Source organism: Corvus moneduloides, chromosome 2, assembly GCF_009650955.1.
Source record: "Corvus moneduloides isolate bCorMon1 chromosome 2, bCorMon1.pri, whole genome shotgun sequence".
Lineage (NCBI taxonomy): Eukaryota > Metazoa > Chordata > Aves > Passeriformes > Corvidae > Corvus > Corvus moneduloides.
The window spans coordinates 28,592,587-28,868,712 of NC_045477.1; the positions used below are offsets into that span (position 1 = coordinate 28,592,587).

The 276,126-nt window shown below is 49.5% G+C and overlaps 15 protein-coding genes, 2 long non-coding RNA genes and 2 other non-coding genes across 80 annotated transcripts; 6 read left to right on the plus strand and 13 right to left on the minus strand.

Moving 5' to 3' along the window:
• The first annotated feature begins 9,305 nt into the window (after positions 1-9,305).
• Positions 9,306-16,903, plus strand: SCNN1A (sodium channel epithelial 1 subunit alpha). Of its 2 annotated transcripts, none has more exons than XM_032098704.1 (13): positions 9,306-9,411; positions 10,007-10,380; positions 10,778-11,033; positions 11,900-12,084; positions 12,873-12,973; positions 13,660-13,823; positions 14,139-14,237; positions 14,408-14,525; positions 14,766-14,844; positions 15,161-15,218; positions 15,346-15,401; positions 15,927-16,002; positions 16,219-16,903. In XM_032098704.1, exons 2-13 carry the CDS (start codon positions 10,031-10,033, stop codon positions 16,543-16,545), a joined length of 1,869 nt encoding a protein of 622 aa, XP_031954595.1. In that variant the 5' UTR covers positions 9,306-9,411; positions 10,007-10,030; the 3' UTR covers positions 16,546-16,903. The 2 variants fall into 2 exon arrangements, with proteins under 2 accessions (XP_031954595.1, XP_031954594.1); XM_032098703.1 differs by lacking the exon at positions 9,306-9,411 and adding an exon at positions 9,710-9,781.
• Positions 16,792-27,379, minus strand: VAMP1 (vesicle associated membrane protein 1). Of its 4 annotated transcripts, XM_032098706.1 has the most exons (6): positions 27,239-27,342; positions 26,408-26,567; positions 25,420-25,578; positions 25,120-25,171; positions 22,282-22,372; positions 16,792-16,916 (listed from the first exon to the last, which is right to left on the minus strand). In XM_032098706.1, coding segments are annotated over exons 1-5 (459 nt in total). In that variant the 5' UTR covers positions 27,241-27,342; the 3' UTR covers positions 16,792-16,916; positions 22,282-22,286. The 4 variants fall into 4 exon arrangements, with proteins under 4 accessions (XP_031954597.1, XP_031954596.1, XP_031954599.1 ...); XM_032098705.1 differs by lacking the exon at positions 16,792-16,916 and having other exon boundaries at positions 21,761-22,372; XM_032098708.1 differs by lacking the exons at positions 16,792-16,916; positions 22,282-22,372 and adding an exon at positions 22,461-23,491 and having other exon boundaries at positions 27,239-27,379.
• A 156-nt stretch (positions 27,380-27,535) lies between these two features.
• Positions 27,536-54,392, plus strand: NCAPD2 (non-SMC condensin I complex subunit D2). Of its 4 annotated transcripts, none has more exons than XM_032098713.1 (31): positions 27,536-28,116; positions 30,801-30,876; positions 30,974-31,032; positions 31,490-31,671; positions 32,213-32,352; positions 32,673-32,800; positions 32,882-33,005; positions 33,087-33,234; positions 34,111-34,308; positions 34,821-34,955; positions 35,518-35,602; positions 36,232-36,409; positions 36,615-36,736; positions 37,677-37,883; positions 39,852-40,026; positions 40,708-40,792; positions 40,922-41,055; positions 42,043-42,175; positions 43,707-43,791; positions 43,896-44,057; positions 44,298-44,512; positions 46,196-46,307; positions 46,619-46,742; positions 46,947-47,102; positions 47,328-47,505; positions 48,498-48,592; positions 51,092-51,172; positions 53,236-53,422; positions 53,662-53,788; positions 53,924-54,082; positions 54,255-54,392. In XM_032098713.1, the coding sequence occupies exons 3-31, from the start codon at positions 31,023-31,025 to the stop codon at positions 54,335-54,337; spliced, it is 3,948 nt and encodes a 1,315-aa protein (XP_031954604.1). In that variant the 5' UTR covers positions 27,536-28,116; positions 30,801-30,876; positions 30,974-31,022; the 3' UTR covers positions 54,338-54,392. The 4 variants fall into 4 exon arrangements, with proteins under 4 accessions (XP_031954604.1, XP_031954603.1, XP_031954602.1 ...); XM_032098712.1 differs by lacking the exon at positions 27,536-28,116 and adding an exon at positions 29,855-29,970; XM_032098711.1 differs by lacking the exon at positions 27,536-28,116 and adding an exon at positions 30,544-30,709 and having other exon boundaries at positions 36,235-36,409.
• Positions 29,580-30,402, minus strand: MRPL51 (mitochondrial ribosomal protein L51). Its single transcript, XM_032098726.1, has 2 exons — positions 30,045-30,402; positions 29,580-29,855 (listed from the first exon to the last, which is right to left on the minus strand). Exons 1-2 carry the CDS (start codon positions 30,316-30,318, stop codon positions 29,659-29,661), a joined length of 471 nt encoding a protein of 156 aa, XP_031954617.1. The 5' UTR covers positions 30,319-30,402; the 3' UTR covers positions 29,580-29,658.
• Positions 31,093-31,415, plus strand: LOC116440499. The gene has a single exon (XR_004238652.1). It is a non-coding gene; the product is annotated as a small nucleolar RNA U85 (small nucleolar RNA).
• A 460-nt stretch (positions 54,393-54,852) lies between the features above and the next one.
• LOC116439337 lies at positions 54,853-60,933 on the minus strand. The gene is made up of 5 exons (XR_004238130.1): positions 60,787-60,933; positions 57,383-57,553; positions 55,999-56,163; positions 55,164-55,377; positions 54,853-55,051 (listed from the first exon to the last, which is right to left on the minus strand). It is a non-coding gene; the product is annotated as an uncharacterized LOC116439337 (long non-coding RNA).
• A 2,089-nt stretch (positions 60,934-63,022) lies between these two features.
• GAPDH (glyceraldehyde-3-phosphate dehydrogenase) lies at positions 63,023-67,413 on the plus strand. The gene is made up of 12 exons (XM_032098714.1): positions 63,023-63,631; positions 64,151-64,194; positions 64,776-64,875; positions 65,011-65,117; positions 65,204-65,294; positions 65,460-65,575; positions 65,692-65,773; positions 65,920-66,071; positions 66,173-66,251; positions 66,481-66,564; positions 66,717-66,814; positions 67,111-67,413. The coding sequence occupies exons 1-12, from the start codon at positions 63,038-63,040 to the stop codon at positions 67,178-67,180; spliced, it is 1,617 nt and encodes a 538-aa protein (XP_031954605.1). The 5' UTR covers positions 63,023-63,037; the 3' UTR covers positions 67,181-67,413.
• A 2,825-nt stretch (positions 67,414-70,238) lies between these two features.
• On the minus strand, positions 70,239-90,184 carry IFFO1 (intermediate filament family orphan 1). 14 transcript variants are annotated; one of them, XR_004238129.1, is made up of 12 exons: positions 89,462-90,184; positions 84,455-84,515; positions 84,275-84,370; positions 83,897-84,037; positions 83,380-83,442; positions 82,792-82,976; positions 82,194-82,314; positions 81,399-81,494; positions 81,078-81,208; positions 79,043-80,465; positions 70,638-70,689; positions 70,239-70,550 (listed from the first exon to the last, which is right to left on the minus strand). XR_004238129.1 is itself a non-coding variant. In XM_032098723.1 (10 exons), the coding sequence occupies exons 1-10, from the start codon at positions 90,148-90,150 to the stop codon at positions 80,363-80,365; spliced, it is 1,605 nt and encodes a 534-aa protein (XP_031954614.1). In that variant the 5' UTR covers positions 90,151-90,184; the 3' UTR covers positions 70,403-80,362. The 14 variants fall into 14 exon arrangements, 10 of the variants coding, with proteins under 10 accessions (XP_031954614.1, XP_031954613.1, XP_031954611.1 ...); XR_004238128.1 differs by having other exon boundaries at positions 70,239-70,689; XR_004238127.1 differs by having other exon boundaries at positions 70,239-70,762.
• Positions 90,185-96,880: 6,696 nt separating this feature from the next.
• NOP2 (NOP2 nucleolar protein) lies at positions 96,881-102,926 on the minus strand. Its single transcript, XM_032098739.1, is given in 17 exon segments — positions 96,881-97,340; positions 97,448-97,578; positions 97,676-97,773; positions 97,860-97,982; positions 98,250-98,339; positions 98,604-98,743; positions 98,910-99,050; positions 99,146-99,233; positions 99,313-99,402; positions 99,505-99,704; positions 100,478-100,600; positions 100,603-100,649; positions 100,771-100,814; positions 101,104-101,369; positions 102,463-102,557; positions 102,633-102,678; positions 102,755-102,926. Coding segments are annotated over 17 exon segments (2,085 nt in total). The 5' UTR covers positions 102,861-102,926; the 3' UTR covers positions 96,881-97,083.
• Positions 102,927-103,448: 522 nt separating this feature from the next.
• Positions 103,449-124,345, minus strand: CHD4 (chromodomain helicase DNA binding protein 4). 10 transcript variants are annotated; one of them, XM_032098735.1, is made up of 40 exons: positions 124,243-124,345; positions 123,233-123,394; positions 121,113-121,240; positions 120,742-120,933; positions 120,265-120,383; positions 119,603-119,844; positions 119,391-119,518; positions 119,126-119,261; positions 118,523-118,704; positions 118,160-118,399; positions 117,208-117,411; positions 116,920-117,125; positions 116,552-116,683; positions 116,148-116,244; positions 115,578-115,769; positions 115,290-115,490; positions 114,203-114,340; positions 112,145-112,266; positions 111,861-112,034; positions 111,420-111,561; positions 110,816-110,947; positions 110,586-110,703; positions 110,250-110,374; positions 109,721-109,958; positions 109,378-109,550; positions 109,041-109,221; positions 108,854-108,940; positions 108,600-108,685; positions 108,381-108,514; positions 107,764-107,908; positions 107,411-107,576; positions 106,950-107,059; positions 106,610-106,745; positions 106,385-106,462; positions 106,132-106,269; positions 105,929-106,037; positions 105,475-105,607; positions 104,409-104,604; positions 104,132-104,307; positions 103,449-104,039 (listed from the first exon to the last, which is right to left on the minus strand). In XM_032098735.1, exons 2-40 carry the CDS (start codon positions 123,327-123,329, stop codon positions 103,956-103,958), a joined length of 5,817 nt encoding a protein of 1,938 aa, XP_031954626.1. In that variant the 5' UTR covers positions 123,330-123,394; positions 124,243-124,345; the 3' UTR covers positions 103,449-103,955. The 10 variants fall into 10 exon arrangements, with proteins under 10 accessions (XP_031954626.1, XP_031954628.1, XP_031954625.1 ...); XM_032098737.1 differs by having other exon boundaries at positions 103,449-104,017; positions 106,610-106,742; positions 108,600-108,688; XM_032098734.1 differs by having other exon boundaries at positions 106,610-106,742; positions 108,600-108,688.
• On the minus strand, positions 107,245-107,383 carry LOC116440496. The gene has a single exon (XR_004238649.1).
• A 21,001-nt stretch (positions 124,346-145,346) lies between the features above and the next one.
• LPAR5 (lysophosphatidic acid receptor 5) lies at positions 145,347-154,560 on the minus strand. Of its 11 annotated transcripts, XM_032098745.1 has the most exons (5): positions 154,430-154,560; positions 153,743-153,810; positions 152,950-153,184; positions 149,998-150,076; positions 145,355-146,970 (listed from the first exon to the last, which is right to left on the minus strand). In XM_032098745.1, exon 5 carries the CDS (start codon positions 146,669-146,671, stop codon positions 145,523-145,525), a length of 1,149 nt encoding a protein of 382 aa, XP_031954636.1. In that variant the 5' UTR covers positions 146,672-146,970; positions 149,998-150,076; positions 152,950-153,184; positions 153,743-153,810; positions 154,430-154,560; the 3' UTR covers positions 145,355-145,522. The 11 variants fall into 11 exon arrangements, with proteins under 11 accessions (XP_031954635.1, XP_031954636.1, XP_031954637.1 ...); XM_032098746.1 differs by lacking the exon at positions 149,998-150,076 and having other exon boundaries at positions 152,950-153,037; XM_032098741.1 differs by lacking the exon at positions 149,998-150,076 and having other exon boundaries at positions 152,950-153,180.
• A 256-nt stretch (positions 154,561-154,816) lies between these two features.
• LOC116439341 lies at positions 154,817-159,636 on the plus strand. Its single transcript, XM_032098752.1, has 2 exons — positions 154,817-157,494; positions 158,165-159,636. Exon 2 carries the CDS (start codon positions 158,202-158,204, stop codon positions 159,282-159,284), a length of 1,083 nt encoding a protein of 360 aa, XP_031954643.1. The 5' UTR covers positions 154,817-157,494; positions 158,165-158,201; the 3' UTR covers positions 159,285-159,636.
• A 591-nt stretch (positions 159,637-160,227) lies between these two features.
• Positions 160,228-171,484, minus strand: ACRBP (acrosin binding protein). 2 transcript variants are annotated; one of them, XM_032098754.1, is made up of 10 exons: positions 171,366-171,484; positions 170,395-170,607; positions 167,741-167,835; positions 167,523-167,625; positions 167,025-167,304; positions 161,722-161,854; positions 161,362-161,541; positions 161,088-161,255; positions 160,926-161,012; positions 160,228-160,430 (listed from the first exon to the last, which is right to left on the minus strand). In XM_032098754.1, exons 1-10 carry the CDS (start codon positions 171,412-171,414, stop codon positions 160,302-160,304), a joined length of 1,437 nt encoding a protein of 478 aa, XP_031954645.1. In that variant the 5' UTR covers positions 171,415-171,484; the 3' UTR covers positions 160,228-160,301. The 2 variants fall into 2 exon arrangements, with proteins under 2 accessions (XP_031954645.1, XP_031954644.1); XM_032098753.1 differs by lacking the exon at positions 171,366-171,484 and having other exon boundaries at positions 170,395-170,788.
• Positions 171,485-179,437: 7,953 nt separating this feature from the next.
• Positions 179,438-194,322, minus strand: ING4 (inhibitor of growth family member 4). Its single transcript, XM_032098771.1, is given in 9 exon segments — positions 179,438-180,355; positions 180,573-180,634; positions 181,036-181,154; positions 181,157-181,182; positions 181,503-181,611; positions 181,933-182,047; positions 182,258-182,424; positions 182,621-182,692; positions 194,073-194,322. Coding segments are annotated over 9 exon segments (945 nt in total). The 5' UTR covers positions 194,308-194,322; the 3' UTR covers positions 179,438-180,315.
• On the minus strand, positions 187,479-194,011 carry LOC116439348. The gene is made up of 2 exons (XR_004238132.1): positions 191,507-194,011; positions 187,479-190,683 (listed from the first exon to the last, which is right to left on the minus strand). It is a non-coding gene; the product is annotated as an uncharacterized LOC116439348 (long non-coding RNA).
• Positions 194,323-197,225: 2,903 nt separating the features above from the next.
• Positions 197,226-224,343, minus strand: ZNF384 (zinc finger protein 384). Of its 16 annotated transcripts, none has more exons than XM_032098759.1 (11): positions 224,325-224,343; positions 223,665-223,713; positions 222,554-222,743; positions 219,867-219,933; positions 219,477-219,717; positions 218,809-219,139; positions 206,603-206,827; positions 205,784-205,966; positions 204,928-205,006; positions 203,931-204,089; positions 197,226-203,767 (listed from the first exon to the last, which is right to left on the minus strand). In XM_032098759.1, the coding sequence occupies exons 3-11, from the start codon at positions 222,604-222,606 to the stop codon at positions 203,492-203,494; spliced, it is 1,614 nt and encodes a 537-aa protein (XP_031954650.1). In that variant the 5' UTR covers positions 222,607-222,743; positions 223,665-223,713; positions 224,325-224,343; the 3' UTR covers positions 197,226-203,491. The 16 variants fall into 16 exon arrangements, with proteins under 16 accessions (XP_031954650.1, XP_031954648.1, XP_031954653.1 ...); XM_032098757.1 differs by lacking the exon at positions 224,325-224,343 and adding an exon at positions 224,108-224,278; XM_032098762.1 differs by lacking the exon at positions 224,325-224,343 and adding an exon at positions 224,108-224,278 and having other exon boundaries at positions 219,867-219,937.
• Positions 224,344-242,859: 18,516 nt separating this feature from the next.
• On the minus strand, positions 242,860-256,223 carry PIANP (PILR alpha associated neural protein). Of its 6 annotated transcripts, none has more exons than XM_032098775.1 (7): positions 256,139-256,223; positions 255,081-255,248; positions 248,706-248,774; positions 247,975-248,564; positions 247,747-247,828; positions 247,284-247,511; positions 242,860-247,133 (listed from the first exon to the last, which is right to left on the minus strand). In XM_032098775.1, the coding sequence occupies exons 3-7, from the start codon at positions 248,720-248,722 to the stop codon at positions 247,112-247,114; spliced, it is 939 nt and encodes a 312-aa protein (XP_031954666.1). In that variant the 5' UTR covers positions 248,723-248,774; positions 255,081-255,248; positions 256,139-256,223; the 3' UTR covers positions 242,860-247,111. The 6 variants fall into 6 exon arrangements, with proteins under 6 accessions (XP_031954666.1, XP_031954665.1, XP_031954667.1 ...); XM_032098774.1 differs by lacking the exon at positions 256,139-256,223 and adding an exon at positions 255,576-255,791; XM_032098776.1 differs by lacking the exon at positions 256,139-256,223 and having other exon boundaries at positions 247,975-248,561; positions 255,081-255,419.
• Positions 256,224-263,510: 7,287 nt separating this feature from the next.
• COPS7A (COP9 signalosome subunit 7A) lies at positions 263,511-266,852 on the plus strand. Of its 2 annotated transcripts, none has more exons than XM_032098779.1 (8): positions 263,511-263,753; positions 263,833-263,908; positions 264,433-264,521; positions 264,596-264,798; positions 265,281-265,386; positions 265,741-265,892; positions 266,033-266,098; positions 266,240-266,852. In XM_032098779.1, the coding sequence occupies exons 1-7, from the start codon at positions 263,592-263,594 to the stop codon at positions 266,070-266,072; spliced, it is 828 nt and encodes a 275-aa protein (XP_031954670.1). In that variant the 5' UTR covers positions 263,511-263,591; the 3' UTR covers positions 266,073-266,098; positions 266,240-266,852. The 2 variants fall into 2 exon arrangements, with proteins under 2 accessions (XP_031954670.1, XP_031954671.1); XM_032098780.1 differs by having other exon boundaries at positions 266,378-266,852.
• The last annotated feature ends 9,274 nt before the right edge of the window (positions 266,853-276,126 follow it).

The following is a 276,126-nucleotide window of genomic DNA, read 5'->3' on the forward strand; positions in this document are numbered from 1 at the left end:
GACTAGAGGTAAAGCATTTAAACAAACTGTGTTTACCTCAACCTCACATTATATCACAATCACACATTCTGCAGTGCCTCCAAAGCAACTGTGGGCATTGTTTCTCCAGCACAGGTACAGCAGCACAGGCACCGTGTTCAGCCAAAACCCTTTTGTGGAGCATGGCAGACACAGAGCAGGAGAGGCCACTCCCGACCCTCCAGCTCAGTGTGCCGGCCGTCACCAGCGGAATTCAGTGTAAGTGCATCACAGGAAATACTTACCAAGGATTGCTTTTTAAGCCATAGAGATGTCACTCTAGAGGTGTGTGAGAACACTGGATGGAGCTCTGAGCAACCTGGTCTAGTGAAAGGTGTCCCTGCCCAATGGCTTGGAACTAGACGATCTTTAACGTCTCTGGCAGCCCAAACCATTCTCTGATTCTTTGACATCTCTGAAAATGTCAGAAGGCCTGAGAACTGTGCTCACCCCACATGTAATTCATCACAGATCAGACTGCAAAGAGCCCTTTATTGGGTCTGAAGGGTTACAAGGATACAGGTTCCTGAAGGGTTACAAGGATACAGGTCCCTGAAGAGTACAAAATGCTGACCAAAGACACGTCGTCACTAGTGCTGCATGTTTGATTCTCCTAGTGACACCAACCTTCTGCACCGAACACTTTCTCCTACGTGTCCTTCACCTGCACTTCAGTAACATGAGCAATGATAAAGTACAATGGAGACAGCAAAGTGCCTGTAACATTCCACATTCTCCACCTCTCAAAAAACCCACAAACAAACAAAAACCACACACACAAAAAAAAAAGAACAAAAAGAGAAGGAAGAAAAGAGAAAAGGATTGGTCTTTTCTTTTCTCAAGGCCTCCAGCTCTATTATAACCACCCCTAAACTGTGTCCCAGACAAAACCATGGGACTCATGCTTCCCTGTGATGTTTCACACTAGGTCTGTCCAGCTCCTATCCACTGCAAAAACATGTTCCTCCTCCCAGGTCAGTTGAAAATTCCGCTTCTCCCAGCACACCAGGTGGGTTTCCATGCACCTCCTTCAATGAGTGATGAGCTGATGCTGAAAAATGACAGATACTCCCCCAGATGAAAAATTAACTGAGAAGCTCAAAAAGCCCATCTGGAGTGGACAGGGTTGATTTCAGGCTCCAGGACCAGCAGCAGTTGGCAGCAACCCCTGGTGAAGAGAGACAGCAGAGGAACAAGGAGCATCCCCACTCATGTCCTCAGGAAGTTGCAGCATTGGGAGTTCCTTTTCATGAATCAGGAGAGGAGGAAGGAGAGGGTCAGCACCAGCAGCTTCACTTCTGGTGCTGACACGAACACACCCCTCTGTCACTGCTGCTGTCACCTTCACCAGGAGCTGGGTCAAAGCACCTGGACCACCACATCCCTCATGTCCTGCAGCAAGAGCCAACCACTCCACAAGTCCTGGCTGGCTCCAGTACCACCAGGTAGCATTCAACCAAGCACACATCCAAACCTTCAGGAGGTGGACCAGAGAGCACATACTGTCAGGTTGGCAGAGGACAGTATGGATTTCACAGCCTGCTGGGGATGTAAGCACCATGGAGTGGTGTGACAGGCTGCTCCAGACCCTCTTAGTCTCTAGCTGTACTAATCTCACATCTTTTTATTCATGTTATCTTCATCTGAAGCCCAAACAAGTCCCAGAAACTCTTCCACCATCTGCCCCTGGCCAAATTGGGGCATCACATTCAGCCCTTTCCCCTCCTGAAGTACTGCGCTGGGGTAGACGTGGGGTCACGCACTGCTCGGAGCAGTTTCAGCTACTTCATCCCGGAGATCCTTTAAGACTCTTGGACAAATGCCATTGCTCCCAGCAAGTTGTTACTGTTTGCTTTGTCAGTGTGTTGAACAGCCTATTCCGCAGCCGCTTCAGTTTCAGACATGTTGGCTGGCAAACCCCACCCTGCTGAAGAATGGGTTCTGCCACCCTGATCTCATCACTCAACGCTTCACACACGCTGCAGAGGTGTCTGTCATGGCCTTATCTCTGCTGTGCGCTCCCTGCACAGCTTGATCACTGTTTTGCCCTTCAGAACATCTGGCAGGTGCCTGATGCATTTCAAGAGAGCTATGTTCGTTTTGATTCCTTTTGCTAGCTGTTCCTTGTTTGACCTGACTTGCTGCCTTTCTATATGCAACCTTACAAAGTTTCTCTAATTTTCCAGCTGTAGACAACTCCAGATGATTTTTGTAACTTCCCTTACCCCACTGAACAATTGTTTCTGTATCCCACAAGAAAGGTGTTCACCCCATTTTTCAGCCCATGAGCATGCCCAGTTAGTAAGGATGGCAAAGCGTGACAGGAGTGAATTCAGGGGATGAAAATGTGAAAGGGGTGACACTTTTCCACACACAGAAGAGAACAGTTGTAGCAGGTGCTGTTATGGGCCATCAGTACTGGGCATTGGAATGTCAGAGAGAGAGTGAGAGAGAATTAAGAGGGAGCAGCAACACTGCCCCAGCAGGTACAGTGATGTGGTGACATGGTGTTACAACCTGAGGAGGCAAAAGTGGTTAGGGAAAAAAGAAGGGCAGTGGCAGAGGGTTGTATGGGGTGACAACACTGACTTCCCACCATATCCAGGTGCAGCTCGCAGAGAAGGAGGGCAAGTTTTCTTCTCCTTTTGAGTTCATTCACTACTGTTCTTTCCATTCAGCTCCCTCTCCTTCCCTTGTTTTCAACTGTACTTTTATTGTTTCCTTTTTCCCCTTTTTGAAACACTTCTGAAATCCTGTGATTAGTTAGTATTGGTTTCTTTACAAATTGCTGGTTTTCCTTTCTTATGTGTTTCTGTATGTACCTAAATCATCCTCACAGACCTGTCCTCCCATGAAATACCACCACCATCTTATTAAGTCCTTAGCAGGAAAGATCAATTGCCTCAGCTGATAAATATCCACATTCTCATACCAGGAGCAAATACTTTGAGATTCTTTACTGGCAGGGGATATGAAAGACAAAAAGCCCTAGACCCCTTGAAGCAGACCATTTTTCAAGATACAGGGGAAGATTCTTTCTCTAAAAAAGCAACCTGTGTGTCTTACTTGATGAAAATGCCCTCCCAACCCCAAAATTTACCCAGGAGTATAAACTTGTTGGTACGTGAGATGTATCTGAAGCAACTGAAATCTTGATAGAGAGTTAAGAAATGACAGAATGGGACAGTGACTATAATGAAGAAATCTCACTCTTCTCAGTATCACTAGAAGTGGTCACATGGCTTGACTAAGATTCATGTTTTGTTGGCCAGCCTTTTCTGCTTAAAAGAAAGGATGAAACAAAAAAAAAAAAAAAAAAAAAAGAAAAATAATTAAGATATGAATCCAGATATTCCAAGTCCTACAGAAGACAAACCTCAGATTACTTCATTATAAAAACCAAGACAACACCAAAGGGTATCTTGTTACCTAATGCTTCACTTGAATTTATCAAGCTACACCTTGAACAAAATTTAGGTTCTTTGCCTCCTGGACCATTCCAGAGCTTTCAGACCATTTCCAGACCACTGCGTCACTGCTAGCCTGAGATCTTGTGAGGGAAGACATAAAACCTCTCAAGCAGAAGAATGAATTGAATGCATTGGAACAAATAAAAGGGAGACTAGAAAGTGGGGGTGATGCCTTCTGCTCCTCCTTTTGAGAACGGTGTGGTGGGAGGTGTTCCCTTGGGCCATTTGGCTATGAAATCTGGCCTTGCCCATAAAATAATTGGGATTTATAGATTAACTTTTCTTCTTAAGGGCCTAATTCCATTTGGATTCCCTTTCCAAGGGTATAAGTTTTGGCTTGTATTCCAGAGGAGAAGAGATCACCATCAGCAGAGCAGAGCCAAGAAGCAGAAGCAACATGAAACCACTGGGGTGGGAGTGCCTGGAGGGGCATTTGGAGAACTACATGAGGCAGTGTCAAAAATCAAGCTGAACATAAGCAAGGTTGTCCTATCACCAGCTCTCGCACAGCTGCAGGCAGGCAGCAGGGAGCACCTGTGTCCACCGAGCTGTGCCGAGGGGGGTGCTGCCTTGGGCTCACAGGGGACCAGCTCCAACCCTGGCATCTCTGTTGGCTGGGGAGCAGCAGCTGCCGGATAAAAAACTGGTCTGAGGTGGCTGCTTCTGCCTCCGATTTCCAGGAACAGGCAGGAGAGATCAAGAAAGGGGTGGGGACAGAGAGCCGGGGAGTCAGGTGGCTGTGATAATGGTTATATTGTTAGGGCTGGAATGAGGAAATCGAAGATTTCACCTGGGGAGAGCAGGGAAGGGTGGGGGGGACATCAAAGAGACTCCATCTTGATTGCCCACTTATTAATTGCCCCTCAGGACAAAGCAGATGGAGAAATCAGTTCTATAGCTTTGCTGCTGTTCCAGCCTGGACTGTTCACCCAGCTTCCAGATGTGTGTTAGCTTCGCTGTGCCAGTGGGTGGGAATTTTCATCTGGCCATTTCCACACTCGGTCCCATTGCAGCAGGACTGGACAGAGAGCAGTGTCTGTTGAGCTGTGGATCTGGCTGAGTGATCCTCCATGAGGGAACGTGCAGCAGAGGTAGAGCTTGGTGACTCTGATTCTCTCGTGCAGGACAACGGGTCACGAGTAGTGAAGATGGCAGCTGGCTCAGACACAAAGTAGTGTGGCTAAAGGGTCTGGGTCACTGGGCTTCTTCAACACCCTGTCTGATACACCATTTCCAGGAAGCAATATCCCTTACCCTGAAATATGGACAACAGATGGGAGTCAGCCACACTTTTCAGAAGCTAATTCAGGTTTGCCAGCTGAGTCTTCTGGGGTCCACTCATCTTGGCTTCATTCCCCTAGGAAGAGAGACTGCATTCCCTCTGTGCAGTCTTCAGCAGGACTTTCTCAGTCCTACAATATTTTATTTTCACGATTCTAGCCAGATTCTTTCATGCTGAAAGGTAAGGGTAACACATGCAGCTCCAGTTTTCCCCCAGGGCTCCCTTTTGCTTCACCAGAATGGCTCTCTGCAGCCACTCTGCTCCTACAAGGTACAAATGAAGGCATGCATTGAAAATCAGCCTCCTGGGGACACAAAGGAGTAGAAGCATGTACATGGACATGCTCTTACTGCTGGGCTATCACTGGGTATTTGGAACAGACACCACTGCGGCCTTGGCAAGTTACATCAGTAGCAAAGGAGAAGGCATTCAACAGCCCAGTAGATTAGTTTGCAAATCCCTGCTGGCGTTTTGATAATGACCCTCTTTGGAGATCACCACCTCTGCCTCAAGGAAGTCCCTGCACCCTGGGGAAACACCTCCCTGCTGAAGACAGCAGCCATTCAATGTGTAGCCTCGCATCCACCCATCTTTGCCACCTACTGCGCTGGGGCTTCTTTGGCCAAACAAACTTCCAGCAACATCTGTGATGATATTCCTTGACTTCTTGGGTCACTAGTTTTAATGGAGAAAAATATAAGCAGCTGTAGGTAATCCAGACATAATCCCAAAATAATCACTGCTTTCTGCCTTGCAGCAGAAGGAAAGTACAATTTCATTTACAGATATAAGAAAGAATTAAACTCATCGAAAGTCTTACAACTAGTTCAAAAACATGTATAATTTGTTACACTTGGAATCCATACCAGACAGGGAGAGATTTTTCTTTTTTCCCACCACAGTAGCAGTGTGTAGAAAAGAAATTTGTTTTATTTTAAAATGTTGTGTGTACTACAGATCATTATCAAATGCCTACCTGGGCAGATAATCGACATGGCTGGTAAGGAAACATTTCAAATTTGGTGCCATAAAGAGTGATTCATGTTTACTCAAAGGTTGTTCAGTAGCAATAAAGAGCAATCATGCATTCAGAGCTTGTGAAGATGTAATACACAGAAGCACTGCCCAGAACAACAGGGCGCTTCCCATTTCACAAGAGAAGGAAGTAGTGACAAGGATCTTCTCAGCATAAAGCTCCTTGGATGTAAAATGTTGTTAGAGGTGGAGTAAATATGATGAACCAAAACTTCCAAAGAGGATTTGTAGTGCTTGATGGAAGATCTTTCATTCTATTGCAAGACTTGGGATCTCAGAAGACAAATTATCCCGTAATTGCTGAGCCTGAATGGCAGTGAGGGAAATAACCATCAGTGTCAAAACCAGTTCCATCAGGTGTGACTCACCTTGATAGGTCAATGCCTCAGTACAATGGAAATATCCAGAAAGTTGTGGATGGGCAAAATGCTCAGAAGACTCTTGTGAGAGGAAAGCTTGAGACAGAATTGAACCTAATCACCTAAATTATCAACAGGAGCTGCTTTTGCAAACTGTACTAATTAGAACTCCTTACCACTGTCTTCTGTTACAGTGCAGTGTGCCTGAGGAGAATGGTACCATCTGTGACTGACAATCTGGGTGAGAAAATGGTCACTTCAGTGATCTACTTCATGTACACACTAGGAAAAAAAAGCAGCACCAAAACTGGGAAGATATAAGTAGTAATTTAAAAAGCCCAACCCTGAAGTGTTAGCAAGTTCTGACTCCTTCTGATGGAGATTGAGACTGGCAGTTGAGCTGGCAACAGGAGACTTGTTTGCACTGTTTCTAAAGTATTTGGGGAATCAAGTGGTAATTGTAGCAATGTTAAAAATAAATTTTTGTTCCTTTGTGCATTGGCAGCTGATCTGCAGCACACCTGTGTGACCATGGGGACGCTGGGACTTTTACAGAGCCACGGCCAAAGTGTGATATTCGCATGACTGAAGCAACTGGGAGTCACCTCAGGGCTGATGCGTGCTCCGAGGTGTGCCACAGCAGCAGATAACGCACGGCAGCCCGAGCAGCACACCGCGGGGAGAAAGAGGGAAAGGGGAATTGCTCAGAGCACAGCTGTCACGCCCACTGAAAATGGTCAAAGGGCTAGTAAATGGCTTTTTCATTCTTATAAAACCCCCAAACAACACATGAATGGATAAAGTCTCCTGCAAAATAAGTTTAGATGTGTGTGTGTATACAGAGATAGACAGATACATACATATTATAATTATCTGCTGTCCTTGTCCAAGCTTTGTCAAAGGCCGAAAGTTCTCCCAAACAACGTGGTGATGGAAATTGTTGGCCATGACAAAATGCTAAGAAAATTGCTTTAGAATGTCATTTGGATACAGCAAATCAGTCCAGATATTTGAGGTTTTAATTATTCCTCAAGCCAAAAGAAACCAAAAAATGTAAGTTACCTTTGTCTCACACCAAGATCAATTGAAGACAATTTAAAATCCTTTCACATACTGTGGAAATCAGAGAATGCCTATGGGTTACCAAATTTGGCTCTAGCTGCTTAGTGGGTGCTGTTAACTTAAATGAGTATAAAAGGGGAATTTCCAGGGGCAAAATAGTTTTTGTTACTCCAGTAAGATAGAGTCACAATTCCAGTAAGAAAAAGGTGGTACTGGAGGATTAGTCCATTAGTGTAACAGTAATTCCAGGAAATTATAATAATGTAAGTCAAACAAGTTGCTCTCTGTGAAGCGACTGGACTAGAGCTCCATTGGCTCCACTGGTAATTGCAAGCACCAATGCTGCATAATTGCTGGTCTCCAGGTCTATCTGAGTGCATGAAACTTGCAAGTGGTACGAGTCAGGAGAGCTCACATTCCTCCACTAAATGACATTTCCTACTGGCACTGCCCAAGATGGGATACGGAGCTGCACGGACTGTCGGTCCAGTCCAGGATACTTCTGATCATAGAATGGCTTGGGTTTGAAGGGGCCTTAAAGGTCATCTCATTCCAACCCCCGCTGGGACACCTTCCACTAGATCAGGCTGCTCAAAGCCCCGTCCAACCTGGCCTTGAACACTTCCAGGGATGTGGCACCTACAGTTTCTCTGGGAAACCTGTTGCAGTGCCCCACCAACGTCACAGTGAAAAATTTCTCCCTAATATCTAATCTAAACCTGCCCTCTTTAAGTTTGAAGCCATTCCCCTTTGTCCTGTCACTACATGCCGTGATAAATAGTCCCTTCCCAGGTCTCTTGTAGCCCTGTTAGATATTGGAAGACAAGAAGGTTTCCCTGCAGGCCTCTTTTCTCCAAGCTGAACAACCCCAACTCTCTCCTCGCAGCCTGCCTTCACAGGACAGGTGCTCCAGCCCTCTGATCATCTTCATGGCATCCTCTGGACTCTATCCAATAGGACCTTATCCTTCCTGAGTTGGGGGCCCCAGAAGTGGAAGCAGTAATGCTCTGAGGAAGCTGCTTTGTAGTAAGCATTTGATACAGTATTAGTCCATTCACCTCATCCCACCCACTTTTTGCAGCTTTCATCTTTGATGAAAGTTCAAAAATAATCTACTGGAGATATAATTAAGTTTAGAACTGCAGGAGAAATGATGCTCTTGCTTTGCATTGCTTTTTGTCAGAGGACGGAGCTAGCGGGACGCTCTAAGTTGTGGCTGTAGGTTTGCAACAAGCACCTGTCACAAGGCTGTTCCTGGCACACTGACACTTAACTGCTGGCCTCAAAAGTGTGCTGCTTGCCGTTTTCAAGCATGGGATTTTGCAATATGAAGAGGTGAAAGTGGCTGAGTATTTTGAGTCACTAACCAAACCACAGCTAACTCTCATAAGGATCAAAATTCAGTGACCAAAGACTCTGAACAAGGACTTACCTGAAGGAGGTAAGCAGAAAGGAAAGAAATAAGTGAACACTTCAGAGAGAGCTAGTTTGAAAGAAAATCATTGGGAGAAAAGATTGGTAAAGAAGTTTCACGGTTATAATGATGGGGGGCGGATGTTTGGGACTTTTGGTCACATTTTGCTAAGAGGGTTCATTTCCGTGGTCCAAGGAAACACTGGAAGGTTTTGGGTAATGCCGGGAGGCCTTGATTTCCCAGGCACAGATCAGCGAAACAAGTTCCCACTCATGGTTGGGCCAGGCAGTTATGGACCCAAAAGATTTCTTCAGCCAAGGCACCAGCAAAGGCGGTGCGGTAACTGAGGTGTATCCCTGACTCGCCCCCAGCCTTCTCTGTCCCAGCTCCATCCCCCTCGCAGATATCACCCGAAACTCGCCGCTTTTCCCTTGGAAAGCACAATTTGGCGATGAAAGCCAGGCAGGAGCCCTCACCGCCGGTCGGTGACAGGGCACGGTCCCAGGGAGGACAAACCGGGGGGTGTTCCCGGCCGGCGAGCGCTGCCTCGGGGACCAGCGCTGCCAACTTTCTTTCTGCATCGCCTGGGCTCGCTGGGACGCCGCGTCCCCGCCGGAGGGGGTGGGAGGAGGAGGTTCAGGCTGTTGGGCGGCCGTCCCTGGCCGGGGCCGGGCTCTCTCGGGGGACCGGGGGGGCCCCGCTGTCCCCGGGAGCGCCCCGCTGTCCCCGGGAGCGCGGCGGCCGCGCCTTGACCCCGTCGGCACCGCCAAGGTCACCGCCCCGACGGGTCCCCGGTCCCCCGGCCGCTGCTGTCCCGCCGCCGACACTTGAGAGTTTAAAGAGGCTTTTCTTCCCCGGGAGCGGCGCCCGGGGGAAGGGGAAGGGGCAGGAGGGGGCAGGCAGGAGGGACAAGCGGGAGGGGCGGGGAGAGGCTGGCAGGGCAGGAGCCGGGCGGGGTGCTGGCTCCAACTGGAAAGGAACCGGTCCCAGCCCAGCCGGGGAGGCTGCGGGAGAGCCGGCAGCGCTGGGCATAGCACACCGGCCCCGGCCCCGGCCCCGGCCCCGGCCCCGGCCCCGGCCCCGGCCCCGGCCCCGGCCCCGGCCCGAGCAGCCGCCGCTCGCCATGGGCACCGCGCCCCGCGTTAGTGCCGCGGCCCCCGCGGGGCGGGCGGGAGGATCTACCCGTGTCACATGTGGGACGGGAGGCTCGGAGGGGGACCTGCAGCCTGGGCGGGGGTCGGGGGGGAGCGGGAGAAAGCAGCGGGGCTTGGGGGAGATGGATGCAGAGCCAGTTGGTGAAGCGGGCATGGCTTCCCGGAGCTACAGTCTTGCTGGGCAACCCACTAATTCTGAGTTTGTACTGTAGGCTGGGTCTGTGAAGGCAGGGAAGATGCCAGAAGGGGAGAAAATGAGACAATGTAAGCAAGAAGAGGAGCAGCAGCAGAAAGAAGAGGAGCGGGAGGGTCTCATCGAATTCTACAGTTCCTACCAGGAGCTATTCCAGTTCTTCTGCAGCAACACAACCATCCACGGGGCTATCCGCCTGGTGTGCTCCAAAAAGAATAAGATGAAGACAGCCTTCTGGTCTGTTCTCTTCTTTCTCACCTTCGGCTTAATGTACTGGCAGTTTGGGATCCTCTACAGGGAGTACTTCAGCTACCCTGTCAACCTCAACCTCAACCTTAACTCGGACAGGCTGACTTTCCCGGCCGTGACGCTGTGCACCCTCAATCCGTACAGGTAAGAAACAGGCTGCAGAGATGTTGACTGCTGTGACTTTGATGGGTGTAGGAACACGGCACAAACTCACTGTGGTTCTCCTCATGATCCTCGACTGCCCACTGTTGTAGCGGTGCCGGTGGAAAGGACGCTTTTCAGAGGGAGGCCTTTGCTGCTGCAGGGCACTCACAGTGAGGCATGTGGGTTTAGGCAGCGCTGCTTGGTGGTGTATGTTAGCAGGCTGCAGTGTAAAGTGCCACAGGGCTAGAGCAGATTTACTTCTCTCCTGCAAGATAGCCTCCAGCAAGGGGTTAGATTTACAACTCGTGGCAGGAATGCCCGGAATCACCCCAGCAAACTTTGCTGCCTGTCTTATTCAGAGCTGTTTGTGTGCTGGTTTTCTCTCCCCCCTCTATAGATACAGTGCCATCCGAAAGCAGCTGGATCAGCTGGACCAAATCACCCACCAGACACTGCTGGACCTCTATGACTACAACATGTCTCTGCCACAAAGCGACTGGTCCACAGTGTCCACACAAAGGCGTAGCTCAAGGAGCCTGCTCCATCATGTCCAGCGCCATCCTTTGCGGAGGCAGAAGCGGGATAACTTAGTCAACTTGCCAGAGAACAGTCCTTCAGTGGACAAGAATGACTGGAAAATTGGCTTTGTTCTGGTGAGATCCCTAGATACCCTGCGCCCTACCCACTCCAGTCTCTGCCTGGCTACTTTTGTCTTGTTAGACCCTTGGCCATGCCTCTCCTTACGTAGAAGTCTGATTAATCTCCACTGGCTATTGCTAATGACAGATAAAGGTAGAGCTGAATCCTTTGCTCCATACAGTCCCGCTCCCCAGATTCTGCCCCTGTCCATGTCCCAGGCCCCAGGGGACATGTCCGTGTCAGTGTACATCTCTTCCTAAGAGCAGCGAAACCTTGTCCTTCCTGAGGGTACATCAGCCTTGCAGTTGCCTTTGAGAGCTGTTTATCAGCATCAGCTGCCGCATTGCCCAATAATAGCAAAGGAGAAAGTATTTGATGGTCCTGGGCCACCTGAAATGTGATCATGGTCGCAACTGCTCTTAGGTAGCAGCTTCCTCGCCCTAGGGTATCCGTGTTTGCATTTAAAAAGGCACTGAAGGACTGAGGCTAATCACTCTGCAGTTAACTGGAGTTCCCACAGGATCACAAACGTTTTTCTGGACACACCCTGAAGGAAGGGCTCCCCACGCAAGAATTTAAAGCTCCTGGTTTTATACCAGGTAGAATTTATGTGCAGATTGCCCTGCACACCTTGCTGCCTCCTGGGTTTTACTCAGCCTCGCTTATTCACCTGGCGTTTCCCTTCCACCGAGGAGCTGCCCTGTGTTTTCCCCATACCCTGCTGATCACCTGTTGGTCACACACAGGAGTTCTGTGTAACTCTTCACTGCCTCGGTCATCTCCTGCCTGTGCTGAGGGAGCACAGCTTATCCACAGGCAGAGCCTTGTCTCCTGGACAACAAGACTTCTCTGACATGGCTGCTTTTCTCCTTCTTAACAGTGCAATGAAAACAACGACTGTTTCCATCAGGCGTACTCCTCGGGAGTGGATGCCGTGCGGGAATGGTACAGCTTTCACTATATCAATATCCTGGCGCAGGTGCCTGATGCAAAAGCCCTGGATGAGTCTGACTTTGAGAATTTTATCTATGCTTGCCGCTTCAATGAGGCAACGTGTGACAAGGCGTAAGTAGGAAACATCCCTGCAAACACTTGTTTTGTGCCTGGGTTCGAGGGGAATCGAGGAACCCACATTAGAGAACCTCTTTTCTGAGGTGGGGTCGTTCCTTGTTCAGCTCCCATTGTGTCAAATGATCTTCCTTGAGTCTTTTCTGTGGGTTGTGCTTATCAGGGTCACAGGTTCTATGACCTGGAACTATGAACCTCAGAGGATGATTTCTCCTTTTTCTGGGTTCCACACAAATGAAATAATTATACTGGTACAAACGCCAGAGCGGGCACAGATGTACAGCGTAGAAGTATTTTTATTCTACTCTCCACAGTGGTAAAGTGGTACATATCAGCCCACATACAGGAAGAAGAGAAGAGAGAGTTGATACAAAATGAAAGTAAAAAAAAATCCCACTTTTCTCCTGCCATTATTGGTCAAAAATCCCCAAGGAGGTAGTGGAACGAAACCCATCTGCAAGGGAGGAAAAGGGGTAGGAAAAGCTAAGAGTTTCATCAGTATTAGGAAGATAATACAGTAATTGCTAGCACTGCTAAAACCCATTTGGGCTCTGAAAAGCAGTATGAAAAACCTCGTGGAAAAACCTGTCCAGCTCCGGGACATTTTTTACAGCACATTTTAATTGCTTTTCTGTGTTTGGGCGAGTTTACATAACAAATACTGCCCATCTGCTGTAAGCCCCTCTCCCTGCTGATGGAAAACAGAGTTGTTCCTTTTAGAAATCCCTTCCCCTTGGTTTCACAGCCCTTCTCATTCTGTGTTAATGTTTATCTTCCCCTCTCAGGAATTATACCCACTTCCACCATCCCTTGTATGGGAACTGCTATACCTTTAATGACAACAGCAGCAGCCTGTGGACATCCTCGCTGCCTGGGATCAATAATGGTGGGTGAGAGGCACCCCTTGGTGAGTAAGGAGAACAGCTTAGCTCTGTTTTCCCTAGGAGTTATGGGCATCCTGCTGTGCTTAGTACTGGTGGTGGCAGATTGCAGCCCTGCTCTGTCTCGCCCAAGCTGTTTTCACCCATGTGGAGACAGCTGTCTCATGGACATGGCTGTCCCTCACTGCTGCCCACTGAACTCTCTCTCCCTCAGCAGTGCCTGATCCTTATGCTCTTTGCTTCCTCTGGTCTTGTGCTGGCCCTTCCTGAAGTCGGCTGCTGAGCCACAGTGCTGTGTTCCTGGTCTTCACCTTCTCCTTCTCCATTTTCCTCTTTCAAGAAACTGACCTATTTGTGTTCCTAAACTCCCTGAAACCTTTCTAGGCCAAATCTTCAGGCTTTTCTTCCATCTGGCTCCAAGTCTCTCCATGAAATCTCTCTCAATTCCCAGTTGTGTTTTTTCTCAGCCACAGTGATGAAATCCAGTTTTCTCTGGCCTCTTCTGGAGCCTCCAGCTTTGTCGCTGGCCTCCCTCCAGCCACTCTCTATTGCTGCCAAGCTTTGGTGCAGCCCTGGTTGATGTCTGTCTTTTCCTTTATCTCTTTCAGACTCCCTTTTTACCACCCTGCTCTCCCTCCTCTGCTGCACCACAGCTGGCCATGACCTCCCTCGCTCTCTGATATTCCCTCAGGTCTCTCTCTGGTGGTGCGCACCGAACAGAATGATTTCATCCCTCTGCTGTCCACGGTGACAGGAGCCAGGGTCATGGTCCATGACCAGAATGAGCCAGCCTTCATGGATGATGGGGGTTTCAACGTTCGTCCTGGCATCGAGACCTCCATCAGCATGAGAAAGGTGAGGAAACAGAAGGGGTGAGAGCTGTGGATGGGAGGTTATGGGGAGGTTCAACCTCTGGACCTAGTGTGTGTTTAAGGGAGGGGATTAATCACATGGAGTGAAGGGAGAGGAAGAACAGCTTGCTGGACTAGACGAGAAGCATTTGGCTGCAGTTTATCAGTGAACAATGAAATGGGGGCAAGCAGGGGGAGCTGGCAGCCCGAGGAAAGCATAAAGAGCAGATACTGATGGATGAGCAGTGCAAGGCATGGGAGAGTGGGAAAAGCACAGCAAAGTGGCAGTGTTCTGTGCAGTGAGAGTTTGCTGTTGCAGGAGATGACCGTGCGCCTCGGGGGCAGTTACAGTGATTGCACAGAGGATGGCAGTGACGTGCCAGTGCAAAATCTGTACTCATCCCGCTACACCGAACAGGTAACTCGCCATCACCCCTCCTGGGCCACCTTGTTTCCCTACTTTCCTGAAATGCTTCAGCCCCCTAACGGCCATTCCTTTCCTTGGGCTGTGTTACTAGTATGATGTGATACAGGCAGCAGTGGGTTTGGTTCCCTTGATCAGCCTTTTCCACCTTATGTGCCTCCCAGGTCTGCATTCGCTCCTGCTTTCAGCTCAACATGGTAGAACGCTGTGGCTGTGCATATTACTTCTATCCCTTGCCCAGTGGAGCAGAGTACTGTGACTACAGAAAGCACACGGCCTGGGGTAAGTGGACAGCAGGGACAGCAGAGCTCATGCACCATCTCAACCTGTTTGGTCCAGCCCATGTCCCAGCACACCTCATTGTCTTCAATGAGCTTCCTGGTGTGGGACATCCAAAAGACAGTCTTGTCTTGGATGATTAGCCCCTTGTGGAAGGAAACCTCTTCTGGGTTCCCTTCGCAGTCACACATCACCTTTTGTGACACTGTGAGCTTACCTGGATTTACTTCCTTTGCTGTTCAGGCTACTGTTACTACAAACTGCTGGCTGAGTTCAAAGCTGATGTGCTGGGCTGTTTCCACAAGTGTCGGAAACCTTGCAAGTAAGTTATCATCAGTCAGGCAGGAAGATTGGAAACTATTCCTAGAAATGTTGGAAAGCATTCACTGACCAGGCAAAAGCTTGAGTCAATAGCTGAGCTCCAGCCTGAAATGGTATTTCTCCCATCAGGAAGCCAGAAGGGCTGAGGAGCATCAGGGCTGGCTTAGGGGTGAGCTCCCAAGGACTGTGCATTCCACATGGTGGGAAGTGGGTGGAACTTCAGCATGGGAGGGAATCTCCATGTGTGCCTGGGGATGGCGAGACCTGGCCCTGTGGCTCCCATAGCTTCAGAGCTAACACAGCCTCTGGTCTCGCAGGATGACAGAATACCAGCTGTCAGCTGGATACTCCCGCTGGCCTTCTGCTGTCTCAGAGGTAAGCAGAGGGTGTCCTGGCGCCTCAGCACTGCTCCCACCTCCCATTTAGTCCTTCCTCAGCTGGTACTAAACCTGCAGGAGGTGACTGTGATCATGTAACACAGTTTATTGCACTTTCATTTCAGGACTGGGTTTTCTACATGCTTTCACAACAGAACAAGTACAACATCACATCCAAGAGGTGAGAGCCCCTCAACAGAGACTGTGTGCAAATGAGAAACCATCCCAGTGCAGTGTGTGTATTGGAAATGTCAGAGTCACTGATGGGAAGAGATCAGGCATGGGACCTGTGGACAAGGCCAGTGGATTTGAGTCAGAATAGATATATACTGAGACTTCAGCAAGAACTGGGGACTCAATGAAAAATTTTGAAAGGGTTCAGATGCTGATATGATAATAGTAAGCCCCAGGCACTTGCTGTGTGTTCTGGAGTCACAGGAAGTGCTTGTGGAAGAGTGGGAAGGAGAGCTGTGCAGGAGCTTTTGCCACAAACATTGGGTTTTCCAGTGCCGTGTCAGAAGTGCACTGTAAGTACCAAAGGTTGTATTTAGTGCAGAATGAGGGAGCTGCAGAGATGGGAGAAAGCCTCTGGGTGGTATGTGTGGGAGAAGGATGGGATGCAGAAGAGGACAGAGATAATTTGGTGTGGTGAAGAAATGCAGGGATTGTGGAGTTGGGGTTACTGAGCATCATCTTTCATTCACAGGAATGGAGTTGCCAAAGTTAATATCTTTTTTGAGGAGTGGAACTACAAGACCAATGGGGAGTCTCCAGCCTTCACGGTACACGCTTTACTACCACATCTTCTCTGGCCACCCATTCCCCCACGATGTCTCCACTGTGACAAGCTTTTGTTCCAGCACCATTGCTGGATATTGAGTCTCTTCCTGGGGCAGGGTGAGGGGAAGGCCCCAGTAACAGAGGGAAGAGGGAACAGGCAGGGAGGCAAAAGTCCCAGACAAGGGCTGTCCTCACTGTTCTTTCTCCATCTCCTGCAGGTAGTGACTCTGCTGTCCCAGCTTGGGAACCAGTGGAGCCTCTGGTTTGGATCCTCTGTCCTGTCTGTGATGGAGCTTGCAGAACTGGTTCTGGATTTCATCGCCATCACCTTTATCCTGGCCTTCCGCTGGTTCCGCTCTCGGCAGAAGCTCTCCCCGCCGGGACCCGCTCCGAACAGCCAGGATAACACTGCTTTCCAAGACGAGGCACCAGCTCTCAGTGCTCCACATCGCTTCACTGTTGAGGCTGTAGTGACCACGCTGCCATCCTACAACAGCCTGGAACCATGTGGGCCAAGCAGGGACGGTGAGGTGGGACACGAGTGAGGCAGCTGTTCAGATGGGTGGCAATTGGAGCAAAGGCTGCACACTTTGTCTGTGGGGCCTGCGCTTCCTTCTTTCTGGGGTGCTGCACATGGACCATAGCAAAAGACTGCTCCATGGCTGGCCTGGGCTCATTGCTTTCACTTCTGTAGGCAAATTCTTCAGTCTCGTAAAATGCTATTGCTCGGGAGATCACCAGGCTTGAGAGTTGATCAAGTGTATGTACAGGGGAGATGTCCTCTTGATTTCCTTACCCTCTGTGCATGTGCACACCTTCATGTGCATGCATGCTTTCTTTCCCCTCCAACAAGGATGCTGCCACAGTTCTGGTCTGTCATTCATTAAAGAGGTTTGGCAGGTGTGACTGGCCTCCTCTGTGGTATGACAAGGAACAGGAATGGAGTCTCAGCTGGGCTACAGATCTCTCAACAGGCTGAGCTTTGTTAAGCTTTCACTAAACTGGTTGCTCTTTCCTCATTCTTCATGTCCAGCTCTGATCCCAAGACTGTGTCACCTACCCTCTCCTCCCCCAAGGAGAGGCTACTTGAGACAAGAGCCACTGGCACGATCTCAATCTGTGTTACACACAGTGCTCTGGAGAGGTGCTCAATGCTTGCTGCCAGTCCCAGGCCTGGGACAGAACACTCCTGGCAAAGTAAAGGCTCCCTTTTCAAGCTGCCTTTGTGGCATTGGTAGATCTTGGGTGTCCCCCCCTTCCTTGGGATACACCATACATGTGTACATCCAGCTGTTTGATTGTTTGCCAACAACTCCGGGACAAATTGATCTCTACATTTGCTTGGCCCTCCCTGCTTTCTTCCGGAGGGAAACAAAGAGAGCTTGGCAGGATTATGGACACCCCCCAAAAATCCCAAACACTACCTCTGCTGCCACAGGGTCCTGCAAGAGAGGATCGGAGCAGCGCAGGTCATGCAGTGCCTGCTCTGCTCCACTCAGCCCTTGTCTGCTCCACCCACAGAGACTCTGCTTCTTCCTGAGGGAAGCACAGGAAAGTACTGCAGGCTTTAATCAAAAGTCCTTCCAAGGAAAGCCTTAGCCTATTTAATTGGACCACATAGGCAAAAATGGTCCTCTTCTCAGGAACTAACTTGGGAATCTTTGCACAAGAGAACACGTTTCTTGCAGTGAGCTTGCCATACTCTTTTCTTACAAATACTCAGACTTCTGCTGCAATGGTGTTTGCACTGCACTTTATGGGGCATCAAGAGAGCAAGGGTGATGTCCTTAACAAACAGGATTATCCACTTCACAGGACAAACACAGATACCAGAATTTAAGCAGTTTAGGCAAAGACCTGTGGTACCCTGTACCAAATCACATTGTGAACACCCACTATTTGTTAATCATAACAAAAGAAAAACTTAAAGTTATTTTAAAAATTAAGGTAGATACACTGCCCTTGGGAAGTTGGAAGGGTTTACTGCAGTATCTAAATGTTTGCCTAATTTTTCCCTTTGAGATGCTAAACACGTGCTGCTTGTACTGCTCTTGCCTTGATTACCTAAATGCACTTTTCAATTCCCAGCAGAGAGTGATTTTATTCTTCTTCACATACACAAATGCTATGTTCTTTATTGCACAAATAGACATGGTTTTTCAAATTTTATCCCAGTGCTCACCTGATGACTCTTGTTTGAAAGTGAAGATAATGTCTCTCTGCTGGGAATAGAAGCAAGTAATTCAGGGGGTGTCCTTCAGCAAGGGTGGCAGCCCAGCAGGAGGGAGAGTCCTGCAACAAGCACTTAGAGGTGTGGGAACATGTATTCCTCCTTGGGGGCCCCCACTTGAAAAAATATCAGAATTTCTGCAAACATGAAAAAATCCATTTTCTGTGTCTGATTTTAAATGGAATAAAAAAGAGTAATGAATGAAATCTCAAAGTTGCCTCAGTGAAGGGACTTTCATGTTCTGTAAAAACACTGCCCAAGAGGCAGAGCTAAAAGCTAGGTTTAGTTGCTGAAAGTAACTTTGGCCACAATTAAAACACAAAAGGCAGACAGATAGAGGAGCTAGGATGCTGCACCCAGTTCTTGGTCACCAATTCAAAACTGCAGACTGATGCCTTGGGTATTTTCTAGCACATGAATGAGCAAAAACCTGACACTGGACACAAAGCTGTTTGCTTCACAAAGCCACCTTCCAATCAAGAAAGGAGAAAGAGCAGGTGCAACACCTAAAACAGTCTTTGTATACCATAAACATACGATGACTCATATGGTAAGCATGATCTTTCCTGAGTATCCAAAGAGCGAGACACGATTCTTCACATCACAGAACTATAAATAACCCTGTAATAACTATAAAATTGATGAGACCTGCTGCATCATGCATAGTTAAGTGGGTGATTAAAGCAAGATTAATCAGAGGCATAACTACTTGAAACACTAAGTTCTCTTCATCATAAAGAAATACAGCTGCAGAAGGTGGTCATGTATTTCCTGGGGGAAGCTTGAACCGTATTCTATCTCTTCTGTAAGAGCATTAAAATGCAAAAAAAAAAAAAAATGAGCTTTGACTGATGAACTCAAAGTAATGGCACCATTCAGGATAGCTGTAAATCCAGAGTTAAAAGCCTGTACAAACGTGAAGAAGCAGTTATACAAGTTGGTAAATAGATTAGCCCTCCCTGTCCTGTGAATCAGTGCAAAAATTGCCATCTTGGGAGAAATCAGGTGATTGTTCCAGAAATAATCCCTATATTTCTTGTAGGCTGACAAGTCCACAAATGAGCTCAGCAGATGTATAGTGAGCTTGGTCTGGCTGAGAACAAGAGGCAAGGCCAGCAGTGCTGGAGTAAGAGCCCCAAAAATGGGAGTGTTTCACTGAGAATGTGAAAAAACCTGGAGAAAAGGGAAGAAAGCATGCATGCATGGAGATCTGCAGGTCAGCAAAAGGCAAATTAAAGGTCTGAGCTGGAGTGAATTTGTACAAGAGGAGAAAGTTGAGGGGATGTGAACGCTCAGTAGTCACGTGTGTTAGAGGCATAGCACAGTTATTTTGAGGACATGGAAAACATGCAGGGAACAGCTGAAGGTTGTGTCTTTTTGGACTGAGAACAGATACCAAAACTATTGTTTTTCCATAAGAATTAAGGTAATAGAGGAAATGCAGGGAAGTACAACATAAGTGTCTAGGGAAGCTAGAAAAAAAATGAGAAAGCCATCACTTGGGAGAATAAACAATATATTTAGAAGAACTAAACCCTGCTTACTGGAAGGCTTAGAGAAGCTGGACAGATAGGTCAAGGTTTGTCTGCACAGACTGAGGTCAAACCGAGAAGGAATTTGAGCAAAGGGTTACCAGGCTCTTGGGAGAGGTTCAATAAAATCTAAGGGGTTACAGGCTACATCAAGAAATGAAAAGGGCAGCAGTGCTGTGGGTGAAAGGACACAGGAACCACAGAGATCAGGAACATACCACAGGCACAGCCACATTCGGTCACAGTTCTTTGTATTTAACAATATGCAATATTTAAAGGGGGCTTGTAAGCACAAGAGGGCAAAGTGCCTTCAGCTTCCAAGTGCATGCAATGAACTAAAAAAAGCTTATGATCTTTATTAATCTTTTAATAAATTTATGGCAAATTTATTTTTTAAAAAAAATAGTACAAAGGCTTTTGGAAAAGAAGCCTGGGAAGAAAGAACATAAAAAGAAAGTGTCATTTTGTCCTCTGCAGAAATCATTTAATGGGTCTGTGCACTAAAGGAAAGGACATTATGGGGCTGTTCATATTTGAAACCTGGGGAGCAAGTAAGGGTGTTCTGAACAGGTGTTGCACTCTATCTCAAGCAAAAAATAGGTCAAAGATTATCAGGAGTATGGAGGCTCAGGTATCCAACAGACATGGCTGAGTTGCCTGTTTGTAAAACCTGTATCTTTATCTGTTACATCTCTCAGAAGAATTATTTGCTTAGAGGTCAGAACAAAGATAAAACCTCCCCATTATTACCTCCCTTCACCAAGTTAAGGCTTCCAACCCCAGTGGATACATCAGAGCAGGGACCTCTGTCACTTCCCAAGGAAGCTAGGTTCATTTAAAAAGTGTTGATGCTGCATTCCGGCTCTGAAGAAAAATCTGTCTTCCCAGCCATCATTTGGTTACTCTCCAGCTGAGACAACAAACCCCACCACTGATGAGAGCCTGCAGCCTGCTTTGATCAGCACAGAGACACCTCAGGAGAGGCCAGAGCAATGCCTCAGGCATCTAGAAATATGAAGGTTTAAGATATATCCATTTAGGAGCAGTATAGTTGAGGCTTTTCTTCCACCACATCTGAAGACATCAGGATGAAGCAGCTGCTATGGGAGCTGCACATTGCACAGAATGGTTTGGTTTGGAAGGGACCTTAAATATCATCTTAGTTCCAACTCCCTGCCATGGACAGGGACACCTTTCACTAGACAAGGCTGCTCAAAGCCCAATCCAACCCAGCCTGGAACACCTCCAGAGATGGGGCATTCATGGCTTCTCTGGGCAACCTGTTCCCATTCAAAGGCATGTTAAGCATGTTCCATGTTTAAAGGCAGAGCTTGAGTTTTTAATTAGACATATGAAGAACTATTCTCTCAAAGCCTTGGCCTTGCTTTTGGAGCACATTTTGAACCCTGTTTTGTCTAGGATAACAAAGTGCAGGAGCAGCAGAAAGGCTGATGCAGTAAAGGATGGCACCTCAGAAGAGCTTCCGGTAGAACATGGTATTTCAATGCCTTCCAGAGGATTTATGGTTAGGCATGCAAGTCTTTGCAGACATCCACAACATGACTCATGAACTGGGCTCAACCCTGGGACAACCTTCAGCAGTATGTTCAGTCCCAGCTCTGTGCTCCAGAGCAGCTGCCAGCTTTGGAAAATGACCATTCAACACCCAGCCTTGGCTAGGGACTTGGACACTGCATCATCAACAGTCTAAAAATGCATCTGTCCTAAGAAAACATCTTCCCCATCCCCCTACATGAATGAGGCTGAGAACTAACAGGAAGGCAACACACAACACTTGGCAGGAATTGTAGCACAACTAGTTTGTTTGGGTTGTGCAGGCTTGAACTGTGTGGAATTTTAGACTGTACATGCTGCTTTACTCCACCAGCCAGTCCAGACACCTTCCTTTCCCAGGAAGGCTTCCATCTTTGAAGAATTACTCTAGCTGCCTTGCTCCACATTCACCATTGTGAGTTGTTCTGGTGAGTTCGTTGTTCTGGTGTGATTTTGGTGATGTTTAAGACTGGATAATGATTGATCATAAGGGAACCAGAAGCCACAGGGAAGACTGTTTTACAAGCCAGCTTTCATAGCAGTAGGGGCAGATAAGGGCACAAGTACCTAAATTTAAAAGAAGTCTGCACTGGACAAAGCTCTGTCATTTCCTTTTAATTAGTTTCAAGGGTACAGTGAAGCTGAACAAAGGGGCACTTACCTTTATTCCAGCCATGCTCCAAGATACACTGTGAACAGCATCCTGCTCTTGGAGGTCTTCATTTGGGTCCTGAACTTATATTCCAACACCAATGGAGAATTGTTTCTGGGTTTAAGGATCGGAGGTTATTGAAATCTAAAGGCAGCACAGCCTGAGAGCCAGAGCTGCCACTAACACACTGATGCACAGGAAGGTAGTCCCCTGACCAGGACAGTGGCTGGACATTTGGTGGCTAAAAGTAGACTTGGCTTGGGCAGCCTCTTCCCCCAGAGCTGCTGGTTCACACATCTTGTTACAGACTTACCAGAGTCAGTCCAGCACAACTGGAACTACCATCACTTTGCAATGGGAAACCAGACACTGCTTTGAGGGACAGAACTTCAGGTACGTGTATGCTATGGAAGCGACAAAAGAAAAAAAAAAGCCAAAACCAGTTTGGCATCCCAACCCCCTCCCACTCACTGACAGACCAGACAGACTCAGTAAGGTGGTAAATTGTGTTTCTTAGAGACCATTAAAAGTACAGGAGCTGATTTCTAGAACATGCCAGAGGAGATTACAGTTGTGATTGTAGAGGAGGTAAATAAACTGCACGTGCATGAGTGGCTGCGATGCCGTAGGCAGCAGAGCCCCTTGCTTTTACTAAGAGGGCCTTGGTGATTTGTTTTGCCCATGCACAGAGAGACAAAGGAGAGGAAAGGGAGCAGACACACAACATCTAAGGGAAGGAAATGAAAGAGACAGCCTAGGGGGACCTCAGCTCCCAGAGAGACAGGAGGAATGGGGCACCAAAGGCTTGTTTAGAAGAGTTCGAGAGAATTGCTGGTCTGGGGGCCTCAAGCTTGTAAGCCTACCCCCTAAAATGAGAGCAGGAAGTAGCACAAGCAGGCCCTGGCTCCTCTTCAGTAGATGCACTTCTGACCATCCATCACATCTCAGTTCCACAGGGCATTAGGGAAGTGCTCAGGGGACGAGGGCTGCTTCACTCCAGATCTTCATCTCTGCCCTCCCCCGAGGTGAAGAGGAATGGAATTGCAGGGAGATGAACTCAAATGAAATGCCGGGACATGGAAGTGAGCATGCAAAACTTAGCCCCTTTCCAGGTGCCCTGGGAGGTGGAAAGGGGCTTCCCCAGCACACCCAATGAAACAAAAAGCATCTGCTCCTCCCATCTTTTGTACTTTGCTCTTATCTGGGAACTCCACTGATGTCCTCCCTGCCTCCTCTTAAGCCTAAACAGATCCCAGTGTATTCTAGAACAGAGGCAGAGCTTTCTAAATTAAAGGAGTACCCTCTTTCCAGTCTAGATTACAGGCTACAGCTCAGCTTGTTAAAAAAAGTTAAAAGACAAGATACACATACCTCAGAAGACTCTACAGAAACAGGGCAGCTCATTTAACCCATGTCTGACAACACATTCAAACAACTCACAGCTCTTGTTACTTTTGATGGAGAAGAACAAGGGAATTGCTCACAAAGCCACAAGTTTACTCCCATCAGAGACCACCCTGGACCTAAATTCAAGAGAACCCATAGCAATTAGGAGGATTCCGTTCGATAGGCAAGACCTCTAGAGACCTAAGTTGCCAAACTGGGACATCTGATGTCACTTTGCAAGATCCATGCCCAGAGCACCATCTCCCTTTGAATCCCCAGCTAACCATTTCAAGGTTTTCTAACTCCTGCTGAAAGTTAGGGCTTTGTGGCAGCAGAAACAGAGCAGATATTCTTAATCAGAAAGCTGTGCAGCTCATTCAGTCTCATCTGGAATACCTCCAGTCCCCTTCACCTCTATCTGCTATGGCAGTGAGCTTCCTTGATGTTCAACCTAGGCACATAAAAGTAAAACACCAATTCCCATTTTTCCACTACTCCAAAGTCTTCCTTCTGGAGAGCTACAAGATAGTAGGAAGCTACAGGGTCCTGGCTTGTGTGTGCATAGATGAAAGGCATATTTGGCACTCCCCACCAGACTAATTGCTGTTCTTTTGTTCCTTGTGGAGGGAGACTTTACTCCCACACACGCCTTTTAGATAGTGGCAATGCTCCTTTCATTGAACTGTATTTAGTCTTTTGCACTTGACTGAGGTAATCATGTAGGCCCTCCTTTATAAAAACTGAAATGGCCATGTTCAGGCAGCAAGTCATCTGGAAATGAGGACAGGCAGAATAAATCATTTCTTCAAGTGCTCACCTCTCCATGGCTAGAGAAATCTACATCACTACGTGTAGCTTAGATGGCTCACAGCCACTGGCCAACACAAACTAGCTTTTATTTCAGAAGCTCAATGAAAAGCTCAAGTCATGCTGCCACTCTTTTTAGGCAGAACACTAAAGACTCTCACATGCTGAAGTCCTTCATCCCAAAAGGCACTGTGTTAAGGCATTCTTATTTTGCTAGAGTTCACACAGGCACTATTTGACAAGCTTACACCCAAAAATAAACACAAAAAGTTCCCTGTAGAAGAGCAGGAGCAAATAACTACCCACTCCTCCTCAACTTCCCTTTCCTCTAAACTTAGAGGATGCTCCCTAAAGCTGCAGCAGCTATTGAAAAATCTATCTATGTTTAGTAAGCAGCTCAGAGTCCTATACACAAGATAAAACCAATAAAGAAATCAATGAAGAAGCTAGGTGAAAGGGAAGGAAAGGGAAGGAAAGGAAAAATTCAGAGGCAAGAAGAGACAGGCAAGGTAATAGGGGACAGTACGTTGCAGACTGAAGACCTTTTTTAAGTAAAAAAGTAGACTGGAGACAAAGCAACACAAAAAAGAAAAAAGAACAAAAGGGCAAGTTACACCAAAGGTCCCTCAGAGAGCTCCAAACCACCCACCAGGGCAGGAATTTGCCAACCCACCCACGCCAGGGTAAGTGCCCCTCATACTTACAGGTTTACCTGACCTGGCAGGCAGAATTCCCCATTTCTACAATGATGGCATCCCCCATTCCTCATATGCTAGGTAAAGCATACCATTTCCACACTAAGTGAGGGAGTTCCAGCACTTCCACCTCCCTTCCCCAAAGACTGGAGATAACACTTACGCAACTAAAACCCTCGAGATCCCAAACCAAAAAGGAAAAGTTTAAAGTACTCTAGAGCTGGTGTTTCCTCACCTTTGAGCCTGAGGTTTTTGGTACTTACTTGCAATCACCACCACCACAATGGCACCAATCACTCCCATCATGATCATCATCTGGAGAAAAAGATTGTCCAAGAGCTACACTCAGAACAGACTGACAAATTCACGTCCTTCCTGACAGCCAGGGAATGTAAGCCAGGCCCTGAAGGTGTGACAGCTGAGGCCTCAAAGCCTTCCCACAGTGAAAGAATCTTAAGCATTTGAAATTGTTACTAAGCCCCAGCTACGCTTGCAAAGCCCTGCAGGAGAGGGGTAGCCCAGTTCCCTCCTGACGAAGGAGATGATGGTACTAGGAAACTCACCTTGCAGTTCTTCCACCAGTACTTCCTTTTCAGTTTTGCTGCACTACTTTCAAATATTGAGGCACCAGCCTGAAGTGCATCTGCCCGGTTATCCAGCTCTGACAGCATCTCATCTCGTTCCAGCACCTTGTCTACATTTACACACATTATATCAACCACCTGCAGGAGGGAGAACGGTGGGAGCAGTTACAGGGGTAAAGACAGTTGAAAAAGAGGAGTAACTTAGCCAATAACTGATGTTGTGATACTAACAAACAAAAAACATAAACACGGGGGGGGGGAGGATCAGGGTAAGAAAGAAGTTGTTTCAAGTCACTGCCTATTTTGAAATGAAAAAAAACCCGAGACTCACTGTTAAAATATCAGTTCAATACACTCCAGCCAGGTCCTCAGCCTCACATTCTCATCTGCTTTTAAGAGCTCTCCATTCCAGCAGCACGCCAAAGCCACCCTCCTCATGAGAGGAGTCATATGCTCACTTCCCGAGAGCTGCAAAATTAACTTATGAGCTTCACGTTGCTGCCCCGGTGAGGCACAAAGGCGCTATTGCGCGTCAGCAGCCAAGCCTCTGACGTTGATCCCGGGAAGCCAGGCAAGGATTCCCCCACATCACCGCACACACTGTTCCCTTGAAGCAGCCCGCAGGGATTAAGAGCTGTCCTGGATGCTGTACAGCTTTATTTCCATAAGAGATGCACGATTACGAGGTAACCAAAAAAAAAAAAAAAATCTAACAAGCCTGGTCCGTGGAAGTCGTATCTGGAATTAAGCGGCTTTTAAACATAAAGCAATTTCTCCTCCAGCCTCTTTAATAGGTTTGCCGCCCTATTTTTGAGTATCGAGTATTAATTAATTTCTGGCATTGGCATAACAAAAGGAGCCACCCCTCCGCCACAGACACTGGTCAAGAACATCGCTGCTGCAGAGCAGTGGGAGAAGGGTCCAGGCATCCCTCAGGGAAGCCAGCCGGGCTGGCAGAGCTACTGACCTCCTGCACCTGGGCCTGCGTCTGCTGCAGGCGGCGACTGCTGCTCAGATTGGTGGGAGCCCCGGGGGGACCCCCACCGGGGGCTGCCCCTTCGGGAGCTCCTCCTTCGGGAGCCCCTCCTTCGGGAGCCCCGGGAGCAGGCTGCTGAGCTGGGTCAGACCTAAGGAAACACACACATGAGCGAAGACAAAACTCAGCCGCTCAAGAGAGAGCCTCCCCAAATCCATGCGAACCCGTGTCCCCAGGCTGGAGCAGTGCTGGCAGCAGCCTCGGGAGCCCGCAGCCTCCCTGGATGCCCCCGGACCGGGAGCAGCCGGGCTCGTGGGAGAGCCCGAAGCAGAGGCAAGCCCAGGGGTCAGCGGGAATGGAACCAGCCCCTTGTCGAAGGAGCTTGCGGGTGCGCCCGCGCCAAGCACTGCGGCCTCCCGGGGGGAACAGCGACCTGGCCGCAGGGAGGTGACCAGGAGACAGGAAAGGAAGATGGGGAAAGAAGGACAGGGAGGCAGCGCGGGGGCACTCCGGGAGGGGCACGGCAGCCACCGGGCCGGGCACGGCGGTGGCCGCCAGACAGGCTAGCTCCAGCTGGGGCCCCGCACATCACCGGCGGGGCACGGCCCGCACACCCACGCACCCACGCAATCGGTGGGGAAGCAGGACCGCCCGGGGGCGGTGTGGGCAACCCTGCCTGCGGCTGCTGCAATGCGCCACCCGACCCCACAGCCGCCGGCCAGGACACGAGCTCTGCATTGACCCCGCTCCCGCACGGTCCAGCCACCACCCCCACGCCGCGCCCCCCGCAGCTCGCCCACGGCCGGTCGGGCGGACACTCACATGGCCTGGCCGGGCCAGACAGAACGACGGCACACCCAACACCGAACTTCACACCCACAGCCCCGCGACCCCCACTTATAACCGATGGGGCCCCGCCCACAGAGCCAGCAGCCAATCAAAAGTTGTTTCTCGGGAGCGGCAGCTCGGCACCGCCCCTGGGCTCCTCCTCAGCCAATCAGCGCTGCGCGCCCTGCGGAAACGGCCACACTATTGGCCCCGCCCCAAGGCCGCCGGGGACAAGCCCCGCCCCGCCCCGGGCTGCCCAATGGCAGCAGCGCCCTGCGCCCCGCCCTGGCCCCGCCCCCTGCGGGGGTCCCGGGGTGCGCGGGCCGGGGCTGCCCGGTGCTCCCCCCGCCCCACCGGGCCGCGGGCTCGCAGGGCCCCGGTCCCGATCCACGGCTCTGCCGCTGGACCCTCCGCCCCCGACAGCCCTGAGCGGGTCCGCCGCGCTCCGTGTAGGTCACGCAGGGCCTGATCGTGGTTACCTGCCCCGTTCAGCTTTCGTCTTGGAGCCGAGCCCGGCTGGCGCCGTTGTGGTGGGGGCTGCGGAGCGCTCCCGAAATCCCACCTCCGCAGTGTGTCTGTTGGCTCTGGTTAATCCGCTGTCCTTGCAATTAAGAGATGGTGTTGCTGGCCCACTTCCATCGTACAGCACGGCACGAAAGCGAACCTGAACAAGTACCAATCGAGCTTCTGCAGCCTGCTGGGAGAAATGAGGCTCCCACAGCAGCCCCAAGAACAGCAATGTGTTTGGGGTTTTCCCATCTAAAGATCTGAGGAAGCCAGCTGGATCAGAAGGGGAGATTCTCCAATTCATGACAAAAAAGGGGGCAGGAGTGTACTAGAGCAAGAAGACTCTTCATACAGAATTTTGCATGGTGAGTAGAGTGACAAGCATGGGCTCACACTTACATTACCTTTTCCTTCCATAAGGACATTCATGTAAGTTTTTAGTGTCAGATCCCATAGATTATTAGGTGCACAAGACAGATACGGTACAGATTACAGCACAGTAACTAGAAGATCGTGGTTACAAGATGAAGATGTAATGCAGCGTTGTGACTAGAGACAGGTGATTTGCAGATGGGAGCAGACTGGCACTGACCTCAGCACTCAAGATTTTTAAACTCTGCGTTCAGACAGAAAGGACGAGTTGAGGAAGAAGTTTCTGTAGCCTGGCAGCCTTTCTACTGCAGTCTAAGGACCATTCCAATAACCATTGCAAATAAGTGAAGTTTGAGCTTATGGAATTAGTGGCCACAGAGCCCTAGCCAGGCTAGTGCTTAGGGATTAAGAGATGACAAAGGGTACGAGATACTTTCTCTGATACTCTCCCAGTTTCTGACATGTTTTCAGTCAAGGATTTGCTATACCTGCTCAGTCTCCACTTGGATCTGTGCATGCTTCCTGAATCCACAACATCTTTTGACAAAGTCCCACAGGTCTGCCACCCTGCTCCTGAGAATGTGGACTTCAGCTGTTTAAACAGAGAGTTTGCCTTCACTTTCCTCAGGCTTAGATCTAAAGACAGTTCTTTCCATTCATTCCTTGCCACTTCCAACCAAATACTTTTGGAGACAGAGCAGCCTTGCTCTGTAGCACGATACAGTCAGCAGATAACTCCCCAGTTGCTTAGCAGCTAAATTAATGACTAAGGCACATTTGGCACGCAAATGCCTGCTCATCGTATGGATTTTTCCCAAGTGTACAGTGGTTTGACGTTGCACTGGAGGGATGCCAGCTGTGACTTAGTCTCCTCTAAAGGAATTGGCAACACTTACGGAAACAACTAGAAACAAGAGTTTTCAAAAACATTTAAATACCTGAGTTACATTTGCAAATTCTGCCTAATTATAAACAAAAGGCCATTTGGTCATTAAGTGTCACTAGTAGGGGATCAAGTCACCATGAGTGTGGAATGAGCCAAATCTCATTCTTAAGACTAGTTTTGATGCATTTCAACTAACATTTGAATCATTCACACTTAATCACAGACAAGTGGAGGGCAAGGGGGAAAGCAGTTAGCAGGAAGACATATTGGCAGGACCTCGTGGCACTAACTTGAAAAATTCGGCTATGAGGAAAAACCTAAGCTGGAGAGTACTAGAATTGTCATGTTAGATGTGAGAACCTGTGGCTCAGAGACTGAAAGGATGCTAGAAGCCTGGCCAAAAAACCAGAGGACCAGAGGGTCAAGTTCAGGGATTCAGGTTTGAACAGATGGCTGCAAGAAGTATGTCAGAAATGACTGAGGGGGCACAGAAATGACTGCTGGAGCAGCAGCAGGACCTTGAGACCAGGGTAGAAATACACAGCAAAGATTGTAGAAAGTACTGGGAACTCAGATGTGTGAGAGCTGGCTTTATTCTGACTGCAATGCCACAAAACTACACTCCACATGCTGAAGCCACTGCTGTTCCCTAGCGGTGCTTTCCGGTGCGATTGAAGCGCCTGTACAAGTACCGGATCCTCTTGTTCAGTTTGTGATAGTCCTCTGCAAACATCCGATCGCCCACCATCTGCTTCTTGCGGAGGCACCTCTGCAGCTCGTTCCCCCGCCAGCCTCGCAGCCAAGTGGGTCCCATGATGAGATTCTTCGGGTGGATCTGGAAGCCGCCTGAGAATAGGGGAGCAGAGACAGATGAAGCCAGCCACTGGAGAAGGCTGTTCCCAGGGCGGCCGGCCCAGATGCTCCCCGCCCTGTCACTGCTGGCAGAGGCACCAGCCCTCAGGTGGGTCCAGCCTCGCTCCCCTCCCGCCCCAGGGCCACAGCGCTGGGGAGATGCGGGCGGGGTATGTGTCTTACCGAGGATCCCCACGTTATCATACACCCCGAATAAGGCCCGCTTCTTCGTCCACCGATCCACCGGCTTGCGCTTGGGCGGTTCCTTGATGCGGATGGGCCGGGTGAGCCCTGCCAAGGGCGAGGAGAGCGGCACGGGGAGGCCGGGCCGCACAGGCGCCCAGCGCGCCCCGCCGCAGTCGCTAATGCCCCGCTCGGCGCGGGGCAGGGGAGCGGCACGGCCCAGCAAGGCTCGGCCCGCCGCCCGCAGCAGCAGCGTTGCCGCTGCCGCCGCCATGGGGATGACCCCCGGTGCCCCGGGGAAGGGCCGAGCCGGGACGGGAAGAGCGGCGCTGCCGCCGGGCCGCCCCTTCCGCCGGGGAGCGCAGGGGCGCGCGGGTGACGTCGCGCCAACGGTCGGGAGGGCAGAGGAGCCGGCGATTGGGCGAGGGGCCGGCGCGCGGCGCAGCCGCCGGGCGCTGATAGGCCCGTGGCGGGAAGGGGCGGGGCGAGCGCGGCCCGCGCGCGCTGTTTTGAGCGCCCGGGGCCGTGCGGGGTGGTGGCCATGGCGGCGGTCCCGGATTTCCATCTGCCCCTCGCCCCCGCCGATCTGCTGCGGGATGGCGGCCCCGGGCGCTACATGGTGCAGGAAGTGCTGTCCACCGGCGAGCTGCCGCCTGCACTCGCAGGTAGGGTATCCGCACGCCCTCCTCCCGGTCGGGCCCGGTCCTGCCGCCGGCTCACGGCCATCCCCTCGTCTCTCTCCGTGTTTTCCCGCAGCTTTCCGGGCCGCCTTCCGTGCGCGGGGCGCGCTGGCCGTGCTGCAGCACTTCGACTGCGTGTACAGCGTGCTGCAGTGAGTACCGGGCAGGGAGGGGGCGGCGGGGCGGGCGCTTGCCCCTCTGCTAGGCGCTCTGTGCTCGCCGCCCTTACGCCCTGTGTTTGCCCCGCAGCCACTTCCGAACCGTGGGCACGGCTGTCAAGGAGGACACCCTGGAGCTGATGATGCACGGTGGGTACCCGCTGTTTCCGGCCGCCGCGGCACTAACGGAGAGGTTGTTTTCCCTTGGCAGCTCAATGATGATATAAAGGCTAATGTGACTCGGCCAGCTGGGCTGCACCCTCAGCCCATTCCTGTCATACGGGTCTGTAATCTTGGTGGACGATGCTGAGTTGTGCATGTTCGCTGTAAGGGCAGACCGACAGAAAATCCTCTAGCCCATGTCCCTGGAAAATACATCTGTGGGATGTATCAGCTCAGAGCGAGTGTTTCTCTGAGCTGACAAAGGGCCGTGGGGATAGGACAAGACAGCACGCCCCAGGTTTGCGTTGCAGGGGGCAGCCTGTGTTACAGCTGGTGAGATGTGAGCACACATCTTTGGTAATCTGATGACTGCTCTAAGCCTTCAAAAGAGAGCATGTCTGAGGGACCTGGCAAGGAGTGCTCATGACTTTCTGCTTCTCCTCAGTGGTTTCCCACCATTCCAATGAACTTCCTGCTATCTTGAGCGACTCTGGGCTGAGCCATGCAGACCGTGCTGCTCATCTCAATGCTCTTAAGATGAACTGCTATTTGCTGACTGGTCTGATGAATGCCTTTGAAATGGAAACCTGCAAGAACAGTTGTTTGGAGGCAGATCCTGGTAGGAAGGTAGGTGAGGGGGCTGGGAGAAAGATGATAAAAGTCAGAATAAAATTTTAAGCTTGCTGAACTCTGTGGCATCTGTCAGATGTTATAGCTGGGTTTATATAAACATAATGCCAGCAAGAGCAGTGCATAATGTGGAGCGCTGGTGCTCCTGTGAAACTGTGCATGGAAAACAGCCAAAGGGACAATCGTGTGTCTAAACATCAGCAGAGACTTGGATGCCTAGGCCTTTCTATTTCACTCTTCAGTTTCTGGCTGGAACTTAGTGTGCCAGTATTTTCTGAAGATTTCCTGTCTGTGGGCAGAGATGATGGCAGTGGATGCAGGTAGAATCCTTAAACCACACAAGGCACCGGTGCTGGCCTGAGCTGAGAGGAAAGAACTGGGGAAAAAAAGCCCACTGTGATCTCACACATCTCACTGTGTGTCTCTTAATGCTGTAGAATTTAGCGGACTTTTTATATTTTGAAGGAAGCAGGGTAGTAATGGGTTTTTGTGTGTTGTGAAGCTGCTGATGTATCTCACTGTGTAATCTTCTTTCTAGAACAGGAAGAACCTTGCCAAGACTTCTGGATCCTTGTGGGAAGAGGAGAGGGAGCCGCTCTTACGGCTCCTTACACAGCTGCTGCAGCTGGATCTCCGTCAGCTTTGGGGTCGTTTAGCCATGGAAGAAGAGTTTGTCAGGTATGGGTTGAAGCAGATGTATATGTGGAATGAGTGACTGCTTCTGAGGGATAAAAGGTTAAATTATAAATCTACCAGTGAGGTGGTATTACAGCCCTCTCTGGGGTGCAGATCATTGGGAAACTGAGGAAACAGCTGGAGGCAAAAGCAGTGTATATAGGAACCGCTTCCTTTCCTCATGTAGGCCTTAAAAATTCAGATGTTTGCTAATTTTTAGGGGATACTGGAGAATCTCTCAAACAGAAATGTGTGGTGTGCTAGAATGATGTTTGTTCAAGTTGTGATAGTGAGGTTTGCTGTCTGTCTTTTATTGGTTTTAGTTTAATGACAGGAAACTGCTACCGTATCCTGGAGAATCCAAGTATCGGCCTTCAGAGGTACCGGGTCACGCGGGAGGCTGTGACACATCTGCTTGCTGCAGCTCTGGTTCACTGTGACCACATGTTCAGTGAGTTCCTGCTCTTCTGCCTTCTTCCTGAAGCCATTCCCAGTTACTTTCCCTGACTTTCTTCCTTGTCACGTGTGAAAGGTGCCACTCTGAAGATCACACAGATGTTACAGCACTTCGAGCATGTAGCCCCAGTGTTTGCACAGGCTGTGAGCCTCTGGGCTAAAGAGTATGGTCTGAAAAGTATGGTGGGTGAATTGCTAAGGTGAGAGAAATACCTCAAGGCTTGTCCTTCTATCTCAAGCAACTTGAGGCACCCCATTCCTTGTTTCATCTTTCTGTGCAGGGAAATTGGACAGAAATGTCCTCAGGATTTGGCTCGTGAGGCTTCTGGAGTCAAGGGTTATGCTACCTTTATAAGTGAACTGGCTGAACAGATTCCAGCTCTGGTGCTCTCCAACATGAGTGTTCTCCTGCCTCACCTGGATGGGGAGGTACGTTTCTGCCAAGTCACCTGTCCAGAAAAGTCAAATGGTAGAGATGCTGCTATCCAGTTTTTCTGTCTGAAAACAGAACCTCTTTCACAGAGCTCAAGTAACCAAAACCTGCTCTGTGGAATAGGTTCTGCCCTTACCTAAAAGATGCAAAGGGAACAGAAACCATGACATCTCCTGTCTGGTTGTCACTATCAGATGTCAGAGAACAGGAGACTGCCACTTGTCTGAGGTCCCAGCTGTTGTCCCTTGTTCTTCAGTACTTAATGAGTTTGTCATTGTCTTACCTTTTCTTTACCTGCTGTAAGTGTTTCTCATGTCAGTTCTTGGCTTCTATGAACCTACCTGGATAGCAGGGTTTGAGTTGGAAGGGACCTTAACACCTCTGCCATGGGCAGGGACACCTTCCACTAGACCAGGTTGCTCAAAGCCCCATCCAACCTGGCCTTGAACAGTTCCAGGGATGGGGCATCCACAGCTTCTCTGGGCAACCTGTTCAAGTGTCTCACCACACTCTTAGTAAAAAATTTCTTCCTAATATCTAATCTAGACCTACCTTCACTTTGAAGCCATTCTCTCTTGTCCTATCACTGCATGCCCTGGTAAAAAGTTCCTCTCCAGCTCTCTCATAGCCCCCTTTAGGTGCCTCCCCAGAGCCTTCTCTTCTGCAGGCTGAACAAGACCAACTCTCTCTGTCTTCATAGCAGAGGTTACTCTGTCTTGCAGGCACAGCTATGTTCACCCAAGTTTAGTACAACATCCATACTGCAAACAATCACTTAAAACTGGAGCCTGGGCCTTGGAAGGCCCAAACTCTGGGCATATCAAGTCATGTCTTTTTGTCTGCTCCTAGTTCAGTAAGTCCTGTCTTGGCAGAGTTACACGATGCGAAATGCTATTCTGACAGCTATGGCAGAAGTGCTGGTGCAGGTGCTGGAAGGTGATCAGCTGGAGGAAGCTGCCCGTGCTACTCGGGACAAGTTCCTGGATATGCTGCAGGCCCACGTGTGTGACATCCATAGCTTTGTGCGCAGCCGTGTGCTGCAGCTCTTCACTCGAATCGTTCAGCACAAGGCAAGTCTGTGCTGGGGAAATGGTGTTGCCTCAGTCATCCCTTCCCCTCTTGTGTGTTCTAAGGGAATTTCTGCCACCCTGCTTTTTGTTTGAAGGGATTGAAGTTTTAACAGAGAAAGGTATTGTCCCTGTGTATTGTAGTGTCTGCAGTTTCTTCCAAGAGACCAAAGATCCCAGGGGTGGGGGAACGAGGGGGTGGAAATTAAAAGCTGCTCTTTGTTACTGGGACAAACTAGAAGAAAGAGCACAGCATACAGCCTCTTTTCACACACTGGGAAAACATCACAATTACTAGATATTCTAAGACTCGACTCAACAGGATCCTGGATAGCCTAAATCCTTGCTTTCAATGGAGGCTGGACCAGAATATATCCAGAGGTCTTTTGAGCCCTAGACTTTTCTGTAAATCTACAATCTGTGCCGTTTAGTACATGAATATATCTGCAGTAAACTTTTCCCAAGTGTCTCTGAGCCTCCTTGATAACTTTATCTGTGCTCTTGTTGTGTGCCAGGCCCTGCCTTTGACTCAGTTTCAGTCTGTGGTGTCGCTGGCTGTTGGGCGGCTCAAAGACAAATCTGTCATAGTGGTTAAAAATGCGATCCAGCTCCTGGCTGCGTTTTTGTCCAACAACCCCTTCTCCAGCAAGGTAATTCCAGCTAATATGGTGGATGGATTAGATGTCTGTTTGCAGGCTGAATATCTGCAGTCTGCTATAGCCAGGGCAGTAGCATTTCTGTGTCTTGTGGGAGGAACAAGGTAGCCTTTGACTCTGCAGGTGGGAGCTTTCTGGTTTTCCCAGGTTCAGATCTTGCTTTCTTGGGCTCATCCCTCTCTTGGTGTAATTCACAGCTATGCAGAAGACCAGGAGGGATGTAATTGGTTGAGGTAAAAACCTGCAGCAGTTTTATTGGAATCCACTGTGGGGTTTCTCTCCTTAGGATCAGAATTAGTTTTTTAGAATATTCTTCATGAATCTGCAGCTCTTTGTGTTTAGCTGCACCTTCTCCTGAGTTTCTGAGCCTTAGACTGGCAACTTAAAGCAGTTCTCATTCTAAGATCAGGGCCAGAGTCTATTATTCCAGTTTCCCAAAACAGGGTTATCTATGGGGATTGAAAACTAAAGCAGGGAGTGGAAGAGAGAGAATTCTGGCATTTCAGGAAAAGGAGAATAACTGACGTATTTCTTCTTCTCTTGCTGGCATCTTCAGCTAAACTGGACTGACTTGGATGAGCCACTGAAGAAAGAAGTGCAGAAACTGCAAGAAATGAAGGATCGTAGGAGGCCCACAGCAGGTAATTTCCTTTCTTCCTCTTTCCACTTTCTAGGACAGTCCAGAATTTACTTTTCTTCATATTAAGTTTGCTCCCAGGTTGTGACAGCTTTTGTCTCAGATCTTACCTGTGTGAGATGGTGAGACCAGATAACTGGGATTAAACTCACAACAGTTTTCCTTATGGTGGTGTTATAAAAGGATCATATGAATGTCCATGCCTGAATCAACAGTCCTTATAGCTATATATCCTATTTTCAGGGTAAGAACTGAAAACATCTATGAATACCCTCCCAGGTTTCTCTTTTCTACCACTCAAGAACTGCTAGAGTCATGATTTTGGTCAGATATTATTTAAACTTGATTTGTAGGCAGCACCAAGTCCAAGGCTAATGATGGTTGCCTTACCCATCTTTTTTTTTTTCCTACCTTCAGTGGTTTCTTTTTCTTTTCTTTTATTTCTTTTTTTTTTTTTTTTAATGTCAGAATTCTTGTCTTATTCTTATGGCAGTCTGGGTGAGATCAGCAATGGGAGCAGTGCCTGCCTGGGGAGGGGGTAGGGGAAGTAGAACTCCTGAGTTCCAGATGAGATTTCCTTCCCATTAAAGGTGTCACCTGAGTCTGTGTTCTTCATTCCGTCTGATTTTTAAGTAGCTCCAGTGACTGCCCCAGAGGAAGAGTGGGAAGCAATGCTGCCAGAAGTTAGGGCTGCCACACAGCAGCTCTTTCAAGCACTGCAGGAAGGGGAAGAAGAGGAGCTGGAAGTTGAAGAAACAGTGGAGGGTACAGTGGAGCAAATCACTGGGCTGTTGAAGAAGCTGAATTACAAGTAAGAAGTCAAGCAGTTTGACAGTGTTTATCCCAAGGGGTGATTTCCAGTAACATTACTCTGTGGAAAGAGATTGACGTGGGCACCCAGCACAAGATGCTGGTAGGAGCTGCTTTCCCAGGTGTTCAGGGCAAAGTTGGATGCTTTCCCTTATGTTCTGCTCTGACGTGTTGCTGATACTGTCTTGGGCAATGTCATTGTCCAGGAGCGCGGCCCGCCTTACGCAGAAGGCCCTGTGTCGCTTCCAGGGGAAGGAACCTTTCAATGGCCCTGGGGAGGAGAACGAAGAGGCAACAATCCTGGGTGTTCTGAAGAGACTTTACACAGGTAACTGTATCACTCTGTTCCCTAAGTCCAGGATAATGCCAGAGCCAGACTAAAACCGTCTGTAATACTCTGTCTCTCCTTCTGACCTGTGGGGCTCAGTCTGTGTGTACTTGGCGGCTCATAGAGCTGCAGCATCCCTGGATTGTTTGTTCATCTAGTACCTTGGCATTTTAGCTGGATCATATTGATCTTAATTTCTGGTTGGAACAGTTCCATGGTCCCAGTAGAAGTGGATTTCTGGTGCTTTAACTCACGTAATGTCTGAGAGGAGTGAAGCCAGTGTTGCCACTCACACCCTTCTGCCATGTCTGAATTTGTCAGGAGTTCTGCTTCCTGAACAGGTGGTGGCACATAATGCTTACCCTTAGCAGCCTTGACCAAGTATCTGGTTCAAGCAAAGTCTTGGTTATCTGAGGCCTGAGCCTCTGGGTGTATTTTCAAGACTTTGCATACTTTGTTTGGTGTTTGTTTCAGCATAAGGTTGCTTAGCCAATTGCCTTGAGTGTATTTCTGTTGGAAGTCTATTGTCTAAAAATCTTCTTAACTTTGTCAACTCTCCATACTTGCACAAACTTTGTTGAGGAGTAGTAGTGTTTGCCTTCTCCCTGGTTCCCTTTTAGGGCCCTCATCTATCTTTGGGGAATTATCAAGTTCAGATTAACCCCATCAGCATTTTAATGGAGTTTACCCCAACTGGACCATGCCTTTCTATACCATTATACTAAGCTGGCATGTCTCTGGAGCATCACACTGTAGCACTGGAACTTTTTCCACAGCCTGCTGAGATTTTGTAGCTAGGTCTGATGGCAGAATTTGGATTTTTGTATCCTGGCTCTCGGGAGGTGTCACTGTGACATGGGGGAGAGGAGGGTTAAAATGCCCTGAACCACCTGTTTCTCTTGTATCTTGAGTACTGCTCACAAACAAATGTGCTGTATAGGTTCATGCCCAGGTGAGAACAATGAGGATCCTCCACATGACAACAGTAGTGATAAGATTGAAGAAGTACAGGAAGAGGAGCCTCCAGCAGAGCTGGTCAAACAGGAGATGTTGGTGCAATACCTGCAGGATGCTTACAACTTCTCAGTGAAAATCACAGAAGCTCTGAACCTGATCAGCAAGATGATGTACGAAAACTCTGTCTCAGGTATGTGAAATAACCATGGAGCCCTTTTATCCCCATTCATCATTTCTAGATCTTTCCCCTTGCTTGAGAGAAGATGTTGGAGTGGTGGAGCTACAGGGGAAGGAGAAAAGATTGAAGGGGCTGCTCTTCATTGAGTAGATGTCATAGATACTTCCAGGATATTGGAAAAGCAAGCATCATCTAAATGGGTGTCACGAAGGGGTTGAACAGGGCATGAACAGACTTTTTAGGAGTTCATTTTTTTAAAATATCAAGGTTGAAAAATGTATTTCTAAATGTTTAAAAGTTGTTTTTAAAGACATTTGAAATAAAATGTTTTTGAACTTTCTGAAATGAAAAAAACAGCCAGGGGACCAAAGTGAGTTCACTTGTGGAAGCTGCCCTGCCTCCTGTGGGGAGGGATGTATGTTCATCATCTCAGCTGAGGTTCTCCCAAAGTAAGCCTGGCCAGTGAAGCTGGGTTTGGTTACGTGCTCAGTGTGCTGACACAGCTTCAGGTGTTATGCTGACCTCAAGAGGGGAACTAAGCAGCTGGTCTCATCCACCTCACCTTTCCTCAAACTTTATTCTATGGTTAAACATGAGCCTGATCAACAGGTTCTGTGGCCTGGTCCTCTTCAGTGCTGTAGAGAAAGGTGGTGATGAGAAGGCCTTTGAGTTAATTCAGCTGTTCATATTTAGTATTAGAACTACTGTAATCACTTAGACTTTTTTGCAGTGTTTATCAGAAATTGGCATTTCCAAGGGATGAGGGGCACAACTCCCTCTCCCTTCCTCTCCAGCACATCCACTTGCACAGATCTGGGGTGTGGGTGTGGGCATTGCAGTGCCCTGGGCTTCATGCAAACACTTCTGAGGCTTCATCTCTGTTGAGGGCTCACGTTACTTGTGATCAGCATGTGGGCTTCCCCAGCAAGGTTTGGTGTCATTAGCTATTTGCACACACAGAAATGAACTCCTGGGTTCAGTGCCTTTACAGGTCCTTTGAAGTTCAAGGCCAAGAAAGTGCCCTACCTGATACTTAAACACCTGGGGTTTGATTGTGGGAGTGTTTTTTTATGGATGCATGAATTTTAATAACTTTTCATCTCCCTGTTGTCCTGTGCTGTAGTGTAAGGAAGGCAAATTCAGTGTCTGAACAGCAGAGCTCTTTTGAGATACTGTCTCCAAATGGAGACAGTATGCTGCTGGGTGAGGGACTGGTGCTAGGGGGATGTGTGTGCTCAGATTTAGCCTTTTTAAATTAAAGATTTAATAGTTGAAGATATATATTTTTTTTTTCTGTTGCATATTTATGTATTCTCATGTGACTGGGGACAGGGAAAGCATACCAGCTTGCCTGATAGATGTTCTTAACTCTGATTTTAAGTTGGGGCTTATACTGGTAAAAGCTCTTACTTAACCAGAGGTCAGACTCTGTGAGCTGTTTCTTGTACAACTCCTCAATCACTGCTGTGGATGCCTTGTGATGCTGTCTATCTTAATGGTTTTTTCTTGTCTTGTGAGCAGAAAACTGGGCAGTGTATTTCAGGAGTAGTCAAGCTGGAACCAAACACAGTATTCCTTACCCCATTTGTACATCAAATAGCTTAGTTCCTCTGGTTATAGCATTGCACTGGGGCTTATATTCAGCTGTCTGCTGTGACTATGAGATCTTTTTTCCCAAAGCTACTGTTTCTCAGAAGAGAATTTTGTTCTTTATCAAAGATAAGTCTCTCTGCTCTTTCCCTAACTGTATCACATTGGATTTAGCTACAATACTGTTAACTTGTTAATTCTTTTTTCTGGGACATCTACATCTTTGTACTAGTGATCCCATTCTGACTCAAGCCCTCTGCTGACAGTAGCAGTGATTTCTAGATGCTTGCAGAGCTTGCTGTGAGACCAGTACTCCTATGAATTTATTTTAATGGCCTCTCTAATGGGAAGTGGGGAAGAACTGCACTAACACAATTGTTCTCTCTGCAGTGGTGCAGGAGGCCATTGAGTTCTTCGTGACGGTCTCGCAGTTTGGTGTGCCCCAGGCACTGCTTGGAGTCCGCAGGATGCTGCCCCTCATATGGTCAAAGGAGCCTGGAATTAAGGAGGCTGTGCTGAATGCCTACAGACAGCTCTATCTGAACCCCACTGAGGATTCAGAGAGGTATGGATCTTCCTAATCAGATGGTTGGGTTTTTTTTCTCCTTTCCCACCCACATCCCCTTTCTGCTGTTGGGAATGGGGTATGGACAGGAAGAGAACTAAAAGTTGCCATACTCCATGCTGAACTGAAAGGTAAGGTTATTATCTGAATATCCCGGTCTTCCTGCAGGACCTACTGCTGAGCTTGGTTCTTGGTTTCTCATCCCTGGGGAGATGCATCATAACTCACCCTCATTTGTACCATCAGGGCAATAAAGGGCACCTGCTGCTTCTTATTTCTCCCCGATAATATTACCTGGAGACAGCACTTCTACAGTTTGTGCTCCGTCCTCACTTGTTCATAGAGAGATTTGCAGTTTCTTATGTTCTGGGGAATTGTACTTTGACTTGTGGTTGTAAATAAACTGGGAAGTGGCTGCTTAGTGCTTCTGATTGGATCTTTGAGCACCAGAAGGAGCACCAGTGCACAAGGCAATGGACTTTTAAGCCCACATCATGGTCATTGGCAATTGAGTTGGGTGACTTCGAGAACTCAAGCTTGTGGTGGGAGAAGTTTTCCTGATCCTAGGGATCAACTCTGTTATCCAATAGATGTTTTCAGCTCTCCCAATAGGGCACTAATTTTGACAGTTGCTTTTTCTTTACATTTTAATTTTTTATTGTTATTTTTCCCCTTTCAAAGGGCCAAGGCACAGAGCCTGGTGCATTCTCTCTCTCTCATCATGGTGGATGCGTCACTGGGAACGATACAGTGCTTAGAGGAAATAGTGAGTATTTGCCTTGAGTTTGGATTGTGTCTGTTTTATTAAAGTGGTAGTCATTGCAGTTTATGTCTTTACTTTGAGGTTCATTCTCCTTTGCCTCTGTCTAATTTTTTAACTGCATTGCTTTTGCAGATCTCAGAGTTTGTGCAGAAAGATGAAATAAGGCCTGCTGTGACCCAGCTGCTTTGGGAGCGATTCACGGAAAAATCTCCATGCTCGGCGCTCGAACGCCGCGCTGCTGTGGTGCTGCTGGGGATGATGGCACGGTGAGCCTGGGGCCAGGTCAAAGCCTGTGAGTGGAAGGATGTACAGGGAGTCGATTTTTATTGAAGAACTGTGGGTGCTGCATCAGCTGACTCTTGGCTCTAGCTTCAAAAATAGTAACCTTCTCATGGGGTAATGAAGCTTGGAACTAAACATAGTTGTTGCTGGGTCCCACCAGCACGGCCTCTGAATGATTATGATGAGATTATTTTCCCTGTGTTCTGAATGTCCATCCCTTCTCAGAGTTTACAGTGTCACAGCTCTGCAGCTTTGTCTGTGTTTGGATAAGAACAGTGAGAAGCTGCTGAGTAGAGATGTCTGGAGCCTTTAGCATGAAGAAAAATGAATGTTTCACTTTCAGAGGGCAAAAAAGAATGTATCTGCACTAAAAGGTTTTCCCTTCCTCAGTTTCCCAGCCCAGTAACCCTTTGGCATTCAACTTACCTGCTCTTCTTGCTGTTCTTACTTCAGTCCTTCACGAGTCAGAAACAGGCCTGCATAGTGATGATCCTAAAGTTCTTTCACAGGCAGAAAGGGGAACGGGTGGGTGTGGATTTGGGATTGGCTTCTTTTGGACGATGTTGGTTTGGTTTGGTTCCCGCAGCAGGGGAAGAAATGGCATATGTCACAAGTCCTGAGCTCCTGGACTCTTTTCTACTTTCCAACATTTCTGTTTTTCTTATCCTTCTAAGTTTTGGTCCTTTCTGATCAAAAAGAAGAGTCAAGAATCTTCTTTCTTTACAAAGAAGTGTTGATCACTTTGGAGAAACTTGTCTCCTAGTGGAAAGTGGATTATACTGGCTTCTGCGGAATATTATTTGCTGCTCCACTAGCTGTATCTTGAGTCGTTGGATGGGTTTTATTTTTTTCTCCTCTTACTCAAACCACTCCCTTCCACAAGGTACAAGGAGTATTTCTCTTGGTTATCCATACTTCTGTAAACTTTCAGCAGCACCTCATGTGATACCCCCATCCCTTCCATTCCACAGAGGGAAGCCAGAGATCGTAGGTAGCAACCTGGACATCTTGGTGACAGTGGGGCTGTCTGAGAAGGCATGTGAAGACTACAGGCTGCCTCAAGAAGTATGCAATGTTATTTCCAAGCTTGCCAGTAACCCTAAGGTAAGGCTCTGGGTTTGTTCTTGAGGTCACCCAGAAACAAAGAAAGGGGGAAAATGGTTTGTATGGAAGAAGAGAGAGAGGTAATTAAATTTTTACAGATTTTGAAATTAAGTAGGTTGAGACCATTCAGCAGCACTGTCTGGAAAGCTTAGCACACATCAGTGAACATGTAATAAAAGAATTTTCATTAGGCAACAGGCTGAGTTCAATTAGTAAAGAGTTCAGTGCACAAGAAAATATGTTTTCCTTTCAATTCTCTTCTTCAGACTCCCAATTTGAAACTGATTTGTGTTTTCTCAACCATGAAGCCCTTTCCTCTACTGATGTTCTGGTGGTGTGATTCTTTTGCCCTCCCTATTAATTGATATTCAGGAGTTGTCAGCTGTACAGCAGAATATAAAACATGAAAGGTTTTCAAACCTGTCCGTGTTACTTAGAACAACACGATGGTTGATGGCTTCTTTCCCTGGGAAACAATTTATACTTTTTTTTTTTAGTGCACTTGGAAAAAAGTCTCTGTTTTTTTTGACTCAATTATTTGGGGCATTTTGGTTCAGGAGTTCTACCACAAAAGCAACCCTCCTTCACAGAGCAGCATCATTCTGTGACAGCCTGTCCCACTTGGGTTGTTGCTGCACAAACTTCATGAGTTAACACAATTCAGAATATTCTTAAATGTTCTAAAGATGGCTGTAATTCAATTTGTGGTTGACTTAAGTCTGCAGTTAAGCTTGTATGTGAAAAGGGACTGAACCAAAAATATTTGACTGACTGACTGGAAGTAGCTCTTCTTCTTCCCCCACCCATCCTCCCAACCAGAAATTCAGTACAGAGGACAGGATTGTGGTGAATCAGGAATTTTTGTTTCAAGCTACTGAAAGCTGGTAAATCCTCAAGTAAATTCTATTTTGTTCAAGTATATATTCATCAGGCAGACACAGGTGTGCTGGGACACCTCAGATATTGTCATACTTGGTGTAGTAGCCCTCTAGGTTATCTTATTCCCAGCTAAAATGTGGTGTGACTGATACAGAATATATGCAACAACCTAAGTGTGAGGTGGTCTTGGACCCAGACCTATCCTCTGTTATTTCCACTGGTGGTATTTTGTTTTTAAACAAACCCTTATGGTTCTGGAGTACCCCAAGGCAAGTTGACTTATTGTTGACTAAAGGTTTCCCTCTTCATTCATTCTGGAGAAGGAGTAAATAATATCAGATTTTAAATTAATCCTTTTGAAATTTCAAAAGAGTTATTTTGATTTAAGGTGAGATAGTGGAACTGTCTGGGTTGGCCTGGGATCATCATTTGGCCAAGCTTCAAATCCACCCAGTGTTGTCACCATGCCATCACAAGTGACAGTAATGTCCCTGCTGCATGTTTAGCTGCAGAGCAGTACTGGATATCCCTGCTATGGGCCCGGCATGGGCTTGATTAACACTGTGCACACAGCAAGGTTAAGTACTGGGAAGGGCATGGGGGGATCTCACGTGCTGCTCTCATAGGAGTAACTTGCCTGTTGTCTCTGCAGCCAGCACTGGAGAAGGACAGTGCCCCTTTTCGACTGCCACAGAACCACATGCTCTTTGGTTGCCTGAGTGAGACTGTGAGTAAAGGTGAGCTCAGGTCAGCAGGAGGTTTGGAGGAGATGGGGTTGGGCTGCAAGACCGCCTGTGTTGTCACTGGTATGTGTGGGTACATTGCTCCCTCTTCTCATCAGGCTTTGCCCAGCCAAGCAGTCACTGGATCCCCTTCATGGAGGCAGCAGTAATGCTCATCTACCAGCTGGCAGAAGGGGCAGAGGAGATCTGTGCTGACATCCTGCATGTGTGCAGTCAGCAAGCTCTGGAGAAGCTGCAGGAGGCTGATGAGCAGAAAGCTGGTGAGGAAAAAAGTTGATGAAGGAAATCTGTACCTGTGGTTTCCAGTGCTGCTTCAGGTGGCCTAGAGTAACTGCAGGAGAACAGAGCTGAGGGGCTGCTGGTGGTGTTGGCATGGGAGGGTGCGAGTGCTGTGAAGGAGTCTGTGGAGTGTGGAGATGGGTTATACAGTGAGGCTTGGCACTAACTGATGGAGAAGAGGTCTAGATTAACACTGAACTGTGGTAATTTTTCTCCTTTAGATGCAGGGGACTCTCCAAGCAGAGTCTCTGATGGTGCTGGCAGTCTGCCCACATTCCTGTTGCTACACCTGGTGTCCCTTGTGGGACAGGTGGCACTGCAGCAGGTAGCATATTTGGAAGTGTCAGTGAGTGCAGAGCTACGCAGACGCCGCATGCTCAAAGAGGAGAAGACCAAGAAACAATCTGACACCAGCACAAAGAAGCAGAGACCCCAGGTGAGAACCAAGGGGGTTTTTTTTCTATGGGCAGCTCTTGTAATGTCCCAGCTACAGCAAACATCTGGAGAATGCAATCCTGAGGTTGCATGAGGTCCAGAGCAATGTGTGCTTCAGGAATAGAAACAGACACATATTGGTTAGGATTGACAGGGAGAGTTGAGGTCCTTGAATGACCCTATTCACTAAAACTCCCACACTGGTCTTGAGTTTTGAAGAGGCAGAGGGGAGGGAGTGAAAGATTATGGCCTGACCATGGTTATCTTCCTGCTTCAGGCAAACATTTCCTTTGTATTCATCACCTCCTTTCTTACCAGAGCAATCTTTTGCAACTGATGCAGTAGTGGTGAAGAACATCCATTTGTACCCTGAGTTCTGGAAAAAAGCTTCCTAGAACCCTGGTCCAGAAGATTTGAGAGTCCTATCCTCTGTTAGGTAGAAATGATGAAGGTTTAAGAGTAGACTTTCTAATGTGATTTGGATGCTACAAATGCCCTGTTTGGTTAGGTCTACCTTGGGATGTTTTCTAGACTGTAATGTGGCTGACTTTCCTGGGTAAGTACAGGGAAAAATGTGTCCCCCTAGGTATCCAGTTGGTAAGTTGCTATTAGATGCTTACCCTGCTGAGTCCACAGAGAAATTTGTAGTTCATTTCCTCATCCACCTGCTTATCAGTGTCACTACCACTTTCCACACAGGAGGAGGTTATGATGAGATTTTCAAAAAGGTAGCAGTTGGATACAGATTTGGTCCCCATTGCAATGCCCATGTCTCTTCTTCCCTTGTGTTGCTTTTTCCTTGCTATAAGGTTTCCCATAATCTTGCTCACAAAACCAGCAATTCAAAGGCTGCTCTGAACTTCTTGCTTTTGGGATTTGAATGTTCCTTAAGTTATGCAGGACTCACACACTGATGCTGGATGTCTCTTAGGTCTGTCTTACCTTAGTAGTGTCAGTAGTTCAGGCTTTCTTTACATTCTGGGCTCCTTAGTACGAGAGACATGGAACTCCTGGAGCAGGTCCAGTGGAGGGCAATAAAGATGATTAAGGGACTGGAGTATCTCTCTTAGAAGGAAAGGCTGAGGGAGCTGGGCCTCTTAGGCCTCAAGACTGAGAGCGGGACCTCACCAATGTCTGTAAATATTTGAGGAGGGGGTGCCAAGAGGATGGAGCCAGGCTGTTCTTGGTGGTGCCAAGCACTAGGACATGAGGCAATGGGCAGAAACTGATGCACAGGAAGTTCCACCTGAGTATTAGGATGAACTTCTTTACTGTGGGGATGACCAAGCACTGGAACAGGTTGCTCAGAGAGGTTGTGGAGTCTCCCTCACTTGAGATGCTCAAGAACCATCTAGACACAATCCTGTGCAATGTGCTCTAGGAAGACCCTGCTGGAGCAGGAAGGCTGGACCTGATGACCCACTGTGGTCCCTTCCAACCTTACTATGTGATCCTGTGACCAGTGTTCTGTGGCATGTGGACTGGCAAATCCTGGACTACCCTTCACAGCTTCATTCAGTTCTTGGGGGAAAGTGGGTTATTAAACTCTGTCAGTCTGTTCCCCGCTCTAGTTGTGCAGCTGGTAACGTGCATATACCTCACACCTGAGAGAAGAGAAGAGAACCCTTAGAAGGAAGAGGTTATTGTTGCCTGACAGCTTTCTTACAGTCTCCTCTCTGCACAGAGCACAGGGAATGAGACCATTATGGAGGAGGAGCTGGGCCTTGTGGGAGCCACGGCTGATGACACTGAGGCCGAGCTCATCCGCAGTATTTGTGAGACAGAACTCCTAGATGGTAAGTGTGGCTGCCACCAAGGAATACTGGCTCTGCCTGCCTGTGTGAAAGAGCAGGTACAGTGGGTAACAGATCCTGAAGGAGGAAGGCTGTTTCCTTTGGAAGGAAGCACTGTCATTTTCCATGGTGTCCGTTTCCATATGGGCTGTCTGTTTCTTGGCTCTGCCTTTCTGGAGGTGGTTGTTCAGTGGTGAAAGTGAGTCAACCAGTAACTGTAGCTTGCAGCAGCTCTGGGATAAATGGAGTCATTGTTCTTAAAGTGGGATGCACAAACAGTGCTCTCATGCTCACTGTCTTTATCCCCACTCTAGGGAAGCACCTGTTCTCTGCCTTTGTTCCACTGGTGCTGAAGATCTGCAACAGCCCTGGACTCTACAGTGACTCGGCGCTGTCAGCTGCTGCAGCCCTCGCTCTTGGCAAATTCTGCATGATCAGGTACTGCTGAGCCATGCCAGAGTTCTTTTCCCAGCCTTCCTAGCACTAAAGCACAAGCAAATGTTGCAATTCCTTTTCCAAGGAAAGAACAAACACAGAAGAGTGTTCATAGATCACTGTTTTTTAAGCTGGTTTTTTTCCTCTGCTCTCTGAGAGATGGAATTTTGCTATCTGTCCCTTCTTTCCTGTACCCTGTCTTGTTAGCTCTGAGTTCTGTGACTCACACTTGCGTCTGCTGTTCACGATGATGGAGAAGTCCGCTCTGCCTGGTGTGAGATCCAACCTCATTATTGCAGCAGGAGATCTGGCCATCCGCTTCCCCAACCTGGTGGAGCCTTGGACATCTCATCTCTATGCCAGGTAATGCTACACTCATTGTTGGAAGAGGACATGTGATGAAAACCCTGTGGAAGAGTGACACCGGGCCCCCAGAAGGTGAGAATGACCCAAGGAAGCAAATTGAAGATGTTGGTGCAGGGAGACCAGAGCTGTGGTTCTCTGGGCTGTGGAATAGGCTGTCATGAGTACCAGTAACTCAGAGGCACTCCCTCGCTGCGTGCTGCAGTAACTGTTTGCTCCTGTCAGGTTGCGGGACCCCTGTCCCAGCGTGAGGCAGACGGCTGGGCTGGTGATGACTCACCTCATCCTCAAAGACATGGTAAAGGTGAAGGGCCAAGTGAGCGAAATGGCAGCTCTGCTCATAGACCCAGAGGAGGCAATCGTCGGAGTGGCTCAGAACTTCTTCGGTGAACTCGCCAACAAGGCAAGTGGTTGCTCTGGGACCTTATTTCACAAGAGCAGGGAAGGGCTGTTGGAGGCTGCATCAATTACATGGGTTCTGGAGAAGGTGTGTTAATAGTGTAGAGCCATTGGTGTGTCTTTCTGTGGACTAAATAAGGGGAGTTGAAAGAAATACAAGCTTTGCTTCATCCCTGCCTGATGTTGCTGAATTTGACCTGATCCATTGACATTGGAAGGCAGGCTCCAAACCACTGCCTTTTTCCTTTGCTTGTGTTTGCCCAGCACAGGGTTGGGAACAGCTTTCTGTAGCTCACCTTTAGGCCTTACAGCAGAGTTCCCTGACCTTATGGCTCAGGCAATGCACCTTCTCTGAAATCTTTCTGGGTAGTTCTTGGCTGTGGGACACTGAGATACTTAAATTGCAGCAGTTTCTGCCCAAGCAGGTAAGAACAGGAGCAGTGTTACCCTCTGTACACTGTTCATTCCATGTGCAGCCTCACATGGGCCCTTCAGAGTTTGAGATGTACTGCCTGAGAGGCTGCAGTGACACTGGGGCTTTTCTGTCTCAGTCTGCTTTGTTGAAGCAGAGCTGGCCACCTGACTGCACTGACTCGCTATCTCTGCAGTGTGTATGACAAATCTATAAGCAGTGGGAAAGAGAATATGGACTGGACCTTTTGAGGCAAGATGCAAAGCAGTTCCATGAACTGAAAGGCTGTTTCCTTTATCAGGAAGCCTTTTTTGTTGGGTTGTGATAAGGTTGGAAAGCAAAGAAACTGCATCCAAGTCTGCCAAAGAGCAGAGCTGAGGTGCAGTATTTAGCTTGTTGGTTAGCTGGGATTTTTCCCCCCAGCCAAATACTCCTGGGTAGGCATGGCTGGCTATGTACAGCTCATTTCAAAAAACTGGTGCTTTCAGTCAGTAGATTTGGGATCAAGTGGGCAGCTTATTTGGCTTGACTCAAATTATCCTTTATAGTGCTGTATCTCATGTAGAAACTTGTGTTCTGCACAGGGTAATGCTGTCTATAACCTGCTTCCAGACATCATCAGTCATCTCTCAGATCCTAACAGCGGCATAGAGGAGGAATCCTTCCACACTATTATGAGGTATTCTGAGGTTACATAAATCTCTTATTGCCAGGACTATGTTTATGCAAAGGGGGTGCCATACCAAGGGAAGAAAAACTACGCTGACATGTAGAAAATGCTTTTTCAGTTGGTCTCTTTGATCTGACTTTTTCAGTCTGTACTGGAAATGGAGTCATGCTGAGGGGAATTGATTTTAAAGCCACACAGCTGGGAGTGAGGAGAGACTCTACAAAGAGTTACCACTAACTCAAAATTACTTTCCCTCTAGAAAAGGAAAATAGTTGGTTTTACACATGGGAACATGGATACACAACACTAGGAAAACACAACAGGTTTTTAAGACTCTGCTGCCTTTGTCATTTTGGTGGCTACTGAAGTTTTGTAAGCAGTTTTAGTAAAGCAGTAGTTATAGTAACAGGTTTGGGTCTGGGGTGCCTTTCTGGTGGTTTGTTTTATGAGGGTTTTTTTTTGGTTTGGTGTTTTGGTTTTTTTCAAGAAAGCCTTAGTCTGGACTATAGAGATGTTGGAATATTTCAATCTGAGGTTATTGGTTGCTCATAGACAGCACTAATAATGTCTTTATTGGTAAAGCACAGAAATTTTCCTCTCATTTCTGGAACTTAACCACATGAGGGTTTTTCTGAGTCATTTGAATCCCTATGGATTATAGAGGGGAGTGTTAGACAAAAGTATTGCTGTTGCTGAAGAGAGGAACAATAAAATCTCCCATGATTTTTCAACTAGCCTTTCCACCTATGAGAATCCAGTGCATTTAGGAAGAGGGATGGGATTTAGGATAGGTAGGAATTGCAAGACACAGAAAAAGTCTATTAGGGAGGGTGTAACTGAGACTGAAATTAATTTATGGTGGCAAAAGTAGATGGATATTTTGCTTCGGTTTTAATTAAGGAGGGTAATGTGCAATACTGGGAAATACAGCTTGTGGTTCCTGACAGCACACATAGAAGTGGAAGTTAATGTCTGAAGTGAAGCAAACCATCACAGGGAGACAAGAGGCAGCATGTAGAAAAATTCCAAATAATTTTGGAATTTTCAGTACTGTTTTTAATTAATGTAATTTAATTAATGAATTACCACAGACATAGAGCATAATAAGTGTAATAATTTCATTAAAGTGTGATCGGTGGGGTTAAGGAAGGTGTAAGATGGACTTTTGACTTCCAGCAACATACACAGAGAGAACTGGAGGTGTCTGGCAAATAAGAGAAGAGGCAGTATTGATTTAACAAAATAGACAGGTATCAAATTAGTATAAGGATAATTAATTGTAAAGACCTGATCATCAGTTAACACACCACATATTGTTTAAATAGGAAAAGAAGAGAATTAGTAGTTGAAACTGAACTATTTCCCCATGCAGCATTATATGAAATGCTTACATTGTGGAGAGGATCAGGTCTAACTTGGAAACCATGGTGGACAAAAGCACAGGCTAGGTATGAAGCAGTGCCTTATGCTCCAGGGATACTTGCCAACTGGAGAACAGAGAGGTTTAAAAAAGATGGGGATAGTGGTGGGACCATCACTGTTAAAGGACTAACTGGAGAGTGCAAGAGTTAGTGATTAAAAACTGAGATGGAAACTAGCAGAACTGAGTATAAGGCTGAATGTTTAGAAGTTGTTTAACCTCTTCTGTAAAGGTATGGCTAAAGTTAGAGATGCATTCTACTTCCTGCTTTAGCAGCCCAGTTTCTTCTGGTGTAGAGAAGCACTGGCAGTGCTGGTGAGACCTTGCCTGGAGTACTGCCATAGTTCTGGTCATTGAAGTTAAAGATGAATTGATGCTGGAACAAATGCAAAGGGAGGACTCTTGAGAATGCTGTCTCTGTTATGTATCTTAGAAAAGCAGCTTGGTGTGGTGGTAGTAGACATAACAAAGACTGAACAAGGAAGTGCTTTAGAACAATTATATCAAGGCCAGTGGCAACCTGACTGAACTAAAGTTAACAGAAATGTTGGTACAAGAAAAAGGGAGGGCAGCAGGACCTTCTTAATAAATAGAAGTTATTCAGTAATTTCTAAGAGAACATAGTGCAAAATGCACAAGTACTTAACTGGGCTAAAGTCTAGGTATCTCTATTCCTCAAGAAGCTAAGAAAAAAATGAGATTAGATTAGTATTTAAATTCTGTGTTAGGCTTTGTTCCCATTTTAGGGCAAAGTAATGCTCACTTTTGCATTGATCCAAAATGCAACAACACACTTCCAGCAAATTAGTAATGAAAAAGTCACAAGCATGGTTTTGAGGGGGGAAAAACATACTGCATGCCACAGTGCTCCCCTCAAGGTCTGCTTGTCAGACAAACCAGTCTGTCAGTGCAACTTGTGAAGGGAGGAAATTGTCTGGACGTGCTGCACGCTCTTAAAACTGGATGGAAGGAGCAGATTAGAAGTCAGCACTGCTGCCTTTTCAATACCCCTCCCACCTGAAATGGGGATTCCTCTATGGGCTCTGAACTTTTGCTTTTTTTTTTTTTTTTTTTTTTTCCTCTTGCAGACATCTGTTCTCATATATTACAAAAGAAAAACAAACAGAGAGCTTGGTGGAGAAACTTTGTCAGAGATTCCGGACTGCCAGGTGGGTTGTAATCTTCATTTTCCTGCCAAGTGCTTCTGCTTCTCAGGAATTTTTAGAAGAAATGAGCTTGTATGTGGTGGTTCTAACAGGTTCCCATTATATTCTTCACGTGGCAAAGTGACAAATGCTGACTTAACTTGGATTAAGTTCCTTTTTTTTTTTTTTTTTTTTTTTTTAAGTACCTTCTCCTAAAAATACATGAATACTTATAAATTAAGGTTTCTGGTTTTATTATGCAGTGATTTATCTCCTCTTCCTTCCTTTTTTAAGGAAAAAGTTTTGTGACAGTCTAGATCTGCATTACAGCTGAGCAAGGAGACATCCTGCACGTGGATTTTACATACCTTTGTGATTCTTCTCTACAGGCTATTGTAACTCAGCTATGAAATGAGTGTGTTCAGCTGAGAAGCTGGGATCTCTCCAGCCATCCTGCCTGGAGTGATCTCAACTATCAAGCTGATATAGGCCTGTCCTTGTTCTGCATGCATGGGCTGCTCAGTCTATGCCTGGGATTCTGTTTTGGTTTTTTATTATTATTATTATTTTATTCAAGGGCTTGTGCCACCATACACTTTGGCTTTTGCTTTGCTCTGTCTCCAAGATGTGCACGCCTTGCTCGTTGTGCTGATTACAGAGTGCAGGATGCACACTGTGAATCTGGGATATCATTTCTCTTTCTGGGTTTTGGGGTTTTTTTGCTGCTTTTTCCCCGCTCCCCAAGCTATAATTTCATTCACCCAGGTGTACACTTTTTGTTTCCTTCCAAGAAGAAGAATAATAGAAATTTATCTTCTTCCCTGTCATGTACTTCCAGTTAGATATCTTCATTTTAACTTCCACTGGCTTTGGTGTACCCTGCTTTCCCCCATTCCTGTGGTTTTCCTTCTCCATTGTTGTGGCTTTGCCCTTGAGATTTAAGCTGTGTCTGCTTATCTTGGCCATTTGTACACAGTGCCTGGGCATGTGATCTGCTCAGCTGCCTCAGGGAGTTGCATATTTCCCAAAATATTTGGATTTTGTTTCCTGAGCAAGAGTGGAGAGTGGTCCCTCTCTCCCAAGTTGCCTCCCAGGAGCACTAGTGAGCTCTTCACACCACATTTGTAAATAACCATCTGTATGTAAGTTGTGTCCAGCCTTTAGGAGAATGTCCTGATATTTCTGTACCTCAAAGATGATCAGCTTGATGCACACTAGTAGTACTGCTAGAGCAAGACTGTTGCTCCAGGCTAAAACAGGGGCGTATCAGAAAAGATTTTGTAGCCACCATCACCCTCCTCAGCATTTCTGGAGTTCTAAACATAGCAACTTGCCAGGTGTCATTCAGGTTTTAAAGGTGGAAACACCTGGATGCTGCACCTTTGTTCTCCACCTGTCTGGGTTTGAGCAGAACATCCTGAGACAGCATGTGCAGGACAGACTTTGGGCCCTCGCTTTGTGTATATTAAAAATAGGGGCTTTGGCCTCACTTTTTTGCCTCCCATTCCATCACAGTGATCTACATTAGGGATGTTAGTATGTGCTTTTGTTTTTCTTTCCCTTTGGTTTTATTCCAGTGATTTTTTTCTGGAATTTGAATGTAATCCTTCTCTGATACAGCATTTTTTATTTGTTGTCTTTATAACTTAATGACTGTGACCTTCTTTATGTAACTAGCCAGGAAAGAAAGAGAGAACATCAAATGCAGCTTCTGCTTGAGATCATCTCAAACATGCAAAAATTAACAGTCAAGGGGGGGTTTGTTATGTGGTTAAAATAAGGCCCTTCAAGAGGAATCCTGACCTGAGTCTTCTCCTCCTGGTCAGCAATAACTTCTGACACTTTTCAAACAAATGACTGTGTTCTTTAGCAGTGGAGCCTTCCTGTTTTTCCAACAGGCACTAAGTCAGTGTCCTGGAATACAGTGGTGGTTGTGTATGGTATGGCACAGCACCCTGTCACTGACTTGTAACAGAACAACCTGAATCTCATGTTCTGCAGGGCAGAAGCACCTGCAGGAAATGTTATTAGCTCATCTTCATACACCCCTTTTTGAAAGAACTAATGGTGATCTTTGTCTTTCCCAGGACTGAGCGTCAGTATCGGGATCTGTCCCACTGCCTTACTCTGCTTCCAGTCTCAGAGCGGGGCCTTCACAAGCTGCAGGACAACTATGACTGCTTTGCAGACAAGCTCCAAGATCCAACTGTCTACACTTGTTTCCAAACTGTGCTGGCTCGATTCCGCAGAGCAGGCATCAAACCTGAGACTAAAGTAAGGATGTGGGACAAGAGTCCAGGCCAGAAAAACAATTGCTTTTTACATACAGTGACTGGAAAGCCCTGCAGTATTCCATTTTAGGCAGACTATTCCTCATCCCAAACAATTTATCAATTCATTTATTTAACTTGATGGCAGTTCTGCTATGGATGTCATACTTCTCTCCCCTCACCTTCTCTTTTTTTTTTTTTTTTTTTTTTTTTCTTTCCACCACTCTTTTACATCTCCCTCAGGCTCTAGCTGAAGAGCTGGAGCAGAAGCTCTCTGCCTCCCATAACCAAGGACTGGATTCAACAGAGACATGCCAGGATGGTAGTCAAACTCCAATGCCAGTGCCAGCCAAGCGGAAACCAATAGGAAGTATGTTCCTTTTTGTGAGACTGCAGCCTTCCCCTGATCCTGTAGTCCAGCAGAGACACCTAGGGACTTTTCCTCACTCTTACAGACAGAAAGCTGCTACCTTTCTCTATTTTTTTTTCCCCTATTTCTTGACAGGTTCACGCCGCCAGCCCCTGGGCCCAGTCAACACAGATGACGATTTTGTCACACCCCCGTCTCGCACCCTCCGAAATCGTAAGCGTGCCCAAAAGCGCCCTCCACGCAAAAAAGCCATCGTTACCTTCTCCAGCGACGAGGAGAACAGCTCTGAGGATGGTAAGGCACTGCACATGTGTGCTCTGAGGGTGAAAGGGGAGAAGGACTACACATTTGGCCCAACAGCGATGTCCCTTTGGTCATGGGCTTCAGAGCACTGTGGAGGCTGCCTGTAGCTTTCTCTGCTCAGAGCAGTGGAGTGATCACTACTGACACATTTTACTCTCTTTAGAGCTATCGGCAGAATTAAGAGAGGAAGAAAACCCCACCAAAACAACTCCCATCACCAGATCTTCAGGCCGACGGCTGCGCTGAAAGAACCATCTGCCACTGTCTTTTACTAAAAATAAAACTCCCTTTATGCAACAGTCTCCTTCTCTTGTCTGAACTACCCCATAATATGACAGTGCTTTAAATGAGGACAAAATGGAAGTTAACACCAGGCTGAAGCAATTCCAAGCCTGTCTTTTGATATCTCCACAAAGAAAGGCAGTGATGATGAACATAGCTGCCACTTGGCCTGATTTTGCCCTGGCTTTGCAGATGAGAATAAGCTGCTCTTATTAAAATAAAAATAAAATCTTCGGAAGAAAGTCTTTCTAAGAAGAGCCAAACTACCCATGGAGTACAAAATGCTCATTCCTTTCTCATTTTGTATGTGCTTATACTACACTATTCAGCTTTTAACACAGGACCAATCTGCTTGTGCTGGGTTTAGGCCCTTTTATATTTCATCCTTTTTGAAGCTCTTGTCCTGTAAAGCCAAGCAGGGTTTTGAGGGGAAGGTACCTGCATCTTTTTCTTGTACAAAAAACAAAGATACCCAGCACTAAAACTTTAGAATTAACTTTTAATAATGCTAATTTGATAACTTACTAAGTATCCTGATACCCTTGATTGTCTCATTGCTTTCTGGAAGGTTGTTGCTGCAAATCCAATTATGTTTCAAGTAAAACTGGCACTAATGTTCTTTCCTTTCAGGAATGCCACATCAGTTTTCAAGTCAGTCCTGGCACTCCTTGAACGGCCCTGTGAACATGAAGTGCCCTAAATTAGATTTTGTGTTAATCACATAAATAACCTTTAACCTTCTGTCTAGAGGCAAGTTGGCATTTGTCCCAGAGCTCTTATTTCCTCTTACCTTGTCAGCTGTCTAGAAAGCAGACTAGTCACCAGCTGGGCAGGAATGGGAAGGGTCCTCCTCCTTTCTGCTGCAGAGCTGCAGTCTCTGTCTCTGAGGATCTACCACCTTCCTGCAGTTGTGATCACCCTGGGTTCACCCAGCAACTCGAGCATGCTGCTCTGTTCCCTTCTGGCCTGGCTGCAGAAGCAGCTGCTGTAGCTTATTTTGATCCCTATTTTAAAAAGCAATCATTAGGATGTGCATAGTTTTGCACTGACCTGAGCATATGTTTTTTCATGCTGATACCTGAATGGACATAATCATGTTAAATGCTTACAGAAGTAAATAGAGGGGGGAATGATGGGGTGACAGGTGTATTTACAAACAGCACACTTGAGTCCCATGACTCAGTGAAAACACCTGCCCACTTGCCACCAGCCTAATAGCCAAATACCAATACACATAGGTTCCAACTCCAGAACACACCAGTAGCAACAGGACAATCACATGAAATACAAAGATCAGAAAGCTACAGCACTATTGTCCCTCTCCCCTCCTCCCTGATATAATATTCAGTGAAGGCTCCAGGAGGCAGAGCAGCTACAGCATTGACAGTAAATACAGTCATGCACACCATACGTGATTCCTCCACCACCCACACGGTATGACACTCACATATGGGAATAAAAAAAGAACAGGACAGCAGATATGGATGTCTGCCCAGGCTCAAGGCTTTACAAGCAATAAATCTTGCGTAGATGTGAGATAATATGGTGACAATGAGGTAGTAGGGAGATATGCATGGGTAGATAGAGGAAGTGAGGTGGCCCTAAAACTCTAAGTATTGGCTCACCTTTGGGCCATACTTCTCCACTGCAAGTGTTGAACTTTTTCCTTCAGGAGATCCACACAGTCACCTTTCTGGAAGGAGGGTTTGGCAATCAGTGACTGGACTGACATGCTGGCTCCTTCACTGCTGTGCAGTGTATCCTTTGCTCAGTCCCAGACACCGCTCTGCCTGGGCAAGCAAGTGAAAAGTCAGTGAGTGAGAGCTCTGATTGGTCCCTTTCTGCAGGCTGTTCAGGTCCTCTCCTCACTGTCCTCTTCTGACATGGGAAGAATTAGCAGTCCTGTGTCATTGACAAAGGAAATCCTGAAGAAAGATGAGGCAAAACCCAAGAGAGGTTTGGGCAGTTACACAGTGGCTACAGCCTTAAGTAGATATTTGCTGCCCTTCTGTTCCTCACAAATATATATTTTGGTGGCTACCACAATGACCAGAACTCACTGCTGAAGGAGTAATCCCACTCCCTTGCTCCTGAGGCAGTGGGATTACTCAGTGCTAAGATCAATGGTGTTTCCATTCTGTAGGGACTCCTGACCATGGTTGCTCTGAACTCCTACAAATGGTACCAGTGAATGTGAATATTGTATGCTTCTAGAGCCTGCAGCAATCATCGTCCCTTTCTATCACCTTGGGCCAAGGAGTGTTCCTTCAGGGTACTTCACTCAGCTCTCAGATCTTCCAGTCTCCAGTTCCCCTGCTCCTTCCCTATATAAGCAACTGTTTGTAGAAGGCTGATTGTGATTCAGCAGGAGACCACTTTTCTGGTCTTGCAAGCTCTAGAGTCAGTGCCCCAGCATCCAAGGGGGAAGGGTTTTTATAAAGGAAACTTGTTAGCATCAGAGAGGAAAGAAGGACAATAACCTATTTGAGTCTGAGAAAACTGGGGCAATTGGGGACTCGTCTGCCAAAGCCTTTTTCACTTCACAGTCATTGCCAGGACATGTCAGAGTAACTATTCAGTTTGACTGCAGTCCCAGCAAGGATCTGGGATGCAGAGCAGCTGCAGTGTCACGGCACCTGTGTCACTGAGCACCTGCATTTTATCCAGGCTTTGCTGGATTTGGAAGAACGTACAAAGAATCTGCAAGAAAATTTGCAAATTTTCTGGAGTCTCTAAAGTTTCTTGCTTGATATGGGAGAGTGATGGCTCTTTCCCTCTTGCCAGCCCCAGCTCTTGCTGAACCCAAGGAGGGCACTTGTCATTTGAGTTCTCGGAGCCTGTCCACCTGCAGGGTTCAGTTTTTGTGCAAGTGGACTGGAATTTTGGAGCAGATGCAAACACATTTCTGGCATTCCTCTTGCAGTACGGGGGCCACCCCATTCAAGGGATGACAGATCAAACTTGCTACATTTTGTATCAAAACCAAAGCGTTGTTGCTTTTGCACTTACCTTTCACTCAGGAAAGGACTGACTCTGACTCATGCAACCGGGGCGTTCCAGCAGAGCTGCGCCTGCCTGCGGCCGTCCTGCGGCAGCAGGAGTCCTCGAGCACACTGACTCAGCTGTTTCTGGATGGCCACATGCGACTGGGAAGTACAGAACAGCATCCTCTGGGACACCCTGCATGCAGCATGAACATGTACTCATTTCCCGTCCTTCCTTTCTTTTCCATCCCTCTGAAACTTTCACACCACACAGCTCCATACCCTACTGCATCCAGCACAAGGAGGGGCTGGCTGTGTGCACACATCCCGTACTCCACTTGTGCCCAGGCACCCCATCCGAACGCCCACATGGGGAGTGCGTCCCGCGACTCTCCAGCAGTGCCCTGTGCTTTGTAGATTAAATGGTTGGTATGAAAGTAATTCTGTTTCCCACAAATGTCTCAGTGGGGCCTCGGGAGCCCCCTCCATGTGCTGGCCCAGGTAAGAGGGTGACAGGATCACCAGAGCATCACATTGCTCTGGAAACAGCACCAGCCGTGGGTCGCAGCCATCGGGTGGAGCTAACAAAATTGGATGTCCCCACCTGTGCAAAGCACTGCTTCCAGCATCAGTGCTCCAGACTGAAGCCCCCTACTCACTTTCCATGGACTGGATGCAAAATGGTTCATAAAACTTTGTCTCCTTGGGCAGAGAAGAAATGGACCCAAAAATCTGCATCTGCAAGTGCAAAATGCTTGGAAGGAAGAAAGGGAGGGAAGGAGGGAAAGACAGATATATCTGAACTGTGACTTTTGTTATCTCCGCAGAAGACTTTTTTCCAATTTTCTTCTTTCCTTGAAAAAAATACACAAAAGCAGGCAGCAGAACACCTCCTGTCAAGTTCTGATCTGACTGTTTTGTGCAACAGTACTGAACAAAGGGAAGTTTGGGGTGTTGCTAAACTCTCCCAGCACATCCATTGCTAATCCTGGGGTCCCCCCATTCCTCTCCCCTGTCAAACTTTGCTGATTACTTTCTGTCTTCACACCCAGGCTGACTTGTGCACCCTGATCTCCAAACAGTGACCTCATTGCCTTGTTCAGCTGGTGAGAAACTACAGTAAAATGGAAGATGTAAACAAAGTGGGGGGAACTAATGGCCAGAAGATTTAGGAGGTAGGAATCTGCTCCTTGCTGTCCTGCTCCCATTGTGTGCCTGAGCTTGACAAAGTGCAAGCTGAGTCTCGACAAGATCTTTTCTGTGACGGTTCCTCTGGAAACTCAGCCCAGTCCTCCAGATGGTGACTTGGGACAAACAGCCTGCAAATTATATGCCAAATAGTATTAGACCCATGCTCCAGTCACTGCTATGAATTCTGTATAGTACTGGAACTCACCCATCTTCTGCAGCAGAAGCTCTTCATTCCCAGCCCGTCTCACCAAGATATAAATATTAAAAACAAAAGCCTGTGTTGTCACAGAGCTGAATTTGTGTCCCCTCTGTGCAGCCAGCAGTGTGCCTAGCTCTAGCTGAGCTGCAGTTCATGCTTACACTGATTAGAGAAACAGCATTAACAGCACTCTGCCTGTGAGGACTATGTTTAATACTCTGACACAATGCAGCCTTCAATATTCTCTTTTCGAGACGTGTTTCAAAGTGTCACCTCGTCCCTGACCCTGACAGACACCTCCAGGTCCTGGCCAGCAGCAGCTCAACTCACATTTGTCTTTCCAGACACTCAGTAAACACCTTTGTGTCCTTTTTCTTTAGAGGAAGGGGTCTTGCTGAGCTCACCCTGAAATACATCACCCTGGACAAAAGGGCTGAAAGGTTAAGGAGCTCCAGGGGGTGGTTCAGCAGGGAGCTGGGGCCAGTCGTCTGCCAGAACGAAAGCTATAAAGGCAGAGAGGGGCAAGGGACCACATCCGACACGGATGCTGCGAGTCCTGCCTTGCTTCCCGCCAGCCCTGGGCTAAGAAGAAGATGCTGGGGCTTCAGTCGTGGCCTTGCTCATTTTTCCTCTTCTTGGTTCTGCTCTCTGCCAGTGTTCAGACTGTGTCCTTACCAGGACAGAGGCTACAGGTAGGAGGGACTGGGAGAGAGCTGAGGTTGATTTCAGGAGGGGAGGAGGAGGGGAGGTTGTGTTTGAACCTCGAATGAGAGGTGGTCGCAAATTCCAGCTACAAAGAGGCTGCTGTCTATTCTTGTTGGACTCTCCCCTTCAGCAGACTCAGCTCTAGGCTGACTTTACAACCCAGCCCCTAAGGAGCACCAGCATTTCCAGACAGGAAACAGACAAAAGCTTTTTAGCGCTCTGCAAAAGCTTTTAACAGGGCAGAGCCTAGTCCTCTCTAAGCCCACTCTGTGTCAGCAGCCACCAGATATTACAGTCATGTCTTTCATCATGTTCAGTGCCTGGTTCTGATGTTTCAGAGAGAAGATGCATTCTGTTAGCCCAGGAGTTTTGCTCCTAAGCTCAGTACTATCCCCCTTAAAGACCCTCCTTAAGGCCAAGAGCCCTGTCAGGATGCTAGCTAAGGGCTTCTTTACTTGAGTAAATCTTTTATCCTCAGCAATTACAGCAATAATATTTTTGGCTTTCAAATCTAGCCAGCTCCCTTTACCCAAACCCTAACCTGAGCCCCAGCACCTTGCCTTTACATCACCCTGGGAAAGCCACAGGGAAATAGTCAGGACGTGAACTAAAATCACAAGACTGATCCTGCTATGACTCACCACTTTCACTCCTTGCTGATGCCCGTGCCCGCTTCACTTAACTTGCTACCACTAAGAGCTGCACAAAGGCATCTTCAGCCTTAGCTCAGCATCCATGTGAGAGACAGATGTGGAACGGCACCCGCAGGCTGCTTCTCTGGGCAGCCATGCCATGCCTCCACTGTATCCAACACACCCCCCAACCCTTGTCTCCCAGCAGTGCTGGGGGTTTACAGTCAGCACAGCTAACCTAGAGGATTTCCAGCAGATGCGGAGTCCCCCTTCCTCACACCTGCTCTGCTCCTGCCTCTCCCTCATCTTTTATCAGCAGGTATTTGAGGCAGGCCCATCCTTCCCAGCAGCCGTCTGGAAAAAATGAAATGCTGCACAGCAGCCTGAGCACACAGAGGTGCTCAGCAGCCACAAAAGGAGCAAGGACTGAAGACAGTTACCTTCTAAATCCAGGGCAGGGTGGGATGTGTGTGCAGTTTCACAAGAGCAGGGCAATCTGCTCAGAGGCAGAGCTCATAGCAGCTGTCTGCCTGCTGTTTCGGACAGCAAAGTCATTTCAGACAGTGGGAGCTGCTGGTCAAGCCCTTCCCTGTGTCTGGGTGCAATGTCATAGGCACAGTGCTGTGGGCAGGCATCACTTCATGTCCTGCCTGAGCCCTAAGGAGGATGTGGGCAGTGGGGTACCAGGGGTACAAGGCTTACCACCAGAAGCACAGGCATCATCCTGCTCTCCTCTGTTTATCCCAGATGCTCCTTTCACGATTGCTGCCCCTGGAGCCCGAGTCCACGCTGACCGAAGAGGACACAAAGGAGGGCTCCAGCTTTGGTCCTCAGCTGCTCTCCTCCACTCTCCCCTTCCTCCCATCTGGGGCTAGAGCTGCCCGTCCATCCCTCTGGCGCAAAAACCTTGCCAGTCGCAAGTGGGCACTGCCTGGAGATTGGGCCTGGAAGGCCATGCCCAGGGGTTGCTTTGGGCTGAAACTGGACCGAATCGGGACCTTCAGTGGTTTGGGGTGTTAGCTTTGGAGGGTCCCGAGGTGAAAGGGCCAACAGTGCGGGCTCGAGCAAGCTGGCAAGGAAGTTCAGGGCAGACTTGAGCACACAGACAGCGAGGGGATGGGGGCAGCGGGGCAGGCTGTGGGGCCAGTCGCCGGGACAAGGGCCGGGACCAGGGCCGCCCCGGGCTGCCGGCGCTGTGCTGGGGCTCGGCCGGGGCTAGAGCAGGCGGGCGGGACGCCGCTGGGCGGCTCACGGGGCCCGCTTCCCCGCAGCCGGAGTGCACCCAGCCTCGGGAACCTGCACGGCTCGGGAACCAGCCCGGCGCGGCGCTGCGCGAAGCCCTGAAGCTCCCGCCCCGAAGAAGGGAGGCAGCGGCAGCGAGGAAGCGGCACGGCGGTACGAGAAAGAGCTGTCCGGCTCCGCAGCTGCCCCCCGCGGCCGCTGAACCCCCGTTCCGCCGGCAGCCCCCTCCCTGCCCCCCGTGCCTGAGGACTCGCTCATTAAACAAGCTGTACTGATTTGCCGCGTCCTCGCTCGGCGGTGGCTGCCCCCGGCCGGGGGGCGGGCGGGAGGCGGCGGCAGAGCCCGCCCGGCGCCCCCGGCCCCACGCGCGAGGCCGTGCCGGGTCCTGCCGCCGCCATTCCGCGTGGGGCGTGCGGCACGCGCGGCTGCGGCGCGGTGCGGCCGGGGGGGCGGACACGGGTGAGGTATCGACCGGGCACGGGGCACACGGGCCGCGTTGGCTCACCCCGGCCGCACTCTGCCCCCGCCAGAGCAAACACTGGGGCCTCCTGTTTGCGCTGAAGCTTTCCCCGAGAGCCTCCCTCGGTGGGCTGCGGCTGGGGCACCACGGACCCCGGCACGAGTTGGTAGCTCTGCTGCTGTGCCCCGCGAGCCATCACCATGTCCTGGCCTTTAAGAAAAGGTTGTAACCTCAGCTGGGTCTAAACTTAGCCACCAGCCCCTCAGCAGCACCGGGAATAGCAGTGGTATAAGAAGAGTAGGGTTACGTTTGAGGTGCATGACCCCTCTCTGTCCCCCACCCCACTACCTGCGTGGTTCCCCCAGCCTGTCCCCGCTTTATCCTCAAAGCCCTGCTCAGCCGAGCAGCCTGAGGGACATTCCAGCCCCCACCACCCCCGCCGGCTCCGTCAGTTCAGATTTGCATCCCCACTGTTCCCACACCTTCCTCCAGGACGGGAGCTTTGGGGTTTGTGCGTGCTCTGGGCGTTGTACCTAACACGGGTTTGTTCCGCCGCACCTGCCCCACGGGGAGCCGCGGGATGCAGACAGCAGGGCTCGGGGAGGGAGCCCAGCATGGGGGCGGGGAGCCGGGCAGCGGCCATGCCAGGAGCGCTTCCTCCTCGCAGGCAGCCGGGGAAGGCGGGCCAAGGCGGCAGACGAGCAGGATTTCCGCCGTCACGTCCCGCGGGCAGCGGCAGCAGTGCCGCAGTGCCTCATTAAGATGGTGCTCACGCTGCAGTCCGTGGCCTGCCGGGGCAGCGCCCGGCCAGGTACCCCGTCCAGAGCACCCCTGGATAAACCACCCAGACGGGCGTCCCAGGCTGGGGGCAGGAGAACTCCCAGCTAACACCTCCCGTGCCGGGGGGAATGGGGGACGCCTAGAGACACGCTGCTCCCTCGCGGTGACCACAGCATCCCTGCAGTCCCTTTGCCCTTGCAGCCATAGAATCATGGAATGTTAAGGGGTTGGAGTGGACCTTAAAGATTATCCAGTTCCAATCCCCGTGCCACGTGCACGGACGCCTCCTACTAGAGCAGGTCGCTCAAGGCCTTATCCAGCCTGGTTTGGAACACTGCCATGGTTGGGGCATCCACAACCTCCCTGGGCAACGTGTTAACAGTGCCTCACCACCCTCACAGTAAAGAATTTCTTCCTAATAGCCATCCTAAATTTCCCCCCTTTCAATTTGTACCCATTACTCCTCGTCCTATGACTACAGCTCCTGACAACGAGTCCCTCTCCGGCTTCCCTGTAGGTCCCTTCGGATACTGGACACTACTCCATCCAAGGGGGCACAGGCTGCAGCCGGGGCGGGCGGCTGCCTGCCCTTTGTTACCAGGTGAAAGCAGCGCATACCATCCTCCGGAGCGGCAGCGAGCCCCGCGGGAGCAGCCCCTGACCGGCCATCACCCGGGGGTCCCTCCCCGCCCCCTCGGGCAGGGGCGCAGACACCCATCCCCGCCCTGGGGGCACCTCCCCGCAAGGACCGGTGCATCTTTCACCACCGCCATCACCACCACCAACTCCCTTCGGGTGGCTCGACAGGAGGGTGATCTCTGCGGACCCCCCGTTCCCGGCGCGGGGCCTTTGTTACCGGGGGGCGGCGGGGCGGGGGAAGCAGGGGGGGTCTTCGGCGGCCGCGCCCGCAACACGGGCGCACGTAGCCCGACTCGGCCCCCGCGCTGCCATTCGACGGCGTCGCGGCGGGGCGGGCCCCAGCCCTACCCTCACGCGGCTATAAAGGGCGGTGGAGCGGCGCTGCGCCACCTTCTCACTGCGCGCCAGGCGTTTCGGAGGCAGCAGGTACCGGGCGGGGGAGATGCGCGGGGGGAGGGAGAGCGAGGCGGCGGGGGATGGGCGTGTGAGAAACCCTCTCCCCACACAAGCTCACCGCCCACTGGCGGGGGCGGCGGCAGCCCCCGGGCGGAGCGGGGCCGCGTGGCGGCGGGGCCCACGGGCACAAAGGCGGCGCGGCGCAAAATGGCGGGGGCGGCGTGAGGGGGGCGGTGAGGCGAGGAGGGATAGGGGTGGGGGGGGGTGGTCGCCTAAGGAGAAGGAGGCGGATGGTTGTCGCGGGCGGGGGAGGCGGGTTGATCGCCCGGGGCGGGGGAGTGATCGCCCGGGGGGGGGGGGGGGGGGGGGGCGAGCTCGGAGCGCGGCCCCCCCCCCCAACCCCCCCCCCTCCCCGCGCGCTCTCCGCGCCCCCCCGCCGTGCCCCCCCCTCGCTCGCCCCTCGGCGCGGGTGGGACGGTAACGGCGCGGCTGCCGGGGGCGGTTATTGCCGGTTCCCCTCATGCCCCCACCGGTGGTTTTTGCCCGCAGGAACATCCCGAACAGGCAAAGATGGTGAAAGTCGGAGTCAATGGGTGAGTGCCGGGGCCGGCGGTGCCAGCAGGGATTTAGGGGGGGCCGATGGGGGAGGGGGGGCAAGGTCGCCTCAAGGGCGAGGGGAAAGATTTGAGGAGAGGGAGAGGTTGAATCCCGGCGGTCCCGCTCCGCCGGCGCCCCCCGGGCAGAGCGGTGCTGCTGACTCATTTCCCTTCGGATTCGGGGTGACTCACCCCGGAAGGGGCTGCCGTTGCTCGGCTGCCCCAATTTCCCCTTCCCCCCAGTTCTCAGGGATCCCTGCAGCCCCCCACCAGAAGGTCTCCCGGTGGATCGTGTGTCGATGGCGGCCCCGGGGATGTGACCTTCTCGTGCCGGGCCGAGGAGTAACCGGATCCCCGGGGCTCTCAGTAAATTTAGCGATTGACCTTTCCGGGGCGGGGGTCGCTCTTAATCTTTAACCGGGGCGCCTTGGCCTTTGGACGAGCTGCAGGGCTTCCTCCCACCCTGCCGGGCAGGGAGCAGCGGATGATCCCGAGGGAAGGCTGCCAAGAACTGCCTCCCATTCCCAGCTGGGCAGGTTCCCTGTTGTGCCTCCTCACCCTTGTCTTTCTCTCTCCAGATTTGGCCGCATTGGCCGCCTGGTCACCCGGGCTGCCGTCCTCTCTGGCAAAGTCCAAGTGGTGGCCATCAACGATCCCTTCATTGATCTGAACTACATGGTGAGTTGCCTTGCAGTGCCCCCTCTGGGCCTTTCCGAGTAGGGCTCCTCTGGATCTGTTCTAGTAGCTTCCCAGGGTGTTAGAGGATGATGGCAGCCTGAATGCCTGACCTTTCACTCCCCCTCCCTTTATTAGGTTTACATGTTCAAATATGACTCTACTCACGGCCACTTCCGGGGCACTGTCAAGGCTGAGAATGGGAAGCTTGTGATTAATGGGAATGCTATCACCATCTTCCAGGAGTAAGTATTTTTTTTCCCTATTGCACCTCTGGAGATTGAAAGCAGGTGTGTCATGGAGCAGCTCTTAAAATTTTGTTCCTCCTTAGGCGTGACCCCAGCAACATCAAGTGGGCAGATGCTGGTGCTGAATATGTTGTGGAGTCCACTGGTGTCTTCACCACCATGGAGAAGGCCGGGGTGAGTATGTCACATAGGCACAGGAGAGAACGGGATAGTGCTGCTTCTGCCTGTGGGGCATATCACCATGTACAGAGCTGCTCAAAATGGAGCTGTGAAGAAGAGATCTGAAGAAGCAAGCTTGGAAGGATCCTGAGTTATGTAATCTCTTATCTCTCTTTTCAGGCTCACCTGAAGGGTGGTGCCAAGCGTGTGATCATCTCTGCCCCCTCTGCTGATGCTCCCATGTTCGTGATGGGTGTCAACCACGAGAAGTATGACAAGTCTCTGAAAATTGTCAGGTAAGGAGAGAGGAACATGCTTTCTGGCCTGCAGCTCTTACCAGCTGCCAGGAGTCTCACTTCACCTCAGTGGACGTGTTGCCTCTGGCTGATGAGCCTTTATCTCTCTACCCCAGCAATGCTTCCTGCACTACTAACTGCCTGGCGCCCTTGGCCAAGGTCATCCATGACAACTTTGGCATCGTGGAGGGTCTTATGGTAGGTCTGCAGCTTGGTGCTGAGGAGGGTGACCTATCCACAGATTCCCTCGCGTGAGAGGGAAGGCATCTGTTCTCCCGGTGTCACCTGGGATGCTCTTTCTGGAGAGTATTGGCTGTGTTCTTAGTCCTGTGCTCTTTCTTCAGACCACTGTCCATGCCATCACAGCCACACAGAAGACAGTGGATGGGCCCTCTGGGAAGCTCTGGAGGGATGGTAGAGGTGCTGCTCAGAACATTATCCCAGCATCTACTGGAGCTGCTAAGGCTGTGGGAAAAGTCATTCCTGAGCTCAATGGGTGAGTGTTGTCCCTTCTCGGGTGTCAGGAGGAGGCAGAACATTCCTAGGCTGATGGAGAAGTGCCAGATGCCGTTCCTTGCTGACTCGTGTCTCTCACAGGAAACTTACTGGAATGGCTTTCCGTGTGCCAACCCCTAATGTCTCTGTTGTGGACCTGACCTGCCGTCTGGAAAAACCAGTAAGTGTTGTGGATGAGGTCCTAACAACTTCCAGATTTGCCTCTCCTTCCTCTAAGCTCTGTCTTGCACCTGGAATTACCCTCTCTGCATCCATCTTGTCCTGAAGATGTGATCTTTGTGAAAAGAGCACGTGCTGGGGTGTGCCCATGTGTGTCTCCTCCCTCCCCTGTCCCCTTGGACATTTTGTGTGAGTTGGGATCTGAGCACCGTGCATCTGTCTATTCTCAGGCCAAGTATGATGATATCAAGAGGGTAGTGAAGGCTGCTGCTGATGGGCCCCTGAAGGGCATCCTGGCATACACAGAGGACCAGGTAAGGAACGCCTGCTCTCTTGGCCTGTGGTTATTGGCACTTGCCTCATTTTTCTAAAAGACTCTTGGCAGCAGCATTGCCAGGATCCTGGTTTGGGCACTTGGGATTCAGGCTGTGGGCAACCATATGCGTTACAATTTCTTCTGTTTCAGGTGGTCTCCTGTGACTTCAATGGTGACAGCCATTCCTCCACCTTTGATGCGGGTGCTGGCATTGCACTGAACGACCATTTTGTCAAGCTGGTTTCCTGGTAGGTGCAGCCCTGGGGGATGGGGGGGCTGGCACAGACAGGTTACAGATTTGGGTCCTGTTGGTTACTGCTGGTGATCCAGGTGGATGCACAGACCCCTGTGGTGTAGAGTGGCTCCAGTCCCACTGTGGAGTGAGATTGTTTCTTACCTGAAGTTACTGTAGCTGCCTCCTTCCTGCCCCCAGAGGGTGGATGGGAGTTCAGTTGTTTTGGGCATGGGGCAGAGGAGCAGGAAGAATGGAAGAACGGGTGCAAGAAATGGGTCAGCCCTGACAGCACTTGTTTTCTGTCCCCAGGTATGATAATGAATATGGATACAGCAACCGTGTTGTGGACTTGATGGTCCACATGGCATCCAAGGAGTAAGCCGAGCACACAGCCCCCCTGCTGCCTAGGGAAGCAGGACTCTCCTTTGTTGGAGCCCCTGCCCTTGTTCACCACCGCTTAGCTCTGCATCCTGCAGTGAGAGGCCAGTTCTGTTCCCTTGTCTCCCCCACTCCTCCAACTTCTCCCCGAACCTGGGGGAGGTGGAGAGGCTGATAGAAACTGATCTGTTTGTGTACCACCTTACATCAATAAAAGTGATCACCATCTGAAAAGCCTTGTCTGTCTGTCAGGGGGAGATGGGAGAAGAGGGCATGTATGTAACGAGCAGCTGCAGGTGCCTGCATGGCACAGTCACCACCAGCTGCCTGCTGAGCTGCTTGTTCCACATGGGAGAGCCCAGACTCCAGCCCGTGAGCCAAAACAAGGTGTGGTGCCGGGCTGTGCTCTACAGCAGGACTGTGTGGCAGGATGGGAAGCAGCTCTGTGGCTCCATCCACCTTTTACCTCTGCATTCGCTTGTCTGACAGGCATATGCAGAATAAAAGTGCTGAGCAGATGACTCTCACATTTGGTTTGGTAAAGGGGTGCAAGAAACAATTCTTTTCCTGCCTCTCCCTCAGTGAGGGACAAGGAAGATACTTCCTGGTGTTACAAGGAGAGTGTTTCAGTTGCTTTTACCTTTTAAAATGAATTGGTTTTGCCCAAGAGGAAATGGCTGCCTAGGGACGTGTGGGAGGCCGGTGTTGGCATGGTGGTGGCCAGTCTTAATTCTGGCTTAATTCTCTGCGTAAGGAAGGGCAGCTGCAGTTAAGCTGCTGAGCAGCAAATCTCTGCAAGGTGAGTGTCAGCCCTCTGCCTGCATTAGTTCTGGAAGCATGAATGCTGCTGGGCAGGGACGGGAGCCTTCCATGACCTGTGAGCAGTAGGACAGATAAGCGATACACTGCACAAAATCACATGGCCCTCTGTTTTCAGCAGCTTAATTTAGCATCTCAGGGCTGATGTGTTCTCTCCCTGGCAGGCATGGCTGGAGCTGTTGTCCAGACCCCAGCTGCTTTAGACTCTGATCTGGATGCAGCAAGGATGTAAGCCAGAGGAGTTAAACTCTCAGGATCAAGGTATGCTGGACATGGTTTCCTGGAGCCCCTTATCTCCAGCAGTTGGGCTGGGTAAGAATTAAAAGTTTGCTTGGCTAGAGGGCAATGACTCAAAGTTGTATTGCTAAGAGAAGAAGGTTGAATAACCAGCCTCTGGATAGGAACTGGGACTCTGAGCAGCTTGTTAGCCCTGGGACAGCAGAAATACTTGGATTACACCACAAATGGCCCCGTGGGAGCTTTAGGTAACTCTGGTGTTAAGTGGGAAGTGCCTGGTGCTGGAGCTCAGTGGAGGCAGCCCTCCTGTGGAGCTGGGTTTCTGCCGGGATGCTGTGTAGCTTGGAGACCTCTCAGGCTTACAAATGAGTCTCGGGTTGGTCCCATCCTGTTCTTGATTGCTGTGCTTGGATGCTTTGAATGGCTGTGCTGTGTGCTGCTGCCTGCACATTTGTGTGCGTGCCAGTCATCATCTCACTTGATAATCTGGAAGTGCAGAGAGGCTACTAAAGCATCTCATGGGGGAAAAGGATGGATGTCCCGTTTTCCCATGTAAAACATATTTTGAACTGGGTTAAAAGCTGGAAAGTTTCTATGAGTCAACTTTTTCCCTTAAAAAGCCTTATGTTTCCTAATTGAGATAAAGCTACCTGAAAATTGGTAGAGCAAAGAATTCCTGTTATTTAACAAGTCTGAGCCTTATCCAACCTGAGCTCGAATTGCTCTGGGAATGAGCAAAGTCATTCAGCCTGGGGCTGGAGGAAGAGGATGTGCTCTCAGACCAGCTGGTGCTGGGAGCATTTGAATAAAGGTTCACTCTGTTTTAAAATACTCTGTTTAAAATAGTTTCAACTGGTTTACAGTCTTGCTTGAAATTCCTAGAAAAATTGTATGGTACTGAGGTGAGGAAAGCCAGGAATCACAGCGTTGAAAACATGGTTGGTCCTGTATGGAAACAGGGAGAGTGAGTGTGGCAAACTAGTCATGCAGCTTTTGGACTGCCTGGAGGGCTTGGTTTCCTCTCTCTAATATGCACAGCTCTTCCACCTCCTCATTTTGCATCCAGACACTATGCCTGCAGATGGCACCACAGCAAGGCCCCCTCTGGACAGATGGAAAAACTAGCTCAGTGGCCAGCCTGTCTGAGAACTGCAACCCTGACCTAAAAAGCCCCATTTAATTCTTTTTTTTCCAATCAGTTTGGAAAATTGACATATATGACTGTGGATGATATTGGGATAAAGACGGGAGATCTGCTGTGGCAGCTGCTTCTGTCTCTGGAGAAGAGTTTTCCCCCAAGGAGAGGGGAGCTCTACGTTTGTTCTGATGGTGTTTCTGAGGAAAGCAGATAGAAATGCTTGGTCAGGCAAGGCAGGTGCTCAGGCAGACGTAAAGAGGCTCTGTTCAGCAAATGAGTGAAAAGCAATTGTGCCACTTTTCTGGGACAAACCAACTCCAAGAGCAGCTGCCACAAGCCAGAATCCATCCTGGTTTGTGAACACCTTGCCAGGGGAAGATACAGAAAGACACTGATCCTAGCTGAAGGGTTGACTCTGCATTCCTTGGCTGGCCAGGTACCAGGGCTCACTGTGCAGAGCCGTTGTAGGAGAGGGATGCACCTAGGAAAGTTCTCTGGCTGACCCAAGGGACAGCTTCTCTGATGGCAGCCAACCATTTCTAGGGGTGGTAAGCTCTACCTTTTATTCTCCTTTTTTTAAGACATCTAAGGGTAATTAGCAGTGGTGTTACAGGAAAATTTAGTTTTATGGTAATTTTGAACATTTAGAGAAATTATTTTATACTTCCTTGGCATTTCCACAGAGTTCTACACATGCACTGCCTTCCTCAAGAAAGGTCCTCAGACCACCTTCATGTTGAGATGTCAGCATGAAACTTCAGCATTAAGGAAGATGCCATGTAGTGAAAATCAGCTTGAGCAGATGTGGAAAATAATTAAGTTCACTTGGAAAATCACTCCAAAACATAACAAAATGGTGACTGTGTAAGCACAGTGAAAAAACGTCTTGGACATTTAAAACATCCTGTGTCCACTTCTGAGGTAAATCAGTCTTTGAGCAAAGCAATTGACAAGACCAGGGCAAGGAAGAGGAGATACAGGTCTCTGAAAGACTATGGCACAGTTAAAAAAGACAAACATCTTAAAGAGTAATGTTTCAACCTCCTTCATAACAGATGCCATTCACAAAATGCAGGTTCGTGAATTAGGGTAAGCAAACACCCCTGCAGGCTCCAGCAGTACTCACATTTCATCAAAACCAAGGTGCCTCCATTTGGGCAATCACCCTGGGTACATGCTGCAAAAACAAGTTATTTGTTACTTACTCTGCTGAGCCAAATGTAATCTCTTACTCTAGGACAGCTGACTTACCTCCATGTATTACCTTACTACAGAAGTATCATCTTCTTGAGGGAGTTATTCTCAATTAAGTGTTCCTAGAAGGAACAGTAGTGCTGGGTTATACTTTACAGCATAAGATTTGAAAAGGCAGCTGTCAAAAAGCAGAAGCTGTAGTCAAATGAAAATAAAAGAAAAACTCATAAATAGTAGTAAATGAAACTTAATAACCCCCCCAAAAAAAGGAGATTCTGTGATAAATAGAAAAGGAAGAATGAAAACCTCTTTCAAATGCATCTTGGAGATAAGAAACTTGCCAAAGAGCCGTAAGATGCTGTGGGAAGCTTAAGGCCATGAATGAAGAGTAAAGTTGATGTTTTGCAGTCAGAGGAGCTTTGGGGTGTTGCCAGACAGGAGATTTTTCATTGGCAGCAATGAGATGAAGTCACTACTGAAAACTGAAGCATCAGGACTTGAGAACGTGTCTGTGGCATGAAGGGCAGCAAACCAGAGTCAGGTGGTCTTCAGCATGAAATGGAGGAACAGGTAACTGTGCTGCAAGTAATTCACCACTCACCTCAACCCCCTCCCATGATGAAAAGCAATGGGATTTAGGAAAAAAACGGCCTGGCAAAACCTTTCAAAGAACTGTCCTAGGACAGGGAAGACCTGTCCAGGTTGAAAACTAGTGGCAAGGCTGGTGGCAACTGAGAGAAAGTGTCAGTGGCCAGCATCTGAGGCCCTCTGTCCCACCAATCAACACCTTCAGAATAATTTGGAGCATGGGGTGCCAAGGTTTGATGATTATACAAAATGACCCAAAACGCTCAGCCCTGAATCAGCCTGTGGAAAGGTGCAGAAGGATCTTGTGACCGAGTGACTGGGTTATTAAAATGCTGGGTGAAATTCAAGGTTGCTAAGTGAGAAATACTACGTGTAGTGGGGGACACAGCTCTGACATTGGAGGTCTCAAAGCCCTCCTCTGACATTGCCCAAACCTGCAACAAACAAGTGAGCAACTTTTGTTTATCTTGCTCTGAGTCCCAGGCCAGAAGGGGAAAAAAAAAGATGGTTTGTAATCTCTGTAATCTCCAGGTTTTTAGTTGCCAAGTTGGATACTGGTTTAGGTGCTGGACATCAAGCACCAAATCTTACCTGGCCTCCAGCTTCCCCACCTCCTCAGAAGCCTTGTATGCCTTTATCAGCCTGACAAACTGCCATCTAGACCAACATCATGAAGTGACTTTAGGTACTGCGCAAAACCATTTGTCTTTCTTTTAAGGAGCAAAGTAACTAAACTTTTCATTCTCAAAACATTTTTTTCCAGCCTGGAATCATGGTTAGAAGTCTTTGGTCCATCTATTCCAATTTCTAATGCAAAGCAGGACAAAGGACACCAACATCCCGTGCGGATAAAAGATGTTTAAAGACGTCTTCAGTGTCTGGCTGAGAACTTGCACAAGGTTGCATGTGAGTCCTGCTCTCTAGGTCTTTCCAACCCTTCTGTTGTCCCAGGGAAGGTCAGTCACTATTTCTTGCTCTTGGATATATCTATGCATGGCTATATATGTATGGCAACAGAACTCCTCTTTTGACCCCATTCAGAAATATCCTGTAATGCCTCTTGGCACTTTTGACCAACATATTTACTCCTTTTGAGAGTCTGTATCATTTCTACATATCAAAAATGGTATCAGTTTTGTCTGTCAATTCCTTGTCCTTCTATAAATGTGACTTAAATTGCAGATTTTTTCCATTCCTTCATGATTTCTCCCCTCCTCCCCCCTCCATTGGTTTCTCATTGGCTTTTGTCCATGCCCTGTCAGACTAAGCACTGACGTCATTTGCTTGCCCATCCACACAGGCTTTTCTTTAAATGTCTTCCCTGATGCTTTTAAAACTGACCTCACAAACCACGGATTTCAGCAGCCAGTGCTTTTTTGTCAGTGTGGAGGTTACTGTGCTTTGCAGAACACCGTTTGCAGGAGCACAGCGACAGTGCCGTGTTTTATTTTCAGCATTGCTCACTCCAACTCCCCAGGCAGCCTCAGGCTTTGTGTGGGGGCTTGTTCATCCCTACTGCACCCCGTGCACCCCACACATTAGTGTGCTCCAGGTCATCTGTGCCTGGAATTGTTACAGTGCTCATCTGGAGATCCTGTCAAGGATCCTCCTTATTGCTAACTACCTGGAAAGTGCTTCATCATTCCCTTCTGACCACATTCTGTATTTTCCATATACAGAACAGACTTATCTGGTGAGTACTTCTCTTTTTTTTGCCTTCTTTTGATTTTTTTTCCCCAATTTCAGCCAGTAAAAAAAAACAATATTACTGTTAGGATTGATTTTTCTTTAAATATAACTAGAACAGCATGTTAGTTCCTTAGACATTCAGGTATTGTTTTTTTCTTCTGAGGTATATGAGCAGCTGAAGACCTTTTTCATACAGCTGCATTATTCTGTTGTCCCTCTATTCCTTTTCTCCTAACCACAGTTGCTGTAGTTGTTACAAGGTTTATTTTTGTTAATGTAGGTCAAGCTTTATTATTGTTTCTATTAGTTACTCTTATTTCTAAGTACTTCTGTCACATAGCCACTTACTCAAGGAAGTTTACTCACTGAAAGCTATCTTATGTTTCTAAATCACAGCTTTTTGAAAAAACTGGAAAAATCCTGCTCTTTCCATGATCTGCCTCTTATTTCACTCTAAGAAAAAGCTACATAACACCACACAGTTCTCAGCTGTGACATTTTGTCCTGGCTGATGTCTCAGTTTGTTTCTCGGTTGATCCCATCAGTCTTAACCCAATATTCATCTGTCATAAGGACATCTAAAATCCTTGCCTTACTTGGGCATGCCATCATTTGTAAATTGATGAGAAATTCCCCCTGGCATAGCATATTCTTCGGTATCCCAAGCTGAAGTCTCCCACTGACAACACAATTTTCTTTGTCAAGCAAAGCAGGGAGGTACTTACAAATTAAATCAACATGTTTGGGGGGGAGGGGGGGTGGGATTCAGGAGTATATAAAAGACCCTTCAATGCTTTGATGAAATTGTGTGTCAGAGCATGTTTGGCTCTCAGCTCTAGAGTGAATATGACTTTTATCACAGCTTGTAAACCAAATTTACAATGGCTCTTGCCTATTCCTTTATTCAACAGGTTAGACTGATCTAGCATTTCTACCATGTGGCTGTGACCCTTAAAAATATCAATTAACTACATTTCTACCTACTCTGGTGATTTCTCTTTCCTCTTGCACTTTGCCCAGATGCAGTCTGCTCTCAAAGCCGAAAATGCTGCCTCTTCTCATCTGTTGTGACATTTGTCCAGCTTGATCATGATGGCTTTTGGTAGCCACTTGAGCTCCCTTTCCATAGTGTTATCTCAACACCCAGCTCTTACAGCTGCTCTCTAAGCTATGACATCTATACACCACCCACCCGAGGACCTACAGCATCACCTCCTTGCTCTGTCCCAGGGGAAGTGTCCCAAGCATTTAGAAAATTCACATCTAAAACGCTCCTCAGAGTTTCATACATCCAGTGGAAGATTAAGCAATGACTGGGCTTCCCTAAAGCTGACTGTAGCCCTTCCATTCTCCGTGCTGCCTTACCATCACTCCTAGCATTAAATCACCATGTGCAGGGGCCTGCCAGATGTCTTCAGGAGCCTGTCCATGCATCATCCAGGTGCATTCCCAATGAGACAGCACTCCACTGTGTTCTGCGTTAATTCTGACCTCTCCTCTTGAAAGGAGGTTTCTTACCTGTAGCCAGAGTACTTGACCTACTTGATCATCACGTGCAAGTTCTGGCATACCCTGTGCCACAGGTACCTGAGACACAACAACCATAAATGTATAAAGAATATGGCCAAAGGTATAAGGCTTAGGAAAGTCAAGCTCCCAGCTCAAACCTAGAAACAAAAACAAGTCAGACTCTTCCAGTGATATGATCTAAAAGAGATGGGATCCAGGAATGAAATGAAGAGAGGGTGCAGGTTCACTTAACACAAGGAAGAAGATGTGGGCTACTTAGTGGTTAGGTTTCCTCAACCCTCTAAAGCAAGTAAGCACCATCCCACACTTATGCAGTCAGGAGCAAGGAAAGTCATGCTCCCCACCCTCTCTGTGGGAACATCTGCTAGTATTCACCAAGCAATTCAGTGGGCCTGGTCAGAATCCCAGAATGGGTAAGGTTGGAAGGGACTACCAGTGGAGTAATCTGGTCCAGCCTCTCTCCTCAAGCAGGGTCATCCCAGAGCACATGACACAGGATTGCCTCCAGATGGTTCTGGAGTATCTCCAGTGAGGAAGACTCCACAACTTCTCTGGGCAAGTTGTTCCAGTAAAGAAGTGTTCACTGTGTGTCACCCACACACTAAAGAAGTTCTTCCTTTGTTCAGTTTCTGCCCATTGCCTCTTGCCCTAGTGCTTGGCACCACCAAGAAGAGGAGCCTGGCTCCTTCCTCTGACACCCAGCCCACAGATACTTATAGACATTGATGAGGTCCCCTCTCAGACATCTCCTCTCAAGGCTGAACAGGCCCAAATCCCTCAGCCTTTCCTCATGAGGTGCTTCCTCACCTAATGACTTTCATTTCCCTCTGGTGGACCTGCTCCAGGAGCTCCATGTCTCTCTGGAACTGAGGAGCCCAGAACTGGACACAGTACCCCAGATTCACCTCACCAGGGCTGACTGCAGGGGCAGGATCACCTCCTTCAACCTGCTGGCAATGTTCTTCCTAATGCACCCAGGATGCCATTGGTCTTTTTGGCCACCAGAACCACCATGTCCTTCTCTGCAGAGCTGCTTTCCAGCAGGTCAGCCCCAGCCTGTGCAGGTACATGGGGCTATTCCTCCCCAGGTGCAGAACCCCTGCATTTACCTCTGCTGAATTTCAGAAGGTTCCTCTCTCCCCATCTCTCCAAGCTGTTGTCCTTCTGAAAGGCAGCACAGCCCTATGGGGTATCAGCCACTCCTCCCAGCTTTGTGTCAGCAGTGAACTTGATGAGGAGGCATCTCCCCTTCATCCAAGTCATTGATGAATAAGTTAAACAATGATGGGCCTGGTACTGAACCTTGGGGGACATCACTAGTGACAGGCCTTCAGCTAGACCCTGTGCCACTGACTATGACCCTCTGGGATCTGCTGTTCAGCCAGTTCTCAATCCACCTTACTGTCTACTCATCCAATCCACACTTCCTAAGTTTGTCCATGAGGATCTTCTGAGAGAGTGTCAAAACCCTTGCTGAGGTCGAGGTAGACAATACCCACTGCTTGGCCCTCATCCATCCTGGTAGTTTTCTCCTGGTAGAAGGCAATCATGTTGGTCAAGCATAATTTGCCTTTAGTGAATTCAAGCTGACTCTCCTGCTCACCTTCTTGTATTCCACATGCTTAGAGATAACCTCCAGAATGAGGTGCTCCATCACCTAGTTGGGATTGAGGTGAGGCTGACTGCCTGGTAGTTTCCTGGGTCCTCCTTCTTGCCCTCTTTGAAGACTGGGATGACATTTGCTTTCTTCCAGGTCTCAGGCACCTCTCCTGATCTCCAGACCTTTCAAAGATGATCGCTGTGGTGTCCACCAGCTCCTTAGCACTTGTGGATGCATCCCAACAGGGCCCACGGATTTGTGGATATCACATTTCCCTAGGTGATCTCTAACCCAATCCTCCCTGCCCAAGGGAGAATCTTCCTGCCAACATTCATTTTCCCTGGTCTCCGGGGTCAGAGATTCCTGAGGGCTGGTCTTGTAAGTGAAGACTGATACAAAGAAAGCATTCAGTACATTTGCCTTTTCTGTGTCCTCTGTCACCAGGGTCCCCGCTCCATTTAGTAGTAGGCCCCACATTCCCTTTAGTTTTCCTTTTGTTTTTACACATTTGAAAAAGCCCTTCTTGCTGTCCTTGGTATCTCCTTGGCCTGATTTAATTCCAGATGGGCCTTACTCTGACAAAATCCCTGTATTTTTTTCAAGTAGCCTGTTCCTGATTCTACATCCTGTGTATCTCCTGCTTGTGCTTGACAGTTCCTTTTGATCCACAGAGTTCTCTTGCCCCCTTTGCTTGATTTCTTGCTCATGGGGATGTACCATTCTTGAGCCTGGAGGAAGTGGTGCTTGAATACTGACCAGCTCTCTTAGAATCCTCTTGCTTGCAAGGCCTGTTGCCACAGGATTCTTTCAAGCAGGTCCCTGAAGAGGCTGAAGTTAGCTCAAAGCCATGTTGAAGACAGGGTCTCCGAGGATGAGAGCTCACCTTTCAGATGAGTCCTAGGGAACACCACCAGGGAAGGGGTAGGGGAGGTGACTGCATGCCATAGGATGAGAAATGCATTCAGTGGGGAGCCAGGACTCACTTCTGGAGCATGGCTGGCACTGCCTGCTGAAGTCCTTTGCCAAGAGGCTGATCTCAGCACAGGGAGCACGGAGTGCAGCAGCCATGGCGGAGACCTGTGTGTCTCACCCCAGCTCAAAGGCTGATCGTGTCCCTCAGTGTCTCATGGAGGCAGGATGCTCACAAGTGGGTCTCTCCCAACCCCAAGAGGGACAGCTCTTGCCTCAAGGGAGGGGTTTTGTGCCACTCCTGTGGCTGAGAGTGAAAGTTGTGCCTGTCCTCATCTGGACACAAAAACCCAAATGCTGGGGGGGAAGAAGGCAGAGCAATCACCAGCACCATTCCAGACTGTCCAAGTAAGTCTCTGCCAACATGGACTTCTGAGGGGTAAGAAGCTGATGAACCAGTCTGCCTAAATATTCAATGGGAAGACCTTATTGCCAATCCAGAGATATGATCCTCAAAGGATAATGCTGGACAAATGTTCAAGAGGTCAGCACTCAGCAACCACAGTCCTGAGTTGAATGCTGACAGAGGGACTGCCCAGATGCATCCTGCCATGGAACCCCATTCAGTCCGTGCTTGGACTGTTCTTGGACATTAAACACTCACATTAATGCACGGACACTGAGCTAGACAGGTCTTGTTATTGCTTCCTGAGTGGGCACTGCCGAGAGGTGTCCTGGAAGGGGTGACATTAGGGACTCAAGAAGCAATACGGCACTGAGTAGTTCCTAGACATCACAGTTCCCAGCAGGGCTCATGGTGGAGAAAAGTAGACTAAATATTCCCCAAAGAATGAACAGGAGTCCACAAAGAAGAATTCAATAGATGGAGGGACCACATCTCCTCATTCCAGCATCAAAGATGTGGGGTCACCACTGCTGGACAGGTAGGTGGTCCAGCTAACACCAGAGGCCTTGGGCTGTGCTTCCCACACTGAGAAATTCCTGAGGCAAAGGACCCATGTCGCATATCCTGCCAGAGAGATCTTGGAGGCTGTCAAACTGGTGGGGGAACAGAGCCTCTTACTGGTGATACCATTCACCAGGGAACAGCATCTTGCACGTGTGGGTGGTGGAGATTTCGGTTTCACTGCAAATGGAGTCCTGGCAGGCAGAGTGGGACCAGGCTCCCCACGTGTCCTGGGACACGGGTGTCTAGCAGCACCTACTGTTCCTCTGGGCAACAACTGCTTGAGGCAGAGATGTCAGTCCTTCTGTGCTTCACACCTCAAATCTCTCAGGGTATGTACTCTGCAGCCTTGTGGGTTCCTTAAGCAGGACCAAGGCAAAGGTATGCACATCCTGGATTGTGCACGGGGGAAGCCAGAAGTTGTTGGCCACTCTCAGAACTCTCCACAAGCCAGAAAGAGCAGAAAACACTGCAAAGACACCTCCAGGAAAGGGGATTTGCATGAAACAGAAGAGCCTCCAGGCAGCATAGGAAGTGACCCCTGATCTACTGTGTGTGAGGCATCATCACTTGAAAGTAGAAGACTGAAATACTAAAATACTTCCTCTGACTTTAGCTCTTTTAGGTAGAAAAATAAAGAGGGAAGAGGGAAAGGAAATGCAAACAGTTGAGCAAGGTGCCATGGAGGTGAGGGCCATGGCAGGCACTGAGGCATGCACCTCCCATCCACCTGCACACCCATAGGCAGCCAGGGCTTCTGCTACTTCCCAGCACCCTGCTGCTCCTGTGAAACACCTTCCCAACCTCCTGCAAGAAGCGAAGCCGGCAGTCAGGAGTCGGAGCCCAGCCACAGCAGACCCCAGGCTGAGGAATTGCCATTCCCCAGCAGCAGCAGTGCTCCACCTGCGCCCTGATTTCCTGTTTCCTGCTCAATTCTCCTGCCATTTGCAGGGACTCACCTCCCTGCCAGCTCTAACCAGCCAGCTCAGCCCCTGCTGAAATGCCAACACATGCCCTAACACATCTTGCAGGCACGGGCAGAGCACCTCACCCTGCCCAAACACGGACACTGTGTGCTGGGGTGCATGGATGCTACAGCGCTCCCAGCTCAAGCACCCGGCAGCATCAGCCACCCAGGCCACACATACAGAGGAACTCTTGTATCCCTCAGCCCCCATTTTATCTTCCATACCTAGTCTTAGAGATGATCCAAAAACTCTGCTGCCATGTACATTCTCTTCAGTACCTTTAGTGAGGAGCACATTTTTCTCTGGAGCTTCATCTGCCTTGGCTATGCAGCCTGTGTCCATTTTTCAGTGATCCCACTGCCTTTCTGGATCACACTGCTCGCTCCCTCCTGACACCCTGCTAGACCCCAGCCTCCTGCACCATCACCGGAGGAGCAGGAGCTGCAGCCAGCCAGGAAAATGCTACAAGAGATGGTGGGACAGGGGATCCCCCACTGCAAGGTGGGATATGGGACTGAGGGCGGGCAGGAAGGTGCTCTGGGATGCCCTGGTGTGGCAGAGGAGACCAGGCAACAGGAAGAGAGGAAGGTTCACAAGTCACAAGCCAGGATCAGCTTCATTTCCAATCCCTCAGCCTCTGCATCGATGATGCTCCAGGTCAAAAACAAGGCAGCCCATGCAGCAGCAGTGCCTGTCGAGGGCCAGTGGCTCTCACAACAGGGATCTCACCACTGTCCCATCTGCCAGTCCCACCTGGCATGCCCAAGGGATGGGACTGTCCCATGGGGGGACCCACTGACGTGGGCTTGGTGTCTGATGGAGGACAGCCCCACCTCAAGCCACATGTCGCACAGGGAGAGCCCACACCCAGTGCAGCTGTAGAAAAGGAAATTGTCCCATTTAATGACCTCGCCCCCGTAACACAGACGTGAGCGCATCGCCGACGGGCGGCAAAGCAAAGTGCACAGTGAGCAGGACTCAGCCCCCGCCCTGGAGAAGGCGTGGCAGGGCTCGGGATGCCCGGCACAGCGTGGGGACCAGCCAGGTGCCCGGCCAGCAGCAAGGACAGGGAGAGCCCTGGGCTCGGTCCAGTTGGCACCAGTGTCAGGTCCAGTTTGCAAGGAGGTACGGCTCTCGTTCGGCTCCAGGTAGCGCAGGGAGGGCAGGGGCAGGTCAAGTGTACCAGGATGGAGGCCAGAGGAGGTGGGTCTGGGGGCGCCTGGGAGCAGGTCCTGCAGAACGCCACCATGGCAGGTTTGGAGCCTCCCTGCCCGAACCATGGTTTAACCAAAGCAGGGAAAGGGAATAGAGAAGGGGCTGAAGGCAAAGCAGCCCGGGCGAGGGCCCTCAGGTCTATCTAGCTATTCCCATTTGCAAGGTATCCGGTGAGGGGGTGTGTGGGATCTGCCAAGCACCCCAAAACGGGAGTGAGCCTGGGCGACAGACGTTTACCAGCGGTTCCACGTCCCTGACAGTCTCTCCCAGGTGTGACTCAGGCACCCCCATGCCAGGAAGGGGGTCCGAGAGAGCAGGGCCTCCCCTCATTATCTGATGGAAGCATCGCTGGGGGGATCACGGTCAGATTCCTCGCTCTCCTCATTCGGGGCTGACTCGCTGTTGGAGGTCGGGGTGAAGGCAGGGGACTTTCTGCAGAGAAGAGTAAAGGGCAGTAGTCAGAGCATTGCCCAGGGGGAGGGAAAGGACCCAGTTTGGTGTGGGCAGGGGTCACCAGAGCAAGGAAGAGAGAAGCTGAAGTGCCGTTGTGCTCCTTGGGGCATGTGTGGGTCTGCAGGAATCCCGGGGTGCTGGGAGGGTGCTCCAGAGGACACTGAGCAAGAGCACGAAGCACAGCTAGAGGAGATGCTGGAGGGGCGGGCCCACAGCAGGACCCTGGCAAGGCATGTAAGGCTAGGGGTCTGTGAAAGTCCACCACAGGGGTCCCCAGCCTGGAGCCACCCTGGCTCCACAGGCTTTTGGGGACTTACACGGTGTCCCTGCACAATGGCAGCTCCTCTCTCCATGGGGGTGTCTGGCTTCACCTGTCAAAGTTGACTCCCGTGTGTTGCCTACCTTCTGCAGAGGTGGCACCGTGACCTGTGTGAAGGCCAGCCAGGAGTCCAACAGCCTCTGGGAACTGCCCTCTCTCTGTGCCACATGAGGGCAGGGCAGGAGCACTACCCAGCCCTTCAGCTCCCTCTCACCACCACCCTGGCTTCAGACCCAGAGCACAAGTATCCCGGCTCTCCTGCTGAAGCTCACCTGTCCCCAGACTGGGTGATGAGCCGCCGGCAGGTCTCCATCTGCACATCCAAGCCTCGCTTCATGCTGCACATCTCCATGTACTCGTGGAGGTGCCGGTTCATGTCATTCTTGGCTGTGGCCAGTTCCAGCTGGGCAAGGGAAAAGGTGCAGAGATGACCCCAGGGCATGTGGTGCAGGGCAGTGGGCATGGCCAGACCCAGGGCTGTCGCCCACATTACCAGTGACCTGCTCCAGCATTGTGTCTCCCTCCCCCAGGGACCCACTCCCCCATTTCACACCCTTCTGTGCCATGTCCTCCCTATCTCCTCCTTCTCCCACCTCTATTTGGTCGATGGTTTCCTGGTACTCCTTCTCACGGCTCTTGAACAGCGACTCCGTGTCCTTGATCACCTTCTCCAGGCTGTCGTCCTGCTGCTGAGGAGAGCAGACAGCAGGTTTAGAGGCGGGGAAGCGTCCAACATGAGAAACCAAAGGCAAGAGAGAGACAAATCAGAGAAAGAACTGGCAGCACTGGGAAAAGAGGAAGAAACATATACAGTGTAGTACAAATAAGACATGAGTCAGTCCTTACAACATGGACTCGAGAGACTCAGGACTCGCCACACTGGGCAGTGACCACATCAACCCGAACAAGCCCAGCATTGCACTGAAGATTTGGAGAACACAGACCATTCCCGAGCATGACACATCCCCAGGGGACTGCCAAGGGCCAGAGATTTGGGATGACAAGGGCTTTGGCCAGACACTGAGGCCTCTGTTGGGGCAGTTTTGCTGCACAGTGGGTAGGTGGGCTGGAGAACATGAACAAGGATCACCAGAGACCAGTCCAGCCAGAGGAATTCTTCTCTTCTGGATGGGCTGTGGCTCCCCCAACGTGTGTGCACCCTTCCCTCAGCACACCCCTCAGGCTACAGGTCCCTGGCCTGTCTCTAACAGGAGAGCTCGACAGGGATGCTGTAATGTATTCATGCAGAAAAAGGTAGGAAAGCATCTGTACAGGCCTGCAAAGGGAAAGGGGCTGAAATCTGGTCTTTGAGAGAGCATCTCCCCAGGCTCAGGCAGGACCGAGTGTCCCAACCCAATGTGACCTCAGGGCCCTGACACCACTGTTACCTCCCCCTGCACCTCTGCCGCTGCAATGGCGTATCCGGAGAAGTCCTCCCAGAGGAGCAGTGTTTCTTCCGTCTCCTCCCACGTGAGGCTGTCACAGTCATCCTCGAAGTCATATTCTCTCCTGGGCACAAGGGAACAGCACATCAGCACCCAGCAGGAGAGCCATGGCAGGCAGGGGGCTGTGTCAGTGCCAAAGCCTTGCTCCCGCTCACGGGCAAGGCTGCAGCTCTTGGAGGTCAGGGTGAGCTCTGGTGTGCCCAAACCCAACAGCTGACAGGGAAGGGGCTGGCTTTATGGTCAGGAGCCCCCAGCAAATTTGGGCACGGACTCCCAAAAGGTGGGATGGGGGGCAAGAGGAGGGGAGTTGGACCAGCTCCCACTCTCAGCAGGAGTGGGCTCAGGTCTCCCAGGGGGTCAGTCCCACTGCGCCACAGAGCACAGGGTGAACATACTCCACAGCAGCATCTCCCATCTTGCCCTCACCTGGGAAGGGAAGCCACAGACCACCCTTGCCCTCCCCATCCCGGGACCAGCAGGGAGCCCGGTCCTGGAGCCTGGCTCAACACCGTGGGCAGAGGTGCACGGCAGCCGCACTCACAGCTGGTTCAGCATCCTTTGCATTTCCTCATTGATACTCATGGCCGTGGTCTCGTCCTCCTCCTCCTCGTCAGGCTTCCGGGAGGCATCGCTCTCTGACAGCGAGGTGTCCTCGTCGCTGACCTGCTTGCGCTCCCGCTTCCGCCCCACCGAGGCTGGGACCTTAACGGGAGACAAGTGCAGAGACTACAGAAACGAAGCCGGGTCCGAGGTCAGGAGCAGGGAGTTGGGAGGAGATGGAGGGGAAAGGAATGGTGGAGGGACAGAAAGGCAGGGAAAGAGAGAAAGACAGAAATAAAGGAAGGAAGAAAAGAGAGAGAGAGAGAGAGAGAGAGAGAGAGATGGGCTCATTATGATCAGGTTAAAGATGGGTGCAATGGATAAAACATGGTTTTAGCATTTTCTAAAATTAAAACTAAGCAACTAAAGATGGAATCTGTGAATCTGATGAGAAAAAACAATGGGTTTTACTGCAGAAAAACTCAAATCACCCACCACCCCAGTCCAGAGACAGGGAAACACAGTGACAGAAACAGGAAAAAAGAGACAGTCTGAAAAAGGTGAAATATGTCAATATTTATAGTCCAACCTTTTTTATAGAAAGTTTAAAATTTGTAAAATTTCTCAACTGAATGGAACTAACCAGTTGCTTCTGTAGGGACAAAGAGCGAGACAGAAAGGCAGCAACATCCAGAAAGAGAAAAGAGACAGAGACAGAGAAGAGAGACAGAGAGAAGATGACGGAGAGGGGAAGGGGAGGAGAGAGATGGAGTTAGAGACAGACGCTCAAGCAACTTGTCTCCCTCCTGCAGCTGTTCCCCTACCACTGTGGGGTCCCCAGGGCCCAACACAAACAGGTCAGCAAGAGGTTGAGGGGACTCTAGATGTCCAAAAGCAACATCTGGAGCTTTCCACCTCCTCTCTGTGCCTTTTGCCTGGTCCTCCCAGAGAGAGACAGAAAGCAAGGGACCGCAAGGAAACAAGGGCGAGGGTGACCAAGTGTCTCCCCTAGCAGGGGGCTGGTGTCGTCCTCTTCTACCGTCCTTTGGGAACTCTCCTCCCCAGAGCTGGTGGCTGAGTCTGGAGCAGCAGCGGGCGCTTCTCACCTGAAACATCTTGATCATGTCCTCGCAGTTCCGCTGCTGTGCCACATCACACAGCTTGGCAGTGATGTCGATGCGACGGCAGATGTCCATGTCCACCTTCATGGCCTTCTCCTGGATCTTGGTGTCCAGCTCCGTGATGTTCTGAACCCACAGCACCACAGAAAGGGCACAAAGGAGGAATATTAGGAAAACAAATGGCAATCAGTGCCCCCACTTTCCCCCTCGTGCAGGACTGCTCCCACATCCCTACTTTGCTCACTGCACCCCGGACCAACCCTGCCAGTGCTGGATGGGCCCCACCAAGGAACTGCTTTTCTACATAGCCAGACCACTTGGATAGGACACTGCTGTGGGGTCAGAGAGGGATTAGGGACTCACATTGCTCATCAGTCCCTTGAAGACAACAAGCTCTGCCTTGAGCTGCTCCACCTTCATGGCCAGCTCCTCCTGGCAAGCTTCAGCCTCCTGGGCTTCCTGCACCGGGGAGAGGGAGATGTGCAAATCAGCACCAGTGTGGGGCAGATGGGGTGCAGGGGAAGGGGGGACAGCGATGCTCACCTCCTGCAGCTCAGTCACCCTGTCCTGAAGCTGGACACGCACCGTGTACTCCTCTTCCCATCTAGGGAGACAAACGCCGGTCAGATCCCATCGGCCTTGCCTCGCTGGCTGCCAAAGGGAGAGGACAGAGGCAGCAGCTGCTCACCCCAAAGCTATCCGAGAGCGGGGCACGACAGCACCGGGGTGGGAAGGAGAACGTGCCCAGGAATGCATAGCCTCTTGTTTTCAGGCCATGGCAGCTGCCAAGCCCATTGGCCCCCCCGGCCACGAGCCCTGCCCCAGCACGGCCGCCCGCCCTGCGATGGGGGGAGCTGGGGACACCGACCGCAGGCTCTGCACAGCAGCTGCGCTGCAGGCCCTGCCACACTGGGGCTGGCCCATGGCCCGTCACAGCCCACTGGCCTCTCCATCTGCCCCCAAGCCCCACGGCCCTGGGTGACATTAAGTTCAGCTCCAACACTCAACAACCGGTTTGCAGATATAATCCAGAGTTGCCTCCATCTACATCATTTTTGTGACCACATTTGTGTGCCTGCAGTGTTGCAGTTCAGGCAATCCAGAAGCACAAACCTGACCTTGACACCAAACCACCTCACAGCATGAGTGACCACCATGTGCATGAAGGGCTGCTCTTCTGCCTGTCCCAACGAAGAGGGCTGCCCTGTGCCAGGCCACGCTGCCCGGGCAGGGGCACAAGACTCCTTGGCTCTACTGCCGCATAACAGGTTGGATTAAAGAACACTGTTTTATCCCACAAGGAAGCAGAATGGATTGTGCCACTTTATGCCAGGCTGTCCAGTGGGTATTAGGCTCTGCAGCTTTGCAAAAAGTGGAGCTGCAAGGCTCCTGGCCTTGCTGTGCAAAGACACATCCCCATGCAATTATTATATTATATTTCACTGCATGAGATCAACATCTTGGGTCACGCTGCAGTGTTGGCCCAGCCCATGGTCTGCTGGGAGGCCATCAAGCCATACTGCTCTTGGCTAAATGATGATCCCATGGAGCACGGGGGTTGGCATGCGCTGCGGTGCGGCATGGGGCAGGGCTGCTGCATTCTTACCCAGCTCCTGGCTCTTCTGGGAGAGCCAGATTTTTCTGAGAAAGCGAGATCACTCTGGGAAAGCAACCAGAGCTGGGCCCTTCCTGGGGCTGTGAGCTCTGGTTTCTATTTAATGCCTGCAAGCACCAACACAGACACTACGACTCTGCACAAGGATGTGAAAAATCTCTCACTTACTGACACCAAGTTTGAACAATAAATCCTAAGGCCTAGGAGGCCAGAAAGTGTATGAAAAGCCCTCACATTTGTTATCTCGGGGTATCTGGACAATGTGACAACATGGGAGAGCCCTGGCTTGTGAATTTCTAAGCTCTTAAAGCTAGCAACGCTGCTCCTTACTCTAACAAGGACAAAAGTGTGCACTCCTCGTGTTGGTGTTGGATCCATACCACAGCTTCAGAAGGGGAATCAAAGAGTGTTCCCATCCCTTTGGGGAAAGAGAGATGAAGCAAAAAGGAAGGAGAAACTTAAAAGGTAGAATTGCCCTTATATGGGAACTGCTCAAACAAAGCCTCCCTCCCCAGGGACAAAAACGCCTTCCACCACAAGAAAAAAATTTCAGCATCTTTCTCGGTCTGGCACTGCCTCTTTTTTGGTCCCCGCCTCCCTGTGGGTCTCTATATAGCCCAGACTCACTGGGGATGTAAAGCATAGCTGCAAATCCTGGTAAGAGTTCATTGCACACCAGTGCTACAGAAGACGAGTGCAGGTCACATAAACACCGACTTAAAAGGCAGGAGAAAACAGCCATTCACCCCACAAGGGACAAACCCGTGCACCCATCCATTGCAAACCTCTCCCCTGCTCATCTCCTGCCTGGCTCCTTCTCCCCTGCTCCCTCCTGCAATGCACCACTCCTAATAATAACCTGCCTGCAGCGCTGCGCCCGCAGCCCCGCACGGCCGCCAGCCGCCGCCAGGTCGCTGCCAGCTGGAAGCGAGGCTGCCCCACACAACCCCACGGCCACCGGTGCCCACCAAGAGGAGATGGGGGCCCTTCCTGCACTGCTGCAAAGCAACAACCTCCCCAAAGGCAGACAGCGAGGGCAGGAGGGTCCCAGCTGCAGGCTGACCTGACCATCTCCTTGCCAGCTATGGGACAGCCCTCCCAAAGGCAGGGACGTGAAAAGATGCAGTGCTGTCCCTGCCAGGTGTGTCCCTTCAACAAGTTCACTTAGCAAAAGAAACAATTCCCCCATCTTTAAAAATCCTGCTCACTGCAGCAGGCACTGGGGTGTTTTACCCCATCCTGCAGGGTCAGGGCACACCGGGGCTTTGGGCTGCTCTGGGCCTGAAGCTCCACTTATCCCCCTCTTGCCACATCTGAACTATGTTTGAGCTTACCTTAATGGGGAAGGCCCTGCAGCCTGGCACAGCTCCTTGGAGGGCAATCACAACAACAAAAGACCTTCTTGAAGCATTTTAATAAACAAGGGGGCTTTTAAGAATGATGGAGAGACTTTTTACCAGACCTTTTGCCTGCAGTGACAGGAGGCGAAAGTTTTAAACTGAAAGAAGGTAGGTTTAGATTGGACATGAGGGAGAAATTTTTATGATGGTGGTGAGACACTTGGAGCAGGTTGCCCGGAGAAGATGTGGATGGCCCATCACTGGAAATGTTCAAGGTCAGCGCTTTGAGCAACCTGATCTAGTGAAACCCCACAGCAGGGGGATTGGACTAGATAATCCCCAGAGGTCATTTCCAACCCAAACCGCTCTGTGACTCTAACACACTGTGTCATAGCACTACTCATTCCATACCTCCAGCGTGTCCTTGCAACATCCAACATAAGAACTACTTGTGAACACAAGCAGTAGATGTAGCAGACAGCACAAACGTGATGAGACTCCCAGATCCCCAGCACTTAGCAGGTCTGTATAATACAGGCACCCTTTGCCCCTATCCAGGCCACCTAATTTCAGTCTGCTCCTCTCAAGTGCCGCTCCTATGAGCCTCTCTCCTGCTGCTGCAACTATTCTCATCTCTCCCTACGGCCCCCACACCCCTCCTGGATCCCTGACTTGAATTTCAGGCCCTGCATATCCAGAGGGAAGCTCCTGCTGCACTGCTCCAAGTGCTGTGGGATGCATGGTGGCAACACTGTCCTGAAAAAAACACAAGCTCCAGCACCCAAGCCATGGGTCAGAGAACTGGGAAGTCCTGTGTTAATATGGGCTCTTCCATCTGTCTCCAGGCAGGTGGCAAAGGCATGACACCAGCTGCACTGTTCCCATGGCAGATCACAGCCCACCATGGCAGGGAACTCTCAGCTCCCAAGGGATGTTGGTGTCAGCCCCCAGCATGAAGAAGGGTGTGGAAACGGGATCCTCCTGTCCCATTCCCCTGTTTGGGACCTGGCTGTACCCGTCAGAAAGTTCCCAGTGCTGGATAGGGTCTGGGGGTGGGGTCTGCTTTCCCCCAGCTCTTGGTAACACACTCCAAAAATAGATCCCACCAATAACATTGGTTCATGGCAGCTTGTGGTGCCCCCCCTGCTCACCCTCAGCGGTCCCTCTGTCACCCCCTCTGCAACCTTCCCTGAAGCTCACTTGCCAGAGAGGGACAACGTGGAAAAGCTCTCCATTCTCCCAAAGTTTCAGCAGCACCAACAAACCCAGCTTGATCCTCTCTGGCTGACTCACTTTGAGGCTTAAGCTTTCCTGGCTAAAAAATTGGCTCTAGCTTCCCACTGCCCGATCTGAAAATGCAAGGCAAGGAGTGCTGCTCCCCTCTGGAGAAGGAGCCTGCCCACTGGCTTAAAAAAAAAGGCCTTAGGTACATGCAGCAGTTGGCGGGAAAGAAGAGATGCCAACTCTTCCTTTCCATGTGCCGTGCTCAGTGCCCTCACAGCATCTGACAGGCCAGTTTGCTCAGCCTAAGCCTTATAAAGCCAAAAGCATAAGGTGTCATCTTGGACCCCAGCCTTGACCTTGGCACCAGAGCCCGTGGCTGTGCAGAACCGGTCAGTGGCACAGGTCCTGCGGGGAGTTGGGTGTGGAATCAGAAACTTTCTAACTGCTTCTAAAGCATCGTAAAGTGACTTCTGAAAAACCCCAAAACCAGTCACTGGGGTGGTGTCAGTTGCCAGTGACGCTCTCACCCGGCCCTGTGCTCTGACCCCGCGACCAGCCCCAGCCTGATCTCATCCTACGTGCAGATCCGGGAGCAGCCTCGCAAACTGGCCTGAAACAAAAGCGGTGCCGGCGCGCGGCAAGAGCAGCGGCCACCCTGCACAGGAAAGAAGAACCGGCCAAGAGATTAGCTTTACATTCTGCTTCACCCTTCTCCAAGGCACGTACCAAGCCACAGCTATTTTGGGTCGGGAGGAAAGCCCTCGAGGAGTGGGGTGTCCCGCCCTGGCTCTCTGCTGCTGAGGGGCCAGCTGGAGCGCACTGGCGAGGGAAAGGGCCTAGGGGAGCCAGTCATCCTGCTGAGGGGCTTCTCGACACCTTCCGACGCGTCCTGAGAACTTTTCTCTTCCCAGCAGCCTTTTCCAATCCAAACCCGCTCACTGCTGCATGTCCACCTTCCTCACCTACTTTCAGGCGGCTCCTCCTTCCCAAGCATTTCCAGATCCCCTTGCCTTTACAACACAGCTCCTGGAGTCATTCCTCAAGTTATTCCTTCCCTGCTTGGAAAGGCATTTCTAGTCCCTCATGCCAGGTTGGTAAGATTGAAAAAGGCTCGACGAACATCCGTAGAGAGTTCACACACCAGGTGGCAAGGGAGGAGACACAGGCACAAGCAAATGCTTTCAGGGGTCCACATTGTTCCTCATGCTGCCTGCAGCCCGTGCTCCCGAGAAGTCTGGCCAGGACTGTCGCCTTCCCTCCCTGCTTCTCCCGCACAGCGCCCACCGGGCAGAGCCCTGCAGCCTCCCCGGCGATAGTTTCGGTCCCTCGGGGATGCCGCCGGTGCCCCTCCCTCCCGCCGCCCCTTCTCACCTGCGCTTGTACTCGTCGCGCTCCCTCTTCACCTTGGCCAGCACATTGTAGAGGGCCCGGATCTCGGGGGTGATGGTGTCGATCTGCACCCCCACCCCGTCGGGGTGGACCCAGGAGACGCCCGGTCCCTGCACCAGGGTGGTCTCGGGCCCCGGGCCGAGCCGCCGGGCTTGCGAGAAGGACCAGATGGTGCCGGGCATGAAGCGGGAGCCGGCGGAGAAGGCGGAGGGCTGGCCGGGACCACCGGGGCGGGAACCGGGGGACCCCAGCGCCCGGGCCGAGCCCAGCCCCAGCCCCAGCCCCGGCCCCAGCCCCAGCCCCAGGGTGCGGATGGGACCCACGAAGCCGGTCTGCACCGCCTGGTCCCGGCGCGGGGGTCCCCGGCCGCGGCCGCCCGCCCCCTCCTCCAGCGCCTGCTGCAGCTGCTTCTCCAGCTGCCGGTTGCGCCGCTCCAGCTCGTGGACCTTGGCCAGGAAGCAGCGGAACCGCAGGTTCAGCGTCTTGAGGACGCTGATGTTGGAGCCCAGGTCGTTGCGGAGGGCCATGGCGGCGGGCGGCGCGGGGAAGGGGCCGGCGGGCGGCTCCCCGGCCAGGGGCTCGGCGGCGGGCGGCGGCGGCAGCTCGGGGCCCGGCAGCCCCTGCTGCTCCTGTGGCAGGAGGAAGAGGTTGGGGCCGAAGAGCGGGTTCATGGCGGCGGCGGGACGGGGCGGGGAGCGCCGGGCGGGGGGGATGCGCCCGGCCAGCCCCGGCGGCGGGGGCGCGGCTTCCGCTGCGGCGGGGATGCGGCGGCGGCGGCGGCGGGCTCCGAGAGCCGCCCCCGCTCCCCTCCGCGCCCCGCCGCCGGCCCCGGGCGGAGCGAGCAGAGGAGGGGACACGGCAGAACCTCCCTTTCCTCCGCCCGCCCCCCGCCTCTCCCCCCGCCGTGGGGCGGCTCGGCCTCCCCGGAGGGTTTCGGGGCGCCCCGGGGCGAAGAGACGCGGCCGGGTCCAGCAGGATTCCCCGGGGGAAAGTCCCTCTCCGGCACCGCTAGCTGAAGCCCCGCCTGGTACCGATTCCCGTAACTAGCCCAGCCGCAACACAGTGTGCCTCTGCCTCCTAATTTTTAATATTTTATTATTTTTTTGCATAGAATTTAGTGCTTTCCCAGAGCTGCCCCCCCTTGAAGAGGGCAGAACTTTGCCTCTGCACCCCCAAACCCTCTCGTTATCCTCGCTCGAGCCCCCCAAGACAGCCCTGCCCTTGCTGTGCTGGCAGCCCGCCTACGGGCAGCTGCCGCTGGACAATGGCGAGCCAGCGGGCAGAGGAGGCTGTGTGGAGGCAGCCTCTCAGATGTCATGCTTGGCTTCCAACTGGCTTCCTCCTTCCTTGTTCACAAAGCAGCCTCGTGTCTTGTTTCATGTCCCTCATTTTAGCCTTCTTTAGGTCATTCCCTCTTACCGCCGACCCCGACCCCAGGTGAATTTTGCAAGAAGCGCTGCCGTCGCCCCTCACCCAGTTATCTGGTGTGAGGAGGCTGCGCACAAATCAATCCCTACATAAATATTTTATGGATGTAGACACCTGTGTTCCCTTGCTGTCTGTGTGCTCCTGGCCCGTTCCCCCAGGACTTCCAGTGAGGAGCTGAGCCGAGTGCGGCATTTGCACAAAGCGGTCTCAGCCAAGCCGTCAGCAAGGGGTGAGCGAGCGGTGGGTTTGAATTCAAAGAGATGCCCAGCACCACACTACACTGAGCTCTGTGGAAGGAGCTGGGCGTGCTCCAGTGGGGCAGTGTGCTACAGCCCTTCCCTTGGGATCAAAGGTATGGCTCAATCGACACTGCCAGGAACTTCCCAGCTCCACTGAGGACAGCCAGCTTTGTGAGTCTTGACTGAGAGTCTGCCTATTGAATCTTCCCTGCTGCTTCTCCTCTTTGGCTACAAGTCTCCTCCATCCCTCCATTAGTCTTCTGCCTTCCTGGCCTGGGAGCAGGCCAAATCAAATTTGTTCCCCTCTCCTGCCTTGCTGTGTCCAGCATCAGTTATATCCTGTGGCCTGCCTGTCTCCCCTGTCCTGCCTGTGACTCAAGGCTCCCCACAGCAGCCCCCAGCTGCATTTATAATATCTCCTCTCCCACTAGTAACTGTCTGCATCCCCCCGGCACACCCATGACCACTGGAACTCAACTGGACTTCAGTCCCTCTGAGATGGGCTTAGGTTGGGAAAGAAGTGAGCCTCCTTTTTAATGCTTTCCCTCTTCTCAAGCGGATGTTCCTGTGCTCTGCCTTTGACTGGAGAGGCTGAGTGGTGGCCAGCAGTGCTTTTGTCCAGGGAGAGGAGGGCAGGAAGGCTTTCCTCATAGACAGGCAGAAGAGATTCCCATCTTCCAAAAACCAGCACTGCAACAGCAGCTGGTAGGGAGCAATGTGCCCAGCAGCAATGCTACCAAATAAACAGGGAAAAGAGAAGGACAGATGGACAAGAGGGATCCCAGTCAAGAAGCTTGTTTTGAAGCAACAGTGACAGCTCCAGCTCGGAAACCTCCCAGCATGTGACCTTTTAGCCACTGCTGACTCCCTCCTTCCTGCTGCCACGTCCTGTCACCCGCCCCCCACGCTGCCACAGCCTGCCAGTGTGCCTGGCAGCCCATGCTTTCTGCCAGCATCCTCCCCCCCTCACATACTCCTGGTTTTACCCCTCCACGCCCTTGTACCTGGGCGAGCAGGGTCAGACCAGAGGGATCTGCTGCTGCATGCAGCCAGCAAGGAGCACAGGCAAGAGCAACGCCACAAACCGTGGAGCAAGTGCTTTCCCAAGCTCTGCTTGGCCTGCTCCTGTCCTGCTGGGGAAACCCAGCAAATGGAGCTGATTAATGAAATGCCAGTGGAGGAAAGCATTGCCATCCATCAGGAAAAGCTTTTTTTACCGGGAGGCCAGCACAGCACTGGAGCAGGTGGTGGGATCTCCGTCCGTGGTGGTTCTCAGAGCTCAGCTATGCAAATCCAGTGATGTGACCTCGTGCCGGGACAGCAGGGACTGGGCTACAGACCTCCAGCACCTCTTCTCACCAACACTTCTGCTGTCTCCTGGAGAGGACAGGGCCTCCTTTTTTCTCTAACTTCCCTTACTTAGGATACTTGCTGGGGTAAAGGATTCCTATTGATGCAGAAGATGGCTGGGGCAAAAGGCCGACTTATTCTAGTTATTCCTGCAGCAACCAGGGGACCACAGCACTCCTCTTCTGGGCCTCAGTCTCACTGCACCACAGCAGCTCCTTCTCCTCATCTTCACCTCCTGGTTCACCAAACCTCTGACGCTTCTCCAGACCCTCCAACCGCTCCTGCCCCCAGTTTATCAGCTCAGGGTCAACAGTGGCACTGCTGGACTGCAGCTGCTGACATGCAGAGCTGCTCATTACAGCTTAAAATCATACCTGTAGCCAATGTAAGAGAAGACACTTATTCACAAACATGGTGATACTTATCTTACTTGCACAGATTTTAAGGCCAAAAAAAACCACTGCATTTTCTGACCCTGTACAAAACAGGCAGTGCAAACTCCTGTAGTTCAGGTCAGGTACTCATGTGGCACTGTGTCTAATTGCTGACAGCACAGTAAAAAGAGATTAAGCCTCTACCACTGTCCTCCACGGGCAAATCAAGGTAGGTTCCCCAGGTGGCAACCCCCTGTTAAAATCACCTGTCTCCTTTGCATTTGCCCAGCTGTAGCATCCATTGCCTGGTTGAGAGGCTCCTCCTCTCCCAGATCTCAGAATCTTGTGGTAGCTAACACGTCCTCCTTGCAAAGGTGCTTCATAGCTGAAACCTGTCCAAATTGGCTCCACAGCTTTCACAGAGGCTCTTTTTGTAAGGCATAGGTCCCATTGGTGTGTCTATACCCCACCTCCCTGCTTTCCTTCCCTCCGAGTACCTCTGCGGTATCTTCTCCCTTGCACCACACTGCTGAAATATTTCAGTGTAAACTCTCCAAGTCTTCCAACTTCCAAGATTCTTCACTGAAACTGACCCCTAAAATTGCTTCTATCCAATTCAATACAATCTGAGGAAGATGTTGCAATGAACACACAAGTTTTGAGCCTAGCAAAGCCATCAGCCCAGTCAGCTGCCTGGATTTGGGTGCAAATGTGGAGAAATTGGCGCAGAGGAGCAGCTGCCACCTGCGGCTGGGTGATGGCCACACTTAACAACACACAGAAATGTTCCTGTCTAACAGCAAAGGAAAGAATGGATTTTCTTCTAAAAATACACAACCACCAGTCCAGGAGGGAGTTTTGGAGCCAGGTGTTCATGACAAGGCAGCTCTAGGCACTACTACAGCCCAGGACCTCACTGACCTTACCTTCTCAGCACTTCCCTACTGACTCCATCAGGCAGGTGAGACCTCCTCAGGAGCTCTCCACATCCTCCCTAGCAGGGATGGACAGCCTGGAGGAGCAAGACCCACTGATGGGACTTCAGCCATTTGTGGATTCAGCCCCTACAAAAGTGCCCATATCTATGGGTGTTATGTGCAAGGTAGTGTGTGCACAAAGATCCAAATTTCATACCCAAGTCCCTGAAACGTGCAGTGCGGGACATCCTTCCTCTGGATACAGCCAGACATGAGGCAATACAACCAGAGGCTGCATGCCTGGCCCCGAGCAGACATTACAGCCCATGACATCACTGGAATCAGTGACCGACCCCCGTCCCTGCTGGAGTCTCTTCTCTTTCCATTACGCACTATTGTCCCCAGAAGTCTTCCTTTTCCTTCCTGCACCACCCCAAGGGTGCAGCAGCACAGTGCCTGCCTCTCCCTCCCGGCATGTAGAGGGGAGCTGGCAGCTCTTTGGAGCCTGCAAGGCAGGAGCTGCCAGCTGGCTGTCTTCATGGTGCCCTGATAAGGCTTCTCCAACAAACTCCCAGTTCAGGGAGAAGGACTGGGCGCAGCACAGCGGAACAGATATCACGACTTCTCTCAACCAGCTTTTAATCTATGACAGCATTTTTACCCCTCAGATCTGCTTTCAATCCTTGCTCTGCCTCAGTTCTTGCTTTGCTCTGTCTCAGCTCTCGCAAGCCACGTTATCAGCAGCTTTCAGATATTAAAACACATTAAAGGAAGGCACTGAAAGGTGATCCAGCAGTCACATTTTCCAGAAATCTCAGCTTTCAGGTAACAAAAGATTCCCAGAGTAAGCAGGCAGCTGCAAAGCACCAACCTAATGTGACCACAGCCTTGTACCAGAATGCAGAGGAAACCACCAAGCTTTGTCCCCCCAGCTGCTGCATTCCCAGTACTGCTTTGGAAGCGCGACAGTGGCATTTCAATGTCACACTCAACATTATCTCTCTGAGCAGCAATAACTACCATGGCTGAAATCAAGAGCAGAAGGAGATCAAACCACCAAAGGGAGATGAAAATTTCCCGTCTCTTCCCAGCTATAACGAAAGGTTTGCAGGCATGCCAAGTGATTGGAACAATGCTCGGCAAGAGAGAAGTTTTATTGACACAGTTAAAGCAGCAGCTATTCCTGCATTTCAGGGCTGAACTTCCATCGTATTTTGGAGATTGCTAGAAACCCCACAGTTACCTTGGGATTCCAACCAGGAAAACTGGTTTCCAAGCAGGAAAACTGCTGCTGGGGTTATCAGGATAAACTGGTTCTCAAGCTGATGTGGCACACTCACATGGGGACCTCAGCAGGCAGTGGGACAGATCAGCATTGCTCCCGAAAGGACAGGCCCAGGGCTTAAAGAGGCACTGAGGTACTCTTGCTGCTTCTCTCACCAAAATTTAGGATGTATTTGACCTCTCTGAACACTTCCCAGTTTCACAGTCTTTATTCAGATGGGGGGCACTAGAAATGCAGTATTGAAGCAAAAATTCCTTCCCTTGGGTCCTATTGCACCCAGCATTTATTTAAATATTCTGAAAGGCACCGAAAAGCTTCCCTTGGAGCCTCTATATCCAGCAATCCAGACCTCACCACACAAGCCCAGAGATGGTCATGTTCAGAGGCTCCTCCCTGCCCTAATTCACTGGGGAAGCATGGGGAAAAAGTTAATTTTCAACTATGAATATATTTGGTTAATGGCTATTCAACACAAAAAAGTCAACCCCCCCTCCCCCCAACAGGGTTATAGTAAATAAAACACACAGATCAATAAGCCCTAAAAAGCAGAAGATAACAAGGTCTGTAACAAAGACCAGGACTCCCGAGACACTGAGAGATTGAACCATTACAGGAACCACTCAAGTGCAACCTGGAAGAGCTTCAGCCAGAAACTTCACAACTGATAAAAAAGCAGTATTATCATGGGCTGCGTGGGAAAGAGCAGATCTGTGATGGGATGTTTGAGGTAACTGTGAGACTGTGTAAAGTTTATCATGCAATGTTTTAAGGAAGATTATGGGAGCAAAACCTATTATGGGGTGTTGAGGGGAAGGATCGAAGGAGGAGAAAGGAAGGCATCGAATCAGGGAGAATTGAGCATGGGAAATGGAGAGAGGAATAAATAGAAGGAGCCAGTCACACGGAGATTGGCTGCTGGTCAGCGTGCCTGTGTGGCTGAGCCCTGCTCCGGATTACCACCATCTGTCCTGGCCTGGCATTAAGCTAATCCCAGTCATTTCCTCTGCACGCATGCACGCTGGGGATCCGTTAGCTAACTGCAAGCTGGACTAGCCTCAAAGTAGGAAAAGAGGTCTGAAAGCCTGGCACCAGACAGACCACAAGCCTTAGGAGCAGCTGCCAGCGACCCACTGAAGCGTGGGCAGACAATCCACCAGCACAGTCCAGGTTTGATGGGCCAGGGAGCAAGAACAGGATTAGGCCTTTTTTGTATTTCATGTTCTGTGAGTTCTGTGTTTCCCTGGGCACTCACCACAGCAGTTTTGCTCAGTTTCTGCTGGTGGCACAGACACACCTGGCTGTGTGGGAAAGCTGCAGCCTCGCACGTAGCAGAGCAAGACATTTAAATAGAAACAGCCCAGACCAATGCTTGCTATGTCTTAAGGAAAAGCAGCTGCATCTGGGTAAACAGAAAAAGAACTCGACTGTACAGCTCCACAAACCAACAGCAAATCCCTGCTCAAGTCTGGGAGGCCAAGAACTGAGAGTCTGCTGGGGACCAGAAAAACGGTGAAACAGGGACAGTCACAAGAGTGAACTAAGTGACAACAGGGAACTAGGGAACCACTGGGCTAAAGCCTTGCCCAGACAAAGCACTCAGCTGACAGCTCCACACAATACAGCCTTCATGCAGGCAGCAAGGACTTCAGCTCCCACTGCTGCTTCACAAACATCCCCGTTGTAGGGAATAAGGACAGACACCAGAAATGCCAGAGCATCAGCTGGGAGTGAAAGGGGTTTCTGCTGCAAAGGAGTACGGGGACACAGCAGAATTCTGTATTATATGTTCCAAGGGAAAAGGACAAGACTTGAGCAAGAGTATAAAACTTTTAATGGGTCAGTGCATCAGTCCTTGATGCAGAGGGAAAGGAGCAAAGGGGGCTATCACTGTCCCAGGTGCTCAGAGCTGCAGAGGTGATCTGCACAGAGCAACAAAGTGGTGGGTACACACAGAGCAGCAGCAGCCTTTGCTCTCCAAGGAAGGGACCAACACCTGGAAAAGCAGGTCCTCTCACTGTCCATTCGCTTTCACTCTATGCTTCTTCTTCCTGGTAGGGACTTTAGGCCGCATCATTTTGGGAGAAGGCCGGACAGCCTTCAAGGGTCTCCTCTGTGCCTGCAATGAACGTTTCTTCTTCAAAGCAGGTTGTGGCAGCTTCTGCTCTTTGTCAGCTTTTGATCCCTCAAGTTTCTTCTTTTTTGGCGGAGGCTCTGTGACAGTATCGGGGACAGCAGACGGAGCTGCCGCTTCCGCAACAGGTTCTTCATCTGAAACGAGAGAAAGGTGCTTGAGAAGAACCCACGTAGCTTCTGCAGGGGAAGCAGCCTGTGAGGGCAGGCCCAGCCAGCTCAGCTGAGCTCCAGCACCACGTTACCTTTCTGTGCCTGCGGGATGGCATTGGAGAATTTCTTGAGCTTGGCGATGAAGAACCCATCCATGTTGTGCGTGTGGGGGTAGAAACGCCGCGTGCACTTGAGGGACGGGTGGAAGCGACGGTCCTTGAACCTGCAGGAAGAAGTGGGGGGAGGAGTGATACAACACCTCTGCTCAAACCTGGCCACCAAGGAGCAGTCACATGTGCAGCTTGTGACCTGGCACGCACCTGGTGAAGCCTTCCTTGCCGAAGTCCAGGCCTGTGGCCACCAAACGGACATTGCGTTTCTTCAGGGCATAATCCACAACCCATTCATTCTCCTCCACCTGCCAGAGGCTAAGCATTAGGATCCAAAACTCACTGTCTCCTGAGGAGGAGATGACCACAGCAGATCATGGTAGAAGGCACTTACCATGACGGAGCAAGTGCAGTAGACAATGTAGCCCCCTGTCTCTGAGGCAGCATTGACTGAATCTATGGCACTAAGAATCAGCTCCTTCTGCAGGTGGGCACAGCGCACGATATCCTTCTCATCCTGAAAGAGAAAGAAAGGTTAGGATGCCACAGGCACAGGGAAGCACCCCAGGCCTCTGCTGTGGATGAGGGGATGACAGGAGAGCAAAGCACATATAATATACAAGTCTGGAGTCTTCGGTAAAAGTAATACCAAAAAACTAGCCCTGGTACAACACACAAAATAGGAAAGAAAAGGAAAAATGTATTGTAGGTATCTCTCAAGAACAAAGCTGCCCTGAAGTCCTTCCTCTCGTGACTCATACTTCAGTCTGCACTGGTCACCCACCTTGTTGGTTTTGACAGCAGGATCCTTGGAAATGACACCTGTTCCGCTACAAGGAGCATCAAGCAAGACACGGTCGAACCCTCCAAGCACCTACAGGTAGATTTACATGTGGAATTATGCTCACAGGTGGGGACTCAACACAAGGCCAAGACTAGAAGGGGAACCAGAAGACTGGGAAGGCAGGAAACACCCCTCCTCCCTCTCCACCTGCCTTGCCTGCCTCTGTATCAACTAACAAACACACTCCCCCCAGCAGCTCTGCTCATCCTCCTGTGACAGGTGACTTTGGAGAACACGGCTTCACAAAAGGGACAGCACAGCAGCTCTAGGTAAGCACTGTGAACAGGAACATACCTTGGGGAACTGGCGTCCATCGCAGTTACTCACAACAGCATTGGTGACTCCCAGCCGGTGCAAATTCCCTACCACGCTACGTAGCCGCTCGGCACTGCTGTCGTTGGCCAGGATCATCCCTGTGTTCTTCATAAGCTGAGCTGCCAGAGGGCAAAACACACCAGCAAGGGGCTGAAAACCTCTTGTGCTTTTGTCTGCACTGACAGCCACCCCTCCTTTCAGTCCCCCTCTATTCCCCCTTTCTGTGTAGAGCAGTGGAAACTCCTCACTTGACAGAGCATCCCTCCCAAGACTCCAGGGTGGTACCTATGTAGCTGGTCTTGCCTCCTGGGGCACAGCACATATCCAGGATGCGCTCATTCTCCTGTGGGGCCAGCGCCATGACGGGGAGAAGACTGGAGGCTCCTTGCAGCATGTAGTGTCCAGCCAGATACTCTGGAGTGGCACCTGGGCAGGGAAGGCAGCACAGAAGAAGATGACACATGAAAGAAAGGGAAGCAGGAGCAGCTGGGCTCAGCCCTGCACGGTAAAGGTGATCTCACCGATGGGCACAGTGGAGTCATAAATAACAAGTCCCGTTTTTGACCACTTCCCCAAGGGGTCAAGATTCACACCACGGTTGATTAGAGCCTGCAAGACAAGGAGAAGGGACTGAGACGCCGCTCCGTGGGACAGCCAGTGCAGGACACAGCCACTGGCTCCTGCTCACCTGTGCCAGGTCTCGCCGCCGCGTCTTCAGTGTGTTGGTGCGAATGGTGACAGGGCGGGGAACCTCGTTAGCCTCCAGGAAGTTTATCAGCTGGATGGAAGACGGGACAGAGAACAGAGACGAAAATGAATTCTCAGGGAGGCAGCCAAACCTCCATGGGGCAGCACAGCTGTGGGCAGGGCAGGATCCCACCTCAGGGAACGGGAAGATGTCCATGAGCTTGGTGAGCAGGAAGTCGCTGTAGGAGTAGTAGGCGGCCATGTCGCGGCGCAGCAGCGCGAGGTATTCCTGCCGCGAGCGCCCCTCCTCCCGCTTCACCGCAAAGTCCTGCAGCACCTCCATGTTGCCCTGGATGCGCTGGTGGATGACGTGCAGGTCAGGGGGCTCAGCAGGTGGGAGCACCGTCAAGGAACCATGAACAGCAAGGAGCTCGCCCAGAGGCTCTTTACGAGTACAATCAGCCGTGCGGGACCCGCGCGCCACAACGCTGCCCGCGCCAGAAAGGCTCTGCTGGAATACTGCTTTCACCAGAGCTCAGCATGTGCAGGATTCAAAGGGTGGAACTGGACAAAAAAGTTCACAAGGCAGAACTACAGGGTGTTTAAAAGAATTACTTTAGATAAACAGAGAAAAATAAGGGGGGGGAAAGAAAAAACCCAACAAAGGAGGTTTTTTAATACTGAAAACATTACCTGCAGCAGAAAAGAGATTAGAAGTTCCCCAAGGGCAACCAAGGGGTACAGAGGGAGAGTAAGAAGGGAGGCAGGAAATTAAAAGCACCAAAGTCCAGCAGCAAGCACTTTGGATGCTAGAATTGCTGTCATCAGAAACTCTGGGAATGGGTTACACAAGCACCCACCAGGAAAATCAGGGTAGAGAGGAACAAACCACGTAATAAGAACATCCATATGTATTTAGGACTAGAAAGGAAATTAGGACAGGTTCTAAGCCCCATACAGGGTGTCACAGATTTCCTAACTGTGCTATACAGAGCACAGCATTATACACTATCTATTAGGACAGCTCAGCTAAAATACCTTGTCATGCACAGACACTCTTGCTAAGCAATATGCATGACAAAGTCCAAGTGAAGCTCTTTGGTTGTATCCAGGCCCCATGCTGCATCATGCACATGACTTATGGATGTAACAGATAAAAAGGATATCCTCCTTCTCAATCTCTTCACTAGTTGGCAGTTTAAATTGTTCATCTATATCCAGGTTGAGCTGCAGATCTGGGCCTTCTTCTTCCTTCTGTCCTATTTTCTGCTTGCTTGCCTCTCTGCTGCTTCCTCTTCCTCCTCTTCCTCTTCGCTGTCATCTTCACTGAGGCCTTCCCTAAGGACAAAGAACGAGATCACACAGACACTTCACAACTACCATTTCTTAGATGACAGAAATGACAGGAGAATAACAACACAGGCTCCTCATCTATCCAGGAAAGGCTCTACACACTCACCTGTCAGACTTCTGCTTCAGGGCAGCTTTTTCAATAGGCAGCAGCTAAATAGAGACAAAGATTAATCAAAAAACATCCACAGTTGTCCGCTTACTTCCCAGCATCTGTGAAATTTACTTGCTCTGTTTAAAAGGGACAACAAACAAAAGCAGTGAATGTTATGCTGGAATCAAGTGCTAAACTTGAAATCATTCTTGTGAAGGAAAGATGGCGAAAATTCTCCACCACCTCACCACCCCCTGCCACTAAAGCATCCTTTTCCCCAGCCCTGAAGGGTCCTTTCAGCCAACAATATATCAAGTATTTCTTGTGTAATTAAGGGCAAGTTCCTACCTCTTCTTCCTCTGAAGACGAGGCACCATAATCATCCACCATCTCCTCGCTGCTCCCATCCTCCTCCTCCTCCATCTCCCAGCTGCCCTCTTCCACCTCACCATCACTGGATAATTCCACGTGGTTTCCTTTAGGCTGGGTTTTCTTGGCTTTGGCTGGAGCCAGCCACTTGGAATTGCCATCACTGAAGCCAGACCGGCCACGAGCAGTTTGTCCTGCTGCCTTTACAGCACGTTTCTCCTTCTGTGGGGGCACCTGCTCTTCAACTAGAGGCAGAAGAAGCGGTTAAAGGTTAGGCATTATTTCCAAAAGCAGCTGCTCTGCTTTTTCAGTTGTTACACAAAAAGGCCTTCAGCCTAGTCTGAGCTGCCTGTTCCCGAAGGAGGGACTGCTTGCTCTCTATATCTCATAAAGTACTGGGGACATTCTCACCTCTCCTCCAGGGGACCTTTAAGGAGATCTAAGCAGAATTACCAAATTAAAAACACCACCACAAAATTCTTAGGGTATTTGCTCTGACATATTAGGGTACCCTCTGTCCCTAATCTTTGTCTATCCTTCTTTCTTCCTACTGCAAGAGCTTCCTGGGCTATGCCAGATGTAACAGAGATTTAAAAGCCTCAGCTACAAAAGCAGCCTACAACCACCTTGCTGTGAATAGAGGATAAGTAAGAAACAGATTTAACATGCAGAAGAGAGACCTTTTACTAGTTCTTCAGACAACACTGCCTCCTGGCACGGCAGCCACCAGGAATCAGATAGAATTCATTGTTATTATCTATTAGAGAGCACCCAAAGGAGGGCCAAGATGATGAAGGGTCTGGAGGGGAAGCCTTGTGAGGAGCAGCTGAGGTCACTTGGTCTGTTCAGCCTGGAGGAGACTGAGGGCAGAGCTCACTGCAGGCTACAGCTTCCTCACGAGGGAAAGAGAAGGGACAGGCACTGATCTCTTCTCTGTGGTGACCAGTGACAGGATCTGAGGGAATGGCCTGAAGTTGTGTCAGGGGAAGTTTAGGTTGGATATCAGAAAAAGCTTCTTCACACAGAAGGTGGTTGGGCACTGGAACAAGTTCCCAAGGAATTGGTCACAGCACCAAGCCTGACAGAGTTCAAGAAGAGGTTGGACGACACTCTCAGGAACATGGTGTGACTCTTGGGGTGGTCCTGTGCAGGGCCTGGAGCTGGATTCAATTATCCTTGTGCCTCCCTTCCAACTCCGGATATTCTGTGATTCTGTGATTTAAAATAATGAAATTCCACGTGTCCCTTGCCTTAGAAACGACGCCGCAGAAGGACGGTGGCGGCAGCGCCCGGGGGCTGCGGGCCCGTCAGCCCGGTTCGGACCCCGCTCCCACTCACCTGTCGGCTCCCGCCCTCCTCCTCCTCCTCCTCCTCGTCCGAGCGGCCTCCTCCCCGCCGGGCCGCTGCCCGCTCCCAGTCGCCTCTTCGCAGCCCTGGATCGGGAGGGGAAGCGGCGATCAGCCCGGGCCCGGCCCGCACACCCCGGCCCGCCGAACCGCCCCGCTCACCTCTTTCTCCCGTGACTGGAGAGCTTCTTCTTGCCGGTCTCCGGCTCTGCGGGAAGACACGCGGCGGTCAGACGGCCCCGGGCGCCGCGGGGCAGCCGCGGGCCGGTCCAGGCCGCACTTACCTGGCGGCAGGAAGCGGGCCAGCTCCACCTCGGCCCCGCGCTGCTTGCGGGCCTTGCGCCCGGGGCCGCGCTTCTCCTTCCTGGTGGGGTCGAGCTTCCGCCCCATGGCCGCGCCGCGGGAAGCCCCGCGCTCCCCCGCCACACGTGGCGCGCTCCCCGCCGCCCGGCGCACGCGCCGCCGCTCTCCATCGCTGATTGGCCCCGCCCGCAACGTCAGCGGCGCGCGCCGCCCACCCGGGACGCGCAGGGCCCGGCCCCGCCGCGGGAACGGCGGCAGCGCCTCCGCGGGGCCTGCGGGACCGGAACGGGCCGCGCCTGCCCCTGCAGCGGGCTCCTGCCGCGGGCTGCTGCCGCGGGCACACACAGTAGTGAAAGGCAGGGTGCAGAGGCAAGGGGTAAAAGAGAAATTACAGAATCCGAGACTGTTAAGGTGGGGGGAAAAGAGGGCCTAAAGATCATCTTGCACAACACCGGTGCGAGGGGTACGGACAGCACTCCTGAGACCAGGTTCCTCAAGGCTTTATCGAGCCTGGCCTTGGACACTGCCAGGGCTGGGGCATCTACTACCCTTCTCAGAGGTGTAGGATACCTCAAAACCTGCTCTGATACAGCAAAAAGACATGACTACCTCTTCTTTCAATGTTGAAACCACATACTTACCCCCGGTACACTCACGATAATAGAGACAACAAAATAAAATACAAGGAAACTTTATTTTTCAGTTTTATCAACGTTTTGCTCTGTTTTTTGTTGGTTTTTCCATTGTTTGTTTGCTTTTGTCTTCAAGCTGCTTATTAGTTGACAAGTCCGGTCAGTTTCTGTATTAAAAAGGATTTTGATGGAGGTAGCTTTGTCTCTGTCCTGGCTTTTGCTTGGTCTTGCCTGCGCACTTGTCTCAGTAAACAAACTCAAAATAAAATTAAGAACGAAAACTGGAATTCCAGGCGGAGGCAATGAGCAATGCAGCCAGGTTCTCCATGTAACAGACATGGCGCTGGGGCCTCCAGTCACTATATACAGAGTCCATCATACATCCATCCCCCTCTCTCCTAAACACACTCCTTGCTCCAACGGGCTGGCTGCAGAGGAAGGAGTTTCTTCTCCTCCCAGAGACCTGAGCAGCAGCTTCCATGGAGGGAAACAGCACCCAGTCAGGAATGTCAGGCAGAGGGGTAGAGTGTGAAGGGGTGGGGTGGGGGGGTCACTTCAGCTTGGCCGAAAGGTCAACAGCACTGGGCCAGGGACTCACTGCTGCTGGGCCACCTGTAGGGCGAGAGAGGAGGACCTGAGACTCACGGGCTGGTCACCAGAGCCCAGCTTGGCCCACGGAGCCCCCCTCCCCCCATAACTCCCTTACTGACCAGAGCGGGTACGTACTTGTTGGGGAGGGGGCGGCGGCGGGGGCTCACTGCTGCGGTTGGCCAGGCGGCTGAGGATGTTGCGCTCCGACATCTGGAGGCGCACTGCCACTGGTGGGATGCGGGCAATCGTGGCAGGCAGACGAGTCACATCTGCCTTCATGTCACTCAAAAGCTCCTCCAGCTGCTTCAGAACTACAAGAGAAAGGGACATCTGTTCCGAGGGGAAAGGGACACCCCAGAGGGGACAGCAATGCTGAACGCCTATGCCACCTTTGTTTAGCACACCGCCTTACCTTTGTGCAGCACAGCATTGGCTGGTTTATTCCCAGCCATTGACTCCTTGGATAGGTGCTGGTGGCTCTCAGCCAGGCATTCCACCTCTGCAAAACGTGTGTTCAGAGCCATGGACGGGTGAGAGGGGTCTTCGGACATGTTCAGATAGGCAGCTCGCCGCAGCTGCTCCTCAATCACCAGCGCTTGCTCCAGGAGCTGCAAGGTGGAGCAGGAATGAGTCTTTCAGCAGCTGCCTGAGAGGGAGCTTCGTTTGCACCTCGTCTCTCCTAATCCAATTCCCCACCATCTCATAAGGGGAGATGATTGTGTAGCTGAAAGTCCTTTCACCAGCCTGTCTTACTGAGTAGCCAAAATAACAAGGGCTTCATGAAGCAAAGTCAGACACAAGAAATTCAGGCTACATCGGGTTTAATAGACTACTACAACTCCTCTAGTATTTTCATTCCTCCGCTGATTCTTTATGAGGCAAATGGGATGGAGGTTGCTCTTTGAACCCAAGCGAGAAGTATTCCATCCTATTTACACAGGGTCTGAAATCTTATAAGCATTTGGAGAAATCAACTGGAGTCCTGGCAGTGCAGAACTGATCATTCAGTCTATAGTCAATTAATGTTTTGCCCCAAGACTGAGACCTACACAGCCTTTACTTGAATTGATCTTAATCACTCCCACAAACTAAGCCATGTTCACTCCTAAAGAGGATGAAGTAGAGACTGCAGGCAGCCCTTTCAGCAACCCATTGAGTTCTGTTCAGGCACATGGAATGGGCCGTAGCAGACCAAGCAGAAGCTGTGACAAAAACAGCCACTTGAACCTTAAGCCTCCTGCATACCAGTTGTTCAATAAACATTTGGATAGAGAGCACTGAACCAAGCTCCCCAATACCATTTCCAGAAAAAAAGGGAGTTCCTATCATGCAGCAAACTGCATGATCCTGAGATATATTGCCTTTATTACCTTGAAAAGGCACTGCATAAACCTTTCACTTTCTTGGTGGAAACTCAGAACTGCAAGAACTTGTTCTTAGAGATCGAGGCAGTTACCACACTAAAGAGAAACCCTTACCTTAAATCTCCTTGCCAAGAACTTATTCTTTATTTCCAGGAAGTTACCCCTGTTCATCTCACCCTTGAAGGGTTCATTGAGGATGGCGTAACGTGGATCATTCTGAATATCCTGCCAACGGGCATAGCCATGACTGAGATGGGATGAGCTCAGGCAAACAAAGGCAGTGAAAACAAGGGAATACACAGCCCAGGCAGTACTGTTCTGCAGAGGGGGTGGGGAAAGGGGATACAGAGAAGGGACAAACAGGAGCCAAGGAAGAGGAATGAGAACTATGTCCTGCTAGGTCTTAACTATGCTGCAGGAAGCTTCCCCCTCCCACCCATCACTTTCACTCTTGTGAAGAGGATAGAACACTCTCTCATTTAACCTACTCCAGTCAGACTCAGAACGGCCCTTCACCGTGACAAATTATGTACAAGGTGGGAGAATGTGTCTGTCATGGCAAGGATACTTAATAATCCCAGCAAGGAGCCAGTAGTCATGACGCCGATGCCAGATCTCATAGGTCTTCTTGGTGACAGTTGCAGCCCGCTCTTCATTCTGCCAGAGGGAGTGTAGTTCTGGAAAGGCAAGAGACACCAGAATGGTTGGAAGTTACTTCATAAACATAAGCAGGAGCTTAAAAACGAATTCAAACAGATAAAGATCTCATACCAGTGAAGCCACCATCTGCTATGTTGAACATGAAGCGCTGCTTTATTGCCTTCTTGTGCCTTTCATCTACTGATTCCTTCAGCATCTCTCCGTTCTGCAGCATCACCACGTCTCTCTTATCATCGTCCTTTTTCTCATCTGTACACACAGGAAATTATTAGAACAAACATGGCAGATACCACAACAAGTTGGACCCACAAGGAATCCTTGCAGAAGAAAGGTTAAGGAAGAGAAGGGAGGTATCATGCCTCACCTTTCTCATCCAGAGTGATTATAGGAGGGTCAGGGGGATTCTCAATAGCTGCTCTGTCTTCCACTTTCTCCACATCAGCTGCAGGAGAGAAGGGGAACATGAGATGTACAGGAACATATCAAGTTCACAATTTTGTTCTCAACCAGTAAAACCCAGTACTATTCTGTAAGTCCCCAATGATTTTCTACGTTCAAGCCTGTTTCTTTAGGATTAACTGCTTCGTACCTTTGCTTTCTACTTCCATTGGTTCATCTGGTCTTTCCTTCCCTTCTGTTTCCTCTACTTTTTTTTCATCGGCTTCTGTGGAGTTCACTGGGGATTTTGCTTCCTGGGGTGGTGTCTCCACAGGCTGAGCACACTGCTGAGGACAGGGATCAGTGAGACACAAAGTATAGAAACAGAACACAGTCAGAGTCTTGGAAAGCAACGACACACAAAACTGTGAGGCCACTTCTGAGAACCAGTTATCTTCAAGTATCACTCTAAAAACTCATTTCTGCCTCAGCTGGGAGATGAAGAGGGGGCAGAAGTAGAGAAATTACAAGGCAAAAAAGCCAAAACTCACCTCCATAGGGACCTCTGTTTCAGCAGCAGAGGCACTGAGCTCCTTCTCTGGTTCAGATGGCTCTCCTTGCTCCTTAGCACTAGCTCCTTCTTCTACTTTTACTCCTTCTTCTGTGTATTCCCCACGGCACAGCAGACAAAAGAGAAGCCATCAGTAGATCTTTCTGCTAGCAAGCACACTTCTCCTTGCTCCAGAGATCAGGCCCATCAAAATGGAACTAGCATGACCCCCCCCCTTTTCCTGCCCACTACAAATGCTGGGCTTCTCACTGATGTCAGCTCATCCCAGGAAAGCTAGTGTCCTCTCTTGCCTTTAAGGGCTTGCACATGTCTTTGGCAGCCCTCCTAACATGAGAGTAAGCTGATCTGCGTCCACCCCCAGACCCCACCACCACAGTTCCGGTGAGGGGAACAGTCAGGGTAAGGTCAGGACGCAGGGTTGTACAAGAGGGGAGCCCTCACCAGGTGGAGGAACAGGGGCAGGTGTATTTGGCTGTGTATCCCCTGGTGTCGAAGGAGTTGGAGTTTTGGGGGAGGGTGAGCTGGGCTGTGAAAGTTTCTTGTTCTCCTCTATCTCTGCCAGTTCTGGCATACTCCAGCGGCCATTCACATGCTCAAATTCCTGCACCTGCACAAGAGGGAGAGAAAGACTATCACTGGAGGGGTCATACAAAGCTCATTCTTACAGCTGTAGAGGCAGACCACCAAGCACACAACGAAAGTAGGTGTGAAGGTGAGGTAACTCCCTAACTCAAGACCCCAGTGACTACAGTTGTATGGACAGCAAAGGGCACATTGCTCTGCTAAGCACTGACCTTTTTGCGTATGAGTGACATGACCCCAATGCGAGTAAGGACATGCTGTCGAGAAAGACCTTCCCGTGGGACCCCATCTGCAAAGGTCTCTGCACCATCAGCTCCAGGCTCACATAAATGGCGCATGAACAACGAGACATAGGCCCTGCAGCAATTGAAAGACAAGCAATTAGCCCGTAAGTTGTGTTATCTGGAGACATGCATTGTCAGACCCCTTCCAGCACGTAAGGGAAATTACCCATAAGAGACTCTTAACCCATAGTTACAAATTCTGGGGCTCCAGGCTTCTTCAAGAATTTCCTGACAGAATCACTACATACAAAGAGGATACACAGCTAACTCAAGAGTCTTGAGCCAGAAACAATCATAAACCCAAGAAAGACTCTGGGAGAGTATTCATTATATGCTTGTAGAGCCATACTTCTCCTCTAAAAGCATTTGCTTTTGGTGACTTAAGAGTCAGGTCCAAGTAAGAGAGTTAGGAACAATCCCAGCTTATACTTCATTCTCCCACAGAGAACCAACCAAAACATTAAGGAAATGTAGTCTCTAAGACCCAACTCTCATTCTTCCCCAAAAGGACTAGTTGCTTCCATTGCTGCCTAATGCAGACTCACTTGAACTCTTTCTCTGACTTGCCACGGAGGTCCCGAACAAGCCACTGAGTGGTGAAGGCATCCTGAGGTGGCATTCCATAGCGCATGATAGCATTGAGGAAGGCTTTCCGCTGGCGAGCGTTGAAACCCAACACCTAGAATAAAGGAGCAGACACACAGATATGGCAAGAGCAATATAGGAGCAGCTGGGATGCAAATGTCTTCCCTGGTACAACCTACCTCAATGTTCCCTCCCACACGGGCCAGTAAGGGAGGCAGAGGCTTATCCTTATCATTTCTCAGGCCCTTGCGGCTAGGCCGGCGAGCTGCTGAAAAGAGAAATGCAACTAAGTAAAGAGACAATGCACAGCATATTGCTGTGTGAATATTGCCCCAGCAGGAGAGCGCCACAAAACGTGCAAATTGCCCAAATCAAGTCCCAACTGTTTCCACACTCAAAGCAACCCAGAAACTCTGGCTCCAGCAGAACTTACCTTCAGACCTCTCATCAAAGTCCTCATCTCCTTCCTCAGAAGCAACTGAATAGTCTGACTGATTATCTGACTGGTCATCCTGCCAGTCTGAAAGAAAAACAGCACGTGAGCCTGAGACGCTACTCCGTTACTTCCCAGCAACATATACTTACACCCATTTTTCCCTCAGGGTCCTGTGGATTTGTACCTCTATCCTCCTGTGAGCCATCATTGTAGTTAACTTGCTTGCGAATACGTTTGCCCTTGCCCAGATTCCTGGCCAGATCCTCCTGTTGTTGCTCATAATGGTGACGGAGCAGTTTCTCCCAGTAATCAGGATCCACTGACTCCTCCTGCTTAATAATTTCCCGCTCAACCTCCTCTTCCTCCTGCCAGAGACGTAACAAATTTAGGGCCCTCTGCTTTAAGTCCCAGCAGATATATCCCTGTGCCTGCTTGGTCCTAAAAGCTTCAGAGCTCAATTAACTTAGTTGATCCTCCATCACTCAGGAGAACATATTAACTGACATCCACCTCATACTCACCCCCATCTCCTCCTCACGAACCACATACTGGGCCACCTTGAAGGAGCTGAGATATTCATTCATGCCCTGAAGTTCTGTATCTTCTGTTTCATCCTGGTTCCGATCCAACAGACGCTCAATTGCTTTGTCATCATAGTGGATAACACTACTGTCCTCACCTTCTTTGTTATCCCCTGAAGGAAGAGTACAGGCACCGTTGCTGTATGAATCTCAATGGACTAAGAAAGGGAATGCCACCCTAGACCCTCTTTGTAGAGCTATAATCAGCACTGTGCCTACAGTCTCTCACTAAATAAGGAGCCAGATCTCCCCACCCCCTTTGGTTCTACTCCCAGGCACTCACCCCCCTCAGTAGCCTCATCCTTGAAGAGCTCTTCAGTGCCAAATTTGAGAATGTCATCAAGTTCCTGTTTGGACATGGAGCCTGTCTTGGAGCCCAACCCCGGTCTCACTACCAGATGAGTTAGCATCATCTTCTTCTTGGCCACCTGAGTGATACGCTCCTCCACTGAGGCCCTTGTCACAAAGCGGTATATCATCACTTTCTTGTTCTGTCCAATTCTGTGTGCACGGCTGAAGGCCTAGAAAAGAGATGTGCTCAAAACAATCTAGAGCTACATAAGCAGTAGTCTGATATACCCCACCTACCTCCACAAGCTTCCCACTAGCCTTCATGTTGGCTCCTGGCATTAGTGAAGGCTGTGCCCTGGAGGATCCCTCGACTATTTCACTTCCCATCTCTACCCATCCTCACTGCTCTAATTTTGCATATTTCTAGAGGGCAAGTCTCACATTCCTTCTCTCCTTATGACCATTTTATTTCCCCTCTTCCTCAGGATTACTCCACAGTGAGTGACCTCATTCAGACTCACCTGGATATCATTGTGGGGGTTCCAGTCTGAATCGTAGATAATCACAGTATCTGCGGTGGCCAAGTTAATACCAAGACCCCCAGCTCGAGTTGAAAGCAGAAAGCAGAACTGCTGAGCTCCAGGAGCTAAGATAAAAAAGACAACAAAAGTAATCAAGGGAGAGTGCAATACTCCAAGAAGGATTTGTAACTGATCCACATCACCTGATAGGGAATTGCTACTAATTTAAGATCACAGGAAAACAGTGGAAGACTTGGGGCACAACAATCCCATGATGAGCATTAAGCACATACAAGACAAGTTTTCATTTTACAGAAAAGACAGGAGACTATATACCATTGAACCGATCAATAGCCTCCTGACGCATGTTCCCTGTGATTCCTCCATCAATGCGCTCATATTTGTACCCTTCATGTTCCAAAAAATCTTCTAGAAGGTCCAACATTTTAGTCATCTGCGTATCAGAAAAACATCACCACAGAGGAGTGAGGGACAAGTGGATACCAGATCAACAGACTTCTTTCTCAGAAAAAGTATTCCCAGCCTAAAGGCTTTTCTCCATGTACCTGAGAGAATATGAGCACTCTGTGACCTCCTTCCTTCAGGTTCTTTAACATCTTCTGGAGCAGCAACAGCTTTCCAGAGGCTCGAATAAGTGCACTACCATCATACATGCCATTTGGCATTTTTGGAGCTTCCTAAGAAGAAAAAGAGAAAGAGGGAATAAGGGGCAAGGATCAAAAAACAGCTTGAAGGGATGTAACTTGGTCTTAGTCCCCAGCTGATGCTGGCTCACACCTGGTCACTTAGCTTGGCACAACCACAAGGTACAGCATACACTACCTGTATGAAACATCAGTGCTACCCTGTGCCTCTTCTCTTGCAATTTGACTCCTACACAACCTCCTCTTTTCTTACTTACTCCCTACTCTTACAGTCTTCACCACCTCACACGAGTAAAAAGATACCTCCTACCTGTCATATAAATGTGCTGGAAAAGGAATGGCCTTCCAGCATGTTGGGTTTAAATAAAGACAGGATGAAAAAAACACATACAAGCAAAAAGAGAGAAATGGGAACCCCTCCATGCCTCATCTAGGGAGCTAACTGGCTCCCTGATAACAACCAGCAGGGAACATTTGCTTATACAGAAAACGTGACTGGACATACCATAGCAGCCACAGGGAAGAGGTAGGGGTGGTTACAGCACTTCTTCAGATCCATGACAACATTGAGCAATGAGACTTGGTTACCACCACCCCGTGCATTCAGTGCTTCGAAGTTTCTTGTCAAAATGTATTTATAATATTTCCTGAAAACAAAGAAGAAAATAGAACAACTCAGGCAGAGTTCTCATGAGAATGACTAACCTACTCTTCTCTTGCTAAACTCTGCACTGCTCCTGGCATTACCTGCCAGCTACCTAGGCTCTGCCACTGGCACTCACTATCTCTTTATCCCTTACACCAGAGCACAGGATTAGTCCTTCCTCTGCTCTAGTGGCAGCCCACTGTGCAGAAAACCCTGCAGAGTAAGGATAAGGCTGTTTGAAAGCGCAGAGCAGAGAAACACTAGCTCAACAGCAGGTGCTCTCTTCATCCCCACACTCACTTCTGCATGGGACTCAGCTCCACTCTGACAATGAGTTCAGTCTTAGATGGCATATTCTTGAAAACATCAGCCTTGAGACGCCTCAGCATATGTGGGCCCAGCATGTCGTGGAGCTTCTTGATCTGATCTTCCTTGGCAATATCCGCAAACTCTTCTAGGAAGCCCTCCAAGTTACTGGGGGGAAACAGACACTCAGCAAACGCCACAAAGGAAAAAGAGCAAAAGAGCAAGTGAGGGGATAGGAATGACAAGACAGGCAGGCTGACTTGCACTGCAAGACATACTGGAATCTCTCGGGCGTCAGGAAGTTCAGCAGGTGGAACAGTTCTTCCAGGTTGTTCTGCAGGGGAGTTCCTGTAAGCAGCAGCTTGTGCTGGAGGGAGTAACCATTCAGCACACGGAAGAACTGGAAAGGAGAGAGCAGGGAAGAAAGTGGGAAAATAAACCAAAACATGCACACAAATACAACAAAGGCTTATTAAGTCATAGGCTTACAAAAAAAAAAATTCTAGAAAGTTGACACCAATCTAGGGTTCAATTTACATCACATCAGCTGTTTGGACAAGAGTTCCAAGTAGCTCACATTCCAGTCAGGGTTATTAGACTGATCTTATTTGGATCATTGCTCTGCATACCTAAAACACGACTACAACAAATCCTCCGAACCATCAGGTGCTAGTAGGTTTCCTTTGCTCTTACAAGTTACAAACTCTTTCAGACCACCAATCATTTCTAGGCTGCTGTACTATGTATTTTTTCTTGCTAAATTAGTGTTCCACATTCCTACAACTACTCTGCCTTGAGAATTCTAGAAATAACCAAGTCACTCTTCCTATTCATATCACTCCTGGCAGTGTTCCAGAGCTCTAAACAAGCAGAGGAGAAAAAGAGCTAAGGGTTTGCCAATGTGTCTTGAAGGTAATTTGCGCTGGTTTTCACAACAATGAAGTAATTCCAGACAGATGTAGTGAGCAGTTAAAGTACTGCACTGAAAAGCACAAGTGTACCATGTTCACCTGCACAAATTGACAGTAAAGCAGTAATTTCTTTATGAGCTTGGCCATTTCTCTGCTTATCTTACACTTAGCATGATACAAGGTCAAACTTAATGAAAGCAGCTGTACTACATGGCAAACAAGAACCAAATTGCTTATGTTTTGGTTTTTGCACCAGAAGAGTACTTCTAGTGGCCTCCACAGGGATTTATTTTTCTATGTAGCTATAGTTAAAAACGTTCTCATTTTGGAATCAAATGTGGAAGTTACTAATTATATCTGCAAAACTTTAGGAGATAACCCCAATTTGTCAAGAAGCATCTGACCTATCTATCTTGCAGCCAAATACCGATAAGCTGTTCTTATAGGTCAGGAAACTGCTGTAGAAGAAGAGATTTAATGGTTCTGCATAGTGTCAGAGAGTAACCTTGAGCCTTTACATCCTCTTTCAATTAATGAATATTAATAGTAAGCATTCATTCCTACTTCCAATGGTTTCAATGCTAAGCATAGAATGGCATCCAGTCTTAGTGCCTACAATAAAATAAGATCTAGAAACTGAACTGCAAGCACAGCTGTGATGTCTCAGGAAGATGCCTCATGCCAAGATCCAAAACACTAAAGCCATTTAAACAAAACAAACAAAGAAATCAAGCAGCAATTTTGTCTTACAGTCTCCAAAAACCTCTAAAACCAGCCTTCCAATAATAATTGTTTTTGGTGTACTGAGCACTAGAACCCAGCTGAAGACAGACAAATCAATACCAGAATTAAGGCACAAGGCCTAGGGAGGGGTTGGATTAAGAAAGTACAGTCAAGTCTACCCAATTCAAACAAGCTTAGTTAAGGTGCAGCCTCATCTAAAGCAGCTACATAGCTTTCAGCACCTACCCAGGCATTTTTAAACACTTCTGCCCACCCTCAATTTCTGTAACACCTAATTAGTACTGCTAAAAAGCCAGATGAATGCAGAGAGCAAGCTGACTCTGGAAGCAGGGTAATTCTGCTCATGGAGCATGCTTTATGCTCAGCATGGTAAACCTTTTCAGAATAGAGGTGGTGAAGATATGTGATCTGCTTTCAGAGAAATCATTTTGTATTTGAGAGCAACAACCACATCCTGGTTTTTCAGTCTATACCAATAGCCCATTCACCTGGAAAGAAAGCTGTTCTAACCAGTGATCTGTGTAAGTAAAGTTGTTGCCAATGATGATCAATCTCCAAATGCAGGCTGTTCATTTTTCTTTTTAGTAACACATCAAATTTACTACTGAACAAATGACTAAGAGCTGTCTCTCTCCCCTGCAACATATGCCATGCTTATGAACCACCTATGCTTCTCTGTACCTTAGACTGATTGTTCTTCAGTCTGTGAGCTTCATCCACAATGAGACAGGCCCAGTCAATAGAGCCTAGTATGGCCATATCAATTGTGATCAATTCATAGGAGGTGAGAAGCACGTGGAACTTGACAGCAGCCTCCTTCTGCAAAGGAAAAGGATGAATGTGTAAGGGGATAGAGCATGCAGTGCTTCTCCATCAAGTTATCCTGGTGAGCCCTGGTCAACAGCACATCAAAAACTTTTCACACCCCCAGTCTCCTGTCACAAGATTCAAAATGCTGCCCAAAACATTTTAGCCTTTTAATTCCCTATTACTCTCAACACATAAGTCTCCTCAACCCCCTCAGTTCCTGCTACTTTTGGATAGTTGTCAAATACTCTAACAGAGATATTTAACAAATAAGCAGTGAGTAGAGGTATGTTAGGGAATTGAAATTTGGAGAAGAGTGACTCAAACAAAAAGCTAAGACTTCAAGAGATAAATAGTTTACCATGGAACTTTAAGTTACTATTATTACTTAAGGCTGTTCCATTTCAAAGGAAGGAAATGAGTCTGTCTGCCTCTGCCACTGAAAATGCTTTAGCTTCCATCTTGGTTTTACTAGGAAGACTAAAGTTCTAGAAAAAGTAGCCACCTAGATCAGGCTCTTCCTTCCTGTTTCAGCACAGAATGCAATTTCTCAGATGTCTGGGTATGGCCTCACCGCCAGCCAATTCCTCAGGATGAAAAAGTTCACACTTTTTTGTAATTTGTCTTTTACATACAGTGGCAATTCTGATATCAACTTAGATCTGTAGAAAAGATGCCCAACTTCACAGGTTAAGTAAGGAAGACAGAGGGACTTGCCTAGGGCCAGTATTACCTTAGACAACTATATTTCTCCAGTACTGACTTAGTTCAAAGTAGTAAGAGTGTTTAAACAGTCTACAGCAGGAGTCTAAACGCCCACTTGTCATCAATTTGCAGTTATTTCCCCTTGGAAACTACAAGCATAATCAGTTCCCAGGGACAGCAGAGTATTTGAACCTCAGCTGCTGAAAGCCAGGGAGTGCATCTCAATTCAGGCTTGTGTTACAGCAGAGTTCTGTACCTTCATTCTGGATGCTTTTTTGCCTCCACGAATGGCATTATCCTCAAAAGTGAACTCATTCTCACGGATGATGGCCCGGCTGTCTTTGTCCCCGACGTAAGTCACTACATACATATCTGGGGCCCACATCTCAAATTCTCGTTCCCAGTTGATGATTGTGGACAGCGGGGCACTCACCAAGAAGGGACCCTTTGAGTGGCCCTACAAATGGAGTCAGTAAGAGCATTAGATGACTGCAATCACTAACACAGGCAGAATTTCTCTGGGCAGTGACCTCCCAGCTCTCACCTCTTTGTACAAGGAATACAGGAACACTGCTGTCTGCACAGTCTTTCCCAGACCCATTTCATCAGCCAAGATTGTATCTGTGCCCTGGGCCCAGGAGAAGCGCAGCCAGTTCAGTCCTTCCAGTTGGTAGGGATGCAGAGTCCCCCCTGTTACATCGAGGTACTCCGGCTGCCGGTCATATTTCACTGTTGGCTATAGTGGAAAGAAGGAAGAGTTGAAAAGCTTTACCTTAGTTAGATAACTAACAGGAGTCCTATCAAGAGTCTATAGCCGCCCTTATATTCACTAGTACAGATGAGGCTTCATGGATGACAACCAGACTAGCACCAAACCCAACTCCTAAATGGCCAAGGGCATCCAAAAAGAAGCCATTTCTTTTGTAAAACCCTTTCACCAAGAGCTAGGGAGTCTGACCCAATGGACACAGTGGACCTTTGTCTGAAGGTCCTCTAATGCCATTTATTCTTTGGGCCATGAAGGAGCTCTAAACCATATGCTGTTCACTCTTCAGTTTCCTATTTACCTGCTGGCACCCCAAAACGGCTCCTATGCAAAAAACCAGTAACTTACGTCTACTGTGGGAGTCTCAGGGGGCCTTTCCAGTTTCCTCATCTTCACTTTCTTTAACTTCTTACCAGGCCTGCCCTCTTCACCTCGCATCAGCTCCCTGTGCAGAGACAGTCCCAAGTACATGTAAGTTTAATGGCTTTTTATTAACAGATCAAGAGAAAACTATTGCAAAGAATAGAAGGGCAATCACCCAACTCAAACAGGCTCAAGAGAACAGGGCTGGAACCTTCATGAGCTGGTAGAAAGGCACAAGGTCCCTGCCCAAAGGCATAAGGAGTCAGCAACAAGGCAATGCGTCTCGCCCATTTCCATCTATTAATCCAGCCAGTGCTAGGGGCTGGCATACTGCAGTGCTTTGTCTTGAGGGAAGGGAAAGGAAAACAATCTCTAGATACTCCTCCTACCTGTGATTCCAGTAGGCTTGCTTGTAGAGGTCATAATCTTGAATATCCACATCTTCGCTTTCCCAGGATGCCTGGTCGTAAGGTAGGTCTCTCCATTTAATCAAATAGTGGACATTCCCCTTCTTATCCACACTGCAGAAGAAACCAGTAAGTCTCAAGCACAGTGAAATGGCAGCACTCCCCCAATCCATTCAAATGAAAGAGAAGGGAAGGACTCTTAGTAAAGCAGCAGAAACAGAACAACAATGTGTGTCATGCCAACAAAGAACTCCCACTGTTTCTCCAGTCATACTGCAGTTTAGCTCATCCACTCTCCCGTAGCCCTGCTTAAGGTCTCTGTTGAAAATCCTCTTTGTTACACCCCCTACCTATGATTAAGGATCCTGTGGATCATCATCCACTCTGGCTTGATCCCGTATCGATAGAAACGCTCCTCCATCTCAGCGTATTTGGGGTCCTTGTTTTTCCTCTTTCGGCTTTTCTCTTCTTCCCCTCCAAAGTCTCCCGAGGGTGGCTCATCCATATCATTTTTGCGTTGGTAGTTACGAAACATGACCTGGCAGTGCAACTCCAGCTGCAGTCAGGACACAAGCAGTTAGTAGGTGTTTTAGCCTCAACTATCCACCCTTGTGCCATAGTTAGGCTCCTCCACTCACCTGCAACTCTGACACCCAGGAGCAGTGCCAGTAGGACATGCCCTGCCACTTGACAAAGAACTGCCTTTCAGGCCGACCCTCCAGAGGTTTCGGGGGTGGAGCATTAGGGTCTGCATCAGGTGGACGTGGTGGTGCAGGGCCAACTGGGGGCTGACCCCATTTCCAGATCAAGATCTTCTGCACCTTTCCTTTCAAAGCTGGGCACTGGAAAGTTAAACAGAGCTTGATGCATCACACAGTGTATGTACTCTAACACAGAAGCACTGAGGAGCAGAAACAGGGTCACTTCCATGGTTTCACTACACAGATAGAATTTGCTAGGCTTGATGAGTTCAGTAGTCTGCCCAACTATGACTTCATTGAAAGCTTGTACAGAAAATATTTTGCTGTAGAACCAAGGGCCCAGCATAAGGAGCTTTTTTTTGTTCATCAGCTTTAAGTTTTTATCACCTAATGAAAGCAACTAACACCATTTATATTACTTATTTCGAGAACTTTCCGGAAAAGCGTGGTATTTCTCCTAACCATCTACTAAGAAAGGTCTAAGCATTATAGAGCTTACAACAGTGCAAAACCAGTTTAATCTCAGCATCAGTTTAAATTACTTTAAGCACTGATTTTGCTTACACTTGTTCTCCTGCTTCTACACACATACAGGAGCCAAAAAAAGTGAGCCTTGGCATCCTGGACCAAAAACTGCCCAACTACCTTGCACGTGGACAAATCTCATGAGACCCAAAGGCTGTAGCCTGGTTCTTCCCACAGTCTGGAGAAATCAGTCAATCAAGGCACAACACAGCTAAAAAGAGTCAGGCCTTTAAGCTTTATGACAAAAGTGTATGAGGAGATAGTCTTCAAAGGACCGTGTATTTCCATATAAATATGATGATCCAAAGGGATTAGATCAATCACCTCTTGTAGCAATGGGAGAATGGTACTAGCAGAAACTCACAGTGCAGCGAGGACACAGCCACTCTCCATTGGGAATCTCAGGCAGTGGGGGATTCAGACAGTGGATGTGGTAGGATGAAGGACAGGCATCACAGCACAGCAGCTCTCCTCCATCCTTGCAGACTCTACAGAACTCCATATGGTGGTCATCCTCTTCCTCAGCATCCCCCACTACATCCTCCAGGATTTCCTCACCTTCAGAGTTATCCTCCTTTGCTTCCCACTGAATGCCCTCTTTTTCCTGTAGGAGAAGGAAATCAGAAAAACAAAGGTTATTTCATTACCACAGAACAGCAGCCCCAAGCCACTTGACATCCCCCTCCTCCATGACCTCTTGCACCATTTTGGGGAATCCAATACTCACACAGTGCGGGCAGCTCCATTTACCCTCTGGAGCTTTTTCCATATCTGGGTCCAGGCAAACCATGTGGTAGGCACGAGGGCAGGTATCACACAATATAATTTCTCCTCCCTGCTGGCACACCTCACAGTAGTCCTGGTGATCAGTCTCATAGCCATCCACAGCCACTGTGGAGTCCTCCTCACCTGCAGAGGGTGATGAGGAGTTACTGTGGTACAAGTCACAGGTACAAGCGTCCAACAGCCAGGGAGGGTATTCTCCCAACAGCCTACATAGCCATCTAGAGATCCAGAATCCAAAACTCTATGTAAGTAAGTAGGGCGAGGAAGAACACCTGGAACAGGAGCAAAACAAGTCCCTTTGTGCCCCCATCCACCCATGAAATAAAAGGTACAGGTAAGGCCAGGAAAACTCAGCACTGCATCTGTTTCCCTAACAAAGAACTCCTGAAAGACTTTTCCTTATTCAAAATAGTATCATGTTCTTCCTTCACAATCAATTCTCCCTCAAGTATGCTGTTAAACATCCAAACTCCACAGACATTCCACTGATCTTTCTACACACTTAGCTGTGCTTCTGTCTCCAACTGCTGGCAAGTATCTATACCTTTCTTTTTCTTCTTCCCAGCCTTCAGCTTTTTGCGACTGCGGCTACTACGGCTTGTAGATCCATCTGAAACAGAGTAGCTGTTGATGCTGGCATCATCAAAGTCTGACTCCACATCCAGATCATCATCTTCACTCTGAGGTAGGTAAGAGAAAAGCTTTGTTACTCAGACACACATGCTGGCAGGCAGCAATCAGACATACCCCAGCATTACTACCACATCATGACCCCCTCCTCAGAAGGTCAAGACAGGAGCAACACTTACTGATGATCTTTTACGCTTGGAACCAAATCCTCCCAGTTTGATCTTTAATGGTGCCACCTTCTTTGTTTTAGGTTTCTTGATATCAGGAATACGAGGACTGGCCTTCGGCTTCCGCCGGGCATTGGGTCCTGGGAACACAGGAGGCAGAGTCAGAAGGGCTACTGCCTTGACACCACTGACGTTCTATCCTCCCGCCAGATTCTTCATCTCACCTTTGCCCTCCTTTGTCTTGGCTTTCCTGAGTGGCACATCTACGGGAGGCTGCGGCAGGACAGTATCCACGTTTGTCACCATACTCTCCACTACTGCAACAGCTGCAGCTGCAGCAGCTGCCACAGATGCACCTGAACTTCCCTTGAAGGGGTTGTTTGTGCTGAACTCCCTCCATTTGGCTCCCAGTACCATCATCATCTTCGACACTGCTATTTTAGGGTTCTTGGCTGCAATAAGTGGCCTGTGTACAGTGAAGGAAGGAAGGGTTACTGAACCACCCTGAAATCTAGATTATTCCTCCCCACTGCCACCCCCCCTTAGCACCTTTATCTCAAACTACGTTCCTTTCTAATCTCTGATTTCAAGAGCCAATGAATCTCCTCACTCTCATCTTTCACTCTATGTGAAAGATGGAAATGTTCAGGGCTTGGAAAAAAGAGATGGAATTTAGCATAGTAGGGAAGAAAGTGGACTGGAAGGACTTGCATCATCTTGATGACTGAAAACAAAAAAGCTGTGGATCTATTCTTTTACTGTTGCTTCAGTTTTCACTCTAGGTACCACACCGGTGTGCACTGAGGTTCCAAAATCAAGGAATCTAGTTTTTGTCCCATCTCTTTTTCTGTTCCCAAGTCCTTTCAAGCATAGGCTTGCAGCTCACCTGACAAACTGGCTGAAAGCTTTGTAGTTGGTGAGTGTGCGGTAATCCTCCTCTGTGAAGATGTGATCAATATCTTCCATGCCCCAATCTTCCAGGAGCTGAGCAGATGACTTTGGCTCCTATGAAAAGAGAATCATGGCAACTCTGAGCAGAACTTCCACACATCTTCCACATTCCACAGATGACCCAGGGAATTGTTTTCCCCTGCATCCACTTATCACTACCATAGGACACAGCCACAACAGAAGATCAGTGGAAATGGGAAAAGTATCTGGATTCAATACAAATTCCATGTGTGTTTAAAGCAGTAAAGAGGGAAGAATGCAAGGTGGGAAAAAGGTCAAGTCAAGAGGGTCTAGTGGAAAAAGAGACTACACAGTCCCAACTCCCTGGGCAATCACAAAGGGAGAGCACAATGATCCCCCAAATCAGACACATGGGAATGAAAAGCAAGCAGCCAGCAGGGTAGCTTGTTACCTTTGAGTCATCATCTTCTTCCTCTTCTTCTTCCTCCTCCTTGCGCTTGGCTTTGTTTTTCTTTTCCTTCTTGGGTCCTAATTTCTTCTTTTTCTTCTTCCCAGGGGTGTAATCACTGCCCTCACTGTCAGAGCGCAGAACCTCCTCTTCTTCCTCCACAAATTCATTCCCCTCACCAGAGCTGTCCCCCAGCTGGGGAGGGAGGGATCAGGCATGAGAAAATACCCTGGATAAGCACTAAACACCACTCTCTCCCCAAGCTCTACAGGATTCATTAAAAAGACTGCTGCTATTGGCCAACAACAACAGTAAGCATCCTCATCCTATATATCCATATTTTAGAGTGTGACCTTAGGCATCCTTTTTCTTACCTCCTTCTTCTGACGCTTGCTGAGCTTGGGCACTTTGGGTTCCTTCAGTTTCTTGGGCTTCTTCTTCTTCTTGATTTTGGGAGTGTCAGCCTCTGACAGAAGCTCTTCTTCTGGCTCTTCTTCATGTTCTGGATGTGAAGAGGCAATATGTCTCATTCAACCCCCATCTGTGCCCTACAGTATAGCTCCCCTTCACAGAGATCAACTTGTCTGCTTCTCGCTACATACTTACAGAGGTGGTTACAACTTCTACTGTTCACAGCAGATACTCAAAAATTGTATCCTAAGGTACCACTGAACATGGTTTTCCCCCCTCCCAACACCACCTATTTCCATAATATTGCTTCTCCAAGCAGAATTGCACTCAAAATTGGGGACACGAAGTTTGCCTTAACCCAACAAGAAAAGGAAAGAGCATAAAATAGATTGCCACATCTAAAGGGGGCAAAACAGTGAATGCATTTGAAAACCTGACTAGGATACTGTTTCAGTCCATGGATCTCCAGGAAAGAAACCATCTAGCCTCTTCAGCAGTACAGAACATCCTACAGCTGCATGCAAAACACAGGCCAGTAAGCCGCTACTTTCCCTCCTCCATAGGAAAGTTGTTACTCAGCAACTCTATTCTAATCCAGATTCGACAGAACCTTCCCCCAGCCCCAGCAGCTAGTAAGCTCACTGCCTGGCCAGGACACACGCCAGGTCCCCAGTACCAGTACACACTTCCATCTGTGTGTCTCTGTTCCCTGGGTGCCCTTGGCCCGAGGGGCAGGGGCAGCCAGACAGCCCTTCCTTCTCTTTGTGGCAGGCTGCGGGAGCAGCACGGCCACCCGCCCTCCCCTGCCGCCCCGCCCACCGCACACAGCCAGAGTCACTCCTTCTCCCTCCAAGGGAAAATGGCCTCCTGACCACCCGAGCTGGGCAGGATGGAGGAAGCCATAGGTCAGAGGAGCTACCGCAGCCAGGGTTGAAACAGCAGAGGTAGAGCTCTCAGAACCTGGGGTCCCATGCCTGGCCCCTGCCATATTCCCAACCAATGGATGTCTCTTTGCTCCCATGGTGCTGCAACACCAGGTCCTTCAAGGACCATGCATCTTCTCCCCCAAGTTCTGATTTAGAACTTCTAATGACCCACCCTTTCCAAGGTACCATCTAAACCTCTCCACTTTGCAGTGATTTTACCAGGTTTTTTTCAGCAAGATTTTCCTTACTGATAGTCCCCTTCTGCCCAAGATCTCAGAGGTGCCAGAAAACTCTAGAGTCAACGCTTAAGAAAAAAATGCCAAACAAACAAAAATCCAAAAGTTCATAACACCATCTTCCCTTTTCCAGTTACATTTCTCTTATATTTCTCTTATATGACACTACAACACTCCAGCATGAGTTAGTAGAAAAACCCACGCTTGTCCTACAATTCACTATGTACATCACTCCTTTTTCACAAGGAAGTGAAGAACCCAGATCCATGTCCACAGAGCAGGTCATCAACAGCCAAAGCAACAAAAAAACCCCACAAACAAGAAGAATTCCCAGGCTCTAATGCAAGCCTCATGCTGATGATGAGGATGCAAATACGAGGCAAAAAGCAAGATACAAGGACTAGAAAAAAAAAAAAACAAAGGTGAGCAAGCAGCACAGAGCAAGAACCACAAGAAACCTCAATAATTGGGTGTGGTGATGAAGGAAAGTGGGTCACGCAACAGCCCAGGGCAGTTTTCTCTGGACGTCAGCCGGTCTGAGTTCCCAGATGAAAGCAAGCCAGGCAACCTGCCCTTTCACATACTACCCCCCTCTTCCCCCTCCCCATTCATGAAAATTCAAACTTGCAGGCATTTCGGTACCCTGTCAGAATCGGATGCTCTGCCTCCACCCTCTACACCTCCTCCAAGCACAGGCCCTGACAACCTGCAACGGCTTGGAACAAAGTCAGCTCCACCTGACACAAAGCCGCGAGCCTCACACTTCAAAGTAACCCTGGGACTCAGATAGCAAAAACATACGCATGACTTGCAGGGAAAAAAAAAAAAATTACATTCCCCAACACATCATGCATTTCACATATTCAGCTTGAGACCAACATTATCCCCACTCCACATGCATGCCCTGCAGGCTCGGCATACCTGGATGCTGGGGGATAGCGTTGTTCAACAGGATCTCCATCTCATCATCATCACTGCCCCCTGAGCATGGTGATGGAGACCCAATGCCCGAAGCCATGTCCTCCACACCGGGGGAGGCCTGGGCTTATACAGGTTGTCGTCTTCTTGCCAGTCTGGCCAGTACTTCATTGAAAAGAAAAAGAGAAAGTTACAGCAAACCTGAACTCCGTTCTCCCAAGCAATAGTGCTACCAAGAGGATCTGTGAGAAAGCTTAGACAGCAACTTTACTGGCTTTGGAGCCTACGGATAATAGAAACACTGGCAGCAAGTATCAGTTTAGAGTTCTGATAAAGCAGGCTTTGAAGACACCAGATATTAAACTGAGTCAGCAACTCATCTCTGGCGACGAAGCCAAAACAGCTGTCCTAAAGGAAAACTCTCCCGTCCTCTGCAGCCGGGTGTCCTCGGTTATTTCTGCCTTGGGCCGGGAGAAGGCAGCGGGGCAGGCAAGGCAGCGGGGCAGGCAAGGGAGCCCTGTGGCCGGCCGGGCGGCTGTCAGCGCGGTGCCCTGGCCAGCAGCCCCAACCCTCCCCGGGCTGGCACTGCAGCGCTGGCCCTGCCCCTGCCCTGCCGCCGGCCGCACACAAAAGGCCGGGCGGGCTCGGCAGCCCCGCTCCGCCGCCCCCGCCCGGAGCGGGGCTGCGCGGCGCAGGGCGGGGGCGGGGGGCACCGTCTCCCGGGCGGGGGCGCGGGGCGGGGCCGGGGAAGTCCGGCGGGCGTGCGGCGAGGGGCCGCCGTTCCTCGGGGGCCGGCGCAGGCCTGGGCTGCGGGCACCGGCGGGGTGGTTGCGGGGCGGCGGAGGAGGCGCCGGACCCGTCCTGCGGCCGCCCGGGCAGGCGGACGGCGCGTCCCCGGAGGAGCTGCGGCCGGAGCCGACGGGGCGCCCGGCGGACAAGGGCGTCCGCCGGCCGGGACGCCCCGGGAGGCGGCAGATGGCCTTGCCCGCCCTCGTTCCCTCCCTGCTCCTCACCCGGCTCCGGACCCTGACTCCTCTCTCGCCGCTGCCGCCGCTGAAGGGAAAATGGCTCCGGCCGCGGCACCGCCTCTTAAAGGGGAAAAAAACCCGGCTAGGCCCCGCCCCCTCCCGCCTACATCCCATAATATGCCCCGGGACCCCGGCAACAGGCCCCGCCCCCGTCTCCCCGGCAAACACACACCCCCTTCCCCCCCCCCTCCCCGCGACATCCCATAATACTCACCCTCCCCTCAGAACTTCCCACTCACTGCCCGGCCCGGCATCCCATAATAATAACCACCCCTCCCGCCAGTAACATCCCATAATACTGTCCCCCCCCCCCCCCGCACCTTCACCCCGAGAAACATCCCATAATACTCCCCCACGCTCGCACCCCTTCGCTCCGGCATCCCATAATACTGACCCCCACCAAGAAACATCCCATAATACTGCCCCCCCGCCCCGCGCGGGACCCCGCGCGCCGGGCCAGGGCGCCCCCCCGCGCCTCGCGGGGCTGCCATCCCATAATAGGCACGTCCCCCTCCCGCGGGGAGAGCGCGCTGGGGGGGGGGGGAGAGCGCGCTGTGAGGACCCCCCCCGGAACATCCCATAATAGTCACACCCCGAGCGCGCACATCCCATAATAGTCACTTCTCCTCCCCCCCCTCGCGCCCAGGCAGGCATCCCATAATAGTCGCCGGGAGCCACCGTCCAGCCCGGCATCCCATAATACTCGCGGCCGCCCGCCCCGCACCCGCACCCGCGGGGCTCCGCCGCCGCCCCCCGCCCGCCCTGCCCGGGGCCGCGGGGCCCGCTCCGGCCCGGGGCGCGTGGCCGACCCCTGGCACCGCGCGGCCTCCGCGCACCTCCCGCCCTCCTGCGCGCTGGCACCGGCCCCGGGCACAGGCTGCGGGCACCGCCCTCCCACCGCCGACCGCCCCCGACCTCGGGGCTGAGGGCCCCGCTCCCTCCCCTGCCCCGGCCTCCGGGTGCCCCATCCCGCACGCTCTGTCCGCGGGGCTGCAGGACCCCTCCACGGTTATCCATGGCCACCACCAGCCTGCCTGTGGGGAAGCCGCAGTGACTTTGGTGCCTCCCCTGCACCTCGAGGCTTCCTGGCTGCTGGTCCCTGCAGAACTACCTACCCCAGGCAGCCAGGGACAGGACAAGAGCATGTCGTCTCAAGAAGTGCCAGGGGAGGTTTAGGTTGGACATCAGGAGGAATTTCTTCATGGAAAGAGTGATCAGACATTGGAATGGACTGCCCAGGAAAATGGTGGAGTCGCCATCCCTGGAGTTGCTTAAGGAAAGGCTGGATGTGGCACTTAGTGCCATGGTCTAGTTGCCATAGTGGTGTTCGGTCAAAGGTTGGACTTGATGATCTCAGAGGTCTTTTCCAACCTAACTGGTTCTGTGATTCTGTGATACACGGCGGGTCCACGTCCTCCATTCCTCCCTGTCACCCAGCACCCTGCTCCCTGCGGCAGCCTCCACCAGGAAGCTCATCATCGATTTACACAGACGTGAACGGTCCGTAGGTACAAGTATACTCCAATTATGCACATGCAACGGTGTCATTAATTTCCCATTAAACAAAATCACATCCCATAATGCTGCCTTATCCTCTGTTGAGCATCTTCATAACACCATCAATCTCAACAAAGAGGCGCAGTCCTGTCCGTCTCTCCCAGTGAATGTGGGTGTCAACAACTGCTCTCGTTGCCCCTGCTGTCCCACGCCTGGTGGTGCATGAGCACATTTCATCCCGACGCAGTGGAACACGACGGAACATAAGTGGAGGATGGAGTGTTTACAGACTGCAACAAGTCGCTTACAGATCCTGTAACACAAGCCGTGCTTTGTCTGCTACACCACACTGAAAATACATCCACGCACACAGCAGGCATGCAGGTGTTCCACAACACCATCCCATCACCTCGGCCGTGTGCCGAAGTGGCTCTGGCTATGGGCAAGCTCTCCCTTAACTGTGCCTGCAGGCTCCGACCGCCTCCTCGCACCAGCACCTCTGCTGAGATACCACCAGGCTCCACCACCGCATCCGTGCGCCCATCTCCACTCTGTGCTCCAGCAGAGTTCCACAACGCATGATACATGTGCAGCCACTCCGCAGCATGAGAGTTGTGCCTCCCATGCCCTCGTTCCCGCATTGCCAGCAAAGGCTAAACCAATACATTCCAACAGGCTGTTGTGTTATCCACATTCCTGCACATACAGAAATCCCACCTACCTCTCCAGCCACCAGCAGCATGCAACCTGTACTATCCCTGTACATGCCTTTACCTGGATGACGATGATGCTCTCATTTTATCTGAGCTCCACAGAGGAAAAGTGGTAGGAAAGAGCACACGACTCTTCCACAGATCCTATCCATCCTCTGCATGGATCAAGCAGACCATCCAGCACTGCAGAAACATGGGGTGGATGACACCACCACCAAACTCACATGGGCCTCTGCAGGACTTCTCATTCCCTCTTTTGTGTGCTGACAGCCGTAATCCCCTCTAACAGGAGCCGGGTGAACAGCCACACCAAATTCCCAAGCTGAGCAGCCCAGCCTCAACCGGTGTCCACCAGACTCCACGTTTGCCTCTTTCCTCCAGTGGCTTGGCCACAAGGGAAGAGGTGCGGTGCAGATGAAGATCCTGCAAAGGGAGTTAGGTGCTGGGGCTCTCTCTGCAGCTGATTCCCAATGGTCCCACCAGCAAGGTTACGGCTTGAAGAGGGCTGTTTGCTACTGGTTAGGCAATGTGAACCCCCGTGCCTCCGATGCTAAAGCATGAAGCTTCCCAGTGAACCACCACCTCCCTGAAATCTTTGTCTGCGTGACAAACAAACACATTTTTATCATGAATGTGCCCAAGGTTCCCCACCTCAGCTCCAACTCCTTTTTCTCCTTTGTAAGTTGGGAGTTTTTTAGTCAGCAGAAATCTTAATTTTCCCTCAAAACCAAAAATCCATATGGGATAAATATGATTATGATTAAGATGTTTTTACTGTTTGTGAAGGCCAAGTAGATTAAATGGATTTTAAAAAATAGACTTCTAAATATTTTCCTTTGATGAGGAAATGATAGATTTCCATGAGATAGATTTCCAGTTATTTGGCTGCTTTAAACTTGGAAGCTGCTGTACCTTACTGTGGTTCAATTACTTACCCAGTTTAACTGAATCTTTTGAGTTTACAGCACTTGGCTTGGAAACAATTACAGCAAGATCTGTGTACTACAATCTTCCCAACCTGTGCTGATGGGCGTCAACACCCTGAACAACCCCACAGCGCACTTCCCATGGGAAAATCACCTACAACATCTCCTGCGCCCATGTTAGGGAAATCCAAACTAGCCAGAGGACCTTCCACATGCCCCTGCCCAGGTCTGCTTCCAAGAACAACCAGGTGAAGTGGGCTCTGTACTCCCACAGCAACAAGCTGGGGCAACCTCTAAATTATTTCTGTAGTTTTGTGCATGGTTTAAATTAGTCAGGGTTCAGGTCCCTGTGTGGGTCCCAGGAGAGTCCTCCCTCATCTTCCTCGACCTTGTGGGCAGCTGCCCCTGTCCAGGTTTTTATCAGGCCCACAGCCCTTTCTCAATTTCACTTTTAATTTATGTTCACTTTTAAACATGCTTCCCTAAGGTAACAAGAAGAACAAAGCTTTTGACATTGTTTCACCCTGGAACTCAGGGTTGGAGGCTGGAAACCTCTGTCCAGTGTGTTTCAATGCTGCCCAGTGTGGGAGGCAAGGGTGGGTGGAAGGAACTCCAGAGCATTTTGGAAAGGGGGGAGACTCCCCAGCCTAGCATGAGCTGTTTGTATGTGGGACACAGATAACAGACTACAAGCTTGACATGCTGGTGCTGCAGACAATGCGATCTGAAAGATCTGTTTATGGTCTTTCAGGCTATTTTTTGTCAGCTCCTCTTGCATTCCATAACAATGCAGAGGGGCTGATGGGTTTAGATGCTGGGCACTGCAATGCTGCCACTGTATTGCTTCATTTGTGTGCTGGGACACAGCCGTACTTCTGTTCTCCAAATTTTTCCTGTTTCCTGGACTGAGGGTTGCTCTAGCCTGTGTGTAATATCCGTTCTGTCAGGTTACATACAACGGGTAACATGAAAAATATCTTTCAGTATCTGTGTAAAACTGGCACCACTGATGTACCCCTGAATGTGATACTGTCCTGCAAATGCTCCAGGTACACTTCACTTCTTCCTTTAACCTAGTTTTGACCATAACTTATGTGGATGGACTTACTCCTTGTGTTTGCCATTCAGCAGCCCTGTAGGCTCCCCCGATTGTACTGATACTTGCCATGACTGAACTAAGGTTTTACCACTTCTGCCAAGGAACCCTGAAGATCCCAGAATTTCTGAGGAGTCTTGCCCTTTTGTTTTTTCTTTGGTAAAGCTGAGAATTTTGCCCTAGATGATTTTTTGAGAGGGGTATCAGACTCTGAAATAGGTAATTTTTACTTTGAAGTTAGCAAGAAACTGGTTCAAACTTTCACTCAATATCTGGTTATTGTCCCAGAGTCTGCATCTCTTCAACACCCAAGTCCCCCTGCCCCCATTTTAAACTACCTTGTGAGAATCCTGTGTCCCCAGCACTAGCCAAAGTGACTGTCCTGAATTCTGCAAGTCTTCCTCACCACTACAAAGACCTTTCCTCTGCCCAGGATACTCTTCTCCGCTCCCAGCTTTCTACAAAGTCTCCATGGCAGGCTAAGGAAATCTAAATGACCAATTTTCTTCGTTGTTTTCTTCATCGCGCACCCCCTTCTATTTTTTTCCCCTTATTTAGTTTAGATGGGGGGTTTTCAAAGAAAAGCATGAGCTTATTTGTTTAGCACAATGGAAGTATCTTTACTTTGGTGTCAGACATGGTAGAAAATGACACAGGAAAGTCTCCTTGTCTTGTGGAGAAAAGACAAGAGTCCTTCCTGTCATGTCCAAGGAGCTGCTCCTGCAGCAAACAAATGCCACTGAAACAAGAGGCAGAAAGAGACTTGCACACAGAGGATTTTGGAGCATACGACCAGAATAAGATCAAGAATCACTCAAGAGACCACGTGTGCTTCTTTTTTGAGAACATTCTACTGTCAATGGAGGATTGACTCTCTCTCTAACAGCCACATAGGTGAGGGCTGCCCCTATGCCAGCGTGACTCTGCATCTACTTCCCGTTAGGGGAAGAGCATTTCAGACTTCGCTCAGCACTCGTCATGAGCCTCGTCTCCTGTTTTGCCAGGAGAAGGAGGGGGCAGGGAGAGCGGCGTGGCCGTGCAGCCGCAGCCGCACCGTGTCAGCCAGACGTGCGCGGTGCAGGAGGCAGTGCTGGCGGCAGAGAACTGAGGCGGGGGGAGAGATAGAGGAGATTGGAGGTTGCTCAGCCCCCTGGAAATCAGAACGGCTGATGTCTATCTCTGTGTGCTTCGCTGGTTTGTTTGCTTTAAAAAACATCATATACTTGGTACTGACACCTATAGCTAAGGTTACTCGATATTTTCCATCACAAGTCTGTTTTCAGTTACTCAGAACTTTGCCAGACATCAGATCATCAGATTCGAATTTTCCATGTTTATTTTCACTTTTTTTTTTTCCTGAAGATGGAGGCACTTAGTAAGGTGTAAAAAAATAAATGCTATTTTGCAATTACAAAAATTTGACTTTGACACCAGTCCCTTAACATAGAATTATGTGTATAATGAATAACAAAAGCTGGAAGCATTACACAAAAGTTAAGCGTGCTTATTAGTTACCATTTTTAGGTTCCCATTTCCCTAAAGTGCCTTAGGGATGCCCTGTTCCCCTCCCCTCTTCATGAAACAAATAGTTGGATCCAGCCAGGGAAGGAGCCGGTGGTCTCAAAGGGGCTGCAACAACAACCCACTGGTTTGAGCTGCCTGGACTGCAGTTCTGCCATACCTATTTTTACCTCCTGTATCAAAGCTGGTGCATGCTGGCAAAAATCACTAACACCGACACACATCTCTTGAGTTCATTTAGCAAAAATACTGAAAAAACAGGCTGGGACAGAACTCTCCTTCATCTCCTACCTCCAGCTGGATCTGGGAGAGGTGTTTCCAGCGCTGCACCCAGCAACAACTGTGCTACAGGGAACAGTGTTAATTAGCCTGGAGGCTGCATTCCCCATTTGGCTGGGTGAGAACACCACTGCTGCTGAGCGGAGCTGATGGGTTGGCTGGAGAGGAGGAGAGTCGAATCTCGATGGTGATACCTACTAAGTCACCTTGGGCTCCAAACCGGGCAGGGTTTGCAAAGCTGCCACAGCCCCACATTTCTGGAGGAGGTTTTCTCATCTCGGGCAAGAACGAGACCAGGTACTTTGGGGCTGTGCTCTCGGTGTAGAAACCAAGGATCACGTAACAGGCTCTGCTCTGGAATGGACCGTGCAGGGACATGTCTTGCTTTGTGCCATCCTTGTGCACGTTTCTTGAACTTAGAAGTCAGAGCTTTGTGACACTTGGACTTAGACGGCAAGTTTCTTCCTAAAAACAGTACGGTTGGGATGGATGTACAGGTGAAATGTTGAGATGCTCCACAGCCCCAGTTTGAAAGGCTGTGGGTTTTTTCCCTTCCTCAACTACGCTGGGGTCAGAATTTGCTTGCGAGGGCAAGCAGGAGCCCCCAGCCTCGCCGTGCTGGGGACCCGGCCGAGGGTTCCTAAGGAGCCCACGTAGAGTTGGCACCCAGCAGCCCGTCCCGGTTTGTGGCCCGTGCCCGGCGCATCCCCGCATTCCCATCCTCCCGCCGCGCTGCCCCGGGGGGCGGCGAGGCCCGCGCGGCCCCACCCCGCATCCCATAATAGTTCACAAAGGCGACTCCATCCCATAATAGCCACCCACGGGAAACGCACCATGGCAACCACCCCCCCACCCCCGCGCCATCCCATAATACCCTGCCGGCTTTATTGGTCCCGACTGAGGCGGGCGGGGGGGGGTCGGGGCCGGACGGGGGCACCGCGGGGAGGTCCCGGCGGGCACCGCCAGGAAGCCTGGCTGGGGCTGCAGCCTCCCCTCGGCATCCCACAACACCCCCTCCTCCTTCCTGCTGCATCCCATAATACTTCCCAGGGAGGCAGCCCCGCTGTAAGGTAGAGCCATCCCATAATAGCGGCCCGGTCACACCGCGCTGGGAATGGTGCCATCCCATAATACTCTCGCCTCACGCCGGCTTCGGTGGGCCCTGCCATCCCATAATAGCCGCCCGCTCTCCCCCCCCCCGCTCCTTGTGGGGCATCCTCCTCATCCCATAATACTCCCCCCGGCGGCACGAGCGCCCGCCATCCCATAATACACCCTGCCACCCACCTGCCCCCCTCCGGTCGCGGGAGGCCTCGCCATCCCGTAATAGTCGCGGCTCGCCCTTCCCCCCCGCAGAAGGGCTCGCCATCCCATAATACTCGCCGCTTGCCATCCCATAATAGCCGCGGCTGAGGCCTGACCCCGTGGGCCGGACCTCGGCTGCCCCGCTCGGCTCGGCTCGGCCCGGCCCGGCCCGGCCCCTCTGCACCTCCCCTCTCCCGCCTGCCGCCGCTGTCACCACCGGGCTGCCTCGCCCCAGCCTCGCCGTTGTGCTCCGGTTTGGCTTCACCCTCACCTGGCAGCGCAGCTGGCGCTCCCGCCCCAGCTGCTGCCTTGGCCACGCACCTTCCCAGACCCTTTTCCTGGGTGCCCCCGGGCTGTGCTTGGCCCCTCGCCATGGTGCCTTCCCCATCCAGCCCTCGGTGTCCGCCCCCAGCCCAGGCACTGCCTGCCGGCCCAGCCACCATCGAGTCAGCAGAAATGCACAAAGCTGGAGCAAGTGCTGCTCAGTGACACCCATGGCACGGTGGGCGCATGTCTGGTGCGGATGGAGCCCCTGCTGCCGGGGAGCCCGGGGCTGTGCTGGCATGGCCTTTGTGACCACTGAGCCCTGACCTAGTTTGCCAGGTGCTGTGCTGCCCTTGGAAAGGCCTCCTGCTCCTTGCCCATGGCCACTGTGTGCTGCGTTGGGGTCAGCTCACTATCCACTCACATCCGCGTTATCACACGTCTGGTATGGAAGATAACTCCACATCTTGCCATCTGCTCATATTGAGTGTATTTATTTTACTTCTGAAGGCAGTTTTTACCACTGTCTTTGGGTTTTGCTTTCAGCCCCATCCTTGCTTTTGTGCCCCAACTGGATTTAGTGTTACGGGCTCCAGGGAGTGTTTCTGAGCTGCTCCATTGTTTTCCTGGGCGCTTTCACTACCCGCCCTTACAGGTACAGCTCAGCACTTGCAAGGCTTACTTCTTGTTAAAGCCAGCAAATGTGTCCTGATAGCTAAGAGAAGAATAGGAAGTGTAAGCCCCAGAAGCTGAAATAATGACATGTAAAAGGCTGATGCGTAGAAAAGAACCAAAAAACTGTAATTCCCCATTCTCTGAACGGAAGCTACAAATTACAGGCTTTGTGGATTAAAAGGTGGTCTGGGAAATAATAATGCATGGTGACAAGAGAGTGAGGTGTTTCCTTGTTGGGTGGGATGCAGCAAAGATGCCTGCATCCGTTCAGTCAGATCCTGGCAGAACATGCAAAAGGAGGAGGTTTTTGAACTGCAGCAGGAGCAAGTTTGGACACTGCTGCAAGGAACGGCGGGAAGCATGCTGTTTTCCCTTTGAGAAACCCACAGCTGCTGCTGCTTCTAGTGGGGAAGGCTCTCCATCGGCCCTCACCCTGGTGAAACCAGAGAAGGGGTCTGCCAGGAGCGTGCCCGTGGCCGGGTGCCCACCGGCAGCCCCAGCGGTGGCCACCATCACCGGCAGTACTGGTGAGGTGTGGTCCCTTTGTCTGTTGGCTTTCCGGCAGCAAATGCAGGAGCCCCCTTTGCAAACTCCGTGTTTTACAGGGAGTCCCCCTGTGGCAGATCTGTTTTACAGGGAAAGCGTCTGCAGGGGAGCATGAGGCAGTTGAGGATGGAGTGTGCGAATCACTGCCCGTTTTATTCTGCCTGTTACACGTTTTGTTTGCAGCTGATCCTCTGCCATCAGCGAGAAACAAGAAAGCGAACACACGCAGCACTCCACTGTCTCAGAGAAGGAGCTCTGGACTCAGGGAATGGAAGCTCTGAGTCCTTTTGGACAATTCTTCCCACTCCCTTTTTTTAAGGTTTCCATACAGTTGGGCACCTACTAAGTCAGTCTCCAGCCTGCCTCCTTGGGAAGATACCTGTCTTTTCCTTCTTTTACCTAGAGAGCAGCTGAAGGGCCAAGCGAGGTTGTGCCAGGCTGAGCTAACATAGAGCTCTAGTTTGCAGCATATGGTCTATATCGTACCATTTGCACGTGATGTGTTTAAAGCAGCGTTACATCTGTTTAGTAAAATATCAAGAATGCCTAGTGCAGAGAAGGAACTTAAACTGCTCCAAGCCTGGCTTTAATTGGGTAAATCTGTGGTTTGGGCACACACTTGCTTAGTGGAAATCTATCACAGTTTGGGTGCTCCTGTCCCCTGGCTGTTCACTACTGACTTACTGCAGTAAACGTTGCTCCTCTCTTGGCTCTGGCAACAGAGCAGATGTGCCTGCTCAGTGCCTGCTCCAGTGGGAAGTCCAGCTTTTCATGTCACAACGGCTGCAGGAGGAGGGCTGAGCTAAGAGAGCTGGTCTGACTGCAGTGGCCGTGTACAGACCCCTCTGGGGCATCCCGCTTGTCAGGGCCTGCCTGCCCTGCCAGCAGCCATTTCCTCCTCTCCTCCAGTTCTCCTCAGCCACCATGTCAGGTCCTGTGCCCTGCATCCTTTCTCATCTTGCACCTCTCGCAGGCAAACAGGGTGACTGCTGCAGCCGGGCTGCTGGCCCAGGGAGCAGGAGCCATATTTCTGCAGGAGCGAGAGTTACCACCCAGCGTCTGTGAGCTGCAAGCGGGCACAGGAATGGCATTAGTGTCCCGGGCAGCGAGCCATGCCAGCCTGCAGGCTCTCAGTTTGATTGCACTCAGTGAACAGGTGCCTCATCCTTTAAGAATACACCAGATTTAATTATACCACTTCAAAATGTTCCGTCTTAGGTGAGGCTTTGAACATGTCCACATTAGCTGTTTATAGAGGTGTGACAAGACTGTTTTTAAGTGGATTGATTTACACTGGTGACATTGCTAACAGACCAACCACGTTATGAAAAGCTCCAGCTTTTGAGTTTGACCTTCTCTCTTTCCACAGAAATATTGTAGGCTTTGCATGTGAATTTGTTTCCAGCTATCAGGCCTCATTTCCCCATCTGCCTCACAATTCAGACAAAGCTTCTGAGAAGCCCTGATCTATGGCAAAGCAAGTCCTGTATTCCTGCCTTATTCTAAAGCCACTAGGGACAGCAACGTGATTGATCCCAGAGTGGCAAGTTCAAACTGCAGGTTTTTGCAAGGAGAAAGTTACCAGCAGAGATGGAATTAGACTGTCTGGGCATTCCTACTGTAAACCATTCAGTTACTTATAATTTTTATGATTGGAGCTGAAATTTTCCATTCTGGCTGTCTGCCTACATCTGATTTTTTTACAATTTTTGTTTTCTTTTAAAATATGGCTTCAGCCTGTACGTTAAATCTACTCAGGGGAAAAAAAAAAGGCAGAGCAAAACATTTTGGTTTTGAGCGTTAAAGTGTACGTTAAAAAGAACAGTCTTTTGCCCAACTGCTTCGGAGGAGGAAGCTGAAACCTATGAAGGAGAGCTGTCTTTGCGTCAGAGCTACAATATTCACCGTCCCCACAAAAATCCATGCTATATTTTGATAAATTATAAGCCTTAAAAAAAAAAAAATCCATTTCACACATGCTCTATAGGGACATTTGAGATTTTCCCTGTGTAGTTCTTCCAAGATCTGCTGTCAACACTGTCTCACAAAGGTGGGATAAGGTTGTATGAATGCCAGCCATCTTCTGCAAGGACCCGACTGCTGGTGACTGCTCTGGGCCAGGCAGGGGGAAGGAGGAGCAGCTGAGTGAAAGGAGAACAGCAAGTCCCTTGGGGAAGGGAAACATGGAGAATAGATGAGGGCCAGGAGCTTAATGATACTAAGTCTGTTGTCGGGATAAAAACAGGAGTTACTGGAAAACAAAGGGATGGAAGTGGGAGAAAAGAACCTTGACTGGCTGAATAATGTGGCTAGATTGAAAATCAGAGTGCATGGGATGATAAAAGTCAAGAGTGATTGCTGTACTGGAAGCAGGGCGGAGAGAGAGGGAAGACTAGTTGAACAAGCAATCATCTAGTGTTGGAAGCTGCAGACAAAGCAGCAGTGTTGGAGGCAGTGAAACGAGGAGAAAAAGAGGAGCTAAAATTGGCGGGAGGGGTGTAACGGGAGATGTGGAGATAGGAAAGAACAAGCTGTTCTAGACTCATTAAGGAACCAAAGAGCGGGAAGAGCATTCAGATAACTGAGCAAGGACACTTGAGGTAGGGGGGTGGGCAAGGAGCTGGCCAAGCAAGCACCAGTGTCTCTCTTGTTCTAAGGGCACAAGCAAACCTTTAGGTTCCTGCATCTCATCATTCTTGAGTCATGATTCAGGAATCCTGGGGCTGGCAGCACTTCTATCCTGAAATGTTAAAGGAGAGAAAGAAAAAGAATAAAAAGTGAGATGGAGGGGATCCTACATCAGCTACAACAGCTTCTGAGCTGTCATTCTCACATGAAAAAAACTACAAATGAGTTACTCATAAAAAAGTTCTGGTTCCTTCACCAGCTCATACATGACATCCTGAGACCACCTTAGTGGCAAAAGAGCATCCCTCCTGGTCCCCACATTCTCATTTGCTCCCTTTCCAGACTCCTTGCTAATGTCACTGGACTAAATGAATGAGGATTGTCTATTTTAAAGTCTGTGGCTAAAAAATCCTGCCTTTTTTTTTGCTTTTTCTTTTGAGGAGGAGGGATTGAGTAAGCAGACCTGTTAGAAAGCTCTTTATATATAAAAAGGATAAGATGCTCCCGATGTCTGTGCTCTGCCTTTTCCTAACTTCCATGTGCTCTGCTCACTTCCATTTAAAGTTTCCATATCTGCCCTTCACACTTGCTTGCTGCCCAGACTGTAGGGGATTTCACCAGAATTGCTGATGGGCAGGAGACAGGGATGCCAGATCTGGATGTGGTCCATCCCAAATTTGTTGAAGGCTGTGTGATTCTTCTCCTTACCCATCTTTTTCAAAATCTGTGAAGCCACAGAGAGCAAAGTGGGGCAGGCTGAGAGTGACTGAGCCCTATGAGGTGTGCCATTCCCAAATGTTTGTCTCTCTCTACAACACCTGGTATGTTTGCTGACAGATGCAGTCACCTAGGCTTGAAGCAGAAACATGAATGACATTAAGAAACTTCCCAGAGCAGTACACAGGGACAATGTCAGATGTTAAAGTTGGTCTTCAAGTCTTGGGGTTACCATATTTTTAAAAACAATTCTTTAGTTAACAGCCAAAAATACTCCACCAGATACCCCAAACAAGGATTTTGCACCTTACCAACAAAGTTTCCAGTCTACCCTGCCCTAGTTGCATGTACAGACAAGTGGAATCTCTCTTTTTGTAATTTGACCCCTTTTATGGATGCTCAAACTTTTTTCTTCCCCTTCCCCTTTCCCAGCCCCTCCCCTCTCCCCCACTTCCTCTCTCCCTGAAGAAGCTGTGGGAGCAACAAAATATAAGAAAGAGGTGCTGACTTTCCTTGACCAGCTTTCTCTTCAAAATTATAGCCTGGAAATAATTCCCTGATCTATCTGGGGAAAGAACTTGAGATGGATTTGATGCAGGCTTGGTGCAGGACAAGGAGTACCAACAGCACTCAGGAGCTACACGGGATCAGCAAGCTGTAAGCTCCAAATGGCTGCAGGTTCAGACACAAGCAAAGCCCCATCTCAGCTTCCTAAAGCATCCATCACTGTGGCATGAGTCCAACGAGATGAGACAAAAGGCCATTCTGGACATTTTCCCTGGTATCCAAGCACAGAGCCTGTGCTATGAAGATCCTGTGTTATTGGTGGGGTCACTGTGCTGTCGATTTCTCAAAATACTCCTCTGGTAAAGAGTACAAGCGTCTTCTCCAATAGGTCTCAGAGCCTTTCCTGTTTCTTTCAGGTTTTGTTGCAGTCTGACATCTCACAGGCAGCCGTGGCAATTTGAAACATAAAGCAGGACAACTACCCTCTGCAGCCCTCTGCTGCTTCCAGGAGCTTGGCATGGGGAAGAGCTGTCTGTCACACTCCGAGATCCCCACCCACCACCCTGCTCATCCTGACGGGCAGGAAAAGCAGTACCAAGCTCACAGATCAAACCATCAGGTCTGAGAAGGTTATTTCTCAGAATCACTAATACCACCCCTGTGCTAAACACGAGCCAGTATGAAACACTTTTTATTAAATTATCTTTTATTTTCTTAAGTTGTTGAAGGCTACCCCCTATAGAGGGCCGTGGAAGTCAACCCAAGGACGGAAATAGAAGTGGTGAAAAAGGCAGGCACAATCAGCTTCATCCCGTGTTTTGGTGTCCTTGGGAAACTGCTCTCCCAGCTGAATTACATCTTTGGTGCAAAGTCCCTCAGGTTTTTGCAAGAGTAGTTTTTCTGAGTACTTTCAGACTGCATGTCCAGAAAACGGCATGAGGAAGGACAGCATGGAGGGAACAGAGAGCACAGGGTCAGGGTGGAAGAAAGCAAAACAGAGAATTGTATCTATGACAGGGCCCTCCAAAGCTTCAAAAATAGCTCAAGTGATGAGCCTGACCATTTCCCTTTGAAGCGTTGCTGTCACCCTGCCTGTGGCAATGATCCACTTACCAGACTGACGATATATTGCTACTGGCAGTTACTCTGAAACTAAAGTCAATAAATACCATTTCTAAATTAAGTAGCCAGAGAATTTTCCTATTGCTTCTCCTATATTTAATTCTTCCTTGTCCAGTAAGTCACGGTGTCTCACCCATTCCCATAGCTTTCCCTCACCATTAGAAAGTACAAAGTGCAGAATGACAGAATGGCCTATGTCACTTTTTGTCTGTCTTACCCTTTTATTTTCTAAATCTCATTCACATTATCTCTGACTAAGATGGCATTTTCCCCTTGATTACAGCTGTGGGCTCTTTGACTAGGTAATAAACTTCATGTAACCAACCACCAGATCCGCTGATGTTTTTCTCTCACTGTGTTTCTTCCTGAATAATTCCCCACAACACTTCCCTCCTCTGGAGGCAGGTCCTTTTGGAGCACCAAGTGTGCTCCTTGGTGGTTCAGGTTACACTACAGATGCGCAAATAAGGTGACCTGGTCAAGAAGACAACCTCCAATTCCCAGGCCAACAACAAATGCCTTGGCACCCTTTGCAACATGACCCCAGACAAGCTGGCTTGTGGCAGCGCAGATCCTTTCCCTGCCTACAAATTGTCACCAATAATTTTGGCAAGTGCTAATGAGGCATCGTTACTGCAGAATATCTCCCACACATTTCCCAGTTGCAGGTCTCCCATAGCATGTGTGCCACCCCCTGGCTCCGTATCCTGGGCACACTGTGATGCTTTCAGCAGCTGTACTGCAGGGACTGCTGTCCCTCAGCCGTAGCGGCATGTTTCCCCAACGCTTCTCTTTTTTTTTTTAACCTCCCTGTCCCCTCTGAATAGGCTGTAACTGGGGACTCAAGCGCGCTGAAATTATGCAAATCGTCCCACAGGGTTTTTTGTAATGCTAATTATATCAAATGCATGCTCATCAATGAGAACGTCTAATTCCCCTTGCTCATTATCTAGATGTCGCACACTGATACAGAAGCATCTGAAAAAATTAATCTCCTCATAACACAGTGTTTGTGAACCCCTTGCCACCACCTTCACAGCTCCTGCCTCTGCCCCAGGGCCCCCAGGTGATACTGGGCACCAGGACGCGCACCAAGTTGTCCGCAAAAGCCACCACTTCTTTGCTCCTTCCTATAGAGAAAGGAAGCCTTATCATGAGGCTTTGGTGTTTGATTCACAGAATTGCTTAAGTCCTGTATTTGTGACTTAAATCAACAGGAGTGACATGATGGATATGTGCTATATAGCACTCCAGAAAGTGGCATCCAAAGTAGTTCAGAACATACATCTTAGCTACTCCGTTTCCTGCCTATAAAATAGTAGTAACACCTTACAGTTAATGGGCCTCTTGAGAATGACGTTAATTCAAATTTATGAAGCCATTGGATATGGGGATGGTAAATACTACAGAAAAGTGGGACAAGATCAGTAGCCCTGTTTGCGGAATGGAGTTCACATATGTGCAGTAGATAGCTGATGGATTTGTATGTGGCATAGAAAAAAACAAAAAGGGGGAAAAAAGTAAAAAGCCACTTTTTTTCTCTCTGTGACCGATGTTCTTCCTACATGATGAGCAAAGAAGGGACTTCATGGGGAAAACAATCTGTCATTGCGTAACCAAGGACAACCGTGGCACCTGTGCACAAGGAGTCCTCAAGGAGAAAAGTAAGTCTGGCCTTTCTCAACTCAAGTGCAGGGCTGCGACATCTTCTGTGGGGGGTGTGTTTTCATTTATCGAAGTGCTCCCTAAATGTGTGAGCTCAATATTTACCAGGCTCCGATCGGGTAAAACCCTCAGGAAGACCCTGACCCGTGCCATGGGCTAGATTACTTCCAAATGCTTTTATTGTCATTCTGTTTACGCTTTACGGGGATGTTACTATCCGGACAACAAAATTAACTCCTCTTCTCCCCCTGCTCCCGGCGAAGACATTTCCTTCCTTCAGTTTTACAGCTCCTTGTCTTTATTAACATTTCTTTTTCTTTACAAATTGCATTTCTTCCAAAAGCTGAGAGGAGCTGCTTTGCCTCGGTGCATCTCGGAGTGGGTCGATGCTGAGGGAGCGGACGGCCCGCTCCGTCCCGGGGGCGGCGGGGTCCGTGTGCCCGGAGCTCCTTCGGGAGTCCCGCCGGTGCGGCCCCGAGGCGCCGCCGGGGGCCGCTGTTGGCCGCGGAGAGCGCGGGGCGGGCGGGGAGCGGCAGCGGAGCGGGGCGGGAGCGGAGCCTCCTCCGGCCGGCTCAGCACCGCCTCCCTTCCCTCCCACCCTCCCACCCTCCCTCCCTCTCTCCGTGTCTCCCTCTCTCCCTCTGTCCCTGCCTCTTCCCCCGTTTTTAATTTTTTTTTTTCAACACAGTGTTAGAAAACCTCTTTTGTCATCCCCTCGAGGTGAAAAGTTTGAGTCTCTTCCTCCACTCCTTGCCCTTCCTGGGAGAGAAGGTCTTCCTTGTTTCCTTGTATTTCAGGGGCTCAAGCGGAGAGTGACTGCCCGTGCTTTAGGGGACAATGTGTGTAGTGCAGGAAGGTTTTACAGCTACCATGGAAGCCTTGTCACTGTCACTGTCTGAAATAGGTAAAAGCAGTGATGCCTGGCTTTAGTACATGCAGACTCCCAAATAGTCTCAAACAAAATCATCAGCGTAGCAGGTTCTGATATTACACTATTTGTTATCTTGGTTGGGAGCGCTCACTGATCGCTATCTCGCTGCTCAAGATGCTGTGCAAACCAAACAAAAAACCATCCGTGCCCAGAGATCTCTCCGAGTGAGAGACAGCAAAATGTGGGAAACAGCAAGGAAACCCTGAGCCGGTTTCGGTCAGCAGGATGTACAGCAGCATCAGCGCAGCGGCAGCCGGGCCTCTGCCGAGACGCTGTTAGCACTGCAGAAAACACGAGTTTGCAGGAAAGGCTTCAAAAGCAGCACACAAAATGTGAAGCTTTCACTGCACTCAGCCACAGGATCAAGGACTCCGCAGCTGGAAGGCAAGCAGGATATGCAAAGTGTAACCCGAGCAAGAACAACTCAGGGAGGGAAAGATAATGAAAAAATGCCTGGGATAACAGATCAGTATCTAAAACACAAGGTCAGGGAACCATATATTTATTTAGGTTGGAAAGACCTCTGGAGGACATCCGTTTCAACTCCCAGCAACAGAGGGGAGTGGAAGGCAGAGAGGATAACCTCTCAAGCTCAAAGCAGGCACAGCTGAAGTTGTTCAGGGCATTTGTAATCCAAAGTACATGTTTTGTTGTAGGGATACATCTAGTGGTGGGAGGCACACAGCCAGTACATGGTGGAAGGAATAAAAATAGTAATAAAAGCAATTTGAAGATAAGGTCTGGCTTGTTCTGGGACTTCTGAAACATCTTTTTAAGCTGACTTACAGAACTCTGAGTATCAGAGGATTTCTAGAAAATATGAAATACATTTTAATATTAATAGTCATGATTAATAGCCATAAAAACAATTTTATATATCATCCAAGTAGAGAACAATTTCCAGAAGCATAGGATATATCCATTCTGGAAGTCAAAGGACTTGAAATCCTAATGTATTTGTACATTTTTGCAGATACTCTGTCTGATCCATACAGAATAAGTGCTCTGTGTGCCTTTGCCATCTCTCTGACCTTTCACTTGTTTAGTCTTACTTGATGAGGAGACATTTGTTTAATGTTCACATCTGCAAATGACACGAAGTACTGGGAAGTAATGAATGGCACCTTTTACCTCTGACATACTTAACAAGAATACTAATTCAAGAATTGTCACAGTAGAGGGTCACCTATACAGGTTGAAAAGACTTTGCTAAGCTTGTATTCCCACTTAACTTTCCCTTCTTGAATACCATTGCTTCACATAGCTCCTGGTATTCTAAACACAAGCTTTAAAGTGGTTCTGTTTTGTATTGTTGGATGCCATCATACCCTAGAACTTTCAGATTTGTTTGTTTGGCTTTTTTTATACACACTGATTAAAAAGAAGCAATAAAGCAAGATAAGGGTGAATGACTCATTTCACTGAAAGACAGCACATACATGTGCTATTCCTTATCACCATGTGATGGAATAAAAAACCCCTGAAGCTTACAAAGGCAAAAATGCGGAAGCAGAAACTTAGTCAATGGCAATTCTCTCTGTCAAACATGAAAAATATCCTAGATCCCCTCTAGAATCCAAAGCAATTAAGTTTGACTAGAATCCTCAAAAATAAAACAAAACTAATGCAAACTGAAAAAGATTGAACACCCGAAGGACAAAATGCAACAGCCCACACCGGGCACATCACTGTCTATATATAACAAGCAAAGTCTTCAGAAATCCAAAGTCAGGAACTTTTCTGCTGAATGTAACATGACCAGCAGCCCTCTTTATTGTTAAACTGGTTGATGAGATTCATTAAGAGATCAGCTTTGCAGTTATTTATAATTTAGTCAAAATATTTGAGCTAAAATTTCCTCTGCTGGAGGTGGAATATTTATGAAATGTTCCAGGTAAAAATAGTTCCACTACTTTCAGGAATGAAACTACAAGAAAAGATCATGTTTTCTGATGTGTTTTTGAGAAGTTGTGTGTTGTGGAGGATACTGTAACTTCAGCAGAGGAGCAGCCTCTTCTGAAGGAGTGGCATCTGCCAGCTGACATTTCATTCATACTTGGCAAGCTTGCCAAGACAAGACAGAGCCAGACTCTGCTCGTAGTGGCCCTGAGAAAACACAACAGCCATGACTTGCAACGATCCTGGTGAGCATTTGCAAAAGCCTCTCCCCAGGGCACGTTTCAGCACTGGTGTGGGTACCTCAGGAAGCTGAGGAATCGTCATCCTTGGAGGTGCTCAGAACACACCTGGACAAGGCTCTGAGCAACCTGAACTACCTTGGGGTCCCAAGTACATCTCCTCTGCTCCTGGGGCTTTGGCTGTACGAGCTTGGGGACAGGTCAGAGGCAGTGGAGCTCAGCCTCTTCCCTCTGATGATTTTGGGGAGAGTTTCCAGAAAGCTCTGCTGGAGACTCCGCCAGGACTGACCCCCTGCCCCAGGAGATGCTTTTAAGCTGGTGCTCTTGCCCTTGGCTCCTGTCTGAGGAGTCTGGCCTGTGCCTGACCATGCACTCAGTGGATCTAGACCCGTGGATATGATTCCTGGCTTGACCCAAGTCCTGCCTTGTCATGATGGACTTGTCAGGCAATCTCTGGATGGTGGCTCACCCTGGTTCCTGCCTCCAGACCTGATCCTGATGCTGACTTGACTTCTTAGTTGGACCTTGGACCTGCCTCATCACCACAAGCTTGTCTGATGGTCTGCATTCTCAGCTGAACCCGCCTATCTGCCTATACCTGCCTTCGTCCCCTTGCTCAGATGCTTTCCCGTGTTGGCTAAGGCTCTTCCTCTGCCTGCCTTGTTACACACCTGGATCTCAGCTCTTATATTCCTTTAGGGAGTTGTCAGCCCTCACTGCCCCCAGCAACCTGCTGTGAGCAGGCAGTCTGGCTAGAGACCTCCAGGGGTCCCTTCCCACTCGAATCTCTCTGTGAACTTGTAACAGCACTCTAGCCAAGTTAAAAGGAAACAAAAAACCAGCTTCTTTGGGCAGGGAGGAAAACATAGCTGTGAAGGCATTGTGTTGATGCTTAGGTGCATGGTGCATTAGTTTAGGGAAAAGGAGAAAGGACCAGAGGTACAGGAACAAGGAAAGGGGTCTAGGAAGGAGGAAGATGGAGGAAGGTTTGAAAATGGACAGCAGTGCATCTGCTGTAATATCACTCTGTTATCCCATAAATCCCAGGAGAAAAAGGTAGCAGAAGAGATGCACACAGCTCTGTTTCCTCTCCAGCTGCACTAGGTCACAAAGGATTCATGGTAATCCTGAGTTTTAAAAATAGAAATACCTACTGCCCTGCAAGCCCTCTTCCACCTCTCTCCCTGCATCTCTTGGGCGCTATTTAATGTTCTTCATCTGCAGATGGATTTCAAGGCTTGTCTGCTGGTGATGCATGGGCTGAGCAAGGGGACAGAGCTGGCTTGCCTAGGGCATATGTCTCACAGGCAGGCTGTGACACAAGGATGTCTCTGTGGAGAGGCTCATCATCTTCTACAGGTCTTCTTGAAGACCTGCTTCGGCAGCTGTGTATAGTGAAAGAGAGAATCTTCAAGGGAGACTGGAAAAATGGATTTAAAACGCAGTATCTCCTAACACAAACCCGTGATGTATTACAATACCTTTATTCCCACAGCAGTCATGAGGTAGGAATTGAAACCGGATTTATTGCTTATTGAGAAGTCTAAAAACTATAAAATCTAGCACTTTGGGCTGCATTTCTTGTCACTTTCCCTGACCTTTCCTTTAACATTAAAAAAACCAAAACCAAACCACCGTAATGGATCCACTCCAGAACAGCCTGAGACCTGCTGGAAGCCACAGAGAGGCTGTTTTGCAGTGCAATTGGAAAGGCAACCCTTGGCCATCAGCAGGAGTGAAAAACTGGGGCTTCTGGCACTGCCTGTGTACAGCTGGATCTCGCTTCTGGGAAGATTTATAGGGCTTTCACATACAGTGCAGACTGGAAAAACATGTACAAACAGTGCAAGCAAATAAATTTCACTGCAGCCTCATCCTGTGACATCATTTCTTTTCAACAGTGAAAATCACTCAGACCTGAAATCAATCATCCTATATAGGGCCCAGCAACAAGAGAGTGCAAAGCACTAATGTCAGCATGAGCTTCTGACACAGGGACAATATTGGTATCCTCTCTTTTTTTCTGGGGCCATTGAGAATGCAGTTTTTTAAGTATGCTAGCATTTCCCAAGCCATTTTGCTTTAGGTAAATGTATAGCCATTGTGCCACATGTGTGTGTACAGCTGCACATTTGACATACCTCCTGAAGATTGTTTTGCTAAGGTCTGTGATTTTCTATACAATTAGGAACTTATTTTCTGCAAGATTACTGAAAACTCAGCTATTATCCTTGACCCCATCAAAGCTTGCTAAATGCTTCAGTTCTTTTGGAAAATTAAGCTACTCATTTAGATGTCCTGAGCTGGACCTATGACTCAAATTGAAACATCTGGTCAAAGGTTTCCTTCAGCCATTGCTAGTAAGTTCACTTTGTCAGCAGTGAGTACCATATCTGTGTTCTGATGATCCCCAGAACTGCCTCACGCTGCAGTGCAGCCAGGAGCTACTCAGACAGGATGGACTTGCTATAGGAATTAATACTGGCCGGACCTAGACACACTAAGTTGGTTTTAAATCCTTGTCCCCCACTGTGTTTCCTGTACCAAAAGAGTCAGGTATGACCATGTCACCAAGGCACCTCTGTTTATTCAAAACAACCTTTCACCCTTCAGCTTTGCATCATCACGTTCACCCACAGACAGCCTGCCGTGCTCCCTCAGACAGCTTGCTGTATCCCATAGGCTTGCTGTAGTTATTGCATGGGCGGCTCTGCAGTGGTATGGCTTTCCTGGGCTTAAATTTCCGAGTCCTTGATAGGGCCGTTCAGAAATACTGCAGTAGGAAGTGACGGCGAAGATTCGTTGGGACGGATAAAGTTTTCAGATGGGAACAGTTTTACTTTGGAGACCGCGTGGTCTCGGGTTGACTTACTCTCCACAATCTGATGCTTAAGTGTCCCCATCTCTGAGTCCCAGGCTTGTCCCCGCCGCAGTTTCTTGAAGGTGTTCCGGAAACCCTCGGTGCTAAAGTAGTAGATCAAGGGGTCCAGCGTGCAGTTCATGCTGGCCAACATCATTGTTATAATTAGCGCTTGGCGCACGGAGGCCTGGGTATCTTTCTCAACCTTCATCACCCGGGCCTTTATCATGCCATAAACTGCCAGGGTAGTGTTGTAGGGCACAAAGCAGATGATGAAGATGACCAGATTGACCAAGAGGAGACGCACAGTCTTCTGCTGTCTCAGGGTCTTTGTCTGGCTGGGCTGGCAGAGCTCCTGAAAGATCCGAATCGAGCAGTATGTCACAGAGCTGAGAGGCAGGAGAAACCCCAAGATTTCAGCCAGGATTACCAGGGGGAAGAGGTTATTCTGCCACATGTTGTCGCTAAAGCTTTCAAAGCACAGATAAATGGTCTGGTTCCGTACTTTACAGTGGTTTTGCTTGTGGACTATGGCTGTGGGGATGGAGCCCATGAAGATCACAACCCAGACAAGCAGGCAGAGGAGCTTGGCCACCTTGGGGCGCCGCAGATGCCGCCAGCGAAGTGGGTGAACAATGGCAATGTAGCGATCCAGGTTGATGCACATGAGGAAGAGGCAGCTACCGTACATGTTGATCTGGAAGACTGAGCCAGAGACCTGGCACAGGATGCTGCCAAAGGGCCAGTGGTGGTTGGAATAGTAGTAGAGTCGCAGGGGCAGAGGGAGTGTGAAGCTGAGGTCACTTATGGCCAGGTTTAACATGTAGATCATCACTACAGACTTCAGGCGCAGGTATCGGACGAATATCCATAGGGCCATCACATTCAGTATCAAGCCTGTGATGAATATCAGGGTGTAGCCAGGCATGAGGAGGTGGTGGTTGAAGGTGTAATCCTTGCATGTCTGCAATGCATTGGACGTATTGGATGTATTGGATGTACTGGACTCTGACATGCCCAGCATGGATCAGGGGATGGTCTCACTGAGATGGCTGAGCCTGTTGTGGGCTAAGGAGGCACAAAGAGCACCGAGAGAAGTCATTCCCCTCTAAGGAGCCACGGGCAGGGCATTCCAGTCATCTGCAGCTGGGAGGTAGATGGGCAATGTCTCTCTTGGCTGGCACTGCTTTGGATTGCGGATCTGTGGTCATTTGGCAGGGATGGTAATGTAGAGTCTGCTTCTGCCTCTAGTTCAGCAATTCTTTCCAGTGGTTATGAGGTGCTAAGGAGATGGAGAATCATTGCCAGCTGTCAGTACAATTCCTGGTCAGAGTGAAAGACCAAGACAGAAAAGTTTAAGTTAGAGAAGGAAATCTCTTGAAATGTTAAAATCCCACCATGGTGGCTTCTGCAGCAAGAACTCTCAAAGAAACCAAAAGACGAAGGAAAATGAACACTGGAAAAGTGAGTAATTACATGGCAGAAGAAGACAGAGCTCAGAGAAGGTGGTTGTTGTACAGAATCATTTATCACTCAGTCCCAGAAAATGCACTTTGCCTTGATCACTGCTGAGAGCACATGAATACAAGAAAGGGACACCACAAGCACACAGGGGAAGTAGCTGAGGCAGCTCCAGAGAAAGAGAAAGAAAAAGAAGAGAGCAGCATTTGAAGGAAAAATGCTGACGGGAAGGAACTTAAAATAAAAACTGCGTAGTACTGTTTTATATCAGAGAAACAGGACTTTGTACATCCATTTCAGATAAAAAAAATTACAGTACAGTTAGACCTGACTCCACCCAAGCTCCTTTTGTTACGTGAAACAACACACACGGACCTCAGTCCCAGTGACTTTGAGTTCCTTATGTTGCTCACATTCATACAGTTCCTTTGGTGTCCTTACTTGCTTGGGACCAGTGGATTACAGGTCTTCATTCTGCTGCTTGTAACACCCTAAAGCTTGAAGCAGACCATGTCCCACAAACACAGAGCAGCACAGCCACGGAAGGGAGCACAATGAAAAAGGAAGAGCTATGGGATTCATGTGGATGAACATGAGGCTGGTAACCACTCTAGGTACTAACTAGCAGCACTGTCCAAACACTGATCAGCTGGAGTGAGCCCAGTGGAAGGCCACCAGAATGGTCTGAGGGCAGGAGTGCTTGCAGCATGAGGAGATGCTGAGGGAACTGGTCCTGTTCAGCTGGACAAGAGAAGGCTCCCGGTGACATAATAGCAACATCCCTCCACTGGATTTGCATGGCAAGGTTTTGGTAGCTGGGAGGGCTACAGGTGTGGTTCTGTGAGAATGTGCCAGAAACCTCCTCTGTGTCTGACACAGCTAGTGCCAGGATGGACCTGCCACTGGCCGAGGCTGAGCCCATCAGTGATGGTGGTAGCACCTCTGGGATAATGAAAGGGAAAAAGTTACTGTGAGACAACAATTGCAGCCAGAGAAGAGGAGTGAGAATATGTGATAGAAACAGCCCTGCAGACACCAAGGTCAGTGAAGATGGAAGGGAATGAGGTGCTCCAGGCACTGGAGCAAATTTCCTCTGTTGTTCCTGGAGAAGACCACAGTGAACCCATGCTGGAACAGTCTATTCCTGAAGGACTGCACCTTGTGGAAGGGACTCACACTGGAGCAGGGATTGGTGTGACACAGTTCCCCACAGTTGTTTGCAGGGGTCACATAGGGACTCCCTCACAGGGTCCATGTAGATTGTGATATACTTCAAAAGGAAAGCAGAATTTTCTGTCTAGAGAATATCTTTATATGAAGTTGATATTACTCAGCAACTTGACAGGCACAACGAGCATGTCAGACCCTCTGGATGGCATTGTGTGGCAATGCACAGATCCAGAGAGAATCTGCTGCAGACAGTAGAGTGTCCTGACCTCACAGAAAGGAAGAGAATCATTCTGGTAACAATATGTTAAACAACGGAAGTGGAAACCTACTACAAAAGTATAGACAGCTACCAACTTGCCCATCCTTTTGTGTTGTTGGGCAGGTCCATCATCAAGACAAGTTTCTTAGAGAAACTTCTGCTGGTTTATCAAGCTATATCTGAGTGGATTCTAGCCTTCCTGGTGGGTGAATACTTTGTGTGAAGTCTTGTGCAAGTGTGAAGTATAAGATAAACTGACAAGGCAAAAGTGCAAGAATGTTGTCGGTTTCAAGTGAAATGTTTCAATTCAAAAAAATCTCAAGGAGAAGCATCGCCAATGGTCAAAGGAGGTGATTGTCCTGCTCTGCTCTGCTCTGCACAGGGGAAGCCTCACCTTGGGTCCTGTGTGCAGTTTTAGGCACCACAATATAAAAAAGACATTGAGCTATTAGAGAGTGTCCAAAGGAAGGCCACGAGGATGGTGAAGGGCCTTAAGGGGAAACCATATGAGGAGTGGCTGAGGGCACTTGGTCTGTTCAGCCTGGAGGAGACTGAGAGGAAACCTCATCATGGCCTACAACTTCCTCATGAGGGGAAGAAGAGAGGCACGCACTGATCTCTTCTCTGTGGTGACCACTGACAGGACCCGAGGGAATGGCCTGAAGTTGTATCAGGGGAGGTTTAGGTTGGATATCAAGAAAAGGTTCCTCACCCAGAGGATGGCTGAGCACTGGAATAGGCTACCTAGGGCAGTGGTTACAGCACCAAGCCTGACAGAGCTCAAGACGTGTTTGGACAACGCTCTCAGGCACAGGGTGTGATTCTTTGTGTGTCCTGTGCAGGGCCAGGAGTTGGACTTGATGGCCCTTGTGGGTCCCTTCCAACTCAGAACACTCTGTGATTCTATAATTCTATGAGAATATGTCAGCTTTTGTGAGAGCCAAAACCCTGCAATGAACTGCAGACTGAACAGACTGGTCAGACCTTTGTTATTATTATTACAAAGTTACTGAGACTGAGACTCAGCAACTGACCACGACCTGCTGTAACACATGTACTCAGACCAGCCAGATGTCAGGTGAAAAGGACTTATCTCTACAGATGTGTTTTTTCAAGCTTCCCAGAGGTATTCAATTAACAAATCTAGAGAATATAATATGTCAGCACAGTCCATGCTGTATGAGGCTATCTACAACTAGTATTCCATCTCAAATTGTGGATGGTGAAGGGATTATGTTAAGAACAGTCAGATCATGTAGTTACACTGCCTCAAGTTGTCTTCCTGTTGCCAGCATAAATTGTAGCCCAGGAATTTCCTGAGCCACAGGTGACCTAGTTGTATTCAGTAGCCCTCAGGGATCTTTTATTTCACTTTTTTTTTCAGTTACTTTTTGAGTTGATGTAAAATTTACCATCTACATCATCCAGTGACAGGAGTGCCAAGGAGTTCCACAGCTTACTTGTGCCTCAGGTGAAGAATCACTTCCATGTACCCATCTTTGATTCACCACCTGCTAGATTCAGTTCTTAGCTTTAGTGCTGGAAGAGACAGGGCAGAAAACAGCCCTATTCACCTTCATTTCATGGCTGATAATATTATGAACATCTACCCTATTCCCACTCAGTAACCTGGATTTTTTTGGGCTTTCTTTTTTAGGCTAAAGGGTCCCTGTCTTCGTAGTTTTTCCTTGCAGAGAAGTGGTTATGTACTTTGGAACATCCTTGTTGCCCTTCTCAGCACCTTTCCACTTCTGCTAGAGCTGTTGTGAGCCCTGTGCTGGGGTGCTGAAAACACACGGTGCTGATAATGTGGATGCACTGAGCTGCGTAGGTGTAGATCTCATTTGCAAGTGGTAATGGTCAGTTCAGTTTGCTTTCTCCCATCACTTCACTAGATAAAATCTCAGCTGTTAGTTTAAGTCCAGTCACTCACACTTCTCTTAATCTCTGCAGTTCTTTGCAGCCAAACCTCATCTTTTTTAACTTGAATAATTTTATGTCTCCAACAGATTTTTTATTTTATTATTCATCCCTCATGAATAAGTCAAACAGTCCAAGCCCCAGCATAGGTGTCTTATAACTCCACTGAGAAAAACAACCATTTGCCTTCTTTCTCTGTCCCTTCTTTTAGGCACTTTTCATCCAGGTAGGAACATTTTCTTTAAATTTTTTTAAGTGCGATTGGTGAGACTGCCTTTGAAAGCCTTCTGGAAATCCACCTGGGCCACTGTTCACATGCTTATAGAGTCCTTTAAGGAAGGACTGTGGGAACAGCGTCCCTTTTAAAAGCCATGATGACTTTTCCCCAGTAATTAGATGTGACTATGCCAATTGATTTTTTCCTTTATTATAGCTTCTACTAATTTGTTCAGCAAAAATATCAAGCTCCCTGGTCTGAAACCCCCCAAGAGCCTTTTCTTAAATTGAGTCTGCCTTTAAGAGCTGTTTTAAGCAGATGTTTCTATAGCACAATTAGTCAGGTCTTCCACCCTTCAGTTATTTTCGGACCTCTGGGGTAGGAGCTGTGTGGTTTTAGACATGGTTTAGTTCATCTTGCTGCTCTGTGGCTGATCCTACTACTGTTTGACCAGAGACAGTCCTTTGATGAATTTTTCCGTAAAGAGAGTTTCTGCTGTGGAAATCTCCCAGGCTTTCATGCCATGAATACCAGTGAAAGAAACCTGTTCATTTTTTTTTGCCCACTATCACCTATTCTTTCTTTTTGGAGTGGTCTTTCCTTACATACTCTAGCCTTTCAGCCTTCAAGACAGTGAACAACACAGTTCTAAACTGGCAGCAAAGATCACTGAGAGCAGAAAATAGATTGGTGGTTTTGAGGGGATTTTTTTTTTGGTGGGTAGATGGAAACACGAAAGAAAGAATCTGCTGTGGTGTTGGTATGGAAGCTAAGCTGATAGTCTCAGACTTGCTGTGACCGATACCATGACCAAAACCTGAAATGAGATGTATGCAGACACAGCCACTGGAAAGATGAAGCTGTGGGAGCAGAGAGTTTCTCCAGTGAGCTCTGGAGGTCCTGCTTTGACTGTCCTTCTCTAAAAAGGAAAGCTGTGGGTGGGTAAAGCAGGCTGGCAGCAGGGACACCGACTGTCCTTGTTGGTTAATATTGGAGAGTCAAAGGGCATCTTCCTTGTGGCTGCCTCTAAAAGAACCCCAAGCACTCATTGCACAAAAGCTGCCAAGAGGTCTCAAGCCACCAGCTGTGTAAGGAGGCAGCGGTTCCACAGCTGAATAATCCCCTTCCTCACAACAAAATGCTCTCTTTAAATCCTGAAGAAGCTTTCTGTTCGGTGACTGACCTTATGTGTCCCAGAAGGTGGAGGAAGCATTTTTTTGCCTCTTCAATCTGAGCCCCTGAATACCATCAAGTGCCAAGACTGTGACTTGCAAAATACATGAGGTTTTGAATTTTTTTCTTTTGGGGGTGAGAAGGCCTAGATGCACTTGCACACAGTGGCCAGAACAGGCAGGCATGCCCTGAGATGGGATGTGTGCCTGGCATCTTGTGGCCTGGTCCTGGGAATTCTCTCTCCTGGCTCTGTCTTACTGGGAGTCACTGCCTCTGAGCACTACAAAAATGATGAAGAATCTGAGAAATGAGGTGGAAAAAGAAAGCTAGAAAAATACTGCTGAGCATGCTGCAGGGTCAGTGTTTCCACGAGTGGCTTGTCACTAAAACCATGGGGAGTTTTGGGGCTACTGTGAGGATGCAGAGAGCAAATATGGCGTTGGGGTGCAGAACTTAAAACACAAACTACGTGAGCTATGAACTCGTTTACTTAATTTGAAACCAAAGAGGAAACAACAAAAATGTTTCAAACCTCAGAAAACCCACCCGACTTTACCCTAGAAATTGGAGATAAATTTTTTTTCATACACGTGGATGCTTTTTACCTACTGTTGGTGATATTTAAGCTCCACTTTTCATCTTTTTTCCTACTCAAGAAATTAGATTTTTGTGATGATTAGAACCTCGAAGACATTCAAGACTTAGGATGGCTTGTTTTTTATAAGAGATACATGATATAAAAGCTGGGACCTCTGTCTTTAACTCATGAGGTTTGATCACATTCCTATTGCCTACTCTTTAGAGATGTTACCCCCCTTCATCTCCTGAGAGGCCCGTGGAAGAAGGTTCCCTTTGTGGGCACCTTGGCAAGTAAGCTCTGCAGGCTGCCCATGCTTTTAATGTCACAGGATCCCAAAGAAAGCCTCAGTCTGAACAAACACAGAGCTGTGCCTTGCACCTCTAGGCCCACGGGGCAACTGAAGAGGGGCAGGTGTCCCCCAGTGCCCCGTGGTCAGGTCTGGCAGCACGTGCACAGCGGCTCACGGGGCCGGTGCCCAAGATGCCCAACCATCCGGCTCTCCAGATGTTCCGTGTGCCTTACCTCACTGCTGGAGAAGAGCCAAGCGTGGATGCCAGCTTGCTGGTTGGTGATTGCTCCCACTGCAAAGGTCTCAATCCGTGCACCAAACCTACAAAGCAGCTTGGATCAAAACAGAACCAGGCAGGCTCTTCATCCAAATCACAGCTGTCCCCTATTGCGCTACAGCTGATCCTACATCTGGCATGCTACAGTTTGTCTCTTCTCCTTTCTCACTTCCTGATGCACTTCTGCCTGCCTACAAAGCATGAACTTTGTTATCAAAGGCTGATAAGCTAAACCACATCCTACAACAGCAAATGCAATCATGAGAGAAGCAGTACCCAGGTGTCCTTGCAACTGAGGAGACCTGCCCTGGGTCATAGTGCCAAATACTTGCTTGTCTTGCTAACTCAGCCACCCTCAGGACTGACGGGGGAAAAACAAAACATCCCTCTCCCCAAAATATTGCTAAACAGGAGGTAGAAGTGAAATACGGGAAGTGAGAGCAAAGTTGATTTAATTGCTAGCCAGCACAAAGACTTGGAGTCCTGTCACTCCCATGGGCTTGGGGGCTTTGGGATGAAACCCCTGCCTGGGGGCCCAGCTGCGCACTGCTGGCACGTGGCAGGGTCCCAAAAAGAACCAGGCTCCGAAGAGGTGTCATTGTCTGTGGCAAGCAAAGGCATGTTTGCCACAAACGTCGGTCCCTGGCGTTCAAGACCACAGGAGGCGCAGCGCTATGAAAGTACAAGGGCTGAGCTACCAGGACATCTGTGACCTGGCACTGCCACGTGGAGCTGGGAAGGGAGCTGACCTTGTGCAGAGGCCATCTGGCACTCTGTTGCTTCGAGTCCTATTCCTGCTTTGCCAGCCTCAGCACACCTGGAAGAAGACACGAGTCATGGAGACGCTCCTAATCCCACTGTCGTCCTGACCCAGGAAAAGCTGCCCTGGGAAGTTGCTGTGGGCTCCCTTTCTCTGCAGCCCTTGCCTGGCTCCTCTGCCTGCTGGTGTTTGACTTTCTCACTCCCTGCCTCCCTTGTTCTGCTGTTACTGACTCCTCATTCCAGGGAATGACACACCAAGGGATATATGTTCCTGCTACTCATAAATCCTTGGAGGGTGCAATAGCACCGAACCACTGAGCTCACCCTGCTTCTTTTCAGTGCCTCTCTTTTTTAACCAGACCTCCTTTCTCACTTGCTAGTTGCTGGGATCTTTGTTCTCACGGCTTTTTGTGTCTCTTCAGTTCCCGTCAAGGCGTTGCTACTGATAAAAGCTTGCAGATATGCCACGGGGGGTGTCCTTTGCCTGAGGAGTGTCTGACACATTCTGCGGGAACTTCCCCCTCCCCTGCAGCCCTCACCCCTCACACACATGAGCACACACCTGGCTGAGCCCGGCAGTCCTGGCTTTTCCATGCGTGAGAAGACGAGGACACAGTGGCATTCAGCCCAGCCCGTGAGCCCCACAGCATCCTCACCTAGCCAAGTTCACTCACCTCCCCGGGTCTCGGTGCATCAGCCCACGAACTCTGTGTCCCCTCAGCCAGGTGGGCTCACATGTTTGCCCCTCACTGTCTCTTGGAGGCTCAGCTCATGGGGAAGAGCAGCTCAACCCCCGGCATTTCCTCACCACAGTCTGAGTGAGCAGCAGGTAAGACCAGATTACTGGGGTGTGTGTTGGAGGCTACACCCCGATGCTGCAGATCCCAACATGCCTGCCACCTTGGAGTGCTGGCTCCGGAAAGCAGGAGCAGGGACCCAACAGGAGGAGGGATGCAGGGAGCTGGGAAGGCAAGGAGAGAGGTGAAATGCGTGCTACAAGTGAGAGGCTGCTCAGGTTTGAAAGGATGACTGATAAACACCAGTGCTCTTCAGACCTCTTTGTGCAGGAAAATGCGGCAGAGCACAGCAAAGGGGTGAATCCCTTTATGGAAGAACCACAGGAGGGCCAGAACAGCCCTGCTTCACTTTCTGAATGATTCAGACAGGAAGAGCAGAAACCTGTGGCTGCGGAGGAGTTTTACCTTCCAAGGCAGTGGGAACAGCTGGCACTTCCCATGTTGGCTGGGGGAATGGCAAGCTTTTGTCCCGGGACATTTCAGCTCCCTGGTCACACAGGGGTTCTTAGGAAAAGGCTACCCACTGAGAAGGGGGACAGCCACCCCATTGTGCCTCCTAGGAGAAGGGCAAGGACTGAGTTTGGGGAAGGACAGTCAGTCCATGGGGAAGAAAATGAGGGAGGTGAAGGGAGACCTGCCAGGGAAAGAGTTAAGAGAGCCACTGAGCAGCTGGGCTGTGTCTGTTTGCTGTAGCTACATGGGCTGCAGGGTAGAAAAGAATAATCTCCAGCCTGGAGGAGGCACATGAGGGAGTGTCTTCAAGAACAGTGGATGCGGATGAGGGAGGCAGCAGGTCTTCCCCTCTGCTCCCATGAGCTGCCACTGCAGGGAGACTCTCTGTCTCCCCAAAGGGCATGGTGACAAAGCGGTGATGAGCTGGTGGGTCTGGCAGCAGCTGCTTAGTGCTGCTGGGTTCTTCTTGTGTGGACGGCTCTGTCTGCTGCTGAGCGGGTCTTGGGCTGCTTCCTGCTGAAGAAGTGACTGGGCTGTGGAGGAAGACAACCACACCATCTGCTGACAGGATGGCACAGGCCATGGGTGTGACACAGACGCTGTCCCCATCCATGTGAGCTCCTCGTGACGGATGCCCACCCCAGAGCCCAAGCTCAGAGCTCTCCCACCGTGCTGCCCAAGCTGTAGCACTGGTGTGGACAACCTCGCAAGGCCAGCCCAGCAGGGTTCTGCGGGCTACAGGGTCTCGGATGCTGGCAGGCACACCCAGACAGCCCACGGCCACTGCCCAGGGCTGGGACTACCCCTGCTTTGCAGGGCTGGGCTGGAGCTGCTGTGAAAGCCACTGTTGGGCAGAGGCTGTGGGAAGCCACAGGAGGGGGATTCAGACAGCTGCTGTGCCGGGGCTTAAGGTGGTGAAGTTTTGCCACAGACAGGATGGAGCTGGTGTGGCTGTATGTGGTGCTGATCCACGTGCAGCACGTTGCTGCTGTGACCTGGCTGTAAGTATGCTTTGTGCTTGTACTGTCTGGGGTGGAAAGCCGCCTAGGGAGGTGCTGTATCAAAGAAAATAGGGTGAGAACAGGGTGGTGGAGGAAGGAATCTGGGCAACCAAATGGCGGAAGGGGCATCTCTGGGAGCATGGAGGGAGAGGGATGGTGCAGACCAGAATGTGGAGCAAGAATGTCCAATTCACAGACAACATGGCCACATCCCCTTCCCTGCCCAATTTCTGCTCTAAGATATGGCTAGAGAGGGTTAGTCCTGCAGAGGTAAGGCCCTGGCTCTAGCCCATCTGCAACTGAACCTCTGCCCTGTCCCACAGGTCCCTGGCCAAGCAGACTTCCCTGAAGGCAGTCCTCCGGGACGCCAGGGGCTGTGACGGCCTGGCAGGGCTGGTGGAAGAGCAGGTCCGCGTTTGCCGGCGGCAGGTGGAAGCCATGGAGGCGGTGCAGCGAGGCACGGAGCTGGCTGTCCTCGAGTGCCAGCACCAGTTTCACTCTCGCTGCTGGAACTGCTCCACCCTGCAGGGGCTGCAGGTCTTCAGCAAGGCCACCATCCAAGGTCAGCAAGGGGGAGGTGGCGCAGGCAGGCTCAGCGTGGTGTCACTCCAGTGTGCCTACTGTCCCCTTGACACATCAGCCTTTCCTGGGCTAGTGTGCAAGGACCCCTCCCCAGAGGGGCCAGTGCCTTCTTCCAGATGCTAGCCTGTCTGTCAGCACGGAGCAAACTGAACCAAATGCTCTTACACGTATTAGCATTCTGGAGGAACTCCTTCCCATTTGGCCACATTTGGCATTTTGGTCCCATTGGACCATCCTGGGTGCCAGCTCTGCAGGCTGGTAAATCTTCTCCCTGACCCCGCCACCCACCCTGCCACAGAGCCGTGTCACTTACTGGCTCCCAGCCTTGGGGGCAGCTGCACTGGGTGAACATCCTGACATCTATTCCTCCCGAGCAGTCTCCATCTGCATGCATCCTTCCTGCACACAGTGACAGCCTCTTTTCCCACACTGTGCCCCATCAGTGCCTTTGCCCTCTGTGCCAATTCTTGTCCTGCTGCAGGCACATGGGAGTCTGCTTTCATCCACGCCATCTCCGCTGCCGGCATTGCTTTTGCTGTGACCTGTGCCTGCAGCCTCAGGGAGCTGCACAAGTGTGGCTGCACAAGGTCCGAGGAGTCAGCTCTGAAGATGAAGGAAGAGAGGTGGCAGGGAACAGGTGGCAGAGGGGAAGGTCCATAGGGGAGACAGACCAGAGAAGGAGACACTTCCATTCTCCACAGGTCTTTGGGAGATCCTCTCAGGGCTTCTCTTTCCTTGTCTCAAGGCCGCTTTCCCTCTGCAGGTTTCCAGGGGCCAGGCTGTTCTGATAACCTGTCTTACAGGATTGCCTTCTCTCAGGCCTTCGTGGACAGCCCTGAGAGGAGCTGTGGTGTCTCCTCCAGCTGAGCGCTCATGAACCTGCACAACAATGAGGCTGGGAGGAAGGTGAGAGCAGGAACAAGGCCTGGGAGCAAGCCTGGCTGCAGGGGCTTCTCCCTGGCTGGGCAGAGCTCAGTCCAGCCCCCATGCCCCAACAGGCACTCCAGGGCAGCCTCGTGTTCCCCGAGGAGTCTGCATCCTGCTGCCTTTCCTAGCCCACCACTGAGCTGGCTCCTGCCTATGTGGAGGGGAGTCCCAGCCTCCCCTACCCACTTCTGTGCAGCCTCCTCTTCCTCACAGAGCCCAGCTATGATTTAGGAAATTTACTCTGTTCTGCTCCGAAGGGCTTCCCTGCCCCTCCAGCCCCTCTTCAATAAAGACATCTGCAGGAGCCACAGTCAGATCTGGTCCCTTGAACATCCTCTGCCTCTGGGCAGATGTGTTCCCCTCCCACAGCCCCGCAGGTCAGAACAGGTCCCCATCCCTCCCTCTGCCTCAGGAATTTCTCTTACAGACCCAAACCATCTTGTTTCCCACAGAGCGGATCTCCTTCTGTTCACATTGGCCTGGCTTAAAAAGACATTTTTGCCCTTTCACTTTCCCCTTCCTCTTCCCTTTCTCGATCCTGCCCCCGCTCTCCAGCTCCCTGGGCGCAGCGTTGGGGGAACAGCAGCAGCATGGGGGGGGTTGGGAAGGGTGTCCCTGGTCTGGCTGGCAGCTGCCTCCTTCTCCACAGGCCCTCCTGGCCCACATGAAGGTGGAGTGCAAGTGCCATGGTGTGTCGGGCTCCTGCGAGGTGCGCACCTGCTGAAAAGTCATGCCTCCCTTCCGCCAGGTGGGCAACGTCCTCAAGGAAAAGTTTGAGGGGGCAGCGGAGGTTTACCCGAAGCGGGTCGGTTCCCGCAAGCTCCTGGTGCCCAAGAGCTCTCGCTTCAAGCCCTACACGGCTCACGTCCTGGTCTACCTGCTGGCCAGCCCGGAGTTCTGCGACCGGGACCCTCGGCACGGGATCTCCGGCACCTCCGGGAACACCGGTGCAGGCGCACATGGCTGGCCACGGACGGCTGCGAGCTGCGGTGCTGCGGCCGCGGCTTCCCCACGGCCCGGGCGGAGCTGGTGCAGCGCTGCAGCTGCGAGTTCCGCCGGTGCTGCTCCGAACAGGGCGAGCAGAGCCGGCTCCTCGTGGAGGTGCACGGGTGCCGCTGAGGGGAGGCTGCCCGGCCACTGCCGAGCCGCAGGGAAGGTGCCCAGGGGTGCCACAGGCTCCTGCGTGCTCCGCACACAGCACCCTCCCGCCGGCCGCGGTGGGCTGCTGGGGTTTGAATTGTTTCTCCGGAGGGAGGGTTGGAGGGCACAGGCCAAATAAACCACTAAATTTAAGCAAAAGACCCAGCCGCAGTGGAAAGCGAAGTGCACGCAAAAGCCTCTTGCTCACATGCTGCGTTTGGGACCTGGAGAGTCCCGGTCTCTGGTCCCTTCCCTGTCTCTGGACATGCAAGAAATGCCTTCTCCACTGCTCAGCCGTTCTTTTGGCTGGAGAAACGTTTCCAAGAGGAGTTCCAGCAGCTGCCACAGTGAGGCTCCCCTCATTCAGTCTGACCTCAGTGCCAGGGAATGTTACGGAACAAATTATCCTCAGTGCAACCACGCAGCACAACCAGGGAATTGGCCCCAGCCAGGATGGGTTCATAAAAGGCAGGTCCTGCTTGACCAACCTGATCTCCTTTTCTAAGCAGGTGACCTGCCTAGGGATGAGGGAAAGGCTGTGCATGATATCTTCTACCTGGACTTCGGTAAAGCCTTTGACACCATTTCCCACAGCATTCTCCTGGAGAAACTGGCAGCCCATGGCCTGAACAGGTGCATTCTTTGCTGGGTTAAAAACTGTCTGGATGTCCAGGCCGGAGAGTGGTGGTGAATAAAGTTACATCCAGCTGGGAACACCAGTGGGGCTCCCCAGGGCTCAGTGTGGGGGCCAGTCTTGTTTCAGAACTTTATCAATGATTTGGATGAGGGGATCGAGGGCACCCTCAGTCAGTTACTGGATGACACCAGGTTGGGTGGGAGTGTTGATCTGCTGGAGGGCAGGAGGGCTCTGCAGAGGGATCTGGACAGGCTGGATCGATGGTCTGAGGCTGATTGTATGAGGTTTAATAAGGCCAAGTGCCAGGTCCTGCTCTTGAGTCACAATGACCCCAGGCAGCACCACAGGCTGGGGACAGAGTGGTGGGAAGCTGCCCAGAGGAAAAGGACCTGGAGGTGCTGGCTGACAGCGGCTGAACATGAGCCAGAGTGTGCCCAGGTGGCCGAGAAGGCCAATGGCACCTGGCCCATATCAGCAATAGAGTGGCCAGCAGGACCTGGGCAGGGATTGCCCCCTGTACATGGTACTGGTGAGGCCACACCTCGAGTGCTGTGTCCAGTTCTGGGACACTCACTGCAAGAAAGACACTAAGGTGCTGGAGTGAGTCCAGAGAAGGGCAACAAAGCCTGTGAAGGGCCTGGAGTGTCTAAAGGAGCTGGAGTGGTTTAAGCTGGAGAAAAGGAGGCTCAGGGGAGCCTTGATCACTCTCTACAACTCCCTGAAAAGAGGCTGTAGCCAGGTGGGGGTTGGTCTCTTCTCCCAGGCAACCAGTAACAAGACAAGAGGGAATGGCTCTAAGCTATGCCAGGAGAGGTTCAGGATGGATATTAGGAAAAAATTTCTTCACTGAAAGGGTGGTCAGGCATTGGAGGCTCCCCAGGGCAGTGGTGGAATCACCACCCCTGGAAGTGTTCAAAAAACAAGTAGACATGGCACTTTGTGATATGGTTTAGTGGGCATGGTGGTATTTGGTCAAAGGCCTTGACTATCTTGAAGGTCTTTACAAACTTTAATCATTTTTTGATTGCTGTCTGGAGAGGCTTTGGAACCTCTCTTGCCACAGCTGCACCTCCTTGTCTCCCTCCTTCACACTCAGCACCCGGAAGGTCTTGTTATGCTGGCATTCCACACGAACCACCTGCAAGGAGAGCCTGAGTTCGCAGGAGTGGTACCACTGCCCATCCTTCCCCAAGGAAAGAGACCTCTGTGGTGGATGGCATCTGGAGGCTGGGATGATGGGGGCACCAGGGGGAAGAGGGGAGGACCAGGTGGGAAGTGGTTCAGCTGATAGCTGAACTGTGTGTTTGCTAGGATACAGGCCAGTCCTCTGTCCTGCTCTGGTGATTTGGGGTTTTGTTACTGCCTAGGAAGCACCCAGCAGATGGGGGAGATCCTGCCCTGCAGGGATATACAGGGATACCACCCCCCACATCGTCCTTGCAAGTCTCACCCACCAATGACATGCCAGTTGTACTGGGCTCGCTATTTGCTCCCCCCTCCCCCAAACACACCCAATTATGTCCTAGAAGGAAAAGCAGTGGGCCAGTGGGTCCAACAGGGACTCAGGGCTGGCTGTAGAGGGGCCAGCTGTGGAAGGGCAGACTGTGCAAAAGGCAGCGCAGCTGCTTCTCACCCTGTAGTTGTGGATGCTCTTCAGGAGGCACTGGTAGCTCTTGAACATGCAGTAGTTGGGATGCTGAACTCCGCTCGAGTCACAGATCTGACGACATGGGAATGAAGGTCAGAGAGAGAAGAGGAGAAGGAGGGATGGGAACATTGACTGGTGCTCACCCACCTTTCTCGAGCCATCCCTGTCTTGGAAGGCGTCGTACTCTGCCTTCAGCCAGAGGGTGACAGCAGGGTCCTTACAGCCATGGATGGCCAAACGGCTGCACCAGTACTCCAGCCTCATCCCTCTCAAAAAGTCTATGTTGTAGTCCTCCAGGGTCTGTGAGGACCTGGACTGCAAAGGGGTGGGATAAAGTGAGCCATGCTTCTTCCTCCCCTTCCCCAACTCCCAGTCCCGGCTCCTCCTTGGGGAGCAGCAGGACATTCAGCTCGCTCGGTACCTTGCCCTCTGCATCCCCGTGCTGGGCTGAGATCTGAGGGTTGATGTAGGTGGAGAAGCTGCCTGAGTCGCAGTGGACGCGGTTCAGGGTCTCCATGTTCTGGCACTGCTCCCTCTTCAGCGAGCAGAAAGCGCAGTCGGGGCACAGGTCCATGTGGTGCCGCCCAAGGTTGTCACACACCTGGGGTGGATGCAGCGGGGAGTCAGGGGGGAACAGGAGACTGAGAACCTCCCAAAAGAGGTGCCTGAGGAGTTCCTGTATTCCTGGCTTGGAGCTTGCCCCCCTGGTCACCCAGGTCAGCTTCTCCCAGGAGGTGGCCTGCACGCAGTGGGGGCCAAAGGTGGACATTGGTATCCTTACCGAGTCTCCAAACCCAAAGACTCTTCTTTCCATCTCCTTCCAGGCCATGGCGAGCATGGATGAGAGACAATTTCCCTCCAGCACTGCATAGCACAGGACCAGCACTGCCTCATCATTCTGCAGGGCTAAAAGGCTGACAGAGAAAGGGAAGGAGGGAGTGATCTCATTCCTTGTCACAAACTGAAGAGATGCATCTTTAGTCAGAAACTGAAAACAACACCAAAACAAAGCAAAAAATCCCTTCCCAAAGAACCCTTGGACTCTTGGCTAAACTGCACAGAGGAATGGGGCTCTCTGTAGGGTCTGTACATGCCTGTGTAACACAGAGGCCACAGGGGAGTTGGTGCGCATTTGGGGGCATGTGAGAGGGACTGGATGAGGAGCAGAGCTTGAAGAGCTTTCCCAGGGTCCCTGCAGCAGCTGCTGCCTAATTTCATCCGAGTGCACAGTGAGGAGATGTTTGTTAGATGTCTGCTGAGTGTTGAATGTGGGGCAGCCGCGTTTGGGTCTGCAGGATGTCACTTATTAAGCCTCCCTCCAAAGTATTTGACACAAACAGGGAAAAACTTGTTAACCATGAATTAACTGTTCCTCCAAACTGACACGGGTAGCTAAAAGTAGAGAATTTAAGGACAGTGGGATCAGAACAATGAGAATATTTGGCATCTCCTAGGGACAATGGAATTTGTAAACATGGTACAGAACTGTTAGCAGACAGGGATGGTTGGTTTCAGTCATCATTGATGATGCAGAAGAGGTAAACATGCTCATTAGATATTTGCTTCTCATGTCTGGAAATAAAACCAGTGATAAATAAACAAACTTTTGATCTGACAGAGAGTAAGAAGAGCAGCAACTGCTTATGTTAAAATGCTCTTAAAATCCATGCATGGGCTAACATGTATAGACAAGTTTTCCTGAGAATATCTGAAACTTCTTGGAGACCTTCAGATCAGCATTAAAGAAAAATAAAGAAGAGGTGGAGAACCTGAAGGAAGATCATGAAGATGAGATTTCCTAAGGCCTGGAAAACTCTCTCCTAGAGGTAGAAGCTGAAAAAGCATCACTCAGTTGAGCAAACACCCTAATGGGTACCCACTCATTCAGTCAGCACTTTTACCAAGGAGGGCTTCAGCTGGAACCTCTCCTTGTCAGCAGGTGGAAGAGTAATGACTTTTGGTGACTGGAATTTGGGGCGAGATCCATTCAAACCAGAAGCAAACTGCCTCTTCCTGGGGTGTTTAGCATAGGAACAGCTGGTGGGGTGCTTCAAAAAGATATCCCAAACTTCTCTTAGGAGAGGAGTCCATGGCTCAACCACATAGCACTGTTTTTTTCTTTGGGGCTCACCAGACATGACTTCATGTCCTGTGCTGAGCAGGAAGGTCAGGGTGCGTGGTCAGAGCAATTCCTAGACCTGAATGTTAAAAGAGATGAGCCTCCCAGAAAACTGCCATCCGCCTGAGTTTACAAGAATTCTGCTGCTGTCTCTGTCACATCCTTTTCCTCCTCTATCTCTGCTCTCCATCTCTGCTGTGAGTTTTTCTGGCCTCACAGTTGCCAATTTATGAGCTGATTTACCACCTCTGGGCGAGTATAACAGCACTGCTGCTGGTTCTCTCCACTCGTTGACATGCTGCTGAGCTGTTTGTGGATGCACAGAGGTTTCACCATGCTTCAGGGAAAGGGATGGGTCTATCTAAAGCGATTTCCTAATGCAAATCCCTCCCTTGCTTAGTACCTGTGCATGTTATTGTCCTAAACACTGCCCTGGAAAAAGCCTAACAGTGACTGTGAGGCAAGGATCCAAGGGGAATGGGAAAAAACCCCCCAGCATTAAGAAGAATCTGTGGGCTGAGATCAGTGATTGATCCAAGGCAAAAAGAGAAAACTTCAGGTAACAGCTTATCATACTTTTTATCTCAGGATGTGGAAGGACACACAGAGCCTGCTCCAGCGGTATCTCTGAAGAGTGCTGGTGAGCAGCATCTGCCTCTCCTGCCATGTAATGACAAGGATTTGGGCCATTAGCTTTCAGCTGCTGAACCTTCCTGATACTGGCTGGCTGAGGTGCAGTGAGCACCTGAGGCAAGCAGAAAAGAAGATAAGGAGCGAACGGCAGCTTTCCAGCACTTGGTAACTTCTGATTTAGGGGGGTTGCTGCAGGAAACTAAAACCAGTTATGAAAAAGCCACTCTTAAGAGCTTCAGAAAGAGGAAAAAAATCTTTGACTGCGTGCTAGGGCTGGTTATGGGTGATGATAAGTCAAAAAGAGTGTTTTTTCTGGGGATGGTATTTTTAATGAAGGGTCTGGCCTTAAAATGAAAGCCTGTGGGGTTGAAGTAGATAAGCACCACAAGGAGTGTTTGGAGGGGTAAAGCAGGAAGAGAAGGAGGAGGGCAAGTCACCAGGAGTGTATGTATCTCTCATGGCACATAAATATCCCAAGGGTGGGTGCCACCAGGATGGTGCCAGACTCTTTTCAGTGGTGCCTGGCCACATGATGAGGAGCAGTGGCCATAAACTAAACCACAAGAAGTTCCACCTCAACATCAGGAAGAACTTCTTTACATTGAAGGTGGCAGAACACTGGAACAGGCTGCCCAGGGAGGTCATGGAGTCTCCCTCTCTGGAGACAATCAAAGCTCACCTGGACGTGATCCTGTGCTACCAGCTCTACGTGACCCTTCCTTGGCAGGGGGGTTGGACAGGATAATCTCCACAGGTCCCTTCCAACTCTAACAGTTCAGGGATTCTGAGGGGGCTTGGAGCAGCCCTGCTGGGGAAGCTGGGCTCACATGAACCACAACTGAGCATCCATGTGTGAATACCAACAGAATGAGATCTGGATCTGGGACAGCTGTGATGCTGAAAGGGGTGTAGGGATTGTAGCTGACAAATGACACAACAGTGGGAAGCCCTGGGAAAAAGGGCAAATGCAATTCTTTGTGCAAACAGAAAAGCAGGGAAGGGAGGTTGATGTCCTTCCACGTTCCAGGTTGATGTCCTCCCAAATGCTGAACCCCATCACTGGGTAGTGCACACAGAGCTGGAGCATGGGGTGTTTTAAAGGGACACTGGAAATTGCTGCAGAAAATGAATGTTGCATGGGCTTTATAAGGTAAGGGCTACAGAGCTCTCTTTAGCTTATTGCAAGACTGAATCATGCTTTAGCGGTAACCGAGGAGAGGAAATACTGGGAAATAAGGCAGAAACCACAGTAAGGACTAAAAATAGAAGCTAAGTGCAATAATTGTCATCTCCCCCTCCTGCCCAGCAATTCACTGCTACCAGAAAGACCACAGAAGAGTGCTGCAGATTCTTCTTGTATTACTACCCTTGCCCTGTCTGTCTCTAAAGACAGCAGTTGGCCCCATCAGGCATTATGAAAGCTGGAATAGCTACCAGAGCAGCTGCCACAAGCCACAAGGGATGAACAAGAAGGATGGATGTCCTGCTGGACATAAGGCCCTAGGGAAGACATGCGGCTCTGGGATCTGTGCCCATCACAGCCCTGCCCACCTTGTGTTAAACCGTATGCTGAATGGCACCTGTGCACAACGACCAGTCCCACCCAGCACTGCTCCTCTGGCTGGAATGGAAATGCCTCCAGGCATTTTGCCCCTTTTTTAGGTCATGCTTTGAAGTCCCTCTGAGAGGAGGCGGGACGTGGCGAGCAGCAAAGCCGACAGGCGCGGTCTATCTCGCCTTTTTATCCTCAGTGAGGTTTAAGCTTTGCTTAGTGTGATTGATGGGGCTCGGCTGCCAGTTACAGACACACAGTCAGCATTAGTGTCTTTGAGAAACTCTGCAGCAGAATAGCGAGTGTCATCTGCAATCACAGAAGTCCCCCAGTAATCCCAATAGAACTCAGTCAGAGCAAGGCTCAGTTTCAGAGGCAGGGAGAATGAAATCCTCAATGAAATACAATTTTGCCTGAGAGCACATACACCAGGAAAACTTTATCCAGGCAGTGAAAGCCTCCTACAATATTAGGAAGGAGGATGACATACATTAGAGGCTTGCAAAAGAGCAGTTACAGATTTAACAACGTGATGCAATTCATCTTTACATGCAGAAGTGGAATCTCTGGCTGCACTGTGGCACTGGTATGCAGTGCATTCAAGAGAAACCACAGATGTGCAGTCAGGCACAAAATCTGTGCATTTACAGGAACCCCACTGGCCAGCAAGAGAGCGAAACCAAAATCACTTCTCCATGAAAACCACATCTAGACACCATTTTTTTTTTCTCTTGGTAAGCAAAATAATATTTGCATGTCAGTCAAAGCAAGTGGTCCTCAGCCACAAGGTAGTAAAGGATCAAAAAGTAAATTTGAGTGAAAGCAAATATCAAGCAAATATCATCAAATATCAAAAGATATCCTTTTGTAGGTCTTTTCTGTGCATGTTATTGTCCTAACCACCGCCTGCTACCTGAGGATGGAGGCAAACAGATCCTCAGCAGACCAGCTGAGAAGAGCTCAACGTGCTCCATAAGCTCCTAATGCACCGGTAGGCCAGAGGAATTGAGAAGGGTGTGTGGAAGGACTGCAGCAAGCTGGCCTGGCGCAGGGCCCCTACTGAACTGCCATGTTGCTGCCTCCAAAACCAGAATGGGGAACCAGACAGCCCCTTGGAAGAGCTGTGCACAGATCCAGAGTGCACAGAGGAGCATGTGCTCGAGGAGAAGCAGTGGCCCTGCACAGCTTTATGCTCCCGGCTGTTTCCTAGCCCAGGGCTGCTTCTACTGCCCTTGGGGGAGGACAGAGAACTCCTCGGGGTGCTCCTCAGGTCAGGCTGCTTTAAGAACCATCTGCTTCGCGTTGCACGCAGAGGCAAGGAGCACAGCGGGACACATCCCAAGGACCTGTGTTTGCAAGGACACTATTTCTGCACATCACCCAGACTCCTGGGAGATGTGTTTGGAGGAGGAGTGCAGAGGTGATTGTATAGTGCAGGTGGCCACAGTGTGGGGAAACACAGGCATGGGACAAAGCCCTGCCTGCAGCTCAGGCCCAGACTTAACTCACTTTGGTCAGGATGCCAGGACAGTGCCATTTTCAGGCACTAACAGTGCTGGATCACCCTCTTCCTGCTCACTCTGTGCTGGAGTGAGGGGTGCCTGGGGGCACCCCAGGTACACTCCTGCTCTGGATGGGACAGCTTGCTCCAGAACACTTGCCCACATCACCACCTGCTCCGAGTGGGGACATGGATGCCGTGGGGCTGCCGTCCGGTGTGCACAAGGACAGCGCTGCACGGATGGCGTGTGGCACCCAGACAGAGCAGACTTCTCCTCACCTGCCTCGGGGGGGCACTTCGGGCTTTGATGTGCGTCCTGGGCCCGAGGTGGTGAAGTTCCAAGAAGAGCTCTTGGTGTCCAGGGATGCATCCAAGGAGAGGGCCGAATGGATCAGCTGCCAGATGCTTTCCCTCAGGCTTTGTTCATCAGGGGATTCCACCGTGGAAGGTGAGGTGGCAGCCCAGGGAGTTGGTGGGCTCGCAGTCCTCCTGCTCTTCTGCCAGGGTGTGGGTGCCTTTGGCGTGGCTGTGGGGTGCTTTGTCGGCCGTGGTTTCTGACCTAACAGTGCAGGAGAGAACTTCAGAGGGGCTTCCACATTGTCCTGCGGCAGGGCATCAGCAGGCGAGAGAGAAGCCTGCTTACGAGGGCTGAGACAGAAAGATGGAGCAGCCGAGGGCGCCTTTTAGAGGCCAGACAGAAAGCTGCAGGGGTGGGGAGCAGCTGCAGGAGACCAGCAGGTGAGCAGGGGTGCCCAGCACAGCTCGGTGCAGCCATACCTTGTGTGACAGGGGAGCCTCTGCCCGCTGCCGAGGAGTTCACAGCGCTGGATTGCTCCATCGGGGAAGGGCTTGGTAGAGACCAACTCGAACATGGGACTCGCTGCGTGGAGGAGAGAGAGAGAAAAGTGACTCTCACTATGTCACCTTCCCTTCCTCCTCACCCTTCCATTTCCCGAGAGATACTCCCCCCACCTGTCCCACAGCCCACTCTTTACCTTGACGTAGAACTCCTGTTTGAGGCAGCGATACTGGGCAAACTGGCAGAAGGTGTGGAACTGCACCACCTCTGGAAATTCACTGCAGACTGGCCCTGCAGACAGAGATGTGGGATGGAGGCAGGCCTGGATGCACCAAGAGGTGGGGACCTCTCGGGTGGTGGCCCATGGATGCAGGGCAAGTCCAAGCTGTGTGCCCCCAGGTGGAGATCACAGCCTTGGGCTGTTACAGCTCCCGATTCCAGGCACCACATCCCTTTTCCCTCCAACCCTCTGAGGTTTCACTTTGTCCTTCTGCTCTTTTCCACACAGTTATCTTCCCTATGACAGAGAGACAAACTTCCTGTTTCCAGGATCTGATGCTTCTGTTATTAGTCCTTGTTGGGTTTAAAAAAGAGAAAAAAGGCAAGTAGTGATGTAATAGGTTAAAAAGATGACCAGACCAGGCCTGGGAGCACCAGAAAGTCAGAGAATGGTTTGGTTTGGAAGGGTCCTTATAGATCATCAAGTTCTAAGATCATCTCCTTCCACCAGACCAGGTTGTTCAAAGACCCATCCAGCCTGGTCTTGTTGAGTCAGGGATGGGGCTGCCACAGCTTCTCCAGGCAGATGGCTCCAGAAGAGATAAATTCTTCAAGGCAGTATAATTTAACATTGATTCCAACCTTGCAGGGGATGGAGGAGGGTCCATGGGGCCAGGATGGTGCTGGCAAACCCTGTGCCTGTACACACATACTTTGTAGTCTTGACCAGCACGGCCGGCACACTGACTCCAGAGCTGCAGCTCTTCCTGCAGCAATTGCAGGAAAGCCAAGGGCATGCAGGAGAGCAGAAAACACTGGAGAATTGGGTGACCTTGTGCTCCCTCTGCTCTAGGAGTGCATGGCCTGGCTGTGAGAACAGGGGAAGTGCTGGCTGAGAGGGAGGGCATTAGAAGTGAAATTGCACTGCTCATGCACTGTCCTTTACCCTGTACTCACTTCTTGTGCTGAGCAAACAGCTGCACCATCAAAAGTAGAATTTCAGATATACACCATGATCCCAGCCCAGAAAAATGCCCAACTTGTAGGAGAAACTCCAGATCCCCACCCCATCCCTTGTTTAAAGCACAAGGTATTGTAGGGAGCAGTCCAGATCCCCACACTGTCCTTCATTTAAGGCACAAGGTGACTGAATGGGCACAATTAATGCTCATGGATATCTGGATGTAGAGAGCACTGCCATAGCTCTGTGAGGACAGCAGAGGCTAAACATGAGAGGGCAGACACTCTGCTATATCTGTTCCACCTCTCAGCCTGGCTGAAACGTGCCAAAATAGCCCCAAAACTGGAAAAAGGGTAACACAAAGGCAAATAAATTCTGCTGGATGGGTGTATCAGGCTGATGGATGGGAGAAAATAAGGTAAAAAGGGCAACCTGCAAAATTATCCCATCTTCTGGCATTTCCAGATGCTTCTGCTCTTGACAATGGAGTTTCTGAATGCAGCAGCAGTGGGAGTGTGGCTGGACATGACAAAGAACAGTGCTGGGGAATTGGGCACCACAAGGAGAGGAACCAGGGACAGGCCCTGCGTGCACAAAGCACCATGGCATCGTGGATTGCAGGTGCCCAAAAGTGAGTGAGGAGCACAGGACCCATCCCTGGGTCTGGTGATGTGGGGTGGGACTCATTCTCCCAACACAGCTGCAGAAACCAGCAAGAAATAGTTGCCCTCATGCTGCAGTCCAATAAGCACAGTTGGCTGATCATTCAGCTCATTGACGTTCATATCTAAATATAAAGACATATTTTTTTATGAGAAAATTGCTCCTATTTTTTTTCCCCTCTGAAGAAAAATACAACAGAAGTAGTCCCAAGTTTTTCAGCTGCACAGATATAATTATACCACTTAAATTCTCTGATGCAGGGGTGCAGGGAAAATATGACTGCAGAGATTTGAAGGGTGCTGTTGCTATGGTGCTTTCTGAACTGGGATGTTTCTTGGCTCCTGGTATGTTAAACACTTAAAAAGGCAGCTCATCAGCTCAAGTTTTCTTAAAGACCTAGGAGAGCCCGTGAGCCAAGATTCTGCATTAACCCTCAGATGAAGCTGGAAGGAGCTGGTAAGAGACCAGGAGCTACACTGAGCTTGAGAAAACTGTGGCCAGTTTTTCCTCTTGCCAGCCCACCAATAGAGATGTGGAGAAAGGAAGGGCCACTGAAGTGGCTGTGGCTTTAAGCCCCATGACCTGTGAAGAGAGGCTGGGGCAGCTGTGATTGATCATCTGGGTGAAGAGGAGAAGTTACAGCAGCCCACAAGGGCTTGAAGGAAAGCTACAAGAGGACCGACCCTTTTTGGTGGTGCCAGACAACACATGGGGGTTGAAAAAACCATGCAAAGGAGGTTAGGGCTGGCCATTGGGAAAAACTTTTTTTTTTTTTTTTTCTCTCCAGGAAAGTGGTGCAGCACTGAAAGGGATGCCCAGAGAGGCCACAAGAGCTGCTGTGCTTTAGTTCTGCGAGTGTCTGCTCCAAGCTGCTCTTTGGGCTGTAGAACCCAAACCAACCCATCCCATTCCCGCAGTCTTGTGGCATTTTGGGGCAGAGAAGCAGCCACGCTGCTCCAGCTGGGTCCCCGCGCTGCTCTGCGCCTGGGGGCGGGAGATGCCCTTACCTTCGGGGATTTCGCCGTGGTTCTCATCCTGGTCCAGGTGCAGGATGCTGGGGCTGAGGCAGCCGTACGCCTGGCGCAGCAGGCAGAACATGTTGGCCTGCCAGGGCGGGTGCAGCCTCGCAAAGAACTGCTGGTACTCCCCGTCCGACAGCGGGCTGCCCGCGATGGGGGGCACCGGCGCAGCAGCGGCGGCCGTCGGCAGGGCCAGCACACCTGCGGGACAAACACGGGCATGGGCTGCGCTGTCCTTGGCAGCGACCAGCGGGTGGCAACGAAGGAGCAGCTGGCAGGCTGGCCTGCTCCTGTCTGCTGGCACAGAGCAGAGTGCTGGGACAAACGCTTCAGGTGCTGGCCTGAAGTTTCCCTCCATCACTCCTGCCTGCAGGGTGCTGAGGTGACCAGGAGCCCCAGGGGAAAGGGGGGAAAAGAATACAAAGGAAGGAAAAAACCCAAAAACTTTCAAAGTCAGATTTTATTGTGAGTTTGGTTTGGACTGGGTGGGAGTGTTCTGGTTTTGTTGTTTCTTTTTGTGTGGGGGGATTGGGGTTTTTTGTGGTTTCTTATTGTGTCTGGGGTTTTTTTTTTTTTTGGGGGGGGGGGGTATATATGTGCTTTTTTCATTCTTCCCCTCAAAAGCCCCAGCCTCCAGAGGCACCCACAATGGTGGTGGTTCCCCTGCTCCCTGCAGTGTGCTGTGGGCACATCCCTGTCCAGGAGGACATCCCTCTGTCTCCTCCCTCCCCTCTTTGCCTCCGGCTGGGCCCCCTCTTCTGCTGCCTCTGCACCCTCCTCTGTCCCCCACCCTAAGTCCCCTCCAAGAGCCTCCAGCTGCCGCAGGGGCGAGCAGAGCTGAGGGCTGACATGGCCTGTGGGCCAAGTCAGGTGGTCTTGTGCGAGATGGGTGTGTGGCAGCAGCAGAACAGGGCTCCAGCCCTGGGCTCTGAGGTGGCCCTGCAAGGGTGGTCACTTACTCAGTAGCCAGAGGAGCCGTGACGTGTCTGCCACAGGCTTCAGCATCATGGAGCTGCTTGGTGGCCAGCTGGGAGTCACTCACACACCGAGCAGGGCAGATGCAGGATGTCTGTGCACTCGGGTTCTGCCCTTGGCAACGGTGGAACCAACCCCTGGCCATGGCACCACAACTGGAACCCGACAGTGGTGTCACCATGGGGCTGGGGAGGGGCGCTGGGAGGCAGCGGGAGCCCGGGCTCACGCCTGTTCAGGGCTCAGGGGACGTGGGCACTCACCGGGAGGGGAGACGCCAGGATGGTGGGGACAAGGAGGAGCGGGAGCCAAACTGGGAGCTTCTCCCTCTGCTTGGGGATATGGTGGCAGCTGGCAACAGCACAACAGCATCTGGGGCCTGGCCAGGCTAACCTGAGGCTGAGGGTAGCCCAAAAGTGGTACCTCTGGAGTACCTTAAACCCCAAATCATTTTATGCTCTTCTGCAGGGGAAAGGAGGCAACATCTGTTCCATCTGCAGGGGTTTGAGAAGCACCCCATGCCTTCCCAGGAGTGTCCCAGCACCAGCTTGCTTCAGGATGTGGTGGAAAGCTGGCTTGATTTCTCCCAGGCAGACACACCACTTTCTGAACTCCTGAGAAGTCAAGGGACCACCACTCTGCTTCTGGCACAGGTGTCCTGAGCACGTCTCTCTGCACAATAAAGCCTTCCCAGGAAAAAGCAGGAGGACAGCTGCTGGCAAAAAGTGTTTGGGGACCACCAGTGCAGAAGTGCTCAGAGCCCTAAGGACTGACTTTGAGGGAGACCCACACCCATGCCCATTTCTTAATGCTGAGACACCCGAAGTGCAGGGCCCAGACACAGCAACCCTCGAGTGCAGCCCGTGGATCGCAGCCAACACGCTGCCTCCCACAGCTGGGCACCTTCTGATGCGAGAGGGAAAGGCACGGCGGCAACCAGCACGGGCGAGCAGCTGTCAGGCTGGAAAGAAACCGCTTGGCACAGCAGCTCCGGGAAGTGCAGGCTAAGCAGAAGTCAGGCTGGCACAGCAGCACCGCCTGTCACCCCTGGGCTCTGCGGAGCGGCTCCCTCGCGGAACCAAGGGCGAGCTGCGGGCAAAGCGGGCAAAGTTTTCAGCTGCGCAGCAGGATCCTGCTTCAGGAGCCGCTTCTGTCGCAAATCCTGGGAGATTCCAGCGGCTCTGCTGTATGGAGCAGCTGCAGAGCGTGCTGCAGGTGCGCCGGCTGCGGTTGCGAGGCTGCCACATCGCCTGCCAGTGCCCCGTGGCCATCCAGGCTATCAAGGTGAAAGCTCAAATCGCTCCAGCCACGCAGTCTGTTAAAAAGGTGTCTGACAACAGCGCGTAGCTCTGGGGGGGGCCTGGCAGGAGGCGAGATGTGATTTTCTCTAAGATGTCTTGTTGGAAAGTAGCGTTTCTGAGAAGCTTGAAGCCTGACCATTTAACAAGAGCACTGAATTTTGAATGTTTTTGCAGCTCTTTAGAAAGACAGTGATCGGGAGAGTTTTTCCAGCTAGCTCTTGCTGCTCATATTAAAACAGGCAACGCTGGTGGAGCTTGCAAATTTTTGGCAGTCCCTAATCTTCCATTACTTAGCTTGAGACATACTGCTTATAGCTGATTTTAGACAATTGCAGAGCCTTCAGATCCCCAGCTCTGTTAATCACCTCTTCTCCTCTGCAACAACAGAGCCAGGGCTGAGCTCTGTCACCCTGATTGAGCAGCTTCCCGGAGAAGTTCAGTGCTGACCTCACTGGCTGACGGAAATGTGGGATTAAGGAAAGAGCACTCATGTGGCATGTCACAGACTCATGGAATCGTAGAATCGTAGAATCTCAGAATGGTTTGGGTTGGAAGGGACCTTAAAGATCATCCAATTCCAAACCCCCTGCCCTGGGCAGGGACACCTCCAACTAGACCAGGTTGATCAGGGCCCCATCCAACCAGCCTTGAACACTGCCAGCGATGGGGCATCCACAACTTCTCTGGGCAGTGCCACATAGTGTTACTGATGTCTGGCAGGTGCTGGTTACACTGCCTGTGTCTACATGTGCCAGCAAGAGATTTATGGCAAGTGAAAACAGGAAACGTGAAGGAATGCAAAAGATGGGGAAACTGTCAAAGATGTCCCCCTTGGCTGGTGCTCTGGTAGCCCTGCCTGTGGGGAGCTGCTGTTTATTTGGAAAGGTGTTTACTGATGTGAGGACAGATTGGCTGCTCGGCACTTCTCATGCACTGTGGCATGCCCTGGACTTGCTCCAGGTTGTCAGAATCCTTCAGAAAACTCACAGTCCACAAGCGGACTATGTAGAAGCCGGCGAGTCTCTGGCATGCACCCAGCAGGGATGGGAGGCTGCGAGAGCGGGAGGTGCTGCTGTGCTGTGTGATGAGGTGTGTGCCAGCTGGCTGTGGGGCACCTGCATTTCAAGTCTCTGCAAAACAGAAGTCATCTTTGGGGGAGGGATGAGGATGGGAGGAACAGTGCCTTGTACACGACGCATCAATGCTGCAGGCTGGGGAAATCTACTCCCTCCTGCTGCATCAAGCAATTATAGTTGTCAGCAATGCGGAGCACGGGGGTGATGTTAATTCCAGTGTTTTCTGATTTCTGAGGGTTCACTTGGCACCTTTAAGGCTGTACCCTCCATGATGCATTACAAGCGGTGTAATTTTTGCAGTGAAGCAGATTTGCACCCTTGTTTTCAGGGTTACCAGAGTTTCCTGCAGTCAGTGTTCCTGTGCCAGCTGGGACCCGGCAGGCTGAGGGACACAGTTGTAGCCCCTGGCCTACAAAGTCCCTGAGCCAGCAGCAGGGAGGTGTAACAGCAGGACAAGGACTCGCTGGAGTCATGTTATCCATGTTGCTATCCAATTGCATGTCAACCCCTAGCTTTGTAAGAGCATGTCTGGTTTGTGAGGGACCACCCTTCAGCAGATGAGCTCCTCTTCCTTGTGTTGCCTGAAATACTTCAGCTATTTCTCAGCGTTTTCCATGCTGTGTGTTCCATCACAAACACCACCAGCAGCAGCAATGTCTGAAAACCTCTTGGAAAATCCAGGACCGTGGCTCACAGACCCAGTGTCAGGCCAGTGAGTTAAACTGGGGGGTTGGGGGCAGGGAGAGGATGTCTGGTCAGCTCAAAACCCCATAAAGACGGAGGCCACAAAGATTAGGTGTGAATTCCAGACTCAGTGGCTTGTTAAGTAGCATCCCCAGAAAGCATGTGTCTTAAATAATTTGAAATGCAAGCAGAGGTGATAGAAAAATGCTTCCCAAACCACCTGTATGTATGTTAGAGAATATGTATGCTAGGAAATAAACACCAGGCTGCTTAGGGAGGAGGCCATGAGCAGTTCTGCTGGTGTAGATGTTAGGGGGGTCTCAGAAAGGGCTCGACAGAGCCGCTGAGACATGCCAGGTTATGCATTCCTCACAGAACACCAAAGGGAAGTGTGATAGCTCCATTTATTAAAACATACACCTAAAGGAGCAGGTAGAGACAGGCAGCACTCGCTCTGTTCACACAAGGAGCTGGACAGTCCAGAGGAGTCTCCCAGCAGAGGGGACAGCCCTGCCACGAAGCCATCAGCACCATCACACAGCAGACAAGCAAAGACCCCCTTCCAGTTCAGCACCAACTCTTCCAAACACTACTCCAAGATCCCAGTGCTGGACACCTTCACCCCGTGGGAAGGGCTGTAGGTACCAGCCTATGCAGAGCAGGGTGCAGATGTCCATCTCCACAGACAAAAGTGCCTGAGAGTGTTCTGATTTGAACCAAAATTCTCTGAATTGCTACTTTATTCGTAGCTTAAATCATCTTCATTCTGCATTTGTACTTTATTTCAGTGGGTTTACTGTCATTGGCTGAGAACTATGCGAATGTGCTGATAAATATAGACTTTACATTAAAATTGGCACTCTTTTAAACTAGGTAGATATGTTAATCTATTCACATTTGTACAAGCACCGCACAGTTATAACGTGCATTAATTCAAATACTTAATTTACATTTTATTTTGTTAGGAAATAGTGAATGAAGCATTTTTTACTTGACATTTAGAAAATGGAATATTTAATTGATTGCAAAAACAGCATTTAAAAGTGGTTTCTTGAATTATTAATACAACCTAAAATGGAGTGGATACATAAAGCCTGCTTGAACAAACTGCTGTAGTCCTTTTAGGCAGGTTTGTTTCACGCAAGAACAACCTGATCCAACCACACTTTTATCCCTACTGTGAGCAGGGGCTTGGACTGCAAAGCTCCAGAGAGGCTTCTTCCCACCTCAGTCTTTCTGTGGTGAGTAAATGGGTTCTTCCAATGACTGCATCATTCAGGCTTTTGGAATGAGGAAATCTCAGGGTCTCACACTTCTTTTTCTTGCTTGCTGTCAATGTGTAAAAAATAATTCCTTTCCTACTCCCAGATGGGGTTTCAGTTTTGAATGAGTTGTTTCTTCAATGGCAGCAACCCAGCCCACTGCAATGAAATGGCACACCCGCAAAAACAGACCCAAGTGGACACCTTGCTGAACATTTCTTTCACACCAAGATGTAGGAGTTTAGTGTTTGTCACAGCTTTGCCTGTCCTTAAGGCTTGGGCACAAACGTGGTTTTTTTTAAAAACTAACACTCTTAGTTTCTTTTATGTATTCAGAAAAAATAAACATAAATTAGCATAAATTAATCAAGATGTTTGACTATTTTTATAAATGAAATTCATTTTATTCGATAAAAACAGCTATATTTCTTCTGATACTGTAACTGCTAGGAAGCAGAGTTGGATAAACTTCTTTCAGTTGTCTTTGGGAAGAAAGGTAGGACATTTTGTCTCCTTCTATTAGTCTTTAACTCTTTCAGTACTGCAGTCTCCCTTGCCTACTGCCAGACCCTTAGAGCAGATGTTGCCACTCAGGCTGTCAATGTCTTGACAAGTTTGTCCTCCTTGTTCATGTGGCAGGGAGAAAGTAGAGCTGTGGTTGATTACAAAAAGCACAATGGCTCCAAACTGTCAAACCAGCCAGGTCTGGGAGGACATGGGCTTATTTTCAGTCCCTATGAGCAAGTTGTCTCTTGGGAATGTCTTCCACTGCCAACTTGAGACTTGTGGACCGATTTGGCCAACATTTGAATTGAATATACATGACGGTGAGAGAGTGTCCACCACACGGCTCTGAGTGGTGGTTAGGTAAGTCACACCTTAAGAGTGCTTAAAGAAAGGCTGGGTGTTGCTGAGCTGCGGGGTGAGTTTATTCAAAAGCAGGAGAGGAAGGTGGTGCCACTGGTGGAAGGTGACAGTCGTGGCTGGGATGGTTTCCATGCACATTATGCAGTGGAAATGGTGGTGGCAGAGCCTGAGGGGTGGGGGCCTGGTGAGCACATCTGCTTGCTGGAAAGGGGAATACTTTGTGGACATCCTCGTCAGCACATTTGCCCAGCTACCCAGGAATGATGGCTGCAGATGGGGCAATCAAACTGGGCAAGATAAACCGGTCACTTGTGTGCGTGACAAATTATTATTAATAAATGGGCTTAACAAGGCTGGAAAATTCTTCCCTCTTGTCATGCTGTATGGCTCCAGCCTCCTAAAACTCAGACTTGACTTCACTCATCAACTAGGATATTTCCAATCACTCTAAAAGGGCAATTTCTCCAGCACCATTTTAGAAAGTGTTTATGTTGCACTGACAGCTGTTCCAGGAAATCTGCAAGCTAGCCAGTTCTGTAATGGAGTTCATGATTACTTAAACTGAGTGTATCCCTGCTTTAAGCACTTCAATTCTAGGAGAAGTAAACTTCTCAGATCCCATTACCACTACAGTGATCCAGGTAATTATTAACAAGGATCGTAAAAAAAAATTCAAGTAATTTTTGACTGATCTTTTTTTGCTACTTCCTGTCAAACTGATTTTATTTTGTTGACCTGGATTTCTTGCTTGATTTAGAGAGAAGCTATTTACTTCCCCCCTGTTCCAGTATTTCGCATCTGGACTGTTGTGGCAGCCTTCTTGCCATCATTAAGGACCAGAACAGAGCTGGCTCTTTTCCAGCCTTGTAGGTTTTCCCAAGCAGTCCAGAGTCTGACAGAGATCAGCCCACAGATGCCTCCGGGTGGCTTTCACATGATGACAAACACTGTTTATTAAGGACCGATGATCAAAAAAGTCTTTGCCCCAAGAGGTGCCACTTAAAACCCTTCTTTACTGTTTGCCTAGGAAGCACACCATCCCCATATGACACCAGCACCAACACAGAATAAATATTTACAGAACACTTTCCCTCCTCTCATTACAAACAATTCTGCTATCTGCAGTCAGTAATGGACAAGTGCCATGTTCAATTATATCAAAAACAAAAGGCATTCTAAAAAAAGCTGCTCATGTTTCCAGCCTTGTCACTTTCAGGCTTTGTTCCCACTGGCTTCATTTTTGTACTTTGTATTTTCTAGCTTCTACTTGTTCTTTTCCTCCTCTGGTGATTAAATACTGCACAGCTATTGCCCTTATTTCCTCTCTTCCAAGGTTAGCTTTTAATGTGCTTTCATTTGCATTTATACTTGCAAGCCATTTAAAAATGCCTAGGTTTTATCCAAATTTCGGTCAAAATTGTCTCATCATGTAAGTTAGAGCATTCCCTCAGTGGCAGCAGAAGTCCCTGCAATGCTCCTTGCTACTGGCTAGTGCTTCGAACACCTCTCTAGCCCACAGTTCCTAGAGAGCTTGCTGCTAACGCTGGCCATTACAATCCCCTGTCCTATCCCATCGAAACCAAGCTGCTTGGAGCAGTGTTCGCATCCTTCATCCCCCTTGCACTCTGCCCAAAGCCCATTCTCAAGTTCAGGCCACATCCCCCATTTCTTCTGTCAGTTGTGCGCCAGCTGATGTCTGAGTAACCCCCAGCTGAAGAGATCAGTTCTCCTCCCACAGCCTGCTCACCCACTGGATCACAGCACTGTCTTCCTGTTATTAAAACCACACCAGAGACACAGCCAACATCTTCCAGAATTTACTTCACCTCTGCTTAAGAAGGGAAGCCCCAGGAAGTGGTGTAATACAATCTAGGGATCGAGATCCAGACTTATGGCAGGGGGACCACAAACCATATGAGCCAACAGCCTGCAGAAGAACTCATCCTTTTTTCTGCGCAGAATGAACAGAAAAACAGAAATTAAACACCCCTTCTTGAGGCAAAAGCCAAAGACTGACTCAGTGCTAACTCACTTGAAAACAACGTCAGCTTCTGAGCTGATGGCTGCCAGGGTCCCTGTGCAGTGACAAGGCGGGAATAGTGATCTTCACCGACACTGTCCTCTGAACCCGAGCAGAGCTTTGGCTTCATGACTAAACGAGCAAAATCCTCCATGGATCCTCATACTGGTTATCTGTGTGAGGAAAACGTTTCATGTTTCAGGTGAAGAGCTTAAACCCTCCTGATGAGCAGACCACAAGCAGGAAGCAGACTTGGTTTGTCAGCCTACAGGCTGTGCCAATGGAATTGATAAAGGGAAGCTTCAGTATGGGCCATCTCCTCACAATTACCTACAGACACTACAGACCTTCGGACCGCAGATCTCCAGAAATTGTTTCGGAGCCTAACGTTATGTTAGTAACAGCAGCCAGAGTTTCTGGCAACAAGCTGATTGTGACCTACTGGGAAGCAAGCTATCCAGAAGTCTGGAAAACTTATCCACTTTCTTGGAGACACATGGTTTGTCCTGATGGTTTATTTTCTCAGCTGCGCTGCCCAACAGACAGTGAGGGCTGGCCTTTGCAACCCCCATCCCTCCTCATTTAGGAGAAGGCAACTGATGAAGTAAATGATCAAACGATAACGTGAATAAATGTTCACCTTCTTGTGAGGGCACGACTGAAGGGGCAGGCATTTTTCACAGCCACCAGAAAGCTGAGTAGCTTTTTGCAAGTACATTAGGTACATTTTCAAGCCTGACTTATGCAGAATGTCACTTCTTAGTGCTGCTCAGGATTGCTACATGAAACAGCTGCACCACATTCACCAATGTGAACATAACAGCTAAGAGAGAAAGAAAAACTAGAGAGACCAATTGCCACAGTTTATTTTAGAGGTGACACCAAGGCAAACAGAGTATTTGTTTCAATTCATTTTATTTAATTCTGTATTATACAAGTGGGATCTGAATTCCCAAACTTCCCACCATCGACATAATGGAGAAGCACCACTACACAAGAGGAAGGCAGAATTTTGAAGCCGGAAGACAGACTGGACCGAGCTGTTTCTCCCCACGTGGTCAGAAATTCTTCCACCTTCACACAGTGTGCTTCCCAGACCAGCAGGTTTACCCCAGGAATAAGAGAGACAAAGCTAGCTCTAAACACTCCCTCTGCCTCCTCCTCTCCCCAAAAAAAGAGGCTGCTCAATGCCAGCAGTGGAATGGTTAAAGACAGGGAGCACATCAGGTTTTCAGTCTCTCAACCAGCCCACTAGATTAAGAAGTAGCCTGGTTACTCCCTCTCTCCTGAAAAAGATCCAGGAAAATGAATGACCTAAAATGCTGAAGACTTACCTCCTTTCCTTCCCCCATCCCATAGCCTTGCTCTCTAAGCAGAGAGTAGGCAATGAACTCTGAGGAGGCTGAAGGAAAGCCAAGGAAAATCAGGGGCTACCTGAATCCCTGGGAATCTGGTGGCTACCCTGGTGCCCTCATTCATTCCCTTTGAGGTTCAGAGACCTGTTTGGAATAGTACACAGAGAGGGCCTCCCTTAAGGACTCAGAAGCAACCAGGGATACAGAACACACAGGAACCACCGTGAGGGTACACACCATTCCAGGGATGGCCCAAACCACAAACAGGGCAAGACTTCCCCTCAGCCAAGGCCCCAAGGGCTGGGGGAACTGGCACGAGGCCCTGGCAGGGGGAAGAGAGCTCCTGCAGCAGTACTGAGGTCTCATGTGAATTTACTTCTTCTTCCTCTCCTGGGAACAGCGAGGGCAGAACCTGTTAGAAAGGGAAGTACAAAGCCAACATTGAGGGCATGACGTGAACCTCAAGTACATGGTCCCAGAAGACCTTTTCCAAAGTCCCTGACAAAGCCTTAATTCAAATTTTCCTTTTAATGATATCTTCTAAGCGTGTATATACAGTACTTTTTCTCCTGCCACCTAGGACCTCCCCTTTCCAAAGGCCAATGGGCCCCCCAGGCTGTTTCACTCACCATTTTCCTCTTGGTTTTGTTGTCAGACCCACACAGGCAAAATGAAACCATTCAATGGAACACTGTTGGGATGAAGAGCAGCCAGTTAAAGAGCAGTTTTCTCTTGAAATTGTTGCTTTTGGGCTATGAGAGTTTCCCAGCATTTGATCACAAACTCCTAAAACCCTAGCAGTGATCAAGGATTGAATACTCACATCCACCCTACACACTGTTAGCAAGGAGAGAACTCCCCTTCTCCCTTGCTAGGTTCAGGGACAAGAAAACATTTTAAGGAAAACCCTGAAGAAAGAGGCACTTCAGAGGCCATGGCCAACCACACCTCTGCCCTTCCCAACTACCTGAGGTAAGCCCTCTCCTTGTCACTGCTTGCTGTATCAGGCCCCACCCAAGCAGGACAAGATTTTCCATGCAAGACTCATCTCTACTCCATTCCCTCCCCTTTCCACCAAGTGCAGGCTCTTACATCTGGGTTGTCACAGCCAATCATCTCCCCATAGGAGACCTGGTGGCAGAGGCAGTAAGTGGGTTCATTGGGATCCACGGGCATATCCAGTACATCCGAGGGGTGCACATTTCCAAAGTGACTGAAGGCATCCCATACTCTGTGCTACTGCAGGACAGGAATAAAGTAGGTCAGCAAAGTAACAGGCTTTGAGTCCCTTCCTGTGTCCCCAGACAGTGCCTTTGTTTGCCAGAGACAGATACTTCTCTTATTTAAGTACATACACCCAACTCCAATGGAGTGACCTGCTTTCCCCTTCAACCCACACTCCCCTGAAAGAATAAAAGTTTCCTTCCTCTTGCTTCCCAAGAAGGGACAGAGGACACACTGTTCCAGTCTGGGGATCAGCTATCCTTCTCAGGGCTAGGCCTGACTTGGTCTGATTTCTAGTGCTGCTTCTCATTCCCTCAAGTCCCTTGAACACTTACGTGCGGACGAGCTTCAATTTCTTTTGGGCAGTTTTTGGTGCTTCCTCATCAGAGTTCTTCCCTTTAGAGCGAGCGCGGGCAGCTTTTTTCTCTTTCTGGGCTCGGCCCTCTGGGAAGAAGAGAAAATGGTGTTGCTTCTGTCACCCCACCAAAACAGACAGCTGACAGTGACAACTTCTCCAGCACTAAAATACACTCCCACTTTGGAATGTATATTGGCTTTGGGCCATGCACCCCATCTTAATTTATCTAGCAGCCTTGAATATGCTCACACAAGAAGAGCCCAGGTCACCACCTTTTTACCTGTCCTTCAGATTCCAGCGCAACAGTCTTTGATCTGCACCACTCCAGTGCCTGCCTTCATCCCCACCACTTCCATAGTCACTTGGCTGCCTCCTGAATCAATCTGCAGCCCAGTGGTGGTACTCACTCTTCTTGCCCTTGCTGGAAGAACTGTCATAGTCACTCGACTCTATCTGCTTCTCCTTCAGGTCTGCTTCGAAGCGAGCGAGGTCTGTGTCCAGCCGCCGGATGTGCTTATCAACCTGCAAAGACAGTAGTGACCAGGAGTTACCCCAGGACAGAGCCCAGGAAGGCAAAGAGAGGACAAAGAGGGGACAAAGGGGCAGGGGGCTTGCACTAAAGAGATGAGGAGCAAGAGTGGGCACGGCCTAAAAATGAGAGATCAGGGCCTTCTGAGATGGGCGGCTTTATCGGGGGTTCACACGATAAGTACGAGACACTTCCCTTCATACCATCTCGTAGGTCTGCATAGCCAGCTGAACCTTGTCGTCCCCAAATTCCTTGCACTTTCCATAGGCCTCCTGGATTTGCTTGAGAAGCCCCAGTTTTTCCTCTGAAGACAAAGTCCGTGCATTGCTGATATACTCCGTGGCCAACTTATCGATCTCTGACTTGAGATCTGAAACAAGTGTACCATTAAATACACAAACACCACACACACACTACAGTGCCCTCCATGAGGAGAGACTGAATGACTGGAGCAGCTCCAGGCCTCCTCCCCTGCCTGGTGACCCCCATGATAAAAGCAAAGCCAAGCAAAGTTGGTCAAGCTACATACTCCTTGTCTTGGCAGAAAAACCATCTCTAATCCTCACCTTCTGTCCTCTGATCCAGATCTCGCATGAGCTGGAAGTTTCTCTGTAATTCAAATGGCAGGTTCTCAATACCTGCAGAGAAAGGAGAATACATGGAGAAATCAGGTTCTTGCCCACGATGCCAAGGCAGGAAAAAAGCTAACCAATAACAACAACTCCTCTGCTGCACATTAGCCTGCTTCCATTTGTTGCCAGCCCCAAAGGAGACAGGCTATAAAAAAGTGATATATTTAATGCAGAAGCATAGTCCTAGAATATATATTAGTTAGCAGAAAACTGCTGCCATGCAGAAAGGTCCACACTAAGAAAGCAGAGACCCAAAATCTGTAATGAGTGCCAGTCATTATAATATGATGTCTCCATCCAAAAACTCCACTCAGTAATGAAAAAACCAGCACAACAGCTGGCAAACAAAGCCATTTAGTTATTTCTACACAAGGATGTAAAAATTAAAGTTGATCAAATGCTAATTCACTGAAAAGTGAGTCTCTTTAATGCATCCATTTAACATATAGGGGAGAGTAGACACTTTGGGCAGAGCAAAGATCAAGTCTGAGATGGGATGGGAAACAGAGACCAGTCTTAACCCCCTGTGACTCGTAATTTGTTGTGCCTTCTGCACTGTCATCTCAGTGTGGTCTGTCCAACACCTGGAAGGATGCCACACACAGGGAATAATAAACATTTGTAGGACTCTGAATGAGCAATGTGAAGTTGATAGTCAATTAATTTTCAATGCACTATGCTACTTACCCCCTAGGCATCACCAGATGCTCAACTGGCAAAGCTGATAAAAACAATTCTAATTTTTCCATGCCTGTCTAATCAAAACAAGATCTAGTGTCACCACATTAACCTGGAGTCTAAGCTTGATTACTGTCATCTTTATACCTAATGAAAAAAAATAAATCTCTCTTGCAGGTTTCAAAAAAAAGGTGGTGGGAAAAGCTCTTCACAAACACAACGTAAGCATGCCTGAGCTTCCCAAACTTGCTCTCCAGCTCACAGGGAGTGCAACTGAAGGTGTGTCTGGCCATCACCAAAGCTGTCCAACATCTCAGTCTGGGCAGCAGTCTATTTTCACTGCACGTATTTCTACAGCAATGAATGCTTTTCCACTTCCCTGAAGAGCAACCAGTTGACAGGGAAGGTTCTGTATTCAAGAGGAAGGTTTTAACAAGTTTTAACTACTACATAACAGGACGTGAAATTAATTTCTGTAAGAGGTAAAACCAACTGTGGGCCTTGCTGAGCACAGAAGTTGTTCCTTTTACTTAGTTTTTTGCCCAAACAGCATAATAATAAGTTACATACAGCATCCTTAGGAGCAGTCAAGCTGCTGCTTCAACAGATTTCTGATGCCATTTCTGATTTAGTTACCTGAGAAATGCTCAAAGAGTAGGTGTCCTTAAGTACCCAGATACATAATACACAGCACATACACATCACCCCTCTGCATTCAAGGACAGTTAACAGTGCAAATTCAGATTCTGAAAAATTACTAAGCGTCAAAATGAAGTCTGTCAGCATATCCTGAATCTGATACTTCCATGTTTGTTCAGCATGGAAGACTTCACACAAGCTTTAAGCAGCTGACTACTGGATTACATCCCTACGGTTTGAAAAAGCATCTCAGAACAGACACAGTGCTGAAAATGATTATTGCTTATAGAGGGAGCTTACAGCAGTGATGAAATCCAGCTTGGGAATCTAGGGACCATGCCTTTTTCCTTCCTGCAATCCCCAACCTCATCAACTCTAAACCTTTCAATTTATACAGCAAATGAAACATGGCTCATACTGCAGCACGCTGCTTTTAATTCCTCTCCAAAGCATCCGCTGCAGAAGACAAGACAGGTATCCTCTAGAGGAAAACAGAAGCTGTTCCTGCACTGCACACAATATGTCAAATTTATATTGAGTTTATTAATCCTGGAAGATCACAGCTTTGAAATTCTGGACTTTGTGGTTTTTAGAAAAGATTAATGTAATTTCTTTTTCTCTTCTGAAAAGGACAGATGGTAAAAGCACAAATTCCACCAGGTACTGTCAGTTTTCCCTCAGCAGGGCTAGAAACCTTTCGCTAGAGCAAGCACCTGAGCCAGCACAAAAACCAGTAGGATGCTACTCTGCGGGCAGAACAACCCCACACGAGGTTACAGTCACATTTCACAGCCATGTTCTTGCACCAGGAGAAACTCAAGCAGGAGTCTGATTCTGCTACCGAACCTGAAAGGAACTGTGCTCTAGTTTTTACAGCTGTCACTGTACAAATCTGCCACCACCAGTAATGCCAGCACATGCCCTCGTCTGGACAGCATCAGTCCTTCTCTTGCCTCTACGTGCCTGGCCTTGTCTGTTCAGCCTGTGCCCCCCAGCCCTGAGAGTCCCTCTCTCCCCAGTGCCTGCTCCCCTCAGTGTCGGCCCCTCGGCCGGGCCAGTGGCTCCCCTGCCTCATCTCCTGCCTCCAGGTGTGCAGAGCCCTCTGCTCCCAGCAGCTCTCACAGTGTGGGGAGAGCCATCACCTTGGTCTGGCTCTGGCCGAGCAAACGCTCAGCACAGGCACCATGGGCGGATCATTTAAGCACGTCTGGGTCATGATCTGGGGCTGACGAGACAAACCCCTGTCAGTTGAATTCCTTCCCTGCTAAAACCAGCAAAATGATTTCCTAAAACCACAGCAAAATATTTCACTCTGCAAATCTATTGCCGGACGAATGTTCTGCCGCTGCTTCGTCAATAAACTGGGAGAAAATGAAACAAGTGACAGTACAGTGACTTTATAATCAGAACTGCTACAAAGATATTTATGTGTTCAACTGAAAGTGGAAGGGAGCTGAGCACACCATTACAAATTATGATCCAGAGAGAGTCTGGCAATAACAAAAAGCTTAACAAGATAAAGCTGCAGCTAAGCAAGTTATAACTGAGCAACAAACTATTTGTCTGGTACATAACTTAATCTAGCTATGGGGATGTTTACTACTATCTGCAGCTTAACTCCAAAGCTCTTGCATAGCCTTAAACAGAAGTGATTCTCTGCGTCACAGTATTTATCACAGGGGCCAGAACACTTGCTGAAATTGCCTGACATGTGCTGTGCTGGCTATCAGACATCACCACCCAATAAGACTCATTAAAAAAAAAAAAAAATCTAGATTTGAGTCTCCAATTTCCTCATTCTACCACCACACTTTTCCTCACTATTTCTAAAAACATTCATGTTATTTACGTAATTTCATTTCCTCCTGCTTTTCTCTTTTCCTCTACAATTAATTTTGCTTGTTCATCTTAGTAAGATTCACCTAAAATTATCATGACTAAATACTATCATAAAATACCCACGTAATTCTCAGATTATGAAACCGAAAATGGTGAAGAAAAAACACCCTAGAGACATCTTTGATCACTAGAGAAGAGTGATGAAACGCAACAACGGACAGAAAAATAAGGAAAAGCAAGGGCCTCTTTCCATACAAATGGCACAGCAGTAAGAGAGGAAGAGGAGGATGGTGAAAATGTACAGGAAAGAAAGTGCTAGCAAGGCCAACAGCTTGACCCAAAGCATGGGCTAGCATTAACGCAACTGTGTCACACAATCCCAGAATGGGTCAGGCTGGAAAGGACCACAGTGGGTTATCCAGCCCAACCTCCCTGGTCAAGCAGGGTCATCCCAGAACACATGACACAGGATTGTGCCCAGGTATTTCTGGAATATCTCCAGTGAGAGAGACATGACAACCTCTGTGGGGAATCTCCTCTAGTGCTTGGTCACCCACAGTAAAGTTCTTCCTCATGTTCAGGTGGAACTTCCTGTGCATCAGTTTCTGCCCATTGCCTCTTGTGCTGTTGCTGGGCGCCACTGAGAAGAGCCTGGATCCATCCTCGACACCCTCCCTGCAGATACTTACAGACATGGATGAACCCCTCTCAGACATCTCTTCTTGAGGCAGAACAGGCCCAGCTCCCTCAGCCTTTCCTCACAAGAGAGATACTCCAGTCTCCAAATCATCCTCATTCCCCTCTGCTGGACATGTTCCAGGAGCTCCATGTCTCTCTTTAATGAGGAGCTCAGAACTGGACACTGCACTCCAGATGCGCCTCAGCAAGGCTGAGCAGATGGACAGGATCCCTCCCTCAACCTGCTGGCAATGCTTTTCCTAATGGACTCATTGCACAGATCCATACAGAAGCCTTGTGCAGCCCTACTGACTCCTCTCATGGTACAATTATCCTGAAAATCACTGGTGCAGGTCTCTCAGCGAGTTTTTCTCACCCCTTCCTTTTCTTACCTTGTTTTCATTTCTGATCACAAGCTAAAGTCTCTCTACCTACCTTCGTCTTTCCTTTCCTTGTATGTTATTCCTTCACTATCCCCATTCCTCTTTTGTCTTTTTTATTCTCCTCTTCCCTTCTTTCCCCCACTCATTCTTCCACAGGCATCCATAACCATGCTGTCTTCTCCCTTAAGAACCACGCTCTCTCTCTCTCCAAAAGTCAGAATCCAGCACCACTTCTTTTCCTCTCCAATAATTATTACTTTATTTACTTCTTTTTAGAAACACACGTGGGATGTCAGGTGCAGGCAACTGTTATTTAAACTTCAGCTACTTAACTCAGATGTTAACTGTGACATACAGACACAGAGAGCAAGCCTACACAGCCTGATAACTTCCATTGTGCTTCAATCCTCTGCAGCACGTCTGTACTGTGCCAAACAATGGATTTGTGCTGTCCAAAGTCCTAAAAACAGATCAATAGCACCAAGGATCATCCAAACAGACAGTGCCTTTCCCAAGACATCCATTCACCCACCATGTTTAGACGCATTTTTAAATTTTATTAAAAAATGGGAAAATACATTTTAGAACGTAGCCACGGTTGCTTTATTGAACAGCTTAGATTTCAGCAAACACTTTAGACACCACATTGCTGAAGACAATTAAAAAATTCCTGCTCGTGCCACAATGAGAAGGTAAGTTCTTTGCCCCCCAAGACAGCAAACTGGCTGGGATCTTGCTGGGGAAGCACATCGGACTTTTCGGTACTCCGCGATTCTCATAATTTTGTAGCACTTGAAGTATATCGCAGGACAACTGGCTAGCAGCAATCTTCAGGAGCTTCCTTGCTCCCTCATTAGGGGGCAGGGTGTTTTATATCCCTCCTTTCAGAGTGTTTCACCCTTTTAAACTACTGCTTCTACTCTGTCCGGCGTTCCCAAGTAACCAATCACCTTCCTACGCAGTTTATTCAAATTGGTGTTTGAGCACAATGTATCCTTTTCCCTCTTTTCAGAGATGGCTCAGCCCTGCTGCAATAAAAAATTCTAACCTGTACCATTATCCTCACAACACTTTGGTAAGGGATAATCCTACCTACAGTTTTACAAAGAGGGTGCTCAGGTGCATGGCAGATTCATTTAGCCACAGCCACCCAGGAATTCTGTGGCCATATCATATATCCCAAGCTTTGGGCCAATGTGCTGCACACCAGTCCACCCAAGCACATCTACTTCAGGCATTGTCCAAAGAAATGGGCATCAGTCAGCAGTGACAGTCAATGTCAGTGACAGTCAGCCATAGAACCCCAATACTCCCCGCAAAGTGTGGGCCCTTTTCTCAAGGAGGGAGGGCTCTTTTTGTTGTTTTCTTATTACAGTAGCTCAATGCTACAGCATCCACAGCCAGGATAGCAGGCAATGTTGTTAAGTCTCAGCAAAGGCATCTTTATTGTTAAAGATCAACCTTGATTTCAGAAGCTTGGAGGACTTGGAAGACTGACACAGCAGATGAGACTAGCAACACTCCTGGCATTTCCAGCCTGCCACAGGCCTCCAAAGGAAGGGAAAACCACCAAAGAGATCACAGGGCTGTTTGCCAAAACAATGACATCAGATTTGCAGTTGGGTAAGTGAAGAAATACAGAGAAAACACAGCATACCTTGCCATGTAAAGCCATCTTGTATCGGCTCCAATAAAAGTATCAGCCAACAACAAAATCAATTCTAAATGAATTGGTCATTAAATGTATCAGCTCAGCGTGGGCTGTGCCAGTAGCTTTCACACAGAAACAAATGATGCCTATGAATCACCAAATTCTCTCCTCTGCACGAAATCTTTTGTAATTTTCCATAGATCATGTGTGGTGCATCACAGGTGTAACTAATCCACAGTCTCAGTAAGGTGAAAGGCATCTTTCACTACACTAACGCAGTGACAAGTATAGAAACCATTTACTGAGACACTTGCATTTCTGAAGAATGATGTGAGAAACCGGAGAGGCAGGGACAAGGGGGTATGGCTGCACGCTACACTGGGGAGGGGATAAGAATAATGAAGGTAGGGAAAGTGAGAGATAAAAGAACTGCTGGGGAATTTGGAACACTGCCAGGTCTGGGAAGGAATCAAGGGCTCGCCTACAGCAATTTCCGACATCACACCCATGTCCTCTAAGAGCATTAAGATGATGATACCCATCGCACCCCCATGTGATGAAGCCATACAGAGGGAAATCCAGGCAGATGTAGCTATTCCAAAAGAATAATCCCATTTTACTGGGCTAGCTAATGTTATCGAAGAACGAAAGGACATTCCCACGTCGGTTGTAGGAGAAAGTAGATGACTTCCATGAGGGCATGTGCTGCTTCTGTTGCTCTGTGCTTATGCTGGCTTAAGTTTCTAGCAGTGACAAGCCCTGAACTGGTGCATCTCTATGTGCCTACTGATACATGCAAATAGAAGGAGCAAAGGAAACTCGATGCCTCCCTAACCAGTGTAAAAAAGGGGGAAACCCCAAGGTTTTAACATTGATTACATAGAACCACGTTAACTTACCAGCTGAGCTCTCTTCATCTAAGCCTGTTGTCTCCATCACCCTCGGCACTGAGGCAGATATGTCCTAGTGCCTGCTCCTGGAACAGGTCCTGACTGGTGGCCTCCAGGGCAACAGAATTAATATAATGCAGCCATCTGAGCAGCCAGGCCTGTGACATCTTTTTGCCTCTCAAGCTCACCAAGGTTACCTGCTACTCCTGCTGCTCATGACTCTCCCAAGTGTTTAGGTCTAATTTAGATGAAATGCTGGCTTTAGTTCCTCAGGGTTTTGAGGTGAGGGAAGATGGAAACAGTTCTTGTTGTTGAGGAGAGATACATGCCTTGGTATGTTGCCATAAAAAATGATTAATGTGTTGTCACTAAGTACACTTAGTTTATTCTGGCACCCATGAGGTGGGTGAACAGGGAAGCACTGATGGTAGAAAACACAGGTGGTTGCACAGCAGTTCCCTCTACTGTAAAGACAATCCCTACCCTCATGGCACACTCACATATAGACAGAGACTTGATTTGGGACTGTTTTCTGAGTATGTGTGCTTAGACGATGCCTTTCACAAAGGAGCTCTACAGTCCTCTTGAAACTTCCAAACATGAAGAAAACTCAGGGTTTGCATCTCACCTTCTGGAAAACCTGTGTGAATCACACGATGCCTTTCTCCCCTTCAAAGTCTCCACAACAGTATTTCTAACCCCGCACAAGAGGCAACACTGAGCAAAGCACACTAACTCAATTTCAAGCAAGTGCAAACTCTTCTCAGGAGTCTTTATGCACATTCCATCTTTTACTCCCAAAACACTGTTTTCTTCCTTCTTCTTCCGCCTCCATTCCTTTCTACATCTCGTAACTCCTTTGCACCCATAGGCTTTCCGTCACTAAAGCTGCACTGCGTTACTGCTAGAGGGAAAGCACTTTTTTATCTCGCTTTCTCCCCTCAGAACCAGGCATAAAATGGTTTAGAAACTAGAAGGAGGACAATATTTGAAGAGATGGAAATCTTTTTATGCTTAAATTCAGCCACTGGAGAAAAACACTCAGGAAGAAGAGAAGTGGAACAAGACACATTCCTTGTCTCCCATTCCCTGAATCCTTTGGCTCGGTGTAGTCATTGAAGAGACAGCTTCAGTGTAGGATGAAGGAATGAAGGTGATCAGAGTAGACAAGACATGGAGTTTCTCTGTCAGGATGCTCAGCACAGAAGGAATGTGCATATTTTTCTGCTGCAAAAACATCTGCCAAGAACATAACACATTTCAGACAGATCTGCTTTGTAATTAACAGCTTAAAGCCACGGAAAGGGCATGCCTAATCCCAGGTCTAAACCCAGTTTCAAATTACAGCAAGGACTTGAAAGCTGTTGAAATGCCAGACCTAAGAAGCTTCCAGACACCTTTTACTAAGAGAACAGCTCTTAACTTCACTATTCCACAAAAAGAAAATGGAAAAGAACTTTAGATGTCCAAAGTAGAGGACTCAAAATATTTGAATTGAAGCAACTGGGGCTATATGCCTAGCTTTGCCAGACTGCTCATGCATTTTAACACACAGGTTTTAATTACCTAATCACAGGATGCTTCATCCAAGGTGTTTCTCATTCCCAGTGACTGAGCACTGATTCAAAGTTATATTTTATTCTCTTTGCTCAATACAGAGTCACATGCTCAGACCCAGAGCTCCATCTGAAAACTGACTTTGTAGTCAGCTTTTCAAGGTGTTCACTATTGTGACGCTAAAATGTTTTCACAGTGCTGCAGTGGAGTGGCCCATTTCCCTCACCAACAGAATGAAAGCCAAGAGATTTACTGAGGCCAAGAGATTAAAGCCAAGAAGACCAGCTAATTACAAACTTGCCTCTTGAAATGTGCAAAAATGCTTCATAGCCTGACTTTTCAGAATTATCTGTTCAAGGCAGGCTTCAGCTGCAGCTATGAGCATTCTGCACATCTGCTCCTCTTGACTAAAAATTTCCACTCATAATCTGAAGGAAGCACAATCCAAGCAAGGAAAACCTGTATAAAGTGGGACTCACAACATAAATAAAAACATCAAACTCACTTTGTCAGAGTGGTATTCAACTGCTTCAAACAGGAGGCCACTCTTTTTCTTCCTACATTCTTCACTTAATTCCTTATACACCTTCCTTCATTCAAAGATATGAAGAGGTCCTACAAATAACTGCCCTCTTTCATCACACATTCCTCATTCATTCCCTGAGCAGATCCAGACAGAAAACCATATGAAAGAGAATCCCTGCGGGAGGAAAAAACACATTCAACTGAAAACTGTGTCTGCAATAGCACTACACTACCAAAACAATTCCGTTCCAAGACACAGATGTAAATTAAGAATTAGACACTTTTTATAACAGATGACCAAAAGTTCTGGACTATTTCTTTCTATCAAATTTCAGGAAGTTTTAGGACATTGGTGAACTGCTTTAAAAAAGAACTGAATGTTTTTAAAACACTAAAATAATGGGGGGAAAAAAGGGAATTAGCAAGTAGGAAACAGAATCAAGCATTAGATTAGCATCAAGAAGAAGACTCGTGTCTAAAATCCTGTATGCATTTTCACAGAGTCAGGAGTTCAGGCAGAACTTCAGAAGAGGAGAGCAGGCTTAGAGAAGAACAAAATGGGTAATTAGAAATATATGCTATCACCTATCAGCAGCCTAACTTACTGAAGACTGTGATGGGTGCTCTTTGGCTCTAAGTATCACAATTCATATACGCTGTTCTGAAAGAAACCTAGAATAAGCACAGCAAGTGTCTTATGATTAGCTAATAACAGGAAGTAATATTGCACCAGACAAAACTGAAAAAGGCCTTAGAGATCTAAGGGTAAGCGAAAAAGGCTAAACCACCAGAATGAAGAATGTTTTGCTCTTCCTAAAATCTTTGTAACCAGATACTTTTAAGGACTTTTAGATTGCGCACATCGCTTTCTTTTTTTAAAAAAGTACGATACCTCAACAACAACAGTGACTCTACCATATTAATATCCACCTTCAACAGGACAAGAATCTCTACAACAGTTGCAGGACCACAAATCTCAGCTGAGAGAGGATAGTTGGTCATTTCCTCTGCATGCCTGTACTTGAGAGGAAGAGGAGTTCCCAGGGGGTTGGCTGATTTTAAATGACTGTGATGACATGATCCAGAAGTGTTTGACTTTGGCAGGAGCATTCTCCAGCCATCAACCTTCCCTTCTCTCCAACTGGGTACCTACCACACCTCTCCACCCTCAGTGCTGCATCCTGCTCATCTCTGCCTACTGACTGCAGATCCCAGTCTTTGCTCTTTATCTTTGCTCTGCAGCTCTTACCCAAAATACACCTCTGCCCTCCCAGGAGGAAAACCCTGCATCCTCCCTATGCACTTACTCCCTATCCATCTGCTTTTATCTCCTCTTTCCCAGCCCTTGTCCTCCCAACTGAGGAGCCTCAGTCAACTGCAGTTCTTCTACAACGGAATGAGAACCGCACAGGAACATAAATCTTTGCTCCTCTCCAACAACCTGCCTCCTCATCCAGCTCTTCTTCCTGGCTTTTGCATCCTCCTTCCTTGCAGCTCCTAGATCCTGTTCAACTGCAGCTTCTTTTCAGCTTTCACTGACATTTATTATGGTTCTTGAACATTCTCACACATTTTCTTTCCTAATGACAAAAAGGAGCACTGAAGACACAAGGAACGAGACCCCCTGTGTCCATATCAACACCTTATCACTTCTGTGCTGGAAGAAATCCAGTGCAGCAAGATTTCTGAAGAGCCAAACTCCATTTCTTGTATGCATATGCAGACAGTGAGAGATTTAACTGGCTGGGTACAGTGAAGCAGAAGACACATTACCAGAACTACCCAGCTTTAAACACACCACCCCATGAACATACTTCTCCTTCTCTAGTGCCAACACCAGACCAGCAGGAAAACATGAGAACAGCATTCCCCAAAGAACAGGTTATTGAATCTTAACTCATTAGTCCATTCATTGAGAAACAACTCTTCTGATGGATCTGCTTGGCTATTTTAAGAACATGTGGGTAAAAGATGCACTGAAAGTCTCATCCCCAAAGGACAGAGTTTGACAAAGTTTTAAGCACCTTAAGGCAGGATGGTAAAATAGGAGGTACCATTGGAGGGCTCCGATAACGTTACCAACTCCATTAGCACTTACAGAGCTCCTCTTTGGCCAAAACCGCAGGGCTGCATTTGTAAACTAACAGCGTAGAAAACTATCATAACTGCCCCCCCCCCTTCCAGATCCTAAAGTTATCTCTGGCTCGATGTCTATCCCGGGAAACCACTGACAGCCAAGCTCCCGCTCCCGAGAGGCGGCTGAAGCAGCACCGGGCTCCTTTCTCCTGGGACAAACCAGTCACGGGGCCGCGGTGTCAGGGCTCCTGCAGGAGCTGCAGCCGAGCCTTGCCCCACGGACGGGGCCTCTCCGCACGGCCCGGGGACCGGGCGCCCGACAGCCGGGCCGGGCTGCGCCCGAGGGGCTGGGAGAGCCCGCGGGCACCCTGGGCAGCGCTCGGCCCCCGCGGGGCTCCGCCCCCTCGGCCCGTCCGTGCCCCCCCGGGCCGGCTCAGCCGCGGCCTCGGCCCCGCCCCGGCGGCTCTTACTGTCCAGGTAGTGCTCCAGGTACATCCCCGCCGCCATCTTGGGCCCCACACACCGGCGCTTCCGGCGGGAAGCGAACGCGCGCGCCCCCCGGAAGCGGCGCTGCCCGGCTGCGAAGCCGCTTCCGCCCGCGGCCCGGGCACTTCCGCCCCGCTCCCGCCGCCATTTCGGGCTCTGCGGGGCTGCGCCGGGTGGTCCCCGCGGAGGGCGGCGAGGGTGACCGCGGCACTGGGGCATCGTTCCCACGAGGAAAGGCTGAGGGAGCTGGGCCTGTTCGGCCTGAGAGGCTCAGACGACTGAGAGGGGACCTCATCCATGTCTATAAGTATCTGAATGGAGAATGTCAGACAGACTCTTCTCGGTGGTGCCCACCACTAGGACAAGAGGCAACGAACAGAAACCGATGCACAGCAAGTTCCACCTGAACAAGAGGAAGAACTTCTTTACTGTGCGGGTGGCCGAGCACTGGGACAGATTGCCCACAGAGGTTGTGGAGTCTCCCCCTCTGGAGATATTCCAAAACTGTCCGGAGGCAATCCTGTGCCATGGGCTCTGGGATGACCCTGCTCGAGCAGGGAGGCTGGAGCAGTGACCCTCTGTGGTCCGTCCATCCTGACCCCTTCGATGAGCCTGTGGTCTGGGCGAGGACGTGCTGTTGACTTGTTCCTATGGTCTTCCGTTCGCCTCGTAATCCACCAGTGACGAGCAGCTGCTGCTGTGTCACAAAAGGAGACGGGTGGTCTCTGCTGCTACAGGACTGGTACAACCTAACACTTCTAACAGACTAACAAAGCAAGGGAATGAAGTTAAACCTGTGACCATGCTCTCTTTTTCTTCATCATGCCAGACCACTTTTGTGACCATACACCACGAGCCACTTGAATGTTTAGAGCCCCTCGAGCTATGGAGTTGAGGAGCCCTTCCCCAGCCGTCCATTGCTACATGCACAGCGTGGAGTGGTGAAGTCACATGTGGGTATGGAGGGACTGAGACAAAATTATCTTACTTCTTTTGATCCTTAGGTTCTAAGATACACAGGCTTGTTTTTCCAAGAGGTCAGCATTCATTTAGCATCCTATACAGTTTAGGAGGCACTGGGTTTGGTAAATACTACATTTCACCCACCTTTCTCCTGCCTACTCCCCTACACCGTTCTGGTTTTTTCTGACAGTCTGTATAATGACAGCCATTGCTCAGGACTGAGTGCTCCCAGATTCTGGCCACAAGGAGAAGTGACTAGATTTCTTTTTCTCTCTTTCCTCCCAAAGATCTTCCAAGACACCATGCCTTTATTTAGATGGATATACTGGCATTAAGTCTTCCAGCAGCCTGCACTGCAAGACTGAGAAGGTATTATATAAAGGAATTGCAGCTGTTTGTACTATGAACTATCTTGCTGTTAAAACTATTTGGTTAGTTCAGAAATCCCCTATGTTCTGGAGTTTTCCATTCCTCTTCCTACAGTCATTTAAGTTATTTATGACATATTTTTAATTATTCAAAACACATTTCTTAGTCTTTTCAGTTCCCATGTGGAGCAGCTGGCTTCAGTTAGCTGAACATTATTGTTAAGCCTCACTTTAAAGTACTTCAAAATTCTTGTATAAATTGCCTTACACCCTTAATTAAGGGGAAGGATGTGGCTGTTACATAAAAAAAAAAAAAATCTGCTCTCTATACCATGTCACAGTCCTAAACCAGAATCTCCCAAACACATCCTGCTTGGGGCTACCAGGGTGAATAGAGCTGATGTTAAGAATTAGACATTCTTAGACATCACTAATTTGGTTAAGAGACCACCTGGGAACCCCGTCTTATCCCCCAAGCCAAGGCTAGGAAGATGTCAGAATTCTAGACCACTGAAATGGAATGAAACTCCCTCTGGACTTCTTGCCATTGCAGATACAAACGACAGGGCAAAGAAGAGACAAAAATCTAAATGCCTAAAATCTAAATTGCCAATCTCAGTAAAGTGTACAATTGTACAGTCTTTAACTGCATGAACTGCCACTGTGAAGTTGCAAAATAAAGGGGAGAGGCAGTTTTGTGTGCCTGTGTGGTCTCACAGCAGTAGAAACTCTACCATTCTAGCAAAAACTAGTTCTGAGCCCTCAGTCCAGGAAAGCTTGTTATTTTTGCTTTCTTTACAAAGTCAAAAAGAAGGTTTGCATTGCTCAGGTCTCCAGAAGCATCCTCAGCCACAGAGGAAGTGTCACCATGGTAGTTATTCGTCGAGAGGTGGAATATTTTTTAGAGTAAACGCTTTAGCAAGTTGAAGTCTGAGCATGGGCACAGACGATGGGCAGGAAGGTGCTTTCCCAGCTGAAATAAGCTCTAGAGACCCGTGACCGTTTATGTCTAAGCCTCAGCCAGCCTCATACGCTGATCCCTTGGCAAGTGCGGTAGTAACAAAGCCACATAGGCTAACCCCTGTGGTTATCACACTCCTCCCCCTCACCCCAGTTTGCTACTACAGCTCCATCCTGTAGTTAATCCTGCAGGTAGCTCCTGGTTCAACAGAGGACCTGTGGGATGAGTGGTGCTGTCCAGGCCTACACACCTCCCACAGGGAAGCTGCATGGCCTACGGAAGCAGTCTGCAGGAGTGGTTCTCAACCTTTATTGCTCTACAGATGTCGGTGTGTTTTCCCTTGGCAATGTAAGCGTCTGCATACCAAATTCAAGCCTCTAGCTTTTCAGTTACCTTACAGACTTCTTAAATGTTGTCCAAGGACTGTGAGGTAAAGGCCAGTGCTTGAGAAGGATCCTCATGCAGAACCCAGCAGGAGACTTATAATTTCAGACTCTTGTTCAGTTACCTTTTGGCTGTTGAGGTACGTTCAGGTCTTCTCACTCTTTTAACATTCTCAGTTCAGAGGTCTCTGAACTTTGCATTTCCTGTCTTCAGGAAACACAAGAGGTACCCACGCTTCATTCTCACGAACAGCAAACGATTGATCTGCAACACTTGGCCCCAAGCTAAGGGTTAATTAGCTTTACAAATAAAAGAGGATGCCAAAGGCCACAGATTATTGCTGTGTCCATGTTTCAAAAACACATCCTGCTTCAGTAGCAAAACTAGGCATAGACTCTAGTTCTTTGGTGTCACGATTTCTTTTCTTGCAGTTTTTTTCCATTCATTACACAGACACTACATGAAATCGAAATGTTTGTTGGACCAAGTTACTACATCTCTCTAGTACTTTGGTGTTCTACTATACAGAAACAAGAAACCATGCACACAAATTTAATCTGTTGTACCTGAAAGGACGATTGAACAGGTACCTATCTTGTAGTTAAGGAAGTGTACAGAGCAATTTCATTCTGTGTTCTGAAACTGCACTAGTAAACTTGGGCAGCTTTCAGGTACATTACCTGCAAAATATTAGAAGAAAATCCTAAACATGATATATATCCTTTAGTTGATATAAAGATGATAAAATAATCAATAAAAATATAGAAGACAGACAGAATCTCATAATTATATTCTACATTAGGAAGAAAGTTGGATGATGTAGACACATCCATGAGGTAATGAAATATTACCTATTGCCAATGAGATTTAGGAAGATGTTTAGTTCTACTCATTAAATAAAACATCCTAGAAGTTGCATAGCTAGAAACTGACAATCAGTAATTTGAAAAGAATTATCTGGCAAGCAGATGGAAGCAATGGGCTTTCTTTTCCAATCAACTTTGAAGTTGTGAATGTGTTCCAGAAGACCAGCAAATACTTTTACTTAAAAAGTATTTGCAAAGCAAGTGGGCTCATCCAGGTTGCTGTAAGGCAGTTAACCTAACACTGACGTGGCAAAATCACAGTGTCATTGACAGGGGTTGCACTCAGCTAAGAACAGAAACATATTGCTGTTTGTTTTAATTTAAAGAAAAAGACCTCATTAAAAGCACTAGATATCTTTGTATGGCAATATTAAGTTTGGTGGCTCAAGATAGCCATCTAGGCCTAATGCAGCCAAGACTTTAACTGAACACTACACAGCCTGGTCACTGAAGGGGAAAAGAAAGGCAACAGATAAGAACTACACGATGGAGCCAAGCCTTATCGTGAGACACCTAAACCAGCTCAATTTAATTTAGCTGTTTGGAAAGATGAATACAATGATTTGATCATGGTCTGTTATTCATTACATGAGAAGAAAGACTTCTGAGAGCAGAAGACTTTAATGTACTCAACAAAGGCATAACAAGACCCTATGGATTAAAGTAAAAAAGTAGTGATATAGAATGGCAGTTTCAATGGCAGTAATAACCAACAAAAAAACTGTAATAAGGGACATGGTTGATTAACCATAAGGCTTTAAATTATAAAAGGCTTAAATCTTTTTTTAAGATTTAACTGAATTATAGACCAGCAATACTATCATTAGTCATGGCTGAGATTCAGTTACTGTTTGTGGGTGACTTTTCTAAATGATTTCCAGCCTACATGATGTTGCCTTTTAAAGCAATGATAACTTGTAAAATCCAGCTAAGAACAGAAAATCAGCTTGGAAAAGGACAAGGAGAAAAAGTGCTATTGCTTTTCATCAAAGATATGAGATGCAACCTAATACAGAACTCCAGAGTCATTGTCAAGTCTTCTTGGGTACAGACATACAGAAATGAATGGATTGGCATCACAATGAAAATGCAGGGTCAAAGAATTCACGGAGCTGAAGAAGGATCATGGGATCTTGTTAAGAGAATATTCCACTCTTGTGAGTGGGAGGTAAATAATTGAACTGTTGTTGGCTTGAGTGCACAAAGCTGCAGACTGCAGAACCTCAGGCTTCATTTAAAGAGGGAAGAATTTTGTAAAAGTTGTTACATTTTGTGTCTCTCCCAGGTAGCTCCTGTACTTTTTAAACCACCTGGAGCACTTTGAATATGTTAAACAACCTTGGGAATCCAGAGAGGAAGACCTAATCCAAACTCAAATAAGTGACAAAGATAACAAGGATAAGGTATCTTCAATTATTCCCACATCGGCAACAGGACTGGGTAAACAGAGAAATTCTCATTGATAAGAAAGAAAAAGAGGCCTGGAATAAAGTGGCATTTCTGAAGCTCAATGGGAAAGTCCCTTAGTAAGAAATAATTAGTTTCTTCCTGGGCAACAGTAAAAGCTATAGGCTCAGCAGCAAACTGCACAAACACGAACAGTAACACCTTTGAAATGACTGGTAGCACAGGAATTGTACAGCCTTAAGTACATATGGATGCCCATGCTAGGTAGCAGATTCCAAGAAGGGAAAGGGTAGCAGACATCAGAAAACAACACATCAAACCAGGGACCAAGAAAGGCGATTTCAAGCACCTTTAACATATAAAACAAAAAATCATTGCAAAGAATTTTAACTTGTGAGCTATTCCCCAGGAATTCAACCAGTCAGCAAAGTATTATTCCAACTTTTAAAGCCTTCCCAGCTTAATTCAAGACACTGCACCCAAACCAAGCTATTTTTCAGACTTCAGGATGATGCATTCAAGATGAGAGAACAACTTGAGTGAAGCTGGCAGTTTTGTCCTGTTCATGTCAAATATGGACATACAGAGGAGAGCCACAAGTAGCAATAAACCTGTGCTGAGTCTGATAACTTCCAAGGGGAACAAAACTTTAAACTGAGTTGTCCATGGGAAAAAAAGAAGGCAGAGGAATATGAATTAAACTCTCCTGTAAAGAGAAACGTAAGAGATGGAAAAGGTGAAGACCAGACAGCAACCAACATAAATTAGACACTATAAAAATAGAGAAAACAGTTAAGAAAAGCTTAGTGACTAGCAAAACTAATGATAAAGGAAAGGAATATTTTGCTCTTTCATTCCTTTCAGTCACAAAAGAAACAAAGAAACCTTACTAATAGTACTGATCCAAGGTAGATAAAAATGGTGAAAATGCTAGTGACACAAAACAGGAGAAACCAGTCAACAAATAGTTCCAATTCCATATAAAGAAAGGAACAGAATGGAGCAGTCATATGAAAATAGCAACTTCTATCTAGTACCATAGTGTCAAAGTAGGAGATGAGACAACACCTACTAGGGATGTATATTTTGAAATCAGGAAAGAAACAGGAGTCCTGGAAGAGTTCACTAACAAGCCCTCTAGCCCAGTGATTCAGATCTTAATTAAACTTAGGATATTAGAGAAATACCTTAAGACACTCATGACATTACTCCCAAAAGGCAAATGAAAGGACTCAGTAAGAAAATTACGGAAAAACTGTAGAGGTGAAGAACTAGTGAATGAAAAAATAAAACCTGTAACACAAAGGTTTTATGAAATACAGATTCTGTAGTTAAAAAAAAGAAGGAAAACCCAAACCCTAATTTCATTCTTAGATGACATCATTATACATTTGGTTTAACAAAGGGGACTGCATAGGTACGACATACTTAAATTTTTATAAGGCATTGACCTAGCACCGTAAGTCAGAAAGATCTACTGTACATAATCAAATACTAAGAGGATTAAGAAATGCCCAGCCTACAAGTCTCAAAAAGAAGCTAATGAAAAGTTGCACTGAATGATGCTTTTCAAATTAGCGTAGGTCAGATGCAATATTGCATTTCAACCTGGATCTGAACGTAAAAATAACAACTGATACAGTTTGTGGGTGACAGAACTATGGAAGCTGTGAGTAACCTGGTCCATCAGTCAGCCAGGTCCATTCACACTGGCTGGACTTGGACACAGCCCCACGTGAAGCATCCAGGAAGTAAGAACCCAGAGCATACAGTAGAGAAGGGAAAACACTATCATGGAAAGCCGATGGAGACTTTGGATGATCAGACTTCACCAGACAAGCAGCCACTGTGAGCTCCTGTGTAACACTGTGAGAAGAGGGAAAACACAATCTTCTGCAGACTTAAGGCAAAGGGCCAGGGGGACCTCATCCATGGCACTGAGGCTTCAACACCCAATTCCAAAACAAACATTTTTATAAGATACTGAAAAATTTGACAAGATGTAGAAAGAAAAGACAAGAATAATTCATGGGCCAGAGGAAATCCCCTACAGTGGAAGGTTTACAGAATTCTATCTGTTTACCATGTCAAAAAGTGGATTGAGAAGGGACATTAGAGTGTTTAAATGCAAGTCTGAGGGGGAGAAAGTCCCATTCAGGCTCGCTGAATCACAGGGATGGATGTTTCCAGAACTAGTAACCAGAAGCAAAAAGGAAGGAGAAATCTGGCTTAAATATTTAAACAATGAGAACACGAAGCCCTTGCAGCAGGCTACCAATGGATTTTGTGTCCCAGTGCCTCAAAATGAAGCCAATACATTGTCAACACAGTTCAAATACACATTAGTTCTTGGGGCTCAATACAGCCTAAATGGATTGAAATGTCACCTGTGAAATGCAGGAATAAAACCAGACAGGTCCTTCTAGCCTAACCTATGCACCTACCAAACACTCCACCCGTCTGCAGCCAACCCTGGTGACTAAACGCAGAGAAAAAGGTCTCTGCCACAGGCTCCCCGCGTGCAGAGCTCCTCGCTCTCCTCGTGCAAACCACAACGTGCCAAAGGCAGGGATGCGCCGCCCTCGCGCCCGCACAGCCCCTCGGGACTCACAGCAGCCACAGGCTCCTGCAGGGGTTGGGTGCAGGGGGAAGGAACACACGTCACAGGGGCAGGGTGCTCGCAGCAGCACCTTTGAGGAGCCTTTTACACCAATTTATTTCTATACAGGGTGGTTAAAAAAAAAAAAAAATAGAAGCCCCTATTGGTTGTTCATACAGAAGTCTGGGATTCTATAGGCTTTGGGTGGGTGACTGATTTTAAAACCCAACAATACATGCTTTTTCCCTTGCCTTCTCATTCTCTTCCAAGTCAGCCTCCATGATCCAAAGAAACTAACAAGTAACACACAAGACTAGCAGTCATGTGGACCAATTTAAAAAAAAAAAAAAAAGAGGAAGAATTGAAGACGAAGAGAAAGGGAAAAACAAACGAAGATTGAAAATAAAAATTCGCCAGGATAATGCGTTTTATAAACACAGAGATAGAAACAGTTACAGCAAGGACAGAGCGGGCCAGGGGTGGGGAATAGATATTTATATATATATATATATATATATAAATTCAAGGGGCCTTCAGTTTATTCTTGTTGGCTCCCCCTTCTCATTAGATTGGTCTCTCTGTAGGGATCTTCATCCCCTTCTCTCCACTGTCCACCTTTTGGGGATTCTCTCCCATGACCAGGGTCCAGAAGAGGCCACCACTGCCATGTGAGTCCAGCCCGTCTTGGCAAGAGGGAGCCTGGGAGAACACTCTGGCAGGAGATGAGCAGGAGAAGCTAGCCTTTCCCTGCCTCCTGCCAGCTCCTTGAAAAGACTGGTCTATTCCTCCTCCTCTTCCTCCTCCTCCTCTTTCCCTTTGGGAAACTGGGGGCAGGACAGGTATGTGAGTGTCAGAACTGCTGTCATTCCGCCTTTCAGGAAAGGGAATAGAGAAAAGGGTGATGATTATTTTGGCAGTCTCTTACCCTCCCTCCAGTTGCTTTTTGGTTTGTTGTTGATGCCTGCAGGCTTTTCTGAGGAGGTGAGGGGAAAAGCAGGAGGGAGAGGAGGAGGAGTACAAGCTGCTAGGATATCATCCACAACAGGCAGGAAGAGCAATGAGCAGGAACCCACATTCCTACGGGGCCATCGTGCTGCTCAGACAGCTGGGAGAGAGAGGCAGCAGCCAGTTCAGACAGACTCCTCTCTATTGCTCTCCACCAGGGGAGGAGAAAGAATGCAATACTCCACAGCCCTTGGGCAGTGTAGGCACCTGTCCATCCCAGAGAACATGCCTCACCTCTCCCCCCTCCACTGGTCTCACCTTCCACTGGGGAGAAGGTTTCTCCCATCCAGTCCTTGGGGCAGGACGAGCGACCCCTCCTCCCTTTCACAAGCAGGAGGGACAGGAATGGATATTTCTCTCTTAGACACTCAAGGCAATCCTCAAAGAACCCCATCCAGCTGTGAACCCTGCCACATTCTTCTGTGGCCTGCTAAAAACACGTGTCCAAGCCCCTGTACATACAAGGGCCGTCTCTCCATCCCATCCACCATGCGTGCCTCAACACGCAACCCCGCTTCGTACACATCCTACAGTGAGAGAGAAGGCAAAACAGGGGCCTTTCTTTGGGTTTCAAAGGAGGGGCTCTTGCATGAGGAAGTGATCCCAGCACAGGAAAGGGGCTCTTGCACAAGGAAGCATCCTCCTACCAGGCAGGCTGTTGCACAGAAGGAGCACCCCCTTGAGACAGGCTGTTGTTCAAGGGGCTGCCATGAACAGGGTTACACGGCCAGAAGAGGCTGTTGCAGGAGGAGAGGCCGGAAACTGTTGCACGAGGAGGGCCGCTGCACAAGCGGTGCCCCTGGCACAGGCTATGCACAAGAGGCGTTCTGCTCCCTGGGTTGAGGTCTCTCTAGGAGCTGGAGAGGTGCTCCACTTGGATGGCGCTGGTGCTGACAGTGAGGCAGATGTCCTTGTGATGCTCTGAAGTCTTGTAAGGAGTCAGGTCAAAGGAGCACTGGGGGGGAGGGTTGGGTTGGTTAGTGTCTCCAGAAGGGCCCCCTGCTGCCCCCCCGCCCTGCGGCTGGAAGTGCTGCTGCTGCTGCGAGGCCTGGGCTTGTGCCTGAACCACCTGCTGCTGTGGGTCAGGGATGTTGTGTTTCCGCATGTGCTTCATCAGGTACGTCTCCTGCAATGGGAAGAACCGTGTGAGAGGAGGGGACGATGCTCGCAAAGCCAAAGCCAACAGGGAGGGACATGGCAACTCAGGGGACTACTCCCGTTGGATCTAGAGGAGCCGCTCCCTGGGAAGTTTGTCCACTTCTGCTACCCCCAGGGCAGCAAACACTCACCGAGGTGTAGGCCCGGCTGCAGATGGAGCAGGTGTAGACCTTGGCGTGTTTCACCGTGTGCGTAGCCAGGTGTACCTCCAACGAGGCAGCATCCGTGTACGCACGGTGGCAGTTGTGGCACTTGAAAGGTTTGTCTTTGTTGTGCTGCCGTCTGTGGGACTGGGGGGCGGCAGCAGCGGGGAGGAAAGAGAAAGCAAGCATGAGGAAGTGAGTATTAGTACTGGAGACAGCTTTACCTTGGCTTACCCCTTCCAGCCAGGCCCCAAACTCCCAGCTGCTGAGGAAGGTACACCTGGCTCCCAGCGTAGGGACAGAACTTCCCCCTCCAGCCCACCACACCTTCCCCACACAGGCCCTTTCTTCTCAGGCATACTGTGCATATGAAGAGTAGAGACTTAATGCTCCACAACCCCCATCTTCTTTCCCTGTTTCCATGCAACTCTCAACTCTTTTCCTGGTCTCTCCTTTTCTGCCCCCCTACACATCTGCTCCCTGCATCTAATACCTTCAGGGCAGGATTTGCTTTAACTGCTTGCAGGTGTTTACAGCTCTTTGCCATTTGGCACACTCTACAGTTCCCCTCCTCCAGGGTACTGCAACAGGACACACCACCTCTGCTTCCCTATATCCCTACCCTTATGCCCTCCATTTCATTGTAAAACAAACAAAAACCCATCCAGATACCCAGACTTTATTGAGTGTTACATTTTGCAAAAGTCTTGCCCCAGCTAAGTTAGAAAACTGCAAAACAGATGGGAGGAATTCATTAAGGTCTCACCGCTTTCAAGTCAAGTTAACAATTTTACAGGATGTGACTGTTTATGTGGCTTCTTTGGGCCACTAGTGCTACAAATCAGGAATCTTTTCCCTGCCCAGGGCTTCAATAACCTTCTGTATTCTTTTACTCTCCTCCCAGCTGCCCCACTTCTTCCATCTCCTCTATCACAGGCACCCATGCCAACCACCACTGGCGAGCAGGACACGCCCAGCCCCTTACCTGCAAGTTGGAAAGCTGGGTGAAAGCCTTTTCACACCCAGGGTGAGCACATTTGTAGGGTCGGTCCCCGGTGTGGATACTGTTGAGGAGGAAGAGCATAAATGGGAGGCAGTGAGCAGGAAGACAGGGCAGACTGCCAGGGCCTGCTGCTGTGAAGGGGATGATGTTGCCTCCAGATGCTGTTCTAGCTGGACAAAGGGAGCTCTGTCCAGCTCCTGTGTCCAGTTAGAAGTTGGAGAGACAGGCAGTCAAGCAGATTTCAGAGAGTGACTAGGACTGAGGAGCAAGAGCTTATGAAGGCCTGGACAGCTCAGAAATGTGTTGGGAAGGGGTCTGGAGTCCAGGCTCCCTGCTCCAAGCTCAGGAGTCCCAAATGACCAAGAGGAGTCTGTTCTCTTGCTTCCACAGTACCAAGAAAATAGCTCTGTTCCTTCTCAGGGTAGACACTCCAGCACTTTTCCTTTTAAGAACAGGCTGAGTTTACCTACAGTGTTAATCTGTCCCTGTCCCCCTGCAATGCCAGGAGCAGCTTCCACACACGCAGTCCAACCCCCAGGTGCCAGGCTGGGATCCCCTACAGCCAATGCCTCTCTCTCTATCGCTCTCTCTCTCTGTGCCGCCCACGGTGCAAGACCAAGGATCCCCAGGGACAGCACGTGCCCACCTCAGCCCTGACGTGGTCAGTGTCTCCTGCGCAGCCTCCACTCCGTCCACTCTGGTGGGTCACCTCCTTCTGGGGGTGCAGCCGGCCGCATTCCCCGCCCGCCCCCCGCATGCTTGGCGCGCGTGCTCCAGAGGTGCATGCCGGCAGCGCGGGGGGACCAGGGCCAGGCCCCCAGCCTCCTCTGGCCCTTACCGTGTGTGCTGCTGCAGGTGGGAGAGCTGGCGGAAGGCCTTCTGGCAGTAGCGGCAGGTGTAGGGCTTGGCCCCCGAGTGGATGCGGAGGTGCTGGGCCAGGTAGGATGTGTTGGCGAAGCTCTTGGAGCAGTGAGGACACTTGTGCGGCTTGACAATCGCCGTGTGGAGCTTGGAGTGGATCCTGCCGAAGAGGAGGAGGAGCAGCAGCAGTTGGACATGACCGCCATCTGGCTAGTGCTGATGGAATGAGGGCACAAAGGGGGTGGGACAGCACCACGCTATCTGCTACATGAAGGAACTCCAAACACAGCATGAGCTCTCTTGGTCTCAAACTGTGCTCCGCTTGGATTCAAGAGACCATGGTCTGTCTGCACCGGGGAAGGATCCAGAGAGAGGAACTATAGAGCTTGGACTGAGGGGCATTGGCAGAGCTGTGTGTGGGAAGCCTACAGCTGAAATAGCAGGGGGGCTGCAAGCCTGGACTTGAGATGTTTGGCAGAACTACGCTGGGGTGACAGGGAACAGTCCTCCTATGGCCACTCTACTCTCACACTGACACAACCAGCCCTACCTCCTGTCAGAAAGCATCACTCCACTGCGAATGCCTCTCCGGCTGAGCAGCGCACCCAGCCCCTCACAGCCAGGGACCAGTCTCATGTGCCAGATACCGCTACTGCCAGTCTGACGTGTACGAGACCTGACCAGCCTGTGAAAACCAGCCAGGTCTCCCCAGGCAGTTGCCCACTGAGGTGCTCACAGCATGCTGGGATGACGGCAACATGCAGTGCGGAGGGCCCCAGCCTCCTCTGGCCCTTACCGTGTGTGCTGCTGCAGGTGGGAGAGCTGGCGGAAGGCCTTCTGGCAGTAGCTGCACGTGTAGGGCTTGGCCCCTGAGTGGATGCGAATGTGCTGGGCCAGGTAGGAGCTGTTGGCGAAGCTCTTGGAGCAGTGAGGACACTTGTGTGGCTTTGTCTCCGTATGGGACTTGGAGTGGATCTGCATCTCCGACTTGGAGTAGAAGGTCAGCGAACACATCCGGCACCTGGGACCGGGGCGAGGGGAAGAGACAGCGTCACATGGGGGTAAGCCCCAGTACGGATCAGCTCTAACTGCATGGGATATTCCACACTGAGTGAAGAAGGGGTGTTTTCCTACTCTGTGGTGCTGGGGAGGTTTCACCTGGGACACTGCTGGGCTGCGAGTGCTCCAGTCCCAGGGGGACAAATTTAAACTGGGAGCTGGTGTAACAGACCAAACAATACTTCACAGCCAGACAAGTAAAGGTGTTGGAAGAAACCAATTGGCTTGCAAGAGAGACAGGGCAGCACTTTGGAAATTTCCTGACAGCAATCCTAAGGGGACAGGAATAATTCCCAGACAAAACCCCCACTTTGTTAGTCTATGATTTATTTCGGTCAAAAAAACCTTGGAAAACCTGGAAATCCCAGGTTATAGTTCATACTGAAGTTAATTCCATGTGCTGTGAAGTCTGTGAGAGCAGTTATGGCCAAATCCACTTAACTCTGCTCCCATTTTTGGCAAAGACACTCACAATATCTAGGATACAAAATGCTGAGAATAAACAGCAGTGCTGCTTTCTTAGCAGGTCTCACCAAGATACTCTGGATATCAAATGTGGTATTTCATTGGTCTAGTGGGCTTTCATCATTTCAGTCTTACTGATGTGATGTAAAATGTTTTGTCTGGGCGTTTGGATCCATCTGTTCCCATAATGATCAGAAGTGTATTTGTTAACACACAGACTCTTTGAACAAGAAGAAGCAGTTGGCATCACTCTGCTATGGATGCTGCTGTTAAAAACTGTTCCTCTACCACACCACCAGGCTGTTAAGAGAAGCTCATACTGTTTTACAATTCAAGATGGTAAAAGCTTTTGTGGTTGATAATTTGACAGAGAGATAGAAGCTGCATCCAAGTTACTAAACTTATTTCCCCCACCCCCCCTAAATGTGTGTCAACCAAGGGGCAGAGTTAAGGTTTATCGGAATTTCGGCTTTTCATTTGCATTAAAGACAAAATTGAACCTCCACATGTAACTTCCAGGGTCACATTTGAGAGAAGAAATGCCATCCAGAGGAAGTCTGGTTAACACGAATTCAACCTTCACAGTGGTTTTGTCTGGGAATTTCCTGGAGTTTTATAGTGTTTACAAAACTGCTCAGCACCAGAAGTCTCTACAGGTATTACAAGCCACAGAGAGCTGATCCTGCTCCTCCCCATATCTATCTCCTCTCAGGAGGATACTTCATTACATCTACTGTTGTGACTCTGTTGGAGCCAGAAGCTTTATGATGTGTGCAGTCTGATTAGCATATGTCATGTAAGCAGTATTTATCCAGCACCTACCTTAACTTCCACAGGGCCCTTCCGAGCCACAGCTTGATTCCAAGCCATTATAGGCTGGAAGCCATGCCTCCCTAGCAAGTGCTCTAAACACACCACCTGTTGTAACATGTCCCTCCTCTCCACCTCTGCTCTTTTACATTCATTATCATCTCTAACGGTTGTTCCCACGTGTTCTACCTTCATCTTTCTCTTAATCCATTTTAATTGCAAGCCCTAACAGAACATGCAAACTAAGTACATCCTTACATAAATCCCTCCTCACACACCAATCCCTTCTGGAATCAAGAAACAGAAGCAATTTGGCTGTTTATCCCTACATCTATTAAAGATAAAAGGAGTAAAAAGGAACATCAGCATCACCTTTTAAAAAAAAGTAGCTCTTGGTTTATAAACCGAACTATATCAAGTTGCCAGTTTGCTCCAGACTTGCCAAAATGCTAGACTTGATACAGCATATGTATTTTGCAGTAATCAAGTCATACTTAGGAGGATGAGGACTGTGTATCCTTAAAAGCACCAACGTTAGAAATACAATTTGAGGTGAATAGTGAACTGAAAAATTCCTTTGAGTCACCAAGTCCAGTTCCCTGCTAATGCAAGCAATTACAGCATAATCCCATTCTTGACTTTTAAGCAAGCTCCTTCTCAGCAGATGCTGACTTCCATTACTCTCAATTGAACCCCGTTCCACAACATCAGCCCTCTGAAAAGGAACCATTCAATTGAGAACAAGCTCCCAGTGTGATGCTGTGCTAATATGGTTCACCAAAACAAACGGGAATAGCAGGTATCCTTTTTGTATACAGGAGGGGAGCAACTGCTCTTGCCAAAAGCATGCCTCATTCTGAAGTCCATGTCCTCAACGATTACTGAAAAACTCACACAAACTTAAAGAATGATGGCATGTGGAAAACTGGCTTTGCAGGAAAGATTCACTGACTCCAGTCAATCTAGGTTTGGAGTAAAGCTTAAAGATAACTTGGTCAATATCCAAATAAATCTACATAGGGAGAAAAACATCAGTTACTAGGGGCTTATTTTATGAACAAAAAAAGATATAATGAGAAACAACAACTGACACTAGAAGTGAAAAAAAAGAGGAAACAGGCCTTTTCCAACCATGAGAATAATGCATCTTTGGAACAATGCTCGGAGGCTACAACATGGTCTCAATCATTTGGCCCCTACAATCAATATTTTGAGAATCCAGCTACCTTTCTGAGAGAAATATCCTTCTAAGGGTTTTGCTCTAGTTTAATCTCTTCTGTGCTGTACACAGGACACTGTATTTTAAATAGTCTGTTCTGTTCTAAAAAATTAATGAACTTTACCATGCTGTCAAGTCTAAGTAGTCCCATGCATTAAATCTATAGTGCCATAAAGCTATCTACTTTATCTTCTGTAACTTCTGTGCACCCTTTCCTTTATTTATTTTTCTTTGCCACTATCTGCCTTCAGGTCAGAAATTCTCTACAATAAACTTCAATGAAGAGAAACAGACTGCATGTCCTTTTCTATCTTCAAAATAAAATTATAAAGAAGTTGTTTCAAAACCTTACCGGCACTTGTGTGACAATGATAAACCTGATTGTTAGAAAAAACAGGCCTCAACACCAATAACAAAAGCCCCCCAAAACTCCAACCCCCTTAAAACCCCCAAATCAAAATAAAAACCCCAAACAAACAACCAACCAACCAATCCCTGTTGTCTGAATTTAGCAGTTATAGACATTCTGATACTGCTTTTTCAAACAACATTTAGAATGAAAATCTTGCAAGGACTCCATTTTCTAATCATCTAATTAGCATCAACCCTGAGAGAGCAAGACTGTTATGCAGCATTAACAAATTCATGAGCCTTATGAGTTAAAAAAAGCCTGGAATATAACAGAAAGCTGCATTTCAGAATTTTTTATTGTGTGGTATCAGGCTTTTTCAAGGGAAACAAATGATCCATTTAATTAAGGGGCTTCACATTCTGCCTCAGACAACATCAAATATTAAAGGGGAGATGCAATCAGCCCTCTAGTGGGCAAATGTGGATTCAAAAAAAATGTTAAATCTATATGGATAATGAGAACATCCCATCTGACAATTGCAGCATTTCAGTATTCTACTTCAGTGAAATTCTGGCTGGGGAGAGGAAAAAGTAGGGAGTGCTCTTTGCTAAGCATGAATGAAACACTCTATGAAGTAATTGATTTCTATCCCTCCTCTGTTTAATATCCATTTTTAATAGTCTCCCCACTGTGCTTCTAAACTACCCCCTCCTTTGGCTGCATTCTTTCTGACAGCAAGTAACAGAAATGACTGCAGCATTCCCATAGAGCGGTTGTGACACAACATCCCCTGCAGCTGCTTGTTTATGGCTCTGGAAATTCAGACAGCCTTGGAGAAAATATCCTTAATAACACAGAGGTTCATATCAACAGTTAAATTAGCACTCAGCCATATGCCAGAGATCAAAGTAACCCCTTCCAATGCTTACAATGCTTCTTTTATAGGAAATAAAGACATTCAGAAAATGTTCATGTTAGACAGAGACGCTCTGAAAAATCATGAAATGCCAGTAAAAGGTGGATGTGCAATTCTAATTCTACTCCCATATGAAAGTCATCACAATGAGTCATAAACAAAATGATGCTTATAGCAACTACACTACAACTCTGTGGCACACAGCGCTATATTTTTTTCCACTTTCATGGAATGTTCCGCCTCATTCATCAGATGCTGTTAGGAGATAAAATACCATCTGAAACACCAGCTCATAGTAAAAATTGCCTAACATGGATGAACAGCCTTTTTCAATCAAGTGCTTAATTAATCAGTATCACAGTAGTGAAAACTATGTAAGCTTTTTTACATGGCTCTGAGAATTCAAATTCCTAGTATCTACTGAGAGTAGACTTACAAGTTAGTTGAGTCCTTGCTCCTTCTTTTAGGCTACAAATAGAAGTTAGACTATGAGTTTATTAAAATAAAAATCAAAACTGGAAGGTCTGAAGTTAAACTAGATTTAGGCTGTCAGAGTCAGCAGTTCATTTAGCAAGGAAGGAAATGTCCTGCCTTTGCAATGCAGAGTTAATGAAGTAACTAATGCAAGCATAGCATAATAATGGATGCACAGTTCATGATAAATGCTAACTTGACCCTTGCATTCCCTCAGTTTTTTTAAGCTGAAGTTAAAACACTTTCTTGTTAATATTTTGTAAGAGGCAGGGAAAGGAGACAAAACTAACATCCAAGATATACAGGTACACTTGGGCAACACCTAAATAAAGCCAGCAAGTATGACGATGCCAAATGAAGGCACGGGAATTGTACCTCTGTTTCCACACTGGCACACCCAGCATCAGCTCCTGTACAAAAGCCAACACTGTGCTTCCACTGAACAATTTACACTACTGGTGTGTGTAACAAATCTATCCACTATGGTCAGAGATCTTGGTCAACTTATTTCCACAGTCCTTCAGTTACCTGGTGGCTTGATAAGGCTGCAGAAAAGCATAGTCTCATATACTGGCAAGGCAGAGAGAAGTTTTAAATGCCCTCATCATATGGCACTTTCCCAGTTCTCAGATTCGAGAACATCCCTGAATTTTGTCCATTTTTCCAAATGACCTTAAAAATACCTGATCCAGAATTTTGTGGTATTTCAGCATACTTCACAAGTTGCCTGTCTTCTTTTAATGACTCTATCGTTTATGCTTTCAACGGTTGCACCTTAACCTTTTCTGTCATACTCTCGCACTGGGAGCTTTCATGATGTCACTTAATTCCTAAAAGTCTTTTTCACAGTCATTGCTTTCCAGGATACTGTTCCTCCCTTCTCCTTATCTTTAGATCAGAGACATTCAATAGTCTAACAAGACACTTCTGTCTGATAATGTTTCCCATTGTGTCCAAACATCTGGACCTCAATCCCTGGCTGCTGGAGACGTCACGCTGTCCCAAAAGGCTAAGTCTTCCATGGGACTGTATTAAAATATATTTTGTCTGAACAATCGACCACATAAAGATCCCCTTTTTTTACAGCTATCCACCAGCACTGCTTTTATCTTTAGGTTATCAGCCATGACTTTCTGTTGACCTACAAATCACTGAACATCAGGCCTAAGACACTGCCAATTTTTGAAATCAGTCACCATTAGCATAAAAGACCAACAAAACAATAAAACACAATAAGGTGCTTCCTAGTATGGTGATAACATGCAAGAGCTAAAATTAAAAGAATACAGAAGCCCCATTAGAAAGCACTAGGAAATTTGGAAACACCAGGATTAAGGTCATCCATGTCACCATAATTTGGCTCTGCAATGCAGGTGTGTTCTGATACAGCCTTATCGACTGTTTCCACAGAATTGCACTCTTATTTTGTTACACAGACATACTTAACAAGCAAATGTGGAGTTTTTTCTATCACCACTCTGGACAGCCATAAACCTTGTCAAGCACATGCAATTCCAACCTCGTGAAGCAGAATCACTCCTCTCTTGTACCCACCACAAAAAGATCAGTGCTCCATAAGCACTCATCTATCCCCACAATGTCCCTGTTTTATTTTTTGTAAGGGAAAGGAATCACAAAAGACAGAGTGAAACACAGTAAGAGAGACATATTCACTAATTCCAAGTGGCCAAACTGATATCTGTGACCCCTTTTTTTCCTTTGAAGGAAAATTCCTATCACATACATTCATATCACTGCTCCTATAGATGTCTATGCCACTGCTATGAGATGCAACACTTCTGCAAAGCAAAGCAGGGTCTGACCCGTGACAGAGGACTATTCAGTGATACTTGAGATTATGCTTTTGGGAACACCAAATGTTAATTATTGCAGGGTAACTCTCTGTGGTCATTTGTAGCCTGAGACAAATGCAAATCCACTGAGGATTTGACCTAATTCATACTTGCACACACTTCAAGGCAAGATTATCTGTAGGGCTGTATGATACCACAGCAATCTGTGGCAGAGGCAAGTGTAATCAGCAGTTCTTCGTACCAGCAAATGCCTTCCCCAGATCATCCTCCTCAATTCCACAATTCCATGTCAATGCATTTTATTTTCTTTTGACAGAACATTCCTTTCAGGTTGAGCAAACATGCAGGACTCTGACAGGCTATCATGTACCAATAACTAACTAATCAAGGATGGTATCAGAGGGCATTGACTCAATAGGGCCAAATTAAGGTGTGATCAGGTAAGAGGCTCAAAAAATAGTTTTGAAGTTCCCTCTCTCCCAAGCTGAAATTGTAACTGTTCCACTTATTCCCTTGCACACACTCATTTCCATTGACAAGTAACATGCCAAAACTAGAATTTGTGACTGAAGAACTTCTCCTGTCAATTCCTCCTGTTTGGCACTATAAGGAACTGCCAAGGGAAAGCACATACATGCACACACACACAGTTACAGTATCTCACCAGAAGGGAGAGAACTTACCATAACCCAAGTTTTTACCTCATTATACTCTGAGGCATGTGGCCAATCTGATTGTCATTTTCTAACCTCCAAGCACTGCATTTATGTACAAAGCAAGGATTATGTGTACAAACTGCATGTGTATATGTAAATGTGCATGTGCAACTGTCTTCCTTAGAGTTCTGAGATCATAAGCCAATTCCAACCAATCTGGAAAAGGGGTAAGGATCTTAAAAGTCAATACAAGTCTCAAAAATATGCAGCTGAGGAAAGAAGAGAGACTCTCTTGGAGTCCTCTGCTGAGGGAAAGGGCTAATAAGCTCACCCTTGATTAGACATCAGAGAATCCACACAGGAGAGAGCCGCTGGAAACCAGGCATCATTAGTTCCGCTGCTCACGGAACTACTTGTTAAAAAAAGCAAACAGAAATTCCAACGTGTGGCATCATACTGACACCCACGTTGGTCATCAGCAATCTTAAAATCCATTGCACAGACCTCTGCCACTGCAGCTAAGATGATAAATGACAGCAACAATTCTTTGTCACCTTTTTCTAGCCTACGAGGGAGATGAGGTTCTTTGCCAGAGGAGGTCACATTCTTGTGCTGACATCAAAGACATGGCAAAATTTAGAAACACTGGGTTTAATATTTCTAGGCTTTGGAGGGAATGTGGTCAAACTTTCTGCCTGACACTTCAAACTTAATTCACCCTTTGCCCTTAGCCTTCTAGCCCAGAGCAATCCCCTCTCCTGCACCAAAGCCCAGACCCAAGCTTTTTACCCACGTACCCCAGCCTCTCGATCCTCTACTGCAGGGGCTCTTCCCTATTTCATTCCCGCAATCACCTAACACTTATCTCCTCTCCCCCCATGCTTCTGTTTGTTGGTGTACATCCCATACCCTTGTCCCTCTCTGTTCTGCCATTTTTAGGTATCTCATTTTCCAGCACCTAGCAGGTCTGGTTCTTTCCTCCTCCCCTCAGTCTTGGCCATTTACAGCTTATTCCTGTGCTAGCTCTCCCATCTCTCCCTTGCAAAGAGGCTCCCCATCATATCTGCTGCTGCATTCCCTAGTTTGTAGGCTCTTGTCTTTTCTCTCCTCCTTTCTAATTCCCATCTCAACCAAGTTTCCAGATTTACTCAACACAAACAGCTCCAGTCCCTGCACATACCTCATTCTCATCCCTACCACATTTGAACCAGCAGTGTCTTCTCATGCCTTGCTTTTGTGCCCATCAGAAAGGGAGATTACTGTCCACACTGAGCACTGAAGATTCCTTCCAAAACAGAAGGAGGAGCAGCTGTGCCGGAAGGAAAAGCATGCTTGGCCCTTCAGTGCAGCTCTGTAAGATGCTTAGAGGTGCCAAGAGAGCAGATACATAGTCCAGCCTCACACAGAAACTGAAAGAAGTTAGGGTGTGTTTGTCTCCTCTCTGTGGAGATGGGATTGCCTGTGCCTGGAGTCGTGCAAGCCTCAAGAAACAGCAAAGAGAATACAACCTTCACTTATTTCAACACCACCAACTATAAATCATCTCAGCGTATGCTCAACAGATTTTTTCTAAGCTCAAAACAGGCCAAATTCAACAATAGTTTCACAGACATATGTGGCTTACAAAAGCCATAGCCACCACATTACAAATCAATTCAAAACTATGGGAAGTTCACCGAACAGCAATGCTAAATCCAGTACAGGTCAGAAAAAACAGGCTCAAAACAAGACATGTCTCAGAAGATGCTCACCTGCTGTATTCAAACCACTGGTTCCCCTCGTGCAGGTAATTTGCTCCCTAATGAGGGTCTCCATCCAGGTTCCTCACCTTCTACAGCTCAATTTCATAAGGCTTCTGTTCACTTTGCACCCTGGATTCATCTCAGAAGTTTCCTATGTCCCTCAGCTGCTTATTGTCTCCCAACCTCCCTGCTGTTCCCCAGTGAAAGCAGGGAACCCTCAAAACTAGAAGTTGAGAAAACAGAGGTTGTTGATTACACTATGACAGCAAGGCCCTTCTCAAGCCTACGACCTGTTGGTATCCGAGGCTCCAGAGCACAGCTTGCAAAACCATTCCAGACTACAAATCGGTATTCATCCTAGATTTTGCTTAACACCAGAACCTAGCAATGCCTATACTATCTCTTACGAAGAAACTACTTAGACAACTGTCAAGAAAAAGAGAACTGATGATCTGAGCCAGAGCAGCTGAACGACTTCATCAGTCTTGTCCACCGATCACATCACACCACAGACTTCTAAAAGTGCACATGTACAGGCACCACACCAGGACTAAACAACAATCCTACTGTATCCATGACCTGTTTGCCTACCTTTTTCCTCAGCACCTTTTAAAGCACTGGGATTCACAGTGCCAGCATCTTTCTAGAAAGACTCTTGATGCTGATCTCATTTTCCAAAGAAAAAGCAAGTTCTACAAAGATGTCAGGGAAGATTAACAAAGAGCTGACGATGAATCCAGACACAACTGAAGTGACATTACTCATAAAGGAAAATCCTTCACAGGACTGGGTTAGATGCTGTCCCCTGCAGGTGCAAGCACTCTTCCAGTAGCACAACGCAAAGCACCAAGGACTCTGCCAGACTAATCCTAAGGACAGGCATCGAAGAGCTGTAAGTATTGCCATCGTTAGCAAAAACCGCACACCTTTTCTTACAGAAAAACCCCTAGTCATAAAGATTCTTGCACCACTTCCACAGCAGCCTACTAATTCACTTCTAGAGATGATACAGCATCAAAACAGCTGCCATTTGCTGGAGAAAGCATCTCTACATTTAGTAGAGAATGGGATGAGCTGTAATATATGTATCAAGGTTTGTGCTTCAACTCCTTCCACATCTGCCTAGCTATGCTGCTCATTCAAGGCCTTACTCTATCACCACACTAGGAGTCAGGAATTACCAATATTAGCCACCTGCCCAGACACTCAAGACAAGAGAGCTCACAGCACTCAAAAAGAAAGCTTAAAAATATAATTAAATTTGACAAAATAATCCCAGGCTTTAGGAACTGGGTATTAAAAAAAAAAAAAATCACACTGATCAATATAGTACAACTCCTTCCAGGAATCTGAGTAGATTATTCTCAGCATCTCATCATGGGAATCAGTGAAATCATACAAACGTAGTCATATGAATGCCACAGCCAACTCCTCCTCCAGCCTGAGAAAGAAGCAGGAGTAGATGAACCTCACCCACAGCCTTAATTTAGCTAGCATATGTCTGCATACTGTAGTGACGGGAACTACTGAAATCATCCTCTAGAATACAGAAGGATCCCAGTATTCCTCAAAGTTTTAACTTGCGAGTCTATTCATATGCATATTATAGAGAAACGATTTTACGATGTTTCACAAAGGTTTTCTCTCCCACAGCTCCAAGAGAAGGTAACGCTTTCCTGTGTTTTTCCAACAATCATTTTTAGTTCCCAACTTGCAAATGAAATGCATCATCCAAAGAGCAGATCTCAAGGAGGGCAGGAGCACTCCTTGGTGGTCTTCAATAAATCTCAATTTAGCTCTCTCACACCTTAGCACTGCTCAGAGGGAAGGCCTGCTTGGGATGGGGGCTGGAGGAAGAGGTACCACACTTGGACTAAACATAAAAGAAATCTTAAAAATAAAGAAATTACATGTCCTCAGATATATACTCATCTGTTTTTTCCCTGCAAAGCCTTTTTCATGAGCTGTTACACAGACTATGCGTGTTCATAAAGTTTCTGCTGAGTCACTCCACCTGGTCCTGGGCATTTTTTTTCCAAACTTACAAGTAAACAAGGAGCTATAATTAAAGCCCTGGTTCAGCTTTAATTCTAGTGTTCACTGCCAATTGTGTCCCCTGTAAATACATATTTAACAACCTAATTAGCAACCCAGACTGTAAGCAGCTTGAGTAGTGTGGAACTGTGGCTATGGCCCAAAATAAATGGTGGGATTACAAATAGCAAGCTACCTAACACTCCCACCCTTCCTCACCATACGCTGATTATATTTTCAAAGTGGAAGAACTGGGACATTGGCTAAGATAAAAAGGCTGATCCAAGCTCTAGTTTTGTACCCATTTAACCATGTTGATTAAATATGTAAGTATTTAAAAAATGCTATAGTTAAAAGTGAAAAAATGCCTGAGGTGGGTGCACAGATGCTGTGTAGATGCCTTCATATTCCTATGGCTTAATTCCAGAAAGATAACTCAATCTGTACCAAAACAAAGAGTATCTAGGATGATAAAGAGAAAACTGTTTGAGATGGGATCCTGGGCACATTGCAGGGAAGTGAGAAGACCTAGGGACCATCTTCTGTTTCTGTTTCAATTTGGTTACTACTTCGCTTCTTATTTATCTTAATCATCCATCAGAAACACCTATCACTGAATCACCCATAAGTGCTCCTGCTTCCCACTGAAGACAGACCATCACATTTACTCCCTACCACTTTCTGCTCTGTCTGGTTCCCACCTTTTCTGAAACACCCACACTGTTTATCCTCTGGTTCAAGCATCCCCTCCTAGCTTATCTCTCTCCTCCCCATCACTCGTAAACTCAAGCCACATCCCTCCAAACTCAGAAACCCAACCTCAGGGCTCAGAACTCTCCTCCCTCTTATCTGACACACTTAGGGTTCAGAAACACCCTTATATTTAATTCAGAAAGACAATTTTTTTCCTTGTTTTATTTGGAGTGCTGAAATAGGAGGAGATCACATGGGGCAATACACACAGGAGCAAACACTATCACCACAGTTCACTTCCTGCTCTATGTGTCTCCAGTTTGTAGTCTTTACACTGGACAGACTGGAGTCCTAACTGAGGAGCACCCAGGTACACCAGGGCTCTCAGCTACACCAGAAGTGCTCCAGCTGCACCAGACAGCACTGCACTCTGCAGTGCACCAGCCATACTACCTGGCCGTGACATCAAGGATATAGTTTAGCCTCCGTAACATCCTGGTCACTAACTAACCTAGTAACATTAACAACTATATATTCAGGAAATCAAGACTGTCCACTAAAGGAAATCCTTAGTTTTGGGTCAACCCATCAGTAAATATTCCTGACCAGAAAGAAAACTCAACTCTTTCTGCAGCTCTAAGATTCTCTACTCAGGGACTTTCTAGGAACAAGGCAGAGATCTTCTCCTCCCCATGTAACCCTCTGAAGGGTTAAATACACCCCCATCCCCATGCAATGTTACAGTAAAGGTTTAACCCCGCTCCCCACCTGTATGTCTTGCCATCCTTGTGCTGGTCCTCATCATCCTCGTTTGTCAGCACAAAGGGGTCACTCATCTCTGGCAGCCCTGACTCCTGCAATCGTTTCTTCTTCCGGCCCCGGGGTGGTTTGGGGGCAACTCCCCCACCCCCGCCACCCCCTCCACCTTCAGTGAGGGTGGTTGTCCCTTTCTTGGACAGGTCTGGAACCACCTGCAGGGCTGCCTGGGAGCCAGGGGGTAGCGCAGAGACAATCATGGGAGCTGAGATGGGAAAGGTTTGGGCAGAGGCGGCTGTGGTCACCAGAGAACCTGACGGGGAAGTTATCACCAGACCAGGACCTGTGAACAAAGGAAGGTGGAGGAAGTCAGTTTTTACATCTCCAATTATGCTCAACCTCCTTATCCGACAGAAGCACCTACTTTTGGCTACAACACAAGCAGAAGGGTAGCTTCCCCTCCCAAGGTATTCCCAGTCTCCACTGCTGGAAGTCAAACTTCCATAAAGAGGGGAGATGCATGGGGTGCCTAGAGATTCACAGTGAAACCATGCCAAGGCAGTCCACACTATCAGTAAGGCTAGGAATAATCTACAGGCCAATAAGGATTCACCAGGATCTCGTGTTCCCCCATCCCAGAGTGCCCTTTGTGCGTTGCTGAAGCCTTCGGAGTGCCCTACCTGCTGTCATGAGCCCAGCAGACTGCACTGGTACCACAGTGATGTTCTGAGTCACAGGGGCTTGGCTGTGTGGTGTCAGCTGCTCTGGCTTGGTGTCCGAGTCCATGGAGATACCAGTGGGCAGGGCCACAGAGGTGGGGACCGTCAGCAAGGCAGGGTAGTGGGGGGGAGCCAGGCTGCAGCCCTTCTCTGTGGGCAGTAGCTGCTCCTTCATCTTGTTAATAAACATGGTGTTCTCAATCTAAATGGGGGGGGAAGGACAGGTTTTAGCATACCCTGGCACAGCTTTGCCCAGCATTTGGCTGAGCAAGAAGTGCAACAGAAGCACTCATCATGCATGAACTTCTAACAGGAAGCAGGACCAACGTAACAGAGGTTGGAACATCTTACCTGTCCCGAGACGGTGGGCACTGCTGGCCAGAAGTACGGGGAGGAGTTGAAATGAGATTCTTCCATCCTAGCTGGGCACAGGGGGCAGGAAGAAGGGGGGAGGGAAGAGGAATGGAGGATAAGGAAGACAGACAGACACACAGAAACAAAAAACCCATTAAACCCAAGAGACTCCAACATGGAACTGACTCAGTCTATTGCTGTGACAGTTCCTTAATCTCCCCTGTCTTTCTTGAGCAACTTCTCCCCCCTTTTGAGCTATCTGCCCAAATAAAAAAAAATTATTTTCAGTGGAAAATGTTATTCCCATGGGCTTGGGTCCATCTGAAATGCCTCTGTCCTGGTAGTCCTCCATGCAAAGAACAGGACTGACTAGAAACCCAGAACACATCCAAATTTTCCCAATTATCATCCACCCAAGTACATGGCATAAATGAAGTCTGTGCATCTGCAACCAGGCAAATACAGATGAAAACTGTTTTTCAGCATCACAGACAGTCTGACCCCACAAGCAGTGAAAATTTTGGACTTTGCCTGTCCCTCCACCCCAGCTCAACACTAAGGACCCAGATGCAGCAAAGGGACATTAGCATTATGTTACACAGGAAGAAAGACAGGCAGAGAGAGGGAAACAGACTTGCCCAAGATAACAGACAGCCACAGCAGACCAAGAAGTCAAACTTAGGGCTCCTAACTTCCTGCTGCCCATCCAAGCCCCACTCTTGAAATAAACACAGAAATATCACTCAGTATTCCTGCTCTCCTCCAATGAGACTAAGCAGTAGGAAAATAACCTGATTCCCCTGCTCCTGAGATACCCTGTTTAAGCAAGATCACGTCACGGCTCTCTATTGCCCATTTCCTTCCTATCTTTGGGACAAGATTCTGTAGGACTCTGTCCCCGGCCAAGTGCCCACTGCTCCATCTCAACCCTCCATGCATTCAGAGGATCAGTTAGACACCAAAAGACAGTCTCTTGTTCTCTTTGGAAACACCTGACTGAAGAAGCACTTTCCTTTCTAATCCTTACATTCCTCTGTGTAATAGCATTAGTGGACAAAATTTGTTACACTTGCAAAAAAGCTATTCAAAACCTAAAGAAATTAACAAACCAATATTTTCTGAAGCAGAAGATACATCTATTCCTAGACAAATATGGCAAAAGGGGTAGGTAAAAACTATGCGCAGAATACATCTGGCAGAGAGCGCAACCACTGTAGGTTTCTCCTGCAGCTGCCTGCAAACTGTCCCAGTCCTATTCCTGTTATGGTCTGTCAGCAGTCTAATTAATTAAACAGTATTTTTTCTGAAGGGTCTATCTCAATAAGCAGGGAAGCTCAGAGGCATGCCCCCAGTAGCACAAAACACCTACATTACATAAGTATATCAGGACAGAATACATACATGTTGAATTGCTGTGCATGAGCCAAAATGCGAAGATAATTTTCCTCTATGTGGAGAAGCAGTATTTAAATGAACCAAATTACCTGATAATTTTGGTTTTATGAATTGCTCATGCAACAGCAAGGCCAAGTATTCCTGCCTCACTCACTCACTGCAAATCAACCAATAAACACACTTAAGGATAAATTATTTACCTTACGTTGGTGGCATGCAGTCAGACTGCTCGCTGCCTGACTGAATTACTCTGGATTTACACTGCTGTGATTCAATCAGAGGCTGATGGGGCAAGACTCTTGCCTTCCTTCCTCTGCTTTCTTTTCTGAGCCAAATTAATTATTAAGTACACTGCCCACAGCACAGCTCTATGCAGGTAACGCCTAATTACACGACTTTTTTCTTCCACAGGGTGGGCACACATGAAGAGATAACACATCCTTCACAATTGAGCACCACCTGAATCAAGAAGGTGTTTGGAATTGTTTGGAATTTCCAAGTTTGGGGGGGTTTTGCTTGGTTTTGGTTTTGTTTTTAAAATAAATAAGCCCTTATTTGCTTAGCTTCCACATCAAAACCACCAAAGTGGACCTGACTCTCCAAAAACATAAAGTCTCATATAATAATCAGATGCATTTCCCAAAGAAACTTTGTAGTTGTCCAAGACTCCCTTGGATGCAACTGCAAACTTCAGGAGTTTAACAGAAAGGTGCCAATTTAAGCAAAAATCTCACAACAGCTTTCTTATTTAAAGAGAACAAGTAATGAAAAGCAAGTCCATTTCCAGATTCCAAAATCCAGACTAGCAGAGGCCAGGACATTCAGTGTTTGCCTGTCTCCATCTAGCCTTCCACCAGAACTCCAGAGAGAACCTAACTTTTGTTTGCTCAGTTTACAAAGTGTGCAACGCAAAATACGGCTCTTACTGATTCTTCAAAGGATGGCTACACTGATTTCATTAAACTCCCTTAGAATCCACCTCCCCATCGAAAAATCTTCACGCTTGAGCGTATTATCAGGCCTCAAACTTCTGGCTTGAAAGGCTGGAGTGTGATGGAGTTATAAGAATGTGGAGGAAAAGGAGAAATGGTGTAAAAGTTGAAGCTTTCATGCAATTTAACTAGCAAGCCAGTCTTCCAAAGGCAGAAAACAAAGGTAAGATTCCTCCACCAACCTACTGTCCTAGTACCCACAGCTGTCCCTCCCCTACCCCATTTTTAGGCTAAAAGGGTATTTTGAAAACATGCACCCCTATTGGCAGCCCCCACTCAGACGCTGCTGACACTTACTTTACCAGAACTCTGCACGTAACCCTTCCAATTGCTCTATAACTACCAGACATGGGCTGGAGCTTCAACCCTGTACCACAGCACGTTCCCACTGCAGTGCCTTCATCATCCCAGCTTCCACAAACAGGCCAGAGATGGGACCTTCTTCCTATTCACCAGTCTAGTATCAGACAGATGTCAACGTACCCTCCTGATATAAACCAAAAACACTTTCTATGTACAGGCCACAAAGGTACATACACCAAATAAACAACCGAGTGAACCAGAGAACTCACAAGGGACAAGGGATCTGGAGTTTAGATCTCACAAGAGTACTTCACAGAATCATATACTTAACATGCTGGATTTATACTTCTTGGCAGGTCATCACTTTAATCATAAACAGACAGATAAAAGCATGTGCAAGTACACGGTGAGGTAGAGGCTGTGTTTCTGGAAGGCACAATCAAGGTTGGATATGCAGGTATTTATTCAGAGATTGACTTTTAACACGGTTTTCTTTATTCTCCAGATGCCTGGCTTTTATTTCCTATTCGGCACGGAGCTTTCAGTCAACAAAAGGCCCTGAGTGTAATACTCGGGAACAATTTGCACGGTTGTTTTATGTCTGCCCAAGATCTTTGTTCAATCACAAGGAGCTTTTAGGCTTAATTGCTGCAAAATACTAAGGATGCTGAAAGCCACACAGGCTGTTAGATCAAAAGCAAAAATGCTTCCACGGAACTCATAAGCACCAAAAAGTTCAAACGCTGCTACACCTTTAGAACAAGCGCATTTGAACACACATCAGGAATATCCCGAATGTACCGGACAAAGTCCTGAATCCCAAACCCGCACGTCGGAGATAGAACTTTGGTGCCGTTCCCCGACACTTGTGTAGCCTCCACCCCGACCGGGCGAGCCTCTGTTGGAACAGGTGCCTGGAAGAGGGCATATCCTGCCTCTCAGTTCCTTCCAGGCGGTCAATCCCTTCTCCCGCACCCTGGAGCTCAAATGCCTCCAAGCCCCCAATTCCGGGACCCGCGGCCCATCCCATCTCCTCCCACACCGCGGCAGCCCCCGGGGCGGGGGGGGGGGGGGGGTCACTCACGCAGCTCCGGGAGCTCCTTACCCCTCTCACTCTCCCTCCTCTTGCATTTCTCCTCCTTCCAGGGCCGGCTCTGCAAACAAACCGCCTCGGTTACCGGGGCGCCCGGGGCCCCGCATGGCAGCGGGCGGCGCTCCGCGGGGCCCGCGGGCCGGGGCACCCCGGGCATGTGCCGGGCAGCCGCTCCTCGCAGGGCCCGGACCCACCTCCCCCCGCGACGGCCGAGGGCGGGGCCGGCCCGGAGCGCGGCTCCCCCGTGGCGGAGCCCCCGACACCGGGACAGACGGGCGGACGGACAGACAGACAGACAGCCCGCCCTCCTCCATTTCCGCTTCCGGATCGCCCCGGCCCCGGAAGTCCCGCTGCCCGGCCCCCTGCCTGCGGCCCCGCCGCCCCGCACATTACCGGGCTCCCCCCCAGCGGCGGCCCCAGCCCGGCTCCGGCGGCGGCAGCAGCGGCCTCCTCACCGGAAAGACAGCGGGGAGGAGCTTCCGGGTCAGGGGGCGGGGCGCGCCTCGGCGCTTCCGGGTCGCCGAGAGGAGCGGAACGGCGTCATCAGCGGTTTCGCTTGAAAACGGGGCGGCGGAGCGGCGGCGGCGGCCGGGGGCAGGCTCCCCTGGTCGGGGGCACCGGCGAGGTCGCCGCGGCCGGAGGTCGGGGTGGGGGTCGGGCGCGCGCGCTTACCGGAAGCGCGGAGGGCGCCGGCGCGCGGGGAAGCCCGGGCTGGCGGAAGGGCGGAAGTGGCTGTGGCGGGCGGGGGGCGGGGGGCGGGCGGGCGCGCGGCGTCCCCGAGCCCCGCCGGCAGGGCCGCTTCCGGCCTCGCGGCGTCACGTGACGTGAGCGGGCGGGGGGAGAGAGGCGGGCGCCCTCATGAATATTCATGACCCTCCGTGAATAATAATTCGGCCGCCGCCGCCTGTGGGTCAGCGCGGGCTGGGGCTGCCGGCGGAGCTGTCCCGAACGCTGTGCCTGCCAGCGCCTGGGACGGTCCCGGCCCGCCGGGGTGAGCCAGGGGGGTTGTCCCAAAGTTTGTCTGCGAGCGCCTGGGACGGTCCCAGCCTGTGCTGGCTCGAGCGTTTCCTGGCACGCTGTTAAGCATGTTTGTCCTGCTAACCCAACAGAGGGGACTGCCCGCAAGCTGGTTCTGTGCCAGATGGGCAAACTGGACCATCTCATTCCCTGTCGGGAACAGGAGGGCAAGGCCAGGCGTGGAGGGGAACAGGGCAACCCTCTTCCCGCAGTGGGCAGCCGGAGGCTCCACGTAACCTCACCCAAACAGCAATTGTTCTATTCGTAAGCGTTCACAACTTGACCCCAGAGGGGGCTGCAGCTCACCCTCGTTCTCAGTCATTGAGAATGCAGTTTCACAGATTCAGCCCACCCAAGTTTTGTCTGGCAGCCTCCCGCTGCCTCCCGTGCGCTGGCACTGCCGGGCGCGTTGCCGTGCAGCGGGAGAAGCAGCAGGCAGTCACTCCCTTGAGCCTCGGGCACCGTGCGGGAGAAGGCAGGAGGCTGTTCCTGGCAGGAAACATCCCGGAGCCGCTCCACCAGATCGCTAGGCCGGGCTGGCTGGTCACCCCCACACCAAACTGCAGACACCCCACGAAATCAGCGCGCCGCGGTGGCTGTTGCTGCTCTACTCTGTCTTAGACACTTCAGGTGGAAAAGGACTTTAGGATAAGATACGCTTCGTTCCGCTACTCGTAGCAGGGTTAACTTTGGCGCTGGGCCCACCTCCCAGGTCAGGTGAGGTTACCTTCTTCACCTGTGGTGTTGCGCACCGGCCGTTTGGCTGAGCTGTTTCAGTGCTCTGACTTGAGAGAAATCTCTTTTTTTAATTGTTGCATGAGTTTGCTGCCAGCTTGGCATGCTGGAACAGCTTTCCAGAGCCAGCATGAGTAAGAGGGTGGGACCAGGGAGAGCACAAGTACAGCAGCCAGCGGTTAGATTGGCTCGGGCGATCGTGCAACCGCAACATCCGGAGCAGTGGGCAGAGGGAAATCTCCCGGCGGCTGCAGCCACAGCGGCCGCCTGTCCCCAGAACGTGCTGGGGTATTGGGCATCCCAGGCAGCACAAAACTTCGTCGTGGGGGGAGTCAGGATTAGCTCTACGTTCTTCAGCAGGAGTCACATGAAGGCAATTGTTGATTTATTTAAATAAAAGGAGTTGGCAGCCTAATCAGTTTGGAAATTAATTTCCTTGTTAATTTGGGGGTTTTGACTTGCTCATGAATATTCACAAATGCTCATCTTGTTGTGTTTTTTTTTTTCTCTCCTCTATGTAATTTATTTTTGTGATTGTCAGATCACCTCTGAAGGTGACATTTCTCTCCTCGTTCTGCGACGCAGCAAATGTATTCAATCTTACGCCTTGGAAGAGGAACTCCAGCCTGGCACTGACATCTCTTTTACTTCTCTCTTCTTTGCCAGAGAGTCCTTTATCGCCTCCTTGCTCCCTGCATGCTGCCTAGGAGGAAACAGGACTGAGTCTCCTCGAAGAAGAGGGCTGGCCTGGACTTGATAACTGGGAGCGCTTGTCAGAATGCCCTATACCTGGCAAGGGAAATTGTCACTTGAGGATTGGGACAAAGTGGTTAATTTTTCTTAGGGTGCCTGGAGTTTTTTGCTCCCCCTCCCGCCCCGCACTGCCGAGCACCCTTCAGCAGCACGTGAGGCAGCGTGACTAACATCTGCCACAGACACTTGATTTGTCTTATCTCCTTTCATTCGGAGGAGGCAAAGTCAGAGAAACACGGGTATGTGTCTCTGGAGAGTACAGCTGATCTCTTTACCTTCTTTCCCAGCTCTCTGTTGCCTTCCTTTACTAATCCTGCCTGCCCTTGCTCCTCTCCACACCAGGGAAGAGCACCCTGGTCACCACTCCTGGTTTCTCCCTGGTGAGACATGCTCATGTCCCACGTGTGTGTTTAGGGCTTCTAGGATTTCATAACGCTGACCGGCTGGGCTCAGCTAAGGAATGTGGTGAATAAAAACCTGTGTAAAACCACTGGTGCTGGGGGCAGGAGGAGCAGTGTGGGGTGAAGAGGTGTCCTCCTTACCCTGTGCTTATGCACTGAGACAGGCTTGGCTGAGAGCTGGCCCCACAGCAAGTAGCATGATGTGTGTAGTGGAGAGCCCCCAGGCCCAGCCCAGTTTCCAGACCAGCTCCTTTCTTTAGAAAGGCCAGCTTTGGTACAGCCTCCGTCTATCCAACTTGCTCAGAGCATGCTTTCTTGGGGCTTGGAGCTGTATGAGGAGGGGTGGCCATGCTGCACCAGCCATGGGCTTCACCCAGCGGCACTACCAGCCTCGGCTAGGAGCTGGGAAGGGGGTCACAGAGAGGTTTACAACTCTGCAGCAAGAAAATAAGCCAGCAGCAATGCAAACTAACTGCAGGAGATAACCGAGCCCTGGAGCAGGCGGTAGGTGGAGGTTAGTGGGGCCTCCCTCCTGGGAGCAGAATCATGTGAACAACACAGCCGGGTTCCCACCTCCTGCTGAGGGCACCAGCTCCTGACAAGCTCAGAAAAGAAAATGTGTGGAGAAAGCCAGCCGGTTACCACGACAGTTGCTGTGTCACAACCTTTGTAACAAGCTCTTCTATGCAGCTTTGGCCCGGGAGGGTGGCAAACACACACCTCCACGCTGGCTGCCTGTTCCATCTCCCATCCTTGTTGCCTCCTCCACAATCACATCTGACTGTCACGTTCCCACCTCAGCGCTTTCCTTCTTTATCTACTCTCCTGATTTCTCCATTTCTCTTTTCACCACCCCAACACAAGGCACCCACCCCTGGGCCTTCAGTTATGATTACAGACCATCCTCCCAGGGTGCCAGTGTATTCTCTGTGCTTGAAACACCTTCTGTTTGCTGTCTGCGTGTGAACTGCACTGTTCATGGTGGCTGTCCCAGTAATCTAGGTGGTATTTTGTGTCAGAGGATCCTGCTTGGCTGGCTTCTAGGGCTGGTAAACCTGGCCTGTCATGTTCATTAAGCTGGCTCAAGTGGTATCTGAATTCGTTGGGGGTACTGACCAGTAGGCAGAGATGGACAGATAGACTCGGAAGGTGTGATGATGTAGTGACACACATTTTAAGGATGGCGGCTGTTCATTCTCGCCCAAATTTTTAGCTGCTTGTAGGACAATATTGGGTTTATCCTGCAGCTGGTATTTTAATCTGGTGAGTACATTTCTCAGCAAGGCGTGTTGTCCTCACTCTTTTCAGGGAACTGACATCTCTTTGGCAATCGGCTGATTAAATCCCCTGGCAGCACACAGCAGAGAGCATTTCAGCACGTCATTCTTGGTTGGGTTTTTTTTTGGTTTTGGGTTTTTTTTGGTTTTTTTTCCTGCTGCATGGAAATAGATTGCATTTTCCCCTGATTGGTAACTTTTCTGCTTAGTGTTGTTTAAGCTTTCAGAAATACATGGTAATGGAGCGTTATAGATGTGTGTTATCCTGCACATGCTTGGTTGCCTGAATCATTTTGTTATAGTGGCGTCTTGCTCTCTTAAGGGCAGAAACCACACACCTGGGATACACTTTGGAATTTGAAGCACATGCAGCAACAATCCAATGCTTTTTCACTGAAAGAAGTAGGTTTCTCTGGAACTGGGAATTTGGAGGCAGGTCCCTGTTGGGCAGGAATGTAACAACCTCTGATTGGATCAGCCTTGGCTCCAGGCTGAGTTCATTTGGCCACTGTAGTGTAGTAAGGGCAGTTAGTTACTCAAACTTCTGGCCGATGTGCCATGAATACAAATCCCATGATTTCGAAGGAGGAAAAGTTATCACTCACTGGATGTGTCACCGCAGCAAGAGCGGCTGAGGACCTTCAGCACAGGGTGAAAATCACAGTCGCATCAGAAGTGCCTGAGGGAGTCTCTCTTGAGTGGGCACAGCCAAAGCACACCACACATGCACAGGCAAAGCCTGTGATAAGTTCTCTGTGGCAATAACCCCATACTTTATTAGATCCCCACAAAGTATCAAGAAGCATTTTAAACATGATTCAGCAGTGAGCCCTTCAAGCAATGAAAGTTCCCTGAAGCCTAGGCTGCATTAGCAAAGGTGTAGTCAGCAGATCAAGGGAAATTGTTGTTCCCATCCACCTGGGCGGTGTGAGGCTGGAAGATTACGCCCAGGACTGGCTCCTCAGTGCAAGATGGATGTTGACAAACTGCAGCATGGCCAGCAAAAGGCCCCCACGGTGGAGGGCTAGAGCACACAATGCACAAGGAGAAGGCTGGGGGAGGTGGTTTTGTTAAACAGAGAAGACCGAGGGGGTGTCTAGTTGCTGTCTGCTCCTACCTAAAGGAAAGCTGGAGAGAAGAGGAAGCTGGACTCTGAGAAAGCAGTGTAGTAAAAGGTCAAGAAACAATGGACAAATTTTGAAACAAAGAAATTCTAAACATGTGTGAGAAAAAATTTCTTCGTACCTAAAAAGAGTGGGATATCTCCATCCTTTGGGGATGTTAATATTGTGTGAGCAAGGCCCTGAGCAAGCTGGCCTAGCTTTGGGGTTACCCTACTGTAAGCAGAGAATTGGGTTAGAGACTTCTAGAGATCCCTTCCCACCTGATTTTTTGTGTGGGTCAGTGTTTTTGTGCTGCTGATCTGCCATGAGCCAATGTTCAGTGTCTTCATAATGCTGGAAGCCAGAAGGGCAGTATGCTTGCTTGGCCCCGTGGAAGTGCATCTGTGCTGACAGCAGCATTAGCATCTGTAAAGCCCTTCTGCACGAATGTCTCTTCTCCAGCTGGCTCGCCACCCTCTGTAGCACTACTTGTCCCATTTTATACTACAGATGAATCTCCTAACAGCAGGACCTGGTTGGTCTGGGGGTGACTCCTTAAGCTGTAGCACCTATGTTTTTCTGAACAGCAGCAATCACTGAAATGTCATTTAAAACTATACTGCAGCATGTAAGAGTTCCCTCCCTACACACAAACCCTTCAGAAGCAGAGAGTCTTTAATAACTCCTTTAAATTCTTGGGTTAGGTGTTTGCATGTTTCTGTGAAGTCAGAGAGACTCTGTGACGAGTTTCAGGGGATCTCTCTTCCCTTTCAGAAGTTAAGCAGTCACTTCTCAGGCCCCCTCTTTTTGAGAAACGTGCCTGTCTGATAGCCTAAACTGTGGCTTTCAGCTCACCAGGAGAGCAGAGGGGTGGGTGCTTGGCTGATACGCTCCTCACACCACCTTCAGTGCTCACCACAGTGCTGCTAAAACATGTCTGGGTCTTTGCAGCTGCCTTGTGTCATTTCTCAATAAGAAGGATGATGCTGAAAAAGGTGGGAGAAGAGGATAGAAGAAAGGGTGGAGAACAGTAACTTGATGTATTAAGGCAAAAGCAAACCTCAAGAACCTCTATAACAGCAAAACCGGAGCTCACCACCTTACCTTGATATTTGTGGGGTTTTTTTTCAAAGCCATCTGAGCAAGCAGCAGTTTTGGGAGCAAAGATTTGCAGCATATCTATCAACTTCAGAGTAAGCATGTCAGGGCTGGGAAAAAGGAGCTATATTTCAGGAAGAGAGAAAACAAAGTACTCTGGGCAGCTGCAAACCCATTACTCTAGTCTCAACAGAGTATAAGGTTAAGAACAAATTACAGAAGGAAAACAAAATTAAAGCTACAGCAGTAAGTGGAAAATGGAATCAAATACAAAATGGGTTTATCAACAAAAGCACTGTGTGCCCTTAACTTGATCCTTTTCTCTACCTTTTTTCCCTTACCTGGGTGAAAAAAGAAATTGGTAAATCTAATCTAGTTGGATTTCAGTAGGGCATTTGATGCAGTAAGGGCTGGAAGGCAGCTAGATAAGCCAAAGTGAAAGGAATTAGTAGGAGAATTTTAGGTGGGTAAAATGCCGGGGAGAGGCAGATGATATGTGGAGTCAAAAGGGAACTGCCACCATGGAGGAATGTCACTGGCCTTGGGAATAATTCTGCTTGCAGTAATGGCTCTAGCTCAGCAAAAAGCAGCATGAAAAGGAAGTTTGCTGATTAAATGCATTTAGGAGAATTACTCACAGTCTGAAGCAGAGAAGTGCGAGGTCCTGTTCTTTGCTCCTGCTAACAGGAATGTCTTTTACACACAGAGATTCGCTGGTTAGAAATGACAGAAGAAGAGCCAGATCTGGGTGCATTCATCATTCACGAGATGATTATGAAGCCCCGATGTGACGTGATCACAAAGACAACAGCCTTAAAGAGATCATTACGTTAATCTTATTTAGGATGCTATATACAATTTGTCACTCATATTCAGCAGTGGGCTCGGGGCTGGCAGCAGTGTGGGGGAGCTGGAACAACAGAGTCTGTCTCCGTGCCTACCCCTGCTCTCCATGTGAGCGTTGGAAGGACATGGAGCCTTCCTTAGCTTATCAAAATGCTGGAATGGATGAACTTCTCTCTATAAATCCATTTTGTACACAGGGATGTGCCCAGAGAAATGAGCCATTATAGAAGGGAAGGAGCTCAGCCATGATTTAGTTGGGCAGTCCCTTTCTCTTCTGAGTTTGGCTCTTTTTAAGGCTGCACAGATTTACCTCTCCCTGCAATTTGCTGTGCTTCCTTGGCAGGCAGAGCAGGTTAGCACGACAAGCACAGCATTATAAGAAAAGATGTGCTGAACACAGGCCCATAAGGCCACATTTTTCTGCTCCATCCCTCAAAGAGTTTTTCCTTCAAGGGTAAGAGATCAGTCCAAAGTCTGTGCTCTTTGTGAAGGCGACTACTTGGTGTTTCTCCCACACAATGCCTGCTCCCATAAGCTCTCAGAATGGAAATTTAAAACCCAGCATCTCAGAAAAGGCTCGGTTCTTTGGAGAAATACACAAAAGCCAGTCTGAACTAAATGTACCACATGCCTGTGCAGCAGAGCTGAAAGGGTTTCATCGTGCTGGTTTTCAGTGTTGGGGGAAGAGTGGTAGGTCTTGAACCTGGTTTACACCTGGATGGGATTAGTGCTGATCTAACACTTGACTGGGGGCGGGGGGGATGCAGTAGGTATAGCTTGCTGCAGCTTGCTTCTGACAATGATTTCTGAGGTTTATTTAATTTAATTGGGGGAAATGAAATTGGGACGAGACCTCGGGCAATCATGTAATTCAGCCTCCTGACCCGACGACAAGATTAAGTAAGCACAACTCATTCCTGACAGATATTTGTTGAACCTGTTCTCAACAGCCTACAGTGACAAGGCTCCCTGGCCAATCTAGTCCAGCGTTTTATTGCTCGATAGTTAAAAAGCTTTTCCTACACACAGCTTAAGCTTTCAGTGATGGGAATGAATCTATCGGTTTCCACAGCCCCGCTGAAAAGTGCCTTTCCGCCCTGACAGTGCAATCTCCCCAGACCAGCTGTATATACTTTTTGGCAATTGTGTGCATCTTTTGGCAATTCCAGCTGTGGTTTTTTTCCACTCTTTGTGCCTTTCACTCTATCAAAAGCTTTGAAGTCAAGATGTATCACATCTACTACACCCCCCCAGTCCACTAGTGCAGTTATCCTGTCAGACAGTGAGGTTGGATGGGCTTAATGTGATCTTCCTGATGAATTGGACGATTTTTTCAGGTTTGAAGTGCACATTGGAGAGGAAGCTAATTCATACGTGCAGCTGCTGCCTGACAGGGATGAGAAAAAAGCTGGGGGAAAGGGGCTTGGGGCTGTGGCCAGCTGAAGGGGCAGGAGGCAAATCCAGCCACGATAAAATGCAGTGCTGGACAAGTAGTCTGCTGTTTGGGTTCTAGGGATAACAGTCTGCTAGGGGCCCCTTGGGTAAGCAAAAGTGTGGAAGGACAGTCTGCTGCAAGTGCTTTAACAGTCTGTAACATCAGAGATGCATCAAGTCTGTGCACCGTGAACCCCTCTGGAATTCATTATGGACTAAAACATGCTCAGAGGTTTTCAGAGTTAACAGGCTTGGGCTGCATCCCTCTGGGTGGCTTTTCATGTTTCAGCAGCTCTTGCGCCTCTATTGTATCCCAGAGTTTTCACAGCATCTGGAGCAGATCCCTCTGGTCAAGACTCCCAAGTTTCAGGTAAACATCATGTTCAGGGAAGTAATTTTTCAGATGTGTTTACAACATCAGCAGAGAGAACTCACCAGCTGCCTTGCTTCCTCTCACTGTGCTGCGGACAGCTTATCTCCCAGGGTTACTTCATCGTCCTCCTTGTGCTGTAGTTCCCAAAGAGCTAAGCTCAGCAGCAGTAGTGTTAGCTAGTCACAGCACATCTTGCAAGCTTGCCACTGTTTCTCCCCCTTATCACATACCTGGACACTCCTTTTTCCCCAGCAGGCAAGACACATAGCCATATGGCAGGACGGAACAGCTCCTGATGAGAAGAAGAGCAAGTTGCAGTTTCCCTGTCCATCAGGGAAACTGTCTGCAACTGTATGTCCTTTTCTCCTATACCAGCTCCATCCTTCCCTCATTCTACCTCTTTGTGGGATGGGGAAGTCACCCTGTCCTTGTTAGAGGCTCAGCCTGCCACCTCCTGAAGCCATGGCTGTATTTGTGCCAGAGTACTCAGCCCTGGGACACAGGGCAGACTGGGGACTTGCAGTCACCCGTTCTGTCACCCTGCTGCTGCAGTTTTAGCCCAATTCAGCTATTGCTGCCTGAGACAAAGCCGAGGCACAGCCTGGGGTGGCACTCTTCAGAGACCATTCCCAGTAAGTGATTTCACAGAATCACAGAGTGGCTGAGGTTGGAAGGGAGCTCTGGAGGTGATCTGGCCCATCCTGCCCCTGCTGAGGAATCACTCAGGGGCCTCCATCAATCAAGAGTCAATGCTAGGTCCTGGCTTCCCGCTAGACTTTGTGCCACTGCTCAGCACCCTCTGTGCCTGGCCATTCAGCCAGGTTTCAGCCACCTCACTGTTTGCTCATCCAGCCCATACATCAGCAACTTGTCTGTGAGGGTCTTGTGAGAGATAGTGTCAAAGGCCCTGTTGAAGGTGAGGCATTTTATCATAGAAGGTTATCAGGTTGGTCAAGCATGACTTCCCCTGGGTGAATCCATGCTGACTATTCCTGATGATTTTCTTGTCACCCGTGTGCCTGGAAATGATTCCCAGGATTACCTGTTTCATCACCTTCTCAGGGATCAAGGTGAAGCTAACTGACCCTGGATCCTCCTTCTTGCCCTTCTTGAAGACAGGAGAGATGTTTGCTTTCCCCAGGCCTTCAGGTACTTCTCCCAGGTGCTGTGACCAATCAAGAGTTATTGAGAGTGGCCTTGCAATGACTTCTGCCAGCTCACTCAGCACTTGTGGGTGCATCCCATCAGGATTTGATGTATTCCTTCTGTTTCAGAGGCAAGCAGATCCAACTGCCTGTATCCATAAGCGTGTTCTGTCTGTTTGACAGAGCACTGTCCTTTTCTCATTTTGCACTCTCCATCTTTATGTTCCTCACACTCCACAGTGCTGTCTGCTCTCTGGGTAGTTTTCCACTATTCCAGCTGAGTGCACTATTCGAGCAAGAGTTGCAAACTTGTTCCTGGGCCCTCTTACCAGACCCAAAAGCTCCTGGATTGTTTACTGATTCTCCATGTGGAAGCTTCTCTAGATAGGGCTTTAGGGAATCCAGACATGGCCAGGTATTCTGCCTGGAGGAATGTGGGACCCAAGGGCACAGGTTTCCTGCCCAGTGCCTCATCAGAAGCAGCAAGTCCTTGGATCAGGGCAGGTGAGTGCAGAGGTGGAGCAAGTAGCACTCTGCAGGTTCAAGTGCTTCCTTCCCACTCATCTGGCTGAGCTCCTCCTCCCAGACAGGCTGGCATAATGATCTCCACATCCGCAGGGCAGTCCTCAGTCTCACCTAGATACTCAAGAGTTCCTAGAAAATCTTTTGCATCATTGCCGGGCCTCATTTTAGTAAGGATGCTTGTGTTTTCCAGGAACTCCCTCAGCACCACGGTCACCTGGGGCTTCATTTCCTCCAGCCTTGCAGGCAGAGTGAGCATCTGTCGCAGAAGCCTTGGCTCTGTCTGAGGAGCAGCTGCCACCTGAGAAATCACTCTTTGCTCATTCCCTCTCTCCTTTTTCTGGAGTGGAGCCCTCCAGGCCTGCTAGCTGACAGCCCCCAGATCAGCTCCCATCATCTGCACGTCCTTGCTATGGCAAGTATGGCCAGCTGCCGTTTTGGGTCAGCAAGAGGGCAGGTACAGCACACATTCCATATGTGAAAAACTACAGAAAGTAGAGAATAAATTTGAGAAATGCTACTGCTCCCCCCAAACTGCTGGAGATCAGGAGCCCGGTGCAAAGCCTAGCTGGACAGAAGGATGCTGAGCAGCCTGAGCCAGGATTTGTGGCTGCCCTTCATATTGAACTTTCTATAAGCCACTCATTAGAAATTACATACCCAGCAGTGAACACTGTAAGAAAATTTGTTTTGAACATTAGCAGTTTCTAAAGCATTAATGTTTTAATGCAGTGAGAGAGGTGAGATGGGTAACAGGGCAGTGGTGTAGAGAGGGAGTCCTTCTGGCCATTCTCTGCTTCTGTGCTTGAAGCTTCTGCAATCACCATGTATTAGAATTTCCAAAGTTTTCAGCCCTGGCTCTTGTGCACTGTACATCTCTGTAGCCATGCTGGCAATCTTGGCCTGAATTCCTTTAATATGGAGCCTGGGATGGGGCTGAAGCTCATGGCAGCCTCCTAGCATCCTTCACCTTAGACACAGCAACCTCTGTGGTAGAAACAGCATGACTGCAACTTGACAAAAGGGCAAACAGCCTGATGCTGCCAAAAATCGCAGGAATCCTCCCCAGCTGTGATTGTGCCAAACTTGCTGGGCTAGCTAAACCTGGAGATGGCTTTCCCCCACCCCAGTGACCCTGCAATGCACTGGGTCAGGACCTACTCTCCCGGTGAGCACTGGCGTGCTCTTCCCAAAGCACTGATGCCACACGGCTGCATTTTTATGAGTTGATGCTTGCCAGAAAGTTGTTGCCTTCGGTGTTGTTGCAGAATGGAGTGCCTGGTGAAATCTTTACCCCAGGACGTCCTAATCACATGTAATCTCCTTCTGTCCTTGAAAGTGGTGCACTGAAAGAAGCTGGCTATCCCGTGGGCAGAAACACTTTGCCTTTCATCCTAGAGATAGCAGCCAGAAGCCCCCCTCGCCTGCCCCCAAGGGACTGGCTCTCCCCTCCTTGCTCACCCCCTCCTTGCTCACCCCCTCCTGTCCCAGGTAACGCTTCCACTGATCATCACAGAACACTTTATACTTGACACAGTGAATGCAGACAGAGAGCTGACAGTCCCTCTGGCAGCTGCCAGCTCAGAAGGAGCACAAGGAAGGTTGCCTGGGCATGTACTTTAACTCTAAATGCCCTGTTTTTCCACAAGTTTGCACTTTGATGAACATAATGTTCTAGGAATGAATGAGCTATCACCAAGCAACATTAACTCTGTGTTAACAAAGGGTTTTGACATTGAATTTAAGCCTGAGGACAATGCTGGCACAAGAATGAGTTATCACAGGCTGGGCCATGGGTACACTGAGGATGGAAGTTAGAAGGAGCTTCCCACCTGCCAGTGCAAGGATCTGGAACAGCCTTTCAACAGCAGCAGTGAGGCCAGGAGACAATATGTTTTGGGACTCGAAGTCTCTGAGCAAGAGGATGCAATGGAGCTGCCTGCTGCAGGCCAGGCGATCTCTGCCAGTCCTCTCTTCTTATGCAATTGCAGGACATTTTCAGAACGACTTGGCCCTTAAAGCAGCTCAGGCCAAGCTGAGTGCCTGGGGCTGCCTGGAAGTGGGGCTGTAGGGGGCTGTGGGATGGTGTTCTGGGGATACTGCAGAGTGCTGTAGGGTTGTAATTACCCATGGAGTGCAGGATGTGCATCCTCCTGCCTCCAGCATGCAGAGAGCTAAGCATGGAAATTGGAGGGGACAGTATGTGACAGGCAGGCCCAAGACCAATTGCTTCAGGTGATGGCTGGGTGTCTTGCAGATCTGAGGGCATTTCTGATGAGCAGAAGAGGGCTCCTCCACACTGCAGCCCAGGGGAGAGTGAGCTGGGCACTCAGGGGCTTTGAGGCCAGCTCCCCCACTGGCTTAGTGCCCAGTCAGGGTACTGGTTAGTGGCCAGGGTCCATCCATCACCCCTTTCCCATTCAGTTGAATGGGACCAGCTTGGCACAGGATGGGAAAAGGAGACAAGAGAAGGGGATGCCCCAGGAGCATCTGTCAAGGGCAAAGATGACAGCAGCTCTGCCAGGGCAGCCGCAGGCTGGGTGCTACAGTGAACCAGCTGCATCTGCCTGGGAGCACCACGTGCCTCCCTCCCTCGCTCCTTTCTGCCACCAGCCCTGGACACCAGCAGCCCTGGGATGTGGCCCACAGCTCCAGCCACCCCTGCCTCCCAGCACCTGCTCAACTGCCCAATACAAAAATCCTTGCATGAAACACTTCACTGTCAGATTACAGTGGATTATATGAGCCAGAGATAAAAGGGGAGTTACAGCAAACTCAGTGGTTGACTGTCTCTTTTCTGTTCTTTAACAGATGATTAAGGCCTTGCCAGAATGACGTCTACATCTTTCCTCAGTGAGGCAGGTTAGGGGTTTCAAGCCTAGCTGCTGACTCATAACCCAGAAGAGGAGAAAAGGGAAAATTAGCATGAAGAATGTTGCTGAAATGGCTTGAATGTGTTCCGAGATTAGTGTAGACAATATATTGCTGCCTGTGTTATGGCTGGTGTGTTTAGTAGATGTTTTTAATGGAATCTGATCTTTTGAAAAACATGGAACACCTGTATGTAGAGCATTTGCCTTATATCTGCAGATCCACTGCCAAAAAGGGCAGATTGTAAACAAGCTTCTCCAGAAAGCATCTTTAGTTCCTGACGTTGTAACACCAGTGCTTTCTTCTATGCCTAGATGCCTTTGGATATCTTGGTGAGCTGTTGAACCACTGGATGGCATGTCCCTGTCCAGAGTCTATCCTGGCTCTGCAGGGATTAAAATTTGCTCCCTCTGAGTGCATGTCTGCAGACCCTTCTGGGACATGAGTTTGGTCCTCCAGCTTCCCCATCAAATACTTGGTTTCTGGCTGCATTAACTGGCAAACTCAGCAGAGGCCTGGAACATGACCTTCATCTAAGCTGTGTTACCTCCAGTGCACATTTCCTCTGGATCAAGGCTGAGGCAGGCGGGGGAGGCTCAGGCTGCTGCTCCTGAGATAACTGGAAGGATCAGGGGAGCTGGGTGAGTGCTCAGTCTAAACAATGGCTTCAGAGTCAGGGCTGTGATCATACTCAAATTAATTTCAAATATGCACAGTAACACAAGAAGCAATTTGCATAAGACGTCACATGGAGTTGCATACAATTTCGCATATTTAAACAAAGTACAATAAAGCACAGCTCGGGCGGGGATGTGAAATCATTTGTGCAGTGAACCGTGCAGAGAAACGACGTACAGTTATCACCAAAGAAGAAAACAAATGGCAGCAACCACCCAGGATGCAAAGTCAGCTCAGAAGTTGTGAAACACCAGCTTCTTCCTTCATCCACCATCCTGACAGATGCTTGAAGTCAGGTTATCAGGCACTTCTTTTCCAGCAGGCCCTTCTGGTGCAGAGGATGGTGCTTGCTGTTTCATACCACTACTCACTCCTTCCTTCACATTTGCATCCTTGGCTTCAGCTTTGCTAAGCACTTTCTTCATGCATCATTCTTTCTGGGCTTTCCAGTGCATAGATTTCCAGGTCTGAGAGACTCCTCCCTCACCAGGCACCGCTCCAGGTGGTACTGTCCTTGCCCTTTAGTGGTAAAGGCTAGAGGCCAAAAGACTGGCTGTGGGAGCCCAAGGGCAGACACTGGCAGCCTCAGTTCGGTGGTCTCGGTGCTGTGCATGTTCGGAGCACGATCCCTATGGCTTAGTTCTTGGTACCTCTGTAGGTCACGTGAAGTGGGCTCAGCTCCTGGAAAGTGATGGCTGGACAACTAACATAGATAAGGAAGCAAGAAAAGGGAACAACATCCCTTAAGTGGGAATGTGTCGTCTTTTGGAGCAAATATCAGAGGGCTGAGACCTTTAAACCTGCAAAAGGGACTCTCAGCCCCTGACCTGCATTTCGTGACAGTCCTGCATTTCTCACACATGGGTTGGGTCAGTGCTGCAGCAGTGAGGCTGAGCTCTGAGGGCTGACCCATGAGGATGTGCTTTCCCTTCTCTTCCCTCCCCAGGAGGCAGGCAGGCAGGGGAGGATTCAACTGCTGCTTCTGAAACAACTGGAAGGATCAGGGGAGCTGGGTAAGTGCTCAGGCTAAACTGGGGCTTCACTGTTGGCAGCACCCCGGTCCCTGTGAGCTCCCAGAGCCCTGCTTCACCCACTTTGTCTTCATTTACCCTGTGCTTTTAATGCCCCCCAGCTCTGATCCCTGCCTCTGATCCTACTTCTCCTTCCAGTCCCATCATTTAATCCTAGCTAGTTTCTGGTTCTGCCCACTTTCTCCTCACCCTGCCTTTTCCTGCTTCATGTCCCCCTCATGTACCCTCCTTCATGTTCCTGCTTGCTCAATACCTCTCTTTAGGCATTTGCTTGACAGCCTCAGCTCCTTATATTTTAGTTAGGCAATTTGTTTCTCTCTGTAGGACTGCCTGAGTATCAACAAAGAACTGTCACCAAAGCCCTGGGAGAGGCGGTGTTACGCTTAGTCACCCTTTTGTCCCAGCCCTCCTCTAACTTGCAGGTACAAGGAAAAAATCTGTCTCTTCCCCATATCCCGCACTCAGAATTACTGCACTGCATAGGGAGCTGTAAGTAAGCTGTGAGTAGCTACAAGAAACCCACATTTATCCAGGACAGTCTTTTTGGTCTTCAGTTTTGTCATGGAGACCCTGATGCTTGGTATAAGAGCAATCTCATTATAAAGGATCCTCTTACGGTTCCTGCCGTGTATCCAGCCAGCACAGGGTAACACTAAGCTGAGCCTCGGATCTCATTTGTGTGATGTTCACTCACATGTAACATGTCACACAAAAAAAGAATTGGCAAAGCAGAAAAAGGCATGGGAGAGAAACCATTTCAGGCTTAGATAACTCATCCTGGTGTTGCCAAATGTGTCTGAATCAACGTAATAAGACCGGCACAAGCCTCCACTCTAGGTGTGTTTAACCACTGCACTCATGTTTTGGTTAATGAACTCATTCAGGCAAAACTGTGTCCATTCATGGTGCACTAACCTGGCTAGATTGACTCCCCTGACACTAGCAGAGGACACCCACCACTGACTGCCCCTTCGTTTGGGAAGGACTCAGAAAGCTTCTGCAGTCTGTGTCACTTTACCAAGGCTTAGAGGGTACCTGAGAGAATCATGATGCCCTGCATCCTTTCGTAGGCAAGCTAACAAGGAAACCAACTGTCTCCCTAGCCAGACCAGGCTGTAACTCAGATTTGACCAGTGCATGCTGTAGGCATCACACCATGTTTCTCTGATAGAAAACAAGTCACCCCAGGCTTGTTTGCTTGCTTTTTTGTTGAACCCTTGTGGTATGTCCAGCTGTCGACAAAGTCTGAGCTTCAAACTCGACTGGCTACCCTAGAGCATCTGCTCTCCTGCCACTGGAGCACTAACTAGGAGCCACAGAGAGGCAGGACAGGGCCCCGGAGCAGAGACTGGCATTTGCTTCCCTGCCAGATCCCTTGTGAGGATTGATCTGAGGTTGGAGATGGTTTGGCTTGTATTCTGGTCACTCCCAGGGAAAGCTGGGCTTTGGATCAATGTGGAATGCGTCACTGAATGGCCTATTATTCACTGAGTGCAATGTGCACTCGGAGACACAGCAGCCCTCAATAAAGATTCAATTCTGCCTCTAAGGATCAAAGCAAGAATGAACCAAGGGAACGACTCAACTCTTTTACATGATGCTGAAATGAGAGGTTGCTTGTTTCGGGGTGACTCTTTATGGCAGTTTCAAGTTGTGCATTTCTCCTAATTAAATGGCCATCCACACAGCCAGGTCCCTTTAGTAGAGTGCAGAGCTACCTCTGATTGAAGCTCTCCGTTCCCCCTGCACGAAGGCTCACACTTGAGTTAGCGCAGCTTGTCCACGCTGTTACACCCGCTCCACACCCACCCCGAGGAGCACAGTGATGCCCACAGCTCCACAGGTGTTTTCCCACCACTCCCCTCATGGCCACAGTGTCGGGACGGCTCTCTCACAAGGTGCGCTGCGAAGGCACACAAAGGAATGATATCCAACAGTACAGGCCTGGGGAGGAGGGCAGAGCCAGAGCGCAGGGAGTCCTAACTTCCAGACACAACTCTGGAGAAGGTCCTTGAACAGGGGAGCTAAGCAGGTGTTGTTGGTTGCTGCCACATCCCTGCAATACAGACACTTCCAGCTGACAGTTGCCTGATTTTTTTTTCCCATAATGGGATAATTTATTGCAGGTTATAGAAGGCACTCAGCTGGAGGAAATCCCAGACTTTGGAGATGTTTTCAAAATGTTTTTCTGAACTACTCTCTTTCCCAGGAAATCACAGTGCTCAGTAACACCTCATGCTTGTTTTTTTGACCACTCATTAGGATGATTTTTGTGTGTCTTGAACTCATTGTACAGGTTTTAGATGTTCTTCTTTGATTTAAATGATTGCATTCATTCCTCCCATCTCTGCTGTCCTCATTCAGAGTGCAACTCCCAGTGCTAGCTCCGTGCTGGAGAACAGGATGTGGGGGAGATGCTAGGGAAGGAGGCGAGGCTGGAGACTGGAAAGGAAGGGAGATGCTGGAAAAGGAGTCAGGGCTGGGACCAGACTGGAAGGGTGGGAAGTCAACATGGACAGGTGGGTAGGAGTGATGTAGTGGGGAGTGGTGATGGGAGGGTACTAGACCAGGGAGTCAGTGTATTCTTCAGGAAGCCAGAAGAATAAGGGGCAGCTTGTGGAGCTTCTTCTGCGAGTCAGAGAGTGAGTCCTGGTGAAAAAGGGTATGTTTGGCTGAGTGCCTGCAGCCCCTTATGTGCAGAGAGGGGCACCAGATTAAAAGCATCTGATGACGGAGAAGTCAGCAGGAAGGGCTGAAACTCTGGCTGGAAGCAGATGAGGTTTGTGCAAAACATTTCACTGCACCAATGAGTACAAGTGTAATTTCAGCACAATGAGAATCTATCACCACCTCTGTCAAGTTTCTCTGACTTGCCCAGCCCCAAAGCTGTTGACTGGAGAGGATCTTCCACCTAGAGCAACAGGGGTGAAGGACTCTGCCCTCCCACACGCAGCACAGGGGCAGAAGAGGTGCTGGTCGGCCTCTTGTGTGTCTGTAGCCCGGGACAGCCACCGCAGGAGTGTGTCTGCTCTCTGATGGGCCTGGGCCATCTCCAACCCACAGAGATCCTGTCCAGGGCACAAGGTGCCATGTGGAGGGGCCTGGCCCTGCAGCAGCAAGGGTCCTTGGGCAAAAATCCCAGAGTCTGAGGTCAGGTCTGGCCTGTGAAGCCTGTTCCTTCCTCCAACAGTAAAGCAGAGGATCAGGGACGCCTCCAGTGCCCAAAGGACTCAGCGACAGGGCAGAGGGAGCAGGGGCTGGGAACCATCCCCATCCCCTGCAGTCTTCCAGCCATTGCCAGGGAGCAGCTTTCGGAGCGGCCATCAAGCCCGGTGCGCCCCCAGCCCCGGTTGCCGCCGGGCTTGCGGAGTGGAGGAGTTGCAGGAGACAAGGATGCTTAATTACAGAGCAGCCCTGGAAACCAGCAACAGCAGCAGCACTGTGGCCAGGAGGGGAGGCAGCAGGGCTGTAAATAGAAATTGCGGAGGCAGCCGCGGGGAACAGAGTGAGGGAGGCTTCTGCGCTTGCAGCGCTGCATGTCCCTCCCTTCCCCTCGGCTTCTCTCACCTCTCCCGGACACCACGGTCCCCAGTGTGAGCCGGAGTGTGACAAGCGGCATGTGACAAGCAGCCCCAGAGTGGAGGCAGCAGCTCCAGAGGCAGGACAGCGACTTTGGGTGGGGAAGTGGGTGAAGAAGGGCTCCTCCTCCCATGGAAGTGTATGAGGGTGGTCAAAGGGCTTCTTTAGCCAGCAGAGACCAAGGCAGAATGGACACGGGGCCAAATTGCCCTCTGTACTCCCAAGAAGAGAGTGTGGGATGCCAGGAGTCTGAGCCCCCATCCCACTGGGGTTCTGCCCAGGGTGCAGTCCCTCTCATCCCACCCTGACTTTTCCAGTGTGGCATCATCCACAGCAGCAAGAGGTCTGCTTTCAATATTTTGTAAAGTTTTATTTAAAAATGTTGAAACTAACATCCCACAAGATTTGAATATTTCACCACAAGGAGAAGAGAAATCCTACAAAAATATATATCACAGCACACAAGGGCAGGGGAGGGGGAAGGGCGAGACTGAGCAGGGGAGCAGGAGGGAGGCTGGAGGGGAGGATGGAAGCCGTGGCAGAACAAGACCGAGTGGCAAAGGGAGAACAAGAGAGGAATAGGGAGAGCGAAACAGTAGGAGGGGAGAGAGAACCAGGAGGGAGACCATGGTACAGGACAGGAGTGGGAAGAGGGAAAACAGTGGGAGAGGGAAAACAACAGGAAAAGAGGAGTAGAGAGCCAGCAGTTGGTGAAGGAAGGGGACCTCTCTCTACGGTCCTGCCAGGGTAGGGCCAGGACTACAGTGGGACAGTAGCAGGGATGCAGCTGGGGAGCTGGAGCTTGATCCAGGACTTTTGTGCTGCAGGTCTCAGCTCTAAGGCTGTGCCCGAGTTGTGGTTTGTCAGAATGAAAAAACAAAACCACAGTTTAATTCAGAACAGTCTCAAGGTGGTCCTGTTTGAGAACTTGCAGGGAATGAACAAACCACTCCTTTCCAAGCATTTTTCTTCATCGGGAAATAGAGTGGGAAATGAAGGGACCAGATTTGCAAGGGCACTTGGGTGCCATTGAGGAAGAGGTAGATAGCCCTCTCTGAAATTTTGGGATGCTTGGCTGGATGTGAGTCCCTGGAAACTGGACTGGAGGAGAGGTGTAGAAGCACACACCAGAGGTCTGCTCCCTGCCTACCAGTTGCTACCAACCAGATGGGAAAGCCCAAGCAGGATTTGGCCTTGTGGTCATACCACTCTCTTGGGTAAAGAGAAGGAGACTCCAGTTCCTGTTTTGAAACAGGAACTTCCCTCCCTTCCACTGCGCTCACAGAGAGACCACACTTGTGTTAAAAAACCAGGGCTCTCCAGGAGACACAGTTACTTCATCTCACTCAGCCCACCTGGCTGTTCCCTTTTAATAGCATAGAAATATTGGGCAGAATTAGCCCAAGACTACGAATACTTCCAGTTGGTTTCCCTGCACACTTTTGTCTCTGCAAAATTTTCTAATGGAAAAAAAAAATAAAAGTCTTTCTCCTCCATTCGTCTAGAAGACAGGGAAACCTGATGGGCTGTGACTAAGAAGGTGCTGCCCTCTGCCCTGGCTTGGTACTCAGTGCTGTCAACCCATCCATGTGCACATCCTACAAAATATTACCCTGGGCCACGGTAGAGACCTCAGGCATGCTCTGGCTCCAGTCTGTGTAGGGGAAGATGGTTTATAAGGCTCCAGTCATGGAGCAAACAGATCCAGTGAGATTATTTATTGACTGAAAGAAGCATGTGTGTCCACATGTGTTCTGTGTTTTGTTCCAGGGACAAAGCACAGCAATGAATGTTTGGGCAGGACAATGAAGTTGTTTCCCTGTATCTAACCTGTTTTGTTTGAGACATTGAATGACTGCCATAAAAACGTATTTGGCTAGGAAAATTGTTCTTAGAAAAGATGTTTATCATACCCAAGCTTCTGTTGTTGTAAGAGTTTTCTCTACACAGCTTCACCAGCTTTCCCCTTACCACAGTATCCATGAAATCCATGTCACCCCCTGGAGACACTTTTACCAAAACCAGAGACATGTAAAAGGGGGAGGAAAAACCCCCAAACTACCAAAATCTGATTTGTTTGCAGAATTTACAAAAGCCTGGCCAGAAGAACACGGGGCTTCCCCACATCAAGTGTTGGAAAATGTTTTCACTATGCCTCCTGTGGTCCCCTGCTACTTCCTTACAAACCTTCTCTCCATGCAGCATGTGGAAAATCCAAGGACAGCCCTTGAAGTGGAAGAGTCCAAACTCTGGCCTTGTTTCAACAAATGCTGTTGATCAAAGAATAATCTAATTAATCTGGTCTGGAAGATTACTTCAACCAGTTCAAGGTATTGTAAATTGCCAGCAATCAGCAGTGTAGCCTCCTGCAGATGTCCTTCCCCAGCAGGGATGTGCTGGAGAGAGGGGTAACAGGGGCAGCAATGAATGGGGCAGGGAGCAGGAACTGCCACCTGCTCCTTCCCTGTCCATCTGCAGCTTAAATGTCCCCCAAAGCCTTGCATGGATCCTAAATAAGAACAGGCTCAGTAGCAGATCGATCTATGGTAAAGCACTAATATCCCCTGCTGTAGGCACAGACTCAAACTATGCTTAGACTAGAGATCTCCAGAGTCGTTTTCCACCTACATCTTTCAGCCACTCTGTGCTTTTAATAAGCCAGTAATTTTATTTGACCTGTCATTTTCTCCAAATCTCTACTGGTTTTGGGAAGCTTATTGTAATCTACACTCTCGTTTAAATGCCCTTCACAGTGAGTCAATTGGGACCCGAGAACACCTAACAGTTCAGCTGGGTAAATGGGCAGAACCAGACCTCTTGTGAAATTCCCTGTGCTTTGTCCTATACAGAACAGCCTTTTAATGCAGAGATAAAGAATGAAAGGCCACTTCCCTCTCTCCAAGATGACTTTTGTCAGAGACCTTGTATGGTGCATGAGGGCCTTCAAATTGTGGGTGATTTTCCTGCCTCTGGCCACATCAGTCCAGCAGCTGAAGGTGTTTGTATGCTGTAGGGGCAACCTTACCTAAATGTGCATCTTTTCACCTCAGTGGCTGTCAGTGTGGGGTTTTAATTAATTTTAAAGTGTCCATAAAAGCTAAGAGCAACTATTGTCATTAAGGTGAAATTTGCCATCTCATGCTTCCTCAAAGTGACACTCATGGGTCCATGCCTAGGAAGAGGTGGAGATGCATGGATCTTGCTCACACAAATAAGTGACAGTGTGGCTGCCAGCCCCACAGACCACCACAGCCCCAAAGGAGCAACCAGTTTGGACAGATACCTGTGCCATTGCTTTCCATTTCTAACCAGCTGGGGAACTGAATGAAGCTTCACTTGGGAGCCCAGATACACTCTCTCTCGTGCCCTTGGTGAGCACTGCCTTGTGGGTTTCCAGTCACCTTGCACTCCAGGAGACCTCCCAGCAGTACATGGCAACACTTCCAATGCTCCCAAGGCCAACTCTAAACTGCTCTTGGTCATCCCAGGTGCAGAGTCCTGTCTGCTGCCTTGTTGCCTCTGCCAGGAGTGTCTGAAAGCAATTCTCTTCCTCAGCCCAGCAAAACTCAAGCTCCTCGTGCCCAGCTATGTCTGCATGCTATGCTTTAGCTGTGTACAGGACACTTGTTAAATAACATGGTGAGCAGAGGGCTTCACCTCAGATTTTCTGGAAAGCATCATCATAGACTGGTGCTATTCAGAAAAACCTTGCTGAAGGAGGCTGAAGTGGTGAAGAGGGACAGCAAGGAGGCTTTCAACAGATCAAAACATTTGGAAAGCTAAAGGAATCTTTTCCAACTTTAACTGGCAAGAGAAGTGGCATGGGGGTGGGAACTGAGGGGAAAAAACTCTGTACGGAGAGAGGAAGAAAGATACAAGCTGAAGAGAAAAAAACCCAAAGGAGTGTTAGGCAGAAAGAAACTGGAAAGATGTGAGTATCTTCCATCTAGGGGGAATATGATGTTTCCTTCAAGGAAATGGGCTGTTGAGAGGGCCCAGGTGCTCTGTGAGCCTCTTCTGCCCAAGCTTCACCCACCCTTGGGATTCTCGGGAGGGCCAAGGTCTCAGGAACAGACAAAGTTGCCACCTTCCGAGTCACCTGGCAGGCAATCCTGCAGCCACTGAACTCCAGACGTTCACTGCAAAGCACACGACATGGGAAGGGACACACGGAGGGTGAGGGCCCACGGGGACAGGGGTACGCCTTTCCACCTTGCCTACCCCCGGTGTCAGGCATGCACTGGTGAGAGAGTCGCGGAGATCCAAGCGTGTCTGTGCACATATGCTAGGAGAGGGGCTGGGAAGGTCAAGATTTCACACCACCAGCAGCTGTCTTCCCTCCCACCATTCTGCTCTCTCGTCACCCTGTCCTGCATGGGCAAGGCGGGTCCCCAACTTCCCCCAGCAGGAGACTAAGGAGGCCCAGGTTGTCCATTCGCCCAGGCACATCCCGGTGGGGTTAGTTAATAATGGTGGTGGTAGTGGGCCGTGGCACAAGGAGGTTGTTTTTTCCTGGGGTAGCAGAGGTGGCAAGAGTCCACGCTCGCCAGCTGTGACAGGAGGGTGGGGACGCCAGCTCAGCCTCTCCCGGGAGCTTCACAGGTTCACCAGTGGGATTCTGGGGGAAAGAGGGAATTGGAAATTAATTAGCGCTTACGCTGCCCCAACCCACCACCCCCGCTAACTAACATCACCTTTGCCCTGCCTCAGTGTGCCCATCGCCCTGTCCCCTGCCAGCCCCTCCTGCCCCAGCTCACTGGACACTCACCGGTTGAGCTGGAAGGCTGCATTCTTCCCATGGCCACCCAGTTTCTCTGCACCCTCCTGGCCCTGCCTGGACTCCTCTGCCTCAGGTGTGGGGGCCAGGGGGTCTCCGTAGGGCCCCAGGATGCTGACGGTGGTGGGGGAGAGGTCTGTGAGGGGCTGCTGGCTGTCCTGCTGCCTCCCACTGCTCTGCTGCCCCGAGTGACGCCGGCGTTTCTGATTACGGTCCCAGCTTCAGAGAGAGCAAGGGGTGAGGTAAAGAGATAAGCCCCAGCCCTTGATGACAGAGAGGTTTGTGGGATGGACCCCACTATGCTCGGCATTAGAGCCCAGCGTGGCCAAGTGCCAAACCTTGCAAGGGACTGCAGCACCAGACCCGCACCCCTGGGACAAATGGGTCCAAAGCCCCTGGTCCTCCTGTAGACACCAGCCCAGTGATAGCCTCCATTGGCCCAAACCCCACTCACCAGAACTTGACTATGATTCCAGTGGCAACCAGGACAATGATTATGGAGATGGTGATGGTGACGTACAGCTGGGGGTCCACACCTGTGAGACAGAGGAGTGAGGGTTGTGGTGGTCACTCCCTCCAGTCCCCAGAGAGCAGCAGGGCAAGGGGAGGTTCCTGATGAGTTTTGCAGAAGGAGCTGCTCCTGCAGGGGACAGGGGGTGACAGAAGCAAAGGGCAGATTTACCTTCCCCCCTGGGCCCGAACAAGAAGGGCCGCAGGGTGGCTGGGGTCTCGCGCAGGTTGAGCCCCGCGTTGTGCAGGAGCGAGTGGGAGTTTGGCTGCGCCGTCGCCATCCCGTGTGGCGAGACAAAGGTGTATCCCAGCGGTGGGAAGCCTGGGTTGGCTGAGTTTGTGTCCCCTCCATCCTCATCCGACACCGTGGGACCCCACACGATGGCCCAGGGGTACTGGGAGGAGGGCATGCCGTCCTCGAACCCAGAGGGGTGGCGGGGCCGGGCGCCCGCGGCCTGGCGCCTCAGCCGCACCACGTGCCGCAGCTCTGCTCCCCGCGCGGGCAGGGCACGCTGGCGAGGCAGGGCCGAGTGGGAATCCGAGCGGGAATCCGAGCGGGAATCCCGCTCCGGCTGCGAGGTCCTTTCCCAGATGCAAATGGAGCGTGGGGCCGAGGGGCTCCGGCGGGTGCAAAGAGGCCGAGGGGCTGCTGGGCCCCGAGAACGAAGAGACCATATGCCAGGAGGAGGGACAGCCAGGACGACGAGGAGGAGATGCCACAGCTGCAGGGAGTGGATGCGGGAGAGGAGTGGAGGCATCCTGCTGCGGGGTGGGGGGAAGAAGAAGAGAGCCTGATCTGAAACGTTCCTCCTGGTGAAAGGCCAAGCAGCCGGGAGCAGCCCACCACCCACACTCCTGTTTTCTTCCCGCCTCACCTGCCACTGTGGGAAGCTGTGAACCTACCAGGCACTGGGCTCCATCTCAGATGCAACAGTGTCTTTGCTCAGTCAGGATCTTGTCTCATCTTCTTCACTGGGAACCAAAAGGGAGGGGTGTCAGTGTCCCCTCACACAGCGGTGACGGCTCTCTCCTTGCAGGCAGTGTGTGCCACCCCGGGTGAGCTCCCGCCCCGGCAGGCAGGATAAGGGGAGCCCATGCACACACACGTGCACCCTCTCCTGCTCCCATGCCCCCATGCACGGAGGTGCATTGTGTCCCCGCAGATGCCAGCTCCACACAGAAACACATGCATTAGCATATGCTCACAAAAGCAAGGAGTGATCTCTGGAGCACACATGCCCAGGCACATGCGCAGCTTCCCCAGGGACTCTCCTGTCTGAGGGCCAAGAGGGGGATCCAGCATCTTTGTTTGCTTATCACTGGAACAAGTTGGAATCTTAATTCCTGTGTTTATTTATAGTGTGGAGCGTGTAATCCATTTATTAAAAAAGAGCCTCTTCATTGTGTGCCAGAGCGAGGGAGCGAGAGGGGAAGCACGAGAGTGATAAACCAAGACGACTGAGAAAGAGTGAATCAGCGAGAAAAGTCCAGCCTCACTAAAGAATTTAAGAGAAAAAATATGCCTATCAAATATTTAGTATTTACTTTCCTCTTAGCCAACATGAAATTACCTTCCCACACTCCTTGTCTTAATGTCCTCTGCACTGTCCCATCCCTCCCTTTCTCCCCTGTTCCTCCCTTTTCTCTCCCACCTCCCATGGCCGAGCAGCAAAAACACGGAGTGAGGTCGGGTCCCCTCAGCCGGATTTCTGCCCCGGACGCACAGCACCCTCCAGCATCAGCCCGCTGGCAGCACAGCCGCCCTTCATGCTGCCTGCCCCTTCCTTTGGCTGGGCACAGTGCGGTGCCGGCCCTTCCCCGCTGAGCTCTTATGAGCCTGACCCCGGATCCTCTCCGCAACCGCACGCACACACAGGACAAAAAAATCCCCATGCGAGGTGTTCAGCCTGCTCCTTCATCGTGAAGGCGAAAGCATGAATGCCGACAACCCGCGGTCATGCCCTCCTGTGGCTGCCGGGATGGAGAAACAGCGATGCTTGGCCGAGGGAGTCAATGCAGAGGCCAACCCTGCCCCTCCAGCTCTGAGCCAGCTCTGCTGTACCTCCCGGCTTCCAAGGGATTACTGCCATCCACCTCTGCTCACCCCATGCCCTGACCTAAAACTGCAGCCCCTCCTGGGTGGGAGGCTTCCTCTTCCTGAGGGAAGAGCCCGGTGCTTGCTGTGATGTACACCTGAGAAGAGGGGCCAGGAGGAAGGGCACCCAAGAGTAAGTAGCTGTCTAGCTCCTGCTGCATTAACTGGGGATATTTTTAGTTTCCTTCTGTTAAATATTTAAACAAAGTTCACAGAAAAAAAAAAAAAAGAATTGTTGGTTAATGTGCCCTGCCCCTCCCTCTGGGGCAAGATCAGTCTCTGGAGGGATCCTGAGACGAAGATGAGGAGAAAAGAGGAGCTATTCTCAGCATTTCTTTGTACTTGCTCCTGAACCTCTAAGCCTTGGAGGGGACTCAGTATTAAAATGCAGCTCTGCAGAGAGGCAGCAGAATGGAGCAAGTTTCTTCTGAAGCCCAGATACTGGTGAGATATTGGCCATCTGGATTATGATCATGATGCTGTGGAAGATCATGTCTGGCAACACAAATCCATGACACAATTTATTTTGGACCTTGAAAGGGAGGGAATTCCAAGCAGGGAGGACCTCCTCATGTGAATCCCCAGGCTAGAGGGCACACAAGTTGCAGGAGGGGTTTCAAGGTGGCCTGGAGTGCCTGGGGCCATGCCTTGGACTCACCACAGGACAGTAGTTCCCTGGGATGAAGAGCCTGCTCTGCTTGTGGCATGGCACTCTGAGTCACAGCTCAAGTCTTCGGGGGCTGGGGGCTGTTTTGCATTGGGAAGCAGGAGATGTGGGGCTGGACAGCACCATCCCAGCAGGAGAGACCTTCTCCAAGTGCAGGTAGACCTCAGTGCCAGTCCCACAGGGAAGTGTGCTGCAGTAGGGCTGCATGTGTAACCTCTAGCACTCCTCCTAAGAGCAATGGCTCTACCCTCAGAAACGTGCCTGGGTGTAGGAATGCTGGGGTCAGTGCGCTCTCCTTGCTTGTTGGGAGGTCTCATACTGGAGACATTGGTGTTCTTCTCAGCTGAGATTGTGAGATCCAGCAACGACACCCCAGTCTATGGAGTTCCAGGGTTGAAAACCTGGGAATAAGAAACCTTACAGAGCCAAATCCTGGATGGCTTTCTAAATTTCAGCCCTATGGAGCAGGTAACATCTGGAATGAGCTGAGGGGGGGTGAGCCCCAGCACTGACCACCTCAGGGGCACATGATGCTGAGGAGCTGACAGCCCATCCATGGGGTGCAAGCTGTGTATGGGTTCTGCTGCCCGCAGTGAAGAGCTGGTGACTCCCGGTGCCCCTACCCCAAAGGTGGCTCCAGATGGGTGCAGGAATGATGCAAAGTCGGCTGGTCTCCGTCAACACATTCTGGTTTGTTAATCAGATCCTGGCCAAAGACTGAGAGTGTGTCCTGCACTGGCACACCCAGGACTGATTGTGGAAGAGCTGGGAGCAGAACAGAGGTGTCTCCTATGGCATGGAAGGTGTGGGAGGAAAGGAAGGTTTCAGGTGAAAATACCAGCCAGCACAGGCTGGATTCCACCGAGCTTGGAGCGTTTATGTTTGAAATGGAGCATAGATGTCCCCGTGGATTATTGACAAACCAGCAGACAAAGCACGTCTGGGGCACTCTGCGGTCAGCCACTGGCAGTGGGATTGTGTCCTGGGCACAGACCCTGCTGCATTGGAGGGCAAGAGTAACACATATCCTTTGTTCGGCTCTGGATGCAGCTCCCAGTGTGGATCCTGAATAAACTGGTAGACCCTCAGAGCAGAGGAGGGGATGCCAATGCTCCTACTACCTGGGAGTATAAATCCCACCTTATACCATTCAAGAAGTCTTTGTGTGCCAGAGAAGAGAGACTGGATTTCTGCACCAGTACCTCATAGCAAGGCTCTTGCTTTCATATATGTTTCCCAGGTCTAATGGCAATAAAAGTGGACAGGGCTACTCCCAGAGCCTGAACAGGAACCTGTATACTTTCACTCTAGGTACAGAGCCTTCATCTCAGCGTTCTGGTCCCTGTGATGCACAGATGACAGAGTGTGAATGACAAAGCTATTTCCCCAGGGCACTTCATTGAGCTCAGTTTGTGAATCTTGGTGCTTGAAAGCAGTGAGTAAGAATTACACTGTTCTTTGCTACTGCATATGGACCCACCACCAGTCCAGACTGGGGCTAATCTGTTAGGAGCTGCTCTCATTGCATTGCAGGATGGAAGCAGGAATCCTGCTGCTGTTCCCCACACCCATCTGTGCTTCCTCCTTCTTTGTAAGTCTCCCGCGGCATGGACCTGCCGCTACTGGGACATGAGAGATCAGATCTCAGTAGCCATACCCCAAAACATATATAGCAGTTCAATGAGGAGGGCTGGGCATTTACACCCTACCTAATGGCTAGGAGCAAAGCCTGCTGCACTCCTGCTCAGAGCAGGGAGCTCCGACTAAAGCCTGAATGTGACACCCTGAGCTCTGGAGTTCAGATACTGCTGTGCCCCAGGAAAGCCCTAGGATTCGCTGACAATAGCTCCTTCTCCATTTTCAGGATTCTTGTATACCTTAATGCCATGGATAAATCCTATCCAAATAAAAAAGGCATCACAGGAATAAAAAAACCAAGGTGCCAGCCGTGTGCTTGCTGTAGCTCCCTCACATCCGATGCAATCTGTCACCTTCTGCTACAAAATGCTGAAGTTTGACAAATTCAAATGAGGAACAATACTATTAATAAAGAGGGTCACACACCAGCACAATTCACCTAGGCAGGTGGTATGTTCCCTACTGCCTGCAGCCTTTGCCTGGCTGTATTCTTAAAAGAGATGCTACAGTTCAATCAGAAGTTATGGGCTTGGCGCAGGAAATTAAATCGGTGAAATTCTCTGGCCTGTGCTCTGCTGTAGGTCAGTCTCGATGATCAAAATGGTCCCTCTGGCCTTAAAATCTGAGAATCTCACAGCTTTCTCGATGCCTAGCCGAGATCAGCTCTGACTGGAGAGCAGTTGGATGAAGCCAAGCGCACACAAGCCGTGTTAGTGAGGAGCGGGTAGAGTCTCCTTCCATCCGGGGATGGGAAAAGAGTTGCACCCGATTCTGTCTGGCTCATCTGGCAGATGATGATCTATCTGTATTTTTGTAACATCTAGAGCTTGACTGCTGTGATACTGTGCCTCTAGGAATGAAGCTGCCTGCTCTCAGAGCGCTCCAGCTAGTTCAGAATGCAGCAGTCTGTTTGCTCGGCAACTCGAGCTGCCGGGAATGCATCAATGTGCCCCTCTGCACCCACATCACCTCGCCTTTGAGCACAGAGTCCAGTTCAAGGTCTCCAAACCAGCATTCAAAGCCCAGCATGGGACAGGCCCCAGTGACCTAAGCAATCAATCACCTCTCCTTATGCAGCGATGACCTCACATGACGGATATATTCCACTGGAACAATGAAATTGCCAACCAGTTTGGGGAGAGGGGGAAGGGATGGAAGAAGGGTAAAGAGGCTCATGACCCTGAAAAACGGAACATTCACAAGAGCTGGGCCAAGATTATGAAACTTACTGCTGGCTGAAATAACGCTCGCCATTAGCAACCCCGCAGCACCGAGAGCTTCATGCAAATCCTTGCTTCACCCAGCTCCCCCACTGCAACAATTCCACTCAAAATAGTGATGAAAAAATCAAAACAAACCTGAGGAGGACCAGCCCTCCTTACAGAGAAGGAATGCTAGGTTGGCTGTCATTTTTTAAACTCCCAGCCAGCATTAAGGGCTATGGTGACAGCTACTGATACGAGTCTGTGATCTGGGACCACGGAACCTAGCAGCTATCTCCAAGCACCGAGCAGAGCGAGTTCAGGCACTGGCAGTGAGACCCCCCCACACTGCATGATGCCCTGGGCACACCACACCTGTGTTTTTCTCAGTGGCCATGAACACCCTGGAGTTCATGGTCCGAGAGGCAGAGATGCAGTCATTACGGGTTTGGCAGCAGGAAGCATGAACCCCGGTGTCGGTAAAAAGGAGTTATGTATATGCCCTGCTGTAGTCGGCTGGGTGGGGACAGGGAAAGGGAGGAATCCCAGAGCAGACGACCCAGGGAGACAATTCTGCTGCACTCGGAGGAGTTTTGGCAGCTGGGACCGTGAATCTCAGTGCTGGTAACCCTGGGGTGGAGATGCCAAGCCCATCCGGGGAAAGAGTTCCCGCTGTGCGTGGGGCTGGGGGCAGCACCTCCCAGAGCTGGCTGAATTTGGGGGCTGGCAGTTGGAATGCAGTGGCTCACGTCAGGCTGGTCTACCTGATATCTGAGGCTGAGAGGGTTGATGGCAGCACCCAGGAGGATCCAGCAGGATCGCGGAGGGGCTGACACTGCTCGCCCTGAGTCAGTGCAGGTCCTGCAGCGTTCAGTGACTTGCCGATGGGAATTCCCGTGCCAGGCTACCAGGGTGAGCGCTTACGGGCTGGGTATGGCAATCCTAGGCTGGGGCGGAATGCAGGGCTGGAAGGGTGATGCTGCATTCGGACATTTTCATAGCAAGGGAATGGGCGTGTGAAACCCATCAATGGTCCTCTGAGCTTAAGTCTCCCTGCATTTGGGAACTGTGAGTGTGGCCCCATTCCAAGCAGCACTCTAGGATGCCGGTCCCCTGCCATCTAGTGCCTGCCTGCAATACATGTCATGAGTCTGACAATCTTCTGCCTCCCAGTTTCCTACTGTTCCCGGGCATCCAAGTGCTTCAAGTGCTGAGTCTCCACATCTGAATTGCTCTCTCTTGCATGGTGCACCCTTGGCCAGGCAGGAGGTGGGATTGACCCCTCTATTTCCTTTCTCCAGCTGCGCCAATTTGGCTGAAGTCGCCTTCCTCAGCGCAGGCTCCAGTGCTCCAGCACAACAGGTCTGTGATGGAGCCCGGAGCTGGAGGGCAAGAGGCAGCGATACCTCGGCTGTGCCCCCTCCCTCCCGGCCCCTCAGGCATCCCCTGCTCCCGACTACAAGAGGAAGAAAAGGAGGGGGAAGGAAGGAGACAGCCGGCTAGAAGGAGACAGAGAACCTAGATGGAGAAAGGGAAAAGAAAAAGGGGGAGAAAGGACACAGGGAAGGAGACGGGGAGAGATGACTTGGAGACGGGCGTGCAGCCCCCCTCGCCCCCGCCCCTGCAGCCCCGTCCCCACTCTGTCCCCCAAGCCCGGGCCGAGAGGATGAACTTACCTTGCGGGGAGACGAGTGGGGCGCAGCCGGGGCGGCGGAGCAGGGGGCTGGGGGAGCACAGCTGCTGCTGCCCGTGCCTCTCATGGCCAGGACGAAGGAAGGAGAGGAGGAGAAGGAGAAGGAGGAAGAGGAGGAGGAGGAGGAAGGTTTGCTGAGGCTGAGCCTTGGCTGAGGGAGAGGGAGCGAGAGATGCCTTGAAATAAACAGCTGCCGAGGACTGGTCCAGCCCCTCTTTCTCTCTCTCTGTCTCTGTCTCTCTCGCTCGCTGCCTCCCGTTAACCCCATGGCTGCTGGCACGGGCGCGCCCGGCACCGTGGCCCCCGCTGCAGCCCGCGGGGGGCGCCGGGGCGGCCGGGCGAGGCCAGCGGCCGGGCGGGGGCAGCGCGTCCCCCCGGCCCGGAGCCCCCTGCCCCGGCGGCCGGGCGCGAAGGCTCCTCCCGCTCCCGGCCCGCCCGCGCCGCGCTCCCGCAGCCCCGCGCCCGCCGCCCGCCGGACCTGCCCCCCGCCGCCTCCCCGCCGCCGCTGCCCGCACGGCTCCGCTCCGCTCCGCTCCGCTCGGCTCCGCTCCCCCGTCTCGTCGGTTATTTCGGGATCTTCACAGGAAGCGATTAGGTTGCCATGGAGAGAGGTGTCTCCAAGGGACCCGTCGCTCCAGCTCGCTCCGGCGAATGCCACCCCCGGACGGGTCCGTCCTTGGGGGCGGAGGCCCCCCGGGATCCCGCTCCCCCGGGCCGCCCCCCGGGGCTCACCCCCACCGCCCCTCGCCTTTCCGCCCCGCAGCAGTGCCCTCGGGGAGATGCCAGCCCTCGGTCCCGCCCCCCGTCCCCCGTCCCCGCATCCATCATCCCCGCGCTTCGGGCCCCCGGGCCCCCGTGGCCGCCGCGGTACCGGGCGGGGGGGGGCGACAGACGGGCGGCCGCGGCGAGGCGCATCCCCGGCGGGGCAGGCGGCGGGGTTGGGTCGAGCCTCACGGGCAGAGCCCGTGGGACACACGGGTGAGGTAGGAGCAATGGGGAAGGGGCGGGGAAAGAGGGGGATCCGTCCAAGGTGTGTTTTACCCGTTGAGGAATCACCCAGGTCTTTTGAGCGTGTCCCCAAGCGCGTTTCTGCCAGGGATCGATGGGATGCGTCTGGAAATGGTAGGGATGTGACAGCAAAATTAAAGAAAGAAGCTGATGTGCCTTTGAGGGCCCGAGTGTTTCACAGGGAACATCTCCCTCCACCATCAAGAACCAAACAGAAAGCACAGACCAAATCAGAAGGGAGCAGCTGAGCAACCAACGGGCGAGAGAAGAAAGTCAATGACAGAGAGACAGTTTCCACTCCAGGGCCTGAAATATGAGGAAGCAAGAAAGTAATTTCCTCAGATCCTCAAAAACAATCAAACTTTTCATCATAAAGCGATGAGGAAAGACTGTGACTGACCCTGGGAAAAAAAAAATACCAGAAAGAAATAGTAGAGACAGCACTGAGCTGTAAAGCAACCTGCCACTGCATCAGGGATGGACGCATGTGACAAATGGACACACAGTACCAAACCTGAGCACGGCAGGATGCCCGGAACAGGCCGTGCCAACTTTGGACAGATATCTGAAGGCTCTGAGTCTGTTGTTCTTCATCAGACCTCCTGCGTGCTCCTGTGCTAATGAACCAGGCTACTCCGAGCTTTCCCATGCCAGGATATTTGAGTCTTGCACTTGTATTTGTGAGCATGTTTGGGAGAGTCAACAGGTTTTTCATGTGCTTGGGAGTGCTGTCAGTGTGTGTTTGGACATATCAGCATGGGGATGTGGTTATGTTAAGGCTTACTGTCACTGGGAGGTCGTGGTATGGGAGGAGGGCACTGCGGGCAGCTGTGTCACAGCCGAGGCTTGTGTGAGATGCTGCACCACTGTGTGTCACCAGGCATGCACACACCAAAGACCCCGGCTTTTGTCCCCTTCATGTACGTGGGACTTTATGTCAGAGATTATCCAGGCTCCTGTCGTGCTCTCCAGCCTTTTCATCTCTAGCTCTCACAGGACTCGTACAAATCATCTGCGCAAACCTTGCTCAGTGATCCCTCACACTCTCATCCTGAGAAACCCCCTGTGCAGACATGGTGCAGCAGCACAAGTTGGCATTCAGCTTGTCTCGCTCTCTGTGCTTCTTTTCCTGCTTTCTCACCTGGGAGTAGCAGAGGGTAGAAAGCTCTGGAAGGGGCTACATCAGGCACACAGGCTTTCTGACCTTTTCAAATCCTGACGAATGCGTTTAGTATAATTGGGAGGCACAAAACGGAGGAGAAATTTCAACCAGGGAAAGGTCAGCTAAAGGGTGAAAATCCAAATGACGCAAACACTGAAAATCCCCCTGAAGAGTAAAACTGCAGAAGGCAGCAAAAGGAGTCAGAAATATGAGAGAGGACAAGGAACAGGATTTTGTAGGGACCAAGGAAACCTTGGGAGATGTGGTGGGAGGAGTCAGGAAAGCCGTCGGGATGACAAGAACAGAGAACTCAAGGGCTGATGTCACTTGTACCTCACTCTTACGTGATATAAATGGAATGCCTTGTTTGGTTTCCTTTCCAAAGGAAAGTTAATGTAAAATTACATGGAAAATTGATGGGAGAGGTGGAATCAGGTGATACTGGCTGTTATTTCTGTCTGGCAGTGATCACGTACAGATCATTTACACCCAGGAGTCCTGAGGCCAAGCAGGCCACTGCTGCTGTTTTTAGTGTTGTTTCCTATGTTGTTGCCCTGCTACCTGCAGAATCCTGTCTGTGTGTCAGTTGTCACGGATTTGACAAAATAACCAGATTCTAAAAGGTAAATAAGCTCCAACAAATTGTTTTGAAAACCAGCAGCCTGACGAGGAAAGAGATGCTTCCAATGCCTGTGCTGGAACAGAGCCTGTAGCCATGCTGCTGGGCAAAGCCCCCACAGGTCAGAGCAGTCCATCCAGCAGGCCAGAAAATGTTGGGAAAGCTGTGTTATTTTAGAAACATAACAAAAAGCTATGTAAAAAAGCTGTGTAATGTTAGAGAATGGTGGAGGAGCCCAGTGATGCAGATTATAGAAGAAAGTGCCCCTCACAGATGTGGCAAGCTGTGCAAAGGGTGCCATCAATAGACCTGAGCTGAAGGTATGGTAGTGGAAAGTACAAAACATACAGGCAAAAAGTCCACAAAGAACCTAGTTTCCTCTGTCCTATTTCTCACCAAACAAGGGGTTAATAAGCTTTGGAATATCAGAGACATCCCAGAAGACTGGAAGAGAGTTGTGCCCTGTGAATATTTGTAAAGAGCAAACAGAAGACCTGAAAATTCTAGGCAAAGCACACAAAGAGCTGATATGAGATTCTCCAGTTAATGCCAATCAGCCTGGTTGGAAACTGGAGGTAAAACTGATCTTGCTGCATAAACTTGTTTTGTTCTTGTCAGTCTTTGATGTGACTTACAGGTTTGTTTGGAAAAGGTGATGGCTTAGATCTATCCAGGCTTCTGGAAGTGGTAATTTCCCAAAGCACGCTGATAAGAAAAAAAAGCGTTATGCAACATTAACAGAGCAGGAGGTTAATTGAGCTGGTTAACTCTATTTAATGCTTTGTAAACACAAAGGAGGCCATCCCTGGAAGCCCACCATTGAGTGGCAGTGTTTCTTATGTGGATGCCCAGGAATGAGTCCCGGGTCAGGTATGACTCACCATTTTATTCAGTGCTTGGTGAGCAGATATAGTTCCTTCTGACACAATTTACTGAGGGCACAAATACTGTTAGAGTGTTAAAAATAATGAAGATAGGACCAGGACAGAGTGGCCTGCCCCTTTCAGTAAGATGGTCATTCTCATAAAACTTCTCATAAGACCGTTGAGAGCAAATTGTACAGCCATGAACAGGAAAAAAAGTCCATGTCTACAGGGATCAACTTCCAGTCCTGGAAAGAGGTGCTCTGAAAAAGATGTGGGGATCATAACAGGCAGAAAACTGAACACAAAGTCAGTGGTCCAGGCTGCAGCAATGGATCTGAAGTGATGCCTGGCTGTGTAAAGACAGAAGTAAGGATGGGAAGCGAGGAGATGATTAAACCTCTCTCTGTGTCTGAGAACATCTCATGCTGGAAAACTGTACAGTGCTTTATGCTCCATATTTTAAAAATAACTTTGAATCAAAGGTGATCTGAAGGCTGGAGAGCTCAGTAATTTAAAGAGGTCAACCTGTTTAATATATCAAAAAGCAGAATGAGACATGACTTGCTTGCAGTATCACTCCTTTCCTGGAGAAAAGTCTACCAAATATTCTGGCAGAGAATAACAGTCACTGGAGAGTGATTAATCACAGAAACAAACTACCTAGTGAAGTGCAAGATCCTCTCTCTTCTGGAGTCTTTGAATCACAACCAGAGGCCTGTCTGGAAGACAGTTCCTGGTCTGCAAAATCCTGAGGGCTGTGAGAGCAAATCAGAGGAAGAATTATCAAGCAGCTGATACTGGGCTGACTTTAGGTTTAACCCCTGTGTGCATTAGCCAGTACAAGCCAAAGGGTTAAATGTCTTCTGCATCATGTTGGTATCCAAGAGAGTCACTCCAGCCTCCTTTATCCTTACAGTGTTTTTGTCTCGGAGTCCGTGTTACACACAGTTGTGAAAAACCGTCTCATGAGATGTGACTCTGCTATGTTTGGAGAAGGACTGGTGAAAAAAATATCTTCAGCGTTTTGACAAGTTATTTGGATTCTGTGGTGGCGAAGAAAGGAACAACCTAGAATGAGCCTGTACAGCTCTACAGCTTTAAAGTGGGACAGTGAGCACAGAGGAAAGAAAGTGGATCTATAGCACACAGAGAATGGAGGTTTCTTTCTGCAAAGATCAGAGCAAGATCAGAAGAGAGGGATGATGCTAGGGGGTGGTTACAGCTAGGATCAGAAATCCCAAACATTCAGAAATAACAACACAGAACGTCTCCATGTCACAAGATTTATCTTAAAATTATGAAATGTCGTACAGACTTGCTTTCATCTGCACTCTTCGCCTCCTACTTTTGGCTCTTTCGGTTACATGAAAATCACATTTCACAGTTGCCCTGTGACCATAAAGATAGGTGTTTGCTTTGTGAGGAAAGCAAAAGCATGGAAGTTACTGACTCCAGGCGGCTGGAATTTAATTTCAACACCCAGCAGCCCAATCCGGGGATGAGGACACAGTTTTGCTAAGTTGGGGGATGCTACCCATAACTTTTGCTCTTGTGAAGGTGATGACCTTCTCATTCGGAGAGTACAGGATCTGAGTCATTCATAGGCCCTTCTGGTCTTTGCCCTTGATGCAGGATAAAGAAGGAGCAGACGAAAACATGGGGGCTCAGCACACAGGACATAGGACCTGGGGCCAAAGTGGAGAAGGAGACAGAGACAGACAGCATCATGCAGCTAGGATGCTCAGGCTGCCAGGCTTTATCTAACTAATAATGAAAGGCAGCAAGCATGTCAGAGAGTGTGAGAGAAACAGATCGATAGAGAGATAAAACTGAGATGGAAGGAGCTGGCAAGGGGGTGGGGAAGAGAGTAATAAAACACTACAAATCAGCAGGGTTACTTTTGAACCTGATTTGAATGCACTCTGCACTGGTGTAAGTGAAGACAGGAGGTGTGAGGCTATGGTGAATCAGGCCTAAATACAGAAACAGAGAGGGAAAAGCGGGGAGGAGACGGTGCTCTTGTCAATATTGCCCTGTAATCTGCCTTCACAGCTCTCATCCAACCTTACCTGCCCTGCTTCTCCTTTCATCCTGATATACAGAGAAGCCCAAATATTGCTGGCTCTAAGAATACAGACAGATAGACTTTCCTGCTTCCCTGGGTCATCAGGGTCTTCCTGAAGGAATGCCTGTTGGTTAAAATGTGTCTGGGTCACGTTTTACCTGACTTGAGCATAGCAAACTCTCCTTACTACCTTGTTCATTGAGGACCCACGGCAACTTCCAACAATGCCCTGAGCCACTGGGTGAGAGGCACCTTCCTAGGAGAGCTGATTGACTGTGCCCATGCTCAGTTACCAATGGAAGCTGATCAGAGAAGTTTCTTTGCTCAGCTTCAGATTTTTGAGGCAGAGGAGACTGTGACATCTCAAAGCTGAGATCATCAGAGCACATAAATGAAAACGTGCCCTACAGGAGCAGGACTGAGGGTTTGGGTGCCTTCCCCTCTCAGGGCACGTTTGCTTCCCCAGCCCAGCACTCAGAGCTGTTTTGCCCCTTATGCCTGGAATTAGCTTTAAGTGATGTCCACCTAATCTTTGTGGCATGATCATTAACATTAGAAGTTCAGTTTTCCACACTGACCATCGCTGTCCACACTGTTCCCTTCTTCTGTCAGTAGCCTCAGTGAGGAGACCAAGCACTAAAGGAGCCTTAGGGACTGAAGAGGATGACCCTGGGAAGGGGAAGTGACAATCCATATGGCTGTACAACTGAGCTTGGGAGACAGTGATCCAACTCCTCAAGGCAGCAACAGGCTGTATTTTCTAGCTCTGAAATTGTCTTTGGAGCAGAACTGTACCCCAAAGGAGCCTTCTCCATGACTCAACCACAGCAGCTGTGTGACAAGAACTAGAGTCAAAGCAAGAGAAGAGAGCTGTTGATACTGGCAAGTAAAACCTTAACAAACGTAGACTTTACCCAGATGAAGATTTCAAGATGTTACACTTATTTCAAGATGTTACGCTTACAGAAGTCTGGCAAAGCACAAGTCAACTGCCTTTAATATGTGCTAAACTGATCCAGATGAAGACCAAATCTCTTGCTGGCAATCACGTGCTGGAGTGCAAACTTGCCCGGATACCTCTACGATTTTAACTTGCTGAAACCATGCTACCTGCACAGACTGTATCAGGCTCCCATTGATTTGTTGCCTCTTTTTCTTTCATGGAAAATCATCGTGGATTTCTGAAGGAGCCAGCCATGAGGAAATTAGTGATGCACTGGAAACTCTTGGCCAAACAGCTTAATAGTGCTTATTGAAATGCATGCTGACTGCATTCCTCCCAGTCCCCCTCACAACTCACCTCTGCCTGCCATGTCATTTATACAAGATGAGAAGAGCTCTGAAGCTTTGGGTTTTTTTCCCAAAATGACCCCCACTTTTTATTCTCTCTCACCTGGCACAGGGATCCGTGCCCTCAACAGTGCCTCCTGACTGCATTGCTGTAACTCATACACCCACGAAGAGGTACTTAAGGTGCACTATAAACATTTCTATCCTTGTGGAGCATTTAAACTATCTTTTTATGGCCATACCCTGCCTGCATCAGGGATGCATTTCTTGACAAGTGCGATGGTTAATGATTCAGCAGATAGTAAAGTCATTTTTTGGTAAAAATTAATGCAGTAGGGGAGAGGAGGCATGCAAGGATTTAAGAAATGCACAGCTTAAATACATAAGTACGGTGCTTTGCAACATAGGATTTTTTACATTTACATATCCCCAAAACACAGCCCAAAATAGTGAGATCTTAATAGTGTGAAAGCAAAAATGAGAGCAATGTGTGGGCACACACAAGGTATTCCATGCACCTCTTTTAATTCTGGTGTGGTACTTACAGAATAGATCATTGAGATGTGAAAAACACCATGCCATATAGTAGTGCATCTGTTTTCTCACCAGTCATTTCAACATTAACCATAGAATCACAGAATGGTTTGGGTTGGAAGGGCCTTAAAAATCATCTTGTTCCCACCCCCTGCTGGGGGCAGGGAGCTCTGCTATTAGACCGTTTTGCTCAAAGCTCCATCAATCCTGGCCTTGAACATTTCCTGGTGTACGGATGAAGAGTAGATACTTGCCAGACGGGCAAGAGCCATAAATACGTGGATATTCATCTGGCATTGATTGCCGTGTTGGGACACATCTCACTGCGGCTGGGCAGCTTGGGGCAGTTTTGACAGAGGCTGGGTGGCGAACAATAAGGGAACGGTGAGCAGGCGCTGCTGGTGAGCAGGGCAGGGCATGAAAAAAGTGCAGAATGGAGTTGAGGGCTGGCTGGTGCCTGTGACCAGCAAGGCCAAGGCTGGGGACCAGCCGGTGGCCGCTGTCAGCCTGGGCGGAGGCTGCGCCCCAGGCAGACCGCAGCCCGGGCCGCCCGGGGGACATGAACGCTGCCGTGGCAGGGTGGCAAGGGCGGCCGGGAATGGCTGGGAATTGCCGGGAATAGCCTGGGACGGCCGGAGGATGCGGCGGACGGAAGGGATGGCCGCTGGGACGGACGAGACGCGGCCACGGCCGGCAGCGCTCAGCCCCGCCAGCGGGGGGCGCCCTGGCGGCGGGACTGCGCCGCCGCGCGGCGCCCGGCCCGGCCAATGGGGCAGCGGCGGGGGCGGGACGAGCCGCCGGCTCCGCCAATGGGCGGCGGGTGCGCGTCACACGCGGAAGCGGCCGCGGTGCGCCGGCGGTGTCGGGAGGGTGCGCGGGGCCGGCCGGGAGCGCCCGGGCCGGGGCTGCGGGGGGCGAGCGAGCGCGGCCGCGCCGGGCCGGGCCCCGCCATGGCGGCCGAGGGGAAGGTGACGGGGCAGAGCCAGGAGCAGTTCCTGCTGCTGGCCAAGGCGGCCCGCGGCGCCGCGCTCGCCAGCCTGATCCACCAGGTGCTGGAGGCCCCGGGCATCTACGTGTTCGGGGAGCTGCTGGACATGCCCGCCGTCCGCGAGGTGAGACCCGCCCGGCCCCGCGGCTCCGCCGGGCCCTGCCCGCGGCCCGGCGGCGCCGCCTGACCCTGTGTCCCCGCAGCTGGCCGACAGCGAGTTCTCCCCCGTGTTCCGCCTCCTCACCATCTTCGCCTACGGCACCTACGCGGACTACCTGGGTGAGGCCGGGCGTGGGGCCGGGCCCCAGCCCCCCGGGCCGGCGATGGGGATCCCGCGGGGCGGGAAACGCCCGGGGCGCAGAGGGCCTCCCTCCCCCGACGGCCCCCCATGCAGCCAGGGCTGAGACCCCGGCCTGACACACGTCTGGTTGTGGTTTGGGCCCCAGACTAGCGGGGTACCTGGCTGTAATTAACGGTGCCATTTGCCGCCTGCCAGAGAGCATCCTGACAGAGACGTTTTTGAAGGGCCAGGGGAAAGACTTAGGTGTCCATTGGGATGTGCAGACCCCCATAAATAAGGCATGGGACAGCTAGAGAGGCTGAGTTGAGGGTGGTGGGAGGAAAGGCTGCTCAGAAAAGGTCTTTTGAGCTGAGAATTGATGGGGATGGCTTGGCAAGACGAAGCACCACTTGGGGGATTGGTGTGCAGGCGTTTTAAGAGACGGGTGTGGTACAGATGCTTCTGTGTAGAACTGGGAAATGAGGCATAAATTGTAATATCCCATTCTTTTCCCTGACAACAGCTGAAGCAGCAAACCTCCCTCCCTTGACAGAGGCCCAGAAGAACAAACTGAGGCACCTGTCAGTCGTCACTCTGGCTGCCAAGATCAAGGTAGTGGCCCTGTTTTTCCTGAGTTCTCCTCCCACTGGGATTATCTCGTGCTCGTTACCATCATGTTTCCACAGTGCATCCCCTACTCAGTGCTGCTGGAGCAGTTACAGCTGAAGAACGTCCGGCAGCTGGAGGACCTGGTGATTGAGGCTGTGTATGCAGATGTGCTGCGAGGGAGCTTGGATCAGCGGAACCAGCGCCTGGAGGTGGATTACAGCATTGGGAGGGACATCCGGAGGGAGGAGCTTAGCACCATCACCCGCACATTGCAGGAGTGGTGAGGAGGAAGCCCCCACTACTAACACACAAAAAAGGTTGCAGGAGTGGCCGGGGCTTCCCTGGATCCTCTGTGTGTCACTAAGGGTGGGTGGTGTTGGGAGGTGACCTACTTGATCCCCTTTCCCATATGCCAACAGAAAGTAGTTTTCCAAAAGTAATTTCCCAGATTCCCCTGTTTGTGGCTGGTGGGGTGGCAGGGCCGCAGCAGCCTTTGTGCAGCACTGGCTGCTGGCAGGAGGCTTCCTCAGTGTTTATCTGGAGTTCTTAACCCAGCATGGCTTTGTCACCTGTCCCGCTCCCAGTTAATAACATAATTCCTTGCATTACTGTGTCAGACTCCTGCCCCTCTGTCTGCCCTGCCTGGCACAGCTGTCACCTCCCAGTGTTTTTGGCCTCTGGAGTTGAAATCTGCTGTCTTTCACGTTTTTCTCTATGCTGTGCCATTTCCCTGGCCTGTTCAGTTCTGGGTCTCCTCTCCAGGTGCCAGGGCTGCGAGGTTGTCCTGTCGGGCATCGAAGAGCAGGTCAGCCGGGCCAACCAGCACAAAGAGCAACAGCTGGCCCTGAAGCAGCAGATAGAGAGTGAGGTGAGTGGGTGCAGCAGGGAGCAGCCAGTGCCCCTCACCTTAAAACAGCTAGAACAAGTACCCTGTGGTTGTTACAGTCTTGCTGAAGAGAGGCATTGCCTTTTCCCTCGGCCAGGCCCCCCAGGGACTTGTGCCTGAAGAAGAGTCTTAAATCAGCTTAATACTCCTCTGCAGTGCAGGGGCCTGGACAGATGTTGGTTCTTTTGCTCGGTGTGAGCTTGCAGCTCTTAGCTCCAGGGTTTCCTTTAGAAACAAATTTTTAAAAAAAACCCGAAGTGAAACTAAAAAATCCTGTAGACAAAAAAAAAAAACCCTTTGGGAAATGCGTTAGTTCTTGCTTTGCTGCTCTTGCAGGTGGCAAACCTGAAGAAGACCATTAAAGTGACAACAGCAGCTGCTGCAGCAGCCACATCCCAAGACCCAGAGCAGCACCTCACGGAGCTCAGGGAGCCGGCCCCTGGCACCAACCAGCGCCAGGCGAGCAAGAAAACCTCCAAAGCCAAAGGGTGAGCAGTGTGGGCAGACAGAGAGTGTGTGTGTGTTGACATCAGTGCACTTCTCTGTGTGCACTTTGGAAGGAAGTGAGATAGGAGCCTGAGTGTCCACTCTGAATTTTTATTTTTATTTTTTTTCCCTGTGCCCACAGGCTCCGGGGCAGCGCGAAGATTTGGTCTAAATCAAACTAGTTGGATCTCCCTTCACAACTGGGAGGGTGAGAGGAAGAGATTTGGGGGATGGAGGGGTAGCAGGGGTCCCAAGTGTGATGCTTCTGAGTTCTTCTCTGAGATCAATCTTGCCAACTAACTCTCCTGCATGTTTGTTCTCTTTCCTATCTTCTTTGCCTACGTTCCAGGCAGTGTCTCCCTCCTTTTCATCACAGCATTTCACACTCTGAGCTTCAGGTTGTACGCGTCACTGTTTCCTCAACCGCTCAAGCCCCTGCTGCCACGGCCACGTGTTTCTCTCTTTCTCTCTCCCTGTCTTTTGACAGGTCAATTTCAGGAGCCATAAATGTGTGACAGTCACCTTGGCACCCCCAGGGCATCACAGAAGCTTGGAAAGAGGGTGCTGGTGCTCAGCAGTCGTTTTGGCTCTATGAGACCCCTGGGATACTTTGCTCCAGGACACCATCTTTGATTGTTTAATCTTTGTTTTGCTAGGTGGGAGGGTAGTTTTTGAAGGGATTCTTTTAAAAAATATATAAATATATTATAAATATATATAAAACAATAAAAATATAGATCTATGGACATATCTATACAAAGCTGTGCTCCTGTGGGTGGCATCTCTTTGCCTCGTACACCAATTCTGGAGGTACCAAAATAAGCTGTGGTACTAAGAGCCTCTGTCCCATTCTGGGGTGGAATATCCTCAAAATACTCAGTTCCCTTTTCAAAGGGTAGTGCCACGGTATCTGTTGGGATGAGAGTCCATAAAGCAGGATTAATCTTAAATATTATTTAAAGTGCTTTTTCTGTGATTGATTTGCCTCTGGACCCTTCAAAAGGTGATTTTCAGGTAGTCTCAGAGGAAGGTGCAGAGACTGAGGAAAAAGTCCTTACTTGTGTCAATACTGTGTGTCCTGTGATCCTGGAGAGAATGGAAAGTGATGTTGGGCCTTGCCTGACAGGTGAAGGTAACGGAGTCAATGCCCACATGTGGGAGTTCTCACAGTATAGATGCTGCACAAGCTGTTCTTGGGTGGTGGTGGTGTCTGGTTGGAAAAAAAAATCCAAATCAGTGAAAATTATTCCTTTGAGATGCCCAGGGAAAAAAACTAACTGGGATTCTTCAAAGGATGCCTCCTGGAGGCTGGCTTGGAGCCGAGTCAGACGGATGTCAGTGTCATACTGCCTCTCCACGACCTGTAGCTGATGTAAATGTAAATTGACACTGTGCCTCCCACCCCCGCTTGGTTCTGCGCCTTGTGCCAAGACTAAAATTTGATTCCCTGAACTTTCTGTGTGTGAGCAAACCACGGAAAAAATTATCCAGTGAAGGAAAGCTGGGAGCTTTGTCTCTATGGGGACTTGTTTGGTTCACTGGCTGGGGTGGGTTTTGTCCTGGGTCAGCTCTCTGTGCAGACAGGTGAGAGTTGGAGCTGAGGCAATGTACGTGTGAGCAAATCTTGTGAAGGGGGCGGGGAGGGGGGTGAGACTGCACCTGTTTTGGTGGTAGCAAGGTGCCATCTCAGATCTCAAACCCCACAAAATGCAGGTGGAATGCAATTTCCCTGCTTTGCTAATTCCAGGCTGCTGTAATGCAGCACTGTCAGTGGGAAAGCCCTGTCACCCGAACCCATGAACTCGTAAAACTTCCAAGCAGCTTTGTTTGTCCCTCTCTGTGTGGTCACAGGGCTGGGCATACCAGCTGGCTCTGCGGGGACAGGGATATGCCAGCTGTCCTGGGGTGATGGCTCTCACTGGCTGGGGTCTCCCAAGAGCTCAGGCAGCCCCACACCTTTCCCTCCTTCTGTGGCATGAGGCATCTAGCACTTTGGCTGTCATTGCCTGGCACAGAAGTGCCAAGTAGGAGAGTTTTGGTATGAAGTTGTCCAGATGGGAGACACAAACCTGGCTGCAGGAGCACGTGAGGGGATAGCTGGGCCAGGATTGTGTCGACCCACGTAGAGAGACCTGACGCATTTGCAGCCATAGGGAGTCTACCTGATGAATCCTGTTCTCCATAAGTTGTAGGGAGGGATTGTGACAAGGCTCCCAGCTTTCATTTAAATCACCTTGAGCCTTCCTCCCTCTGTGTCACATCACCTTCATCTGTCTCTGTCAGCGAGGAGAGGCCCTGCACTCGCTGCGTTTGCGATTGTCTGCAAGAAGCAGTTAACGTCCGTGTGTATCAGATCTTCACCTCCCTGGGAAGGGCTAGTCTGGGACCGAGGTGCCAACAGGGGAGGTGATACCTGTCAAGCACCTGCCAGATGTCTGGCACCTCACATCCTTGGAAAGATTTGCTGCTTGCAAAACCATTGGGGTGTGAGGAGAAAGAGCGAGGAGAACAGGCTTGGGATGGAGCTGAGCAGCCGGACAAAGCATGTGTCCTAACAGCCACTGGCTGAGGTCCAGCGGGAGCTGGGCTGGAGCGGTGTCACCTCCAGGGAGAGCTGAAGTTACCAATAATGGAGGAGGAGGATATTTGTGTCCCACAAGAACCTGCTGCTGCTTAGCCAGAGCAGCTGTAACAGCTCTTTGCCCCGAGTGTCTCAGCTCCTCTCTGGTCTGTTGGGCTTTGCTATCTTTAACAAAACTGTGGCTATTAGACACAAAGTGTCTGTTTAAATGCCCTGAATCCACAGTTTAAATCCAGATCGCAGATCTCAGGAGTGGAGCTGGAAGCCAGCACTGAGAGTTCCAGGCTGGTCGCATGTGATAGCGCTCGTGTGACGCCCTGCGCAGCAAAGGCCAGGCAGAGCAGTGCCTGAGCACTGTGCCAAGCACAGCCATCGGCCTTGGAAGCACAAAACCCCCACACGGGTGACAGCAGCCAGAGCGTGAACCAGCGTGGGTCTGGGGGGGCTTGCCACTCCAGTCCCTGGCTGTGCTGAAGCCCCAGACTCAGACGCCCACGGCTCAGTCACAGTTGGCACAAGCCCGGCTGTGTCCTTCTGCCGCAACTTTGTTACGTGGCATCCTGCTCACCCCATCTCCCAGGGTCAGCTCATCTCTCTGGTAGCAGCATCTGCCAAGCACAGCCATACACAGGCCTTGCTCCCCCTTCCCATTTGCCTGTGTCCCCCTCTCAAGGATGGCTGTGTTATTGATTTTAGGAGAGTTTGGGATTAAACAGAGCTCTGAAAGTCTTCCATTTTGTTTACTTTTCAAAAGGAGCACCTTTTAAGACCTCCATTAAGAAAAGGAAAGCTGGAGGTAGCACATAAAATTACTTCAGACCTTTGGTAGGACTGAAAAATAAATGAGAGGGTTGCAGTGCAGAATGAAAGTATTGCTGCAAATTGCCTTGCTGGATGGCAAACAGAGGGCAGGAGCATAGGTTTGCCTTTGCCCTTCACCTGAAAACCACGCTTTTTATTTTTCTGCTCATTTCAGCCGTGACTCTGAATTTCAGTCAGAGAAGATGTGAAGATTAATTAATTAGTTAACATTTATAGATCACTTTGAAGATGGCAAGAGTGAGGTAAGTACTGAGCATTATTGTAAGTTTTCATTTTTAAATGTCTTTATGTTTTAACCCATTTTTTTCCAAAGAAAAGACTGAGAAAACAGACCCTGAGTAGAGAACAGAAATACCTGGACACGCTAAGCCCTGCAAAGGAATCAGGTTTAGGGGACTGTGGAAGAGAGGGCACAGAGAAATGTCTATCCCAGCATGAGGAGGAGGAGATCTGTCATCCCCAGCACAGAAAGTCTAACAGCTTTTGTGCAGTGATTCATTGCAACCCCCTCTTTGGGTATCTACCCAGGGCTTTCACGTGTGGGTTCAGAGAAGGGAGGAGGTAGGACAGGACCTGAATTGCTCTGTCACAATGTCCAACTTTTGCCCGCCACCTCCAGCTGCCCTGTGCCAAGAGGTAACCAGGGATTCTTATTAGGCATTTGGGTTAATTATGGTAATTATTGCATTCCTGGGGCACAATTTCTTCTGGGGAGCTTGCTGCTCCCTTCTTGAAGGTGGTGGAGGTGTTGGGCACCTGCTGCCAGCAGCTTGGCCCCTGCCATGGTGCCCATTCGTACCTGGTGAGTGGGGAGAAGTGTCACAGCCAGGCAGACGCCCTGCAGGACTTCTCTAAGGTTCTCCCCATCCTCCACTGCTCTCTGCCGAGGTACCTCTGGAGTCAGAGGTAGTCTTTGTGTGCTCAAAGGGAGTCAACATTTTGTTTACTGGGGTTTCTGAGGCTGCCCTTGCCTGTGGTCTCCAGAGGAGACCTTTGGCAGGGTGGTTTGTCTCCTGAAGAATGGATGGGCTGGTGTGTATCCAAGTGCTGTTACACATTACCAAGCCCCCTTTGCACAAGTGGTGCTGGCTCGGGGGCACATCTCTCGACAGCAGGTTTCCTCAGGCCTGTCTGGGGGCAGCAGGGAGGGTGGCAGCCCTGCCCAGCAGCAGGACATGTGCCCCTCACCTCCATCCTCCTGTGAGCTCCCAGTGCCAGCTGAGGAGTGGTGCTGCAGCATCCCATGGGAACGCTGCAGAGGCCGTGGTGATGCCAGCCAGATTGCAGGGTGATCATGCAGCTGTGTGGTCCCCCAGAGCTCCGTGCAGGGATGCCTTGCCTCTGCTCCAGCAGCGCAGTGGCTCAGTGCTCCCCTGAAGGCCCTTTGTGCCGGGTGGGTGCCCGCAGTCTGGTGTGCTGGGAGAGCTGACACGAGTGATGTGTGTCCCCCTCTGCTCCCCGTGGGGCTGTACCTCTGCACAAAGACCCCCTGACAACAGCAGCCACTGAGGGCTGTGCCTGCTGCCTGCCACAGCTGGACCATTCCTTCCTGGAATGAGGCCCCGGCTCTGCAGGATTCTGATACAGAGCAAGGTAGAGTAGTCAGAAGAATCTCACAGTTCATGTCAGCTGCTGCAAATGCATCTCTCAGATCACTGACATCCTTCTTGTCTCCTTTTTATGCCCTGGAATAGCTGCTCATTTTGCTTCTGTGACCCCTTTCCCTTTTTGCCATCCTCTCCATGGGAGTCTGTCTGTGTTCCCATTTGCAGGGCTCTTCTACCCTCATCCCTTTTCCTATTACTAGTCACTGCTTAGCTGAAATACTCATATAAAAACCACCTGTTTTTTTCTACTGGTTCCACATGTGCCCCATCTTTTGGGTGTTTTTCTCTCATCTTCTGCAGTTTTCCAGGAACATCCCTCTTGGTCCAGTGTGGAACTAGGCTGGACTATTGTCTGCCTCCTCTGCTGGTGGCAGGCTCTTCCACTGCCAAGGAAAGGAGTTCATTTGCAAAAATTCTTTGTGCAGTGTGCACAAAGAATTGTGATGAATTCAATAGGCAGCAAAATGTCAGCTGGATTCGAGAGCCGTGACCCTTTTACGGTAACAGGAATGTTCAGAATTCCTGTAGCACTTGTGCACGTGTGAAAAGCAACCCTGCATCCTCCTGTTCTGAGAACAAGTAAAGCCCCAGCCCCTTCAGATCAGGAGAAAATGTTTCTGGGGAGGCTTTGCCTGCATCTGCCTCTGAAGCATTTAGCACTGTTTTCAGGTGTGGGCAGATGGATGATCTCTTTGGTGGGAGCAAAAGCAAGGAGGCTCCTGTTGATCAAGTGTGATCTCTTACCACTGTGGTCTCGTAACCCCTTGCAAAACCTTCTCAAGTGCCAACCCCAAACTGGTTAATTTCATTGTCCCCACTAGTCCCCTTGGCAGGCTGCCCCAGAACCCAACTGCTGTGCGGTTAAAGTTTTTTCATTTCCAGCTTAAATGAATTCACAGCTAGTTTACATTCTCTTGTGCCTGTGCCAGTGTGGCTCCAGCTGAAGCTGTACTTCCTCCCTGGTGTTTATTTCCCTTGAGTACAGACTTCACGTTGCTGAACTAACCAAATCAGCCCCCTCGTGCACCGTGAGCTCTCCATACTCTCTTACTTGCTCTTCAAATAGAGTGCAAAATGCTCTCTTACCTGCACTTCAAATTAAGCTTTCTTGGCTAGAAATGAGCACAGTTTTCTTCCACAGGTGAAGTCTGAGCAGCATCTCGCACAGGCACAGTAGCACACACCTATAGCTACCGGAAATGCCTCCCGGCTTGCATGTCTTCTCCTCTGGTCATCAAGAGTATTTCTTCTTTTCTGATGGTTATAATCAAAGAAGCTTCAGTTTATAGCTAAAATCTTGATTTTTAGGTCCTATGCACCTTTTCCCTTTCACTTTGTGCTACAAACTTTAGCCCTTTTGCTCTTACTGACACCTTTGGGGCCACCTACATCCTCCTGGGTGATACCTGCATCCAATTTGGCAATGTTGATGGGTTTTATTTATTTACTCACGCATTTATCTTTTGCAATCTTTGTTCTCCTTTTCTCTCACTAGTAAGGGATGGATATTGTGAGGCTAGGATGTAATATTCCAGTTTACCTCTGGACATTACATCACCAGCAGTTGAAGATAGGTAGCGTCTGTTCTACTCCCTTTCCTTTTATTACTTTTTTCCCTCCACGCTAAGTTTGCATTAAGTGCCCTCAGGATTTAAAAAGCCATCCAGATGCGAGGAGATAGTGGAAATAATAATAACTGAAGTGAAGTTTCCCCATGAGAACAGTTTCTGAAGTGTTGTCTTTAAAAAGGAAAATTCCCAGGAGGAAAAAAACCCAGTTACATTTAAGACAGAGCTGAAAAATAAAATCAAGACCATTTTTTAGAATGTTATGAAAAGTAAAAAAATATTGCAAATCGAACAAGTCAACTTTAACTTATACCCTGTATTGAGGTCCATTTAAAATCCTTTTGTTCTCCAGCACTGGAGCCAATGCCTGTAGGATTTTACACTCCAACCCCATGGCAGTGCATGTTTGCTTCCCAAACAAGCCATTGTGCCCAGAGAGAGCTCTGTTTCCTGCAGTTCTTTGTGGTCCCACCTGCTTTGAAGCCCTTGTCAAGTCACAAGGTCTCTTCTTTCCCTTCCCACCTTTCCCTTCAGTCTAGGCCTGTGCCAGTCTGTTTCCCTCTCCTGCCGATAGATTTTTGAAGCCCAGAGAGAATGGTATAATCACATCGCTTGGCTTCTCAAGTATCCAAGAACTCCCTCACCCCATTCCCGTGCCCACTCCGCAAATTCTTTTTGGGACACCCCATGGGGTTTGGGGTAGGGAGAGCTGGGAAACAGAGGTGTGCTCTACTGCTCTCACACAAGGTCTGCATTCATTCCCAGCTCCACCGTGAGGTCGCTGCAGGTTTTCTGCTGGGTTGAAGAGCCCTCTACTGTCAGAAGCCTTGTTCCCATTTAGGTAATGGTAGCCTGTGCTCCAGTGGAGTGAGCTCAGATGCGGAAGTCTTGAGTTCTTGTTATCCTGTAGTGCTAGGCAGTGTTTCCAGGCTTCAAGCCATCCTTGTTTCCCTCTTCTTGAGTCTTCTTTGGTGTCCTTTTTAGTGTCTGATACCCACATTTCCCACAACTGGCTCACTACTGTGAAATACCAAATTATTCAGAGGGATGGAGCACCCCTCCTACAAGGAAAGGCTGAGAGAATTGAAGAGAACGGGGATTGTTCAGCCTGGAGAAGAGAAGGCTTTGGGGTGACCTAAATGCAGCCTTCCAGTACCCAAAGAGAGCCTACAAGAAAGATGGAGAAAGACTATTTACAAGAGCGTGTAGTGACAGGAGAAGGCAGATGGCTTCAAACTGAAAGAGAGCAGGTTTCTGCTGGATATTAGGATGAAATTCTTTATTGTGACGTTGGTAAGCCACTGGCACAGATTGCCCAGAGAAGTTGTGGATGCCCCATCCCTGGTAGTGTTCAAGGCCAGGTTGGATGGGGCTCTGAGTGACCTGGTTGAGTGGAAGGTGTCCCTGCCCATGGCGGGGGGGTTGGAACTGGATGATCTGTAAGGTCTCTTTCAACCCAAACCATTCTGTGATCCTTCAGAGGGGAGAAGTTTTACCTCTGTTCTTGGAGAAGACAGGCTAATGCATCCCAGTGTAACCCCTCTGCACAGATGAAGAATTATGCAAGTACCATTCATTTCCTTGATTGTCTTCCAATCCCAATTCCTTTTGGAGTCCTCCATCTTGAAAGAGCACAGACTATGTTTACGTCCCTGGATGAATGTCTTTTCTGCATTCAGTGCGGCCAAAAATACCTACTGTTTATAAATAAACACACACCAATAGTTACTGACTGTTCAGTATATCTCATCTTTTTCCAACATTTATTACTTTCATTGTTCTTTGTATCCTCTAAAAGCTTCATCAGCACTGGCTTAATACCTTCTTTCAGATCATTAATCAAGTTTCTAATGAGCATTAGTTTCGGAACAACATCCTACTGGAAATAATTTCATATTCTACAGTCTCTTTTCCCCCTCATTACTTGAAATCTATCAGTGAACAAAAATTTATAATATTGGCCCTTTTGTTGATTTAATAATTACTAACTTATTTTACATCAGAACATAGTCTTGGATGGCCAGATAAAATGCCTCATGCTGGTATAACCTCTGACTCTGGGTTGCTGTAGTGCCTTCATTAACCCAACCCATAATTTAATCAGAAATTGTCACAGTTGCTGGACAGGAACAATTTTGAGAAGTGAGGTCACATATTATAAGCACTGACACACAAATATTTATTTTTAAATTTAATGCATTTTTCATCTCTTATCTTGATTTAATGTCAGCTTACCTGGTTTACAGGTGTGGATATCATCTAATTTTTTATTTGAAAGTATTGGCACAAGGCTAACTTTCACAAATTTCTTTCTCCCCAGTATTCTACAATTCCCTCAGTATTTTACAATGCTTCAAAAAGTACAGTGAAAGATGCACAGACCTTCAGGGCTACCCACAAAAACATTTAAGGGCAAAGTTCCCACTAGCCCTAATGGGTTTTATTTTCATGATATATTTTCAATTATGGAAAACTGAATATACAACAAACAAAACCACCTAAGTTTCTGATTTATTCTGGTGCATTCTCATCCAAGGTTATGCTATCCATCTTCCTACCAGTGTTTCTAGCCTCTCTCCACCTCATTCTACCCATCTCCCCTTACGTCTGTCTCTTGAAAGCATCAGGCCCCTCTGTCTCATTTCAGGTGCCCTACTTGCTCCTTAGGAAGATCCAGTAGTACCTCTGAACTGCACTGATTTGGTGCTTCAATTAGTCCAATTTGAAGGTGACAGCTGTGGGAGAAGGAGCAAGAAGGGATTTTGTCTCCCTTGGATGGATAAGGATGACTTGGAACCATGCCCTGCACATCTGAAATAAGCAGTTTGATTTTCATATTGGGAACATCCAACCTTCTCTTTCTCCATCTTGCTGGCACAGCTCTCATGGACATTTCAGAAATGGAAGAGTCTCATCCCAGCCTTTCCTGTGCCTGGATACAGGAGGTGGACTGCTTTTACGGGGAAACCATTTCACTTGAAACTGTAACTAATAGGAAAAAATTAACCCGGGTAGGTGTGTCCCCTTCCTTGGAAAAACCCCTCCTCCTTTCTGAAGTCAGAAGTTAATGTATCCTGTCAGCCTTGGGACAAGCAAAGGGGTCGCCATCTCAATATACTTCTCCTGTTTCATGGTTTGGGATGTCTAAAACACTCTCCTGGCCTCCTGTCTTAACACAAAGTTCTCCTCTCACTGAACTTCTTTTCCATATTCCTAGACCACCAGTGCCTTGCTGCCCCTGGAGAAGGCCAAGACCTTGGGAATGATGTGCAGCAGCTAGCAAGGCTCAGGCAGCCAGGTAAATCACCCTCCCACTGCAGAGTGGAAGAGCACGCAAGGGTCCTACCTAACTAAATCCGTAAGCAGGACAGCACCCAACAGGGAGCAGAGGCTGAATCCAGATAAAAGGATTTGGGATTAGATCAAGATTAGGAAATCCATGCCCAAAGAGGAATGGATCCTCACAATCAAAGGTCAATGTTAATCCCCACCACCCCCATGGCCACCTTCTTGTTCTCCATCTCAGACATCACCTCCACACCGGCCCAGGACCCAGCAGCTGGTTACTGCCACTGTCTCCATGCTGTGGGCACCCCTCCGAGCTCAGCTGGTTCTTTGCTGGATCAAAACACCAGGTGCCACATCGTGCACTGGCTTG

Excerpts from the sequence above, each read along its gene's own strand:
- CHD4 (XM_032098728.1), bottom strand. The coding sequence starts at position 123,329 with ATGGCTTCGGGCATTGGGTCTCCATCACCATGCTCAGGGGGCAGTGAT. Across the intron at positions 118,705-119,125 it reads TGGGAAGAAGAAAAAGAAAG|GTGAGGAGGACTCCACAGTG; the intron begins GTATAGATACTT and ends CACCCTCTGCAG. Across the intron at positions 108,515-108,599 it reads GTGTGGGAGGGAACATTGAG|GTGTTGGGTTTCAACGCTCG; the intron begins GTAGGTTGTACC and ends CCTTTATTCTAG.
- ZNF384 (XM_032098759.1), bottom strand. The coding sequence starts at position 222,606 with ATGTCTGGTAGTTATAGAGCAATTGGAAGGGTTACGTGCAGAGTTCTG. Across the intron at positions 219,140-219,476 it reads TGCTGGGCTCATGACAGCAG|GTCCTGGTCTGGTGATAACT; the intron begins GTAGGGCACTCC and ends CTTTGTTCACAG. Across the intron at positions 204,090-204,927 it reads CCCAGCTTTCCAACTTGCAG|TCCCACAGACGGCAGCACAA; the intron begins GTAAGGGGCTGG and ends GCCGCCCCCCAG.
- GAPDH (XM_032098714.1), top strand. The coding sequence starts at position 63,038 with ATGACTACAGCTCCTGACAACGAGTCCCTCTCCGGCTTCCCTGTAGGT. Across the intron at positions 64,195-64,775 it reads GTGAAAGTCGGAGTCAATGG|ATTTGGCCGCATTGGCCGCC; the intron begins GTGAGTGCCGGG and ends TTCTCTCTCCAG. Across the intron at positions 66,072-66,172 it reads GTCATTCCTGAGCTCAATGG|GAAACTTACTGGAATGGCTT; the intron begins GTGAGTGTTGTC and ends TGTCTCTCACAG.
- LOC116439341 (XM_032098752.1), top strand. The coding sequence starts at position 158,202 with ATGGTGTGTCGGGCTCCTGCGAGGTGCGCACCTGCTGAAAAGTCATGC.
- NCAPD2 (XM_032098709.1), top strand. The coding sequence starts at position 30,586 with ATGGCGGCGGTCCCGGATTTCCATCTGCCCCTCGCCCCCGCCGATCTG. Across the intron at positions 46,743-46,946 it reads GGCAAATTCTGCATGATCAG|CTCTGAGTTCTGTGACTCAC; the intron begins GTACTGCTGAGC and ends CTGTCTTGTTAG. Across the intron at positions 54,083-54,254 it reads GGAGAACAGCTCTGAGGATG|AGCTATCGGCAGAATTAAGA; the intron begins GTAAGGCACTGC and ends TACTCTCTTTAG.
- SCNN1A (XM_032098703.1), top strand. Across the intron at positions 13,824-14,138 it reads CCTCCATCAGCATGAGAAAG|GAGATGACCGTGCGCCTCGG; the intron begins GTGAGGAAACAG and ends TTGCTGTTGCAG. Across the intron at positions 14,526-14,765 it reads CAGAAAGCACACGGCCTGGG|GCTACTGTTACTACAAACTG; the intron begins GTAAGTGGACAG and ends TTTGCTGTTCAG.
- IFFO1 (XM_032098715.1), bottom strand. The coding sequence starts at position 90,150 with ATGAACCCGCTCTTCGGCCCCAACCTCTTCCTCCTGCCACAGGAGCAG. Across the intron at positions 84,516-89,461 it reads CGCGACGAGTACAAGCGCAG|ATGGGAAGAGGAGTACACGG; the intron begins GTGAGAAGGGGC and ends TTGTCTCCCTAG. Across the intron at positions 81,495-82,193 it reads CGGCAGAGGTGCAGGGGGAG|CAGCAGGACGACAGCCTGGA; the intron begins GTAACAGTGGTG and ends TGCTCTCCTCAG.
- COPS7A (XM_032098779.1), top strand. The coding sequence starts at position 263,592 with ATGGCGGCCGAGGGGAAGGTGACGGGGCAGAGCCAGGAGCAGTTCCTG. Across the intron at positions 264,799-265,280 it reads ACCCGCACATTGCAGGAGTG|GTGCCAGGGCTGCGAGGTTG; the intron begins GTGAGGAGGAAG and ends TCTCCTCTCCAG. Across the intron at positions 265,387-265,740 it reads AGCAGCAGATAGAGAGTGAG|GTGGCAAACCTGAAGAAGAC; the intron begins GTGAGTGGGTGC and ends CTGCTCTTGCAG.
- PIANP (XM_032098775.1), bottom strand. Across the intron at positions 247,829-247,974 it reads GTTCGGGCCCAGGGGGGAAG|GTGTGGACCCCCAGCTGTAC; the intron begins GTAAATCTGCCC and ends TCTGTCTCACAG. Across the intron at positions 247,134-247,283 it reads GCAGCCTTCCAGCTCAACCG|AATCCCACTGGTGAACCTGT; the intron begins GTGAGTGTCCAG and ends TCTTTCCCCCAG.
- VAMP1 (XM_032098708.1), bottom strand. Across the intron at positions 25,579-26,407 it reads CGCAGGCCCAGGTGCAGGAG|GTGGTTGATATAATGTGTGT; the intron begins GTCAGTAGCTCT and ends TCCCTCCTGCAG. Across the intron at positions 23,492-25,119 it reads TGTGGTGGTGGTGATTGCAA|GTCCAGGGTGGTCTCTGATG; the intron begins GTAAGTACCAAA and ends TCTTGAATTTAG.
- LPAR5 (XM_032098744.1), bottom strand. The coding sequence starts at position 146,671 with ATGCTGGGCATGTCAGAGTCCAGTACATCCAATACATCCAATACGTCC.
- ACRBP (XM_032098753.1), bottom strand. The coding sequence starts at position 170,764 with ATGGAGGGAAACTTCAGGCCAGCACCTGAAGCGTTTGTCCCAGCACTC. Across the intron at positions 167,305-167,522 it reads AGGCTCCCCTGTCACACAAG|GTCAGAAACCACGGCCGACA; the intron begins GTATGGCTGCAC and ends CTGCACTGTTAG. Across the intron at positions 161,256-161,361 it reads ACGGGGATGCAGAGGGCAAG|TCCAGGTCCTCACAGACCCT; the intron begins GTACCGAGCGAG and ends ACCCCTTTGCAG.
- MRPL51 (XM_032098726.1), bottom strand. The coding sequence starts at position 30,318 with ATGGCGGCGGCAGCGGCAACGCTGCTGCTGCGGGCGGCGGGCCGAGCC. Across the intron at positions 29,856-30,044 it reads TGATAACGTGGGGATCCTCG|GCGGCTTCCAGATCCACCCG; the intron begins GTAAGACACATA and ends CCCTATTCTCAG.